This window comes from Podarcis erhardii (genome assembly GCF_964252035.2).
Source record: "Podarcis erhardii genome assembly, chromosome: 6".
In the NCBI taxonomy this organism is placed as follows: domain Eukaryota; kingdom Metazoa; phylum Chordata; class Lepidosauria; order Squamata; family Lacertidae; genus Podarcis; species Podarcis erhardii.
This window is the reverse complement of record NC_138510.1, coordinates 34,902,354-35,190,711: the sequence shown is the minus strand read 5'-3', so window position 1 is coordinate 35,190,711 and position 288,358 is coordinate 34,902,354. Positions and strand designations below refer to the sequence as shown.

Genomic DNA, 288,358 nt, shown 5'->3' with positions numbered 1-288,358 from the left:
AATGAGCCTTCCTTCTGAGAAATCATGCATAAGGGTGTGCTATAATTGCCTATCACAGATGTGACTATTGACAATGACTGCACTATAACAACACGGTTTCCTTGTTACCCTGAAAAAAGAACAGCATCCAAAGCCATCAACTTGAGGCCATCACCTTGTTGAAGCCAAGCAGTTCTGGGTCTAGTCAGTGCCTGAATGGGAACCCCATGTACAGCTAGGTTTCATGATGGTAGGAAAGGTGGGCTATAAAAGTAAGAAAATATTTCTTAAAAATTTGTTTCAATTGCAGGGTCTGCAAGCCTATGCGATGCCCATTGCTTCTCACCATTTCTCTTGGTCTGAAGATCAGTTTAGAAAGCGGGGTACAGGGAAAAAATAATTCATCTGGATTGAACATCAGAAATGACATCGAGGAATCAACTTGTCATTCTGAGTGAAAGGTTATAAAGGAAGAAAAAAATTCAATCAGCCACAAAACATAACCAAGACTAGAATAAAATGCACAATAATATCCCAGAATGTCAACTTAATGAATCGCTTCAGAGCACAGGGAGAAAGTTCTGCCTAGTGGAAGAGGCAGCCACACCAGGCAAAATGTGCCTTTGTCATTCAGCTGCATTCAGTGGCCCTGGTGAAGGTCCCTCCATGTTACTTTACACATAGCCTCCAAAAACTAGAAAAATAAGACATGGTCACATATGCATTGCATATGTTTAGTACACTATATGTACACCTATACGTTTTGTATTGTATATTGTTTTATTATATTTGAAGGTATTATTGTTTTTATATGTGTATGGGTCTTATGTTTCTGGTGTTTCTCCTGTAGGAGAAGACCTCTAATGCAGGCATAGGCAAACTCAGCCCTCCAGATTTTTTGGGGGACTACAATTTCCATCATCCCTGACCACTGGTCCCGTTAGCTAGGGGTCATGGGAGTTGTAGTCCCAAAACATCTGGAGGGCCAAGTTTGCCTATGCCTGCTCTAATGTGTATATATTTACACATGACCAAAACAAAACTCATTTTATATCTTGTATTAAAGCCAACAATTCTAGCGACTGAGAGATTTCTCTAGTTCAATTCTCTGAGGATGCATACATTTAAAGCATACAACTTCCCCCAAAGAATCTTGGGAACTGTAGTTTCTTATGGTGGTTTGCTGGGAATGAGTCATGTGCACCTGTTTCTGATGTAAAAGAAATAAAACCCCACCAAGTGGCATATCATTTTTCTGGTTTCTCTCTTCAATTTATTCAGAAATGGACAGAGTCTACAGATCTTTTCTCAGAAGGGTGTCTGGAGATTGTAATATTTTCAGCTTCCGAGCCACAGAGATCCTGGCTGCTGCCAACACCCCAGTCAAAAGCCCCTTGGAATGAAAAATAATTCATTTGATCATCCCATAAATTAAAATGTGGAGAAGGCTGCACAATACACTTAAATATATTATATATGTCTTGATACACTTCATTCCATATTTCATTCTTATACACCTTCATTGGTTTAACAAGGTATTTTACTAGAATTTCTCACTAAAAATTTCCCCATGTGCCAGAATTCACAGCCAGTAAGCTACTTCTTAGTTTTAAGGATAGTTTCACAAGGTTCTGTTAAGTTTTGCACCCTCTGGGATTTGGTTATGTAGATCTAAAGCTCCTTTTTTTTCTCTCTTACAGGTTTTCTATACAAATTTTCTATCAGTTAATTCCCATATTGAGTTTTGATGCAAAAGGTGCATCAGTGTACTTCAAAATAAGCAAGAAGGATTACCTTTTGATAACACTCACCACTCTGCACTATAAATCAAAATCACCACCCCATTTCTTCCAAAATTAAAGTCCATGCACAATGTCCTCTGGGCAGCATAGAACTTATGGTGCACTGCTATGTTGAGATGCTGCCTTTCTGATAGGGTACAAATTGAAACCAGAGGCAGCAGAACTATTTCCTCAAATTCTTCTCTTCATGCATGCCACCATAATAGGTTGTAAAAGAGCTACCCAGCAAATTTGCCGTATTATGGCGCCAAATGCCTTACTAAGCATTTCACTTTCCAAAATTTCAGTTGTCATGACAACATGATTGAATTCTTTTTTAAAGAAGGAAATGCTATGTGATTAAGTCCCAGCAACTCTACTTTTTAATTAGCTGTATACCCCATAGCCCATGCAATATAAGCCGCCGTTGAAAATGCTTAAGGATAAGTTTGGGATCAGAGCAGTAATAGTTTGCCAGGCACAAAAGTAATATTATTGGCCTTCACAGCCTGCTAGGGTACAGCCCAAAAGGCTTTGCAGCTACAGCAAGTGAAAAAGTCAAATTTCACAACATGAGAGGCCACAACAATTTATGGACATTCAACACATTACTAAATACTAGTAATAAGACCCTGTCCATGTAATAGATTTAGCTGTCTCTGTCGCACATCCCCTAAATCAAGGATGGCCAGTGGTCAGGGGTGCCACTGACCTGGTGTCATTTTGATACTGTTAGACTACAACTCCCATCATCCCTGACCATTGGCTATTCTGGCTGGGACTGATGGGTGTTGTACTAGAAGCATCTGGAGGGAACCAGGATGTGGAAGGCTGTCCTATTGAATCTCCTAATGCCAGAGACTACACTTCATCTTTTACCACAGTTTAAATCCACTCAAAGGGATGCTGTGCCTCTCTTCAGCAAAGTGCTTCTCCTCTCCTATTTAAGTGAAATGCATTCCAGGAGGTCTTCTACCAACTGTTCCATCTTTGGGGATTGTTTGGCCTTCTAGTGCTGCAGCACCAGCTGTTTCATCAAGAAAACTGCAAGCAAATAATTTATGATCAAGTTTGCAAAAATACAAATTAATAATGTGGCCAGATTCAGATTTAGGCTGCTGTTCTAGCTCCTTTTAGGCATTCAAGACCATTGGACAGGTAAAAAATATATTAAGTGACCCATGTTTTATTTGGCTGCCTATGTCTCCAACTCCATTGTCCTCCTGTATTAGACTCAGTTTATAGCAATGCTGGGCATGATAAAAGGCTTGCAGTAGAATGAATCAGATTTAATCTGAAATTCAGCACAGAAATCTTAATTGCCTACAGAACTCCTTTCTGTCCATTCACCAGTATCTCTCTGCTTTTCAACATCATTAAACTTTTTCTTTGCTGAGTTTACAAATCTTTTAAGAACTGATTATGCATTACTATCAGGCAGTGCTTTTTTCCCTAAAAAAATGTTTAGGGGTACTCTCATTTTCCTACTCATATTGAAATACTGCTCCTCAGTGAGGCCAAACTTAGATTCACAAAATGTTTAGGGGTATGCGTACACCTGTGTCCCCCCAGGGGGAAAAAAGCACTGGTATCAGGTAAAAGATGCTTGTTCTCCAATCCCAATCTTTGGGAAGTGGCAGTATTAAAACAAAAAGAAGAGGAACAGGATTCACTGAACAAGATCTGCCAGTGGAAGCCATGTACAATGACTTCTGCTGGCACAACAAGGCTTTCCACCCCCTCTACTCCCCCTCCCCCCACATGCCCCCTGAGACTGACTCTGGGGGCCAGGAGAAACTCCAGAACAGCACATAAGGGGGATCATTCCACTTGGCAAGCTGGAATGGGATGTTGGGACAGTATATTAAATCTGATGTGGTGAAGCCAACATAAACTGACATGGATGAGCTACTATAACAGAGAAATAAATGTTCACCCAACTTCTCATAACAAGTGCTGGGCAATTTGTTGGTATGGCAGCTGTAGCTATATGTATGTACCTTCTTGTCAACTCGTCATATAATTATACAATAATTTCCTGTGCTCTTTGTCTTGCTCATGTATATTCTAGGACCCAGAAAGTCTCCAAAGTCAGCTCAGATAATGACAGCATGCAAGGAAGAATATATCAATCAAGCATTGTTGTTTCAACATCCATTATGACAGGTTTACACATCAATGAAAATCAGACATTTCCATCCCAAGGTTAATTTAAACAAAAGCAATTTGTGTCTCATGTACGATGCTACCAGAATGGTAGGGCTTAAGCTACAAATGGTTCTGTGTATGCCACAGGGAGGCCTTATAAAACTACAACCAGCATTTTATTCACACAAACAGTTAAATGCCATCTTATAAACTCATAAAAGGCCATAGATCAATGGTAGAACAATACTTTGTATACACAAGGTCCCTGGATTAATCCACAACATCTCTAGATAAAAATAATGGACCATCACTGGAAATGACCACTACTTAAGATACTAGAGAGCTGCTGTTAGTTAGAGTGGGCAGTGCTGGGCTAGGAGGAAGAATGGTCTTGTGCTATATAGCACAGCCTCTTATATTTATATGCATTTTTAAAATCCAATAGTAATTAGGTTGCTTGTGAAAGGTAATCATATTTTCAATCCGTCTATTGTTTTAAGACACCGGTTTAGGAACTGGAAAAGATAAGCTCAGTGGTTTCCAATTGCCTCTCCTTTCCCTAGAAGGCACAGAAGGAAGAGAAATGTAAACCATTTGGAATAACAACACATTTTAGTTGTTTTAATGGTTTACTGTACACTTCCAGGACCTGAACAGGACATCTCCACATCCAAAGGCACTCACAACTCATACACATGTTGTTTGCATCTTGCAGTCTCTCAGTGGAGCCATGTGGGATATTGCTGGGAGCTGCCAAACAGGTGGTGGTGGCCACATGCCGTTCGACAGGATGAGACAAAATGTACAGTCTAGATGAGGGATGGGGAATCTGTGGCCCTTCAGATGCTGTAGGACAACTCTTGTCTTCTCTGACCATTGGCCATGCTGGCTAGGACTCATGGAAGTTTGAGACCAGCAACATCTGGAAGTTTACAGTTCTCCCATTCCTGGTCTAGACAATATTTTACTTGATGGCAAGGGACTTACTCCCTAGTAAGTGTGTTTAGGGTTGCAGGACCATGAAAGCCCTAACAAGAAGCTGCAATAAGGTATCTGAGTTTGTCTAAGTAAATGTCTCACATACATCAGCTCAACTGCTTCTGTCCTAAGAACCAGGAAGAACCAATGTATCTTCAAAGCGAGTCCAATGAAAAGCCTTGCAAAAAGCTGGACTAGCCTATAACTGAAGAAAGATCAACAGCCAAGTTTGTTCTTTTGGAAATTTGAGAAGGTAATTTGACTTCATCAAGGGTGATATCAAGAATTCAAAAAGTCACCTTGGGTTAATTAGTCCCCTTCATTTCCATATCACAGAAGCTTCAGAGCTTTTCAGGTCACAAGAAGAAGGAGATAGTAGCATAAGAATTATTAGGCACCAGAATTTATTTCTTTGGCTACAAAGAGAAAAAGAGGGTGGGGGAAGAGATAGGAAAGTTACTCTTCTCTTGACTTAGTACCTGTGCTATGTCTTGATATAAAAAAGAACTTAAAACACAGATCAACATTTCTATAATGCAGCTAAACCATCTGCCTTTCTCAGTGCCAAAGATATGGATACAGTACTTTGTTTTGACTTTTAAAATTCAAGGCGGGGAGGGGGACTGATCAGGATTAAGACTGCATTGCCTGGGGAGGGGGTAAACCCTGCTCTCTCTGCAGTACAGTCCCAGAGAAAATGACTCCCTTGGAGTTGCTGTTTCTCAGGAGGGAAGTTCCATTGTATTGGAACAAATTGCAGCCTCCCTCTCAGGGCAAATATTGTGTGTGTGTGTGTGTGTGTGTGTGCGCGCGCGCGCGTTGGAGGAGAAAAAAGATTTTTATCAAGACCACTGTACAGGGAGGGGGGAGGTATTTTTAAAAAGCACCTTCCCACACAGTGCTGTTTCAGCCCTGATTTTGAAAGGAAAGACAAGACCCATTAAACACACACTGACATTCAGCCATACTGAATATAGAAAACATCAGTACAACAGGTGATGGTGGTGTTTTGCAAAGACTGTATATGCCTGTGTGCTTATGGGAATCACATAGTTCTCACAATGGCTATGAGAAGCCAGTAAGCAGAAACTGGAGCTACAGCACTCTCTCAATTTGTGATTCCCAGCCTTACTGCTTCCAACAGTGGGTGTAGAGTATAGCTATTGTGGCTGGTGGCCACTGATAGACTTTATCCTCCACTAATCTAATTCTCATTTAAAGTAATCCAGGGTGGCTTTTAAAGCTTTTTAAGCCATCCAAGTCAGGACAGGCACCCAGCCCCACTCCCCTTTGATTGCATTGATCCCATCTTGGAAGTAATGTGTGAAGAGGTAAAAGGTAAAGGTACCCCTGCCCGTACGGGCCAGTCTTGACAGACTCTAGGGTTGTGCGCTCATCTCACTCTAGAGGCCGGGAGCCAGCGCTGTCCGCAGACACTTCCAGGTCACGTGCCCAGCGTGACGAAGCTGCTCCGGCAAACCGGCACCAGAGCAGCACACGGAAACGCCGTTTACCTTCCCGCTATACAGCGGTCCCTATTTATCTACTTGCACTTAAGGGTGCTTTCGAACTGCTAGGTGGGCAGGAGCTGGGACCAAACGACGGGAGCTCACCCCGCCGCGGGGATTCGAACCGCCAACCATGCGATCGGCAAGTCCTAGGCACTGAGGTTTTACCCACAGCGCCACCCGCGTGAAGAGGAGACGCTCCCAATTCTGAATCATCTCCATTGTAACCCTTATTATTATTACCAGAGGACACTTTTAGCCAGTCTGTTTTGGCGGCTGTCACTCTTAATTGGCAGATATGTATGTCTGGTGTTTATCCAGAACATTGTATGATGAATTATTGTCTAACCCTGGAAATTTGTGTCCTTGAAGAATTATCTTTGGCAAACAATATATATTTTTCTCCCCTCAGGCTTTGAATAGGCATTTGGCAGTGGATCTTAAAAGTGAAAGTCAAAGGTGCAAGTCAAAGTACCGGTAATGGGCAAATGACTCATGATGACACCACAGAAAGAGAATTAGCCACACTGGGCAAAGGACAAACCAAAGAGTCAAAAATTGCTTCTTAGCAATGCTGCTTTTACTTGGGTCAATGTGTAAATATTAAGAGGCCATCTACCAAGCAAATGTCTGAAGAACGGGGCACATGTCCATGTGATGTAATCCACACCCACCCATATATGCTCATATATGCCTGAGGAAGTTCATCTGAAGGTCCCTACTGTCATTTCAGATCAGACACATTTTACAGGTTCTTGAACCTTACTGTTATACATGGGAGAAGAACTACAGAGTGTTGTGTGTGCAACCATCATGGCCAGCTCCTGGCAGGGTGGGGGTCCCTGTCACTTGACTCACACTTGTGTGGACAAACTCTCTGTTCTCTGTCTTGCCACCAGAGCATGGGGCATGCATGTGAAATCTTAGAGAATTTGCAAATGTTGTCTACATTGATGCCTATTTGGTCTTTCATACATTCCCCTTGCTCTGCCTCGGAACACGACTCCTGCCTAACCGACACACTAATGTCCTGATTTACGAGGCATTCAAACTTTTGACAGTGCTGAGACAAACTAGTCATCCCTAGGATCTTGTCAGACTGACACATTTTCATTAATTCCTAAGCAGTACAGCATACATATAATGCCTCATCTCCACTGCACCTGTCCATGCTTGCACTGAGCTCAGAATATTTACCTGCGCTGAGAAGCATCTCTTTTCAAAAGACATATCTGAAACTAGAATTCAGTTCTCCTGCACAGAAGATGCATATTAATGTCTGCATCACAAAAATCAGTGAAATGGCAACAGCATATGTATAAAATCATGCTGGGTAGATTTTTCGACATTGCTCGAATTAAAATGCAGTACAGTTGATTTATTTTTATTTTTACTGAATGTATATCCCAACTTCCTGTACCTTCCAGCATGCTAATGCAATGACAATAAATAAAAGGCATAGGCGCATTGACAGCAAAACATTAAAAAGAAACCTATAAAATAAATAGCAATATTTAAATATGAAATAAGCAAAAAAGAAAAGAAAAAGCATTTGAGCAAGGATGCAACCCAGATGTTTTAGACTAGAACTCCCATCATCCCTGACCTTGGTTATGCTTCCCAGGGCTGATGGGAATTAGATTCCAAACATCGCGAGTGCACTGCGTTGCTAGCCTTGCATAATAGTAACTTTGACTGGATGAGCGAACAAACCAACCAAATTCCAGCTTAACTCATTGCTTTCTCATCCTCCAACATGTCCCCAACACCAGGAGAAATTTGCACCAAGTCAAGGGATGGTATAAATCAACCCCTGCTTGAAAAGGATGACTGGCTACAAGAGCATTCCTCCACTCTCGCATCCACCCTGCAGGCAACAGGCTGCATAACCTGTTTTGCCCCCCACAGGCTGCATAACCTGATTTGCCCCCACTCCATCCTGGCCATAGGATTGCACAGCTAAATGACAACTGATGCTGTGTGGCATATTTTTTACACATTCACATTTGCTGCTGAGCTGCTTATGAATGCATAACCAGGTATGTTTTCACTGTAACACTTTTGGTCACGTATAATTGTATTACCCATCGGGTGAAAGCCTAACGTTTTAAGAAAAACACTCTATTTTGTATGGTTCTGAGAGGAGGTCTCTTTGATACTCCATACTTAATGTCTGAAGAGGGGCTGGCAGAATTTGTTTATGCCTATTTAAAAAGAAGTATCACATTGTTTATTCCCTCAATTAATATGGTAATTTTAAATGGCTCAAATTATTCATAGCTTCTTGTGGAGGAAAAATCACTATGATCTGGGGGTTTTGGCAACATCAATGTGGCAGCTGTGTATATATTTAATATGAAATTTTGTGCACCTGCAGATACTACTTTGATGTGCAAATGTCCTTTGATGGACACTGACCATGCAGAAAGACAGCAGAAAAGTATCTTCATTCCTAGGTTTGTATTATCTATTAGATCCTCATTATAACCATACCATCCTGGATATCTCTGCAAAAACTATGCCCCATTTGTGATGCAAAACTAGATTTCCATTGTAAATCTACCTATATTTTATTACAGTGGCTCTGAATAGCTTCCATTTCTGATTTTCAAGCCAAATGTAGTGGTGAGGTACAAATATGTCCCGAAAAAACAATTTAGTTGTGTGAATATCCACCCTTTTCCTGTCTTCTTTGGTGGGTTTTAGATTAAATTATTTTACATTATAATTTAATTTATATGCTGCCTTTCCACAAAGGAAATTGTGTTCCAAGTAGCTAAAATATACAAAGAAATTAATCAGTGGGTGAGATCCATTGTTAGTCCTACTCAGAGTAGGCCTGTGATACCAATGGGCCTATCTGAGAATGTCTTGGCTGGATATCATGCAATAAATGGTAGTACATAAAAATAATAAATAAGCATTTAAATAACACTGCCTGCAAGAAAACCTTTAATATTAAGTATCAGCATTTCAGTAATGTCTTAATAGTAATTCATTAAGTATCCCTCTGTAGGCAAAGACTTTCAGAAAGAAAACTTCCTTTACCCATTTTCTAACACCAGATAGAGCAGATAGTAAACACCTCTTTCATCAGAGACTTCCAAAACTTGGCAACGTGGACTCTGACATCTAAGTGACTTACAGTTCTATGAGTCTATATGCTTCCTTGAATGCAAGGGATCCAGGTCTATGAAGTCCAGGTCTATGAGGTCCTCACTATATCTCCTCCACAATGTGGAAGAAATAGTTTGATCTCCTGGATCCTTTGTGCCAATGGATTTATACTTCTTTGGTTAACACCTCCTACACTGTTTAGGGTGAGGAAAATGATCAACAATCTATTATGTGGGCGTATTCCTCTCATTTACCTGTTTGATAGTCACTACAGTTGCCTTTCTGCACAGACCACATGCTGGGCCAGGAATTCAGGCAAGGAAAATACCATGGACAGCTCTGCCGTGAACAGATTTCAGCCTGGATGCAGGCATTGAAGGGCAGCAGACCAGTTTGTGGCTCCAGTGAAGATTTGGAACCAAGTAATGTTTTCAACAGTACAGAGACAAGTGAGAGTTCCCAAGCCCAAACCCACTTAGGGTGCCCACCATGTCTTAAAGGGTCCATGTTTGATCCTTCAGGTGGTGCTTTGGGGAAAATCTGCTGAGGCTTTGGGGAGTCTAAGGGCTGTATAGATGGTAGCAGCACTGGCTCGTTTTGTTCTTCCTGTACTGAGGATTCTGGGAGAGGGGCATCTTTTGCAGAAAATTCCTGTGTGCAAGCTTTCTCCTATTTCCAGCCTTCCCCAATCCAACCTGAGGGTCTAGCCCCCAGGTCATCACAAATGGCCTGATTTGCACAATTGCCACCAAGATTCCAAATTTTCTGGGAAACCACTTACGTGACTCAGCTCCACTAGTGCCATTGGGTTTCTTGACCTGTACTGATTTGGAAGGATAGGCTAGGGAAAGTTGGAAGTAATACAGGCTATATAGAAGAAGTGCCAAATTTCCTTACTCTCTGAATTAGATCCTATGAGTTTTGGTTATAAAGAAATCTGTTGGTGTTGGCATCCCTTGACATAGGGCTCCCTCGCTCATTTGTGGTCAGATCCACACACATCAGGGAGATGTACATTCACACCCCCGCAAGCAGGCAGAGAAAGAGGGAGGTACTGTTATGATGAGTAGAAAGTGACATGCAAACAGCTTCTCTCTTTTCCTCAACCTTCCAGTGACAGCTCAGTCCACCATGCTCCACATCCTTTGGTGGGGTGAAGGGGAAGAAATTGCCCACTTTCAGAATCCAGCCATTTTCTCTTTGGTGACTTTATTTAGAGCCTATTCCACCCTATATGCAACTGTCGAAACACAATGGCTTGGCCTGGCATTGAAATAAACAGTGACAAAAAGGGGATTTTCATGAAAGCTGTACCCTGAAGCTACAGCATCTGGAGTATGCTGGGAGCAAACTGTTGGATGTGAAATTTATAGATAAATATATCATTCATCTCCTTGGCATAGCACAAGGGAACCCTGCTGCAGACATAAAGGCCAGGATTATGAGCTAGCAACATGGAGTCCTTACCGCAGAGATTTGCCTTTAACATCAATGGGAAAGAATTGCTACGGCTTTCATTTATGAACCATAAATAGAAACTGGGGGTGATCACAAGAAAGAACCAAGGTTTAACATGAACTAAGGTGGACCAGAATTTAGCTCCACCTGTTGTCTTAATAAAGTTTTTAATTTGGAATTCAGGATCTAGCTGCACCATTTTGATCAGCAAGAAATGAACACTGGTCTAAGGGGAGGTAATCAGGCTGAAACTTGCTCAGAGATGTTAGTGTTTAGCTGGCAGCAGATCCCCCTGCCAACTAAACTCACAGCTTTCTGTCTTCCTGCCTACTCAAAGCCAAAATAGACAGGAAGGTGGTGGCAGTGCTCCTTTTTTTAAAAAAGGGTTCATATCCCACTTCCTGCTTTGCAGAACTGTCAAACATATCTGTCAGAGCTGCCCCTAGGTCCCAGCTCACAGAGGACCAACGCCAGGCTGTCGTTATGTACAAAAGTCTTTATTGAAGTTCAGTTTCCATTTCAAAGCCGCAGCGCGTAGCTCTACGTCTTAAACCCTAGACCGGCGAAGCTCCGTCTGAATCTTCTCCCCTTCCACACCAGTTTAAGACTCTAGCCTTGCTCCACCTCTTCCTTAGCTCCTTCCTCCTCTGGGGCCTCCTGCCCGCTGGGGTTTCACCCTTTCTGGACTCTTCTGACGCTGACTCCCCCGATTCTTGCCCCTCCCTCCGGCGGGCTTTAGGACCTGGTTCCCTATCCGGGCTACCTGCTGTGCCGCTCGCCTGTACATTTGAACTTGGCGCGCGCGCGCGCCCAGCCGGCAACCTTCCTCTTGACCGTTCCCTCACTCTCCGATGGAGGCGTGGTCAACCCTAACTCATCTTCTCTCCCTCCTGGAGGAGACGCTGTCCCTGATACCTGGGATTCTTCCCCCCCACTGCGCTCTGGTGGGGAAGCTGGTCCTGATCTCCAGCCGCTGCTCTGGGAGTCCCCGCTGGCCCCTTGCTTCTGGCGCGTCCCCCCTGGGACCTCCCTTGCCCTGGCCATCGGCGCCCCCTTCTGTGAATCTTCCGATTCGCTGGAGAGGCTCATGGAATCTCTCGGGCTACTGTCATCTTCTCCTACGCTGCCCTCGGATTGCTCCCCCTCGCTCTCCATCTCCTCCCTTCCCTGTGCTCCCGCTCTTGAGTCCCTGACATCTTCCCACACTTGCCAGTGGTCATTTGCCATTGTTTTACTTAGATCACATAATCCTTATGCAGGGCTTAATCTGGACTCAACCCATGAACTTGTTCCAGGTGCCAGAACTCAATGAAATAGTAAGATGAGAGTACCTCCAAGCACCTGCAGAATATGGTTTTCTCACAAGAGGTATGCCCTCATGCATGCATGATCAGGAAAGAGGGATCCAAGGTAAGCTTGAGTTTCACTGCCTCTTTAAATACATCTAGCATCAAGCAAGGAAAACAAACAAATCTGATTGTGATTTTTCTCACCCTTCGCTACAGTACATTGCACAGACCCTGCGGTTGTGGCAGACAAGTTAGGATGTGAGCCAAGATGACTGCTTGCTGTGCCTAAAGTGCTCATTTTCCTGCGCTGCCATCCCGCCTTATTGGATTGTTCCATCCAACTGCAGTATCTCAGGGAGATTATAAGCTTTCTGGCACGGGCAAGAGCTTTCATAGACTAAAGGGTTGGTCCTGGATATTATAATGCTCACCCCTATCTGTAAGAGCGAAATTGGCACCCACACATCCTCAGACAGCATGGGCAAGGTCTGCTTCTGCTGGAGCAATGCAAAATCAGGAGGCCTTGGTGCTCTTCTCCCTGCCTTCTCACTGCCTCTGCATGGTGTGCCAGAGGTGTGTTAAGAAGATGAGAACATAAGAAGAGCCTGCTGGATGAGGCCAATGGCCCATCTAGTCCAGAAACATGTCCTCACTGAAGCCATCCAAATGCCTGGGGGAAACGCACATGCAGGACCCAAGCACAAAAGCACCCTCCCTTTCTGGTGGTTTACAGCACCTGTCATTCAGAAGCATCTTGCCTCTGATTGTGGAGGTAGGAGAAAGCCATCGTGACTAGTAGCATGGATAGCCTTATCCTCCATGAATTTATCCATTCTCTTTTAAAGCCATCCAGGTTGGTGGCCATCACTGGCTCCTGTGGAAACTACAAGATGTGACCGGAAAATTTGGTGAATGGTGATAGAAATCAGACAGCTAAAAATATTTGAACATACATACCGGTACCTTACAGGCCTTCAAAGTAGGCCCCCTCTGATACAATGAATCGTTGACAATGTTGGTAGAACTGGGTAAGTCCTCTTTTTTAAAAAAAAAAATAATAATTTTTATTAATTTTACAACATAAACAAAAAACAAACAAACATAACGCGACTTCCCCAAACCTCCCCTTCACTGCATCCTTATTTTAAAATTTTTTTTAGCAATCCTTCATCCCTTTTTATATTTAATTCTCTTTAGAGCTTTTTTCTAAATTTCAATTTTTACAGCTGTAATTCTTTATATCTAATCCCTTGACATCTTAACATTCCGAAATTTTGCAGCAATTTTTAAGATAGATTTTGAATTTTTCCCAGTCTTCTTCCACTGTCTCTCTCTTCTGGTCACGGATTCTGCCGGTCATCTCTGCCAGTCCCATAAATTCAGTCACCTTGGTCTGCCTGGGTAAGTCCTCTTTTTGTTCTGCTTTCAGTTCCCTCGTCACAGCAGCTTGGACATGTGAAATGTTGGAAAATCTGTGCCCTTTCAGTGCATATTTCAGTTTTGGAAAAAGAAAGAAATCCAATGGGGCTAGATCAGGAGAATATGGAGAGTAGGACAACTCAGTAACCTGAGTAACGATTTCATGTGGAATATGCCATTCTTCCTCCATCATTCAGATGGACAAACAGTGATCCCGCATTAATAACTCACAAACTGTCAACATTTACCGCCGTTCTGCTCATCTACCAGACCAAGGGTCATCTTCGATGGTTTGCCGCCCTTCACGGAAATGCTTAAACTACTCATACACTTTTGAGTTACAGCTTCATCTCTGTGCACAATTGTGATTATTTCGTGGGTTTCTGATGCCGATTGTATGTTTGAATATTTCTTGCTGCCCGATTTCTGTGACCATTCACTGAACTTTCCGGTCACACCTTGTACATTACGTAGTTTAGCTATGCAATGTTCAACCAGGGTACTTAGTGGGAAACCTCCACCAACATCTTATCTGCTACGTCCCAAAGCACTCAGGTCCCTCCACCAGCCAGCTAGGCTATATGAATCTAGGGTTACCCACTAAGCTACAGTGCTGCGTAGAGATGGTTAGCTGACCTCAAAAGGCAATGGCGACACCAGTCCCATAGAGCCTCTTTTTCCAAGTCAATGCCTCAGGCTGAGTGACGAAGTAGAAACTCAGTTTCTCTGGTCCAGCTCTACATAATCTTACCTGCCAATCTGGGACCTGACCTCCAGCCCATTCATGACCCACCTGACCCTTACCCATCTGTACTGGAATCAGGTGCCAGCCACAGTTTTTGCAAAACTATGTTCCAAGCCTGGCAGCTTGTGCCAGTTCAACTTCATTACAGTCTTCATCTGGAGTCAATGAACCAATAATTGTGACAAGCCTATCATTAACAGGATTTCTAAAAGATTATCAGCCATGACCTCACAGAAGTATGATTATGACAACTGAAGATGACAACCGTTAATATACGTGCAATAATATGTCCACAGAACTGTTTCTCAGCAGTGTTGATGACAGAAAATAAAATGAACAATATTATATTGCCTTTATACACATCAATTGTGCATTCACACTTGGAAGATTGTATGCAGTCTGTGTGAGGCACCTTAAATATTTCATAGAGCTGGAAAAAGTATAGAAAAGGCAATCAAAATTTTCCAGGGCCAGGAGCATGTCCCCATTGCATAAAGGTTACCCCATTTGGTGTATAACAGAAGTCTATAAAACTATGTACAGCAGGGGCACCATCTCCTAGGAGCCAAGCCCTTTTGCCTCCCCCCCATATATTTTTGGGAGAGGGCTGGGGGGCCCCAATGTTCAAAAGCAGTGGAGGAGGCCAAGTGCAGAGCCAAGCATGGTGCAGCTTCAGTGGCTGGCTCCTTCTCCTCCTGCTGCTGCAGATGAGAAGGAGCAGGTTAAGCAGTCCCTGGCCACTGCTGCCGGCAGCAACAGCAGGAGGAGCAGCTGTGGTTATTGAAGCCAAACATGCCAACATGCAGCCATGTTTGGCTCTGCCCCTGGCTTCTCCGACATCCTGACATCACGCGCACAAGATCGGGACGTCGTTTGTGCAATGTCACACACCATGCGACATCAGCCTATGTGCTTCATCTACCTGGGTGAGTGGAACCACATCCCAAACAGGGGTTGCCAACCACTTGCCAACAGGACCTCCATCTTGTCTGGATTAAGCTTGAGTTTGTTGGATCCCATCATTAGTTTGTTGGTATCTGCTTAGCCTAGGAAACAAGAATGCAGGATCCTACAGTTGAAATGGCATCATAATCCACATAGATGTGTGTACATTTTACTTACTTGTCACTAATGGAAGAACATAGTAGAAAGGAAGATGGTGAGGCAAAAGGAAGTTTGCTGGTTGTCTGCCTTGAGAACCCTGAGAAAATGTTGCTTGATTCAGGAAGCTGTTTGAGTCTCATTCTCTTTGTCACGCACACTGGCACAGATCATTTGCTACCTCCCTTTCCAAGAATTGCTCAGTGAGCTGCTTTAGCTGCCAGACTCCTTTAATGGGACAATAAAGAATATCCTCCTACACTTCTAATGTTCACAATATGAGATAGACCTCTGTTTAGAAGTACACGCAACTGCTGAGAGCAGTATGGCTTTCCAGTAGGAACTTCTTCTAAGCTCCATTCAGTGGTTGGTTGGTTGGTTGGTTGGTTGGTTTGATTGTTTGTTTGTTTTGGTAGAAGCATCACACTATTTTGCTGCAATGGGTCCCATCTGTTGGGGACCATAAAGCATGCTGCTGTATATTCACTGACTTTTACACCAACATACCTGCTTCTGGTACCTGGGACAGAAGTGAATGTCTGCTGGATGCCTGACTAGCTTTGGACCAGCTAAGACAAATACAGTTTTTTGGATGTCTTGGCAGCCCATACTGGTTTTCTGCAATCCCAGGAAGGTAGCAAAAGCAGGAGGTTAACTGAGATCCTGGTGGGCCACTGCACTTAGGTGGGTTGCATTCCATTTGCTTCCTGAATCACATGTTGTGCACTTGGCCTGACTGTGTGATCTTAGTTTGGTCTTTGTGTGGCTAGTTCAGGGTGGCTAGCCTTTTTGGCTCAAAGACCATATTCATCCTTGACCAACCCTCCAGAAGCTGTATGCAGGGGGGTGAGTACACAGTGGGCACATTCTCACATACTCACACACAGCCCCCTTCCTAAGCTGATCAGAATTCGCATGGGAGATCCAGCAACCCCTGGGCTCGGGGTTGGCCACCATTGATTTGAATATAGCATCTGACACATGCAAGGCATGTAACAAAGGCAGATTATTTGGAAATAATCCTATCAAATATTATAATTTCACTAGATCTAACATATACCAGCTAGGGTCAGTGAATACAAGGAGGTATGAGAAAATTAAACTGTACTTCTTCCCGCTACATTGTTTATCATTGTAAAAATCATGCTGAAATTACTGCTAGCTGAGAGCTATTTTGTATCGTGAACTGAATTAACGAAATTAATTGCTGTCATTCCTTGCTTGTCAACAGCATGCTTTTTTATGACAAAAAAGTTTGAAATGTGGCTGCAGGTTGATGGTTACCTTGAGCAAAGTTTAGCATACACACACACACACACACACACACACACACACCAAGATGTAAATGGATCCCTTCCTAAATAAACAAATAAACACAACTTTACAAGCTCACTCCAATTCTCCATCCTGCACACACCACACAATGTTCTTGCATTATGGCATCATTTGTTTAAACAAGGTAACATTTTCCCTAAAGCTGACAAATGCTGGTGTCAGAGCATGGAAGATGGATTGTGGGTTTTCTTACTGAGTAGAATTTTTAAACGTTTACTGGTAAAAACTGCTTTTAAGCTTTCCTTATTCAGTATTGCCCAGCAAGAAAAGAGCATAGAACATTTATAAGACCATAAGAAGAGCCTGTGGGAGAGAGATCCGTAGTTCAACTATGTGCCATGTGAAGAGGTGATTTTTTTAAAATCTGTCATGAATCTTCCAGTACTCGCCTTCATTGGATGGCCATGAGTTCTAGTGTTATGAGAGGGAGAGAAAAACTTTTCTCTATCCACTTTCACCATGCCATGTCAAATACCAATGCAGAGATCCTCCTGTACTTCCAGAAATCCATCAAAAAGCTCAGTCCTTAAGTTTCACACTATTGACTTGACTTCTTTCCTTCCTTCTTATTGGGGTACACTCATATGCATGTGCTTTGTTCAATCTTCAGAACTGTAAGCTATCTCATGCAAAGCTCTCGTCAATGAAAGCTCTGAAGTGGACAAATAAACAAGATCTCCACTGGTTATGTCATAAAAGAATAGGATACGATAACTACATGCATATAACAGAAAGTTATTATCAACAGACCATCTAATAATAATAATAATAATAATAATAATAATAATAATTTATTTGTACCCCGCCCATCTGGCTGGGTTTCCCCAGCCACTCTGGGTGGCTTCCAACAAAGATGAAAAATACACTAAAATGTCATATTAAAAACTTCCCTGAACAGGGCTGCCTTCAGATGTCTTCTGAATGTCAGGTAGTTGTTTATCGCTTTGACATCTGATGGGAGGGCGTTCCACAGGGCGGGCGCCACTACCGAGAAGGCCCTCTGCCTGGTTCCCTGTAACTTGGCCTCTCACAGTGAGGGAACAGCCAGGAGGCACTCGGAGCTGGACCTCAGTGTCCGGGCAGAACGATGGGGGAGGAGACGCTCCTTCAGATATACTGGACCGAGGCCATTTAGGGCTTTAAAGGTCAGCACCAACACTTTGAATTGTGCTCAGAAACGTACTGGGAGCCAATGTAGGTCTTTCAAGACCAGTGTTATATGGTCTCGGCGGCCGCTCCCAGTCACGAGTCTAGCTGCTGCGTTCTGGATTAGTTGAAGTTTCCGGGTCACCTTCAAAGGTAGCCCCACGTAGAGCGCATTGCAGTAGTCCAAGCGAGAGATAACCAGAGCATGCACCAGTCTTCAGGCAGATAGGGTCTCAGCCTACGTACCAGATGGAGCTGGTAAACAGCTGCCCTGGATACAGATTTGACCTGTGCCTCCATGGACAGCTGTGAGTCCAAAATGACTCCCAGGCTGTGCACCTGGTCCTTCAGGGGCACAGTTACCCCATTCAGGACCAGGGAATCCTCCACACCTGCCTGCCTCCTGTCCCCCAAAAACAGTACTTCTGTCTTGTCAGGATTCAACCTCAATCTGTTAGCCGCCATCCATCCTCCAACCGCCTCCAGACACTCACACAGGACCTTCACCTCCTTCACTGGTTCTGATTTGAAAGAGAGGTAGAGCTGGGTATCATCCGCATACTGATGAACACCCAGCCCAAACCTCCTGATGATCTCTCCCAGTGGCTGCATGTAAATGTTGAAAAGCATGGGGGAGAGGACACAACCCTGAGGCACCCCACAAGTGAGAGCCCAGGGGTCTGAACACTCATCCCCCACCACCACTTTCTGAACACGGCCCAGGAAGAAGGAGCGGAACCACTGTATGACAGTGCCCCCAGCTCCCAGCCCCTCAAGACGGTCCAGAAGGATGTTATGGTCGATGGTATCAAACGCCGCTGAGAGATCCAGCAGAACTAGGAAACAGCTCTCACCTTTGTCCCTAGCCCGCCGGAGATCATCAACCAGTGTGACCAAGGCTGTTTCAGTCCCATGATGAGGCCTGAATCCTGACTGGAAGGGATCCAAATGGTCCGCTTCTTCCAGGCATGCCTGGAGTTGTTCAGCAACCACTCGCTCAATCACCTTGCCCAAGAATGGAAGATTTGAAACTGGGCGATAATTGGCCATTGTGGCCGCATCTAAAGATGGTTTTTTAAGAAGCGGTTTAATAACCGCCTCTTTCAGCGGGTCTAGGAAGACTCCTTCATGGAGGGAAGCATTCACCACCCCACGAAGCCCATCGCCCAGTCCTTCCCGGCTAGCTTTTATAAGCCAGGATGGGCAAGGATCCAGGAGACAAGTGGTTGGCTTCACTCATCCAAGCAGCCTGTCCACATCCTCGGAGGTAACAGATTGATCCCACACAACTTGACTAGACAGGACTCTAGCACTCTCCCGCCCTGGCCCTGCTCCCACGGTGGAGTCTACTTCTTCCTGAATCTGAGCGATTTTATCTGCAAAAAACTTTGCGAAATCACTGCAGGAGATCATGTGGCCCATACTGGGCCCCGATGTTGCAGGTGGTTCCGCTAAATTGTGAACCACCTGAAAAAGTCTCCTGCTGCTGTTTTCTGCAGATGCAATAGAGGCGGCGAAGAAGGTCTTCGTCGCCATCGCTATCGCCACTTGGTAGGCTCGACGTTGAGCTCTAACCTGTGTCCGGTCAGATTCGGAATGAGTTATCCGCCACCAGCACTCTAGCCGTCTCAACGATTGTTTCATTGCCCTCAGATCCGTGGAAAACCACAGGGCTGTCCGGGCTCCATGCAATTGGAGAGGGCGCTTTGGAGCCAAACAGTCAATAGCCAAGTTATGGATCACAGTGGTTTTATGGATCATTGACCTGGCATTGCACAGCAGCACCTTCAGGTCATGTGGGTATCCCTTGCTGATTCTAGTATCCATCCGGTCAGGACCAGACCTGGAGGCAGGGATAGTCCTCAGACAACGACTAAACCTTCCCCCTCTGTAATGACATGGTCTGGTCTTAGCGTAACTCCTCCTCCTACCTGTGATCACTGAGATCGGTTGTCCCAGTGCATCCCCCCCTGTGGAACATGCTCCAGCCATTTTGTTGGCTGGGACCTACTCCCTGGCAGCCCTGACCCCTCCCCTTAAGAACAAAATAACACCTTGAAAAAAAACAAAAAACCAATAAAACAATACAAACAAAAAACAGTAAAAATTACAAAAACATAAAATCAAACAAATTCCCAGGCCCAATAAACATCCATCCCACACACACACACACCCCACATACAAAAAATTCAAAAGAAAAATTTTAAAACATTTTAAAAGCACTCTGCACCCCTCCAGCAGTAACAGCAACTGTCCTAGTGAGGCCCGTCAGGCCCTGCCCTGGGCCAGGTGGTAAGTGGCAGGAAGGAGCAGGGCCCCCAGACACTCACACAGGAGAGTCCTCCTGGGCAGCAGAGCGCAGCAGTCCCTGTGAGGCTTCAGGCCCCGCCCTGGGCCAGGTAGATGGTAAGCGGCAAGAGCAGGGCCCTCAGACACTCACACAAGAGAGTCCTTCAGGCCCCGCCCCAGGCCAGGTGGTAAGTGGCAAGAAGGAGCAGGGCCCTCAGACACAGGAGAGTCCTCCTGGGCAACGGAGCGCAGCAGTCCTTATGAGGCTTCAGGCCCCACCCCAGGCCAGATGGTGAGTAGCAGGAAGGAGCAGGGCCCCCAGACACTCACACAGGAGAGTCCTCCTGGGCAGCAGAGGCTTCAGGCCCCGCCCTGGGCCAGGTGGTAAGTGGCTCTGTGTTCTCTGCATAGGTGAATTCATAGAAAGTGTGCCAAGAATTATGGTGTAAACCACTTTTGCCATTCCTCATCATCTTTGAAAAAAAATGGGAGGTCACTAAAACAAAAATGAAGAGGGTGTTTTTCAGTCTAGGAGCTCATTGCCAATTTTAAATTGAACTGCTGACCACATTCTCTCTCTTACACACTTATTAAAACATTCCAGAAGGGTATCCTAATTGATTTGTTGTAAAGGAGGGGAACAAAAGATCCTGTGGCACCATAAAGGTTAACAAATGTACTGTGCCATAAGCCTTCACACATACAAACATACATATAGACACCACAATAGAAATCCATTCCATTGGCTCCTCTTCTCTGGTGTTTTTGAATAGCAAGAAAAGGGAATCTTTCTCAGGTTGTGACTACTAGTGCCTATTCTTCCTACCATGTGCTCTGTCCATGGTGCTGAATCATTCTTAAAAACACTTTGTCCAACCTGGGACTTGCCATGCCAGAAACCTGGCCATTTTTAAAGATGCCAGATGTCTCCTTGTACATGGGGCAGCCAGGCAAAGCTTCTCCATCTGTGCATGGCATGTTTAATACATCCTTACAGGAAACAGCACCAGGCAGAAAAGGTTAGAAGATGAAGATGCTACATCCCTGTGCGACTAGTTTGGACTTCAAATTATCATCCGTTTCAGTCAAGCAGAAGACAAATGGAATGTATTTCATCAGTGTTCTCAGCAAGGGGCAAATCATTTTCTACCACATAATACTGATGAAATTATGTGTTGCCTTTGTGCATCGTTTTCTTCCACTGTTGCTAGTAAAGGCAGAGCTTGGGTCTCTGAGAGGCAGACTGCTAATCCTTACCAAAATGGAGAGTGTGTTTACCATTGCTCTGGCTTTTCATAGTAATCTTACCTAGTGAGACAATTTACATGATATTGATAATAACATGATTAGTCATCATTAATCATCTCTTTCCTTATGCAAGAGAGCTAATCCCAGATGACAGGCCCTCTTAAAGGTGTCATTGTCATCAGTAGAAAAGATGTCCTCCACCTTATTCTCATTGCCAAAGAGTCAGTGCTTCAAAACAAATAATGCATCTTATAAGAAGAGTGAATCTGTGAAGATACCTGAGCAGAAGAAGAAATCAAGTTTTCCTTGTAGTGTATTATAGTGGTGGAATTATAACACAAGAAGAAGGTGGGCCCACTTAGATGATATGAACACTCAACACATTTGCCCTATAGCAAATCTCTCTCCCTTGCCTCAAACTACCTGGAGGAGGAAGGGTGAGATAAAATAAAGACACCTCTGCTCTCATGTTGTCAGCTTTTTCTGTACTGCAAGCTGTACTGCAGGTCCCCTTTGTGAGGACTGGTCAAAATCATGATGCTGGTCTACTGGTGCCTGCAGGTGATGTGTTATCCATAAAAGCCTGGAACAGAAATGTTGAAACATATTAACAGAACACTGGGATGAAACAACAAGAAGAAAGTATTTGAAAAGGATAAGCATGCCTCACTGATATGAGAATATCAGAAGTGTTGCTTGCTTGATTCCAAGTAATCTCACAGGCAAAATTAGGGAAAGCACCAGGACCGGATGGCTTCTCAGCAATATATTATAAAAAGTTACAAGATTACCTAATTCAACCACTAAAAGATGTTATGAATAAGGTTTTAAATAGAGGGGATGTGCCAGATTCATGGAAGAATGCATATATAACTTTAATACTGAAACAAGACAGTGATCCACGTTAAAAATTATAGACCAGTATCTGTTGAATAATGACTATAAGCTTTATGCTGCAATATTAGCAAATAGACTGAAAAGTGTGATAAAAGAGGTAATCCATTAAGATCAATCTGGGTTCCTACCAAGAAGGCAAATGAAAGATAATATGAGAAAAATAATTGACATAAGAGAGTATTTAGAAGTGAGAAATGACAAACAGGCAGCATTAATGTTTCTGGATGCTAAGAAAACATTTGATAATGTCTCAAAGAATATCAATTTGTATAAAGATAATTATCTTAAAATATGGGAAGATATTAAAAGGAATTTGCAGATATGGAATAGAATGAAACTTTCATTGTTAGGCAGAGTGTCGACCATTAAAATGAATGTTTTACCAAGGATGTTATTCCTCTTTCAATCAATACCTGGTAGGTGCTGAAACAGCAAGACAGACTCTTCCTTAAATGGCAAAAATATATTTCTAAATATATTTGGCAAGGGGGAAAAAACCAAGAATTAAATATAAAATATATAAGAGAGGGGCAGTTTTACCCTACCAGATTTGAGAATATATTTTGAGGCAACCTATCTGCGTTGGTTAAAGGATTGGTTGACATTAAGGAATTCATATATTTTGGATTCAGAAGGACATGATAACAAATTTGGTTGGCATGCACATCTGTGGTATGAAAAATCAAAAGTACATAGAGGGTTTATGAGTCATATGATTAGAAAAATATAGAGAGTGTGGGATAAATACAATAATTCATTGGAAAAGAAGACTCCACTTTGGCTTTCACCATTAGAAAACATAGTGGTGATAAAGAAAGTTTACAGCAAGTTATGGCTTGAGGGGAAACTATATGAAAATGATGTATAGATGGTATTTGACACCCAACAGACTGGCAAAAATGCATAAATCAGAATCAAACATATGTTAGAAATGTAAAGATAAGGAAGGTACCTTTTTCCATATGTGGTGGGCTTGTAAGAAGGTAAAAGCCTACTGGGAGATGATATATAATAAATTTTTTGGGGGGGATGTTTAGGATAACCTTTATTAAAAAACCAGAGGCCTTTCTTTTGGGAATTATGGGATTAGAGTTACCTAGACAATATAAAAAATTATTTATGTACACAACCACTGCTGCCCAAGTGAGTTTTGCCCAAAATTGGAAAGAAGAAAATATCCCAATGAAAGAAGGATGGCAACAGAAGTTATTAGAGTACTCAGAAATGGTGAAAAATACTGGAAGAATAAGAAAACAAGATGATAAGCTCTTTAATGCAGAATGGAAACCGCTTATTGAATATTTACAAAACTATTGAAAACAAATTAAGACATTAACAGGATTAAAGCAAAAATGTGCAGTGACAGATAACATAGAATATCTGGGATAAATAATAGTTAGGGACAATTTGGAAATGCAGGGGGGGGGACCAGTATAAGTGTAAGAAACAGAAGAAAGCAGGGCAGGCAGGAGAGTCAAAATATGATGTGGAATAATTCAAATTTATGTGTTTTGTGTTTGCTGTGAAATGAAAATTATATAAAAAAATCAAAAAATCAGAAGTGCTGGTTGTCTCAGCACCTACCAATTTTATTCTGGTTCTTGAGAATGTAAAATATGTCTTGCAGTCCACTTGCTTTTCTATCCGTTTTTCAGTAAGTTATCAGTGTTGGTATTCCAGTAAAGAGCATCCGTCATAAAGGCACTCACCAAAAGCTCTTAGCTGTCCTTTGGGACTTCAGCTCAGAACCAACAGCAGCATAGCAACAGCGTAGTGAGTAGTATTGCACTAACTGATCCGACTCCTGTTTTGATGATGCTAGGAATTTCTCCTGACTAAAAGGTTTAATGGATCTATTTAAATTCTGTCTATGACCAGTTTATTATTTATTTCAGTTATAAATTACTTTGCATCCATGTTTAAAGCATGGAAAGGTAGGCAAACTGTCCACAGCCACAGCCCCACTAATCCCCCTGGCTCACCACCCACTATTCCATCATGCAGCACAAAACCTCCAGATAAAAACCTGGCAGGTCAAAGGCCTACACCACCTGTACAAAAATATCAAAGCCATATTGACACAAGAAATACAAGACAAACTAGAGGACACCCAAATACCCTGAATAGCACCACCAACTACACACCTTCTTAAACAATCCAGCAGTAACATCAGCAGCCACTAGGCCCTTGACCACCTTCGAAAACCTTCTCCTAACAGCAGCGGGACACAGCAAAGGGATGGTATCCGCAATATACAAAATGCTGCTCCAAAATCCCACAAACCCCTTTGATGGAATCAAAGAACAATGGGAGCATGACATAAGCTATGAAATTAACCCCACCCAATGGACTAGAATGTGGTCTAAACCTCCCTTTAAATCCATCTCAGCCAAAAGAAGGGAACTCATTCTAAAACTCACCTACAGGTGTTACCTGACACCATGGAAACTGGTGCTGATATGCCCAGGAACCTCACGCAAATGCTGGAAAATTTGCACCTTCACAGGCACATACCTCCACATATGGTGGGAATGCCCCACCCCTAATTCAACCCTTCTGGACAACAGTCCTACAAGAGACATGCAAAATAACTAAGCAGGTATTAGAACTCACCCCAGAACTGGCCCTACTGAACATTTTCCAAGATCATAATGACTACTCACATTATAAAGAGTTTATAACCCACCTGCTCTCAGCAGCCAGAAGCCTCATAGCCAGACACGGGAGAGACCTGTCAGGAGTAAACATGGACCAATGGCATCAAATTGTATGGGAAACGGCCTTACTAGAAATAGTAACCCATAAACTGAAACTGACACGAGGAGAAAAAGAAGATGACGCCTTCACCCTGGTATGGCTCCCCTTTATCACATACACAGGCCAACAAGTCAACAAAAAGAATCCACTGCAGCATATGAATCAATATGGTTAACTTGACTCAACAACAACACCCCCCACAAACAAATCTCACTGCAGGCAACCAAGGATGATGAACCATGCAGTAGGCCACCCTCAACCTCTCGCACTACCAAGGAAATACAACAAGTGAATGGAAAGAGAACTTACCCAAGGGATGCTGACACAAAACCCCACATATACACTTGGAAGAATATAAGTTTTACTACCCCACCCACCACCTCTCCCAGCTCTTTTCTTCCCAAATTTATACTGCATACAACACTAATGTCTCACAACAAATGTAACTGATCTGTAGAAAACACAACCTGAAAAGAGAGACAATGCACATACTTTTATAAACCAAGAAATCTGGAATAAATAAAAATTACTTCCCATGAAACTTCTAGAAGCATTTTCACAGTTACAAACACACACACACATTGCCTTATATAAAAACTATTTCAAATCCAAAACCCAAACCATTGTGGTGGAAATTTATTTTTTTAAAAAAATGATACTCTGAACCCGGTCAGCAGATAACCATACACAAGACAGAAATTAAAGGGCTTGACTGCCAACCCAGTTTAACCTAGACTAACTTCTTGGGGAAGAGAGCCCTCAAGTAATAGGCAGCTGGGCCTGCTCAAATAACCAGGTACGCTGGGCCCACCCAAGCTTCCTCTAAATTCCCAGGCACAGCACTTTTCCCATGAGCATGTCCACCTTCTTTCTTGTCACACCTCAAATTCTACATTTCAGCACCAGCTCCTATGTTGTAAGGCTAGGCAGCTCTTCTTTTCAGATTAATTGCAAGATAGAACATTCTTAAAATAAGAACATTTATGCCTACCAGAAGTAGCAGAATAAAAGGCTTTCAGTAGCAGAGGTGGTAGTAATAGTAATAATAGTTGGACCAGGGCCAGGATGGTGCACAGCCAAAGCCTCCCAGTGTCTCTGTAGGTCTGCTCTTAAGGGGAGAAAGTGAGGCAGGGACTGTTGTTATATTAAAGCAGGCCCTGGACCAGACCACACCACACCCCTGCTGTATTCACTCAGCCAGCAATCAAGCAATATTCCACACCACAATTAGATTATTTCTCCTTTGCTGGTAAAAAGAAGACTATGGAGACCAGCTTATTGAATGGGAGCAGGGCAGGAAGATGAAAAGAAAGCTGTCTTGTCTTCTGAGCATTTATACACAAGGGGAAAAGGTTCTTTCCTCAAAAGGGAGGGTCCAAAGCAATCAAAACATAGGTGAAAAGCATGGTAAGCAGCACATCTTTTGAAGGTAATCGGCTGTCATGCACCACCAACAGAGTCCCAAAGGAGACAGACAGAAATTTTTTTGGATTACAAATCCCATCATCCTTGACCATTGGCTATGATGGCTGGGGCTGCTGAAAATCAGAGTCCAGGAACATCTGAAAGGACACATGTTATCCATCACTGGACTACACTTACTGAAGTGGCTCTCCAGAGTTTCAGGACAAATACTGCTTTTTGCTAGTGTGGATGGAGGAGGCAATGTGTGTATGTATAAAGGGGATATTAATATATTTTTTTTCACTGCTGAACACTGGCATGTGGCCCCAGTGGCGTAGGGTGGGTTGTCAGCACCCGGGGCAAGGCAAGTAATTTGCGCCCCCTAACCCATGGATTTTAGCACTTGAGTCTCTTCCACTAGATTAGTTAGTGCGAGCACGCCCCTCCCAGATGTTGCGCCCGGTGCGGCCGGCCCCCCCTGCACCCCCCACGCTACGCCACTGTGTGGCCCTTGGGCTCCCCCCCCCCCCACTGGAATAAAACCTCTCCCTCTTGAGTAAAAATAGAGGCCCTTGAGCAAATACAGAAAGTTCAGAATTCAGGGGGTTATGCTGGTTCAGTGCTAGTTCCAAGTCTGAAGAGGGGACTTTAGGTCAAATGCTTTCTATGTGGGCCTCCCTCCCTGAATGGAACCAGCCCTTCATTGCCACTGCTGCCAGTGTAACTGATGCCTATTTGTTTGCCTTACCCTCTGGGCCCAATTTGTGTATAATGATAAAGCCATTGATACACCTGTAGTCTATACATTGGCCAAGCTGCCTTTCCAAGCCATCATAAAGTTCATAACTTTGTATGCAAGCCACTAGGAGAAAACACACATACACACCATAGTTAAGCTGTGCATGTCATCCACATCCCAGACCGAAATCCTGTAGCTTGCAAGAAATATTACACTAGCATCTTAGCCCAAGTATTGCCTACAACATGAGCTGGATGTGCTTTTTGCTGGCTTCAGATTCCAGTTTCCATAGAAATGGATGTAGCATAGGATTGATTACAACTTGAAAGGGTGCCTGTTTATCATCTATCTATCTATCTATCTATCTATCTATCTATCTATCTATCTACCATCTATCTATAGTGCTCCCCAATAGACCATCACTGTGTTGCCTGGCAAGAAGCCAGCTAAATTGCTTGCTGCTAAATTTCAGCTGCAAGCTCAGCTGTTAAAGGTCTGATGCCTTGAATGCAGTCTATAGCATTCAATGATTCTGTACAATGATGGATTAATTTAATCAGACCTGGGCAATTGGCATGTTTGCTTTCTCAGGGCTTTCAGTGACCTGGCTGCAGCCCAGCAGGGCCATGTGAGGCTAGCAGGTTGGGGGGAAAGATCTCGCCCAGCTCAGAGTTCTCATTCCGTTATAATTGTAAATCAGAAACCAAGCAATAGAAACGCTTAACAGCACGACTGCATTTTCTAAAAACTCACGATTTAAATATTTATTTTTATATCGGTACTAAAATGAGGCAGACTTAAATGAAATCATCAATAAAAAAGTAATAGCGCAGCTCTCTGTGTATGAAGCTATTTATTGTGAAATGTTCGTTTTTTAACATTCTGAACCTCACCTGTCTTCTGTGCACAAAAGGAAGAGGCGGAGGCTACGAATAGAAAGGAGATTGCTCTCAGGGCTTATGTGATCATTCAAAATATAATTTGCTGGAGCCATATATATGCCAGAGCCGGAAACGGAGGCTGCAATTCTATATTGCCCCATTGAGAGTGTGTGTGTGTGTGTGTGTGTGTGTGTGTAGGTTTTTACTGCAAGTTTCAATTTCTTTATTTCATTCAAAATTCCTTATGCAATAGAAGTGAGACCCTGTCAGCATATAACTCCTCCTCGGAAGCCTGCACTAGTAGCAAATTTACTACAGGGCCAATTTTAAGGTGTTACTATTTGTATATAAAGCCCTTAACAGTTTTGGAACCACATCAGTGACAGGATAGCTCAGTTGGTTTGAGTATGGTGCTGATAACACCAAGGTTGCAGACTTGATCCACATATGGGACAGCTGCATATTCCTGCACTGCAGGGGGTTGGACTAGATGACCCTCAGGGTCCCTTCCAACTCTACACTTCTAAGATTCTAAGTTGTGAGATCGCCTTAGTCCCATATCCGCCCACTCAACTGCTTCAGTCTGCAGAACTGGCACTGTTGCAGTGCCATATAATACACAATCCATACTTCTAAGACATCAGTCTGTCTCACCCAAACTCTGGAACTCCCTACCTATTGAAAGGCATGTAGAATTTTGACATGTATTTCGGGGGGGTTGGTTGCGATTACTGATTTTTATTATTTCTGAATGTTTTAAATAGTTGTTTTTAACAGGTTACATTTCTTTTTAAAAGTAACCACTAGCTCTCAGAGCACAAAATGTCGCTTGGAAGCCACTTTCCCCTTAGATTAGAGTCCCAGGAACAGCTCTGTGACAGCCAGCTACTGTGGAATTGAGTTGTCATATCTGTAGACTTCATCTTCCCACCCCTCCCTGACTGACCATGAAAAAGCTGATGCTATTACACATTCACCGCACTGGCTGGGCCTGAAAGGATGCCAACTCGGTGGGTATCCAGAGGAGAGTTAGATTGATTATAATTGGGCCGGAGAAGATTAAGTTGATTTGACAGGAACATGATCAGGAGGCAGCATGATGAAGAGAGTCTGATTTGATGCAGAAAGGGGGTGGCAGTAGGTCCTAGGGCCCAGTAGGAAAGTTTCTCTGCTGCCTAGGGCGCCAGATGAGGCAAGAAAAACAAAATCCAGGTAAAAAGGATTCTAAGGCTCACCCTAGAAAATACTGTTGGAATATACTGACTCAAACTCCATGTTCCTTCCTAAATATTTATCAGCTCTTTGATACCTCTTTGAATGTTCAAACCAATTTACATACATTATTTCAGTAATCCCGCAAGGCAGACCAGTATTATCATTTCAATATTGCATATGGAGGACCTGAAGGATTGTCTAAGCCCACCTTGCAAGATCGGGACTGAAGTAAGATTCTTCCTGCCTCACAGTTCACTCTCTTAGGAAATTCCATCCTATTCCTCCCCACAAATTAAGAAGCAGTAAATGACCATTTTCTTTCTTGTTTAATGGGTCTGTTTGTCTGTCCTTTGTTAGACTTCTTCCACTCAGGAATATTTGCAAATTTCACTGAATTCTGTCAAAAGGGGAGAGGCAAAGAGTAGTAGCTTTTTATTTTATTTTATTATTTTAAAGCAATGGTTATTGTGTAAACTACTTTGTGAGGTCTGCCTGAAAAGTGGTATATAAATACTCTAAATAAAGAAATAACATTGAATGAAGTAGGCATGAAGCTTTGCTTTCTGAAGCGGATTTTGGACCTGAAGTAAGTCAAACAACCTTCAAAGCACTTTAAAGTCCAGGACCAAACTGGACTGTTTTCCAAGCCATGGTCTGAACTGAATTGGCACAGCCCAAACTCTCAATACCAGTTGCTAGGGAACAACAACGGGAGAGAGCAATTGTCCTCATGTCCTGCTTGTGGCTTCCAGTGTGGGAAACAAGATGCTGTGCTAGACCAAGCTTTTGGTCTGATCCAGCACAGCTCTTCTAATGTTCTTATGTAAAACTCTTTCGAAGGATGCCCATCCACTGCCTTGCCTGAGGAGTTCTAGGCATCAGGCCCAGACCTCCCCTCCACTGCCAGCTTTTAATGATGTGTGTGCGCACATGCACTGAGGTTTTATGTATTCGTTTTACCATTTAACCTCAATGCTTCTTCTTTTGCAGTTGTTTTGTTTTTTATATAATGCACTTTAATATGGTTGCGATGCCGTTATTATTTGTGTTCTAACCTATCTGTGCAGCCTGTCTGGAAATAGTGGGTCATAAGGGAAAGCAATAAGCACCCCCAATGTACTTCTTTCAGTCTGGGTTGACATAACTAAAGCATGGAGCAAGGATAACTAGCCTGTAGCCCTCCCAACTTCCATGGCCAACAGTCAAGGAGAATGGAGGATGTCGTCCAATAACATCTAGAGGGCCACAAGTCAGCCATTCCTGACATAAAGACTGGTACCGTCATGAAATGTGGTATCACAGAATATTATAAATGTGGATCATCTCTCTATAAAATTATTATCCCTTATATGTGCTTTCTGGACTTGGATGCAACAGGTTAACTTACCATCTATATTTGGCCTTTGTTCTCACTAAGAGCCATGGGGAATGTAGATGTTGAAGGCACTGTTGCAACCCAAAGGGTTCCTGACACCTAGGTTTATCATCATCGCATATTGCCTTTGTCTACAGCCGAGGCGATGGCTCTTCTTTCTGAGGACGCTCAAAGAGCTTTGGCTGCCTGGCTGCTGAGGCTTTTTGCCGTTTCCCCGATGAAGAGGTAAGTGGCTAAAGTGCCAACATTAATTACAATGGCGAAGCTGGAAAGGCCCCATCTGGGCTCTGAAGTCTTAATTGCTGATTTCAGTGGAACTGCAAAACACTCGAAGGCAAAGCAGCTGCCCAGCGCGGCAGGAAGGATGCCCGATTAATGTACAAGGCTACCTCCAGCGGCCTGTGTGTCAGAGTGATAGAAGGCCACACATTGCAACAGCAGCTCACTCAGCAACTGGGGGGCACTGCAAAGTGTGAATATCAGGCGTAGAAATCCCTATGCATATACACCAGTTATGTCCGGAAGTGCAGCAATAGCACGTTGTATGAGCAGCTTCATCCTACACACTTAAAGACAGAGAAATCTTGTAAGGAAGCACAGGAATATTTCAGTCTTGCACAAGCTTGGCAAGTTTTAAACCCATCGATTTGAGGGTAAACCAAACATAATGTAGGGAGAGTCACAATTAGGACCTCTGGAAGTTTTGGTTTGGTATTTGGCATGAAGGGAAAGACGAATCAGTCTGTTTTCAGTCGCTTTGGCATAGGATCACTCATAAGCCTGTTTGTATCATTTTTACTTTAATTGGCAAATACAAATAAAAATCACAAATATCATTTAAATATCGTTTAAATGCATTTAAATATCATTTAAATGCATTTAAATATTTGTATACCCATTTTACTTAAAATGTCCATATACCTTCCTTCATTAGAATTGATATTTCAGGGTGATTTCAGAGAATTAGGATTTCAGAATTTATCTTTAAAAAATAGTTTCTCTGCATAAAACATATGCTAAGCATACAAAATTGTACTGTAATCGTAAAACAATATTAGAAAGTAATGGCTTCAGTTGATAAGATATTTAAACAACAGGTTCCATCAAATCTTGCTTTGACATCAGCTGCCAACTTGCTTCTTGGCCTCTTATGTAGCTGTTTCTCATGTGAATTTCTTTACTTCTGCTGTAGTAAGTATGTAGTAATAAGCCTCAAATGAGGCTTATACACCCCATCAGATCAGTCTAGTAGCTCCAACAGGGACAAAGCACTGGGGCTGGTGGGAGGTGTCTTCCTCAGACATATAGAAAGATATCCCAGTGTGCCACAATCTCCACCCCTCAAGTCAATGGTCTTTTGGACACCAGCTCTCTCCTCCTCACCGTCATCTGAGCACAAGAGTGTCTGGGTTATCATTTTGCTGAATGTTTACTATTCTGATTTGGTAAAAGAGCATCCACTACAGCCTTCTTTTACAGCCTAACTTACTGCAGTGGGAACAAGATGTGGCATGGGCCTTCCACCCAAAAGTGCTTTACAGTGGTACCTCAGGTTACAAACGCTTCAGGTTACAGACTCCGCTAACCTGAAAGTAGTACTTCAGGTTAAGAACTTTACTTCAGGATGAGAACAGAAGTCACGTGGTGGTGGCCCGGCAGCCCCATTAGCTAAAGTGGTATCTCAGGTTCAGAACAGTTTCAGGTTAAGAACAGACTTCCAGAATGAATTAAGTTCTTAACCAGAGGTACCACTGTACTTTGATGCTGAACCAGCAGGAGTAGTAATATAATAATAATAATAATAATAATAATAATAATAATAATAATAATAATTTATTTATACCCCGCCCATCTGGCTGGGTTTCCCCAGCCACTCGGGGCGGCTCACAACAGAATATTAAAAACATGATAAAACATCAGACATTAAAAACTCCCCTAAACAGGGCTGCCTTCAGACGCCTTCTAAAAGTCAGATAGTTGTTTATTTCCTTGACATCTGATGGGAGGGTGTTCCACAGGGTGGGCGCCCCTACCGAGAAGGCCTTCTGCCTGGTTTCCTGTAACCTCACTTCTCGAAGTGAGGGAACCTCCAGAAGGCCCTCGGAGCTGGGCCTCAGTGTCCAGGCTGAATGATGGAGGTGGAGATGCTCCTTCAGGTATAGTACACACAAAAATGTATTCCACTATCAGTCTTAAGCTGCTGAGGGATTTATATTTAAGGTCATGTTTTGAAACCCATATGCGACAAAACCTGCTTTTTGTTGTTCACCACATTGAATGGCTCACTAGACCAATTTCAAGAAGGGCCAGAAGTGTGGGAAGTTTTCCTGACCTTGTGGCCTGTGTGATCTGATACCTATAAGCTTGATCAGGGGTAGACAACCTAAGGCCCATGGGCTGGATGTGGCCCAATCACCTTCTCAATCTGGCCTGCGGACAGTCCGGGAATCAGCATGTTTTTACATGAGTAGAATGTGTCCTTTTATTTAAAATGCATCTCTGGGTTATTTGTGGGGCACAGGAATTCGTTCTTTTTCCCCCTCCAAAATATAGTCCTGCCCACCACATGGTCTGAGGGACAGTGGACCGGCCCACAGCTGAAAAAGGTTGCTGACCCCTGAGCTTGATCATTAGGAAGATCATTTATGACACTGTCACTCAGTGAAGTAACAGGCTCTCCAGCTGAGAGTCTGGTGAATGAAGGATCAGTTTCGAGTTCTGTAGCAGTGTCTAGCATCTTGTCAATGTTATTGGCAAAGCCTGTTTGGTGTTTCGCAACTTTCTGACTAGTTGCAGGACCTTAGCCAGACCTAGCAGAGTAAACGCAGAATCCACGGAAGCAATTGGCAACTTGGCTGCAGACAGGATAGACGAAGCAGGGACCAGGAACTTGTAGTTAGGTGTTTATTATATACAGTGGACTATTTACAGGAACAGAACACGGATCTTATGCTAGCTCTCTCTGACACGACTCACAACTCCTACACTGACACACTGAACTCTGAACCTCTGAACTACCAGTTAGTAGGCCATTAATTATCACTCCCTTGAGAGAGCTTGACCAGTCAGGGAGCTGTCTCCATGCCTCTGTTATCACCAGGCAGACTTACTCCTTCACATGACCTTCTGGCTGTCTGCCAAACCTTAATTGACTCTGTGTGAGTAGCTGCACATACACAGTTTCCCAACAAATGTTACCTGTCCACTTGTGTCTTCCCATTGAGTGCTGCGATCAAGTGTTACAGGGGTAATTCATTGATGTGGAGGGCACAAACCAACCAGACCAGCTTGCGACCAAGCTTAACCTCTACCCCAATGCATGGCGCCACCCTCCCAGCCAGTGTTAACATTTGTAGATTCACTTCCAGTGACTTGCAGGATATTTTCAATGTCCTTCTTCTTCATGAAATCTACAGGATTATTAGCAATAACTTCAGCTGGTTTTTCTCTCTTCGAGCCTTTCTCTGGAGTGAAGTGGTAGAGATATATTCCACCTGGCTCCCTGCACACATAATAATGCTGTTCTGTGATGATACTGGGGAACTGCTGATTTGAATTGTCTGCTTTCAGCATAGCTTTAGTCATATCTTCATGGCCATCAAAGAAGATGCAGTCAACCTCACCCTTCTGACAAAGATAATCAAATTCCTGATCCAGGGATTTCATAACTTTCTTGGGCCATCTTGACTTTATTATGATCAACTACAAGTCTTGTGTTCTTCAGTGATCCAGCCACCATCCATAAAGGCAGCAGTGGTGATGGCAGTGATGGCATGCAGGTCAACTATTTTGTACTTCTAATGTGTTGTACTCTATCTTTTTATTAGAAGTGGAAAGTGTGCTTGGTTTTCCTAATGTCAATTCATAACTTCTATTGTTTCCATCTTGGGCAACAGCTATTGGTTCTTCATTTTCTTCAGCAGAGAAAATTATTTTGTTTGATAGTGTTGAAGCATCCTGCTTACTTCTCTGCTTATATTCAGCAAGTCATCTCTCGTCTTCTTGACACTTTGGCTTTTTGACTTGTCTGTTATGCTCAGGCACATCTGGCAAGCCAGTCTGATGTGGTCATTCTCTCTCTGACCTTTAATGAAAGCAAGTTCCTTCACAGGGATCTTCACCTCCTTTGGATATGTACAGTTAACATGAGCTTCCTTTTTGCAGCAAGCAGTATGTATAATAAAAAATAAATAATAATATCAATATGCAATATAACTTCAAAAACTTGGAAATCATTTATTTTTATTACACTAACAAAAATGTCACCGACATAGTAAGCAAGCCTTTGAGTTTTGCAGAGCTCTTCATCAGGCGGGATGTTAAGTGAGGAAAAGTAAATTGGCTTGGTGTTATAAGATAGTAAGACTGCATTGGTCTCAATCCTAAAATGGAGTGCAGGAAGAGGAAACAGATTCATCCATGAGTTAGACTCTTCTTGGTTCTATGCAGATTTCAGACTGCATCTAAGGATGCTGAGACGAAGAAAAACACTATGGCCAGTTCCCCATTTTTGAAAAAATAAAATCCAGCATTTCTCTAGATTTGTCTGTAGCCTTAAGCTAAACACACAGGTTTTTTGTGGTGGACAGCCTCAAGTAAAGATCACAATGGCAATTTTTATTTTAACAAAGTCAGAGATTGAATTGTAGGCAGTGCGTACTAGGTAACAAAAAAAAAAAAAAAAAAAGGCAATAGATTGCAAGGAGAACACAAGCAGCATCTAGTGGTCAGACAGGCTTGGCACAAATGACTATTTCACAGGCACAGACAGAATTTCCATTAAGTGAGCACCATAAGGATCTAACCTTGTGAAGCTATCAGAGGGTTTACCAGCTCTGTAGGAGGAAGGGGTGATTGTATTGATGGGTTTGTTTTAAAAGTCTGAATGGTTTTGTAAGGCCTTATCTAGTATAGAAACCCAACAAATGATTGATTATAACAACTACTCCCATTTATTTGTTTAAAATTATATAACTTTGTTGTTGTTTTTATTTATAACTGACTTTTTGGTCTAGAGCAGGCACCCCCAAACTCAGCCCTCCAGATGTTTTGGGACTACAACTCCCATCATCCCTAGCTAACAGGACCAGTAGTCAGGGATGATGGGAATTGTAGTCCCAAAACATCTGGAGGGCAGAGTTTGGGGGTGCCTGGTCTAGAGGATTCCTCGTCCAGTGGCTTACAGTAGTTTTATTTGATTTTTTAATATTTATTACCTTTATTTCCCATCTTTCCTTCAAGGAGCTCAAGGTGCCATACATAGTTCTCCTCCGCCCTCCCCATTTTATCCTAACAACAACCCTGTGAGGTTGGTTAGGCCAAGAATGAGCTAAATTCTACCTCTGTTATTGCTGGAAATCACAAGGGGGGAGAGTCCTGTTGTGCTCATGTCCTCATTGCAGGCTTCCCATAGACATCTGTTTGGCCACTGTAAGGAAAGGATTCTGGACTAGATGGGCCACTGGCTTGACGCAGCAGTGCTCTCCGTATGTCCTTACTCACTTGCTAAGTGAAAACACAAGGCTGTGTACAAAACATTGTAGCATAATATATTATAAGAAGTTGTTAACATCAATGTATTGAAGCCAAGTTATATGCAAGATATTACTTATTGGAGATTACTAATGAAGCTTAAAAAACTTTTGAAACCATGATCCAGAAAGTGTTTGATATTTCTCATGAAACTTGGGAGAAAAAATATCAACGTTCAAAGCAAGAATCCACTTTCTAGCTAAGGTTGTCTTGGCTCCAGGTGGACCTCAGACCCTGAGGGACCATGCATGGACCATGGGGCTACAGGCATTGGCTTAATGATGGACTCATCAGCTGACTGTACCATTTATGATGGAATCAGGTTTTCCCAAGGAGTGCTATTATGTGCTTTGGCATTCCTGAGCTGGTAACCTGTGTAAACAGTGGCAAGGTTGCTTCCCAAAATAAGTGGAGCTCAAGCAGCAAGTACTTGGACTCCTACAGTGGGTTATTAAGGGCAATATGGCCCAAGGAGAGGATTCTGCAAGAACCAGATGACAGATGCTGTAGCTCACTAAATTATACACACTCTTCCTGTTCCAGTGAACTAATTAGATCTTCAATTGGGAGACAGTTTGTCTTCATTTAAGAGGCTCTTATTCCTTCATTTAGAGGCAGATATCAAAGACATGGAGGGGGCCCCATTCAGCGTTTGAAGGATATGTGAGCTGCCAAATTTTCTTTGATTACTGCCTGGATGAGTTTTCAGGGCCACAGTGTTCTCATCCTGACACTTGTGTGCCACATGCAAGCAACAAGATGGCAGAAGTCTAAATTAGGACTCAATGAAGCAGCATTAGAAAGGATTGATTAGGAGTCATCATTAGTTGGAGAGCGCTAATCTGAGATGTACATGTGGCAGTCCTGGCTGAAAATGGAGCACCTGGAGGACAGGGCGACATCATTAGCCCAGAGCTGCTCAGAACCTAACTAGGTAAGATGAATCTGGGACAGCTCTGTGACATGTTAAAGTGGCCTTACATTAGGCATTATAATTTACAATGCCCTTCTGGGTCACTTTGGCTTAATTTCTTACTTACATAGTTCCCATAAGGGATCATAGCCAAGCACTTTGATTTAAGAGACTGGGCAATAAAACTGTCCGGAGAGGCTTATACATTTTATACTGCCTCATAAAAATGATACATAATTATGCCAAAGTATAAGAGGAAAAAGCAAATGAAAATTAAAGCCAACCATAAATAACAAAGGTGTTTGCTGCTCCTTGATATATGTGGCATTGCAACATGCTTGAGTAGCACAAGTGAAGAGAAAGCTGCATTGACATGGGGGAAATATATTCCAAAGTAAAGAGCTATGACTTTTAATGAGTGCTGGAAAGTTAAAAGAAATCAGGGGGTGGAGGCAGGGAGAAGAAATTACAAGGCAATAAAAACTGGGAATGTTTACCCTGATTTACCCATATGAATTGTAAGGACCTCCGGCAGGGTCCTGGCCCCTTGCACTGACACGCCATGTACATTGCTAGCACTAGAAAATCAATAAATGATCATATAATACAAAGCTGGCAATATCTCCCCACAAAGTTAGCTTGGATCATTAAATATTCATCTTCTCCAAATTATTTCCAGCTTCTTTTGAAGCAAGAGATCATTACACAAAGCAAGGAGAATAAAAACAGGATAGGACAAAGTGATAGCAAAAATTATCCAGTTCTGTCAGCAGCAGCAGCTCCCTTCAAGCAAAGCACAAATCAGATTTAACTTCTCCTTGCTTCTACTTGCAGTCCACCAAACCACAGTTTCTGTTCTCTAGCCCAAACAAAAATTCAAAGCACAACTCTGTAGCCTTGTTCAGACAGAACAATAAGCAATAGTTTAGCTTTCTGGGAACAAGTTTCCTTGGGTCTTGGGCTCATCTCTCCTTTTCCTCTAGTGTGGTCAAATGGAAAGAGATGGAAAACATCTAACTACAGTTTGTCATTGTAGCCAAACTGAGAACTGTGGTTAGTTGCAACATTGTGATTTCTTGAAAGAAGGATTGGAAACCACAGGATGGTAATGGCTTGTTTAAACCATGGTCACCTACTTGATGATGGCAGGTATAGGTGCCTGCAGGGTTTCTTCCATCTACTGAAGATAGCTTTGAAGAGCCTTTTGTTGACTAGACTAGAAGGTTAATTCTTGCCTCCACACTCTCCAGGAATATCACCCTCCCCCCCTCAATATCAAGTTTTTAAAAAAGTTAAAGCACTTCTTTCAAGCCTAGTTTCTAGTGAGGGAGAGTGTGTGTGGCCATGCAAGTGTGTTGTTGCAGCCTATGCATGGTGCTCTTTATAGTTTCTCTTGTTTGAAAGTGCAGTAAACTAACCAGTGTGCTCAGACATAACAGCAAACTGTTGTTAGCTTGAACTAGGAAGCAGATGGTTCCAATCTCCTCCTTGTAGCTATATCAGAAGAGGGTAGGGGGAAAACAGAGCAGATGAGTTGACAGCTCAAGGGAGCTTATTCCATTAGTGCAAGTGGCCCATATCGCTGCCTTAAATACAGATCTTCCTTCTCCAGGCCCACCTTTGCAGTCCAGAGTTAAAGTAATACACAATCTTTACTATGCAAAAACTACACAATTACCTCTTTCTCTCCCACTCTTCAAACATTCTTTGCAAACTAATCCTAAGGCTCAAGTAGTAAAAAGAAGCAATATATTTTTATCAGGAGTGCTGGGATAGTGCTAAAAAGAACTGTGGCATTATAAAAGCTCGCTCCCACCAGTATTGAGGATTCATTAAACTAGGAAGAAATAAGGACTTCACACATTTCTTTGAGTATTGATAGTGGGAGGGCAAGCTCAGCAGATACTTTTAAATACATTTGAAAGTCAATAAGGATACAAAATATCTGTGTGTGTGTGTGTGTGTGTGCGCGCGCGCGCGCATTTGGTTTCTTTCTTCCTGTTATCCCGAGAGAGCAGCTTGTCCAAGTTTCTTTCTAGGGGAGTCCATTTTGGATATGGTACTGATGACTTTGAATGAATACTCTAGATCTCTAGACCTCATATAAATGACATTTTAGTCTATTATACATTTTCTGCTGCAATGTTGTGAAAGTGTGGGTAGCTGCAGACCTCACAGGTGAAAGAAATGTGTGACTTAGAGGGAAATGGTATAAAGAAAAATCAGGCTAACAACATTACATAAATTATAACAGCCAACCAACCGCCTAGTTGAGGCTCTTTCAAACCCAAAGTGTGCTCACTAATGGTTCCTTGTCATCTTGGGGGGAAATGACAAGTGGGGTGCTGTCATGGGTTCTGTCCTAGGCCCCTTGTACAACAACTTTATAAATGATTTGAATGAAGGGGGTGCTCATCCAATTTGCCAATGACACCAACCTGGTAGGGGTAGCCAATGCCGCAGAAGACAGAATCGGGATTCAAGGTGACCTTGAAAGAATGGAGGACTGGGCCAAAACTAAAAGAAGAAGAAGAATTTCAATAGGGCCAAATGACATGAACAGCCTAATCATGGGCTGGACTTTCAAACATGTATCAGCAAACCACATCTACCCTTCTGATGGCAGGATCTAGAATTAATCTGGATTAAAAGTAGCATGTTGAGGCAGAACATGAACAAAGCTGGATTGCGGAAAAACTACGGTACGTTTTTGTGCTATAAACAGGTTAATGTGTACACAGTCGGTGCTTCTTTGTATTTACAAGTCCTGGATGGGAGTTTTTCAGACAATTTTCAACCCTCAGACTTTTATTGCAAAAACACATTCTGTCTTCATGTTCTCCCTAGCATACAATCAAACCTTTACAGCCAAAAGGAAAATTTATACTTCCCAGAGAGGTATGCCGTGCAACCGATTTGTTAATCAAGGCTTTTTCTCATAAGCATTTGTCTTTGATATTTTGCATCCGCTCATTCAATTATTCTGTTTTCAGCATTCTCATTTTTATTCAGTGTTCTCAGAAGGCTATCTTCTTAGGAGAACATAGTAATAAAATATTATTTAATGGCTATAAAATCCTCCATGTTCCTACTCCTTTTGATTGCCGTCACCTCTCATTTATTTAATTCTACCACCTCTGCATTTATAATGGAACTAGAGACAAGACAACACTCAAGGGTGGGTTGGGAAGATTACATAATGGGCCTAAAACAAAAGTTGTGTGTGAAATTTCAGATATGTACTCGGTGCAACTAGTTGCAAACGGTGCAGGCCCTAATGATCTAGATATATTGCAGCATTTGTTAGCTGACAAGCAATAGTGTTTAGTACTTGACAGAAGGGATTGCTGATATACTATTGCCTATAAACAGGGCCTTTCAAACTCTCTACCTTCAAGGAACACTTTCCACACCAATGGCTGACAAATAACTTGTATGTCTGCCACACAGACCCCCTGCAGATAGGAAGCTGCTCAAGACCAAATCTAAGCATTGGTCCATCTAGCTCAGTACCACTCACACTGACTAGCAGTCTTTCTCTGACCTACCTGGAGATACCAAGAATTGAACATTGGGAATTTTGTATGCAAAGCACACACTCTACCGCTGAGCTGCTGCCACTTGCCCTCTGCACATTGCAGAGGATTCTGGGGCAGGTTCCAGAATGCACATCACTCCCTGTTAGGTAATGTTAAACCTCACCACTGCAACCTGAGGTTGGCTGTGCATTGCAGAGAAAAACCAATGGCAATAGGCAAATGGTATCTTAGTTATTGTTTTTGATGAAGAACAATAAGCTTCAAAAGAGCAAAGGACCACCAGAAGAATCCTTTTGAAACCACTTTGTATATTGCATTTGATAAGCACTTTAGTTAACATTAGATAGTACTTGATAACTGAAACGTAGAGATGTTTTATCCAATTGCATTTGATTGATAATATGCAATGTATTTTATTTCTGGCTGCATTTGAAAGAAAATGTGCAATACAACATATAAAGTTGCCTTACACAAGATAAGACTATTCCTCCACCCAGTCTGGTATTGTCTCCTTTTGCTGTCTGAGGCAGACCTGCAAATGCTGCATTGCTGCCAGTAAAAGTGCATAGAACCAACCCGACGCCAGTCATGTTTTTAGCACCTGGAGAATCCAAGCATGTAGTTTTATCATCATAACACTAGTTCTCTGGAATTCCTTCCCCTGGAAGTAAAGCAAGTCCCAATATTGTTAGGTCTTTGGCCTTCGTTGAAAACTTCTGTTTTTCCCAAAGCCTTGCCAAATTACCGTATTTTTCGCCCTATAGGACACACTTTTCCCCCTCCAAAAATGAAGGGGAAATGTGTGTGTGTCCTATGGGGTGAATGCAGGCTTTCGCCGAAGCCTGGAGAGCGAGAGGGGTCGGTGCACGCCGACCCCTCTCGCTCTCCAGGCTTCCCGCAGCTCTCTGCAAGCCGTGGGAGCCCGGCGCTGGGCTCCCATGGCTTGCGGAGAGTTGCCTGTTCTGGGGGCTGAGGTAGGGGGAAGCTCGGGCTTCCCCCGCCCCAGCCCCGCACCTGGGGGGGAAATTTTTTTTTTTTTACTTTATTCCCCCCCCCAAAAAAAAAATCTAGGTGCGTCCTATGGGCCGGTGCATCCTATTTTTTTTATATCCTGTTTTTGTATACCACACTCACATAATTCTTTGAATGTAGACCCATTTATAAAACTGAAATGAAAAGAAATAATATAAAATCCCACAAGCACTTCTCCCATGCCCAGCAACAAAAATACAACAACAATAAATGACAGGACTAACAGTTTGCTGCCTGTTCATGACCCTCCCAACCAGCTATCTGAGGCAGACACCTCACTTTGCCTAATAATAGGGTTGGTCCTACCAGGCTTCTCAGTCAGAGGTCTGTCACATCATCTGCTATCTCATTTTCAACTGGAGGTGTTGGGAGTTGAACCCAGGAAGTTAGACCCACCACCAAGCAACCAAAGCAGAAGCTCTGTCTCTGAGCTACAGCTCCTCCACTGGTCAACCTGTCAAAGACACATCACCATTCTTATGAGATTAATGAGATGCACAGTTGAGACCTTCTCAGATCAGAATAACTAAAAGTTACGAATAATTCTAAAGCACTTGAATTTTGAGAATAAAAGCTTCCCATTCAAAATGCAAGTTCAAATTTTGCCTGTAACATTTTCATTAAAACAACAACAACTGAATTGTGACCCTTGAATATTCACCAAATTTCCAAATATTTGTGAATATCTGTTGCTAACTATCTGAATGGAACATACAAGGGTCTCACTGTGATCCAGCCTTCCAAACTGGGCAAGACTTCCCTAGTTACAACCCAGAGCAACACATTATTTAAATTCTTCAGTGTGGCAGAAGATGAGACATTCGTGGCTTCTCCCACCTCCCCAGGTACTTGTTACCTGCCCTCTCCTGTCTACTGTAATGAGCAGAACTCTAGATGTGCTGGAGATCAGGTGGGAGGTGGCAGACAGCAGATGGACGTGGGGAATGAAGGGTGGGAGCAGCTATAGATGCCTTGACTTTTGCCTCATTGGGGAATTTTACAGTGCAGATCCTCTGGGTTGCAACCTGGCAACCATAATCCCACTGCAACAACAGGAGAGGAGTAGACTCCCTTTCCTGAGTTCTCTCAGTTACTTTTAATAAACACTTCAAAAAGAAAACATCTAGCAAACGTTGCTTCCCGCTCATAGTATCTGTGAGTCAGGGTATTGCTTTAGTCATGACATTTAAATCACAAGCAGCCCTCTAGCAAAGTTGCTTGAGTTGTGTACTATGAGTAAATAACCTTTTAGCATAAACTGAAGCACTATTTCATGGACACGAGTCCTTCTGCAGCAAAATTTTATCCATTGTTTCCTGAAACAAGAGAGAGTTGGCTACTGCAGGAAAGAGACTTTTCGGAGTGGCTAGATTTCAAGCAAAGAAGCAAATGGTTTAGCCGGAGTGGAAGAGTTGCCCCAGTAGTTATCATAATATAAATCCCAAACCATATCCCACAATTCCCATGGTTTATTCTGGAAGTTGAACCCATCTATTAACTATAGCTGTTTCTCACAATATGTTGCAATAATTTGAGCTTTTTGAGCCATGATATTCAAGGTTCAGTAAAGACTTACGGTGTTACTCTTTAGCAAGGCTAGAGAAATAGAGGCTCTCTAGATGATGTTAGATTCCAACTCCCATTGATGGCAAATAAACTGTGATGCTATGAATTATAGTCCAACAACTTCTGGAGGGCCATAGGTTCTCCACCTGTGGATTGCCAAGACAGAACTACCTATGCCTGCTTGAGGTAAGCTGTCTCAGCCTGCCTAATGATAGGACTGGGATTGAGTTGCTATTATGGCAGGTCACTTGGAGACCTGCCCACCACAGTAGGTGAGAGAGCTTTGTGTCCTCCTCAGATGAAACCATTAAAAGTTATAGCTAGAAATCTGGAAATTATCGATATGTGTCTTGTTCCATGAAGCCAGGTTTCGTATCCACTTAGATGTTAATCCATCCTGATCACGGTGGCCCCACGTGGAACAGCCATTTGCCTTGCTTCCCTCCAATGCTGCTTAACTGAAGTGAGTACAGGGCCTTGAGTGACATTTAGTGTTAGTCCTAGTAAAAAACACAAAGGTGTTCTGGAGAAGAAATCTCCTGTACACCACAGGTATATGCAATCTCCTTCCTCTAAGCATCAAGTCCTTGGCAGCCCTGGGATTATCTGGAGGGATATCTCATGAATGATAGATGCTCAACCTTTCTGATTTCAATTAGTGCTCCAGGGTTCACCGGGTCTTCAGAAGAGGTACAGTTTGTAGCCTGACAGTTCTATTTTCCTCATGGAATGAAGCATGGATTTCTCTTTGGGGATGTGGGAGGAACTGACCAGGCAATTGGACCTGGCAACCTAGTTGTGACAAACTAGGTCTAAGAAATGAACATTTTGCTTCACAAGTGTTTTCTTAAAAGAGAGAGAGAGAGAGAGAGAGAAATATGATGCTGATTTGCATAAGAATTGCATATGCTAATTTGAATAGATGCAAATTTAGACATGATTGCTATAATTTAAGTAGAACAACAATACATCTTACTATAGTGGATTTGTTAGCAAATTCAAACCATACATATATACTCGGAGTTGTTAGGAGACCCCCTCATAGAGCTAGTTCCCAGCACCTTTAAAATACTGTGATTCTTTGGGGGAAGCCATGACTGTTAACATGGTACAGTCATACCTTGATTGTCGAACGTAATCCCCTCTGGGAGTCTGTTTGCCTCCCGGAACCGTTCGAAAATCAAGGTGCAGCTTCTGATTGGCTGCAGGAGCTTCCTGCACTCAATCAGAAGCCACGTCAGATGTTTGGCTTCCAAAAAACGTTTGGAAACTGGAACACTGACTTCTGGGTTTTCAGCCTTCGGCAGCCAAAACATATAAGTACCAAGGCGTTCGAGAACCAAGATACGACTGTATTGTGAATAGGACCTCTAACCAGATGCTAACGCAACTTCAAGCCCTCTCCTGCTTGAAGTAGTAGCAGTAGTATTAATACTGCTCCATCCCAGCCTTCACATCCAGTTGCCTGCATAATGCACAACTCATTCAACACGTAAGATTTACCTGGTTTTTCACACCCACATAAAAGACTTGACCTTAGCCTGGCTGAGCAACTACACCGCTTCACAAAATAGAAAACCTTGGGAGCAGGAGGGCTACAATTAAACACTGAAACCCATAACTAAGGGGATGTCATAGATACTGGACCAAGAGGGGCCAGGTGGCAGTTTCTTTTGCATTCAAGCCCTCCATGAATATCCCACATGTATGGTGTTTAGGCTGTTTAGCAAAGATATCCGAAAATTGCTTTCCATTAATCAAAGTTCCAGCAGCTCAAAGAGCTCAATTTCCAGGAGCCGCTGCCTCGGCTGTTCAAACAAAGCGGAAGAGATTAGAAAAAAACAATTCTCACTCATAGCCACTGTTTCATATTTTAACAGAATGAATTTCACCACATTAGCCAGCCAGCCTTTAAATACACCTCTCAGAGACTAATGGACATGGGCTGCTTGCTAACTGGGATTATTTGAAGTGTTTGGTTTGAACCAAGGGACAAAAATTAAGCAAAGAAAGGAGTGTGTACCTTTTTTGATACTGAATTTCACCAAGTGCAACCCCAAGAGTGTGATGAAAGAAGCCAAGACCTGCCAGGAGTGGTGGGGTTCAGAGGCAAGGAAGGCGATCTGGGAGCAAGGCTTTTTCTGCCATGGAATTACTGCATGTTGTAGAGGATTCTGGGGCACACACTGGGCTCAAGCAGAGGCTTGGCCGGGGCCTGTTGGACATCGCTGATGTGAAGAGAGAGCATGCTTGCAGCACTTCAGTAACATTGGGCAAGCTGTGTGTCAAGAAAGTTGGTTTCCCTTTACTGATCTTCTCAATAAGAAAACTGCAAGTCTTCTGATGGACCATATGGTTTCCAGAAACCACCGCCATTATGGCTTTTTCTGCAGCAAATGTGAAGTGGTGGCACTTCCCTCGAAGAAATGCTTTTGCTGCAGTGATGCTGTACACACACTATTTTCCAGTGCAGGAAAAAATGTTTCTATTTTTCCATGAGGATGCCTTTTGTTATAGCAAGTGCTGAGTGAAATAGGGCGGTGCAAGTGTCATAGGGCGGAGAGCCAGTGTGGTGTAGTGGTTAAGAGTGGTAGTCTCGTAATCTGGGGAACCGGGTTCGTGACTCCGCTCCTCCACATGCAGCTGCTGGGTGACCTTGGGCCAGTCACACTTCTCTGAAGTCTCTCAGCCCCCCTCACCTCACAGAGTGTTTGTTGTGGGGCAGGAAGGGAAAGGAGAATGTTAGCCGCTTTGATACTCCTTCGGGTAGTGATAAAGCGGGATATCAAATCCAAACTCTTCTTCTTCTTCATTGGATGGTGTCTGTGACGTTACTAGAATTCCTGTCTCTCTCTCTCTCTCCCCCTCCCCCAATGTACACATGCTCACTATTGCAGATGTTGTTAAGGTTTTGTTTTCTACTTTTAGTGTGGTTTTTTTAATATTTACATTAATTCAGGTCTGTGTATGCTCTCCTCCACCGTACCACTTCAGTGTTTGAGTCCTTATCCAGGCTGTAATCCACCTACCTACGAGAAGGCACCCAGAACTCAATGGGACTTACTTCTGAGAAGACAAACATAGGTTTGCGCAGTTAGGCCTTTTATTAAAGAGCACAAAAGCAACACCTCCCGTTGAAGCAACACTCCATCATTTATTGATTTTTATTTGAAGCCACGTACTGCCCCTTCCAATATACCCCTCTCTATTTCACATCAACCTTGATTTCTTCTTAGAACAAGCAGAAGAAGAAAAATGTCCTGTAGCAAGATGCCTTTATTCCACTACATTCTATGCGGCACCAAGCTGCCATACTACAAGCACTACTGTGACTGTATCACAAAGAATGAAACCTATAATTTTTATATTTTGAAAAGTGTCCTAAAATTCTTAAGTATAAATGTTAGAGGAGGAAAGAGGAGGTCTTAAAAAATGAAGCCACTATGTACTCACCAGGCTCTGCACATGGCAAGGTCATCCATCACAGCCTGGTCCCACTTAAAAGCAGATACATGCAGTTCTGGTGCTGCCCTTTTCACTTGAAGTCCACAAGGCTGTCTCGCCTACTGATAATTCTTGACAAGGGCCTGGTCCTGCTGTTCTCATAGGTTCAGCCCAGTCCTCCTCAAACACTTCCCCTCTTGCCTTGTTTTTGATACATGCTTCAATTTAGCTAGAATATGGGCCCATGATTCAGGGAAAGGGTAAGATCTGCTTCAGCAAAAACAGAAACCTTTATTAAACTCATAACTAAAGGAGAAGATAAAATAATAAACACACATAATTTGATCACTTCCATACTGCTCTGTATGGAACACTGCATCAAAATGATGAGCAGGAATATTATTCACCATTTAAATGAGCTGAGACACAAACAATCACAAGCATTCCTAGCACTATTGTTAAAGATTTGGGGTACCAAAGTTTGGGGGTGCAAAAGCATACATAATTCTAAGATGTTAGTGAATGTTAGAAATTACTGAAGGCTAAATATTACTAAATGCTTGGAGTATTCCCCTAGGTGAGAGACATCTTAGTAGTGTAAAAATGCAGGCAAAGCTTGCATTTCAGGGTATCATAGGGTTGGAAGTTGTTAAGCATGACAAAGGTGTTGATGGGATACATCAACCAGAAATGATCATTGATTGTAGTGCTTAAAGGTACAGACCCCTTTTCTATGATGGTGATGATGATGATGATGATGATGATGATGATGATGAATTCGTATCCCACCCATATGACTGGCTTGCCCCAGCCACTTTGGGCAGCTTTCAACATATATAAAAACATAACATTAAACATTGAAAAGCTTCCCTATAAAGGGCTGCCTTCAGATGTCCTCTAAAAGTCAAATAGTTGTTTATTTTCTTGGCATCTGGTGGGAGGGCGTTCCACAGGGTGGGTGCCACTATTGAGAAGGCGCTCAGCCTGGTTTCCTGTAACTTTACTTCTCGCAGTGAGGGAACCACCAGAAGGCCCTTGGCGCTGGACCTCAGTGTCTGGGCTGAATGATGGGGGTGGAGAAGCTCCTTCAGGTATACTGGGCCGAGGCCGTTTAGGGCCTTAAAGGTCAGCACCAACACTTTGAATTGTGCTTGGAAATGTACTGGGAAACATGCTCAGAAACTTTTCTAGCTTGCCACTTGGCAGCCGCTTTGTCACAACTGCTTATGCCTACTTCCAACATGAAGTTTGCTTTAAAACATGAGTTGTTTTATTCATGGCTGTATTTGTGCAGTTTCCTTAGTTTTACTTTGTGTGCAGTTTCTCATATTAAGCCCTAGCTTCCCTCATGGTAAAAACTAACACAGAAAATTCAGGGGGAAATGGACATAGCCACCAATTCTAATTACTCCCTTGCTAGGTTTGCCAGCAGTGATTTTTTTTAGAGAGAGGTAGGGGAGATAGGAAGTAAAAGTAGCAGGTGTGCACTGCCTTTAACACTTGTGCAGCAGGCAGAAAATCAATCTTTCTAGCAGAAAAACCACACCTATTGAGTTTCTGCCGTTCATGTACCTGTTAAATGCAAAGCACCTCTGTTAGGAAAACGCTGACAATTCTACCTGCAAAATCCCCATGCAGTCATGTCCACTGTCATTCCTGGAACAAGTAACCAATCATACTTTGTATACAAGACCAGCGCATTTACTGAAAGATGGCTGAGCAGGGCAGAAGAGGTGGCGACCTGTAGCTGGCTATTAGGTTAGAACAGCCAAGGAATGAAGCGGCTTCTCCCACTGGAATCTAGCTAGAAATCTGTATAAGCAAAGCTGCAACCAGCACATTTAACAAATGATCAAAAGTTTTTGTAAAATATTCATTTCAGAAGGGGTGAGTGAAGCAATACACAAGTAAATGCCAAGCATCTGCTAATGTGCTAGCAATGAGCAGGCACACATATCATCCAAATCCATTATTCATGTACTATCCTTAATCCAGGATTTCAGCAATGCCCAAGAAACACTTTGCAAGAGCTCTTTCCTGCTACTATACAGAGAGTGTTTAATGAGACTGACAGGATTAAACGGAAAAGGCAATTGCACTCACACCTAGCCATATGCCCTAAATCATTGCATCTGTTTATTGCGGATATCATTCTTAAATCCTCAATAGCAGATGCAGTGAGTTAGGATCCACCTACCCCCTCAAAATACCTCAATAAGAAGCCTAGTTGCTGTGCAGGAGTGGAAAGAGGTAGGAAGCCACAAACCAGATGGGCAGGCCACCTCCATGATCCAATAGTTCAACAGTAAGAAGTCATGAATGAGGTATATAACAGGGTGGATTGGGAATGAAGCGCAGAGACGATGTTATCTCTAAGAATATTGCATTCCGAGGCTTAGAACCAGAGGACTAGGCATGTTGCCTTCAGACATTGGTTTTCTGAAGTGTTTTTGTGGGTGACTAGCATGCTGACACGTCAGACACTTATAATCTTGATTTCAGCTTTTCTTATTCCCAGATATACCAGCAGATGTGTATAGGGGATTGTCAGGGAACTGCCATCGGAGCCAAGGGTGGTGGTAAGGCTCCCCAATGACGCTGGAGAGGGAACCAGCAAGGAGAGAGGGAGAGCTTCCGCTGGGGAAGGAAATAGACACCGGGGAGAAAGGGGAGGCTGAGGGAGCTTCGGAGGGAAGGCTCCGGGACTGTTCTAGCGAGACCAGCGGGGAGAGCACAGGACCTCCCCTTGGGACGCCCACTCTGCGCAGAAAGCTTCCGCGCAGGGAAGCTAGGCGGCGACTTGGTGTCAAAGAACTTTTATGTTGGAGGAAATTCAGGAAATGCCCACTGACGGATTCTGCCAGTGATTGAGACAGTCACGGAGTACTGACTGTCCAGCCAGGGGAAAGTTTTAACCAAACTACTCAGCTTGGAGCAGTTTGCGCCTTACGCACAAGCAACCCCAAACCCCATTACAGGGATGAAGAGGGAACAGCAACCATTGTATGAAACCTGCAAAGGCAATCCCAAATAGCTAGAGCTATTTCCTGTTTCACTTTGCAGAAATAATCACTGGAAAAATCATCATTCCACGATCCTAGAATTGTAGAGGTGGGTCATCTAGTCAGAATGCTTAGAATCTGCCTCAGTTTCTACCTCTTCTGGGAAGAAATTTCCCAGAGTACCTGGTTTGGGCCACCCTTGTGGAAGAACTCTGTAGCTCTGTGACTTGCTGTTTCATTCTTAATACACTCAGTTTGAAGAAGGAAATTGACGCAGGAAGATAGATGCTTAACCCTTTCCCCTGGCACCATTTCCCTGCTGAAGATTACACCCCTTCAGCTGCTTTTATCTCTCCTCAGTGCTTTGCCCTCAGTTCCTCTAGAAACACTGCTCTTTCTAAATGCTTGGAACAATGTTGGACTAAAACTGCTTTCATTCTTTAGCTGGTGGCTGATGGGAGTTGTTGTCCAACAATGTCTGAAGGGCATCACAATGGCTTACATCAGAATTAGGCAATTTCCTTTGTCCCTGGAAAGTATGTATCAATTAGAGACAACGCAATGAGAAAAGTGAGGTATGCACTTTTAGTTCTTGCTTTGTGTTTGTGACATACTGGTGTGGATTGTGTATTACAACAGTGAGCAACCTGTGTGGCCCTCCAGTTCCCATCAGTGCCCGTCAGCAGGGCCAATGGTCAGGGATGGTGAGAGCTGTTCTATTCCAATGACACCCACATGGCCACTGGTTCCCCATCCTTGGTGTGTGAGGTTGATCTGTACTGGCTTGAAATCACTTATAGCCTATGTATGTTGTTGGTTTCAGGGGTGGGAGGCGCCTTGTAAACAACAGCTGTACTCATCTTCAATGAACAGAGCATTTTCTTTGGGCTCTGCCTCCTGAACTTGCTGGCTGTATGGGCTCTTGATCGTCCTGGTCTCGGTCAAGGTATTTTACAAGGCCAAGCAGCACAGAGGGGTTTCATGCTGCCCATGGTGATTCCAGGGACTAAATGGCTTAGACCAAATCAGTCTGAAATTCTAGTAATTGTCACCACATTAAATATGTATATATTATATATACATGCCCACACAAATTGCAAACTGAAGCAAATAGCACCATCTGGTGTGTGTGGTCACCAATACAGTCTGTATTTTATTCCATTAACCAGATAGTCACTCCAGAGCCCCCAAGTCTCAAAGAATTAACAACTCAAAAGCCGGCTCCATGCAATTTTTAAATTATTATTACTTTTGTATCTCAGCTTATCCATACCATGCTCATGTATGGATATGCATCTTCAGTATCTTTCTAATTCAGTAGCCAAACAGGGCACATCCATACAAAATCATATCATTAAATAACTATCTTCTCTTTCCTGGGTATTCTGGGTATCGTAGTTTTGCACAGGAAGCTTGATAATTGCTAACAAATAGAGATAAAATGGCCATTAACTTGTTTAAGGGCTTGTCCACACTTACTCCCCCGCCCCACCCCCTGGAGCTTTCCCTGTAAAATCCCACTCTTTAAAGCTGAAGTACAACAAATGGCAATTCGGGTTTTCCACGAATTGCCATTTGCTTGAAAGTATGGATCATGCCTGGAAAGCAAGGGGGGGAAGGAAACTGTGGATAACACCTAAATGTGTGATATGTGGCTTCAGAGGAAGGCTGGGGCTGCAATCTCAAGAATACTTGCTGAAATAAGGATGCAATATGTACGGTAGTTACTTAGAGGTAAGGTGTTCAGACTTACTACTGAGTAAGTCCATATGCATTGCATATGATTGGACTGTACGCTGTACTGAAACACTGCTGCATGAAAACAGGGACATTCTATATGTTTTAGAATGGAATGTCCCTATTTTTCATGAGGAATGTTGGAGGGTGTGAAGAAGAAGGCGCTTTCTTCCAAGTAAACAAGCTTCAGTCATAGCTTTACTCACAGTGGTTTGTCTTAAGAAAGGGTGGAGAACCTCAGGCCCAGAGGCCAGTTGTGACCCTCTAGCCCTCTCTGTCAGGGCCTTGGGATTTTCCCTAGGCAATACCCCCTCCCAGTCACACCTTCTTTCCCCAGACCACACACCTCACTGGCCTTCGCACCCTCCATGAGTGTTTTTGCAAGGCTGGAATGTGTCCGATAACGATTATTCCATGTCTGGATGGTGGATAGAGTGTGGGTGTATGGAAAGTAGCCGAATGTACATAGGTAAAAATTATATTTCTTGCTTCATCCAGTTTTGCCTCTGCCCCCGCCCACCACTGTCATGTGGCCCTGAAAGATCGCCCAGAAGGGAATGTGGCTTTGGGGCCCCTTCTGTAGGAGGACACCAACTTCCTGAACTAAATGAAGAGGGGTCTGGCAGTATCTGGAGCCAATTGTTGGCTGAAATGCTTCTCTTTTAAATAAAACCAGTGGAAGTTCCCTTAATCAGATCATTTGTCAGAACCAAGAGGTGTACCATCTAGCCAAAGTTTCATAAAGGGCTGAATGGAACAGAAGCTAGCAAGAGTCACATTAATATCTGTGATCCCCGTGTGACATCCCCCAAACACGAACTCTCCTGGAGTCAATTGCTTTGCAAGGCATAGATACTGTTAAGGAAAAGAGAGTTGCAGTGCCATCCATCAAACGGTGACGGCCAGAGGGAAAATAATATCAGACCACAGCAATTTGGTCTCATCCATCACTAACCTACATAGGAAGAGAGATTTATCTGGGGACATAATTCACCCTACAGCAGCAGCCATTTGCCAAAAGATGTACTTGGCTCTCTGAACAAGGAGGAAGGACTACACTATCTTCCCAAAGCTACAGCAACAGTTGTGGCCAGCAAGCTCTTGAAACATGTTTACCCAGTCAAGTTCCTCGGGTTCTTTATCTCACAGGTCTTATCAGATGCTTCAGTAGTTCTTTTGGGAGTAGAAATGCAAAATGGGCACAAAATGTCGCAGGGCTGTTATCTCAGTATAATGAATCGTGACTACATTAACAAGAGCTTCCAGATTTTACACACACACACACACACACACACACACACAGCAAGAGAGAGAGAGAGAGAGAGAGAGAGAGAGAGAGAGAGAGGTCTGACCACAACAGCATGCACCCTCTCTTGTTCCTTCCCTTCCCCCATTTGAGGTACTCAGTCACTAAGTAAGAAACCTGTTTACCAGGTTTCCACTTACCTTCCTGGGGTCTCCCAAGGTAGCATAGGCTTCCAGGCTTCCACATGCCAAGTTTTTCAGGGGAAAAACTAAAGTTTATTAAAAACCGGGGGGAAATGGAGTTTTGCACCACACTTAGGCTTCCCCAAATTTCTGACCAGGTGCGGAGGAGTGAAGTTGTCCAGACCACCTGCCATGATAATGCTGTTGACTGCCTTACCCAGCAATTATAAGCAGCCTTTATCAAGATGGACCACTTGGTAAATGGTCATCCACATCCACCATCTGTCTGAACAAAGCAAAACCCATTTGCCACTTTTCTTGCCAGCGTTTAATTCACTTATTCTGAAATACTCGCCACAATTATTCAGCCTGTTCAAATTGAAATCGCATCCTGCTGCTGAGAGGCCTCCGGGTGTCTAACTCTTGCAAAGAATTGCTGAGACACAGGAAATGATGGCTGTGCAATTAATATTTGCAACAAGCAAATGCTTCAATGATCAGCAAAAACCAAACTGCCGGATATTATTTCCAACACTAATCAGTGCTCAGCTCCTCGGGACATCAAGCAACTGCAGGTAAGCATTTGGCTCTGTTGCAGCCTTGTGTGGCACAAATTAGAGTGATCACAATAAAAAGTAGAAGGGGACTCGTAGAAGTTTCTCTGCATTCCCCACCACATTGCGGAGAGTATGGAAACAAGCAGGAAGAAAGAAAGAAAGAAAGAAAGAAAGAAAGAAAGAAAGAAAGAAAGAAAGAAACTTTCATTCCTAGAGGATGGAAATGACCTTCCAAATTGGCCATGAACATTGTTCTCAGCCCCACCTACTCCACCTAATGAGCAGTTCAGCCAACTCCTGCACCAGCTTCACTGATCTACACCTTCAGAACATACCTGGCAGCTCAAGAAAACCTTCATCCTAAATCTCAGTGAGTCTAATCCCCTGGTCACTGTTAAACCAGTTTCCCTATTGCAGTTAACATTTTGTTGGTATGGTTTGCCAAAGTTGTCATTCTTCAGGGTTTAAGACCTCTTCTGCTGATGCTGTGTTGTCTATCTGTCATTGCAGGAAATTAGCATCAATAGGTCTTGAAGGAAATGGCTCTTACTAAGAAGGAATAATCAAAGGTGTTCCGGATCTGACTTTCTCTAACCTAAAAAGTAAGTGCTCCAAACACAGGTATGGAATCTCTGCCCCCTGCTTCCCCCAGCCACAACTGCACACAAAACATGTGTTTATTAGGAGGAATGCTGGAGAATTTTCATACGATTTTGTAACAAAAAATCAAATTGCTGCAGAATGGGGAGAATTGAGTTTAAGACTGGAAAAATGACAGATCCTTCCATTCCAACTTGCAACAATATGAACTCTCTTGCATAGATCTACATACATTGGTACACTGCATGCAATGGAATCAATTTTTCTTCTTTCAGAATCTACATGGCTGCTATAAAATGAAAAATGTCATTATCCAGCAAGTTGGATGAGTTGTCATATATAATACAATGGAGCCCTGGCCTACTTCTCTCCCTGACCTGGGATAGCTCAGTCAGTAGAGCATGAGACTCTTAACCTCAGGGTTATGGGTTCAAGCCCCACATTGGGCAAAAGATTCCTACATTGCAGGGGGTTGAAGTAGATGACCCTTGTGGTACCTTCCAATTGTATAATTCTATTATTCCCCATGGAGTGCATGCAGACACAACACAAAAGCCTAAATGGGCAATGGGAGGCATGTATTGGAACTATTGTTGCATTTATTAGTTGCTTTTTCACATAAAGTGACCCAAAGCAACTGCCTAGGTCAGTACAGACACTACCCTCCTCTCTCAAGCCATGTTTTTTGTGTGTGTCACTTTCACTAAAGGAAAAAATGAGATTTCCCCCCTTTACTTTGTGTACATATTTATCAGGAGAAAATCCCTGGTGGTGGAAACTCATTACTGTGCTCTGCTTGGGCTTTACATTCCACAACTTTCATTATTGAATATATATATATATATATTCTGTATTGCTTCTCTAAATCCCAGCAGCTTCCTGTACAGTTGCTGAGCTAATTTCATCAGGCAGATCCTATGGACACTGGAAAGCAAAGTTTCCAAAACTGTACAGATTCAATAAGTTGCAAAAAGCTGCTTCTTCCACCAGTTTAAAGACAATCAAGTGCAGAAAAGGGAGCAAATAAGGACAAAGAAACCTAAGGGATGGCAAGAACAAATCCATCTAATTGACCATTTAGCCCAGTACTATTAATAGATGTGACAGTGAGGCAGAATGGGAAAGCTGGTGGTTTCAATGCACATCAGCTCTTTATAGCTCCACTTGCTAAAGAGTAGGCAGCAATATAATATCTGGACTACTGTCCATGTGGACATAAGTTTTGTTTTAATGTAGTCTTACAGCATGAGTGACGCATATAAAAACTCGCCCCAAATTTCAATAGATTCAGAATTCTGTTTTTTTTTTATGCAGACGGGTCTGGAGAAGTTTCAAATGAATGAAAAGGACGATTGTTCCTTCCCATAAAAGAAAGCAGAGAATAGAGGTTTATTGATGCCTGGACTTCTCTAGCATGTCAATAAACACCCAAGGTTACAAGGGACAGAACATAAGTAGGGCACTTCTGCTCAGTCTGAGGATTGGGATTCTGCCTGCCTGCCTCACAGAGGCTGCTACGAATAGACCAGAACACTGTTATTAACATAGTCATTTCATTGCCACCCAATTGGAATACAGCATAATTTTGTGTAAATATAGCATTTATGTAGCACATTTTGTTGCATTCTGATTCTAATAAATAGTATTAGGACTGAAGACTCTTTGGATTCATCAATGACCACTTCCATCCTGAGCAAGATCATTGAGATCACTGTGTTTTTCCTTTTCAGTCTGTGGCTTCAACAAGTAAGACAAACCTTGTCAAAAACATGGGGACATTTGAGCCCATCATCTCACCGGTATGATATTTACACACACACACAATATATATATATATATATATATATATATATGCTTTCGTAGATTTTCACGGGTACAGGAATGCAGGTTTTGGTGTCCTCGGGTGTCTTCCCGTGTAAAAGTGTAAAAACTTTTACACGGGAAGACACCCGAGGACACCAAAACCTGCATATATATATATATATATATATATATAGACCTATATATCTATATCTATAGATATATAGATATATTCTAGTCAGCCCTGTATGCTCAGACCAGGTTACAACACAGTTTCCCCGCAAATGAAAACACTTCTCTTCAAAAGAAAATAACAGACAGACTTTTAAAAAGCCAAACGATATCAATAAATATGTGAAGTTTGCCTTGGAAAGAAGGGAAGATTGTGCGTTTGTTTGCTATTATGCTAAAGTAAGTGACTCTTAATCTTCTTCATAACTGCAAAAATCACTGGACTTGTTGGGGATGCACTGCAAACTGTGCTCAGGATAGGAAGGCAATGAGCAGATGCCGAAGAAAAAGCAGCCCAGCAACACTGTTTTTAACCTGCCTTTCCCCCTTTTCTCATCAGGAAACTGGCTGCTTCCGGACAACCTCTTTGTCTGTGGGGAGATCAGACAACAACAGCTATTTATCAAGTATTCATTCTGATTTGTTGGTGAGGATGTTAGGTGATACACTTTCCAAAACATTTTCCTGTCTCTTTTCTGTTTAGGGGTGGGGGGCCGGTTTGTACAAAAGCTGCAAATCGACTTTAATTGTGCAAACCTAAATTTCCTGGTATGTGAATGAATCCCACCCCGAAATAGTGACTGCTTGAAAAAGCACCCATTATGGCTTGCTGCACATTTCCTCGCCCATTGCCTGTTCTTTTCTTCACATTGCCTCCTGCGCATGCCTCCCCTTCGAATTACCTCCAGAGCATTGTGCAGGAGAGTGGAGATCAGTCATCTTGAAGCAATGTCTTCATTCCTCCCAACTCATAAACACTTTGGTTGGTTTTCCAATAAATAAAATATAGCTGCAGGGGGGAAGAAATCTTTGAAGAAGAAACATAACTCAGCAGCTGTTATCAGCGTACCATAGACCAAAGTATCACAGGACAAGCCATCTGTTTCACTGAAGAACAAAAAGGTAAGACTCAAAAAGACCCCAAGACGGAAACTGATTCTTCTGGTACAGTTCAATATTTCTCTTTTTGCCTTGATGTCTGTAAAAAGGTCATCATTCAGCTTCAGGCTTAACAGCTTCCCAAAATTACTTTTAAGACATACTGCGCCAGTGTTTTGAGGTAAAATATTTAGGACTATAGCTTAAGTTATGAATCAGGCAATGCATTAGCTTTCTGCTGGAAATACCTTTGTGATTCCCATGCATGTGCAGATCATCAGAACAGTACAGCAAAAGCCGGTGACATGATCTCCCTAGCCTAGGCTTACTTACCTCTTCCTTCCTTCAGATGCTCAGCTGGCTATGACAAGGCCTTTTTAGCAGTGGCACCAAGAATTCTGTATCATCTTTTAAAAATTGTTGCAAGTTGCCTTGGAGGGATTGAACAGCGGGGAACATTTTTTCAGCACATAAACCAAGGAGTTCTTCTTCATGCACCAACTGGGCTACATTTGCTTTTTATCAGCTTTCCCTTTATTTTCCTCTTCTCCCCCTACTCCCTTTTGTTTTTCTCTTATTTGCTCGACATCTGGCATGATAGATCCTCCATGAGTCCCTATTTTCCAGGGACATCCCTGATTTAGAGAAGCCGTCCTGGTTTCTGGTTTGATCATGGAATGTCCCACTTTTCCTTAGGATGTCCCTATTTTCACTAGAGAAATGTTGGAGGCTATGGAGTTTTCCGAGCCCTAAGCCATCTGAAGGCAATCCTATATTGGGAAGGTTTTATTATGTTTAATGTTTAATAATATTTATTGTTTATTCTTAATAATAATAATAATAATAATAATAATAATAATAATAATAATTTATTTGTACCCCGCCCATCTGGCTGGGTTTCCCCAGCCACTCTGGGCGGCTTCCATAGAAACCAAAAATACACTAAAATCACACATTAAAAACTTCCCTGAACAGGGCTGCCTTAAGATGTCTTCTAAATGTCAGGTAATTGTTGATTGCTTTGACATCTGAAGGGAGGGCGTTCCACAGGGTGGGTGCCACTACCAAGAAGGCCCTCTGCCTGGTTCCCTGTAGCTTTGCTTCTCGCAATGAGGGAACCGCCAGAAGGCCCTGGGCGCTGGACCTCAGTGCACGGGCAGAACGATGGGGGTGGAGACGCTCCTTCAGGTATACTGGGCCGAGGCCGTTTAGGGCTTTAAAGGTCAGTACCAATACTTTGAATTGTGCTCAGAAACATACTGGGAGCCAATGTAGGTCTTTTAAGACCGGTGTTATGTGGTCTCGGCGGCCGCTCCCAGTCACCAGTCTAGCTGCCGCGTTCTGGATTAGTTGTAGTTTCCAGGTCACCTTCAAAGGTAGCCCCACGTAGAGTGCATTGCAGTAGTCCAAGCGGGAGATAACCAGAGCATGCACCACTCTGGCGAGGCAGTCCTCAGGCAGATAGGGTCTCAGCCTGCGTACCAGATGGAGCTAGTAAACAGCTGCCCTGGACACAGATTTGACCTGTGCCTCCATGGGCAGCTGCGAGTCCAAAATGACTCCCAGGCTGAGCACCTGGTCCTTCAGGGGCACAGTTACCCCATTCAGGACCAGGGAATCCTCCACACCTGCCCGCCTCCTGTCCCCCAAGAACAGTACTTCTGTCTTGTCAGGATTCAACCTCAATCTGTTAGCCGCCATCCAACCTCCAACCGCCTCCAGACACTCACACAGGACCTTCACCGCCTTCACTGGTTCTGATTTGAAAGAGAGGTAGAGCTGGGTATCATCCGCATACTGATGAACACCCAGCCCAAACCCCCTGATGATCTCTCCCAGCGGCTGCATATAGATGTTAAAAAGCATGGGGGAGAGGACGGAACCCTGAGGCACCCCACAAGTGAGAGCCCAGGGGTCTGAACACTCATCCCCCACCACCACTTTCTGAACACGGCCCAGGAGAAAGGAGTGGAACCACTGTATGACAGTGCCCCCAGCTCCTAGCCCCTCAAGACGGTCCAGAAGGATGTTATGGTCGATGGTATCAAACGCCACTGAGAGATCCAGCAGAACTAGGAAACAGCTCTCACCTTTGTCCCTAGCCCACCGGAGATCATCAACCAGTGCGACCAAGGCAGTTTCAGTCCCATGATGAGGCCCGAATCCCGACTGGAAGGGATCCAAATGTTCCCCCATTGCCCAACTTCCAGAACATGCACTCAGAAAACTGGGTTTTCCCAATAGGACGCCTGGTGTAGATTAATGACTTCCTAAAAATCACTGTAACCCCCCCTCCCCGCCCACAAGGCCTGGGTTGCTGTGCGTAAGATAAACCTGGTGGACAAGCAGCGGCAAGGACAGGCCCATCTGCTTCATCCAACCAAGTCTCTGTCACACATGCCAGGTCAAATCCTCCATCCACGATCAAATCATGGATCACAGTGGTTTTATGGATCATTGACCTGGCATTGCACAGCAGCACCTTCAGGTCATGTGGGTATCCCTTGCTGATTCCAGTATCCATCTGGTCAGGACCAGACCTGGAGACAGGGATAGTCCTCAAGCAATGACTAAACCTGCCTCCTTGGTAATGACATGGTCTGGTCTTAGCGTAACTCCTCCTCCTACCCGTGATCACTGAGATCGGTTGTCCCAGTGCATCCCCCCCCCCCCATGGAACCTGCCCCAGCCATTTTGTTTGTTGTGACCCACTCCCAGGCAGCCCTGACCCCACCCCTTAAAATCAAAATAAAACCTAGACAAAAAAACAAACCAACAGAACAATAAAACAATAAAAACTAAAAACAGAAAGTTACAAACACAACATAATTAAATTAAATTAAACAAATTCCCACACCCATGTAAACACCCACCCCACACACCCGAGGCCTCCTTGGAGCCACCATATGCTGTGGTGGAGTATGGGGCCCGCCCCCAGGCCCAAGGTGAAAAATGGGCTTCCAGGGGGAGTGGTCCTCTCCACAAACTCACGGCAAAGCGACAGCAATGTTTATTGTTTATTGTTTATTATCATTTATCGTTTGTCATTTGTCATTTGTCATTTGTTATTTATTATTTATTATTTGTTATTTATTATTTATACCCCGCCCATCTGGCTGGGTCTCCCCAGCCACTCTAGGCGGCTTCCAACAAAGTGTTAAAATACAGTAGTCTGTTAAACATTAAAAGCTTCCCTAAACAGGGCTGCCTTCAGATGTCTTCTAAAAGTCTGGTAGTTGTTCTTCTCTTTGACATCTGGTGGGAGGGTGTTCCACAGGGCGGGCGCCACTACCGAGAAGGCCCTCTGCCTGGTTCCCTGTAACTTGGCTTCTCGCAGTGAGGGAAGCGCCAGAAGGCCCTCAGCGCTGGACCTCAGTGTTCGGGCAGAACAATGGGGGTGGAGATGCTCCTTCAGGTCTACTGAACCGAGGCCGTTTGTTTTCATATATGTTGGAAGCTGTCCAGAGCGGCTGGGGCAACCCAGTAAGATGTGTGGGATATAAATAGTAAAATTATCCTTATGGAATGGGGTGTCCCTTTTTTCACTGGGGAAATGCTGGCGGTTATGGAATGAGTATGCAATGCTATGAAATTCCAGCATTTAATACCTTTCTTGAGACATTAAAACAGATTCTCCCCCCCCCCCTAAATCTGGAAAGGCTGTATTGAAGAAAGTGTGAGGACTGCTGTTTCTTTCTAGCCAAATTTTCTTGAGTTTTGATTTCTATGTCAAAACATGCATGTTTGATAAGGGAGAGAACCATTTTTTTGAACAACATATCCCACAAAGGTAAAAGAAGTATTTCTCTACTAAGTCTATTCCTAGAGCCTTAAAAACCATCCATGGGGGCAGGGGATCTTTGGCACAGGTTGGACAAACACTAAGACAAAGCAGATAGACAAAATATTGAGCAGGGGGAGTTGAAAGATTACTGGGAAGTTGAGCGGGGGAATCAGTGAGCTTTCAACTAAAAACAAAGCAGTGAAACAACAAAAAAAGTTGCTGTTTTGTCTCAGCTCTGTGTATTTCATTTGGTACCACCTTTCTTTATATATCCACCATCTGTCTCTTGTCTAACTGCATTCCCCTTCTCTCTGGGGAGGAGATAATCAGGCTTGAGGATACTGGGATGGTGGTCATGGCAGAAAATATGGATAGGGTGGAATGCACGCCCAGGGCTGCTGGCTGTGTAGGTGCCAGAAGAGCCACAGGGTGACTGATTTAATTACTGAATGTTTGGAAACAATGCAGAATGTGACAGAAGGAGTGCATCTGCCAAACCGAGCAGAGTATTGATCTCTCAAACTGCATTTCATTTGGGTTGAAAAACAATATGTCTCGCATTGGCTTTGAAACCGGAATGAGCAACCATGAGCCATAGCAACCCACAGCTTCTGAAATCTCAAAGCAACTAACTTGCACTCAGCAGGGAAGGGTGTAACAACCAAAGGAAAAAAAGTGCAAGGATGTGGGGTGATGTAAAGAAATAGCACCGATAAGCTGATTATAGCAGAAGTTGCTCAGCATCACAAACTCCCTGCTTTGGGCAAAATGGGCTTGTCCTACCTGGCCAGAGCAGCAGGCACAGTGCTCCCAGCACAAACCATAGTATTTGGCACCTACACTAGCTGGTCAGAAACATGGTACGAATGCAATCGATCACATGGACAAATGGTAATGAGGTGTAGACCTAAAAATACGCCGTAACTGACAATAGGCTCATCCACACTTCCCCTTGTCCTATGTCTTCTTCCGTTTGTCCTTTGCTTTCTAGGCATGACGTAACACAAAATGAGAGAAACAACCATCCTTTACAACCTTAAATTTATCATGAGAAGTCAGCTATGTCCTGTATGTCATGGTTATGGAGATCACACAACACTGTCATGGTTGCTGCTGCTGTCTAATAACAGGGAACATTCCTCAGAACCAGGAAAATATACAAGATAGACACACCGCTCTCATTTCACAGAAACTGCTTAGAAGGCACCTGCTCATTTTGTGTCATCGCTTCCTTTCTAGGAGGACTAGAGACTTACTTGATAATAAGTTCAGTGTCTGGAGAAGGTGCCCAGGGGCACCACTAGAAGCCTTCATGGGTGCTGGGTTGCAGGCCCCTGGCTAAGCATTATGTGCAAAGTCAGCCAATGAGTTCTGTGTGTATGAACATTTCATCACCCATGAGGAAACCTCCTCAGAAGACTTTAAAATCCTGCCTTCAAACCCAAACTCCTAAGTATGTTAAACTAAAACCAATTTAATAGAAGCGTTTGCTTGTTGAGCCATTATCAAAGTGCAGTTATTCCTGACTGAAGCCTTATTCAAATGTATCGGATATGTTCAGGACATGTCAGGACTATTGAAATATTTACATTGGTAATGAACCTGATTGGTATGCAAACTCAGATTTAATATAGTTTAATATAGTACCTTCTCTCTGCTGCTTTTCATCATTTTCTTGCAGCTCTTCTCTAGACGAGTCAAGACCACGAGAGAATAGGGGCTGAAACCCCAAACCCTGACCTTGTGAGCAAAGCAACAAAGGTTTATAGTATGCCAGTTTTGGGGGGCAATGAAGTCAACTTGTCTATCTGCACTACAACTGACTCTAATATTGAAATAATACTAGCCCAGAGAGATAAAGTTTTTGCTGTGGTGCACCACAGCTGTTGGGTTTAACAGTCCTAACACAGTCTGCTGGGCATATGTGGAAGCATATGCCTGTGTAGGTGAGGCAGCTTTTGAAGCAGATGTTCTCTTAAGATGAGGCTTATCACATGGGAAGCATTTTGTGCCATCACAGAAGTGATCCTCCAAAATAGGGTATTTTCATAGTGTAGATAGCTGTATATGTCAGACCTCATTCACAAACATCCTTAAGTAGCAAGCACAAAGCAATGTTAGATTCAGGCATTTTTCAAAAGAGATTGCTGAAAAGTCTGGTTTCTCTAATGCTCAAAAAAGAGTGCATATTCCTGTAATGGATTATCCACACTTATCTTTCCTCCGTACTTTCCAGGTGCAGTCCGCACTTTAAAACTCTGTGTTTGAGCACCCCCCCTCTTCAGAGCTTTCCTTGTGAAAACCTGCTCCTTAAAACTGAATTGGAGAAAACAGCAATCTGCAGAAAACCTGAATTGCCATTTGCTCCAATTCAGCTTTAAAAAGCAGGTTTTCATAGGGAAAGCTCCAGAGCCAGGAGGATGATGCTTGGACATAGAGCTTTAGAGCATGGACCTCTGCCTGGAAAGAGTGGGGCAAAATGTAAGTGTGGATAAGCCCTTGCTGGAATCTGGCTTCTTCGTACCACATTTAAACCCAGAGCCTATTTAAAACCATATAAATATGCAAACTGGTCTGCAGTTCATGTCGGTGCTTTCTGGACATTGCTTACTGTCCCGTTGCTACTTTGAGTTTGGACAGTTCAAGGAATGTTCCTGCTGAATCCATTCAAACTCACTTTTTAGGAAAGCGCTCCGACTTCTGGCTTAAGGCCCCTGTTTGTCTTTTTCCAACAAGCATTTGAAAGCCCCTCGATGCAGCAGTGGGATAATAAACAGTTGTTCAAGAGAGAATATTGGAAGAAACTACAGCTCAGTCAACATATTAAAATGGATTTTTAATGGCCGCCAGGTTTAAATTTGGCACAAAGAAGACAATAAAACACAAATACAGGGATGGGTGCTCCTTGTCAAGTGTTACAGACTCTAGACATTAAGCCCTCCATCAGGGAAAATCACCAGATTCTAGCATCCATTAGTATCAGCTACCCTGGAATTATTATGTTTCTTTTGAATAAGGCAATAAAGCTGAGAAATTAGATCCTTTTTTTTGTGAAGTGGAAAGCACTCTTTTAAAATAATGTTGGCACTCTGTGTATGTCAAGCTGCTAATTACCGACATGGCCACAAGTGAAAATCCTGTGTTTATGGGAGTGATGCCTCCAGCAGTTTATTTTGCAAAGAAGCATCTTTAATTAGGCCTGAGTACCACTTGATTCATTTTATTTGTCTAGCCTGCTGAAGCGAAATGGATGCTAGGACTGGATGAACCCAGGTGCTACAGCAAAATAAAACACTGGCAAAATGATGTTAACTGAGATAGGCTTCACAAACCACTTTTATGCCTCCCCTCTCCACACTGCTCACCAAGAATGGGAAACCAGTGGCCCTCCAAGCCTCTCTGTCTGGCCCTAGGATTCATACTGTGCTTTTGCCTGGCTAGTATGTCCTTTTGAACTGTGTTAAGGATTCTTGCATCCTTGCTCTACCCTTAGGGTAAGACATGAATAGGGCTAGTGGTGGCAGCCAATTTCCAGAATTAAAGACCGACTGACAACACATGTGTCTGTCTGCTCAGAACTCGGTCCTATTTTCAATGGGTCTACTAACTTCGAAAGCACGTCAAAGTGCAAGTAGATAAATAGGTACCGCTCCGGCGGGAAGGTAAACGTCGTTTCCGTGTGCTGCTCTGGTTTGCCAGAAGTGGCTTAGTCATGCTGGCCACATGACCCGGAAGCTGTACGCCGGCTCCCTCGGCCACTAAAGCGAGATGAGCGCCGCAACCCCAGAGTCGGTCACAACTGGACCTAATGGTCAGGGGTCCCTTTACCTACTAACTGCTGCGTGAATGGATATAGGATTGCAGTCTCAGTTTTTCCTTCACTCTTCCCCCTGGTGTATGTTAACTCATCTGTTCAGGGCTTGTAATCTTTCTGCTTGGGATAACCAAACTATCCCAAGCTCACCGTACACCAGTGTGGTCATTTCTGTATGTTGCAGAATACCAAGGTCTAACTAAGGCTGGTCTTCTAGTTTCTGAGATTTTTGGCTGATACATGTGAAACACTTGCAATTCAAGTGTTCTTAAAATCAGGGGCAAATTAGCTTGAATGGCTTTTTATCCCACTTGATTCTACGGAAACACATCCAATCACATTCTTTCCAACAAGCACCAGGCACTCCAATGTTAGTAAATGCAAGGACTCCCTAACTGCTTTCCTTGTATTGTGAAGTTATTCAGCTGCAAATTGACATTCCATAGCAGTCATTCAATTGCCTTCCTATAGCTGTAATTATCTCATAGGTTGTCACTGGTTGCTTATTTGCCGTCTGCTGTAATTACCTAATAGACACTCGTGAAAGTGGAGTTATTACAGATGGGGAAAGAGGGCTGCCAGCTGCTGCCCCAGAGAGGGGTCTGTTGCTTTTAACAAATCTGGAACCGACACAATGTGCAGCAGCTGCTTCTAGAATTCACCAAGAGCTCAGTTGCTCCAGTTGCTGGTCTCCCATTTAACCCTAGCTACAGCCATTGTCTTTCCCTTTGAAGCTGGATGCTCAAAGTGAGTGAGGCTGGTTTAAGAAGCCAAGTCAAATGCCACTGAGGTCTCCCAGTCACCAGTGTTTCCATCCATATAATAGCAGATACCTGGAGAGCCGTTCACTTGGTCCCTTCTTATGGGTGGGTTCTTCTGCTTCAGAAACTTCTAGTTTTCCTGATGCATCTTCCTTTTGCTTGGGCAATCCCACTTTCAACGAGCTTTTCTTCCACATTGTCTACAAATGGCATTTGGTCCCAGATTCCCTTGGGGGAGTTTCTCCTCCTCCAAGACTTGATTGCTTGTATCCAAGCCTTTGCCAGCTGCTGAGCCAACCCTGTGGAAAGTTGTACCTGGAAGACTACTGCTGTCATAAAATAGCCCTTCTAGAGCTGGGAATTTTAGGGAAACACCCATTTCTGCTTCAACATTCTGTACTCTAAATATAACATTGCTTTATGTAAAATGGCAACCAGGAGAACATTTTCTGTTGTGGCATCCTTATTATGGAATCACCTCACCACTGAGCTTTGGCAGGCATCAAGCCTGATGACATTTTCATGCTTATTAAAAGGGCACTTATGCGCCGAGGCTTGTATTGGTGCTTAATTCCAGTAAATTATGTTAATTTTGAACCCTACTTGGTTTATCAGCTACATTTTAATTTTTATTCTGATTTTTAAGTTTTAACATGGTTTCACGAATTTCTTGAGACTCACCATCTTGAGACTTAAGGCCTGTGGGGGAGGAAGGCAAGTGGTTCTCCAGATGTTGTTAGACTCCTCCTTCCATCAGCCCCAGGCAGCATGGCCAATGATCAGTGATGATAGGCACAGTGTCCCCATCCATGATGTAAGTCAAGTTCTCCTCGTTTCTGTACTGGTACTTACATAGGTAAACATGGAAGCCTGTTGTCCCTAGTAGGTAGTATAGACATTAGTTGCTAGAGATTTCCCTTACAGCAGACACTTTGCCCTTCTTCACCTTTTGCATGCTCTCTTGCTCTCTCTGATGGCAAAGCTTTTCTCTGATGAGTGACAATGGTGCACTCAACATACAGGGACAAGCAGGACAGGGAAATCCAACCATCACTATCTTTAGTGGCTGAATAAGGAGGAAGCCACTACAGGCAGAGGGAGGCTTGATCATATGCACTCCATTTAAAAGAGGGTAACGTGGATCGTTTTAAGAATTTAAAGTGATTAAATCATTTAGATTTGTAACTTTTCCTGATGTTTTTATTTACAAGGACTAGGGTGGCAGGTGGTATGGTAGAAACTGAATTGAGAAAAGGGAAGGTAGAATGACTGGGAATCAGAAAATAGTATCCAAAAGTTACAGCAGAAGACAGAAAAATTATAGTGAAGTTCCTCCATCTCCTAATCACGTTTTTTTTATTTTAGCAGCTATGAACAGTGACCAAATGGTTTTTTATTGGATTTCCTTTCTATATTTAACTTTAGTGAGCTTCCCTGATATGTGCATATTGAAGGGCAGGGGGAAAATCTAGTAAAATAAAACAAATAAATGAATGGCAATCAATTTTCAGAGAATGCACATAATTTTCTTCAGTGCTTCATTGAACCAGAGTGAAATACTTTGATCACCCGAACTGTTAAACCGCCTGTTATAGCCTCTGCCTGTTTCCCAAGAGTCAGCCATTCCAACTCAGTTAAAGGAGATCATCCTTCTCTGAGTGTATCAAAAACAGGCAAACACACACATTTCTGATCCTTTAAAATCCAGTGCTTTGTTATACTGAAACTTTTCAATAATGTATGAAAAGAAAACCATTTCATGGATAATAAAGCAGGACTGGCAAGGAAAAAAACCTCCACAAAAAAACCTTTGAGCTGAGCAACTCACTGTGAAAGGAGAATCAATGTAGCGTTGACAAACCTCTCAGGCCTGCATTGATCCAGGCCCAAATCTCTCTCTAGCGCTTAGAGGAAATAACACTCCAGATTAAGAAAGGGTTTTTTCCCTTTTGTTGTAGATTTTAGGAAGTTGCCTTCCTCTCCCAGAGGAAGACTCTAGGGAGGACTCAGACTGTGTTGCAGGGCAGAAACTAGGTTACTAGATGTTCTGATTTAGAGAGGCTAATTTGCAGGCCGGGGGTTTTTTTGTGTGCACTTTAGGGGCTTTGTTGTATATGCTCCAATTACCCTGCAAATGCCGGGATCGTCATGAAAACCCTTATGCCATCACAGCTTCTCACTTTTTCAAACAGTGTCCTGAATTGCCAAGGGGCCTTCTCTTCCTGCTTGTTGCTATTATTGGTTTCTACTGATTTATTGGTTTGCTTGTATGGGATATTTTGTTTTTTTAGTGTTTGTTGTTTTTTTATATATGCTGTAAGTCACCCAGAGTGGCTGGGGAAACCCAGCCAGATCGGTGGGATATAAATTGTTGTTGTTGTTGTTGAGTACAGCGTTTCAACATGTTTCTGGAAATTTAGTATGTGTCCCTTTAACACATTTCTTAGATCCATGCCCCTCGCTCCCTTCCCCCACTCAATATGGCATCACTTCCTGTTTTACATATCCAAGCTCCAGGTCACTTGAATGCCCCTAAAAAAAAAGTTTTCCACTGTTTCCCCACTCCTTGGTCAGTCTGTCTCCCAAAAAGAAAGTGGAGAGTGGGAGAGCGAAGGGGGTGTGGCCTTTCCACCCATGGCTTCAAAGAGCGCTAAGGGGTCATGGGCGCTGAAGAGAGGCCTCATTTGGCTCCAGCTTGCTTCGTTGGGCCACTGCTTTTGGTCCCTGGGTCCCAGCCTCTGAGGTGGTGGCACAGCAGTGGCAGCAGGGGCGGAAAGAGACTGATATAGAATATGTCCCTATTTTCATCTGAGTAATGTGTGTGACTGAGGTGACCATGAGAGACTCTACTTCAATGCTGGGGGCCAACTCTGCAGTCCTTCAGTCTTCTTTATCTGGCCCTCAGGACTTTCCCCCTCAAGTCTCATCCCTCCCTGGACCTGCTCTGCCCCCTCAGGTGTTTTTTGCTTGGCCGAAAGCCTTGACCTGTGATAATGCCTCTTGCTTGCCCAAATGAAGAAGTGGAAGTGGGGGCGAAGGAGCCCCTGGCTTTTGTGTGCCTGGAATGTATTCTACTGTACCAAAACCACCTCTATTGCCTCCTGCACTTTTGTCTCTGGTCCCTCAGAAGGATATCCATGACGGAACGCACCCTGAGGCTGAAAAGAAACCAAGCTATGTTGCTTGCCCTGCCACACAAGCAGCTTGTCAAATTAGAAGCAGAGAGCTGCTAAAGAGAGATCATTAAGTGAAGATATTAGTATGCAGCGTGTCTTCAGTATACTACAAACTCTCACAGTTGAAGTCTTGCAGTTTAACAGTTTGGAGTTAATTATGCATTGCATGCGAACATGTGAAATGAAATCTCAGCTGCCTGCTTCCTCACTGCAAAGCAGTAGGGGGGCAATTGCAAGGGAGTAGTCATGGGAACCAGAACAGTGGGAACTTCCAACCAAGTCCAGGTTGTCCTGCAGGACTCCTTTGTAGGGATATACTTGACCCCATGGCTATGGACAAAGCCCACATTTAAACAGGGCTGCCATACATTCCCGGGATTTCAAAGGCGGCATTGATGTCCAGGAGGAATTTGTCCTGGATCTTAGACAAGTCAAAATTGTGGGGTTGGGTTGGGTTGTTGTTGGGTTGTTTTTTTTGCGTTTTTGAAATATGGCAACCCTAATTTAAAGCATGCATCCCACCCCCAACCCAAGAATCATATAGTTTACCCTTCACATAACTACAATTCCCAGCACCCTTAACAAACTACAGCTCCTATGATCAGGGGTGGGGAGTGCGCTTCAAATGTATTGTGTGTACCCAGCCCCAAACAGTTTAAATACATGTTGCCTGCAAAGGTATGTAGTGCAGGGGCAGCCAATGTCATTGGCCCCTGCTTCCATCATCCCCAGCTAGCTGCAGGCCAGCAATATCTAGAGGACCACAGGTTCCCCACCCCTGTCATAGTATGTCTGTTTTAGTTCCACACAGCACTCACAAACTACCACAGGCACAGTCTAGGGATGGGGATTTACACGTCACTGAAAAAGACGACAGGAGTGGATACTAATTTGGATAAGCCGGTTGATAACTGTAGATGCAATTTTCTAAATTATTACAATTTAAATAAAAATGCATCTTGCAACTATTACTATATACCCCACCATTTCCCCTGATGGGACCCTGTCCTTGTGAGGAAGACCTTGGCCAGGTGCCTGGGTGCCTGCTCATCCTGTTGTCCAGGTGCTAACTTCAAGAATCCTGCTCTTCCTACTTCTACCTTTAAACCAGACTTGGATCTGGAAGGCCTTCAAAAACAACCCTGTCCTCTGTAATGTAGGACACGTGGTCACCTTGCCTATCAAGTAAAAAAGAACTGGGCACCCCCAATCAGTGTCACCCAACTGGAACAATACTGGGGAGGGGGAAAACTCAAGTTGGCTACCAGAAAACGCAATGCATTGAGATTTTGTAGCCATTGCTTATTATTTCAGGTTCACTTCTTTGCAGGTCACTCGTTCTTTTCAGTATCTACACTCTTAAGAAACAAGTGAAAGCTCAGTCAGTAGAGCATGAGATTCTTAATCTCAGGGTTATGAGTTTGAGCCCCATGTTGAGTTAAAGATTCTTGCATTGCAGAGGGGTGGACTAGATGACCCTTGTGGCCCCTTGCAACTCTACAAGTCTGTGATTCTGTGAAAGCCACAGCTCATATGCAAGCCTGTTCCTCTCCCCTTCTTTCCAATTCCATAGACAAGATTTAGCCCTGTTGTATCTTTTAAAGAGACTTGCAGTGTATTGCACTCAAGTTAAAATGAGAGTAGTGACTCAAATTTCCCTGATGGTACATAAAAGCCCCTAGAGAAGCCAGAAATCACGAGACTTGTCATTAAAATGTCAAGGACCCAACATTCACTTTTCTCAAAGGGTATAAAGCTTTGGAATGTTGCTGTGGAAAGTGCTGGGTCAATAGCAATATTCAGCTTTAAGCATCTCTCTCATCATGTCAGGAGGGATCATCAATATGGAATTTTTAGGAACATCCAAATGAGCAAGGTATTTGATTCCCAGTGGCTTCTTTTCGCAGATCTTTCACAGACCTGCTTTGATAGTTTGCCAGCATGCTCAGCAGGAATTACTTCCAAAAGCAGTCCACCTATGTTACAAACATCTTCCCATACCACCCATACCACCATACTTATAATCTTGACAGTAGATTGAAGACACATTGCAATAATTACGTGTGTCATTTATATTTTTGGAAGGGGGGGATTTTGTTCTGCTTTTTCGGTTACTGCCGATCAGAAGCTCAGCAGTTCGAATCCCCACAACAGGGTGAGGTCCCATTGCTCCTTCCCAGCTCCTGCCAACCTAGCAGTTCAAAAGCACGCCAGTGCAAGTAGATAAATAGGTACTGCTGCAGCGGGAAGGTAAACAGTGTTTCTGTGCGCTCTGGTTTCCATCGCGGTGTCCCGTTGCACCAGGAGCGGTTCAGTCATGCTGGCCACATGACCCGGAAAGCTGTCTGCGGACAAATGCCAGCTCCCTTGGTCTGAAAGTGAGATGAGAGCCTCAACCCCATAGTCGCCTTTGGCTGGACTTAACTGTCCAGGGAGGGGTCCTTTACCTTTACACATGGGTGTATACACATTTGTGCAACGCTATAACCTTCCACTGCAAAGAGGTTCTAGCATTTTGCTCTTTTATAGGTTTGAAGAGAAGTGAGAAATAAGCAGAGTGAGCCACACAACTATGGCCCAGTAGAGATGAAGGCAACAATTAATATGTCTCTCCTCAGAGGACTCTTTCTGAGGACTGAAGAAGCAGTTAAGTGCTGTAGTGTGTTCAGGCAAGTGGTTCTCACAAGCATGGAGTGGGCCTGTAGGGTGTTGAGGTGGATAAGAGGTTCACAATCCTCTGGCAGGCAGAGTCATTATTATCACATCTCTTCCTGCACATGAATTTATTGTTGTAATCCCCAAAAGAGTTACGATTGTTTGTTAAGTAGCAATTCAAAGGGGTAGGAGCATCTCCCCTATGAGGAAATATTATAACATTTGGGCCTTTTTGGTTTACGAAAAAAGGCAGCTAAGGGGATACATGGTAGAGATTTATATGATTAGGCATGGTTGTGAGCTCTTTTAGTTCATGCTATTTGCTTCTTTTGTCTGCCTGCCACTTTTATTAATATATTTTTATTGCTTTATTTGTGAGCTTGTTTTTAAAACAAAACAGGAGTTTCAAAACTGACAGGTGGGCTATCAAATATTTTATTTAAAAAAACAGCAAACCCTGTATAAAAATTCATGCTCCAGTAAAAACAAGTGATCCAGGAATAATGAGTCTATGCTTTCAGAGAGGAATCTTCTTTCTCAGGAAGTTCTGGATTTAACAAAGTCCAGAATGCCTGGAGTGCTCTCTGCTGGCACCATGAAGAAAATGCATCTCTGTATGATGTTTCATCCTAAAGGGTATCTCCATGAAAACTTATGCCATAATAAACATAGTAGATTTAAAGGTGCCACAAGGCTTCATTGGTTTTGCTCAAAAACACTTAATCTTAGCTGTCTACATATGCTGTACTTCAACCATCACACAAACATCCATGTGCACACAAATACACACACCTCCCAGTCTTAATCTGAGAACTTAATCTGAGAATTTAGTTCCCAGATTCTACTGGAAATAGTTTTTTAATATTATGAGCCAAGCTTACTTCAGAGTTGAAAAACTAATTAACAAAGTGCACCCAATAAAAATGAGAATGAAAAAAACTATACAAAATTCTCAAGGCTGCCAAGAAGCAGTTGTTTCAGGAGAGCCACATTCCTGCAAAACAAACAGTATCTTTTAAAATACAAGTCCACAAAAATAGATGCTACCACTCTGGTGCAACCCAAATATACTAATCTTTTACCTCAAGCATCTGATGAAACTGACTCTAGTATGACGCTAGTTCATGCCACATTAAACTGGTTTTTAAAGTGTCACAAGATTTCATTTTTGCCAAATCTAAAGGAAGATTACTTTAAAAACAAAAATCCAGCAAGAAGCAATACAAGATTTCAAAACTTCCCTTCTATGTTCTAGTGGTGCTTCTTCCAGAAATCCTCCACTATGTAGCTGAAAGTTTGAGAAGACAGCTCTCAAACTCTCAGGGTTGGTACCTCAATGATGAATGCGCTTGGAAGTCAACTGACATTTCAATGCCAGGTTTAAACCCTCCTGTTTAGTCAGGTATTCGTGGAATGGCTATTCCATTCTATTGCTGCAACCAGTGTGCCATAATATAAATTAAACACAGAACATTATGACCTGTGTGTGTGTGTGTGTGTGTGTGTGTGTGTGTGTGTGTGTGTGTGCATTGTCTGAGTGACAGCCCTGTTGGATCATAACCAAGGCTCTATCTAGCCTAGCACTTGGCTTTCCAGAGTAGGCAACCAGGCCTCTTTGGGTAGCCTAATAGGACATAATAGGACCAGCTCATTCTCAATCAACTGGCATTATTAGGAGGCATTACAGCCTCCTACAGCCTCTCTACATATCATCCATCATATCTACACCTGGATGGGAATGGGTAAAGGTGAAAAAGAGTCAGAAAAGTTCATCTAGGCCCTCTTCCCGCCATGGCAAGAGGCAGAGAATATACACAGCCCTGATAAAGCTAGCACCTGCCTGGAAAAGTCTCATGCATATTGGTGTGTCCAGTTCTGTCATTGCCTGTAATATTTTACACTACACTAGCAGCCAAAAGGAAAGGAGAGATCTGTACATGTGTGTAATAAAAGGAGGGAAAAGATCTGTACATGTAAACTCAAAAGCTGAAAATTCCCTACCAAAAGTACCTAGTAAAGCAGCAAGAACAGAGGTGCCTGGCCTTTCCCAGGGGACCAAACTGAGACAACACAACAGAATGGTGAAAGCTCACAAGCCTGGCCACAAAGGTAGCCAAGCTGAACATGACATTATGTGATGGAGCAGATGGGCTGGAAGCAGCAGGAGCAGATGGACTGGCAAGACTAAGCCTTGCCCTTCAATTGCAAAGAGAAGAATGCCTTGTGCTTGCTGCTTGAGCAACTCACAGCACTGCCCAGCTGGCCCAGAGCCACCTTCAGCAGCAAGCAGTTCAGCATGGCGGTCAGCTGCAAGAGGCGAGTTTGCATAACTCTGTATGGGTAACAGGCAACCGCAAACTGTATTCAATGGCCAATGTTGTGTTGCTTTTACAGCAGATAAAATGTGCATCCATTTATTTTGAATAAACTAGCTTAGTAGTCAAAGCACGCACACACAAAGTGAATGCTTGACTTATCACAGGAAGTCATTTTCTGCAAGGGATGAAGCCTTGGATGGGTTGTCTCTGCCACTCATTCCACTAGGGAAGATTATGCAAAGGGATGGATGGGGTGGCACCCTGAGTTAAGACAGTAGCCAACACTCAGTTCACAAGTGCCATAGCTAACAGAATACTACTCAAGAACAGCAAGGCACCCATCAAAATAGACTTGAGTAGAAATAAGAACAAAAGTATAGTGGGGGAAGTAAAAACAGTCCCATGGTCCCTGTTGTTCCTGGCAGGTGTTTGTCTCAATGGAGTGTGCCTCTGGAGGTGAAGTCAAACCACTCCCTTAGCTGCACATGATGCTCGCCTGGGCAGTTTATATGGAGGTCCTGGGCTGCCCAGATGACAACACCTCTTCTTCGCCTCACTGATGTGGTCCAAAAGAAAGCAGAGCAATATGTTTGGCACCAACTTGACTGCCAGAAGGTGTACAAGTCGCCATCCGACCAGGAACAACAGGGACCATGGGACTGTGCAACAGGTCCCCTGATCATAAATAGGGATGCAAGTGCATCCTCTCTACTGGAATCTGCGGGGGGGGGGGGGCGGGGGACAGGACTGCTACCTGATTCACCTGCTAGTTGGTTAAAGACCAGCTAAAGGTTGAAGATGCCTTACTATCTGCCCACCATCTCTGTCTAAAATGAACTCTAGTGAATTTCACAACCAATGTGCACTAAAACTTGCCCAGAAGACAATGGTTAGATTAGCTCCTTGGGAGCTTGTGATTGTACCAACTGTACAAGATCTACTCTCCCACAATCAACGTGAACCTGACAATTATTTTACTACTTAAAAACCCACAGACACTACATTACAGGGACCCCTCTATACTTTTGAGCCAGTGTTGAAAGCAAAACTGTTGCAATGGTGATTGCAAATCACCCGCAAATGCAGGTGAATCAACAAGATAAGCAACCCACTTTGGCAGAAACTCTCAGGACAAATGAACACTAGAACTGAAAAGCTTGTGTTAATGGTGATTGCCTTTAGAATCATAGAATAGAATCATAGAATCATAGAGTTGGAAGAGACCACAAGGGCCATCAAGTCCAACCCCCTGCCAAGCTGGAAACACCATCAGAGCACTCCTGACCTATGGTTGTCAAGCCTCTGCTTAAAGACCTCCAAAGAAGGAGACTCCACCACACTCCTTGGCAGCAAATTCCACTGTCGAACAGCTCTTATTGTCAGGAAGTTCTTCCTAATGTTTAGGTGGAATCTTTTTTCTTGTAGTTTGGAACCATTGCTCCGTGTCCGCTTCTCTGGAGCAGCAGAAAACAACCTTTCTCCCTCCTCTATGTGACATCCTTTTATATATTTGAACATGGCTATCATATCACCCCTTAACCTCCTCTTCTCCAGGCTAAACATGCCCAGCTCCCTTAGCCGTTCCTCATAAGGCATCGTTTCCAGGCCTTTGACCATTTTGGTTGCCCTCCTCTGGACACGTTCCAGTTTGTCAGTGTCCTTCTTGAACTGTGGTGCCCAGAACTGGACACAGTACTGCAGGTGAGGTCTGACCAGAGCAGAATACAGTGGCACTATTACTTCCCTTGATCTAGATGCAATACTCCTATTGATGCAGCCCAGAATTGCATTGGCTTTTTTAGCTGCGACGTCACACTGTTGGCTCATGTCAAGTTTGTGGTCAACCAAGACTCCTAGATCCTTTTCACATGTACTGCTCTCAAGCCAGGTGTCACCCATCTTGTATTTGTGCCTCTCATTTTTTTTGCCCAAGTGCAATACTTTACATTTCTCCCTAGAAGCCCATCTGAGTTCTCTGTGAAGCTCCTGGAGTCAGGAAACAATGACCATATGCTTCCATGAAATCCAAAGAATCTAGGAATTTGTCGTGCAGGAGTGTCTTCACTATTGTCTTGAGGTTTTCCATGTGTTTGCTTACTTTAAGGCAAAGAAAATGAAGTCAATACCCAATAATGTTTTCCGGCTAAGTTTCAGATCTGCTCAATATCCCGAGATCCAAGGATAAAGCATGTACTTAATGGTAATCAGTGGGGTTAGACAACTTTCCTGAAAGCTTTGAAATCAGCCAGTTAACTGTAGCAGAAGCTTCTACTGCTAGCTGAAACTTCCATGCCACAGCAAGATATCGCGGTCTCAACAGAATTTGTGCAGTAACCCCCACATTTAAGCTTCTTTCTTTTTCTTTTTCAGGGTCAGGAGGGGACTAATAGAAGGGATGGAGGGAACAGAGTAAGGAATAAAGCAGCATCTTCTTGTCCTTGATTCTATTAAATACATATTCCAAGGCTTCCCAAAGGATTTCCTGTCAAAGAAAGAAGCAAATTTACCTTTTATTTTAACTACAATGGAACCTTGGTTCTTGAACTTAATCCGTTCCAGAAGCCCGTTCAACTCCCAAAACCATTCGAAAACCAAGGCACGGCTTCCAATTGGCTGCAGGAGCTTCCTGCGCTCAAGCAGAAGCCACGTCAGATGTTCAGCTTCCGAAAAACGTTCAAAAACCCGAACACTTACTTCCAGGTTTTCAGCGTTCGGGAGCCAATTTGTTTGTCAACTAAGCCGTTTGAGAACCAAGGTACAACTGTATACCCTTTCCTTATTATTGAACTAAAGATTCATGCAGGAAAAAGAAAACAGCATTGAAGTTTTTATCTACTGTCATGGAAAAGCCTTAGCTAACATAGAAATTATAGAGAACTGGAATGCAGGTTCCAGGTATTTATTAGGTCAATGAACTGAATGAAACCTTGATTTAAAAAACAGAGGCAATCATAATGTTTTGATGGTTATGGCTAAGGCTCATGAGACTTGAGAAAGGACAAGCTCATATGGCTATATGGCTACCATCTAGAAACCGTTCTAACTCCTCATGGATTCATCAGATAATTCTAATTCCAATTAGTTCCAAAGAGCTAAAGTTTTTAAAAAAAGTTTTAAAACTCATTTGTCTCTACCCTAAGAGCTCACTGCCCTTATCAGTTGCTGAAGAGGGCATGTAACTTCTCCTCAGTAGTAGCCCTCGGACTCTTTTAGTTCCTCACATCTCATCTGTTTTGGGGTGTAGGGAGGATGATCTGACAGAGTTAACTTCCAAGGACTTCTCCCTTGCTAGATCAATCCAGGGAGCTAAGCCCCTCTTAGCAACCAGACAGAGCTGAGTTTCTCAACCATGTTGAAGTACTGGCCTTGCAGAAAGGTGGCTCATATCAGGGATGAGAGGACCTTTCATATTTACTAAGCTCTGGGAAGGAAGTCATACTGCTGTGGGTGCACTTTACTTCCCGCATCCTGGATTCCCGGCAGATCCCTCTGGGTGGTCTGGAACCTGATGGGCCTTACTAACCCTCGGCAGCTCATCCACCACTTTCAACAGGTCTGCCTGCACCAGGCAGAAACCCAGAACCCTGAGGCAGCCTGGGCTCCCCTTGCCTCCATGGAAGACTCAATTGGCAGAATGGGACTGCTCACTCTTTCACAAGTGGCAAAAATAGAGCGCTGACTTCAATTCCTGTAAATCGGGTATTGCTAAGGCGGTAGCTGACTTCTCATTCTACCTTCACAACAGAAGCAAAAGCAACAGTGATATTCATCTCTCCCCACATTGCCCCAGAGGGTAGAGGAAGGGGGCCAAGGCCCAAGGTGGCTCTGAATGAGAGAAGGACACCCAAGATCTGCTCTGGGAACTAGGCAGGAAGAAATTAAGGGTGAACTTCAATTTAGGATGTCACCAAATTGCATGATTGTGCCTTCTGGAGCGAGAGAGACAAGCCATCTGAAGATCCCCTCCTCCACAGCAGGTAATAGAACTATTGATGCCGTGAGGCATTATGGGAAGAAACCAGACTACCTTTCATATCAAGTTCTTGGCATTTCATTATGAGACAACATTGATTAGTTTCTCTAACTGCTTTCCATTCTTATACTCTCAAGACTTTGCCAATGACTGTACATAATCTGAACTGTGCATGACACGCTTTTAGTCTGTGTTGTAACACAAGGCCCACATATTTATACTCAGTTGCAAAACAGTGAGTGAAGTGTAGGCGGAGGGCACTTGTGCAGTGGAACACAACATGTGTTCATAATAGAAGAGCTCTCTTCAGTCCCATTTGCAATCAAAGCACAAAGGGGAATTGTCTACTTTAAAGATTTTACTCTTATACAGCACTTTCAAGATACTTCATTTTACATCCATCGATACTGAGATACTGAAAAGGCTCAGATGTCTTCTGAATATAGTTTAACTGGAAACATTATTTCTGAAGGAATGTTGCCGATACTCCCATTTTTGTTTACTGTTCCATACCAATAATTGCAACTGACCCTCTAAAACAATAGTCCATATTTTCAGGAAGGCTTTTCAGTTTACAAAAGAATACTCCATTTGAAAGATTCTTCCTTTTCTAATTTAATAGAAATAACCAAAACAAAGTGGTTTTCAAAACAATTCTTTTTAAAACTGTTCTAAGTACAACTGCTACACCACATTCCAGAGCATTTAACAAGAAATATTTACAGGCTGCTAAATGTATTAAATAACCATGTAAAGGGAAAAAATGCCTTTATTACACACCAGCCAAAAAACACAGGAACTGAACAATTAGAAACGTTAACTTGTTTTTAAAAAATTAAATATTATTCAGAGAATACATTACCACAGAAACAGCACTTTTTTGAAGAATCAGTAAAGTTAACTATGTGCAAAAAGTACCAGTTTTAATTACCAGAAATAATATTGGGAATGGAACCCTTTGATTTGTAGGTTTACATATAAAATTAAAACAGGCTTTCAATTGCACAAATCTTTATAGACCTGTTATATACATCTTTAATGGTATTTTGAACTGAAGAAATGCCCACATCTGCAGGCCTTTTACAAACATGCATCACCTTCCATTTTGAAATTTATGTTCACACTAAGGGGAATGAGAGGTCTATGTTTGCATTTCTTTGTACAAAGTCACAAATCATGTCAAAAGAAAGCAGCAGCTCCTCAGCTTTAAAGGTACTCAAATAGAAAGGGGCAAACTGCATTTTTAAATTGTAAATCAGTTACTAAGTTAAGAACCAAAACAGCGATTTATCAAAGCTATTTTGATTCAGACACGTTTTAAAAGAAGAGAGAGGGACAAATAGGCAAAAACCACAAAAGCTACAATGGATGGAGTTACTGCACGTGCAACTTTGGAAAGGAAAAGTGATGACCATATCTGACATCACAAGTCTTATGCATTAGTCTGAAATATGTCTATTTAAATTGTGGCATATAAAGTTTTTAAAAAAGTACCTCCGTTATTTACTCAAACACCTACTTTTTAAAAAAATATGTTAACTTTTCCCCAATTTTTAAAATAAAATGCCACACTATTAACTGCACACTTTATTATTTTTTTAAAAGCTAGACTTGGGTGATACACATACAAATTCTCCTATAAAACCACTACCCAAAGGAAAAGGATTCCTGCCATGCTAAAGAGGCAACAGACAAAGCAGTCTTATTGCTTTTTCCTAGGAAAAAGAGGAAAAAACGGGAAAAAAAAGAAAAAGCTTACAACCAGTACACTACATACTCAACTTCAACATACTGTTGCCGTTACCTACACTTCAATAGGACTGGCGAAGGAAACTAAGTTATACAACAGAACGGCAAATTGGGGTGATTTGTTAAAAAATATTGGTTGGTTGCAGTGGCTTGCAGAAATGTTTATAAAACATTCCACTTATCTATCCAGTGCTCAGTATGCCGACAGTCAATGCCACATCAAGTAGTATTAATGGGAATCTTTTCACATGAAAAAAAAGGCTATCTACATTTAACAGCATTTCTACTTTTAAAAGCTAGCGCGGGGAAACACCCTTTTTTGGATAGTAATTCAGCCTTAATAGTATATGGTAGGACACTTAATTCCAGGGCACAGTTAAGTAAGACCTGAACATACTTAGCTGGTTAAACTAACACTAATTACTAGTAATTACATGGCAGGGGACCTGCTGAGGTAATTGAGAAGTCCGCAGTCAGCACGCTGCATACTTGTCGTCCTTCCTGTTTCAAAGCAAACTGCCTTTTTTCTTCTTTGGATTAACTTAAACTTTCAGAACATATACAACCAACAGGAGAGATTTGAATTATTATTATTATTTTACAGGAACATTTAAAATCAGAGCGCAAGAGTCAAATTAAGTGACAAGAGTATCTTGGGACCATGTGGAACCATAACACAGTTAAGTTATATTGTAATTATGCAGCACAGGTAAATCCATATCGCATGCAAGGGAAGCTCCACTATTCATTTCAAACCAGATACAAAAGTGTGCTCTCAATCCCAGTATAGCTCAGTTATTGCACAAACATCCATGGACTGCCAAATGCAGGTTGATCTCGAATGCACATTAAACATACAAGGTGGCAGGAAATTTACTCTGGCTGAACAAATCTTGCGAACACTAAGAAAAGTACACAATCTAAAAATGGGGCACGAAACGTATTTGTCTACTTCCTACATCCTTCAGGAATACATCCTGGTGATTTGTAAAATTTGTGTAGAACTTTCTGATCTACTACATTCCAAGCAGATAATCAAAGGGAAAGAGCAACCCAAAAACCAACGTGTATGAAAAAAACTATTTATTCATTCTTTTGTATATAATAAATCCTTACAACTGCAGAACACTACCATTCTCTATCTGCACTGAACTTTGCAAAGTTGCAAGACTGCAAAAAAGTCAAACGATTACCAAATGCCACCAGCACCAGCAAAGCAGGTTCCTGTATATAGTTTAGTTACATTCCTCAAAAAAACGGGTCTTCTACTTTTACACGTAGCATGGAAATATGGGTGATTAGCCTAAGAGATCTGAAAAGAAAGTATGCTGACAAAATTGCAGCTTTCAGGTAATACGGAAAGCCAGGTTGTCAAAATGTTCTTCAAAGTACAGGAAAAATATAGATGCCATGGAAACTACAAAATACATAAATTTTAAGATTCATGGTGCATATTCCATTGCAAATTGTGGCGCTAGAAAATACAGTGTATGTTATTAAGCACTTTGCTCTATACTGCCTTACTGACATGCAGCGGTTTTACCAAAATGTCAGTTAAAAGCGCATCTACTAAACTTGTGGGAGCTTGTGAGAAAGTCAACACATTAACAGATGGAACAAGCTCTCACTTTTTACATATTATCACTTCAACTGAGCATTGATGGTAACATTCAAGCCCATCTGTGCCGGTTTTTTCCACATAAGAACTTCCTTGCTCCATGATTCTGTTCCCAGATTTTTTTAAAAAAAATTTGTGCTGTGTGTGTCTGTGGTAGGTGACCCAATGTACTGAAAAACATGACAGCCCAGTTTCAATGTTACACTCGATGCATGGAAAAGACATCATCCTAGGACTTGCTTGTACTGTTACAGCTGACCTTCCAACAGGAAAAGGAATGTTTGACCAAGTTATTACAGAGGGCAATGATAATTATATTCAGATACAGACAATTTAGAATTAGTTAGGCAAAAACCTTTGGAAAACACCTTGTGAATCCAAAAATTCTGTTGGATGCTCCTACTTTAAATGCAATGTTAATGATGATCCAAAAAAGTGAATCAAAGCCATAAAGTATCTTTTAACTACTTTCCCCAGTTACAGATCCAGTTACATCCTGTCTGCACACAGAAAATGAAAACACACATTTTTATTAAAGTTCTCTGCATCAATGAGACAACACATTGTGCAATAGAATCTATTCATCAATTCCTTTATATGCTATGAACCATTTCCCATGATGGATTTACTCAGTGTTACAGCAATTTACATTTTGGTCACCATTGTATGGTCTGCATTTTTGAAACTGTCGTAAAAATATGCTGTACAGGGGCAGGGCCGTAGCTAGGGGATGGTGAGGTGGGCCCCCGCCAGGGGCACAAGCGACGGGTGTGTGTGTAAAATTGGCTGCTGAGACCCTCTGCCAGGCACCCTGTCCAGCCAGCGCTCCCTGCCCGAAGCCCAGGCGGGGCAGGGAAGAGGGTGCGCTGGGCAGCGGCTGCTCTCGGCTGCCCCCTTGCCCCTCCTGGCAGCTGGGCAGTATGGCGGGGGAGCCTGCACATGCCCCAAGCGCCCCATTCCATTTGGCCGTGAGGCGCTGGCTCTGCCTCTCCCGGACCTCACTCAGGGTCATGGCTGGGAAGATCCACCAGCCTCAGCCTCTGACACTGCCTGGCCCACCTCACTGCCTACGCCCCTGCCTCTCTGGGTGCGGGGGAGAGCCGCCAACCTCAAAGCCTGTCTACTCCAGAGTCACTTCTCTCTCTCTCTCTCCTTTCGCACACCCTCCCTCAAGGGTGCCAACTTGAATAAAATATATGGGGGGGGGGCAGGTAAGCATCGCCCTGTAAAATCGACAAGACGGAGCACACGCACACTAACTTAATGACAATGCTCATTAACTGGGGGGGACCTCCTCAAATATTTTAAGGGGGGGTCAAGTAACCTTGGCCCCAAGGAGTTGGCTCCCATGCCCTTCTCCCTATTAAAGTGGGGTGCTCCCCACTTTATGCGATTTCACTTATGCAGGCAGGGGCCCGGAACATAACCTGTGTGTAAGTAGGGAGATGGCTATATACCGTCATCTAGGTCGGCCTTCCCAATCTTGGTGTTCTCCTTCAATAAGAATTCATTACCAAAAAAAGAATGGGTGCAGGGTTGCGGTTAGAGGAGAGGCAGAAAGAAGAGCTAATTTGTTCGTGGCTAGGGAGCGCAATCTGGACGCAAGGGGCGCAAGGTCACCTAAGTACGGCTCTGTACAAGGGCTTGAAATTGTATCCTCTGGTGCTGTTCAATACAGACCAGATAGGGAATTTTACCTGTTCGATATCAGATTACAATAACACAGCAATATTTCTGCTCTCGGTGTTTCCACTGAGGCAGAACTGAAGAGCTTGCTTACATGCAGATTACCACAATTGGGGCTGGCCCATTTTCATCACCTACCCAGAAATCACTTGTCTGATACACTGGTCCATGCAAATTTTCTGTTTTAAGGGTGAACAACTAACTCTGTCTCAATAGACTCTTTTCTTCCACGTGTCATTTAAGCTGCTTCTGAAGAAAACTCTGAGTAGCTCTAACGGAATAATAAAAGAACGTCAAACTATGAACTCAGTTTTAGAAATAAACAACATATTACAAATCTGTTCTTGATTAGGAACATTAGTAAGAATACATATTCGCTTAAAAACAGACTAGCAAATGTTGCTGTCTGAAAGGATTTACAATACCACTATTTACAAATAAGACAGAGTGAATACAGAAAATTTTACACATTTGGTAGTTGACAAAGTTACTGTTTGCTGATAGTGGTCTATCAGAAACTGATATTAGGGAAGACTGGACAATCACCAACTATTAACTTTATGGTCTAATTCTGATATTATTAGGATCTATATAACCAGTATTGCAGCCAACATCCTGCCTTTCAAGGGAAGAAAAATAGTATTAATAAACTCCAAGAGGATACTCACTTAAGTATTCTGTGCATAGGACTTCCACTCAAGACCACGAAAAGCATTAACTGCCACCATACTTAATGAAGCAGATATGAAGAACTTGCACTCCTGCATTCTCCAATTCAAAATGTTTTAATGATCAAGTCACGATACTTCTATACACAATCAGTAAAAGAAAGCAGAACCCAGCTATTTGACCCAACGCAGAATATGATACTCGCAATACCACTTAGATGAGACGATGAATAAAAACAATCCAATTCACACCTAGGGTTGCATGAAGAGGATCTTGAGGAAGTTTTCTTGCAGTTTATACTGCTGCCTAGCATGGAAGCAAACATGACTGCCTTGGTCCAGTCTTTCAAAAATGGTTACTAAGTAGTGACAAGAGTTCACTGTTCATACAAATGTTATGATATAAAACTCATTTCTTTATCAACATTCATCCCACACACATATCTGAGAAATGAGGGAGTATTCTCAAGTGAAAAATGAAAATTCAAACACTAAAAACAAAAAAACCGGAACAGAAGTTGAAAGCTTTCCCCCCCTTTTTGACAAGTATGTTTCTGTACAAATGCTTTTTGTATTCTAATACTGTCTGAACACTATCAGCTTCAATAAGATGGCCACTGAAGGCAAGATAATATTCCAGGAACACTTAAATATGTTTCTCTTTTTACAATAGTTTAGGTCCGTTTTAATCAGGTTACTTTATATGCACCGGTCTCTCATCCGATTTTAGACGTTTTCTACGTGGCTGTATAAAATCTTCATCGGAGTCATCTGTTATTTCAGCATCGTCCTCTTCTTGCTCAAATTCAGGTAAAGGCTGGAAGGTCCTGTCTGGGTAGATCTCTGTAAGTTTATCTTCAAAGTATAACGCAACTGCCTTCCCTGCCTGTGCTACTTCTGAATCACCCTGAAAAGTAAAAAGATAGTAACACATCACCCATTGGTAATGCACATCCCTTCAGCAAGTGAGCATGGTCTGAAACGCTTACCTTAAAATTAATTTCTTGTGTTTCTGCATAAACTTGAACAACTTTCATCATCTAAAAAGGATACCAGAGTCAAAAAAAAGGAAATTATAATCCCTTCTAAAGTCATGAGACCGCACAGGATTGGATGACTAAAGTCAACCATACCAATTTATTTTTAAAATTCAGAGATGTGGAGGTGACTCTCTTCATGAGGTGTTACTGCATTTGCAGCACACGAATCCTAAGTTATGTTACTGCAGAAACTGATACCAAGCACAGAAGACCAGTATTGTTTGACTCACAGAAAATATATTCAGCAAACTGATGTGAGAGCTGTGAAGTGGACGTTCGGCAGTCATCTCTTGTATCCAAGTGCCTGATAATTTCTCCTAAAGAATGGCCTAAGTGATGTAATATTTTTCTGTTGGGTCTTTGTCCACTTCGATAAACAAAATGTAACTGCACATAGAAAGTAGTCCTGAACATTTGAGATCATACTGCCGCAATAAAAGAGGCAGACATCCTTCATTGCTGTAGTTTCCTACTGTAGCTGTAACTATTCACCCTTAAGAGCTGAAGCATTTTCCTTCCATAGCAAATGATTCAACTATTCCTTAACATCCGTATGCTCTGAGACACACAGCTCTTCCACCTCACTTGTTTAGCTCAGTTAAAAAGGTCAAATCCCAACTGGTTTCAAGAAGTCTACCATGTGTAGTGACTCATACCCTTTTTGGCTTTACACTTTTATTGTTCTTATGTCTTGAAATAGAAAGCACAGGCTACTTGAATGCACCATAAAACAAGTGAAATTATAAACTGTAGAACACCATCAAGATCTGTCTCATTCCCTGCATGTCCACAAACAGTGTATGGTCACACATCGCAGAAGTTTCTAAATTTAGTTTTTTAAGGATTAGTTTAAAGTGTGGAAACTATGGGTGACATCCAACTTAGCATGAGTAGAGATATCTGCTCACACAACTGGGCTTCTCCTTCCTTTCCTCACCGCTCACAGCCTCTGCTTTCCTGCTCTGGAAGGTTGGGCGTAAGAGAAAACAGAAGTCTTCTTGCACAAGTGAATTTCTATTGCACGAGCAGGTAGGCATCTTTAAATGTATTCCTATGCCAAAATGACCTCCCATGTCCATATTAAGTATTTCCCTATCCATTGTTTTATTATTTTTATATTATTTTATGAATTACCCCATTATGTAGTTTATAAGTCACATTTTTGTAGGATACGTGTATAACAACTTTATGCTTCAGTCTGAGAGTACCATTAGAAAGTACCATCTATGAAATGCCACATTCCAGACATGCACAATCATAGACGTTTTGTATTATTTATATTATATTAATGGATTTTTTGAACTGACATGCAACAGTAAAATGGGCGCTCAAGTCATGTTATTAGCTGGAAGCTCAACAAATAATGAAGCCCAGCAGATTACCTTGTAAGATGAAGGGTCTTCCCAAGCTAATTTGGTTTTGTGTGTAGAAATATCTGAGAGAGGATTAGAATAGCACTGTAGGATCAGACAAATGATCCATCTAGTCCGTATCTGGTCCTAAGAATAGCTAGTCAGATGTTTTAAGGTGCAAGTAAATAAGGCATGGAGGCAACAGCACTCCTCGGCTGCATATCCTCAGACTTTAGTATTCAAAAATATACTGTTCCTAAACATGGAAGCTCCATCCAGCTATGTTGGCTGATCAATGGCTAACCATGAATGTCTAAACCTTTCACACTTTTACTTAAGGTTTATTTACTCTGTACCACCACTTCCCCAAACTGTTTACAGTTCACTTACAAGAGTTTATGTTTTAATGAAACAAATAATTTATGTGGATATAATATATAAGTGGATATAATTGATTTATTTTATAAGTAAGATTACTTCTAGTTGCAATGGCTTGTTTTGTTTTCCACTGCTTTTAAAGCTTTGCAGTTATCCCGTTAAGTGATTCCCACAAGGAACTTGTCTGGGATAGTTTTATCATTTGGGTCTGCTCAGTTCAGGCAATAATGTGCCAGCATAGGAAGGTTTGCTCTACAGAAAACACAAGCAATCTTCAATCAAAACTTGCAATATATTTAGACAATACACAGATATTAGTCTCTTCCAGACATGATTTGAGCCATCCAAATACCAATTTCACTAACATGAAATCTGAAAATATGAGAAGCCAAGGAATTGTCTACAGATCACAGAGTAGACTGTACGTGAGTGGGCTATCCAAAACTTAAAACTGTGAAAAAAAGCCTTTGTGCATACATTAATATGCAAGTAAGCACCATTCTGTAATCTGTCTACTATAAGGTAGGTTGACAGATCACATGAATAGGCATTTATATGCTTTGAACCCATTCACAGTAAATGTTCTATGCACAATTGGGGAAGAGCTCAAGACTCAGTTCTGTGTCCAACCATGTAAACATGCAACCTATAGAGTGGGAGCCCTACATAAATGAACCACAAGTCTAGAACTCCTACAGCAGTTGTAACTAAAGTCTACATGGAAAAGGTGCAACGTGGAATGAGCTTCACATATTAAACAGAATGATTCTGCAGGTTGGAAGTTAACATACTTCATTAAACCTTTCACAGTTCTTGAAGATCAGCCGAACATCAGCCACAAAATCTTCAGGTGTCTGGTAGTGCTGGGAATGTTTCTTCTGCAGTTTCTTCTTCACTGTAGATAAATCCATTGGTTTCTTTATTATTTTATAGTAATTTGGTATCTGTTGAGAAAAGATGGAGGGAGTCACAAAAGTCAAAGTAAAGTGTATATCCAATGTGGTGGTATTTCATTTATGCAACAGTGAAATATTCCGAGAGAGAGAGAGAGAGAGAGAGAGAGAGAGAGAGAGAGAGAGAGAGAGAGAGAGAGATTCATTCTCTCTTTCTTCTGAGAAAACTTGTGATAAAAAAAAAAATGTGGCCATCATGAGCTCTCTGGTTCAGTCAACTATCTTCATCCAAACGACTTTGTGAACAGATAAAACTACTCAAAAGACTGGCCAACAAAATAATAATCACACTGATTTTAGTCCAAGTTTCATTACGACAATTTTGTCTGTCAATTGCTGGCTATTTCACATTCTATCATTTCCATGGTAAAATGCATTAAGTCACTCACCGAGGCTGGGACTGGCTCTTGGAATTCAATGCTCAGCTCGTGGCAATACAAGTAAAGCAGGAGGCGCTCACATTTCTTGCAGAGAGAAAAAAACAGTAAATATTCATTTATTCATTCATTTGCTTATGTAACAAAATTTATATATTACTTGATTGCAATAAAACCTATTGAACTGTTTACAAGAGATCTTCCAAAATAAGTAATTCCAAAAGGCAGCATTTCAGTTAATGTATAAGTTACAGGGGAATAGTCTATATAAAGGATTCTCTAAGCCCAACAACTGAAACAAATAAACCTCCTACTCTGCAGTAGCCTCACTAACTTCAACAAGACTACCTGGAACAAGTGTAGCCTGTGGTTAAGATTCAAAGAACCAGGCTACTAATTCCATGTGCCAAAGGGGTTTTTGGATTTATTTCCCGAACCAGCAGTACTACATGCCAAAACCTTTGGAGCTGCAGGAAGTTTTGACAGCAGTTTGATACAGCATGAAGAATACCGTATTTTTCGCCCTATAGGACGCACCGGCCCATAAGACGCACCTAGTTCTTGGGGGGGGGGAGAATAAAGAAAAATAATCCCCCCCCCCGCCGCGGCTTCAGCGCGACCTGGGCAGCAGGCTGCTATCCGCAGCCTAGGGAGCCCTGCAGGAACTCCCGGAGGGATCCCTAGGCTGCGGATGTCTGCCCAAAGCGTGGGGTGCTCTGCTTCAGCGCGCCCCGCACTCCGGGCAGCAGGCTGCTATCCGCAGCCTAGGGAGCCCTGGGGGAACTCCCGCAGGCTCCCCAGGCTTGCTGATAGCTTCCTGAAGCCAGGAGAGCGAGAGGGGTTGGTGCACACCGACCCCTCTCGCTCTCTAAGCTTCAACGAAAGCCTGCATTCGCCCCATAGGATGCACACAGATTTCCCCTTCATTTTTGGAGTGGGAAAAGTGAGTCCTATAGGGCGAAAAATACGGTATATTCTAAGCAACAAAAAGAGCCCACTACATTAGAACAAGCTCTTGACTAGCCTGAAACTTCAGGGAAGCACACAATCCAAGCACCATGTAGACAACCCACCCTTTTCGCCTCCACAAAGCTAGTGCTCAGGTTATTTGCTGCCTCTGAACGTAGAAGCATCCTTCCTAGCTAAGAGCCACTGACAGATCTATCATCCAAAAAATGTAATTCTTTCTAAAAGTTGTGTATGCTATTCACAACACCCAGTGCAACATCTAAGGCACTGTCTGAAGTATTCTGCCCATCCTGAACCTACCACACATTGTTTTATGTTATTAAATGCATTAAATTTATCAATGACATTCAATGACATCAAGTTCTGAGTTTGAGTGAATCCTTTCTCTATTTTTTCCTCTCCCTCTAGTCATAATTTTAGAAACCTTCATCATGCATCCAACCAACTTTAAGTTTTAAAAAATCAACTATTTAAGCCTTTCTTAAGAGAAAGTCCCCTTGATAGTTTTGCCTCTGGGGTTGTTGTTTTTTACGGGAAACTGGTTCACAGACTGCACCTTCACTTGTGAGAAGGTGTCACAACCTTCTGTTGCATCCTCTTCTCAGAATGTACTTTGCTAATCCCATTTCAGTTAATTCTATGGAGAAAACTAAACCAGTTGTTCAAGACCATTGATGACAAAAACCTTTAGAAAAAAAGCCATTGTCACAGGTGGCAAGACTATTTACCGTTTATAGAGTGATTATTTTACTTATTTTACCATTTCTATACCTGCTTTCTACACCTCCCCAAAAGGTACAAAAAGCATTAAAACAGCTATCAATGAAATATAGCATCAATGAAAATCAAACCATAAGCATTCTAGCTGCTACAAATTGCCAAAGCCAGAGGATACAGCACCAGCTGTGAGCATCTCTCTCTGCAGCCACCAACTGCCATTACTGAAACCTACAGAGAGAGACAGAAGCAACAGCTTAATTGTGCTTCTAGCTCCATTGGGGTCCCTTCCAACTCTACAATTCTATGGTTCCATTACATGCTGAATTATCGCCTATCATAGAGATGTGAACAGCTTTGGAAAACAGAAAGTAAAGACAGTCTAATCATACCTAAAAGGAAGTGTTCAAAATTCCCAAATCTTTTCATCATTAGAGCACATGTTTCACAGACTGAGACAAGGGGGCCATCTAAGGAGGGAGCTGAAGCCAAGGTGGGAACTATACTGGTCGAAAAGGACAGCTCTTTGGATCACAGGTGAAAGGGTAAAAAAGGAAGATCATGAGGGGCACAGACTAGAAGCATTGCAAGAGGATTGTACTACAAATCATTTGGAAGAGCACTGAAGCTAAATTATCCTATGCACGTGAAAGTAATGATCTTTTGTAAGCCATCATAGGAAAGCTTTGCCCCAAAGGAAGCCAGTATGTTCAATCAATCAATCAATCAGCATGGAAACAAAAGTCAATTCTAGGAAAAACCCTTTTCTCCCAGTGAAAATGTCACATTTTCAGTTCATTCTAGTCATCTGGATTATTTGGAGTCTAGTAGTCTAGATGATTTCTGATCTCTTGTTTATGATGCAAAAGCTCAAACAATTAGAGTAGACCCCCCAATATAGCCATAAATATTAAAACAAACTGCCACTTAAAAACTGGACTATCTCCAATAATAATTTCATTTCTAGCCCTGCTATAGCAACATGCACCCACTTACTAATTAAAATATAGATATATAGTAAAGTTACCCATGTAAATGAAAGTTTAAGCTAAGTCAAGAGACAACAGCAAAAGAAAAGCCAAGAGCATTTAGTTAAGAACAGTTCCCAAACAAGATAAATGTATTATCCGTAACCTACCCTTTGGTCCACAGGACTCAAACCTTGTGCAGTTTTCCCCTTCTTACTATGTTGCAAGTTGTCACAGTCATATTCCACTTCGGGTTTGCTAAGATCACGGCAAAATGTACATATCCAGTCTCCACTAAAATAGGGAAAATATAGTTCAGAAATTCAGGCATTTTTTTGTACTAGTGTGCTGAAAAATCTACAGGTAGAAAATCAATTTTTTGTAACTAGAATAAATTATATTATGCACAGGTCCTATATGGTTGTCCTGTTTGCACGTTTTCCAGGCAGGAATTACATTCTTCCACCACCAATAAATCTTCAAGAAATAGGAAAGGGGCACTGGAAGGACCTGGCATGTTCAGGGATTGAAGCCAATGGGAAAGTTTCATGGAGCCCAAAGGCTCTAGAGTGAACAGGTTCCTATTCTTGTCTATCACTGACATTTAACCTCGCCTTGATCCATGTCCAGAGGACAAAAGCGCTGCCAATCCTTCCTCTATGCCCAGAAATTACACAGCCCATCAGTTGCCCTACAAAGCGCCTGCAACTGGTAGGAGCTGATAGGTAGGGAAAGACAGTGACTTGAGAGCCAGTGTGGTGTAGTGGTTAAGAGCGGTAGTCTCGTAATCTGGAGAACCGGGTTCGCGTCTCCGCTCCTCCACATGCAGCTGCTGGGTGACCTTGGGCCAGTCACACTTCTCTGAAGTCTCTCAGCCCCACTCACCTCACAGAGTGTTTGTTGTGGGGGAGGAAGGGAAAGGAGAATGTTAGCCGCTTTGAGACTCCTTCGGGTAGTGATAAAGCGGGATATCAAATCCAAACTCTTCTCTTTTACTGGCAGGTTCCAAGCCCAATCCAGGTGGATCCCACCACTGCCTCCTGTTGAAACCTAGAAACAGATCTCTTCATACTTGTCCTCCTTACTAGACCCAGAATCATGCCTGCTTGGCCCAGCCCAGATGCCACAAACATGTGGTGCATAGCAAACATGGCTGCTAGTGAGGCAAATGCAGCCTCCTCAAATTTGCCATCCCGACAGGCAGTTACTGGATGGTTGTCCATGAAGGAATACAGCCCTAGGGCTGAAAAAGGCTTCCCTTCCCTGCTGTTGGCTGACAGAAGATAGCTGATGCTGCTATCTCATTGTGACTAACTCAATGTTCCTGTATGTTTTCATACCTTGGGAAGCTGAGGAGAGTGGGTACATGACATGTGAGGTGGAAAACTTTGGGGCACTTTTCGCAACATAACAGGTCTCCTCCATTTTGGCACACAGCACACCAGTCTTCATTGGGATCTTCATCTTTGTTGTTGCCTTCTCCTCCAGATCTAGCTGATCTATGCATGAGGCTACGCACTGGGGACTTGCCATTTACAAGACTGTGTCCGGACTGTTTGCAGCTTTCACTCAAGTCCGCTGGTTCAGTTTTAACATGGTTTTCTATACTTCCCAGTGCTTCCAATTCACTCTCCAAATGCAAGTTTGTGGAAAGTGGTGGAGTCAAGCTGCTCTCAGGACTGCTAAGCTGAAATAAAGGCAAACGATTAAAATCTATGAGAAATTGCATTGGGTAGGAGACTGCTGCCTTTTCCACCTTCCTTTTTCTGCTCCTCCCTCCCCCCCCCCTTTCATCCCCTGCCTACCTTCTTTATTATAACGTAGGCAATCTAATCTGTCCTCCATGTCTCTCTAACCTGTACTTCCATTTACAGATAGGTAGCCGTGTTGGTCTGCCATAGTCAAAACAAAATTAAAAAATTCCTTCCAGTAGCACCTTAAAGACCAACTAAGTTAGTTCTTGGTATGAGCTTTCGTGTGCATGCACACTTCTTCAGATACCTGAAAGCTCATACCAAGAACTAACTTAGTTGGTCTTTAAGGTGCTACTGGAAGGAATTTTTTTATTTCGTTTTGACTGTACTTCCATGTCTCCACAGCTCTTTCCCCCATTCAGCTCAGCTTTATAAAAAATGATATGGGCTGACCCTCCCATCACTCCCTATTTACTTCTTAATGTTGAAGATGAAAAACATGATATAAACATCCTATGTACTTCACTAAGTCACAGTTACATTTTTTTACAGTTGTATTCTCAAAAATTGATAAAACCTTTTTTTAAAAAAAAGATTAAATTGGGGTAGACTATAAACAAAGAATTTCAACAAAAGGGAAGTGTCAACATGCACATGCATGTGCAGACAATTCTCAGACAAGTTGTACACAGTTTTCAGTGCACTATATTTGGTAAATATTTTAACAAGCTTAAAATATTTTGAAATAGGAGGCCTATTGTGCAAGGGGATGGGAACCCAGCAATACTGGCTCTACACAATTCCTACGCAAACTGGGTACTGTACTGCTTGCTTCCTCTGTGCCAGAAATTACTAATTTTGAAAGGTCATCTCTGACATGGCAAAACTGTTTCAAACTAGTCCCATGTGAAACTCTCCAAATAACTCCTGAGTTGGAAAATGAGATTGGAATGACTACATGCCTACTTTTTCTATAACGTATTATAAAAAATCTAATAGTAACCTACTGCACAGTAACAGCTGAGGAGGAGGAGGGAAGCAGTGACCCTCATGGTGTTGGAAAGCCAGGAGAGCAACTGAGCCCCACCTGTATCACCTCACTGGCCACTACTGCAATGTAGGGAGAGAGAAAATTGGGCAAGCCCTAAGGGGGAGGGCTTGGGAAGTAACACAACTCTCCTAAAGGAATAAAATATAAATGCCCTCAGTTCTCTTTGCTGATAGTTTGTATGATAAATTGTACAACATACAAATAGATTTTTACCATGCAAGCGCTCCTCCTGCCATCCTCTGTTTTTTCTTGCTTCACTGGTCCCGAGTAACTGCATACCTCTTCTTCTGTGCCTGGCTCCTGTTTAACTTTCACATGTTCAGTCTTGAAACTAATATTGTTCTTTTCCACAGTTCGGCCTGATGAACCACAGCTGGAAAGCAAAGAGATTAAGCACACGTTTTAAATTGCACTTCAAAATGCTAGAATTAAAATAATTAAAAATTCCATATAATTAGTGAAAGCAATTGTGCCCGTAAGTGGATAAAGCACTTGGTTAGGAGGCATCATAACCAAGTTGGTTTTTACAGCTGTAGAAGTGGTTCCAAATTAGAGAGGGAATGGATTTTTAGCACTTTACCAAACATAAAATAAGTATGTCCTAAATATCAAATCTGCCTCTGTCATTAGAGTCTGGTATGGAGAATCTTTTGAGAGAGATATACAAGCTGTTCAAATTTCAGAAAAATTGCTCACTGAAATTTAAACATTCTAGCTAGAGGAGTTAGGGTCTTGTTTCCTGATCTCTTTTGCTTATGAAAAGCATACCTTTCAGAAATCCAAGTATACCACTGTAGAGTCCCTTTTACTGACTTCATGCACTGTTTTTAAAGTGAGAAATTCAAGACTTCTGTAAGTTTGGTAAGGTGGAAATTCCCTTTCAAGAATGCAGAGCTGATTTTTCCTCATCAACGCTTGCTTTTTTAGATGTTCAATAACCACAGCTCTTACAAGAACCCCAACGCAGGGGCTTCAGTTTACACAATAAGGCAGGCTTCCTCAACCTTGACCCTCCAAATGTTTTTGGCCTACAACTCCCATGATCCCTACCTAGCAGGACCAGTGGTCAGGGATGATGGGAATTGTAGTCTCAAAACATCTGGAGGGCTGAGGTTGAGGAAGCCTGCAATAAGGCGTCTTCCCTCTCCTTCCTCAGCACCCTCCCCTCTGCCTGGTGGGTGGTGATGGTCAGCAGAACCCCCAGAACATCAGGAGGAGAAGGGAGGATAATGCCATCTGCCAAGCTGAAACGCTTTCACTGATGGAACTATCAGAAGAGCGCAATACCGCATTCCTCTTATTGTACTTTCACATATTGTGCTAATTTTCAGCTAACGTTTCATGCATTTCCCCTTCATGTTTCAACCCTCTAGATTAGGAGCAACGATGAAGTTAAGAATCACCACAGTGGCAGTGGCCCCCCTTGCTGCACATTGGCCCCCTACATTCCATATATGAACAGACTAGTTCACATTCAGGAACAACAGGCTATATAAGGCATAAATAATAACTTTGGTGGTCTTACTTTTGCTTCAACATACGCAGACAGGGCTCTGCAGCATGAGGTTCATTATCAACTTTTTATATATAATTTACAAGCATATATATTATTAAACATTGATTGAGAACTTACCCCAAGTGGCTGTTCTCCTAACCTGTACAGCAATGATTGGAAACCTTGATTCTACCAGTCTCTCCACAGGTTTTACCTCCTCCTAGGCCACTGTTTCCCCATAGTTGACCTACTACCTTCTGATCAGCTAAGCAGCATTGGTGGGAGTGAAAACTGTGAAGTGGGGAGATTTAAACCTTCCCTTCCTGAGATACCCCCATTTATTAGGTAAAAACAGAGGAGCAACAGGGGAGAAGGGACATGGCTGAGTCCCCCTGACCAGCTGCCCAGGGAAGAAAAGAGCAATCTTCCTCCATGAACAGCTTGCTCGGTTTCCATGCTGAGAAAGGAACGGTCTCAGTGAACAGCTCAGAAAGCAAAGCAAGGTATGTGTTTGTGTATGTTGAGATATAGACACATACACACAAAACACACACATAATGTGATTCCTTTGGCCCTATTTAATTTGTGCTTTGGCTCCCTGCCACCTGTGTTCTGTCGTCAACTACTATGTTCCCCTGTGGTAGAGGATAGAAGTGGGGGCTGAAAGACCAAAAGAAAGTGTGTGTGCATAGAACCTAAATGCAAGGGATCAAAACATGAGAGAATATATAATGCCTTTCCTCTTTATGTGGTGCAGTGGTCAAAATGGGAGCTTTACAATATCCATATTTTTTGGCAGATGATTTTTAAAAGCCTCAATGTGTCTCTTAAACGGGAATTTTAAAAATCCTGTAATATGCATTTTGTTCTCTATACACTTCAATAACTTAGTAGCTGGTTTTGAAGCCATTCAACTCACCTGCCTCTACTGCCCGTGCTGGAGGTACTAGGTGGCCTCACAGGGGTGTGCGAATTGGATAAACCTAAGAAGGATGAATCATTGTTTACACCAGCAGCATGAGCTGTATAACTGCACATCTAAAGTTATGCAAGCGATACCCTGTGTATCAGCACAGACTGTACCACTGGTAATAAAATAAATCAAAACTTCTACATTCAATGTCATTTCACGTTAATTAATCTCACAATTTCCCCCCTTAAATGAAATAGTTGCTCTGATTCCTTACGTCTTAAGTCAAGCCCTAAATTATTTCTAATCCCAATTACTTTATTCTGATGCAACTATCATAAAAGACTATTAATGACTGCATATTAACCACAAACATATGATACATTTAAAGAGAACCTACACTAATAAAGGCTGACAACCCTGGGAATAATCAGAGACAACTGAAAAGGTTGGAGTGCAGAGTAAAACGGGACTGAATGCTGATTTACTAGCAATACATTTTTAAAGAGACCTTACACACTGTGAAGTATGAAGTATAATTCAGAGCAATTTTAGTGCTGCCATTTGTCCAGGTGTGTAGAGAAAGGTCTATAAACCCAGTTTCTCCTCCTCTCTGTATTTTGCACTTACTTCCAACATTCCACAGCAGTGGCACAAACAGGCAAGTTATGCTAGACTGAATTTTCACAGTGGCAGATGAATTTCAAGAACAGGACTTCAATTGCACTCTGGCACAGAATATTACACAGCTGCAAGACTATATAAATAGTACAGAAGCACCAGAGCATGGAACAGATATGAAAAGAGATTGCTGTTCAGCTCCATACTAGCCATGACAATTGCACTCATTTTATGAACTATTGTTGTATATTATGATATTGTGATTTTATTGCTTTGGTTTTCTGGAACCTGCCTTGGAAACAATGACAATGGGTGGTACAGAAAACTTAAGTTTACCGCTCACAGGATTAAAGCCTGTAGTCACAATGCAACAGTTGCTGGTATGTACTTTAAAATTATTGGGCTCATGACCCACAATAATACTGTTTTAAATTTATTTCTACTTGCGACTTGTTGAGCAGGAATCTTTTTGCTGCACAGACTGGGTTACACTTTCTAGTGAGCTGGTGGCTACAATGCTGTACTCCTTTTTATGGTGTACTCCTTTTCCCTGGTGACAGGGAGCGGCCGCCGAGACCATATAACACTGGTCTTGAAAGACCTACATTGGCTCCCAGTACGTTTCCGAGCACAATTCAAAGTGTTGGTGCTGACCTTTAAAGCCCTAAACGGCCTCGGCCCAGTATACCTGAAGGAGCGTCTCCACCTCCATCGTTCTACCCGGACACTGAGGTCCAGCACCGAGGGCCTTCTGGCGGTTCCCTCACTGCGAGAAGCCAAGTTACAGGGAACCAGGCAGAGGGCCTTCTCGGTAGTGGCGCCCTCCCTGTGGAACGCCCTCCCACCAGATGTCAAAGAGAACAACAACTACCAGACTTTTAGAAGACATCTGAAGGCAGTCCTGTTTAGGGATGCTTTTAATGTTTGATGTATCACAGTATTTTAATATTCTTTTGGAAGCCGCCCAGAGTGGCTGGGGAGGCCCAGCCAGATGGGCGGGGTATAAATAATAATAAATTATTATTATTATTATTATTATTATTATTATTATTATTATTATTATTGCCCTCTCATTTACAGGCTATTTCATGAAGGGGAAATTATTTCATGCATTAAAAATGGGCTAAATCACAGCTACATAAAAGGTACAGACACCGGAAGAGAGAAAGAAGTGCTCATCAGCATTACTGTAGAAGTTACTAGAAATAACTGGATGAAATTAAAAATAGGGATGTTAAGACCTGAGAAAATGTACTGGAAACATCAAATTTCTTTAAAGTATTTGGAGCAGTCATTATTAAAATTGCTGGTTGCTTTAAGCAGGTCTGAATTTAGGAAGAAATGTACAGATGCCCACTGCCTCTTCCCAGCTTACCTGATGAGCCTGGAGACAGGGCTGAGGGCCCAGGGGAAGGATTCATACTGCTTATAGGCTGAGGGGGTAGATGGCTGCCTGCGATATACCTACTTAGTAAATTATCTAAGTTACTGGAACCAGCATCTTCCAGCTGAAATAAAGGAGGACAGCCACACAGTGATTCTGCCAAGTCTAAATGCAACATGCTAGAAATGACAGCTTGAGGATCATCTGTATTTTCACTGAAGGAGTTTAAAGCACTAGCACTTACTCACATAATAAGGGGAAACAAACAGAGGAATACTCAGTTTTGCCATATTTGTATTTGCTATATTCCTGCATGTATAATCAAGGAGTCTAGGAAATGACATGGCTACAAATTATTAATAAACTTTAGCATAGAATATTGTAGCAAAATCTTAGAATTCAATGAGTTTTAAGAAGCAAGCTTATTTCAAACTCAGTTGTCAATACTGATGCATAGGTTTGTGTCAGAGAGAGGTCTACATTCAGAACAACTTCCACTCTCTGCTTATGGAACTCATTCATTGCACCTTATATTTTACTCACGAAGTTGCCCTGATTTCTATGTTTTAACTATCTTATTCAAATATAGGACAATAAACATAGACAGGGAGAAACCATATGCTTTCAGTATTACCAAGAGGGTTGCCACTAGAAGAATGGAAAATATATCATATTATTTTAAAGCTGATCAGGGTGGATGGCAAAAATAGTTTAGGATATCTGATCTAGTTTTAAACAAGAATACATTTATTTTGTAGTAGGGCTTTTCCTTCAAGCAAGGTCCAAGGGTAGCACTGACCCATCAATAATCAACACTACGAGAACTTCGTGTAAAAGTGGGCAGGGCCCAAATGAAAAAGATTGTGTGGCCTTTTTTTTAAGGACACAGTTTTTTTTAAGGACACAGGGAGGTTGTGAGGGAGTTACAAAAGCAATTAAGTGAAACCCCCAAATAAAACACACATTTTGGCATGATAGTAGAAGTGTTTTAGAAGTTAAAAACACACTTTTAATGGACACATTTGGAAAGCCTTGTGTATGTGCTTGTGGTCTGGGAACAAAAAACCTTGTGGCATCACTGCAGAGGACCCACAGAAGCATATGGGGGGTGTTAATTCATTAAATGACAAACTGGGAGGACACAAAAACATCTTGAGGGAGCCATGTGGCCCATGAGTTAGCAATCCCTACCTTAGTAGACACACAGCTGAACTGAAAACTTTTCCTGCATTTTAGTTTCAGTGCAGAATAAATTCAGACACAGGTTCCAAAAATCATAAATGCCGCCCCCCAGCAAAAAAAGATTCTAAATAAAAATACTGATACTAAATGGTGTAAAATGCAATGAAAGAGTGAAGCAGATTAGGAGGAGACACAGTGATTTGTCCAGTGAGTTTCATAGCTGATTAGGAAAACAAGACGATTCTGGTCAGTTGACCCAAGTCAAATGTACCTTTACAATAGAGTTTTTTAAGTGTTGACACGAAACACACAACTGATATCTAGAAATTCTGATGTCGTATTATTAGCTTTCATCTGATTTCATATAGCATACTAACCTGTATAGGAGGAATATCTGGCAAGGAAGGCAAATTTTCTGGGTTGGTTACTGATGGAATAAGCTCTATTGCTGCTACAGATGGGCTTGTTGGACCACGGTTCGCATTGGCCATGGTGGCTGTTGTAGGGCTTGTTGGGTTGATAGTATTATTGTGCACTGAAACAACTGGGAAGGGACCTGCATGTCCTGGGTTTGAATGCTGCCAAGACAAAGGAGAGGGGGAAGCAAAAGAGAGAAAATATTGTTATGATAAGGAGCAAACTCTTTCCTATGCAAAACTGGAAATTTTCAAAGCTTGTTGCTTTCCTGCAATTCTCTCCATGAGTTTCTCATTGCTGATAATTGTTTTAAACCTTCTAAAACATTTTGCATTTTATTCACTTTTTTACAGGTCAGAAGGTTCCATAGAAATTATAAGCATTGACTTTTTTCTCCTCTTTTTAAAACCTTATTGCAAGCTTTCTACTCCCCCTCAATCGGAGAACATAACAAATTATTCCCACATTAACATGCTGATCATCCAGCCAAAAGGCAATAAAGTTGTGAAAGGTAAAATGTGACTGCAAGTGCATTTCATTAGATGCTCCATTAGCTTAAAAACTCTGCATGTGGCTAGTAATATCCAAAATTTTACAAGATTCCTATTATGCGGCTCTTTAAACAGCCAGCAACATGGAAGGAGATGTCCCTTTAAAGGAGGTTTCACAGCTGATATATATACATAGAAGCCGAGCTGAATCAAAAGTCCAGAATCAAAGATGGGAAACAAAATGTGCACACAGCATATACTTGTCTTTGTAAGTGTGGCTGCATCATGTACTGGGGCCCGTTGTGGCGCGGTATCCCTGGGAGACGAGCAGTGTTCTGAGCCATTCTCATCTGGTGGGCTTGGAAAGCACCGCAATTCATTCCCCTCTGCATGGTCTGCATACTTATCAACCTCGGAGGCTACAAAACATTATGTATTTTAAAAGATGAGATAAAAGCAGTCCTCTTTGCCAAGTGAAGTAAATGAAGATGCATCTTTGTGCTTTACAAGACAGCGCTGTAAACCCTACCTTAAACTTTGTGGAATAAGGTAGAACTCAAAGTGCCAAAGGTGCACTTTAGTGTCTACAATGAGTGTCTTAATTTAGATCATCTGAAACTTGCCTGTTGCTGCAGCATCTGTGGGCCTGCCTGGCGAGGAATCTGCCCTGCAGGCTGCCCCATCCTCATCTGTTGTAACTGCTGGTGTTTTTGTTGTGCGTACACCTGCTGTTGCATATGCTGGAGCCGAAGCTGTGCAAGATTAATTTGCGGTGGAGGTTTGCTGATGTGGTTTGTTCCCGGAGGAACTTGTCCCACTACTACGTTAGGAGTATAACCTTGGGTTGGTTTGTTTTCAATAACAAGATTACCTAAACAACAGGAGAGAGAATTGGTCAATCACAAAGTTATTTATTTTAAGCTAAATGTTAACAGTCTAGAAGTTTTACACTAAGTACACCCTAGCTTCACAGCAGCTAAAAAGTTAAAAATAAATGTACTTTTAATCAATATATCCAGAGACTGGTAATTATTTGCACTTCCTTATTGGCTTTAAATACGATATTTGTTCTGATGTACCCATATCTTACCTTAGTTTTATGCATAAAGATACATCACAATCAATGTCATGCAACACATTTTTGCAACAAAGTAATTTTGTGTCATCAATAAGCATTCAATATTTTATGAACTCATTTCCATAGCATTAGAAGAAAAAAAACTTAAATACAGAGTAATTATTGCTTGTGCATAATATGCAAATTATATATTGTAACTTTAAGCATTCTAGAGATTTTTAAAGGAAACACATTTAATACCTAAGAGACTAAAAGATGAAGATAGAAAATCATACAAATATAGCTCTGTAATTTTTACACCAGAGGCCTTTTGCAAGTGGTGTCCGGGTTATGGAATATCCTCCCCAGAGACAGCTGCCTGGCTCCCAAGCTGTAGTTTTTTTGATGCCAGGTAAAAACCCTTCCCCCAGTCTTTTCATTTTTAGAAACATGTTTGGGTGCCTTGGGACCATTAGAACGTTGTTCTGGTTTTTGCTGGCTTTATTCGGATCATTTAAACTTATTTTTTTTATTTTATAGCCTTGCTGTATTTTATGTGGGGTTGTGTTTGTTTTTTTTTTTAAAAAAAAGTAAGATAATTTACTGTTTTCTGTTAATGCTGTAAGTATAAAACAAAACCTCAGAACATTTATAACCATTTTAGGATAATAGGGGCCTTGTGTTTCTTTACATGTAAGAGTCTTTCAATTATAATCACATTAAACAAATTATCTTTCTGATTCAACTAAGCCGGCACGCTAGCAGAAGTCAGCACAAGGGCTCTCAGTAGTGCAACAGGGTTTTCCCCTCACCTCCCTGCCACCTCCTCCAGTTCCACTCTAAAGAACTGGGAGAACCCCCAGAACATTGTGCGGAGGGGAAGGAGGAGATTGCTGAAATACTTCAGAAGACGGAACAATCAGAAGAGTGCAAGGTTTAATTCCACCCACCCCTTATCTTGTGCAGTGATACTGAGCTGAAATACTGCAGTGTCCCTCAATTCAGAACTACACAACAACTTGCTTTCAAAGATTAAGTTGAGCAGTGAGAGATGCTTGCAAAGATGCTTGCAAGTTATTTGTAAATAAGACCACGCTGTTTAGCAATATGATTTTTCTGTTTCATCTTTCAAACAGGAATTTGAATGATTCACAACTTTAACACAAGTATGGGGAGACTGTGACCCTCCATATGTTGTTGGACTCCCTCTCACCAGCCTCAGCCAGCATGGCCAAGTTCAGGAATGATAGTTGTAGAACACCTAGAAGGCTACAGGTCCCCCATCCCCAATTTTACATTTTAAGTACCGTGCCCCAAATTCAAGACTATATGGGAAGCTTCTGAGCACGTACTAATGCCTTTGCAGTACAATTTTTCAAACCACAGACCTCTGACACAGCTGAAGCAGCAAGAGTTCTAGGAAGTCCTAGTGTGCATATAGAGTCACTTGCACATGCCCAACAGACACTTGTCTCTTGCACAGTCTCTAAGCTGGTTTTACAGAAATCCAGATTAATGCATCTTAAAATACTTATAATGAACTGAATTTGTGTCACCAAAACAGAAGACAAGCATCTCAATTCTCCATTTTAGCTAAAAGTTTTGCATTTGTTAGTTGCTCAAGAAACTTTCTGCCACTTAATGTGAATTGTCTGATAAATGTGTAACTACCCCTCTGCATTTTTAAACAAGCAAAATCTGTTTTCTTTTGCCCAGTTTTTGGACAGTCCTTTTCTTGATCATCTGAATTATAAAACTCGTAACTTCCTTGAAGCTATTCTACTGTAAGTTGCAATGATTTGTGTACCTGGTTATTTCTTACATGAACCATAATTCTTAATCAAAATATTTTTAGATTTTCTTGCATCACAACTTCGACTCAACTTTAGTAATTCTAAAACAAATACAACTTCCTGGAAGGGTGACAATCTGTTTTATGCAAGACCACACACCCACTATTTACTGAATGGAGGTCTAAAATTAATTATAACTTAGAAATCTTTTCTTCAGTGTTACTGGAGCCAAATCAGTGCTTGCACTCCAGTACCATTAACCACAATAGGAGACCCCTCTCTTAACAGTCTATTTAGGAACTTGACAATGACACCCATGGTTTTCCCCGGTTTCAGAATTATCCTTGCATTGATTCTAGAGATTTGTTCTAGTCATATGCATTTGTCAAAGGCCATCCTCATACCTGTTCATTCTTCAGTAAATTAAAGACAAGATTTATTGATTTATTTTTACTTTCTGCTCCCTCTAGGATTTCTCTGAAAATATATTTTTTTTTAATGTAGTTGCCAAGACTTCATTTCCAATACCTTTTTCAGTTCCCAATGTATAGCCCCAATCCAAAGGGCCGCATGATGAGCTCTGCACATGTAGTGGGGGGTTCCGATACCTCCCCCTTTCCAGAAGCATCCCCTCACAGTGCCCAACAAGCTGCCCTGAAGCTTGAGGAACCTCGAAAGTGTCCTCCAACAGAGTAAGAGGAGTTGCTGCTGGAGAAGAACACGGGAAAAACCTGGTATGGACATGTAAGCCTTTGTACACACCTAAGAGGCTCTAATCTATTTTGCTCAGTATCCTATACTGGCTCTTAATTATCCAACCAACAAATTCTCTCATCAACGTTCTCTGTTCTTTTATATTACTTGTAGTTACTATGGGGAGGTATATAAGTCTAACACATAAGGAAGGGATTTTAATACACAAACATGGATCTAAATGGGATTTTGCCTGCTATTGCCCTTTCTCCTTCTATATATGCCAAAAGCTGGAGAGCCATGCATGAAGGTATAGATTTCCCTCCTGTGAAGCTGTCTCTAACTTGATACTAGAGCTTTGCCATGCCAAAGAACGCATGCACCTTGCTCAGTCATTGCGTCACTGAAGGAATCTTGTTTTTACTCATTCTAATCTGTCGCTATAAGGAAGGTTATTAAGTCTTTAAAGCCAAAATGTCCTGCCGATACCATGCAAAAGTATTTTGGGACCAGTTGGAATCTGGTGCCCAATTTTCTCTTAGAATATCTAAAATGTGCTGCTAAAAGTTCTGGAAAGTTTTCAGCCCTGTTTAGCTGGTATAAATTATTACTCATATTACTAAGTCTACAGGACAAATACAAGACTGACTTTTCTATGTCTTCCTACTGTTTTCTACTTCTTTGTTTACAGAAATACGGCAACTAAGCTGCAGCCTAACATACTAAGAAGTTTGGAACAAACAAGTCTTCTTTCAACACCGGAATGTGGGCTACCAGATTTGACCCTCAATTGCTTTCCCTTCAAGGAAGCACACTGATTGTAGACTGACACTTTCCAGTGTCCTTTATTATCAGAGAGGGATAGAAGGGAATGACCAACAGAGTACATGAAATCACTACTGATCTATATGGAGTAATCTTGAATGTAGTTCAGGAGACACTCGCCACTCCTCCTTCATCACCACTGTCATGACCCGACCCTCCCCTCTGTGGTGCCTGCTCATCACTCCACCTCTCTTGCCACAGTGCTTTCTTAGAAGACTATTAAAGCTAAAATCTGGAGAAGCATCTGAAGTAGCCTAACACCACCGTATTTGATGATTAACAGCAGTGCAGCACTACCTATTAAGGCATATCGATTTCCAAGTGAATAAAGATGCATCCAGACCGTAGAGAGAACTATTCTAGTGACAGGGAGTTGCATGCAAAGCAGAAGCATAGTTTGAGAGAAGCATCTGGGTAATGGCTGCATATGTTATAAAAGCTTTGGCTCGGATCCAACCCCATACAAGCAAACAGATGACAGTTCATCATGTGCACAGGAGAGGAGAGGACTTGCCAAACAAGGGGAGTTTGGCTTAATGTCTGCTTAAAGTCAGATAATTTTATACAATTATACAGTGAAAAAAAGCTTCCTGGTATGAATGGATCCAAGACACTACCACCAATTTTAGTGGTAGTCTACAGAAAATTCTATCTAGTTCATGCTACTCATCATATTAAGAATTTTTGCACATTGAATTCAGCTTTTAGAAAAATGGAACACCCTCTCACCTAAGTTGACTACATTCTTTGCCCAGAATGTGGGATCACAATGGAAGCGTATTGCTCCATTAGCAGCTGGGACAGGATCACATCGTGCTTTTAAAATATGTCGCAGCTGGAACGTGATCTGTGAGAAGACAAACACTCTCAGATTAGTGATGACATTGTGAGGAGAGTCAACAAAAAGAAGTCGACAAAACAAAATGCAAATTGTCAACAACTGTGTGTGGCTTTGAGCAAGCTGCCATCTCTTATCCTAACCTATCTCATAGAAATAAGCTAAACCTTATTTTCAGTCGCTTAGAAGAATTGCAGGATACAAACATGAGGTCGCAAGAGAATTACTACTGGAGTGCATTACTTCTAAAATACAAGAAGGTAGATTTTAAGCAAATAGATGGTGGCACAGGACTAAGCCACATTCAGAGTATACCCAGTGGAATGAAAATACTTACTCACTGAAACCCATTGATTTCAATGGATCTACTTTAGGAATAGCTTAGTCTGATACCACCCAGAGTTTGTAAGTGGTAACTTGTATTTTTATACATGCCTGACTTTAGTTGTACCAATGTTCAAATGATAACACAGAAAACATACACAAAATATAGAACAAGACTTTAATTTTTCCATGTGAGTAGAAAGCAAACGATGCATATTTGACATGGGAAAAGTTCTATTCTAAGTCAAAACCCCGGAATTGGTTTTAAATTCTAATTTGCTTCAATGATTAAGGTACCACCCAAAGCTCAAGTCATTCAATGTGAAAGACACACACCCTGAGCAAGGTGCTAGACTTTTATCACTTTGGAATTACAAACTGAGAGAGCCATACCAACACTCAAAAATGATAGTAAATTCCCCCTAATTTGTTCCCCTTATCTTCCAGCAGCACTTCCAGCAAGCTAAATGCCAAATTCCAGTATCAAAATTCTAATGGAAAAATGTGCTTCCTGCCTTTCACTGAAACAGACACAGGAATTACTGAGAATTGAGCAGGATCAGTTCACAGCAACTGCTGATATTGATCCAATTTTACTTGCAGTGATGCAAGTAAAATTTTGATGGCCCACTTCAATTGGCATCTGAATTATCATGTAAACACAACTTTTATAAATACTGTATTAATTTTCCATGCTATATAAATGTGCTAAACATTTAAGCCAGCTGCCAAATGTAGTCCAATATGGAAGGTAAAACACATTCAGATATGGTTTTATGCAATCAGGGTATTAGCTATGATTTGCAGTCCATCATTAAAACAACTGGTTTTGACTTGAAGCAAATCAAGTGACAACTTCATCAACTGAAATTTCTGTTTTTTGGTTTTACTTTATCCTGGTGTTTTGTTTTGTTTTTACAAGTAACTAGAACTAGAGAGGGGAAATGCAAAAAATTCCTTGGGAAAAGTTTTACTCTTTAGAATTCTTGGTGATTGCTGTTAGGGTTTTTAACTTAACTACCCAGATGAAGTTGTTCATTGGATGGTATATAACTGTTAAAACTGTTGGCATTTGTCTGTCTGAAGAGACAATGGAAGAGTGAGCCATCGGGTGGGTAAAGTCAAACCATTGGAGAGTTAAAGTGCCTCTTGTGGCTGTAGAGACTAATATGGGAGAAACATGTTTTACTGCAGATAAAGGTGTCTGGTTTCACTGTTACAGAAGCACCATGGCATTTCTTCTTTCTGTGCTTCTCCCAGCGGTCATTTCTCCTCTGGTCACTACTATGGATACCTGACCTGTCTTCAGGCAATGTGGCCATCTGCAAGGGATTCCCACATGGCACGGTTAATGTTGCCAGCCTTCATGCCACATCTTTGTAACACAGAGTTGGTCTTCCAACAGGCCTGGTGCCTAAAAACAGCTCCCCATAAAGCACATCTTTGGGGATCTGGCCATCTTCCATTGTGTGGACATGACCAAGCCGCAGTAGACATCGCTGAGACAGAAGTGTGGACATGGTGGGAATGTGGGCTTGGAAGAGCACATATTTGTTTGAGACTCTGTCCTACAATGTGATGTCCAAAATCTTCCTGACATAGCGCTTACAAAAGGCATTGAGGTGTCGCTCCAGGCGGGTGTAAGTTGCTTATGACTCACTTCCATTATGCAGTGTGCTCAACACACAAGCCCGGTAGACCTTCCTCTTGGTATTGGTTGTTAGCATCATATTCTCCCATAGGCTTTTGGGGAGGCAAGTTGTTGCTATAGCTGCCTTACCAACACACCATCAATGGTTATGGTGGAGTCCTTTTCAGACTCACTTCACTGGTACTGAGGAAATTACATATAGCTACAAGGCACTAAAGGTTCACTGACTGTCTATACAAGTGAAACTGATTGTTTCAAACAACATCTAACTCCATGAACTTTGCAAAGAAGCCAACAAATTGCCCCTCAGCTGACCATCATGAAGCCTAGGTAACCACCAGAAACTATCTGGCCTGACATCAACTCCTGTATAGATTCAGGAACAGGTAAAAAACCATTGAGCACCTGCTAGAAAGACCTACATAATTGTCAACGCCATGTATTGCAGTGTTACATTTACCTAATCAAAATGCAGCATGTGTCAGGGCTAGCTGGCTTGCCAAACAAACAAACTTCCAAATTTTACAGTACCTTAAATATCAAGTTTGGAATAAAATGTGGACTGGAAACACTTGTACAAATATTAGCAAAGTGGCATTAGCTGTACTTACCTGAAAGCTCTGAGAGTAAGAAAAATATGGGTCCCCATGATGCAATATTCTTTGTTTCAATGCAAGAATAAGAGTATAATCTATGCTATACTGGAATTCAAAGCTTTCCTTACCAGTCGCTTGCTATAGAGTAATGCAGTGCTGCTGCCACTTGCAATGGCCCAATTAGTAAAGTTCATCACATGTTTCACCTGCCGTGACAGACCACTGATATCGTTCTGCTGCTGTATTAGCTTCATCTGTCTCTCCTTTGTTACAGTCTGAATAGAAACAGTGCACACATATCCATTTTTTTAAAATAATACCAAGTGCAATAATTAAAACATCTATCTATGCAACGTGTAGATACTTAGTAGAGACATAAATCAGAAGTGTGGCTATAACAAATAGTGGGTAAAATTCAACATTTTGAGAGTGGACTGAGTGCTGACAGGTCACGGGGCAGAACAAAAACAATTCATTGGATTCTGTTAATTGTTTTTTTAAAATTACAATTATCATGTTGGCATGGACATGATCTGAAAATGTACACTGCTGAAAACTTGTTGAAGCTAAGTAAGTGGTTGGGTGGCAGACTTTGTCAGAACTCAAAAAGTTCAAACAATAATGGAAGAAAATTGGATTTAATTGTAATAAATAATATTTATAGTCATTGGCAATACCATCAATTTTTATTCAGTTTAATTGTGGTTGCACACTTCAGTCTCACAGATGGATTTATTTTAGACATGACTTCCTCATTCCTCATACAGTTTCCCAGTAACCATAATTGTAATCATTAGTGTTAGTTAAACTGCATGCAACTATTTCAGATGTATTTTCTTCCTATAATGCTGAAAAGTGTAGTTTATTTTAGATTATTTTAAAATATAGATGCTGGGTTGCATCCAATGACGTTTGTGCATGAGCAGATTGAGATTCCAGTCACACTAATAAATTAATTAATAATAATAATAATAATAATAATAATAATAATAATAGATTTATACCTCACCCTTTCCCTTTATCTCTGCTCCCCATGGCCCTTTGCATGCTCCCAAAATCTGTCCCAGAGGTTGGGGGACCCTTTAGTTTGGGGGATTGATGGGGCCTCAGAGGAGAAAAAGGGAAAATCTTGTTCTGCCCAATTATGGGCAATTCTTCCTACCACTGTAGCACTGGACAACAGAGCCCTGTGATGTTTGGTAGTGATCCCCAGCCCTCCAGAGCAGTTGTTTGTTTTGGGGTGGTGGTGGGATGATACAGATGGGATGATACAGAGGGCAGAAAGAAAAGATCCACTATGTGAGCCTGCCTTCTACTCACACAATGTTGGCTACATTCCATATATACAATTTTATTATTTTATACATTATCCACCTAAAAGATGCTCAAGGCAGTTCACAAAAAAGGGAAAAACATACAATAGGATTGTAACTGCTCCATAATTTTGCATTATGATTTATTTCTTCAAAAAGTGCTAATCTGACGCAAGTAGTTAAAGCTAGCTTTATATCTCCATTTTGACAGAGTTTGGTTCAAGCAGTCATCACCTACTTAACCTATCAAATAAATATAGCACCAGCAATAAACATCCCCCATCCCATCCCATTTGGTGCTTGTTACCGCAGAGTTTAGGGATTCAATAGCCTTGCTTTCAGGCATCTCAGTAATTTTATCAAAATTAAAGCAAAAAGTGGGGCAATCTATACCTCTGGGCATCACAAAGGAAGACAACATGGAATGTGAATATGATTTATCATAATTTTGAAACACGGAAGGTACTGTAAAGTTTCAAAAAACTCTACAAAAGCAACATCACTGTTATAGGTCACATTTTTACAAAAAAAAATACTATTTTTCTTTTTCTGTAAAGAATCATCTATTTCTAAAATTTCATTTGTTCATAAGAATTAATTAGTAGCATAATGAATGGATTGAATACCATTCAAATTGTGCCTTTCTAAATTGCAATTAACTTTTTTTTAGGAGCACAGTACACGCACAGTACCTTTGGGTGTACTAAAATTAGACTGCAATCCTATGCCCACTTACCTGGGAGTAAGCCCCACTGAACTCAATGGAAGCTACTTCTGAAAAGACACGTATAGCATTGCACTGTTAATAGTGCCTTTCAGTGTCTTAGTCTTTCTCCTTAAAATTTAACAAGGGGAAGGGTATTCTATTAGGCTATTGCATTTTTAAAAAATTACAAGTATGCCCATAACAATAATTTGACCATAAAAATTATACCACATTGTGCATTTTGTGAATTATTTTCCTATTCAATATTTCCACTGAACTACATCTGGCTATGGAAACCATTTTGAGATATTGGTACCACATATAAGATTAGCATTTTAAAAACATTTTCTTTATGAAATATAAACATGTAAAATCTCATCCCAACTGATTAAAGTCATCATAAAATTGTCCGATTCAAAATGTTCTGAGCAACCCACATCACCAACACCCTTTCAACCTATGACAGGGGACTTGGCAATGAACAGCCCAATATTGTAATGAGACACAAAGCTGCAACGTAGATGACCACTAATTTGTCATCCACTGAAAAAATAATAATCTGCATCCAAGTCAGAAGAATTTTAACTGTTAACTACAGATTCAATTAGTGCCACTAAAAGAATCCTTTAAACTGTACTTTCCCAAGGATGCTGTGAGCCATTAGGAGACCCCTCACAGAGCTACAAGCACTCTTAACTAAAGTTCCAAGAATTCTTTGAAGGAAGCCATGTTTGTTTAAGTGGCATAAGAGTGCTTTAAATGTATGGTATGGATGCGATCACACAAATCTGAAGGGTAGGACAAGTATCAGTGAGAGATTTCAAATTTTAAAATGATGCATTCAACAAAGGGTAAGATTTTTATGACATCACACAGAAAGCAGCACACTTAAAAGTCATGTTACCGAGTGGCTCTGCAATTTGTGCCTTACTGAACTGTCATGAATATTAACAATCCATGTCGGTTTTAGGCAGGCATATTGAGCAAGGAACTCAATGGCCCTTTTTGCACTTAGCTAAGCTGTAGTTTAGGACTATATGAACAAGCACCAGTAAGCCTCAGGCACACATCTCCCCACTTTCCTCCAGCATAGCCATGAACGCAATTAACTAGATTTCCCCATTGTGTGCAAACTGGGGGGAAATCTGGTTACGTTAAACTACAGTCTGTTAACAAGCCAGGATCATAAGCCACAGTTTGACTCTTGGCTTGCTTGACTAAACTGAGTAATTTAAACTAACCAAAGATATACAGTGGTGCCTCGCAAGAAGAAATTAATCCGTTCCGCGAGTCTCTTCGTCTAGCGGTTTTTTTGTCTTGCGAAGCAAGCCCATTGACGGCTTATCGGATTAGCACTATTAGCGGCTTAGCGGCTTTTAGCGGCTTAGCGCCTTATCGGATCAGCTGATAAGCGGCTTAGCGGCTTAGAAAAAGGGGGGGAGGGGGGAAAAAGCAGGAACTCGCAAGACATTTTCGTCTTGCGAAGCAAGCCCATAGGGAAATTCGTTTTGCGAAGCGCCTCCAAAACGGAAAACCCTTTCTTCTAGCGGGTTTTCCATCTTGCGAGGCATTCGTCTTGCGGGGCACCACTGTACAAAGTTTGAATGTAATCATGCTTGCTAGCACTGTGTGTGAAATGCGCCAAGAATTTCATAATGGACAAAACCAACCACAGGGTTATTCAAGATAGAAGAAGCCATATACGTGCAAAGAACACAGCAGGATTCATGCCAAATATTTTTACTTATTTATTTTGCATTTAGTTGTACCTCAAGCTGTTGTAGGAGAGCTTTTCCTTTTTTATTGATTTCATTAATAAGGGTAAAAATAGCCACTTTGATTTCCTGTTCTACTCGTTTGTTAGTTTCATTTACATCTTTTATCCTGAAAGAGAGAAATGTGCTGTCAGGCAGTAGCATTGCAACATCTTTAACCTTTTTCCCCCTCAAGCAAAAATTCAACGTATTATGTAAATAGATACAGATTTATATGAAGTATGTTCAACTTCAATACAACATAACATCCAACCATATTTTCCATTCATTCTTAAGAGGAAAATCTTAAAAGTAATTTCGTTTTACAATATGGGAAAACAACTTCCATCAACATTAAAATATCCTTCTACGTTTGTTAGATATTTATGTTTCATGTGTTATGAAATGTTTATTCTACTGCTTTCTTTGCTTTTGGGGGGCCTAATTTAGCACAGAGAAATTTAGTTGTTGTTGTTTTTAAAAAAACTAATTAATATAAGGGGCAACCTGTTATTTCAAATTAATGTTCACCTCTCTGCCTAAAGCAGGTAGCAATTTGTCCTCCTATAAGCACAGGCCTATTGTGCCACTGGTGTCATATTGATGTGTTGTGCTCCCTGGGGCATTATTAACTCCTATTTCTAACCTACCCTTCATCAATTAAGATTCCAGAGTAATGAAACACACTGCAGTGCTGCAGTAACTGCACAGCTGGTATGCACATACTCTCCATCTTTAGCCGCAAAAAGCCAGGGAGGTTGCCTGGACGTTCTAGCTCGTTAGTGAGGAAGGCTCTCCCTGCCAAAGCTGCAAAGTGCATGGGCACACTGCTCTTCATTGAACAGGCACTTGTGAATTTGGTACAACAGATAAAATTTGCAGAAATCTATTTGTACATGTGGATTCTGTTTGCTGGATCAGGCTGAATAGCTGATCTTCTTCCATCTTCAGAGGCTAGAATTTTAGTAATCCTATAAACTAGCCCACCTGAAGAAAAGAATAATACAGTATAAGCATTATTATAGAAATAATAATAATCACCTACCTATTTTGCACCTGAGTAGCTGCAAAGTTAACATAATTCTTCTTTTCAAGGAGTTTGGCTAATAGATTCTCAATAGCACCCTTTTGATTCTGAAACGCTTCTTCCAAAAACTGGTACCTTTCCGAAGCAAAAGACAACATGCAATTATCAAGCAGGAGCACCATGCATTAAGAGGAAACACTGGATTGAAACAAAAGCTTGCTAACGTGAAAAGTGGCAGCTGCATAAATACCATTGGTAAGGAATGCTTAAAAGACAGGTTTGCAAATGGGGATTTCTGTTGTACAAAGAATCATAGAATTGTAGAGTTGGAAGGGTCATATAGTACAACCCCCTGCAAACAGAATGATCTCAAGGCCATTAGCAACACCTCTTAGTCTGTTTCAATTCTCAAAACAAAATCCAGTCTTTCTAGAAATCTAAGAATATATGTGGTGATTTTGTGAAAAATCATTTGCATTCTGCACAAATATTCTATCAGGAAGGTTGAATTATGTGTTCATGCTGAATTGTCCATTCATTGAATGGTCTGCTTTTGCTTCACTGATATTTTACTGTTTTTTTAAACATTATGAACCACTTATGTATAGGTTATTCCAATACTTTATTAGAATAAAAAGCTCTGAGCTCAACCCTGGAAAAGCAGCATAAGAGTATTAAATAATAATCAAATATATGGAATCACAATGAAATGGTCAAACTTTTGCAGAATCCCTTGCACGTCAAATTTTGCTATCCTTCTCTGCTGCAGATGCCAGAAAATATTATTCATGAACATAAGTCTGTGAATGGGGGGTTAATAACTTCACACTGTATTATATCTGTTGTCTCATTTTATTACCAGGGTTTATGTCTCAGAAATTTGTACTGTACTTGTCCAGATTGCAATCTGCATTACAGTGGTGCCTCGCAAGACGAAATTAATTCGTTCCGCAAGTCTCTTCGTCTTGCGAGTTTTTCGTCTTGCGATGCACGGTTTTCCATAGGAATGCATTGAAAATCAATTAATGCGTTCCTATGGAAACCGCCTTCCCCCGACCTCTTCTGTCCGGGCGATTTAAAAGCCCCTGGGAAGGCAAGCAGGGGGGACAAAGACTTTTGCCCCCCGCCTGCCTTCAGAAGAGGTCCAGGACAGGCTTCGCGGACCTCTCCGCAAGGCTTCGCGTTCCTGCCCCGCCGCCCGGCATCGGGACGATGCCCCGAAGCCGGGCGGCGGGGGGAGGCGTTCCTGCCCCGCCGCCCGGCATCGGGACGATCCCCCGAAGCCGGGCGGCGGGGGGAGGCGTTCCCGCCCCGCCGCTCGGCTTCGGGACATCGTTCCGATGCCGGGCGGCGGGGGGAGACTTTCCCGCCCTGCCGCTCGGCTTCGGGACATCCTTCCGAAGCCCGGCGGCGGGAGGAGGTGTCCCCGCCCCGCCGCCAGGCTTCGGAGGAGGTCCGAGGACAGCGGGGAAGACGAGCTGCGCTTCCCCACTGTCCCGGAGATTTCCCTATGGGCTGTCGTCTTGCGAAGCAAGCCCATAGGGAAATTCGTCTTGCGAAGCGCCTCCAAAACGGAAAACCCTTTCGTCTAGCGGGTTTTCCGTCTTGCGAGGCGTTCGTCTTGCGGGGCACCACTGTACATATGAATCTAAGCAATTGTAGTGGTCCATCTATAAGGCAAGAAGAATACTGTGAGCTTGCCATCTTTATTTTAGTAAACCAGACCCGGCCAACTGGTTAGCAAAAAAAACTCAATCAACTATCCATATACTGCTAATAATTAATGTCAAATTAATATTGTCAAAGTTTCTGAAATAGCATGTTATTCTAAAAATCTGTGACCAATCTTAACCTCAAGAATTTCATGCTCCAGAAACAACATAATGAGAATTTCCCTGAAGAACTAAAATATTTAAATAAGGAAATTACCTTAGAAGTATGCCCTAGAAGGTGCAAAGATAACAGACTGAACACAAATATCCTAGCATACAGAGGCAGGCACTACTACACTGATATTTTCTTTCCTTATGCACAGCTTCCTATACCTCTAAGAAGTCACCAGTTTAAAGTTCAGCAGGGCGATCTTACAAACCAAATCAATGTATTCAGCTGGAAAACGGTAAGTGTTTTCATTAAGCTGCATTAATGCTATAGAAGCAGAAATGTTACAGATGCATTCTTCAAAGAACTAATCATGGAAGCTAAGACAAGTATTTCTGCTTAAATGACGCCTACATGTATATTTGACCAGAGGTAGCCATTTGCTGCATCATATTTCTTTCATAAGCTCAGTGATTTTGAAACAATTAACATTCAGTGATACATCAATCTACGGAATGAACTCATGCAATAATAGCCTAATCCTTGGCATCATCAGTGCCAATTCTATTAAAATATTAGCATCTAAATGCATACATCAGTTCATGAACCGTTAATTTTTTGTTCCTTTTCATACTCCGGCCTTGTTTACACATCACATTAAATCACAGTTAAATGAACTATGGTTTAAGTGAAGGAGCAGCATAGTTTAATGTGGTCCACGCTACTCAAAAAATTCCAGTTCCCAATTCACTCCTCCCCACTGTGATGCTGCCACACCATAGAGGAAACAAGCCATATTCTGGCTTTTCATTGTTCCTCTCCAAACCAAATATGAGAAGTAAGCCAAAAACAAACCTTTGCTCATAGTTTGTTTGGAGAGAAACAAAGCTTGAGCTACAACAAGAAACTTGTTTTGTCCCCAGCAAGGCAGCAGCACAAGTGGGGACCTTGGACCACATGCACCAGCACACTACTTATTCAGACTAAACTATCATTTTGTTTAACTATGATTTAATATGACATGTGAATCAGGCTTTTGTCAGTCGCTCTGAGCATTTCCTTTTATAAGGAAAAAGTGGGAGAAATTTTTTTGTATAAAATAATCTATTTCTAAAACTGATCAATTAAAAAGCAGTTCCTGATTAACTGGGCAATACATTGAAAATGTCAATTATTTTTAACAGATGTGCTTACAAAAATGGCAGGTGCTGATGCCCTCCTTTTGAACAAACACACTTTCCCTTCTCTACCCCACACTGGAGGAAATGCCTCTTCTAAGATGATACTTGCTGCACACATTATGTAAAATCAAGATATGTTTCCCCACAAAAATATTGCTTTATTCATGTACAAATGTGTAATTTAAATTATCAACTAAAATTCATGTCATTAAGATTTCTTTAATCTGACGACTGCTCTATTGCCACTTAGAATCAGTACTGGAATTAAGAGCCCAAAGCACCACCAGCCCAAATCTATCTGCTACAGACACAAAGTTCACACATTTTATATCAGAAATACTTGAGGACTGTACACTACTTTAAATGCATCTGCTGTGTGAAGAAACAGCATAGGAATAGAAGAAGAGCCATACCTATGTTCTTTGTGTTCCAGTAACTGGCAGTCTCTGCATGTCAGTCTGTCACAAGTTTCACAGAAAAGTTTTAGCTGTTCTTGTTTGTGCACAGGACAGAAAACAGGACGCTGACCAGATGCTCCAACAGCCTCTGTGTTAAAAAAGAGAGGGACTTTTTGTATTTTAATGTAAAGATTAAGTCAGTCTACAGACTGAAACTGGCAGAAGAGCGTCCAGAGCTCAAGGAGAGTCAGTGCCATGGAAGAGTTCCCCATGCAGAGGCACAGACTGCTGACTAGGAACAGTATCAGGGCCCACCATTTCTGTCTTTCAGTTTCTTGGGAATGGGAAAGTGCTAGGTTCCACTTCTCATCTATTTTGGCTATTCACTTCTTTCTCAGCAAATACCCCTCCCCTCCAAAAAAGAACCAAACACTGTGTTACTTTTGCTGAACTTCTGCCTTCAGCACAAAATCCCTTCCCAGTTTCATTTAGGTCCTGCATTAAGGGAAGAAACCAGCAGCATTAACATCCACCTTTGGTAGTTGCCTTGCAAGACATTAAAGGGGGTGTTGCTTTTGGTGAATGTTTCTGGCCTAGATCTCAACCAGAGGAAGGTATTAAGATGGTGGAACCACATCTCCATTATCCCACTAATTAAAACTATCCTGCCTCACTAACTACTGTCCTATTTTCCTACAATTATTTATCTCTAACCTCTGAGAGAATCTCACTTGCTCCAACTACCTTATGTCTCCAGCTACTCCAACCAACTCTTTTCTCAGCCTTCAACAAACTGCCTTCCACTTCCTACAGTTCATTGAAACTGCCTTAGTCAAAACCACCCATTTCCAGATCCAAATAAACATAATAATGTTACTTTTCTTACTTTCAGCTTAAAACACTCTTATATTTATTAATTTATATGCCACTATAAAGCGGCATCAAAAAGTAGGCCTCTGCCCTGTGGAACATGTAATCAAGTATTTGACACACTGTCTCTGCTGGAGGAAATGTTAGAAGAGGGAGAAGAGAGGAGAAGGAGGCAAGTGTAAATTGGAAGAGTATGGATTCCGTTCAGTTACATATACTTCAGCTTAGCTTCAGTAATGGAAGAGGAATAAGATGCAAGCAAGCATAAACAACCTAGGTAAGTCTTCATCACTTATAAATGGTTAAACACAAGCATTGCACATCGTGAGTAGGTCTAGGATTGCAATAGCAGGGACAAAACTAATAGGGTGTATCCACTAACCCACCTACAACATCTGTCTTCTGACTAATAAACTGCCAGATATTACTCGTCTTCATATATTTTACTGATACTGCCAAATTACATTAAGAAAACAGACATGTGTGGACAGACTTTTTGTGAAAGTTTACTGCCAATGTTTAAATGTTTTTTATTAATGACTGGACCGTTACTGTACTTCAGAAATATCCAAGAATTGTTTAGTTTTCCAATGGGAAACCATGGCTCTAGCATCAGAAAAGGGACAGCAGAAGGTAGCCAGGTAATGAACTTAGCAACAAGGGTGTCAGAATTGTACCATGGGCTACATAACAACAGCAACTGAGCTGCCCAATTGAAAAGGACTGAGCCATGTATGAAATTAAGTATTTTGTGTTATTTGCTTTCCAGTGAAGTCACAAACTGAGTAGATGCAATTCAACAGCCTCTCTCTGTTCCAAAACACAAAAATGACATGGATTTTCAGTATCCTAGGCTATCTATAGAGTCAGAGCTATTCTTGACAGGCATGTATTAAGTTAGAAACAGAAATTTCACCTGAAGAGACATCTTCTTTCTTTCTAATCATATGATCCTTAGTAAATTTAACTCGTTGATGAGCTTCTATGCAGGTTTTGCACAGCCATTCTCCACATTCCACACAGAAACCAACAGCACTAGAATTATCTTCACAGCTGGTGCACACCTAAAAGCCGGGGGAGGGGAATATTTTCAAATGCTGAAGCTTTGACACGTCAATCTAAAAATTACCAAAATATTTTATCTTACACAAGACAAAACTCAAATCACATTGCAAGGAAAAAAGAGTAGAAGTGTCATACCTGTTCTGATTTCTCATCAGAGCTGCTGGGTGCTTCAGATGTGTCTTTGACAAAGTAGTTATCTACCAAATCTATTTGCCTGCATTCCTGGCGACAGACTGGACACCTGATCACACCAACTGCAACAAAAAAAGGGTACTTCTTACACTTTACTGGATTGCCATAACTTGATTTTTTAAATCATCATAATATTTGTAATTAAAATACAGATTCTTCTTCCAAACCTATTAAGCATAATATGTCCAAGGACAATACATAAGAGCACTTTCAGCTCCAGTGGGTCAGATAAGATAATGTGTTTCACAAAATATTTCAAATTCCTATAAGGTACAACATTTATTTATTTTTAAGCATATCGATAACCTGGGAGCTAACACACTAACTGTGTTCCATAAAGTTTCAGAATGGTTGGTTTTTATTATGCCATACTTCATCAGTTCTCAGGGATATTGCACTTTATGAAACTAAATAAATAGCAGCACAACAAATACAGGTTGGTATTTGTTTTTGATCCTTTCCACTTAAGAGAGTTGGATCCAGACCAAGTTAAATGAAATTAAAATTACGTAATAACTCTGATTTCAGTAGGCCCTAATTTAAGTTACACTTAAATCAGTGGAAGCCAAGTACAACTAACTTAATATGGATCTATCCCATTGTTTCCTCAAAACAGAACAAAACAAAACAAAACAAAACAAAACAAAACAAAACAAAACAAAACAAAACAAAACAACGAGCAGTAAGGCATGAACAAATACTGGTTGATGTTTGCAGCTTGCTTGGTGGGAAGCAAACTATGAGCCCAGGTTCAGACAACAGGATAAGCCCAAATCTGGCTTGTTTCACTCATGATGCAGCAAGGCCAACAAGGAATGGAATAAGAACTTTTCAGCACACTGAACATCATGCACATTCATGTTAAATCAAAGTGTGTGTTTAACTTTAGTTTAATATGACATGAGAACTGAGTCAGAGTCTATGGTCTCATTCACATGTACCGAGAAGTCGAACCATGGCTTGGCATGAATGTATGAACATGATAGCTCCTGAGGACAATATCGCAGGCACTTTGCTCCTCCCTGGGCATTTTAGCTCTGCACAGCAGTGCCACATGAACCCATAATCATAGTTAAGGTATCTCCTTGCAAACTATGACCTGTAACTATAGGAAAAAACTTGGCTACAGGTCATGGATAAGCAGGAGAGATCTTAACCATAATCTCAAATTTGGATGACATGCAAAGCCAAACCTAGGCTTAGGTGCCATGCTGTGCTGAGACAAGGAGCAGCAAAGTGGCTGCAATCTCCCCAGAAACCAGCAGCTAAGCCATTAAGTGCAAAGTTCTATGTACAAGAACAGCTCATCACCTCTGAGGAAACACTTGTCTCAATATGTCCAGCACCTTTCTGGGCCTCAGAAGGCTGCAAAAGGCTGCCTTTGAGGAGGATCAAAATGCGTCTTTCTAGGAGCTAGCAGGTTCACATTGTCACAGTAAATCATTATCTGGCTTACCACGATACAAGAACCAGATCTATGTCACATTACTAAAATAGCAATCACAATCAAATTTATGCCTTTTGATAAAAGACAACACTCATCAGTAGCATTTAAATATGAAAGAACAGGAGTTTGACATTTAATGAATGTTTGTACTATTACTAATATGCTATTAGTTTGAGCTTTCTTCTGCTCCATTTTCAATAACGTTTGAGGATACAAGTAAAACAGTCCCTAAGCAAGGACTCTACATTTGCAAAATGGATATGTGCCAACAGATACTGTTCTGCCTTATGCAAACACATTCTGGGCAGAGCTTAAATCTGAAGAGGTTTTCTCATCAGTGTTCAAAATTCCCCAGGCACAAATCGTGTTTTGTGACTAGTGCGGGTTGAACTGCGGCCATGTGGAAATCTCTGAATGCCAGGCTGCATTGCAGGGGGGTTAGACCAGACGACCCTCATGGGTCCTTCCATCTTGACATTCTATGATTCTATGATTTCCTGTGCTACTTTCTTGACAGCCAGAGGATCTTAGTGGCCAAAGGGAGGTAGAAGAATTGTGGTGCACTTAGCATGGAATATAGTAAGTTTTCCAACAGTCCTCTCCTAGCCAAATGTTGCTGCATTTCTTGAGGATACAGTCTTCTCCTATTTCAAAATTAGAGCTGTTTTTAAGGAATTGAGCTGGTCTCTTTATCATCAGAGTATTAAAGGTCGAAGTTAGGTTGATGCATTAATTGTGCATCTAAAAAACAAAACTATTTCCATAATTAACCCCTGTGGAAGATCACAAGGAGGTCAGAGGAGCCAAGTGACAACTCAAAAACATTTTGTGTAATTAATCTTCCAATTGTTAAAAAACCTACAGCAAACACATAAAATTGAAGAGATATCAAGAGCATTAAGCTAAGCTATAAATGGAACAATTAAATACAAATAATTATGTGGTACCAGCCAATACTATAAAACTGGTAAAGCAACCTTTTTTTAATTGGACAAACTTTTTGCTGGGACAGAAACAGGCAAGCTTTCAAGTTACATTAAAAAAAAAAAACTCACCAGGCCAAAATAAAAATAAAAATGGAAAGCCTATTGTAAGGGTTTCTAAGGGGTTGCTCGTGCGTAAGCAGGTACCTATCTCCCTGGCTGGGTGCAAACACCTGGCTGGGCTGCCAAAGTGAACCTCATCTGTCCGGACCGCCACTCACCCGTGGCTGACTCAGTCGCTGGCAGAATCCGTGAGTGGGCGTTTCTTAAACTTCTTCCAGCAAAGAAGCTCTTTGACGCCTAGTCTCCGCCTACTCTCCCTGCACGAAAGCCTTCTGCGCAGGGAGGGCGTGGGCAACGGAGGACCCCTACTCTCCCCGCTGGTCCCAGGCAAGGAGTTATGGGAACGCCTCGCCAGTCTGAATATTTCTCGCCAGTCTGAATATTTGCTTATTTTTGTACAATCTTATCTGATATTCGCCAGTCTGAATATTTGCTTATTTTTGTACAATCTTATCTGAGTGTACTTAGGTAGGGAAAACCAGGAAGTGATATATGAAATGTGGAGCAGCCAAAGCACACTGCTAGATTTTTCCCAGCTGAAGAACATAAAAGAAGCCCTATCTATTATACCAATATGATTCTTCCTACAGCAACCAAACTGATAGCTTCACAAAGCTCACAAGAAGGACATAAACAAAATACACCTCCCACACTTTTGCTCCCCAGCAACTGTTCGGTGGCATTTCATAATTGAACATGGAGGTTCCTTAGACCCACCAGGCCTATGCTCCATGTATCGGTCAAATCCCTTTAAAAAGTCGTCTATGAGCCATTACCACATATTATTGTAGATACAAATTCCAGAAATTATGCACTGTTAATTTTTTTGTAAAATTTATACACCGCTTGATTGTAAAAAAACAACAACTGAAAGTTGTCCTCTCTCATTACTGAATTGCCTGAAGCTCCAGTATTGAGAGGGAGAGACTATTGTGTCTCGCCACTTCTCTCACATGATGAATAATTTTATAAGCATCTATCAACAAAAAAAAGTATGCTATGGTTGCACTGCTAGGAGTGAGGGACAGAAGCATAGGGGCATGTGTTTTCAAAATAAGTCATTATTTTATTTAATCTATTTATATACCACCCTTCAGTTTAAGGCTACTACAATGGAGACAAAGAGAACTGACTTGGTATATCAAAAGCAAGACAAGCAACATGCCCTTCAGAGCATGGCAAAAGAAGTAAAGTTAGTCTTGTTTTAGGGCTTCCATCTGTCAAAAATGATGTCTGACGGAATTTTCGAAAAGCAGTTAAAATGTTCAGGGAAACCCAGGCATATGGCAGTCCATATCGGAAGTTTTTATTTTTTTCGCAAGTAGCTTAAAAACTTATTCTTTTTTTAAAAAAAACAAAACATTTTTGCAAAGCTCAACAACTTTGCAAAAAAGAAAAGAAAAAAAAAAGCTCAATAATTTTTGTGTCCTGATATATGGCAACCCTATCTTGTTTTCTCTGATCTGCACTTCGTCCTATGATGCCTTTTAGAAATACCGGTATATTGCTTGAGCTAGGAAAAGCCAGCACAAGTGAATCTTAAAGTTCTTACACACAACTCACAGCTTTGTTGGGCTTCTCGGGAACCTACCAATTCATGAGAAAATAGTTCCTAGTCTTCTTGGTTGCAAAACTGGCTGGGCTCCACAAATCCAGTTGCCAGCACCCATTCCCACTTCCCCATAAACTACCAAGGTATATTGCAAGAGAAATCCCTCACATCATGCTGAGGTTTTGACAGAAGCAGTGACTGAGGCTTGCACTGCTTCTGTTCTACTTTCAGCAAAATTCCTGCCCAAAGTGAGATAAGATCCACCCACTTCCCCATCATCATTGGGCAGCAGACTGTTGGGGAAAATATTTTCCATCACTTTGTGCTCTGCCTTGAAGACTGAAAGAACTGACAGGAGTCCTCCTTGCTATTTCCCCAGTGCATAATGTGAAGTGGAAGTCAAGTCTCTTTGCAACCAACAGTGGGGAAAGGAAAAGCACTAAAGGGGCATAAACATCTTTCAATTTTTGTAGGGCTACAAGAAGTGACAGATAAGATCCACCCCACCCTCAAATCCTCTTGTGTATTGCTGCTGCTGTTGCTAGAAGTACTGGTGTCTATCAATGAGACTTTCTGAAACGGTTCTTTGAAGACTGGGAATAGAGAATATGCTAAGGCATGCATAACTGTGCAATCCTAGCCATGTCTACACAGAAGTCAGTCCTACTGAATGCAATGGGACTTACTGCTAGGTAAATGGGGTTAAGATTGCAGCTTCAGCTATCACCTAAAGTTCATTGCAGAAAATGGTTTGCACTGTTACACGAAAAAATGAATTTGCCTTAATCAAAACTACTCTCCCCACCACTTCAATACTTTAAATAAACTACTGGTATTTTTAATCACAATGGACATAGGTCGGACCAAGTAAACTAACTCTAGCAAATAGTTTTTAAAAGTAATTAACTCTTTAAAAACCCAAATATCTTGTGGTACCTTAAAGACTAAAACTGTTATTGCTACCTGCATTTGTTTTATATTTTATTTATGAACAGCAAAAGAAATATAATATAAATTTATTGTGACATACAGCTTTTATGGACTAGAGTCCACATAGTCAGATGCCTCAAGGATTTTCTTGAGTTGCTGGTATAAATATGCATAGCTTGCCATGGGGGGGGGGGATGGAGACTGTAAAATGCAGAAATTAAAAACTGTTACAGTGACATTATTAACAGTGTTTGTGGGAGTGATAAACATTCTGGCACCGGCAATTCACACGGATGAGAATTAGCAATATATTTCTATCTCTTTGGATGGATAACTGCACTATTCACTTACTTCTGATTCAATGACTAGATGATCAAATAAAACTTTAGATCATATCCAATGACATCAGCAAGCCAATAAAACGTTTTAAATTGTTTCAATTTCCATGCCAACTCATATATATGTTTTATGAAGTTAAGAGAATGTTTGAAAAGCACATTTCTCTTTTTTATAGCATTGAGAAAGACAAACGAGGAACATAAAGCACACATGGGAAAGAGAAACATTGTTGTCACTAATGAGATCTGGCCCAAAATCAAAGATCTGCTTATCTTCTAGTCCAGTGGAAAGAAACCTCCAGCCCACAGGCCTATTTAGGCTTGCCTGCCTTGGAGATTGGCACATCTGGATGTTTGGAAACCACACCCACCTTTCTAAGGCCTGATGTCATATACAACCTCAGGTGCATGAAGCGACAGCTAAAACAAGGAAGTATTAGGAGTGCAATAAGTGCACTCACGTTCTTCCTTTGCATCCCATACTTGAATTCAAGATGTGGTTCAAGTTGCACCTGCAAAGGAAGAAGGAAAGAATCGGGAGCACACTCGTCTACCCATGTACTATCTGAAATCTGGCATTGGTTGCCAGATGTGAAATATTGACATTATTTTCAGCTCTCCCACCCCACTATGTGGCCACTAATTCATTTCCCCCTTTCCCATATAAATAAAAGGAGTAAATATACAGAGCATTCTCAGACATAACCTGACCCTCTCCCACCCCAAATTATGAAAATTCTCTCTCAAGTTACATGTCTCCCACACTGGGCTTATAAGGTGCAAGGAAAAAAAAGTGAGAAGCAGAAAAGTCAGAGTTTACAGTTGAGGAGGGGAAATGTGCCCTGGAAAGAAATAAGCAAGAAGAGAGCATGTGCCATTCCAGACCTCTGCTTGAGTCTAAGGCTGTGGATATAGGAGAAACAAGAACCCTTTGGGGACTCCATCACAGTCTCAGGTTATATGTGTCTGTAAATAAACCATATAGCATAAAGACACAACAATCTCCACTGTGCCTGTAATGGTTCTAGGGGTTGCTTGTGCGTAAATCGGCACCACGCTTGGCTAGGTTACCTGGGTGAACCCTTTCTGTCCGGACAACTACACACCCGTGGCTGTCTCAATCGCTGGCAGAATCCGTCAGTGGGCGTTTCTTGAACTTCTTCCAGCAAAGAGGCCATTTGACGCCTAGTCTCCGCCTACTCTCCCTGCACGGAAGCCTTCTGCGCAGGGAGGGTGTGGGCAGCAGAGGACCCGTGCTCTCCCCCCTGGTCTCCGGCGAGGAGTCATGGAGCCACCTCACCGATTCCCCCATCTGCCCCCCTTCTCCACTGGTGCTACGCTGATTTCCTTCCCCAGAAGATGGGCTGCCTCTCTCCCTCCTGGGACGCTCTCCGGAATCCCTCTGGAGCCCTCCCTCTCCCTCTGGCTCCGATGGCAGTTCCCTGGCAGCGCCCAAAAGGAAACACAAACCCTTGGTAAGTGTCTGGAACTCCTGGAATCTCACAACACTTGGAGATTGGGATGGCACGCAACCATATTATAGTGGGCAGAGAGTGGGCCCTTAAATAAGAAATTAAAAAAAACCATAGTTAGGAGGACAATAGCAAACGGAAGAATTCAACATCACACTATTATAAATGTTACATCTGCATAAGCCCATCTGTTTGCCAGATGGAGCAATCCCCTCTCTCCTTCCCTCCCCACCATGTGCTATTCTGTGGGTTTCCCTGACCTGCCCACAGCCAGGGGGGTGCACAGGGGGAGCAGAGGGGAGAAATCCCCATTGTGCAGGGCTTCTGATGATAGTGAATCCCACCCAAAGTCTTGTTGCACCTTAAATATATTGTGGCATTATCTCATGGAATAAGATATTTCCTCTACAGGAACCACATGTGCAATATTTATTGTTTACTCCAACATAAATATGGCTAAGCCTACATGGTGTTAAACACCATTTAAACAATAATTTATAAAATATGAAAACTGTGTTTGCCTTGTATGATACAGAGGAGAAATCTGTTTCACACACCTTGAGATTCTTTTTTACAAGTTTTCATTATAAAATGACATAAGCTTTCATAGATGCCAGCCCACCTCTGATGCAGTTGGAAATTGTAGAAGGCATTCTACCATTCTAAAATTCTTATGCAGAATCTTTAGAGTGTGCAATGAATTAATTGCTGTTAAGCCCTCAACTAATGCAGTCAAATTTCTGTACAATGGTACCTTGGGTTAAGTACTAAATTCGTTCCGGAGGTCCGTTCTTAACCTGAAACTGTTCTTAACCTGAAGCACCACTTTAGCTAATGGGGCCTCCCGCTGTTGCCACGCGGCCACCGCACGATTTCTGTTCTCATCCTGAAGCAAAGTTCTTAACCCAAGGTACTATTTCTGTATTAGCGGTGTCTGTAACCTAAAGCATATGTAACCTGAAGCGTATGTAACCCAAGGTACCACTGTACAGAGGAAACAACTAGCCACTCAGATTCATGTGAATGCGAGGAAGCATTAAGGAGGAAGAAGAAAGCAGAAGGAATAGCTGAACTGAAAAGGAGAAATGTGAGAGGTGTTGATGCATATTCTGGCCCTTCCCTGTCATACACCCCAACTCTTACCATCATATCAAGTCCTCCTTCTAAGCCAGGAAGCCTTTCCTGATCAACTCCAAGGCAACAACTTGTTTTACTCTTTTAATAGTACCTCAAGCTTCATCCAGTCACTACTTTTTGGAAGACTTCCTTTAGGTTACTTCTGTAACATGTTCCTTTATAAAAGTTAGCCAAAATACATCAGAAAAAAATAACATTGCATACATGGTTTTAGTAACCATCTTCCATAAGTTATTAGTTTTCTTACATATTTACTATACAATGTATAAAATCTTATTTGACTGCATTTTGTCATTGTCACTATCATTTTGCATTCTAAAGTATTACAGATCTTATGTGGCTTTCGAGCTGCAGTGTACCACCGTGAAACTTATCTTAAAAAATTTCACTATTGCATGATAATTCTCAAAACTCTGAACCCAAACAGCTTTTTCTAACTATCTTTGACAGTTCTTTTGTGGCTCTTTCTACCATCATTTCCCAGATCAGTGGTTTGTGTGCCATGTGCAGACATGATGGGCAGCAAAACTGGGGCAAGTAATCTAATAATGAAGAAGATGCCCTAGCTGTACAACAAAATTGTGCCAGCCACATGTCTGTTAGTGAAGAGACAGTGTGGAGGCTTCAGAAACAAAGGAGAGACCTCATACAGGTTCATGTGGAAGGAGGTGCCTCCTTAGGAGTTATTCCACCTCAAAAGGTTGCTGCAATGATAAAATAGGCCAGGGGACAACCTCCCTCCCTTGAACTTGTTATACTAAAAGGATTATTTCACTAGATGTAGCCTTGGGCTTAATGTTTAGCCTTAGATGTAATTGGGAGATGTCTATCTCTGAGTATGTGACCTCATTATTAAGGAACATTGTGCACAGATCTGGTATGAGAGTGTTTCTGCTCTGATGAACATATTCCTTGAGTCCCAAAACTTCTTTCTGAAGAAATATTGTGTTCTCATCCCCACTCCCCGTCATTTAATGACTCTTTCCCTAGTCATTTCCACTTTGGTATTTTTCACTGAGTCCAAACATTCTGGTAGATGAAAGGAATGCTCTCCTGAAGCACTCTTGAACAGAGACAATCCTGATATATCCTAAAGTGGAGGTATGCCTCCATAGATGCTATGCAGCCACTTCTTTAAAGCAGACCATTTGTGTACAGCATGGTTTTTAAATAATAATAATAATAATAATAATAATAATAATAATAATAATAATAATAAGTGACACACCTATGAAGCACTGAGTTTGTTATAGGTTTTAATGATAGCACAACAATAGCAAGAGTTCAAATTAATCCCAGGAGAAATTGTAATTATGTTTATAACATTTAGTTCTTAGCAAGGCTGCCAATTAGTTACTACTCACATTTCTTACATAACAGCAACTGTGCTACGAAGCTGCAACTATCGTCTTAGTCAACTATAAAGTTCACTGAGTGATCTTGGGCAAGTCACTATTTCTCATTCAAGCATTTCTCACAGGTTGTGGTGAAGATACAATACAACAGCCCCCAACCATTGTTCGAAATTAGCCTGACTATAGACCACTTAGGACCAAGTAAAGATGCCCAGGTGCCAGGATGGTGTCTGACATCTCCACATCTGGAGGTGTATGCCTGTGGATCATTGGATCTTGACTGTTTTCACACACTAATACCACATTCTGTAGAATTCTATTAGTTATATTTTATCTGCACAATCAGAATGAATTTCAGGAACCAAAATGCTTTTTCTGTGCAGCCTGAGCAGGAGCAGCGAACAACATTATAGTCAACTGTTGTCACTTGTCTTCACTTACCCCACTGTCCTGCTTACACTGGTGAAGAATATTCTTAGGTTATGAATGGTCTGTGTCACTATTAAGAAAAAGAGCTGGAGTAGACAAATATATATGTGAACTGTCCCTGGATAAAGTGACTCAAAAGTTCTTAACCTTGCTCTAGGTTGTCATACAACTAGCCAGATGTTTAACCGAGAATCAATCACAGTCAGTCTATCATTCAAAAAAATAAGAGTTTATAGTCTTGCCCCCAAATGACAACTAAACATTTTGTTTTGATTGTAATCTTGGTTTAAGGAGTCATTTGGTGCCTAGCTTATAAATCTGAGTTTCTAATACTGTCCCCAGTACACCATGCCCCTCAAGCTCCTTGGAGAGCGACAAAAATTAAAATTAAAAAATAGACAAATGTTAAATAGGAAGGTAGTTGGTGGAATTTAGTATTATTGCAATATTGGACATGAGTATTAGGCATCTTTGGGAGCCAAGCATGGCTGAAAAGTCGGGTATCTACAGTAAATAAAATTATTAGAGTTTACCACTGGCCCTATCCATCTCATAAGAAATTGATTCAGTCTCTCCCATAAATTCCAGGCTCATGTCTTTGACACCACAGTTCTATTGATTGACTGATTGACTGATTGATTGACTGGATTTGATTTGATTTATATAATGCCCTTCATCAAAAGATATTTTGCCTATAGTTTTTGAGTGCTTCTAAAGTGTAAGGAGCAAAGGAATAGTCAACATGACTGCCAGGTTTGGACCTTTAAATCACCTATACAGTTTTACTTGGAAGTAAGCCTTACTGAGCTCAATGGGGGCAACTCCCAGGTAGAGGGGAGCAATTTTGAATTAGCTGCAATCCTCTACCCACATTGAGAACATACATTTGATTGTTTGTTTGGTTTGCAAGTCAGAACAGAAAACAAACAAATGCTGCAGTATTGTGGGATAGGAAAGGATGGAGTCTTTTAAAAAATAATAATAATAAAACCTAAAAACTAAACATACCTCATCCATTTAGTTCTTCCTTCTTTAACCATCTAACCACAGAAGGACTATTTTTATACTCATTACTAGTAAGGATGAGATTAACAGTACAATCTTGTACACATCTGCTCAGCAGTCAATGGAATGTATTCCCAGGTAAATTTGTACAGGACTAGATCCTAAAGAAATATAACAGGGTTGATTTAATTCATAGTATGTGTAGGAATGTGAGGTAGTATAACTTTGTGTGATCTGGCAATTTGAGGAGACTTATTTGCAAGGCAGGATTAAGCACATGAGATATTTTATCACATAATGCCATTACATTATCCTGGTAACCAGTAACTGCAAAAAGGTGGCTTAACATCTCATAATGAAACCATAGGAAGATAATTTTTTGTATGCAATGAACAAAAGGAAGAACAATTGTATTATTCTTTGTATTAGTTTCAAAATGTGATAGCTACATGTGGGTTAGAAATCTTTTCCCCAAACCTTCAATGTTAAGACTGAAAAAAACCTTCACTTTATTGCGTTCAGTCATTATAGGCAAAGCATGAATCAATGGATCATCTAGGTCCCTAACAGCAGTGCTATTTTTGTAGAAAAAGAGGTGCCAGAACTCTCCATGTGTGTGAAAAAGAGGTGCCGAAACTCCCTTGTTCTCTTAGAATGGCAATGGTGCTCACCTGAGAGATGACGGAACTGAGTTCCTGGGAGTTCCCTCTGAAAAAAAAGCCCTAACAGTCTGGTTTCTGGTTCGGTTTTGGAACTGAAACAGCCTTGGTCACCGTGATGACCTTTATCAGGAGAGAGAGAGGGAGTGAAAATCTGATGGTAGTCCTTTACTTCTCAGTGGCTTTTGACACCACTGGGCATGGTGTTCTGCTGGAGAAACTTGAGGTGGAAGTTTGAGGCACTGAATTATGCTGGTCCCACTCTTGCCTGCAGGGTCACTACCAGAGAGTAGCATTCGGATATTGTTGCTCAGCCCCATAGCTTTTGAACTGTGAGGACTTGCAAGGATCCATTCTGCCTCCTATGCTATTTAACATCTAAATTAAACTGCTGAGAGCTGTCATCTGCAGATTCTGAGCATGGTATCTTTGGTATGGTAATGACACCCAGCTCCATTTCTCAATTCTATTGGAATCAGGAGACACTGTGAATGTGTTATACAGGTGTCTGGAGACAGTTGTGGACTGGATGGAGGCCAATAAACTGAGCCTGAATCTTGTTAAGACAGAAGTGTCATGAGTAGGTGATGCCTGAGTCCAGAAGTTAGGTGTAGGACCTGTTCTGGGAGAAGTTGCACTCCTGTTGAAGAAACAAGTTTGTAGTCTGGGAGTACACCTGGATTCTAACTTGTCACTAGAGTCTTGTTTGGCTTCTGTGGTTATGAATGCTCATGCCCAGCTTTGTTGTGATTTGTTAACTACAGCTGTTTCTAGACCAGGATAGCTTGGTCTCAGTTTTCCATATGCTCTGGTGACCTCCCATCTGGACTACAGTGGTGCCTCACAAGACGAAAATAATTCGTTCTGCGAGTCGCTTCGTCTTGCGATTTTTTCGTCTTGCGGAGCGCGGATTCCCCAGGTATTAACGGTTTTACGAAAAAGGAAGCAAACTCGCAAGGCGTTTTCGTCTTGTGAAGCAAGCCCATAGGGAAATTCGTCTTGCGAAGCACCTCGAAAAACGGAAAACCCTTTCGTCTAGCGAGTTTTTCGTCTTGCGAGGCATTCGTCTTGCGGGGCACCACTGTATTGTAATGTACTGTATATGGGGTTGCCCTTGAAGATTTATAAAAGGTGCAGTTAGCACAGAATGTGGCTGCTAGGTTGTTAAAAGTGGTAGTCCAATGGGACCAAGTGTCACCAGTTCTGAAAGTGTCACCAGCTGCCAGTGAGCTGCTGGGTCCAAGTAACAGAGTTAGTGCTTATGTTGTATCAAGGCCTAAGCAGGTTAGAAGCCAAGTATCTAAAGGAGCATGTTCCCCTGTATCAGCCATGTAAGATCCTATGATTGGGAGGTGAGGCCTTCTGCTACTACTTGTTCCTGCCTGGTTGGCACTGACCTGTGATAAAGTCTTTTCTGTTCTAGCCCCCCATGGAGACTGAGGTGCATTTGCCTTCATTATTACTGACTTTCAGGAGGAAGTTTAAAACATTCCTGTTTCCCCAGATATTTGATGGCTGAAAATATCTGTTCCTGTCAACCCTGAGATCATTGTTTGAATGTTTTGATTTTCATAACTTTTTAACTGATAAAAGTTGTTTTACTGTGATTTTTGCCATCCTGGGCTCCTTCAGGAAGAAGAGCGGGTAAATTGAATAAAGAAAATCAATCCAGAACACAAACACAGAAGGCACCAGGAGAGAACTTTAGAAAAAAAAGGAGATGTAAAAAAAGTGTGAAAGTGATTCACTTTCCAGTTCTCACTTGATTTTCATGCCCTTTGCCAAGAAGAAAAGGCACAAGACTGACCACTACTCCTGCTGCTGTTCCCTATCTACTTGTGCCACTCTCAGCAGCCTTCACAGCACTGTGCTTTCTGCAACTGAGAACACACAGCAAGTCCCTCTAACTGTTGGCTGCAATCCTGTATTTCCGTTTGCCAAGCAGAGACAAAGGGGCTTTTACTTTGCTGGCTTTACCCCTTTTTCTCCTGGGGAGGAGGAGAGGTGGAGAGGTGAAAAGAGACAGCATAGTAGTACTAGTAGTAGTAATTTTATTTACTGCATTTTTCCGTCTATAAGACGGCCCCATGTATAAGACGCCCCCCTATTTTGGGGGACTCAGATTTTAAAAAATGGGGAGAGATGTATCCATGTATAAGACGCCCCCTAATTTTTGACATTATTTTTAGGAAAAAACCTAGTCTTATACACAGAAAAATATGATATATATTGCCCATCTGACTGGGTTACCTCAGCCACTCTGGGCTATTTCCAACAATATATTAAAACACATAGCTGAAAACATATAGTTGCAAGGGAGGGAAAGCCTGGAGATCTGAGCCATGGTGGACAACTGTACTCAAATACTTGTTTGCAAGTGAAGTGGCAGCAGAATTTTTTAATACAGTGGTGCCCCGCAAGACGAACGCCTCGCAAGACGGAAAACCCACTAGACGAAAGGGTTTTCCGTTTTGGAGGCGCTTCGCTAAACGAATTTCTCTATGGGGTTGCTTCGCAAGACGAAAAAATCTTGCGAGTTCCCGCGGGTTTTTTTCGCTCCCCCCCCCTTTCCTAAGCCGCTAAGCCGCTTATCAGCTGTTTCGCTGATAAGCTGCCTCTCAGCTGATCCGCTAAAAGCCGCTAGACCGCTAAAAGCGCTAATCCCCTAAGCTGTCAATGGGCTTGCTTCGCAAGACGAAAAAACCGCTATACGAAGAGAATCGCGGAACGGATTAATTTCGGCTTGCGGGGCACCACTGTATATGTGTAAAATACAATAAGAACATTTTTGAAAACTATGTAACATCAAAAATTATGGCAGCTAGTTTTGCTAATTTATTACTTTTGACAACACCAAAAGTAGTTACCCCATCCAAAGAGACAAACGCCAGTTGTGAAACATGTAATATGCACAATAGGGCCCATGCATAAACACTGAATGCATTTTATTATTTCTACATAACTATGCTTAGAAGGATAACATAAACATGTTGCTTTAAGTACCGCAATGAAAAGCTAATTATATAGAGCAGATCATATTCTGTGCACTACTTCCAGAATATTTCATTAAATGGCATTAACTTACCAAACATCCTTACCAAGTAATACATGCCACATTGTGAAAAGCAAAGGGCTCTACAAGAGACATTGCCATGCTATGCCTTTATGGACTAACTATTTCACCATTCATACTACAGCTTGTTGCACCTGGAAGTGAGCAGTCACAGCTACTGAACTGTCTGCTTCTGGAGAGAGCCCAATTATAAAGCAGAACATGGCATCTTGCAAGCAGCACCCGAGTCCAATTACACACACACAAACACACGCAAAATATTTCAATCATTTTAGCCTTATTGTTTATCACTTCTATCAAGAATTTTTAAGCCCTTTAAGCCCTTGCTTAAATCTTTAAAATTCTACAAATCTGTTGTTAAATGCTGCAAAATCAGCCTCAAATTTATCCAATGAGAGCACTGAACCACAGACAGAACCAAGAATTAGATAAGCCAATTCATTTTGAAGGATTACTACAGCTTTAATGACTAGCTTATACTAAACTTCTCCTGAAAAGTCCACAGATGCATGGCTCATTTGAATACTCTTATGAACAGAAGAAAACACGGTGTGTTTATGCAGCAAACTTAACCAACAGCTTTCCAAAAATAAATTTGCTCCGTACCCAACTGAATTGGACAAGACCACCTTGACAAACTATTCATAAAATTCACTACACCTTGTACCAAGCCTCCTGCTACCCTAAATCTTTAACTCAATTGTCTGGAATGGATCTCTCCATGTATCAAATTACTTTCATCACAGCAGATCCTGAGTTACACCAAAATTTGCATCTTAGAAACAATAACATCCAAGTGCACAGAAAAGATGGTTTTACTTACTTACAGTGCTTTGGTTTTTGTTATTTCAAATCTGCAAAGAATACACAGGGAAAATCTCCTGGACCTGTGTAATGGAGAACCAGAAGCACAAATTCATTACTCCCCAGATAGACACAGCAGGATAGCTTAAATGTTACTTGCCTTCCGTCAATCCAAAACTTGTGTGCCAATTGATAGGCATTCTCCTCCTAAAGTCACAGGTTGTAGGCTAAAGGTACAAAACCTAAGCCTTTACTAAAGAGACCTGAAATCTACTAGACTGACTTTTACAAGGAAGGGACTAACTCTACCCAGTGATACCGCACACTCTTTTGCACATATAATGTTCCAAATTAAATGTATGGCACCTCCACGTAGGACTGGGAAGGACTCTTTTACTAATTTTTTTTCTTTATGTCTATTTTAGAATTTTAATATCGATAAGGTTTAATTGACTTTCATCACTTTTCATATGCTGCTTGTCTATCCCAGGACAATCTGTGATTTGTTTAAAATATGGTTTGTGCAAAAAAAGCCAACTTCAAATTGTGGCTTATGATCCTGAGATTACTCAGAGTATAGTTAAAACCAATCACTGTTAACCTTGGTTCAGACATGACAAAAAAAAACTGGTAGCGGTTGCTTCTAATGTCCTTGTGAAAATGCCAAATGCCTTAGAGATTTTTATTTTTTGGTGACTAATTAATTAATTAATGTTATCACATAATGGTTCACACAAAACAGACATCATCATAGTTCTAGTTACAGGTAGGTAGCCGTGTTGGTCTTCCATAGTCAAAACAAAATTAAAAAATGCCTTCCAGTAGCACCTTAGAGACCAACTAAGTTTGTTATCAGTATGAGCTTTCGTGTGCATGCACACTTCTTCACACTTCTTCAGCAGCATCATAGTTGAAGAGGCAGCCCCCCCCCCTCTCTCTCTCTCTCTCTCACACACACACACTCTTTCCAAGACTTTCACTTCATGGCAGGCCAGTTGCAAGAGTTATGAACAAACAGCTACACTTGCAGGACTATGTTAGCACTACCACCTTTTTCCTGATAGAGGCTCTGTCCCATTAAAAGAACAAAAACTCAAAAACTGTGGCTTTCCCCGTCTCCATGCCAGAACAAATGATGACTTGAATTTATGCCTATTATATCAGTTGACGATACAAATATTCTTGTTTGGAAAAGAAAAAGGGCAACCTTCTATAGAAGGTTCTATATTTTAGTAAACACACTACTGCTTTCACTTTAATGACTCACTAAAGGCAGCCCTCCTCTACATTGGTCTATGTCAAGCATAGGCAAACTCAGCCCTCCAGATGTTTTGGGACTACAACTCCCATCATCCCTGACCACTGGTCCTGTTAGCTAGGTATGATGGGAGTTGTAGTCCCAAAACATCTGGAGGGCCGAGTTTGCCTATGCCCTACTTATTTGCAGGGACAAATGCTCCCCCCACCCTCATATAAACATAAACTGGAACAGTGTTGAAACACAGTGCCTGTATTCAAACATAACACTAACTCATCATATACTACTACATAAGCAAGCAGGGCTATGCCCACGTCCTTCTCCCTTCCCATCTAGGGCAGCTACTTGGAGATCAGAAGCATTTGCCTTAGTTTTCAACTAACTGTGGTTTATGTTATGTACGAACTGGAACAAACAGATTAAGCATTTTAAGCATTTCTTTTTCCAAAAAAGCCAACTTCAAACTATGGTTTACGACCCTGGGCTGCACAGACAAAACACAGTTAAAGGTAAATTTCCATTTACTTAAAGGCATAACAGAAGACAAGGAGGGAGAGGAACAACTCATGAACATAACACTAAACTTTGGTTTAATCTTTTATCTAACCAGGTCATTGTACTGCAATCTTCTCAGGATCCAAGACTAGCACATTAAAGTATGCTATTTATTCACTTAGGTTATTTGTACACTGCCCTTCATAAAAGTTAAATCCAGGCTTGATAGTCTTGTAATATACAATGAATCCTGACCACATTGATTGAGATCTGAAAACTAACCACAGAAATATCAGCTTTCATTTTTTGAAATTTGAAATTTGAAGACATTTTCGTCTTGCGAAGCAAGCCCATAGGGAAATTTGTTTTGCGAAGCGCCTCCAAAACGGAAAACCCTTTCGTCTAGCGGGTTTTCCGTCTTGCGAGGCGTTCGTCTTGCGGGGCACCACTGTACTGATTAACTTACAAGGGTGTTGTTGGAAGGATATCAGAGTGTTCAAAGTGCTACAAACACATTAATAGTGCTATATAAATAGTGAGTATTAGAACAGTGTCCATATGTAATATATGCTACATTTCTTTATAAAAAATTATACCATAGTCCATTTTGGCTCATTATTCTGGATAACTACAAAAATCTTAGATCAAGTCAAGCAAGCAGATTACTGAACAAGTAGATCATTTTATAAGCTGACAATAATTATTAGTTATTTCTCTGAAATAACTAACAAAATTGAAGTTGGAAAACACAATGGGATTGTGACCAGGCCTATTTAAAGTATATGCAGTTCACAGACACTGCTGGTAAAGACAGATTTACCGTATTCACTCGAGTCTAATGCATCATTGAATCTAATGTGCACCTCAATTTTCAGAACCTTGAAACCAAAAAAAGTATTTGCTGACAAATGTAAATGTGCCATTGAATCTAATGCACAACTTAATTTTCGCAATGTAATTTGGCAAAAAAGGTGAGCGTTAGATTCAAGTAAATACGGTAGATATGACAACTAAACACTACTAAGCATTTTCTTGTAAAAAAAAAAAAAAGTGCACGAAAGCTGCATGTATACCGCCATACGTGATATTCATGTGTTAGAAAGCAACAACAGTTTCTAAGCACATATAGGCTGCCAAAAAAGAAGCATACACAATTGCCACCTGTGACCTATATAATAGTTCCAAACATTTTCTTATTGAGTATGCTTCAATGTAAGAAAGGCATCAACACTTAGAGACCCCCAATCAAATAGGTCCCAATGAAACAAAAGCCACAAAAGACAATAAAATATCTGCTGCTTCATACCCACCCACTTTATGGAAATATATACTGGGCAAGTCTCCTTTAACATCTACTTAACTTGCGTCTCCAAAAGCTGTAAAACCAAACATAACTACTGCACCATGCCCATATATTACATATTTGTATTACATAGTTCAGAGACTCTGGATTCAGAAAGACAGTGATTCAGTCCACACACACCCCTCAATTTAAGTTTCCCCCAGACTTTTTATCTTGAGCTGATGAGCAATTTCATTCCCACAGTCCCCAGTGTGGCTTCCCCCAGTGTGTGAATATTGAAAATAATGGTGGGTGTTGTTATGAGTTTATGAGTGCCAGACTCCTATAATCCATGGATCCAGCAAGTGTTAGAATTTAATCAACTCTTGGGGTGTTAAACTGAGGGCCGGACACATCCAATCCCTAGATCCAGCAATTGTTAACAGCTAATTAAGCCAAGCTACCTTTCCTGTGCTGAGATCTCCTGGATGGGTTATTAAGAAAACAAAGGATCAAGGGGCTCCTTGGAGATGGCAAATGGGTAGGGGCACCCACCAGCAAAATATAAAGCCAGAGTTTAGAATAGAGAGGTGAGGAAATCAGTGATATGTTGGGGGAGAGAGTGAGAGAGCCATGTTTAATGCCTGCTTGAATCCAATACTGTGGTTATAGAGAAACAAGACCCTTTTGGGGTGTTCAATACTGTGAACCTGTCCATTGCATATATGTGTAAATAAACCATGTCACAAAGACACCACAGTCTCCACTGTGCCTCATTTCCAAAAGGAAACACAAACACTGGGTGAGCACCTGCAACCCCTGGAATCTTGCACTGCTCAGAGATTGGGGTGGCGGACAATGATATATTGAAAACAGGTTCAGAAGAAGGGGCACCTAGCATTACTAAAGAGAAATGATGTGAAGCAGAAAATTCTCCAAAACAGAAAAGTTTCCAACGCTTTATTTTTCTGCAGAACATTTAGTGTTTCAAAAGTTGATTAGTAATAACAAATGGATGCCAAATACACTATTAGGCAAACTTGGCATTCAATGCTTTTAGCTTTGTTTACTAAGTAAAACAAGCATTCTACATTAGATCTCAGGCATTTAAAAGTTCTGATTTAAGTTGCCATATGCAAATTTCCTTAATTTCAATTCTTTTCCAGAAAACCTACATCACAGCTAGAGAGAGAGATTGAGAACTGCTGCAAAACCTAGAGTAACACGAGGGCAATTTCCGCGAAGGAGAATGCATTATTACAAATGATAAATCCAGCCAAGTTTGACAAACCTTTCATCACATGTCATAAACTGTATTGCATAGAGTAGCAAGAGTACTATCTCCAGTTATTAATATTCTTACTTAACTGCTTTTAAAAGATTGGCTGGAGATCCTAATTTCTTTTCCGTACAACTGATTCAACATGTCCTCTCTCTACAGCTGACTGTCTAGAATTTAAGATACTGTACACATAACATTCTTCCGTGCATGGCCCTGATGCTGCGAACCCGCCGTCTCCCTGCTGTAAACCAACAAGTGCACCACAACATCTGCACGGAAAAAGACCGTCTAGGGTAACTCCAGCATATCGGTCCTCGCTACTCAACATCACCTGCAACACATCGCTCCCTAATCTCTATTTCCCTGGACCTTCTTCCTTTAGCTCTACCCACCTTGCCCTTGCTTGCTTTCCGCCCCCTTTCCCCGCAGCCTCTCATGAGAACCGGGCTTCTGGTCTTCACCCTCCACACCCCACACTCGCGACTCGAGCCAGAGCTGTCGCAGCTCAGGAACGGGGCGCCTAGCAACCTGGCCCGACTCCTCCAGCCGGGTCCACTCCAGGCAGCGGGGCATCTTCCCCAGCTGGACCTCCGCCCATGCCTCCCCACTCACCCTGCTGGATGTCCCCGTTGGCACCCCCGGGGACGGGCACGTTCAGCTGGCGCTCGGGCTCCGGCAGGCAGCGCCGGCAGAAGGAGTGCAGGCAGGGCAGCAGCTTCGGCTCGGCCTCCCGGCTCTGCAGGCTCTGCGCGCACACTGCGCAGGTGTCCAGCAGCGACAGCGGGCCCGGCGCGGCGCTGGAGAGGGCGGGGGGCGCGGGGCTGGGGCCCAGCGGAGCCAGCGGCACGGGGCCCGGCGCCGGGCCTACGCTCACCAACACGGGCGCCGCGGCCTCCGCCTCCCCGGGGCCCTTGTCTGCCGCCACCGCCGCCGCCACAGCCAGGACCACCGCGCCGGGACTCTCTCTCTCCTCGGGCGCGGCGGGGGCTGGAGGGGACGGGGACGCAACGGCCGCCGCGGCTGAGGTGACCACGGCCGCCGCGGCGGAGGTGACAGACTCGGTACCACCCCCGGCCTGCCCGGCCTCCCCAGCCCCCTCCCCGCCACCGCCGCCTCCTCCTCCTTTGTTTTCCGCCATATTTCCTCCTTTGAACCCGACTCCCCGCTTTGCTCACGCACAGGACCGCGCATGCGCCCGCAAGCACGCTAGCGGCCTGCGCGCGCGCGGCCGACGCACATCTGGCGCGAGGTCCGCGGAGGGACGCCGCGTCCAGTGGGGAGGGGGCGGTGCTGGGCGTGTGCGTGCGCGCGCTTGGACGGTAGTAGCGGACGAGGAAGGCGGTGGGAGAGGCCCGAGGTTGAGAGGCCGGCGAAAGGGGGTCAGTTTTTTCCCCTCCCTCGCTGTATGGTGTTTAAAGGAAATAGCACGGACGTGAAGGAGAGCGCGAGCGCGCACGCTCAGGTCTGTAAGAGAAGCGGCGCACGCGCAGACAGAGATTCACGTTCTAAGCGTGGGTGTCTCGAGAGCGTTTGGCGGTTGGTGTGTGGAGGGAAACGCGGCTCGTGCCGGGGGCCGAGAAACGGGGCGGCGGGAGAGGAGTCGAGGCGGGGCGGAGAGCGGCCTCTCACACTTGCCGGCTTCTCATCCGCGGTGTCTCTCGCTGAAAGACTTGGGGCTCCTGAGTGGGATGATAGGAAACATAACGCGGGGCGGTCTAGTCCATTATGTGCGCCTCGCAAAGAGGGGCAATATTTGAATCTCCTCAGTTTGCACTGGGTTGTTTTGATTCTGTACTTGGCTTGCCGCGTTTCGAAATGATTTACAGCGCAGTCCAAACCTTGCCTACTCAGAAGTAGGCCCAGTTGAGTTCAGTGGGGCTTACTCCTAGGTAAGTAGGGCTACCGTTACACCCATGCGTGTGTGGCTGTTTTAATTAATGTATTTTATTGTACCATGTGAGTTGCGTTGACCTGAACGTGTTTGAATGAGGTAAAGGGACCCCAGACTATTAGGTCCAGTCGTGGAGGACTCTGGGGTTACGGCGCTCATCTCGCTTTACTGGCCGAGGGAGCAGGCATACAGCTTCTGGGTCATATGGCCAGCATTACTAAGCCGCTTCTGGCGAACCAGAGCAGCTCACGGAAATGCCGTTTACCTTCCCGCCGGAGCGGGACCTATTTATCTACTTGCACTTTGACGTGCTTTTGAACTGCTAGGTTGGCAGGAGCAGGGACCGAGCAACGGGAGCTCACCCCGTCGCGGGGATTCGAACCGCTGACCTTCTGATCGGCAAGTCCTAGGCTCTGTGGCTTAACCCACAGCGCCACCCGCGTCCCTCCTTTGAATGAAGTAAGGAATAAATCACAGTGCTAAGTTGGGGAACAGACAACCTTGTTGCAATGTCACCAGCAAGGCAGAACTGAGACTTCTGGCCTCAGGGTTTTATTTTATTTTTTAAGTTTCTCTCCTGCAATTGTCTTCAAAGTTTGGACACAATCAAAAGCATATTTAAATTATCTCCTGGTTTGAAGGCGAGTCATGGGACTTTAAAAGCTTAGGCTCTCTTGGGTCTCTGCTGCTTTCTAGATTGTCACCTTTTGGCCCCAACCCTTGTTGGAGTTCTAATTAGTTGGATTATGGCTTCTGAGAAGGAAGCTATCCAGTATAACCTCTCAGATGCTTTCACAGGGACCATAAGGTTGCACCCTGGCTCTTTCGTCTCAGAAAGGGAAAAGTAGCCGTTTGATATCACCTAGGTGAAAATTAAGAGAAAAATAAATGAGATCCCATTATTTGGATAGCATACGGTGAGTAAAATGTTTTTGGAGTATGCACCAATGGCCAGCCATTGAGTGGCATGAGAAGTGGTGGTAATGACTGCTGCATGTCAGGTCATGAACATGGTTATAAAGAAACCATTTTCACAGTCATTTCAAATGTATTGGTGTCCTGTCTTTCCTTAAAGATACAAAATAAAACCAAACACAGAGAATAGCTGTATGTGTAATGGGGTAGGGAAAGAAATTTTGCTAATGTTCGCCATTTCTTTTAAAAATTGAGTTGGGGAGTAGAAAATGGACAATCTTGAAGTAACATAATTGGGGGAGGGGAAATCATACAAGGTAATCTGCCAGTGGACTAATTTTGAGTAGGAGCTGTTAGAGTTATCTACTCTTAGTCAGAAATTACATCACAGAATGTTCCCAATAGGTATTTTGAAAGTCAGATTACAATCATATACACACTCACATGGTACTAAGTCTCATTAAGCTTCTGGTCTGAATAGATGTCTATCAGGTTGCACTATTGTGAAACCCAAGTCACACCATGTTTGTAAATACAGTTCATTGCCTTTGAAATACACCCTGCTTTTTCAGATATATTAATATCGCAGCTAACTAAAAAATGTGGTGCCCTATAACGAAAGTGTACCTTAGTCAATTTAAGCAGAAGTAAGGGAATCAAATCCATATTTTGCCTAAAATAAAATACAGAGGTCTACAGTGACCGTGATTTAAGCTCTCCCATGGAAACAATGGGACATATTTGGTTGGAGGGTTCCCCAAATTATTGCACATTGGCTTGGGTAGCTGTTACAGATATAGTTAGTTGGGCTCTAGGGCTGCTAGGAAGGATGTACAGGTTACTGTGACTGGAGGCTCAATGCAAGTCAGCAAAGTGGTGATGTTGCAAAAAAGAGGAAGAAGCAAATCCTGTTTTTAATTTATTAAGAGAAGCATGCAAGACATAAGAGGTAATGACACTTCTCGCTGTGACGCTTATTATAGGTCTCTGAAGTGCTGCATCATGTGATCACATTTTAATTATACAAACAAACGAAAAGATTCTGAAGACAAACTCAGAGTTGAGAATAGCATTCAGAAGGCACTAGACATTTTCACTTAGAGAAAAGTGGCTTGGGGAAGAGGTTGTGGAATTAATTTTTATATATTTAATGGATTCATTTAAGAAGGATGAAAAATGAGTTGAAGTTTTAACCAAATTTAGGTTAGATTATGTATAACTAATTGTAAACAGCTGGGCAGTGAAATGTTGCTCTAGGAAATAGAGAAGGGTGGAAAATAACACTTCACCAATGCTATAGAAAGGTGTGAATCCAACATGAGTCCAGCCTTTGCTTCAACTTTAATTGGATTAACTGGAATTATCTCGCCAAGCTTAATTTCAAGAGTTCTTTGCCTTTGAGAGTATAAGTGATGTTGTTTTGGCTACAGTTGTGAAGTACTTCTGAGACAACTAATTTTGCCTGATCTGGAACAGTTTTGCATTCTTATTTCTGAATTCACACCCATTTTCAAACGTTTTTGTGGACTACTTGAAGCTTCCAAGGGTTCTTGATGGATCATTTACATATTTTTTTGTTCTGCAATGTATAATAGATTTCACTTCTGAATTAAATATGAGTAAAAAATAACTATTTCTTCAGCACTGGTCTATTGAAATCCAGCAATGTGTTATGAAACCATATTCCTAGACCAGGCTGCTAAGAAAGGCCCCTTTAAATCATAGTAAAAAAAAAAAGAGATAGAGATAGCTCATAATAATTATATCACAGGCCTTAGGTCAGGGGCTTGTTAATTAATCCATTCATGTTTTAAATGGTTTTGAACTGCATCGGGGTGGGGTGGGAAAGACAACTAAATTGAAATTCCCCATACATTTTTGCTACACAGTAATGCCAGTTACGGAGAATAACAGTGCCAGTTCCAAACCCTCCCATTCAGGCTGACCTCAGCCCTATGGTGGTTATCCCCGCCAAACCCCTGGGGACCCACATTGGCCTCCTCAGGCCCCAGGCTACCGTATATTGGTTTGCCTTTCTGGACAACCTACTGATATGCTGTATCTTGACAAATGACATAGAACAGCCTGATCCCCCTCCCAAATGTTGATTCACCTGGGAGTAGGCTCAACACTGAGGTGGGCAGAATCAGCCTATCCCCTGAACACCAGTTTTCCATGATTATTCTGGAACATGCCAAGGCTAAAATGTGACTTCCACAGCAAGCCAAGTTGTTAGGGAAAAGTATCTTCTGCCTGAAACTAGGCTATTCAGCAGGCTATTCCAGACCTTCCCCCTTGACTAGAAATACCAGGTTATAGCTAGCTTCAGCCTACTAGCTAAGGTGTCAACACTCTGTGGCATAGTGAGTGGACATCCCCAGCTCTATGGGGCTGGGAAATGGGGGGCATGTGTGAGATGTGCTCCCAGGGAGTGTGATTTGAGGCATTCAAGAACATTAAAATTCAGGGCAATTAAATTGGCATTACCTCATTCTGCTCCACACCCCCAGAGGAGACCTGTCCTGATAAAGACAGAAAACGTGGTCGCAAAGGCATGCATAAACAGGCAGTGGAGCACAAGGTTCAAGTCCATGTGGTTGGAGGCAACTGAGATAGGCAGTAAATCTGTCCCATCAGGAAGACCACCTTAGAAGAGCCAAAGCCCTTTTTTCTCCAGCTTTGTGTTCTCACAGTGCTAAGGAGGCTGATCTAGCCCTTTCTTTTTTAAAAAAACAACACCACCTTTACTATCAACTGACTTTGAGCTGACATCACATCTCAGTATTTTATTGCATTTGTTCTTTGTTTCATTGTTCTATTTTATTGTATTTTATATATTCTATCATATTTAATGAGTTTCATTTAAACTGCTTTGGAGATGTATTTTGACTAGGAAATCCATTACTTATATCCTATTAATAAACAAAACATCTAACATCTGGTCTATTTTTAGATTTCACAGAGGAATCTGCTTAATATATATAATGACTCATGAGAGGGGGAAATCCCCATAAGGGTGTAACATATGCATTCAGAAAGCTCCTGAGAATAAGGAGGATTTATTGGTTATGGGGGGCGGGGACTAATACAACCACTATAGTCTGCAGCATCACCTGGGATCAGTAATGTGGGACAGAAAATCTTCCAGTGCTTCATTTTTTCTGTGGAAAATGTTCTGCTTCATAGATTAATTAGTAACTGTGAATGTCAATTACAAGTAAGTGTTAGACAAGCTGGCAGTTTCATCTCTCCCCCCCCCCCTTTACAAGCTAAATTAGATCACTATAAGGCATTTCTGATTTCTCTAAGTGAGCCAGTTCAAATTTTCTGGAAAACCCACATCACTGCCTGTGATCATTCTTTAGACACTACTGTCTCCTTCAAAAGATTCAAGGTTTACAAAAGAAAAGAAACTTTATTGTGGGTTTTGTAATATAAAATTTAGACAAATGGCTGCATAGTAAGCTACCCCACTGGATTCCAGTCTGCAGCATATTGTGAAAGGATTCATATATCTTAGTAGAAGCTCTAAGTTTTGCATCAATATGACAAAAAATTCTAATCTCAGTGATAAGATGTATAATCTCTTGAACCTTTTCCAATTTTATTTGAACATATATTAAAAGGTTCCGTCACATTTTGAAAGATGCATCCCCCCCCCATCACTGGCATTGACTACCTCCGCCCCAGAGCGCTTCTCACACACCCTTTGTTGCCCAACTGCATCACAACAGCACTGCTGCCAATAGGTTTAACTCTCCAGGAATTGCTGCCTCCACCCTCCCACTTACTCCTGCAGTCCTAGGAGAGAGAGAACTTGGAATGCACTAAAGCAATTATTTTTAAAAGGGTTCTGGACTAATGCCCCAGCACTCTTCAGCTCAATCTGTACCTTTGCTTACCTGCCATGAAACAGGAGTAATGTTTGATGTTTTACTGTTAGATGTTTTGTTAGAAGCTGCCCAGAGTGGCAGATTAGTGGCATATAAATTAATTATTATTATTATTATTATTATTATTATTATTATTATTAATTATACCTGTGTAGGGAAATCATATATGGAATGGCCTTAATCATTGTAATAATTTCTCCTTAACATCTGAATCAGGAGAGTTCATGGACCAGTGCTTGGATGGAGTGGTGAGATGGATGAGCTAAAACAAATACTGAATCCTGGCAAAAATAGGGACTGTGGGTAGAGTGATTCTCATACCTGAGAAACTGGTCAGTTGCCTACCCTGAGTGGGGTTGCACACTCCCTAAAGGAGCAAGTTCACATTCTAGGGGTGCTTCTGGATCAAGTTGTGTCACTGGAGGCTCAGGTAACCTCAACAACTAAAAGCACCCTTTGATGCTGCAACTGGTACAATAGCTATTACCATTTCTGGACTGGGAAAGTTTGGCCAGAGTAGTTCATGAATTGGTTACTTAAGAGTACATTGCAGTAATCCAATCTTTTAAGTGGGGCTTTCCCTGGACTTGATATGGAAACAGCAGCTAGTGCAGAATGTTGTGGCACGATTGCTGACGGCAGGGTGACCTCTGCCAAGAAAACCAACAACGAGTGCTTCTGAACAACAATTAAGGATGAGTTTTTCTTTCTTGGCCAAGTCTCCAAGCTCAGTGATGCACTGTTGAAGCCAGAAAGTTGTTATGTGAGGAGGATGAATTTTCTTGCAGAACATCCACGCCAGCTTCACTTACACACCCTCGAGTGGGTGCAGGTACTATAACTGCCTGGTATGTTCTTTGATCCTGCCCAGATTTCTCCTAGAAATTTCAGTAATCGTTCATCACCAATTCAAGTGTTACACAGGTCATTGTAAGAAACAAGCCATTTTTTCTCTAAATTCCAGAACCATGAAAAAGAGACCAGAGATGGTTTACAAGTTGGAAGTCATGAAGAAATGTTAATTGGGTGACACTGACAGCAAAGCGCAAAAGGGTGGGTAGGAAGGTCACTAGTCGGGAAAAGAAATGAGATAAATGACTAAAAGCAACACATCAGTTGAGATCAAAGAAACTTATACCAAGTCCACTTGGTATACCAACTACACAGTGGACTTGGGTGAAGGTATTGAGGGGGTGCTCATCAGATTTGCAGATGACATCAAACTGAGAGGAGTAACAGTTAAAGTAACAGTTCCAAGACTTAAGTTTTTATTAAAGACAGATTTTTTAAATTAAAAATACAGATGACTTTCTTCTGCCAAGTATTATTGGTGGAATCCAGCAATGTCTATCCACCAAGAAAACAATGTCACCTTCCTCCTACCAGTTGGTTCCCAATTATCGGGTTAGTAACATGCTTTTGGAAACTGGACTTACTGATGAATCCTCAGGAATCCTCAGACTCCTAGGAAAAACTTCTGATTTTGCTCTTGTGGTATGTACACAGACAGTGCAACCTACTTTCCTGCTTAAAGTGTGGTTGGAGACTTGGACAGCGGAAGCATTAGCCTTAAGAGGGCTAAATCCAGATCTCCTGTTGACGCAGATGGAGAATTAAAATTCCTCAAGCCCTTAAGAAACCTCTGGATAAGGAACTGTGAAAAGATGGCTTGTAACTGATTAGGTGATAAGCTGCTAATATAGCTAAGTTGATTGTAATGGATGAAATAGATAGGTCACCACCTTTTAGATCCTAGCAACAAGGACACCCAAGCCAACCCCAGTGAACATTTCAACTCATCTCCCTTTATATCCCCCACTCACTTTCCCTGTTCCTCAGAAGGAAGTCCACCTTCTCCTACTTCTTGGTGTCATATCTTCTACAATACTGTCCAGCACTTGTAATTTCCAATTATTTGGCACACTTCCTTTTTCATATTTTAGCCCCTTAATGTCTTCTTCAGTAGCATAACCTTTCCCAGAGCGGCCCAGGTAAGGACTACCATTAGAGACTACACTTATCAACTAGTTCCCTTTTTCTGTGTCTAGTACACTGCTGTGATTACAGATGACACAGATACTAACTGGACATTTGAAAAACCTATCTCAAAATGGGAAGTCTTCCAGCCACCACTCCGTTAATTCCTCCATGCAGATCAAAATCTGAATGCTTGAGTCCTGCCCCAATTTTGTCCTTTCACAAGCCCCTGCCCTCAATCCATCAGTGGGGCAGAGGAGCAACAACAAACGAACGCCAGCTCCCTCGGCCTGTAAAGCGAGATGAGTGCCACAACCCCACAGTTGTCTACGACTGGACTTAACTGTCAGGGGTCCTTTACCTTTACTAGAAGAAATAGGCTTATGGACAAGCTGACAACAAAGTTGTCCACTTTCTGTCAATGCTTCTACAGACCGGGAATCGTACTTGGAAACTTTTTTGAGGTGTAGGATTAGTGAAGTCAGTGAGACAGGGCCTAGCTTACCAAGAGATGCACTTTCTAATATTAGACATTAGTGTGATACGCAAACATCACCCATTCATTACCTGCTGTTGAATACTTCTATTCACAGGTCCATTGATGTCCCCTGGTCCTTCCTTGTCTTAATGTTAACTGAACATACTTCCCCACAGCAACATGTGCTAAGAATGCTCTTCAGTACGTCACTATGAATGCATACTATTACAGTGGCATAGTAAAGATTTTGAGACTATTACCAAACTTCACAACCAACTCTGTTCAAAATACTAGTAGCCTACCATCAAAGTGTTCAGCAGCTATGGCAGGAGGGTCATGAAACAGGCTTTCACTTTTGTAACCCATTTTTTAGAAGCAAAGGTATACCTTTCACTTCTTAAGTAAGGACACATGAAGAATCCCACCAGTTATACAATCTTAACCAACTGCTTGATGTACCAACTCCTGAATGATACATATATTTGGTCTCACCTTGCATATTTCTGACAAATATGCAAGTTACATTTTTTATCAAGTTTATTACGTTTTTATTAAGTTTATTATGTTTGAGCTACAGTAGTGCAAATAATTGAAACGCTGAAGAAATCTGATTTGACAAAGACCCTTTAACACCCGAAAGCTTGTATTCCTTCCGAACAGCTATAGCTGGCAGCATTGGCACCTCTAATATAACTTAGAAGTAGTAACTTCTTCATTGCTTTGTTTCTACTAGAACACAAATTAAGTTGGAAAATGTTTATTTTTAGTTATTTTTAAAAATTGGAAACATACACAAACAAAAAATCTGCAACATTCATGCCAGAAATTGGGAAACTCAGTAAATCCTTTTAGGAACACTTCTGTTCCTTGCAATCAGTTGCACAAATGACAGCTCCCCCCCCCCCACACACACACTAAGAAATTAGAATTTACAGCCATGCATAGACTTCAGTTTTTGTGTTTTGCAGCTAAAGGCCAACGCAAGTCTCAGAAGTCCTGTTGGATGTTTTCTTTGTTTGCCTCTCCATGTTGCTGCTTGATTTGAGAGATTTCATTTTCTAGTTGCACAATAGTTCGTTCAATCTCATAGTTTTTACTGACCAGGGACACCCACCTGAGGGGGGAAAGAGAACAAAAATTAAATTACTATAGGCTTCCTTAATGCTAGGTTACCAGTTAAGGGAACAAGTTGGAAGCGCTGTGGTTGAGGGAAGCCAATCTCAACTGAGACTTCCAACTGGTTTTGTATGAGGTTGTGTTCCTCCCTGAAAGACAGAAGAGGCAGGGAGCAAAGTTCAAGAAACTTACATAGATTCCATCTCTCGAAGTTTAGCACCAGCTGTGAGCTGCATGTTCTTCCGCTGCCAGTTAAGGTCTTGAATGTGTTTCCTGAAGAAAAGGGTGACATACTGAATCGCTTGTAGTCATTTATTCTGCTGCCCTACTTAAGTCCACAGACAAGTGCAATAGACTGTACAATCACATATTCAGCCCTAAAAGCAGGAGCTTGGACAACTATTTTGGACTATCTCGGAAGCAATGTTAAGAGTTCTGAAAGACTCAGGATACAACACTTTAATGCTTTAGCCACACCTATCACTGACATGCAGCCTTCAGAGTTGGCTGACAAAGAATGTGATCCTTGGGCTAAAAAGACCTGTTAGCCACATCTGATCTAGATCCATTATCCAGAAGTAGCACCACTTGTGGAGTCCACCACCATTCAGATCTCTAAAAAACAATGTACATATGCTTCTTGAATTAGTCGTTGTATGGCACTCCTAATTCTTTTCTTCTGAATTTCTTCTCAAAAAGCATTTTATCCGTAATTATGAATGACCTTTTAGTTTTAACAGTGGCCCTAGCTAGCCATGCAACTTAACAGACAAGGATTCAGGAGCAGGAAACATGAGCTCATCCCTGCAATTTGGATCTCTACAATATTTTATGGCACTGAAGGTTAGAAAAAAGGAAAACTACATCTTTTTCAAAGTAAATTAATCATGTGCACACTGCCTGCATTAAGAAAGATCCAGGAAAGAGTTCAATGTAGCACAAAGGAGATTGTCAGTGATCTCCCTTTCCCCTCCCTACAAACTGTTTAGGGGTTCTCCCAGCTCCTCCAGAGCCAATTTTGGGGAGGTGTGGAAGCATGTAGAAGGAAGGGGGGAAGCTCCCCTGTACTAGCAGAAGTCCTTGGATGGGGTTCTGCTAGAAGCAAGGCTTTTTTTAAACAGAACTCACCAGAGCTCAGTTCCAGCACCTCTCAGGTGGGCGCCATTGCCATTTTACGAGAACAAGGGAGGTGTTCATGAAGACTTCCAGCATGTCTTTTTCTAGAAAAATAGCACTGGCTAGAGGGACCCATTAGTTGAATCTGGCCCTCTGATTCAAACTACTGACAGACCTAACTTCATGTCATTCAAAAAAATAATCTACAACAAACAGCTTCACTCTCAGAAATGAGTATCATTCTTGAGCTGTTACTTGGTATGCTGCTTCTCAAGCAGTTGCCTCCAGAAAATTATATAAGGGGAACAGAGCCATCTAACCAGTTTGTATCTAATATTTGGAAACGATGGACTAGTGCAGTGTTTCCCAACCGGTGTTCCGCGGCACACTAGTGTGCCGCGACACGTTGCCTCGTGTGCCGCTTGGGAAACACTGCTCTAAGCGAGAGGGGACTCTGCTCAGGCTGCATCCGCCGTGCGCGAGGGAGGCGCTTCCTCTCGTGAGGGAGGCGAGAAGAAGGGAGGCAGGGCCGAGCAGGCGGATTGGCCCGGCGGCGGCCGTGACGTCACCCTGCGCGCGGCGGCAGATTCGAAACTCCTCAGGCGCAGGCGCGGCTGGAGCAGGAAGGCCGCTCTGCTTGAGAGGAAAGAGAGGGAGCCGCCGCCGCCGGGATGAAGAACACCGTTCCGCGGAGCACCGTGAAGAAGCTGCTGAGCAAGCACAAGCCGCACTTGCCTCAGGGTCTTACTGCCCACCCGCCTCTGTTTCCTTGCTGTGCTTGCTCAAACGGAACAAAGAGCAGGGAAAGCCCCTCCCCTCCAGGCAAGCAGGCAGGAGGGAGAGGGAGAGAGAGAGAGAGAGAGAGAGAGCGTGCGAGCTGGCTGGCTGGCTTGGGTGAGTAGGTGAGGGAAAACTTTTGCCTTCCTTTCCTCCCTCCCCGTTATACCCCTCTCCTGCATTCTTAGCCAGCTGCTTCTCTGCACACCCCTCTCGTGCTCCTTGTCCGTTCTGTGTTTTTCCTTCCCTCCCCACTTAAAATGTGGTTTAAAAGCATGGATCCACATGGATCCTCAGGATCTTTGCATTGGGTCACCCCAAATTCACCAACAGATCACATAGCATGTCCATGGCTACAGCCTGCCCTCCAAAAATCACGCACCCACTGTTGCCTGGGGCTGCAGTGGTGCAAAAATGTGGTTACAAAACATGGATCCACATGGATCCTCAGGATCTTTGCATTGGGTCACCCCAAATTCACCATCAGATCACATAGCATGTCCATGGCTACAGCCTGCCCCCCCAAAATCACACACCCACTGTTGCCTGGGGCTGCAATGGTGCAAAAACGTGGTTACAAAACATGGATCCACAGGGATTCTCAGGATTTTTGCATTGGGTCACCCCAAATTCACCATCAGATCACATGTCTGTGGCCACAGCATGAAGCACAAAAATGATACATCATTAATATTCACTGCCCACGGCGGCAGCCAATCGGCTGCCGCAAAGGGCGGGCCCTCACAGGTTCACTGAATAAAGTATTTTATAATTTTTCATATTTCTGTTTACTTACTATTTCATAATAAAGTAATTATAAAATACTTTATTTGTGTTTATTTGATTCCTATTAAAGAGAGTTACTTTATATATAGTCAATATAGGCACAGAGTTAATTTTTTAAACATTTTCTAATGGTGGTGTGCCTCGAGATTTTTTTCATGAAACAAGTGTGCCTTTGCCCAAAAAAGGTTGGGAAACACTGGACTAGTGAGACCTTCATAATAACCAAGAGAATGTCTAAGAACAGCAGCAGTAAACCCAAATTCCAAAATGAAAGAAAAACATGTTTAAATGTTTATTTCTTGCACAATCCCATGTATACATGAAGAATTCAAAATACACACTGTACTAGAATGCATATTTTGCAATCTGCAACCAAGACTAAAGTCTTATACATTATTAGAGCCCCATAAACTATAATTCCATTTTTATTCCTAAAGGCAACTGAAAAACAGGACTCACCTCAAACTCTGCAGCTCCTTTTGTGCCTGTTCAATCATATGAACTAAATGCCTATCAGCAAAGAAAAACACTAGTTCAAAAAATGATTCCAGTAGAGAGTTCAAGTAATGCAATGTACTGATCTATATTTTATCTTAAGCATAACTTAAGCTAACTGGGGCCTTTATCTTAACTCTTGTTTGTATATCTCTTTACAGTGCTGTAACTCTATTGATCCCTGAAACATAAGAATAAAATTTGGCACACAGGACACAGTTCTATGTTTGAACTTCAGATACCAACTTAATACCCACAGTCATTTAAAGGAAATCAATTTACCCAAACCACATTCATTGGCCCATCCCATATTCCCAGTAATGCTAATATGGCACTTGGTGTCCATTCTTGTTTAATTAATTACTAGTAAACCAAGCTGACATGAAACTTTTTTCTAGATTACTTTTAAGTCATGAAAATTCAATATTTTACTGAGAGAAACAAATATGGTAGGATTCACAGTAAATCATGCTTAATGGGGCTGGTGTGTGGCATTCCTGGTCTGCTCTATGATGTGTATGTCTTGTGTAGTTTTATGAAATTTCTTATTGCTTTCTATTGTTGTATACCACTTTGATACATTTTGTAAAAAGGAGCACAGAAATCCTTAAATAAACAACAACTTTTTTGTCCTCTCCTTTCTGCAGCAGCCCCTCCAGCTCCCTGAAAATAAGGGGTGAGAGAATGGGATCCCTGAGATTGAGTGGAGGCGACTTCTACTATGCCAGCTTCTAATAATCAGTGAATTTTTTCAGGGACCGGTGTGGGGGAGTCTGGCATGGTAAGGAGGGGGCAGGGAACTCAGCACCCAGCAGCCCCATTACACACTCTTAATTCTCAATCCAGCAGTCATGTCCAAAGTCCGTTTTGGGTGCCTAATCTGGCCCACTGGTCGCTTTAATCTGGAAGCTCAGAAAAAGCTCAACAACTTTGGGGTAAAATCCTAAAAAAGCTCAACAATTTCAACCCTAAAAAAGGTCAACAATTTTGGTTGGCCCTCATGGCCCTTCACTTCATCAAATCTGGCCCTCTTTGAAAAAAGTCTGGACACCACTGCCCCACTGCAAAGTTTACATTCTGACTTGCAACATCTTCTCTAATCTTTTCAGCTTAAAAAACATCCATGTGGTGAATGAAGATCCACTGAAAGAAGGAATAAAACCAATTCTTGACCTTTTTCAATGAAGAAGTATCCAATAGTATATGGCTCTTAATTTTTACTTGCAGGTGTGAAAGTGCTAAGGAAGGAGAGGTAGGTTCGGTTCTCAGTAGCAGGAAAGACAGCATTCCATTGACTTCAAGACTGATTTTTTAAAAGGTTTTCCATTACCACTTTGGAAGCATTTCACAACTAAAAAAAATTATAGAGCCTTCCAGCTAGCCCTTTTTAAGAAATGACTTGAAGGAGACACAAATATCTTACTCGTTATACACTTTCCAGGCATTGCAGCCATACTGAGACATCAACTCCAAATTTTCAATTCGGACTGCCTGGTGCTCCAGCTGAGCCATTGAGTTATTAACACACTCCTGCCATGCTGTGATGTCATTCTTCTGCCCAGAGGATGGTGCAGGCAGCTCATATCTGTGAAGAAAACAAGATAAATTATAGTTCAGGAACAACAGTTTAGGTGGTTTGAAGTTTAAGAAAGTCATTGCGCTGATCATGTCCATGACTATTTTTTATCAGTGAAATAGATGTATATCAACAGCGTTCAATAGCTCAATAAATGCTAAAGGCTGTTTAAAATACCTGGGAAGCACAACAATTTTGGTTCATCTGACTAGTTTCAGGCACATGTAGTCCTATTTGCAGAAGTCTGACCCAATGTCTGCTTTCTCCAATGCTATCAGCATGAAAAAATTTAATCTCTTTTGCTAAAATGCTGAATTATAATTCCACAAACAGACTTACAAGTTCCTTTAAGACATAACAGACCACTAGCTATTGTTCCAACAGAGTATGCCTGCCACCCTGAGGCAAGAACTAGAACATCACATTTTAATACTTTTCAGAATCTTGCATCCAAACCTTAGTTCTTTCTAGATTATGACTTCGCATAGATGGTACACCCCACAGAAGGTCTCTGAGTTACCTTTTCATGCTCAACAGTTCTATGGGCTGTCGGGCTGCTAGGCGTTCAAATTCATTCCGCATTATTTCAGTCTATGAAACACAAGAAGAATTACTTGTAGTCCGGAAGACGATAACCTGAAAATTCTAAATATGATCACATGTAAGAAACAAAGATCTAGACCTCAACCCAACACCAAAAAAATCACTTTGTCCTAAGAGAGGTCCCCTTTGTCCCTGGAACTCCTGAACACATTCAGGGTACTTCATGTATTCTAGGGCTCAGCCCAGGCTTTGGAAACAAATAGTATTTTTCAAAGCACTGCTAGGACTTAAAAATCAGGGAGCTCTCAGTTCAAGTTTTACCTAGTCCAGAAAGTCACAATGTGACTTTAAGCAAGCCACTTTTCTCTCAGTCTCTACCATTTACAATAAAGAGATAATATACTATCCTACCTTACAGAACAGCTGAAAATATAAAGATTCCCAAGGTAATGTATCTTGAACATTGCAAAAATCTATGTAATATAAATATGAGATATTCTCCATTCACTTCCCCCTAAACACTGAGAATCCTTTTCTATTTTTGCTCACTTGGAGACAGGCAGGAATTTTTTTACATTTGTTGGAAATACCGCTAACTACTTTTGAAGTTGAACACTCCCTTATTTTTATTCGTACCTTATTTTTATTCGTACCAGACTACAGTTAACTGCTTTATTAAGGTATTTTTAAATATATATATATATTTACTTTCAATAAAGTAAAAAGAACTTTGCAATGTCTTGACTCTAAAAGGCAGCCTAGAAATTTCTTAAATATTTTAAATAACTTTTCTAGATTAACATCCTTAAACTGCTTTTTTATTGCGTATTTTTAATTATTGTAAACAACCTTGGATATTTTATAAACTGGCTACACATGTAAAACAAAATCAACAAGCACTTCAAACTATTGCCTACTGAGACAATTCCAAAAACCAAGAGGTGTGTCTTCAAGACTCAACCCTGACCTTAAGTTAAATTTCGGGGGGCAGGATTTCTGTATGCCAGGCGGTGGATTTCAGGGAATCTTGCTACACTGCAAATACAAGCACACACCTGCAAGATAACTTCTCATGGACTACCATATGCAGGAAGCATTGAGTCTGCTATCTTGGCCCACCAAGGCTTGTGCCACATTAAGCCCATTAGACCTTCCTTGGAGGTTGTTAAGCAGAGGTTGGATGGCCACCTGTCATGGATGCTTCAGCTGAGATTCCTACATTGCAGGGGGTTGGACTAGATGACCCTTGAGGGCCACTGCCTACCCTACAGTTCGATGATTCCATCATGACCAGCCAAAAGTCTGTTTCACTGTCTTTGCGGGCATCTGCAAATACTTGCATGGCCACTTCTCGTAGTTCTGTGGCAGGGATGGGGAAATTATTGCCCGCCAGATAGTTATGACTACCATTCCCATCAGCCCCAGCCAGCGGCCATGGATGCTGGGAGCTGCAGTCCAAGTACCAAGCAAGTCCCAGCTCTGAACCCAAGGACCAAGGTCGGATTTAGGTTTGATGAGGCCCCAAGCTACTGAAGGTAATGGGGCCCTTTATATGTCCAGCTGTCCTTTGTCAACAACAAATTGTCAGTTTTTTGTGTTGAGCATATGCTATATGGTAATTTTTGGACCTAAAGCCATTTGCACATAAAAAAATATTTTATCAAAGTAATTGTTGAACTGAAATACAATTACTTACATCATAGGAGCCTACACAACACAAACCACTGTTGCTGTATGTAGGTTTTATTTTATTTGTGGGGGTGTTTTTAACCTTATATTTTAGAAATAATAATAATAATAATAATAATTTATTATTTGTACCCCGCCCATCTGGCTGGGTTTCCCCAGCCACTCTGGGCGGCTTCCATAAAAACCAGAGATAGACTAAAATATCACAGATTAAAAACTTCCCTGAACAGGGCTGCCTTAAGATGTCTTCTGAATGTCAGGTAGTTATTTATCGCTTTGACATCTGATGGGAGGGCGTTCCACAAGGCGGGTGCCACTACCGAGAAGGCCCTCTGCCTGGTTCCCTGTAGCTTTGCTTCTCGTACATCCAGTTGTGTTTTTCCTTTAAATTTTTGGGGGATCCCAAAGAAACTGGGGCCCTAAGCTATAGCTTGTTTAGCTTATACGTAAACCCGGCCCTGACGAGTACGCTTGAGCCCGGCGGGCGCCTTCCTCACCTCGAAAGCGCTGTAGTCGGGCGCCGTCAGGTAGCTCAGGTAGTTCTTGGTGGGCCGGTAGCGCCGCGTCTCCTCCTCCACCAGCGCCGCGGCCTGAGGGGAGACAAACGAGCGAAGCGGGAGACACGCAGTCAGAGGGACGCAGGGAAGCCCCGGCAACCTCGGCCCCACACCCGCTGTCCCCCGCCCCACTCACCGCCTCCCGCACGCCCGGAGCCTCGTAGCCTTGGTCGAAATAGGGCAGGGCGTCCACGGCGACTTCGCCGGCCACCAAGCCCGGACCCGACATGCCGCAGCTCCCAGCGCCCGCCCGCGCGCCTCAAACTTCCGTCGCGTTAAGATTGCGCGGCCGCCGTCTCCCCAACATCCACTTGCGCCACTGCGGCTGCGCAAATTTAGCTCTCCGGCGCGAAAGGAATCCCCTCGCGGCTCCCGGCGCCTGCGCGTGTTCGGCTACACGGCCAAGCAAGTCATGCTGCTGCTGCTCCCCCTGCAGGGCGGCGTAAGGAACAGCAGGAGCAGCGGGACCGAAGTAACAAGACAGATTAATGCAAACAACAACAGTGATTCAAGCGGTGTATCTTTTTCAGTGCTGGAGAGTAACACTACATACGATACATACATCCTTTCCAAGGCCTCTGGTTAATGAGTTATTTACCCTCTTACACGTGCCCACAGCATAAATGGTGTCCCCAGCCGCTGGGATTTTTATTTTTCCCTGCTTTCAGGTCCACTTCCCCAGTGCACACGCTCCATGATCTCTGCTTACAGATGAGTATGGAAAACCGCTTATTTGTTGCTGGGCTCCATTGAAAACAGCTCCATATAAACCAGGAAGTGACCACTCCAGACAATGGAATGACTCTTCTTTTCTTATCTCTATGAGGCAGTTGAATGTGCATTTGTACTCCATGTGTTTCCCCTCCTCCCATTCTGTTGCACGGCCCCTGGGCACTGGAAACCCATGCTATGCCACTGCCACTGACCCATCAAGCTAGTCCTAACAAAAGTTCCCCAGGAATTCGGAGAGGGTCTTTCCCAGCCCTGTCTGGAAAGGCAAATGACAGAAACTGGGATCTGCTGCTTGCAAAGCATGGTGTTTACCGTCGTAGCTCAGTGATAGAGTATCTGTCTTACAGAAAGGCCCAGATTCATCCCCAGTATCTCACAATAGAACTGGAAATGTCCACGGTCTAAAACCCTGGAGAGCCAGTGCTTCTCAGTGTAGACATCACTGAGCTAGACACAGCAGTGATCTGACTCTGTATAAGATAGCTTCTTACGTTCCACTTGTAGCACCCTGCTTGTGGTTAACGCTTAGCTGGAATGAAATATTCAACGCAGCAATAGAGAAATTAAAATAGTAATTTATTTGTCGGACAAATAAATATGAGGCACAGTGGTATATGGTTACCAAGCTCTGGCCTGGCCTCCTGCCATTCTGGCCAGCACTTATATTTCCTTAATCCAGCCCCCTTGCTCCTCCTGTGGCTGCCTCTGTCCAATCAGCCTGGTTGAAATTCCTATTGGCTGTTTGCTAGAACCAATCACAAAAGATACACCCATTTCCCTTCCCTTTTATGGGAAACAAAAAGCTATATATTCTTCTATCTATAAATGACAAATAAGTAATAATATATCTTACATGTGTCTCAACAAGGAACCTTAATTACCAGCTCACCTCTTGCCCTCCTTGCCCTATTGCCTTCCAAAACAGATGGTTAATCTTAACTTTTTATCTTCAAGGATCTTGAGTTCACATCATCATTGAAAGATCTTCTTTTGCAGGTCTCTAAACAAAGGCCTGACAACCATATGTGTGCTCTAATGATGTTTCCTGCTTGGCAGGGGGGCTGGGCTGATGGCCCCTGTGATCTCTTCCAACTATATGAAATAAGAATCTATCATTTCTTAAATCCTTTGCATAATTACATTTAAGCCAATATATTTAATACATTATCATAAATAACCTTTTAGAAGAAAAGAAATCTTAAAAGGATCTCAGTTTAAGAAACAACTTTAGAAAAAGATTTCCCAAAATACTCTCTCCCTTTCTGCCAGCTTGATGCTTTTCCATTGCTCTTGACCTTTCAACCTTAGGAAAATATGGCTCAAGTTTAATGGGAGGCACATGGTTTTATTTTACTATTTATCAACTCTTAATTTATGTTTTCTCAGCCTTTTTTATATTCTGTAACATGCAAGGTCAGTGTCCTCGGACTCAGCCTGTAATTCCCTTTTTACGACTTTGAGAATTGTTTTCTGCTATAAATCAGGGGGGCCCCTTGTCTAGGAGGAAAAACATTGCCAAGGTTCTTAGGCAGCTGGTCTTCTGCCTGGCATAAACATTTGAAAATCTTTAAGCTTTTTAAGATACAGGCCCTGATCAAAATATAAGCTTTGATAAAAATGCAGGCTTATGATTAGATGCCTCACACTGAGCTGCAGTCTTTCTCCACTCCTAGAATTGTTGTCTATAAAGCTATACAAGGCAGCAGGTTCAGTGATGTCATATTGGGTTGGTCCACGTCTGGTAACCAGTACTTCTTAGCAGATAAGCACACCACAATATTCTGTACAAGCTGCACCTTCCAGACATGCATCCAGGCCCTTCCGTTTACAATGTTAAAGTTCTACTTCTGGCAAGGGCACAACGCATCCCTCTGACTTTAAGAGCTCAGTCTTTCTGGAAAAACTAGACACGCATAGAGCACAGATGGTGTCATTATTATTGACAGACAGGAAAAGGAGATGATCCAATACACAAAAACACAGCATATTTTATTTGAACCAGTTCCTTAAAGAACTTGGTTTATTACATATCTGTAACTGTACATATAGTTTTGGTTTCATCTAAACACCACAAAATATGGCTTTATCCAGAATGAGCAAACTGGCTGCAAAAACACACAAATGTGCTACACAGGAGAGAGACAACGACTGAGAAGAAGTAAGCAAGGTCTGAAGGAAAGTGGTTTTATGGAGATGAGGGAAAGATGCATGTTTCCCATCCAGGAGTATGCAACAGGAATTATTAAAGTGGGTTTCATACCATGAGGGCTCAAGTAACCCAAATGTGGATATGAATAACAGAATCACAGGTGAACTCTTCTTCCTGGTCTTCTGATCAAGTGCAATAGTCTTAAGTGCTGAAAAGCTCCCACAAAATCAATGACCAGACCCGCTTCTTCTCATCAAGAATCTAGTTCTGTAAGGGTGGAAGCATGAGAGATTCGAAACAGAATCGCAGCAATGGTTCTAAAACACGTGAGAACAGAAACTGAACAAAATCACTTCCTTTGTGTTTGGGACCCACTTGTTACAATGTGATCCTGTGCATGATTACTCAGAAGTACAGTACACACATCCCTGAGATTTACTTGCTCCCAGATTGGTGCACATAGGATTTTAGCATTAGGCTGAAATCCCAAATGCTTTCCAAGGAGCAAATCCCACTGAATGTCGAGGGACTTACTTCTGAGTAAACATATATGGGATGCGCTGTTGGCCTTGTACAACCAACTCAGGATTAAATGTAAAAAGTTCTCTGATGTTATCCTCATATATACATTTGACGTTTTGTCTTCATGCTTTTTGGCACAGCAAAAGATATATATGTTCAGGAACTCTCCCCAGTGAAAGGAGCACCTTTCAGATGCAAGCAATAATATAAAAAAAAACCCCATGAAGACCTGAAATTCATGTTTCTCTCAAATCCAGAGGTCAATCAGACTGTAAGGCAGAGAAAAGGCCATTTGGTACATCAGTGCTCTGTACGTCAAAGGATTTACTCGTGTGATCATTTGCTATGATTCCAAGGCTGTACAACTGTCCCATGCATTCATCCTGAGTCTATTTCCTACATGTAAACATATGGTAAAGCGCCACTGGAGTGTAGTCTTTGGCTACATCCAACAGGTCCACAGAGGCAAGAGTAATTGGAGTAGTCTAATACTGCCTTGTAAATAACCCCTTCAAAGTTGCCAGCCCCCCCCCCCCAAGTTAATAGTCTACTGGGGGCTGGCAAAAGGATGGGAAGCAGCATTTCTATGCTGGGCATGGAGGAAGGGACTTTCCCTCCTCTAGCAACCTGCTTGGTTTTTATGCTGGGCTCAAAAGAGGGACAGGGGTGCTCAGTTCCTGCTTTGCCAGCCTGCCTTCAAAGTCCTTAAATACAAGGCTGGTCCAATAAGAAAATGACATGCTGTGCCATAGTTGATTAGGGAAGTGACACAGGTATTTGCCTTTACACTCTAAACAGCTATTGGAAATAGTGTGCAAGCTACCAGGAGGAATAAAGGTTCCCTAAAAGCAGATAACAACAGACCTTGGTGTAGATGAGGAAGAAAATGTTTTTGATTAATGTTCAGCTGTGGTAAATTAGAGCAATGCTTTACAGGGAAGAACCCGTTTCTATCCCACCCATTTCACAACAAAATGCAATGGTAAGAAACTCACTTTTCTTTTACAATAGTTCTGTATCAAACCAAAACAAACTTATTTTAAATTCCACTTTTTGATTTTGTTTTTGTTTTTTTAAAAGTCTTCATATTCCCAAATTGGGTTTAAACAGCATTTTCTTGGCCAGTAAACACCAGTCTTGACTGAGGTATATCCCCTGATGTAGCAAAAGCAGGTCTGCAAAAAAGGCACAGAAGTTGTATATTTGCAGCAGGTTGAAGTTTGCAGTAAAAAAACCAACAGAACAAACAAAGAAGTGGGTGTTCTCGTCTTGCTTTCAGTATTTGAAAAACAGAAAGCTTTGAAAGACATAAGTAAAGCCAATAGTTAATAAGAGAATGTGGCTAAACCTGAGCCAGTAACAGAGGACGTAACAGGAAGATGGATGAACAGGCCCTAGAGTACAGGTTTGCCTTTCCAGTTTTAGAGGAAGTTTCCAGGTGCAGAGAATCTCTGCAGTGCAGTATTGCCATAGGTCAGTTCCTGAATTTTTTTAAATTATTATTTCTGGTTCATTCCTCTTACTAAAAGGTATCAGCTTAGCCCTCAGGGCTACTTTGAGCAGGAGTCATTTATAAAAACAGGAGGGCGTAGGAAGTCTCTTCAGGCCAAGCAGCATAAACAGGGATAGTTCACACAGCTAATTGGATTCTCCTTTGTAGACCAATCCTACAAAGACACAGAAGCCTAGTTTCTCCCAGTAATAGTCCCGTTGGACTGGGCACAGCAAAGATTTGAGAATTCCACCCAGATCTGATGTCCTTTCTTCCAATTATTTGAAGGGTATCTGAGCTTGAATTTGAGTCATCCCATCTGACGCTGCAGCAACAGGCAATGTGGCGCCCCCTTCTGACAGCCAGGCGAGAACTTGAAACCACTCTTAGCAGCAATTTTGCACTCAGCTTCTTCTCACTTCTTTTGCAGAAATTTCATTTTGCTACCTAAAAGGAAAAGCATAAAATAAAGAAAAATGGTAAGGTTGAGACATGCATGGGCATGCCTATTATACTGCGTTCATTAATCGCTTCCCATGAAACACAACGAAGCAGTCAGCCATAAAAATGTCAGCAACGAAACGTACATAGAAACAATTTAAATCCAATACATAAAGAGGCTGAGATAAGAATCTTCACTTTAAAAGCTTGTTGGGAAATGAAGGCCTTCAGCTAGTGCCAAAGAGATAACATTAATTACACTTGTCTGGAGGAAGTTCCAAAGGGGAGATTCCATCACACCAAAAGCCAGATTTCTACATTGTATAGAATGAACCTCAGGATGAGATTGTATCTGCATAAACTTTAACCAGAGGGTGCTCTAAAACACTTCTACAGGGCCTACCATCAGCTGTGGTGTTAAGTTTGGTGTGGATATGGGTAATTTTGACCCGAAAGTATTCTGTAAAACTCTCACAGCAAGTTTCCAAGCGATTGGTTGCATCCTGCCCAGGGCTACAACTCACCAGCCCATTCACCATTTGGAAAAGCTCCACTGCGGTTGCAATGGAGGCAGAGAAGGAGGCTTATTATCAAGACTGAAAGGTTTCCTTGCTAGTTCATAGTTACACAAATTACAAGCGACCACGGCAGCCAAGAACAAGATTGAGCATTATTTACCCAGACTACGGAGGATTTTGTTCATCCCACTTGGCTCAGACTCTGGAATGGTCTCCAAATACTCCAAGGCACGGACTTCAAACAAGCCTAAAAAAAAAAGAAAGCATCACTTAGACATGCATTTCTCTCTCTCTTTTGGGATGAAGTTTCAAAGAAGATTACACATGAGAAAGCCCACATGTGCCCCAAAGAAGGGAAATACCCGTACATTGCCTAAAAGGGATGACTGCATGGATGCAGCCAGGCATCCTGTTTATAGCCTCTTATTCTGGGTTAGAGATGTTCTCATGTTCTCCAGCCTTTACCTCCTCCATGGCAAAGGGAAAGTTCAGCTTCTTAACTATTTCCCGGTGCACTACCCAGGCAGCTGGTACAAGAGCTGGAAGAGAGTCTGAAGGTTTTCCATCACCTCCAATTCTGGTATTAACTTAAATGAAGGGAAGGGGCTTCCTCTCCTGTCCATCATGCTGACAGCTACCTGTCTAATTCTTTAATAAAGTAAAGCTAAGCCAGCTTTATTGTTTGAAGTTATTTGAATTTCATTACAATCTCATTTAAAAGTTAATCTACAACTCCTTGGAAGTGTGGATAAGCCTTCACCCCACTTCCCTAGAACTAAATAAAGAATACTTTTGGGGAAGGCAGCAAAGGAGTGTCACTGTTTCCAAGCTCAGAACCTGGAAGGGCTCACAACTGAAGGCAATCCCAGAAGAAGAGCACAGGACATTCTGCGGGCACAAAGTAGCTCTGCATTTCTACCATTTTCACTTGGTTTATTTTAATCAATTTTCATTGAAAATTCCCAAAACACAGGGTCATTTTTTAAAAAATCACCATACGCAATAGGTAGGGCCAAGAAAATAAATGGCCATCCAAAACAAACGTGTCCCTCCAAAATGAGGAGAAAGCAGGTGGTCAGTGGTCCTGGTTACCTGCAGTAGCAAAACATTTTAGAAGGTTCCAGATATTGAAAAACAATCCAACTTGGATTCCCCTTTGGCTGTTTTAAATTCTTGTGCAAGTACCACAATTGTTCTACACAAAACAAGAAAAGGACTGGATTTGGCAAGCATCACCTTTAACCCCGCTCTTCCGTAGCTCTCGATCCTGTATGAAACCAGCGAACATTTGCGTCTCCATGAAGATGTCTAGGAAATGGCGCACATTGCGGGACGTGTGGGACTTCCGGAAGGGATCCCGCTGAAACACCCGCTCTCCTTTCTCAGTGACGTGCATGTGCAGGGAGTAGTGCCCCACAATCTCCACGAAGAAGCGCACAAAAGCCTCCGATACCAACAAGTCCAGAGTCACGTCACCTACCAGAAGGCACAGAAAGCAGTCACATCTCAACCTTTGGAGAGATCAACCTCAACTTCGCTCCCAAAGGCTATGAAGGGACCACGCATCCTATTGGGTGCGTCAGAGCCTAAATCTCTACCTACATATCTCTATTTAAACAGAGATAATGAAACTTGGCACATAGCTCAGGGTGTCAACAGCTTCAGTGGGTACAATAACTGCACTTTTAATGGGGAGCTAGGTAATCATCAACATGGATGTGCAGCAGTGGGTCTGGGAATCCAAACCACCACTTCTCTGTTGCCAAGCAGTAGGATGCATGTGCAGCTTGCTGGAAGTGGGAAGCACCGTGCATGTGCTTTTCCCAGTCACCATTTCCCCACTGCAACCTCCTCTCCTCCCCATCGTCCCTGGGGAGTTAAAGCCCCTTCCTGACACTTTCCCCTCTGCCAACCACTCTCCCCCCCACCCCACTTTAACACTTTGCAGTGGAGTTGTCTGGAGATTTCCACACCGCCATATTCTCATGGATGTCTAATTTCCTGATTATTTTATTTTTTTAAGTTTTCCAGTTTTACAATTACACCTTTTTCCTATTCTTATACTGTACAATAACTCTGCTTGACTTCCCATCCAGCATTCCATGACAGTTCTTTTTACATCTTGCTTAGCTGCATATACTTTAATTCCTTCACCTTATTTTCCATACTCTCTTATCTTTCATATTATCAACTGTTGGTCACGAAATACCCCCTTATTTGGAATCTATATCTGAGGTCAATTTTTTTGGAAGTATCCCCCTAGATACTCCCACTCACTCCTCGTCTGTTTATCATCTTGATTTCTTATTTTAAATGCCATACTGGTAAGCTCTGCACATTCAATTAGTTTGTATAGCCATTGTTCTTTCCCTGGGGTCTCTCTTTGTTTCCAGTATCTTGCATCTACTATCCTTGCTGCTATTGTTGCATATAAAAACAGGTTGTGGGCTTTCTTTGGTAACTCATTCCCAAGTACACCTAGAAGAAATGCTTCTGGTTTATTGGGGTAAGTAAATTTGAAGATTTTCTTTAACTCATTGTACACCATCTTTCTGATCCAAGTCACCTTGTGTGTAATTCCGCTCCCGAGACAAGATTTCATTTCTCTCTTCTAAGATCTGTACGAGTGCAGCCTGGAGCTTGTGAGGTAGGATTTCATCTTCATCTGAAACCTTTAAAATAAAAGGGGAGGAAGCAGAATGGTGGTAGTTAACATGTATTCCAAAACAGGACCATGTGATGTCACTAAAATGTTTCATGAAGTAATTATGTCACCTACCACATGAAATTATTTCAGCATGCAGTTTAAGAGGGCACACCTCATGGCTGTACATAATTAAAGTGTGGAACCCATTAAAATTTATGTTTAAAGCAGATGGGGTGGTTTCCAGTGTTCATCATACACAGAGCAGACCCACTGAAATCAATGGACTTAAGTAAGTGAAATCCATTTATTTCAGGGGATCTACTTTAAGTATAACTTAGTTGTACACCACCCATTATCAAAAATATTTTTAAAAAGCATTGCAGATGTTGATACAACCACTACAGATCTCTAGCCCCTAGAAGCAGAATTCAAAAACTAAACAAAAATCCAATAAATTAATGTCACATCTTAAGATAGATCCTTTGAATAACCAACTCCCATGCACTGCCTCCAATGCAGAACAGACCAGTGGAGCAAAAAAAGGAGGACTGCTTGGTGTGAAGAGTGTGGAGAGGGAGAAGTTATTCTTCCTCTATTGTTATATTAGAAACTGAGGTGGAAGATTCAAGAAAGGGAAAGAGGACATGCTTCTTCACACATCACATGAACTACAGTCTGCAATTTGCTACCATAAGATGTGGCAATGGTCACTACCATGAACAGAGGATCAGATAAACAGACAGACGATAAGAGAAACTGATGTACTCCTGAGGACATTTATAGCTTTCTATAATTGAAACCGAAACAAATCTTAGCAAATTGCTTCTATTTAACCCTTTGGCCTATTTAACCCTTTGGCCTGAACTCCTTAATTCTTGTCCTCAGTTGGATCAAAATCTAGATACAGCTGCCTGCTTTTGCTCTCATGCAAGCCACCCTTCCTTCCCTCTCTGCCTGCCGCCTCTCCACCCACCTTGGCAACTGCTGAAGTTTAAAACTAAATTCCTCTGGGCAGAGACCTGTCTTTTGCCATGGACAGAAACACCATTACACAAACAACAACGGCCTGAGATTAGCAATGCCTTTCAAACATTCTAATATACCGAAGTACTAGATATTGGGCAAATGCAATGACCCAATTACTCCTGAGTACTCCTTAACCAGGAGTTGTGCATTAGAACTATAAAGTCCAATGACATTTCCATTTTGCTTGGTGGAATGTTGCATTGAACAGTTTGTCAGCCTCCCCTGCTTTGCCTGGGGGAGCACCTTCGGGCAACAGGGGAAAAGGGAAGTCAGCAGAGAATGACAACCCTAGATATTATTTTAAGAACAGCTGACTACAGGAAACTCTCGACTGTCTAGACTCTAGACAATGAGGAGAAGAACTCTTGTGGAGAGGAAACACAGAAAATAGAAGCAGCAAGATGCTAGAGAGACAATAGCTTTCTAAAGACCAAAATGCAAGTCACATTACAAGTATACAGTGGTACCTTGGTTTGCAACTGCTTTGGACTACAACCATTTTGGATTACAACCACGTCAAACCCGGAAGTGCATGTCCCTTTTTTTGGATTACAACCCATTTATTTTCTATTTTTTGGATTACAACCAATTGGCGGGGGGTGGGAGAGCCCATTGGCAAAAGCGCGCCTTGGGTTACAACCTGTTTTGGTTTACAACCAGACCTCCGGAACGGATTATGGTTGTAAACCAAGGTACCACTGTAGTTTGTCCTTCTGCATTTTTATTTCAGAACAGCAATCATGGGGCAGGCGGCAACGATCAGGACCAGGACTGAAGAAAGTGGGGGAAGGGACTTAAACCTTTAGCACCCATCCCCTTAAAGGTATTTGTGTGAGAAGCAAAGCTGCCATTGGTCCCAGCAGAAGCTTCTCTCTGATGCAAATAGCGACTTAGGTGGGGGGTTTCAGCAGAACTATGGCATGGGAAAGGTTTAAAAAATCTCCACCCATGCAATTCCCAGCATCTCCAGATAGGGGTGGGAAAGATCTCTGCCTTAAACCTGATCTAGACAGGCAATCATCTGACGTTACAAAGCAGCTTCCTATTTTCCAAGAATAACCACAGTTTATGGATTGGACAACACAGTAAACCAAGGTTAATTTAAAGCAGAAGCTTCCAGTCTCATTGCAGCCATGCTGGGAGTGGGGGAGCAATGGAGAGCACAGAAGTCCAAGGGGAGCTAGGCTCATTCCTATCATGCTAAACCACGATAACCATGGGCTCAAGCAGTAGGGAACCCCATTGAACTTAAGCTCATCCTCCGTCTTCCCAGGTGTGTCTAGGAAAGTGTTTAGTTTCACTTTCCACAAGATCTGGCTTGTTGTTAGGTGCAAACCTAATATTGTGGTTTAAAAACACACTCTGGTTAATTAAGCAAGCCAGCTTTGTAATCTATTGTTTGAAGTTAAGTTTGTTTAGAAACTGACTAAAGTCTGGAATTCATGGTGACTCCTTCCTGCTCATGCACATAGTTTGAAAAAATGCTATCTCATTATGTGAGAAGTGAGCCAACTGGAAATTTTGGCCACAGCCCCCTACTAAGTTTCAGCTGTCTTAGGAAATACCACTTCCCCACAGAAAACACTTGTTGATACCTAAGCCACTCAAATGCACAGACAAAATAAAAACTCCCTTGGGCAATCTTATCTCCCCAGAAGCCCAGCATTCTGCAATCCCTCTTCCCAGTCCTCAGAACCACAAAATGACAAGACTAATCATCCTTGATGTCCTTTTTCCTCATCAGTGTAGACAGTTTGGGGCAGAGGAAATCAGGTAAATGGCAAATGGGAACAGATTAAACCCCGACTTCCCCCAGCTCTGCAGTCTCAATCCAATTTGTTCCCTGTTCCTTTTAAGTTTAAACAAAGAGCCAGCAGATCTGAATATGGATCTCCAATGTGCAGTTTGATCCTTAGCTTCTTTTGTGTATTTATCCCCACTCCACTGTAAGGCTCCATTCAGGATGTGGGGGGGAATTTTTCTGCTTGCTTGTGAAGCAGCCAGTAGCTAAGTAATTTGACTCACCTGTTGTAAAAATGTATCTGCGCACAGATCAACAATCAGTACCTAAGGAAAGAGATAGACGGTTACTGCATATAATCCACAAATCCCTTGTGCAGCCCACAGTCCTCCTATCCTGATTCACATGACACTGTGACAACAGGCTATTGTCTGGCTGCACGGAACAGATAACACAGATCAGATAACATAAGCACAACCCTTCTTATCAAGTGACTGTGGTGTCCATCAATCGTTGGCAATCCGGGATAGGACAAAGTTATCGCTTCATAGCTCTGACTTCAATTCAAGCACTTTGGTGGAAGCTATTGCGCATGGAGGGGGCCACATCTACAATGGCAGCACATTTCAACTGAGAAGAGAAGGAAGGGGGAGCAATGTCTACAAATGAATATTCAAGTCCCTGGCCCCATCAAGGTCTTTAAAAAGTTATTCTGTGTAAATGGGCCATTGAGCAAACAGTTATGTTGATACCAATGGAGAGCATTCAACTAACATGTCCCATAAGGACAAGAATTGCTCTGGAGGGTTGGGGGAATGCCTAGATCAGATTTAGGGGGCGTGGGGTGGGAGGAGGGGGACAAAACATTCTACTGCACAAGCAGAAATCCTTGGGCTGATGAACATTCACGTAGCACTACACTGGATACGGTATATCACTGATGGACTCAAGGTTCGTGAAAGCGTAAAAATTAAGCATATTGTCTTAAATGAATACGTCATCCCAGAACACACCACTACTCCTCACTAATATGGTGTAATAACTGGGGCACCACCATCCCTTACATTTCCTCCTGAGGTTTTCTCAGATCTCACCTCTTCAATGGGCAGGTCCTGGAGCTGAGTTAAGGAGCAGGAGAGGATGCCAATAAGGAAAGGGGTAGGTGAGCAGACAATGTCTATCATAGAATCTGGCAGGACAGGGATATAAGTGTGTTGCCAGGTGAATGGGTAGAGCGCTGCAACCACAGCATGACCACATTTGGACAAGGTGCTAAGCGAGGGAAATAAAACACAAAAGCATTAGTCAGTATATGAAGTCCCTGATTGATGAAAAGCACCCCTAATTTAGAGAAATTCATTTAGTACAGGTAAAGGCTAAAATGTGATGTATGTAATGGTCCCATGCAAGAGAAAATATGTGAAACTTTTGGAACGGTACCACTGCAAAATAGAGGTAGTTAACTGCAAGAATTAATGCTGTCCCATAATAAATACTCCCTGGTTCCTGAAAGTCAGAATCTTAGCGGGAAAGAATACAGGTTTTTCCATGGTATGAAAGTCTTCTAAGTGCAATTCGTTTTTTATGGAGGAAAATTCACACATGCTATCTCCCACCACAATTATGAAGTTGTACAGTTCCAAGATGACTGTGTAATGCACTTTTCCCAAGTACGAAGAAGCATAGGAATATAGGAAGCTGCTTTATACCAAGTCAGACGACTGGTCCATCTAGCTAAGCTTTGCCTGCACTGACTGGCAGCAGCTCTCCAGCATTTCAGACAAGATTGGAGATGGCAGGGATTGAACCTGGGACCTTCTGCATGCAAAGCAGGTGCTCAACTGCTGATCTACAGCCCTTCCCCAGCTGGCCCTGCAATTCCAGATTTTGGTGTCAGGTTCCATGCAAGCTACACCTTATGTAAAGGTAGACCAATAGTCTTTCCCCCCAGTAATTCATGAATATCTGCTTCACGTTTCCAGAGTTTGCATTTTATGGTGGCTGAATTTGGATGATGATGATAGTCTACATATGCATTAACAAGAAAAGTTGCAATGATTTTGTGGCATGGAAGGTTCAGAAAGGGCGGGGGGAAACACACGCACACGAAGATCTTGCCAAGCCAGGCAGGGGACTTGTCATTTCAGTCTCACCTCAAATTGTCAGCAACAAAGATCACCCTCCTTTCCAGCAGGAGAGAAGCGCAGACTTGGATCAAATGAGAGACGCTGAGGCACTTAAACAGGCATTCAAAGTCGACATGTTCCAGACGCGAGTCCAGGGGACGGCAAAGCTCAATTACCTGAGAGCAGACAATTGTAAATGAGTTATGGACAAGAACTGAGCTATTTTGTTGTTGTGTTCTCTCTTGAAACCCAAAATGTTGAGGTGGTACAGTGGTACCTTGGTTGTCGAACTTAATCCGTTCTGGGAGTCCATTCAACTCCCGGAACGGTTCGAAAACCAAGGCGCAGCTTCCGATTGGCTGCAGGAGCTTCCTGCACCCAATCGGAAGCCGCGGAAGCTGCGCCAGACGTTCAGCTTCCCAAAAACGTTCACAAACCAGAACACTCACTCCCAGGTTTGCGGTGTTCGGGAGCCAGAACATTCAAGTACCAAGGCGTTTGACAACCAAGGTACGACTGTATTCAGTTAAATAATTATAGGAGCAGAATGGCTTCCTCTTCTCCCTCCACACATGCACTATGCCATCCCCAAATCTGATACGAGGGTTGGGGGAACCCCCAGAACAGATTTAAAGGGGTGCACAAAGGGGAAGGGAAGTCCCACTGTGCAAATGGAAGTTGTTCCGCTCATGCATTTACTTAGGTGTGTGCTCATAGACTTGGCAAGCTCTGAATTGTGTCCCAAAAGGACAGATAAAGGATGACAGCAACTCAGCAACCCTCTGGAAATTGCTTCATGACTTGCACATTCTGGGCAGTGAAAAAAGCCTTCCCCCGGGTTCCTACTGCAATCATTCCTCACGCCTTTGCTAGGCAACAATGCCTTTTGCCATTACCTCATTTCCTGCTCCCGGCAGGAAACTCTTCACAGTGATAGTGCGCCCAGGAGCAGGGAACGGTGCCTCCATGACACTGCGCATGAATGGGTGCACCAGGGCTGGGGACATCTCACGCCTCTTCTCCACTTCATCCAATATCTGCATGAGAAGAATTTACTGTTACAAGACTGGTTCTTCCTGGCCGCAACACAAGTGAGAAGCAGCTGGATAGCTCAGCTGGTTATAGTGTAATGCTTAGAGCACCAAGATTGCAGTTTTGATCCCCACAAGGGACAGTTCCACATTCCTGCATCACAGGGGGTCGGACTAGATTATTCTCAGGATCCCTTCCAACTCTATTATTCTATGAAAGCAGAAACGATTGACACTTCAGCTGATGTCCTCTCGTAAGATGTGCTGTGTTATTAGCACATGATATAAAGGCACATTCATTTCCCTCCCCCAGCACAGATGTGTCCTTCATTGTAATGGCACAACCATCCAGAGAAACCAGTTTTCCAAGTTAATTCACCAGAAAAGTGAGTAAGTGAGTAAGTCACCGTGTCACCAAGTGGGCGGATCCCACCCACCCAGGACACACCCCTAGATGCACCCCCCCCCCAATTCCACCTTCCTCACATTCAATTCCTCATTCCTTCACCTCCCCTAGCTCATTGTGAGCCACTTTCAAAGTTTGTTGTCAGCATTCTTCCAGACTCCAGCCGCCTACGCTTCCTTCACAATACTTTGTTAAGTCGCGTAATTGCATATTTAAATGCGCACACAACCCATTTGTTTTCCTTGGCTGTCTCTTTCACTTTTCTAAGTGGCGGCTAGTGTGCTTGGAGTAATACTGATCATGTAATGAGATCTGAGATCTTACTGTATATGTTACACTGGGCATCTCAAGACAAATGAGGCGGAGGCAGTTTTACCCTGGGGCCAAAGCAGATCCAGTTCAACCCCCTAATCCTACAAAAAACAATGAGTGTGCATTTCCTCCTTGCTCATGAAGTCACACCTAAAATCCATCAATATGGTGCATGGAGGATGTAAATGGTTCAAAGAGAAGGCCAAAAGATGCTTAAAATTGAAATGCTATTAAATGTTAATGTTCAGTTATACATTCCTTTATATGACTGATAATATTGCAGAGAGCAGTTAACAGTTTTTCGAAAACAAACCTAAGAACTGCCTTGCTGGATGAGACCAATGGCCCATCTTTCTCTCACGGGGGTCAACCAGATGCCTGTGAGAAGCCCACAAATGAAACATGAGCACAACAGCACTTTCCCCACCTTTGATTCCCAGGAACTGGCATTCAGAGATATACTGCCTCTGACACCGGAGGCAGAACATAGCCATTATGGTTAGTTGCCTATGGGAAGTCCAAAAGGAGCTGCTGGCAAACAATCAGGATGCCTTGTGCAAATCTCACAGATCAGTTTGGCAATGCCACAGCGACTACGTATAATGAAGGAGGACGTGAATCAGAGTTCTGGTTTTGACCTATAAAGTCTTAAATGGCTCAGGGCTGCAGTGCCTCGAGGACCGCCTGTCCCCTTATAAACTGACCCAGACCCTGAGATCACCATCTGAGACCCTTCTTTGTGCGCTTCCTCCGCAAGAGGTCCAGAGGGTGGCAGCACAAGAACAGGCCTTTTCTGCAGTGGCTCCCCATTTGTGGAATGCTCTTTCCTGGGGGGTTTGCCTGGCGCTTTCATTATGTATCTTTAGGCACCAGGCAAAAACGTTTCCCTATAACCAGGCCCATAACATTCTATGTCCTTTAAAACGTGTCCTTTAAAATTTGTTTTGTTTTGTTATGTATTTTGTGTTCTCATGTTGTACTTTTATGTTGTGATCTTCAGATGAAGGGCAGTATACAAATTTAATATTTGAAAATGAAATGAATGACAAGCAACAAGCTGTTATGTGATGAAGTCTCTTCAGAATACATTACAAACCACGTTGAACGAATTATTGTCATTTTGCCAGTCTGCAGCCAGCAAGGCAGTTTTCTCTGCTGTCTTCCTCAAAGCACTACCCTTCTCTTCCAGTAAGAAGGGAACTGAAACCTTGTTTCTTAAGAGCTTCTTTAAATCAAGAGACCACATCCTTTCCAGCCACAACTCTGGGGGCTGGGGAAAGCGGGGTTGGCTTTGGATTAACCTTTACTGGTGCTGATTTTGCTTCCACCCCACTAAAGGTGCATTAAGATCCAACCCTTCCCCTCATTTCTTTTACTACAGCGCTGGGGAGCCTGTAGCCCTGCAGATGCTGCTGGACTACAGCTCCCATCATCCCTGGCCTGGCCCTGCTGGCTGGAGCAGATGGAGTGCAACTAACTGCTGTAGAGCCACAGGCTCCCCACCCTGGTCGGAAGTGCTGTGAAAATATGTGCCATCCCAACAACCAACAGCAACCCTAGAAAGGCATTTTACCACTTTCTCTATGAGGTCCAGGGCAACCCACTCACCTTAGAGAAAAGGTTGAAGCAGCCGAGGCGACTCACCATGCAGTATACCTCAGGCAGTCGTTTGCCTTTCCCTTCTGGCTAAAAAGGTGACAAGAGCAGACCTTTAGGTGCAAAGCAGTGGAACATGCAAGATGGCCAGACTGCTAAGGATCTCTTACCCTACTGTCACCTGAGCATCCCTGGTTTCAGCTTCTAAATAGTGCATCTTCCCTCCACCCTCCTTTTCCTTCAATATGCCAGCCTTAAAAATTATTTGAAGCTGCTCAGGCATATAGCCTGCTAGCCACTGCAGTGGCACTCAAAGCCACAGGACTGTGGACATGCACTCATCCTTCACCTGCAGCTGCAGAGCTTTCATGCTAGCATCCAAGACAGGGAGCTACTTACCAGGAGCTTCTTGCAATATCCGAACCAGCGGCTGCCATCCTCACCAGTCAGCACAAAGGAAAACGTTTCGCTGGGAAAGAGAGAAAAAAGTAGATTGCCATGTTTACTGAGTGAGCACAGCAGGAGTTAGCCTACCCTGCAGAGGGCCCCATCTTCACAACGTGAATTTCACTGCTGGGCACAAATGACACAGCGCTTGTCCAGTTCCTAAATCTGTTTACAGCAGATATTTCATCAGTGTGCTGCCTTCCAAGATCTCCACCCACCCAGAAATGACCAGAACTGGCCGCCAAGAGATTACCTCCTTATCCCACCCTTGTTTGCAAGGGTCCCACTGGGGTAGGTAAGCAGTTCATGGTCAGCAATATCTAGGTCACTGCGAAACTGCAGTGAATTGGGGGAAGAGTGGACAGAAAGTAACAAGCAAATAAAAAGATTGCTAAAGGGTTGTAGTTTTGTTTGTGCTTTTAAACACTATTTTCAAGGTAGGGTATCTTTTAAAATAAAATTAAAAATCAAATCAATTTCTTCAACTAGCCAAAAGGACACGCTTCCTAACGCATCTCAGTCTGAGAGCTGCAAAACCACGTGAAAGGGGAGACATGTTGCCCTTACCAAGGGCAACCAACCCCACCCCTCAATGCTAATCACTTCTACTCCCAGGGTCACTATTCAGCCCTCAACAAGAGATACTCTAAGAGATGGAAAACCTCCCAAGCAGCAGCAAGGGACCTCGGGCCTGCAAGACCATTTCCCATAAGTCATGCCCAACACCTGTTGTCATCATTTGTTTCTGTACTTGAACAATTTGTATACCACTTAATCAGTCATCTCCAAGTGGTCGGTGTACAGGAGACCCAATGCAATAAGACTAAGAATGTGTTAAATTTGTAATATCAGAATTCAGTTTAGAAGCCTGCTGGAAATGAAGAAAAAAGGCTTCATTAAGCACTGGAAGTTCAAGAGGAAGTGACATCGGGTGTGGGGCGGTTTCCTGCCGAAAGGATGGATTGTAAGGTGCTGCTGACCTACTGATCATAGGCGCCTCTAGACCCCTGTGCCTTTGCAAACTGATTTCAAATCTCCTGGGCAAAGGAAGTGGGGTGTGAAGGCATCAACAATAAGCCTGCTGTGCTTTGGCCATGCTGGCAATGAAAATGCTATGCCTGATGTCATGGTGACATTGGGTAATTGACAGTTTGGTAGCCACACCGATCTGTCAAAATGCCACACAAGGGTTAGAGGAGGTCAGACCCAGGCCCACTAGCTAGGTCCAGTTCCCCACTGCTGCTCCCAAGTAATCCAGTTCTTAGCCTAGATCCTCGCTAAATAAAAACAATCCATTTTACAGTCTCTCACCTCTTTGACTCTGATGTCGGGCACCAGTCTTTGGGGTCAGGAAAACAGAATTTGGGGATGACCTTTAGCCTCTCTTCAGTGTCCTTAGACTGCCGAAAGGGGTGGTCAGGCTGCAGAGGGAACACACGCCACGTCACTGAACACAGCCAGGCAAGCAAACAGTTTCTCTCTGGGTGCAGACATGGGGAACTATCCTCCAAGCATACTAACACCAGCCCTGCTCCCACATCAATTTTTCATCCTCTCCTCTCCTCCAAGAGCTGCTTTTGACTTGAATACCTTGAAAAGGGTACCCCACTCCCCCAAATAAAAATAAGTTACAATTTTTCAAAGGCAGAGGAACAGTTTCCAGGTATGATCAGATCAATTCTGCAGTAAGAGTATGCAGGTTACTGATTTCCTTCAGAATTCATTAACCAATTTGCAACAAATGTTTCCAAAGCAGCGCTCAATTAAAATATCAGAAAACAGAGTGTATAATAATAATAATAATAAATAGGCATATTAATATATACATGCCTTGCTATTTCCTGATTAATTTACAGCATGGCCTTCATTGGAAAAAGAACACACCCCTGCCCACTCCAGTCTAGCTTGCTTTACTGTTGAGACTAGTAAAGGCTTTCCAGGAGCTTTGCTTCGCTGCAGACTCCCATGCAAGGGAGTGACTGGCACATTGTTTGGAAACAGCACTATTTTCGGAGCTGGCGATAGCCTGTAATCACTGTGCTCATATTATAATCATTGCCTCGTAATTACTAGGGCAATGTTTCCTGCTGGATCCCAGCCTCAAAGACCCTCCCGTGCAAATCTTGTTAACATCCTACCAAATATCTCCCAGGCAGAGGGAAGGCTAGCAGACTGGCAAGGCGCCATCCACTTTGTCAGCAGTGGCACAAAGAGAAAACACACACACAGAGGTCATGGGAGGCTCACTCTGCCTCCTGAGCAATGTAGGCCAACACATCCCCCTCCCTGTTTTTGTTATCAACAGCAACCAGATGAAGTCAGCGCTGCTCTGGGATTACCATTAAAACTCAGTTGCACTTCCTCTCTCTGTCTGTGGGCTGCCCCCAGCAGCTCAGCACTAGAAACTGGTGCATGTTTTGCCCAAACAAAGCTGAGCTTCTTTTCTGGCTCTCTGGCAAAGAGCTGAGCAATCTTCAAGCCCAGATTTTGCACAGGGGCTTGGGCACAGCCAGCCAGGTCAGCACTTGGGTATTTCCTCTAGACCACAATCCAGCAGGCAATGTTTCACCCAGAGGACAGGAATACATGTTGCTCCCCAATGCATGTAACATGTAAAGCCCAATGGTTGCTTTTCTTAGGCAGGAGTTTTGGACTGGGAGGGGGGTGGAACCAGAGAGGGAGAATTTAACCCTTTCTCTGTCCCCAAGTCAATTCTCCATCCAAGCTGCTTGCATCGCAATACCTCTGTCAGATTCCAGATGTACTTTTGAGGAAGCAAGCATGCATTTTAAACCCCACAGGATATGTATTTTGGAGGTTCAATTTATTTTAGGCGATGTAGGCCATCTTTGAGTGTTTTAGAAATAAAACTGAAAGGTTGGGTTAAAACATCACTTACAGATAGACAAAGATTTATAGAGGTTTATAGGGAAATGGTGTAGTTTGCATCTCCCTCCTGAAGCTGCATTTTTTAAGGAAAAGCAGCTTTTTGCACATATTTTGCATATGAAATGCAATTAGGCTCCAAGGATGCTCCACTTCCTGAGGGGCCCTAGGACAAAGCCCGATGACTGCCACAAAATCAATCTCAGTCGCCCAGTGCACTATGGGCCTTTGATAAGTCTCATTCCCTTACAAGTCACTGAGACTACACAGTGGAATTATTTTAAGAGATACAAAAACGTCAACTAAGGACTCACAAGCTAGTGTATTGGTGCTTCTATTCATCTCAGTGTGTATTATACTGCTATGACAAGAGCAACGGGGCTCATAGTGCATATAATAACATTAAGCTTTGGACAATGGAGACAGATGTCCGCATTGCTATGCCACTCACCTTGCTAGGAAACTGCTGTATAATCTGTGGGGTGTATGTTGCATCTGATGGCTTCTTCTGTAGTGACACCACCACAAAGAGCTCAAAGAGCTGCTGCTCCTGGAACTCGATGAGGTCCCGCTCCAGAGTCTGGTAGTGTGGATTTCTCTTGGACTGAGCCTGTACCTGCAGCAGGCGCTTATGGCGACCTAAGATAGACAAATGAACTCTTAACTGCTAAAGCCTTTTATCCTGAGTGAAGGAAGGGGAGGCAGCAACAGAGAGGAAGAAGGTTGAAGGGTTAGGGGCAGATTAGCCAACATGGTGCCATCCAGTTCTTGCCGAACTCCATCTCCCATCAGTCCCACCCAGCATGGCCAAAGCTCAAGGATTATGGGAGCTGTAGTTGGACACACATTTGGAGGGCAATACATTGACCTGGCCTGGATTAGGGAATTTACTCAAGGTCATGCAGATGGTCAAAGCTAAACTTAAGAACAAGGCAAGCTCTGTTCTCCCGCATACCAGTAAAGGTTGGGAGGAGCAGTAAGCAAGAGACAGCTTGGTAGCAAATTAGCTACGCTGCCCAATCTGAGGCAAATCATACTAACATCTGAATGCTACAGGGACAGAACACCACAGTAAGCTATCACAAAGCATCCCATTCTGAATGGGATTGGAGCAGTATTCAAAACTGCACCAACTGCAGTGACTTAGGCTTCATGCCTAAGTCACACTTCCTTTATTCCAAACCTGACTGTAATGTCTTCCCTTCCCAACTCTAGCACCTAAGAGAGGGTGCTGATCTGAGTGCCCACACAAGACAGTTTGCAGGATGGATGGAGACATGACTTGACATTGGTGGGTACTACTGAAGTGTGTCCGTGCTGGGCTACAGGCAAAGCTTTGCAGGCATGGAGAGCAGGAAATGCTGGTGTGTCCAGAGCCACCGGTGCCAGCTAGAGCAGATGAGTCATGACACAGATCCAGTTTGGAGCCTGTTGCTCTAGTTGTTCTTCCTCCAGTGCTTATATGCAAGCCTGGGATAAAGGGCCAAACTCATTATGTATAATCTCACTCCTTTTTTCCCAGCAAAGGGCGTTTCACAATCTTGCAGGACCATACAGAGTACAGAAATGAATGGGCTAAAGAGGCGACACTGGAGATGCCTTTGGGAGGGGCGTGTGAACAGCCTCTTAATATATTTTACCACAAGAAGTTCAGTGACTACTTCGTAGCACCATGGAACTGGAGAGAAGCAGCCTCTGCAGCATCTAGATGCCCTAACTCTAACCTTTTTCTTTACGGATGTCTTCTCTTCACCTTTGGAAAAGGACACAACTGCTTTGGATGGAATCTATTCCCTAAAAGAGTTGGGTTTTTTGAGGGGAAACCTCCCTCCTTTGAGTGAACTCATTCCACAGTGGCTCATGTGCAGCAACACCCATTCATGCCTGCCATGGGATTACCAGGTTTCTCAGAGGATTCTGGTCCACTTTCAAGGTTTATGCGGAGCAACAGCTAAGCTTGTTGGGCTTTGCTGTTGCCCTGTAAAAATCAAATGTGCCCTAGAACATGTCAAACAGTCACTAGGGAGAGGCTACCCTTTGCAAGAAAATAGTAATAATGACAGACAGGCTGTCTTTCAAGAAAGCCTTCCATAGTTGCTGATTTTCCCATCAAGCAACTGGAACTCCAGAGTTCATGAGGACACAGTTTGAAAGCTCTAAACATGCCCACTTCCTCCAGATATTTTTTTTCCTGTCAGTCACCCCAATCCTTTATTCCCTTCACTGGGATCCTAGGCATGAAGTCCTCATGCCAAAGTTTTAGTAGACATAGCTCCCAAGCAAGCTATGCTCTCCCAGGTGCTGGAAGAAATATGCATTCCCTGAGCTCCACAAGCAGCCAGGAATGGGGAACGGGTGGCCCTCCAGTTGTTAATGGTCTACAGCTGCCACCATCCCTGATGGCCAACCTGGCTGGAGGTAACAACATCCAGAAGGCCACAGCTTCCCATCCCAGCTCTAAGCATTCATAGTGAGCCCATTTTGCCACAAACAAATGGTCAATATTCCAAATACTTAAATGGTTCACAGAAGCTATATGCAGGCTGGCCATTTCTAGTAAATATACCAGCAGGTGATCCAGCAGCTATAATTATGCCCCATGAGCTGGCTCAGCCCTTGTGACTCACTCACTTTTTGGCAGATTCTCCGGTTCACTGTCATACCCATTGGTTTCACCTGAAACGATAGAGAATTTCCATCAGAATTTGCCAGCTGGGTGGGAATAGGAAATGCTGGAAGGCAATTGACGTGCTGATGACCCATCATGGGCCTAAGGGCACCAAAAGCTGGGCACAGGTGCAACATCTGGCAAAAGCATCTGCTGCCACACACACTCCAAGTGTTAAACAAAGCAAATAAAACTCATCATATGGTTTCGAGGAGGCATCTTCCATGTTGTGCAATGTAAGGAAGCATCACCATAAATTGTTTAGCACTGCTAGGCAACTTGACAATGCTGATTTGCAAAATGCAGGTCACACAAAGAACACATGGCTCTTTACTAGGCAATTCAGCACATGCCAGGAAGAAAAGTCGCATAGAAAAACGTAGTAGCACAGTTTTTGAAAAACCAGGGACTACTTTATTCTTCTGCAATTTTAGTACAGAACCTTCTACATTATCCTAAGGTCATTAGAGGAAGGGCAGGATAAAAAAGGAGTAAGCACATATTAAACATAATCAATACTCAAGAGTTGGCAATTACATGCTTATCCCCACCAATGTTTGGATATCTGACTAGTAGAACTTTACATAACTCAAAATCTATACCTCTGGCTGGAGAAACTTCTTTTCCTGTCTGGGCCACCAACTTCACCCTCTTCTTCCCTCGTTTGGAGTCAAAGATTTCCTGAATCTTCAACACAAGCTGAAACCCAAAAAACAAAGTGGAAATCAAGAGGGGCCACATGTCTCCCAAATATCCAGGCAAGGACTGTAAAAGCTGGCCATTCACAGAGCCATGTTGGAAAATTTTGAGGTGGGCAGCTACCAAACCCATGTCAACGATGATCTGATCCATCTAGAAGGCAAACTGAATCATCTGGCATCCGGAAGAAACATACAAACGTGTAATTGAAAAGGATAACAAGGGATGTATATGGACACTGGCTATACATGCCATTAGGAGTCCTGACATGGGCCTGATCTTGGGACCAGGTCACAGGGAGAAGTGAAAACTGTGGGCCACTAGAGAACTTCCCACAGTACTCTGTAGCATGAAGTGTTTGTTACATCTACAGTCTTGAGCAAAGGCACATTCAACTCCATGCACACAGACCCAAGATTCATAACATAGGTTGGGTTGGCTTTCCAAAGGTGTTCCTATTTCGAGGATCAGAAACATGAAAATCTATATTCATGCTCCATTACAACTATGTTCACCATTCTAGAATCTGATTGCTCATGTGCTACTGCTGAGAGGGAAGCACTGAGGCTCTGGCCCCCTCATGCAATACTGCTGGCCGTGATCCAACAATGTCTGGAGGGCCATAGATTCTCAAGGAAATGGCACCAAGGGACCTCCCTTGCCAGGACTGAGGAACAGTTTGGTCCTGGAAATGAAGGGAAGGACTGACCCTTCAAATAAAAGAGAGGGGAACATAGTTCCATATCTGGAGGCAGGCAGGCACTTAGCTACTGGGTGCCCCTTTTTTGAGTTACCTACTTTATGTTGTTCTAAAAAAAAACATGCACTAAGAGATGAGTGGTGGTGGCAGCAGCAGCCAAGCCCATCCAGTTCCATGTGTAGTATCAGGTGTCTCAAGCCACAGGCAGACAGAAAGCTCTTTGGCTCAGCACGTCAAGTCATAACCTGCTGGCGCTCTCATCTCCTGCGGAACTGCTTTGCTGCCTGAAAGGCGCGGCACGCAGGCCAAGTTCCCTCTTGCCCGGCTTTAAGAATGCATTCGACATTCCAAGCACAGGCCACAGGGTGGGGACCAGTCGTTCCCATCACCACCAGCAATGCACAAGTGCAAGAGGCAAGCGCCAGGTAAATCCACTCACAGTCCCAACCCTTTCCCTGACCTCGGCAACCCAAGCAGGGTCAGGCGGGCAGAGGAAGAAGGAACCGCAGCAGCAATCTGCTCGGCTGCTCCTGGGCCAGGGCGGTGCACAATGGCGTGCAGCACAACCCGAGGGCACGGCTGCCCTTTTGCAGGAAGCATTGCACTTCCTCCATCCATTTCCTCCTGCCTCTCTTCCGCTCCTGCAGAGTTTTCCCAGCCTTGATCTTAATCTGAGAGCTACTTCGCACTTTGAAATGGTAGCCCGGTTACACTGGTGTTTGTTGAGACGAAACATGCAAAATGCCAGAGGGGAGAAAGGGGTGGGTGTGTGCATGCCAGGTAGCTGAGACTTTCCACAGCTTTTTGCCACGGAAACACTGTGATTTGGAAATGTGTTTCCCCACCCCACACTTTCTAAGCCAGCTGCCACAAACTCTGGCAGTCACAGGGCTGTCACATTTGTCAGCAGCTTCAAGAACCCAGGAAAAGTGGTTGAGAGCTGCAGATATGGCGTCAGGATGCTGGAACGTAGCACATGCTTCTCTGGTGGGGTTGACCAAGATTCTTTGCCACAGTGTGTTTGGGCATCACTCCAGCAATCTTGTGAGTTCAGAGTGAGAGAACAACATGCATTTTCCCTGTCAGTAAATTACTCCTTTACGTTTGGAGGCTGTTTAGGGGTCTTTGTCTGACAAAGGGCACTCATGTGGGACATTTCATCATTCCTCTTGGCACAACGTTTATAATCATCTTTGCACACTCCAAGTAATGCTGATGTGTAACACTTGGAAAAGGCAACAAGTCTGGCCTGGGGAATATGCTAGCCTTCCCTCCTCCTACCCCCAATTCCCTCTGCCACAGAAGAAAGAGATTTCTACTAGGCTGCGTGGGCTGGCTCAGTCCTTTAGCCTAAAGTAGATGCCAGAACTGGGAGCTTTTATTGCTCAGGTCCCTAGCTAGACAACAATATCTGAAACACATCTTTTTTTGCAATGCTTTCGTACTGTAGGGTTATCAAGAGAACTGGTGTGTGTTGTGCACTGATTTTTTAAAAATACAGATGTATGCGAGGTGATATAAAAAGACCGCTAGCTGGACAGGAGTCCAATTTCTCCAGTGCGTAGGCAGCATCAGAAGCGAATCTTAGTTTGCCGACTACACCAGTCATGCATCTCTGTTACTCACTCACCCACGGGAGGGAGCGGCAGGAAACACATCAGGAAAATGATATTCAAGTTTTATGGAACTGTCTCATTCCTAATAAACTGCTCAGCAGCTTTAAGCCACAAAACACTTTGGAGGTTAAAATGTTAAATCCGGAGTAAGCCACTCCAGAGGAATAAGCTACACGAGTCTAGGCAGAATAAAATGAACTCAGGGTCATATTGAGCCTTTACAAGCAGCACTGATCACTTGTTTAAAATCAGAATTAAACTTCCAAAGTGAATGGGGGTTAGCTGCGTATTAACTGCACGTTGCCACATACTGCCTGTGCCCACTTGCTAATCAGCCTGAATAGCTGTCTATGCACAGCAGGACAGCAGCATCCAAATAAACAAAGGAGTGAAATTAATTCAGGCATGGGCTTCCACAAGGAGGACTAGCTAGCTGAATCTTGCACCTAGGTTTGAACTAGGTTCAAATCACTGCTCAGCATTGCTGCAGAGGAAGGGTGAAGATCTCCTCGTGCTCAGGACCATTCCCAAAGCTGAGTGGTGTGGTGCATGAGCAGGGAAAGAAAGAAAAGACTCTAGTTCCTCTTGCTGCTTTCCCCCTGGGGGGGGGGGCTCAAAGTTTTGAATCGTGCTTCCTCACCCGAGGTAGATTCTTCCTCTTCCTGCTTCCAGCCTCGCCTGCTTTGAAGAACTTCCACTCGGTCAGCGTAACAGGTAGAGTTGTGTCCTTTGGCAGCCTCCCGCGCAGGCAGATCCTTGTGGTCTTTAGCTCCAAGGTTTTGCGGTGAAGGAAGTGTGGCTTCGGGGGTAGCTGCACAAAACCAAAAATAAAATAAAAACATGGTTGAGAGTGAAAAGGTTTCACTAGGAAAGTGATTCCCACTAAGCTGAATGTGGGCAGACACCAATAATGAACAAGAATTCTGCAAACAGGCTGCCTGCTTTTTATGGTAGTGACATTGAAGTAGAAGTGTCTAACAGGCATGGGAACAATCCCTGGTTTGGAGAAGAGCACAGGCTGAAAAGTCCCCTTAGTTGAGCAGTGGGGAAATCTAATTAGGCCTGCCTCCTCTCCCACCGCCTGCCCAATTCTCCCAATTTACACACCTGTGCATTTAGCAGTTGTTTAGCTTAGTGACTGTCCTCTTCCCCTAAAATCATTTGGGGGCAAAATAGCAGCTAACACAATCTTCCTGCTTTGTCACTGGAGAAGCAGGGGGTGGGTGTCATTTCAAGTCAGTTATAATGGGAACCAAGGACACAGGCTTTAAGTGCCTGCCAACACCTTTTCTTGGCTCCTCAAAAGTTGTTGGAACTCCAATCAGCCCCAGCCAGCAAGACCAACACCTCAGGGCTGGAGGGCCACAGGATGGGAAAGGCTAGCATTGTGAAGGTGCCTCAGGCTCATTCCTTCACAAGTGGGAGAGATGAAGAGGAAGCATCAGCTTTCAGTCTTGAACAAATGCACTTCCCTATGTTATAGGTGGTAAAAGCACAATGAGTAGGAGGTCTGAAAAGGGAAGCATGCACAGGCGCACATGTTTAGGCAACAAAGTGCCTCCCCTGCACTGCTACAGTGCTCCCTGTGGTGCTGTAGATACTGGGCATATGGCTTAATCCCCAGGCAGCACAAGCTCCCCTCCACAAAAGACTACCCTAGTGCATGTGTGTGGAGGTATGCTCTTAACCCACAGATCGTGAATGCGCTTCAGCATGCATGCACAAATTTCCCCCTTCCTCTTTTGTTCCCTGCATGAAGAGTGCAGAGTATTGTCTTCGGACAAGGAGAGATCAAGCTAATGCTAACACAGCATAGCAAAGCAGCATTTTACTCTCTAATGGTGAATTCACAGACATGCAATCTTCAGTTGATAACTGCCAACAATGGTGAAAGCCACAGTGTCACAGGTTTGCCATCAGCCCAAACACACAAAACTTTTCAGTGGAAGCAGTTCAAACACTTAGCTCAATGCCACTGAGTCTGTGCATGTCTGAACTTATTCCATCTTAGTCAACTGAATTCCTGTGGGGTGCAGGGACAAAATCCAGCCTTAGGTGGGGATGCAGAGAACAGACATTGAGAAATGAGCCTTCACCTTGGGAGGCTTGATGGTGCTCCGGGCAGGAGGCAGCTTCCAAGTAGAGGGGATCCTCCATAGAGGCTTCACTTTGATATCTTCATACAGGTTCTCCTTAGCAGGATCTAGGAAAAAGGAGTATCGTGAAGGAGAGAGGCAGAATACCAACATGCTTGCAACAACAAAAGGCACAAACTGGGACCATGTCTACAGCAGAGGAGTGGAACCTCTGGCCCAAATGCCACTCCTGGCCCACCAGGGGTTCCAATTCAGCCCACAAGGACCATTTTCCAAAACCACAGCCACCTGTCCATCAGCTGATGGGCAGGGGGTGAATTCTACCTTGTTCTGCTACGCAAGCAAGTAGCAGGGAACTCATGCACAGAGCCAGTGGCTGCAGATAGCAGGTTTCAGCTCACCACCACTGATGGGGGGCGGGTTCAGTCCTGCTGTGGAGTTGAAGCCCAACCACACAGGCAAAACTTGGCAGGTGGGAGGGACAACCCACCTGTCATTAAGATGTCAAAGGTCATGCACAGGATTTTCTTGGTACAACAGACCAATGCAGCTACTGTTTTGAAAATGATTACTCTTTGGCTTTGGTGTGCTATACACAAACAAACAAAAAAAAAAACACAAAAAAACCACACATACACATCGGAAATCTATCAATTTGTTCTTAGAGAGCTGAGAGGAAAACATCCTTTTCCCAAAGCTTGTACAACCAGGAAAAGGCTCCTGAGAATACATCAATTATTTCTATCAAATAAAATGTGGCCCTTCAAATTGTTCTGAAACTACACAGAAATGGGGTGGGGGAGAAGAGACACTTAAAAAGAAAACAGGAAAAATAAGGAGGAAACGAACAGGACTGAAGGAACTCTGATCCGATGGAAGAATGGGGCAGCTTGAGCAGGTTTGGGGGCTGCATAAAATGACATTAGGGCCCATAGGGTGCCTACTTGTGAACTAATAGAAAGGAAACGGGGAGGAAGAAAGCACAAAGCAGCAGGATGCTCTGCAAATCCCCACACCCGCTTCTCTTCAATTTGCTGTTTTGCAGAAGAAGTGGTATTTGATATCACTCTACAAACAGGCATCTATAAACATGTTCAACAGGTCAGCTCCAAACTAGTACAATTCATTTCCTTCAAGTGAACTTTGCAACATACCAATAATGTCCTCATAGAGGTTGTCCTCCGATTGCGTGCAGTAGAGGCGGACACTTGTGGTGCCATTCAATTCTTCATGGAGCTTTTGGTACTCCATGGCTGCTAGCCGGTTTCGGTAACCTTGGATGTCCTCAAATTCGAAGGACTTTCTGCAAACAAAGCATAGAGTTGCCTTATCATCACTCAAGCCTCACAAGCAATAACTTGCCCATTTCCTATGTTTTGTTAAAGGGCTGCTGCCCCTGTCTAGAGCTGTCTGAAATGTTTGTTTTCCTTTTGGAGAATTTTCAGCATAAAACTGCTCTTTTAGAAAAAGTAGTATTATGCAGCTCTGTCTTCAGTTCTTCTCCATTCAGAACGTATAAAGACAATAGAAAGGGGTGAGATCATTTTTAACATAATTTCTCTCAGAAATTGTTTTTCATGCCCTAAGGCAGTGATGGGGAAACCTGTTCCTGCCCCAGGAGTTGCTGGACTCCCATCAGCCCCAGCCAGCATGGCCAGTGGGCAGGCATGATGGGAGTTGTAGTCCAACATACATCTACATTTGAACATATGGGTTGTAATAGTCAATTTCATTTAGACAACTATTTAGACTGATTATATTAATGTATACTAAAACAAGAATGATGAAATACTCTTACAGTGAAAAGTCAGCTGGAAATTTATTTTTGTTTTTTTAATCTACCCCCCCCCCATTTTTTCTGTTACAATTGCAAATAGAAATATTGAAAGATGGGGGGAGAACCTTTCTGATTTCCTGATGATGGAAGAATGAATGGGGGGGAACTGAGAGAAGAGTATGCTTAGCTGTTCCCTAAGATGGGGAAAACCGCAATGATTAGGAACAGGACTTGCTACAATGAGCAATATCCACCACGGAGCGGGTGGTGCTGCAGTCCAAACCACTGGGCTTCATGGGCTTGCTAATTGGAAGGTTGATGGTTTGAATCCGTGTGACAGGGTGAGCGCCCGTTGCTCTGTCTCAGCTTCCGCCAACCTAGCAGTTCAAAAGCATGCCAGTGCAAGTAGATAAATAGGTACCACTCTAGCGGGAAAGTAAACGGCATTTCTGTGTGCTCTGGCCTCTATCACGATGTTACGTTGCACCAGAAGCGGTTTAGTCATGCTGGCCACATGACCCAGAAGGCTGTCAGTGGACAAAAGCCAGCTCCCTAAGCCTGAAAGCGAGATGAGTGCTGCAACCCCATAGTCGCCTTTGACTGGACTTTAGCCATCCAGGGGTCCTTTACCTTTACCTACTTGCATAAGAGGAGCCAGAGAACTCAACCTGGTACCCACCTCTTGGATCTGCTTCGGATTCCTCTGCTGACCACTCTCTGCCCAGTGTCATGGGAGGTTGAGGCAGGACAGCCACCATTAGACTGATGTTCTGGCGCCTTCCTCTCAGCATAGCCTCCATTAGGGCAATCTGTGTGGTCCTTATCAGACAGGTATCGGAAAGTCCTTCGTGGTTTGGGTACCGGATTGATGGCTGGCCGCCCCTCCTGACCTTCAACGTCACAGTAGATGTTCTCCAAGCTCTTGGTCGGAGCCAGGTTCAGCTCCTTCTCTGTTGAGCCACAGCTTTCCCGCTTTCTTTTCAGGTCCAAAGCCAGAGCGAGGACTTGGTCAGGAGGAAGGGCTTCTATCTGTTTCCACAGCTCCCGTGAGGTGTAGAAGTTCCCTGGAGGGAGCCTCTCCCCCTGCCAGTCCGCCTCATCCTCTCCTTCAGATATAGCACCATTGGGGAGCTGCTCAACCAAGGGGCTCTCTGGAGCCTCTTGGAGCCTCTCCTCTTCCTCCTCAGTCACACAGCAGAGGCGAGAGTTTTCCCGGAAATCTAAGCCAAGGCTCTGAATGTTTGCTAGTCCTTCTGAATGCCTGCTGTGCCCAAGACCCACTGTCTGTCTCCTGCTCTCTTGACCATACTTGACCCCAAAGTCCTGGGGCTTCTGTCTTTCCTCCTGGCAACCCCCTTGAGTCCGACCCTCCCACTGAGAAATCTTTTGTTTTATGTTCCGGCAGTGGCTACGAGACAGGGTTTGCACAGCAGTGCGGGAAAAGCCAGGATCTGTGCTGCCCGTGGGGTGCATGGCAGGCAACGTAAGTTCACATCACAGCACGTTGCCTCCCAGTTGCAGTAAGTGAGATTTGTAATTCCAGAGTCAAGATGCTGAGGGTTTCCAGTCAAATCCAGTTCGGAAAGTAATCCAACAACTGTGCTGAAAGGGGAAACATATTCTGATGGCACCCTGAAGAAAAAGAGAGAAATGGGACATCCATCAGAAGGGGTGCAAAACGTATGCTTTGGACACAATCAACCATCTTTCAGGTGTCACAAGACACTCTTGGTTTGTTTCAATTACTCCGAGAATCTTTCTGTACATTGCAGGAAACCCAGATTTCCAAGTGAATGTACACCTGACCTGGAATTCCAGCTTGTCCCAGATCTCTGACAAGTGTACAATCCACACATTTGCCTTGTTCACACATTTTATATTTTTAGGTATACCTTAAAAGCTTAAGCGTATACCTAAATAACCAAACCAAATTTGCGCCTCTGCACATAAGGTAATAACTTCCTGAGCATGAGCAATAAACGGAAGTCTAACTTTCCCAAGCTGTGTCAGGGATTGGTTTTGAATACCTCACCCATTTCAGCTTCCCTCAGATCTAGAAATTAAGCAGCCAGGTGAAACTCTGCACCCAGCCACCTTTCGTAACTACTAACTATATATTCAACCCTTTTAATGAATACAGCACTTAGCATTTTGAAACGTCATTATTATTCTCATTTTACAGAATGTTTCTATGTTCCTTTTGCTGTTACGACCTATCGGGTGCTCTTACTGTGAAGGTATTTATGCAAAAGCCTTCATCTTTCAATCCAGGAAGTAAAGAGAATAGAATGTGAAAAGGGAGAGAGCAAAGAAAAAAAATGAATCTTCTGGATAGTTCACTGCATATTACTGGGTGGCTGCAGAACTGAGGGCAACATAAAGAGAGCCTGCTGAAAAGACCAGTGGCCTGTCTAGTCCAGTATCCTGTTCTCACATTGGCTGAGCAGATGCCTATGGGAAGTCTGTAAGCAGCACCTGAGTGCAACATCACTTTCCCACTTGTAATTCTCTAGCATTCAAGGGCACACTGCCTCCAACAATGGAGGCAGACTATAGCCAAGGAATTGCATGGGGGACGGGGGACGGGACTGCAGCCCTTAGTCTAATTTCGGGGGGGGGGTAGGGGGGAGCCCAGAGGGAGGGTAGGCAAGAAGTGGGAAATGGAAGGGAGAAGCTGAAAGGAGATGGGGGGAATTCTCTGCAAGGGATCAATTCATACCACTGTCAAGAGTGATCTGTTTCTCTCTTGGCAGCCCGCTGGGTGGGGAAGGCAGGAGATAGAAGGAAAGAGACACACAGAGAGAAGGGGGTGTCAGAAAGAGAGAGAAGGGGTGGCCCCACTCACTCCTTTTTGGCTCTGCCCCACCCATGCTTACTCCAGCTCTGTCTACCACTGATCCTCAACAGGAAGGGGGGAGAAGGTTCCCCACCGCTGGCACAGAAGGAAAGCAGCACCTCTGCCACCACCAGATTTTGGGGATCTGAACTACCAATGGTTGAAAGGCGACCAAGTTACAACAGAACGAGCTGCAGCCCCAGAGTTTGTGCAAGTGCTTATGCTTGCTTGGACTGGACGCCAAGCGGAGACCAGGGTTTTCCTCAGTGTGAAAGCCCACCACAACCACAGTCTTCTTTTGCTCAGCAACACTCAGCACACTTACTGAAAAGATTAACAAGGCCTCCCGAGTCCCAAGGTACAGCTGGAGGCTGATGCTGTCTGTATTTCACAAACAGGAAAACAGGGCGAGACAGTGATGCAAACCACCCACCGCCACTGCAGGCGGAGGTGGCAGAGGTGAGTCTTGGACCCAACAGAGCTGGTTCACAGGCTTCTGTCTGCCCCACACCCTGCATGGTGATGACAGGGAGATTGCTGTGTTTTCCCATCATTTGCACAGGTGGGTGCAAGAATCCTCCCAGGCCCAGTATTGCTTCAGATCCCAGTAAAGATCCTCTGAAGGCTGCCCAAGATGCTCTTTTAAGCCCTTAAGGTAAAGAAACTGAAGAAAGAGCACCAGGTGTTCTGGGGTTTGCTACAGCGTACTTACCGGTACTAATATATATCTTTGTGGTTGCACTCTCCAGGGCAGTTGCACAACACTGCAAAACACCCATAATATTTTCCCATCTCCATAGGACAAGACCAGTGCAAGTGTTCTCTGACACCAGCAAATAAACAACCAACTACAACTCAACCACCATCCAGAAGTGGCATAAACCAGCAGCAGAGGTCTTGAAGCCAGCAGCCCTTTCTCTGCTCACAGAGGTACCAGGTTGTTATCAACACTCAAGAGAGACCTGGCGGGAGAACTAAGCAAAGCCTCAGGTGCAGAAAGGTTCCTACTTTCAGAGACTTCAGGAGTCACAGATCACGTTTCCAAGCTTCCCTCTTTAACTGGGAGCTCTAGAAACTTGTATAGATGAGTGCTGACGATGGGGGTTCTAAAATGGCAAAGCCCCTCAGCTTTTTCCTTAGGATGAGCCATGGTTAATTTAGTTCTGATTAGGACAAGGGCATTAGAGACAGTGGGAGTTATCCAGTCTGTGGAGAATTCCTTGCATTGAATTTTAGCTTTACTTTTCGACAGGCATCCCACACCTACCCATATTGCTGCCCGGTGCTTTGACCCACATGGAAATGCCCACCATTTGGCAAGACCCACCCTGACAGGCAAAGAAAGCCCTTCCCCTCCTCCATCAGGCTGTGCTCTTTTGCAAAGCAGCTGGGGCTCCCTTCCTTCCAGGGTTTCAGGAGGTTCCTTTCCAGTCCTACGCAGAAAATTGCTATAAATAGGCCTGCCTCAAAGCATCCTGAGCATCTGGGAGTCGGCCTCTTCCACACACCCTTGTGTGGCCTTGATTAGCAGCAGCAACAATGTGGCCACTCCCCAAAGTAACAGGCTGGCACTGAGTGATAATTCTCTCTCCCCCCTCCCCAAGGAACAGCTGCTGACATCTCTGGAGGTCATGGAGCCCAAGAGAAGCAAGGGGGTCTGGCTAGCTGGGGTGGCGGTGGGAGAGCGATGACGAATGAAGGAACCCAAATAGTGAGAACAGCCTCCAACTTCTTGCAAAATACCCCCAAATGTTCATCATGTTGCCTGTCTGCCTGAAAACATTGTCCAGCCATTTCCTTCCCCGGTAATATGGCACAAATCCTCTCCATCCTGTTCTTTCCATTCAGAGCCAGACATAGGGCTCATCCAGACTTCATTTTGTGCCACACTTTCCAAACACACATCTGCACTTTAAAGCTGCGTGTCCAAGTGGGTTTTTCTACCCGTCCTGGCACTTTCCCTGGGAAAACCCTCATTTTACTGCTGAATCATAGCAAAAGACAATCTGCAGAAAACAAGATTGCGATTTGTTCTGATTCAGCAGTAAGACACGGGTTCCCCAGGGAAAGTGCCTGCACACAAAAAAACCACCACACACTCAGACACAGAGCTTAAAAAAGCCCATACTTGTGCCTAGAAAAGTGGCACAAAATGAAGACTGGTTAATCTATACACTCAGCAAAACCAGGTGATCTTTCAGAGACTGTACCATTTCATACTGGGGGAAGGGGTGTCCTATTAATGTGTTATGGTTTCCTCATGTAAAAAATACTCCTACACTTTTAAAACAAGGGGTACTGCATGCAGTTTGGCATCAGGAAATGTGGTGATATATTTTTCTGTGTAGAAGAGGTTTTTGTTTTTACATGTGGGAGCATTTGGTCATGCTGCTTGAGCTTGAAGTGCTTACAGTAGAGAAATAATTTTATCATATGTTGTTGTTGTTTTGCTGAACATGTAAGTTCTGCTCTCTCACCCCATCCCATTCTGTTGCCTCCCTTCCCAACTGTCCTCCTTTGAAGGGGAGCAGCCTCTAAAAGATGGAAGCAAGCATACCAATTCAGCAAAGGCATCCTACAGCAATTTCCAACTATTGCTATCATGGAGATGATTCTGCCATGCTGACATCTTCAGTAGAGTCAAAGAAGGTTCCGTAAGTATTTGAACCTGCTGTTAGTCAGGCCTCCCACTATAGATACTACCTGATAATAATTCATCAGTCCCTATTAGGCAGTTGCCCAGGGTCCAAAACCAGAAACAAGCCTGATTTAGGGGGCAGGGAATCCTGTAAGACTTAATCAGGGAAGCAGCACTCTCTCCTATCGAAACACCCCATGCAAATGCTATCTCTACCCCCACATTACCTCAGAAAACATGACCTTGGAAATATGTATTTGTCAAGATAATATGTAGTCCAAGTCTCAGCTCCATCCACCCACATCTGCAAAATGGGAATAATTACACTGGCCTACTTTACAATGCTCTTGTAAGGAATACTAAGCTAATGTACATGAAACAGCTCAAGCACTTGAAAGCAGGGGAGGCTGGGGGGGCTGTGCTCTTCCAGGCGTTGTTGGACTACTGCTCACATCATCCTTAACCATCAGCCATGCTGGCTTAAGCAGTTGGGAGTCCAACGATATCTGGAGAGCCACACGTTCCCCACCCTTGTCCTAAAGTAAATATTAAGTATTTTTATTAGTATTATCATCAAAGGTTGAAAAGCCATGTGAAACAAAGGAAAACATATGCTACATTACAGGGACAGTGCTTTTAATATGCAATAATTAGCTCTCCCTGCGTACTACAGTGATATAAATGCAGTAGAGTGGTGGTAATTACTATGGCTTAAACACCAACGTGGATCTTTGTTAACTTATCTTCTGATTGGAGCTGAGCGTGAGAAGCTGAGTCAAGTAGTAATACCATGTAAAGCAGGTTCAGCTCCTACAGGTTGCAGCACATCACACAGGACATCAGTTTTTTTAAAAAAATAATGTGATATAGCCTCATAGATCTTGTGCAAAAACAAGAGCTGCCACATCTGTGTCTCATATGAGCCTTACAATTTCAAAGCTTAGCTTTGCATGGGCCTTGATCAAGTGCAAGTGGCCTGCACCACACCCTCAAAGAACTCGGCAAGAAAGGGGAGCCTTTCTTCTCACTGAAATATATTTAGACCTTGATCCTCTCCTACTTGCCACCAAAATATGTTACTTCAGTTTCACCAAGAAAACTGAGGGTCTTCCTTGTTCAATAATGTTGTCAAAGGCAAAGCAGCAGCAACATTCATACACATACAGTAATTCCACTGAGAATACACACAGGCCAGCTACAATTGTTTTTCCCCATCCCAATTAACTATATCGGTTTAACGGCACTATATTTTCTTAATACATCCTGGGATCTGTTGCTTTTATGAGAGTCCCCAAAGAGTTCTCCAATATGACAAAAACAGATGCTAATTCAAAAAGAAGATGCATAGCACAGGAAGCCCATCATCACAGCTGAACTGTCGGATGGGCACACCAGCAAATCAAATGCTAGTTCTCCATCTTGTCTCTCGCCTCCCTCTATCATTTACTCACCCAGTACTCCCTCTTCCTCCTCTTGCATAGCTGCCTGGAGAATACCAGCAAGGAATCAATTCAGTAAGGAATCAGTGCAATGGGGATGGGTAACCTGTTAGCCATCATCCCTGACCACCGACCATGCTTGCTGGGGCTGCTGGGTGTTGTAATCCAATAATATCTGGAAGGTACTAGATTGTTGAAGGCTGCTCTACCAAGATGCTCATGGTTTATGTTGACAGTGTGGCCAACTTCTAAAAAGAGAGCTGGTTTATGTTGACAGTGTGGCCAACTTCTAAAAAGAGAGCTGAAGACCTGACCATCTGTGGTGGAAGCCCAGCTCCTTGGCAGCAAATGTGCAGAATGAGGGGGAGTTTAGGTTTAATAAGCAACTTCCTCCCATTCCTCCAACTGCAGGCAGCCAGCGTCCTTGAATCGTCTTTTGAAAGGAAAGATACATGAAGATTGGTGCACATGTAGGTGGTGGAGAGTGGGGTGGATGGGCAGTGAAGGGAAACTGCTCACAGCCACTACTTAGCATTACTTCACACACTTTCCAAAACCCAGCTCTGGCACTGGGCTAAACCCTGGCACAAATGAAGCCCTAGATATAGCGCCAGTCTCAGCTACTCAAGGCAAAAGCAAGCCACCACTGGTCCCCAACTGGTGCTCCCCTTCTCTACCCAACTCCTTCTTGCACATAAGTCTTCCACACTCTTTCTCTGACAGTGGTGGGGGAGAACTTCCAGGATTGCTCCTGGCATATGCATTCCCAAAGCAGCTCACTTAAAACAGCAGGCACCAATCATTTCCAAGATGGAACTAGCCTACAGTAATTGTTGTCGGAAACCTGGGCACACGATACATGTTCAACCCCATCACCCCTGACTCTAACAGCTTAAAAAAAGAAAAAAGAACAGGCTGTTTGTTGCACCCAAAATCTACAGGAGGGATGAGGAACCTCTGGCACCTCCTTGCCTCTATTCCTCAGCTGTCCTCTGTTCAAGGACATTTTCCAGACTGCCTGGCTGTTCACATCTTTAGGAAAAACTTCTTTCTCAAAGCAGGCTTCTCAACTCGCATTTAGTGTATTACTCTTGGAAACCGATAAGGTTCCCAAATACCTCACATTCCCCTCACATTCCCATCTATCTCTGAGAATTAACTAACTAAAATAGCTGGCTATTCTTCTTGCTTGAGGCACAGCCCTGCATGGGCGTCTATTAAACCACACCCAATGCGAAGAATAAAACTCTAATGTCTGGACTTGCACAGGCTTGCAGACTAAGTAGTTGTGGTTGCCATCAAGGCAAGTGACTTTTGTCTACTTTCCTCTTCTGGTAATGTGCTTAGCAGAGAGCAGCTGACCCAGTCTTTGATTTTAAAGGAGTGTTGCTGTTATAACATGCAGTCAGACACACTGGCAGACAACCGCTCCAAAAGAATTTAATCCAGTCTCTCCCAAATGCTTTCTAAGCGATGCAGCTCACAGATATTTCCTTCAATAGGACATTCTAAGCAGCAGCAACCTTACAAATGTTTTTTGGAGCCACTCAAAACTCTGCAACCTTCTGCGTCTGAAGGCTGGACTACAGATATTGCTGGCCTACAGCTCCCCTCATTCTTGACCATTCACCATGCAGGCTAGGGCTGATAGATATTGGAGTCCAACAACATATGGAAGGTCACAGGTTCCCCACCCCATACATTTGACCTACAACTTTCTATTCTAACAACTGGCAAGACCCTCCCAGATTGAGGTGAGGTTGAACCAGAGTTGCTAATATAACAGATACATCAGAATCCAAGAACAAGAGCTGATACAGCTATATCAGCATTCTCTCTTTACTAAATAATGCAGGGATTCCCCCCACCATGTCATATATTTCCTATGCTAGTTTCCATGTGGGAAAACCCCAGCTGTAATAATAAAGTTCCTTCTATTATAATGGCGTTGCAATTTTAAAAGGGGTGTAGCGCAGAGGTAGGGCACAATCTTAGCACGTAAAAGTTTACAGGGCCAGGTTCAATCCCAGACATATCCAGATAGGGTTGTGAAAGATTCCTTTCTGAAGCACTATTGCCAGACAGACTATATGAGCAAGAAGGACCAACTGACTGATTGGCTGCTTATGTTTCTCAACGGCTCATCCAGCTTGAAGACCAGTGTAAGTGTACCAAGGAGAGCATCAGATTCAGACCTTCTCGCTGAAGGCTGCAGATGAGAAACTTGTGGCAAGTTTTGCTGGTTCAGAACAGGTTTCTTCAGCCACTGGAGACAAAGTAATCCAGATTAATCTGATACATACCAAGAAATGCTGTAAATTCATTATTTTATAAAGGTGGGCTGTTGCCCGAGAGAGAGAGAGAGAGAGAGAGAGAGAGAGAGAGAGAGAGACTGACTACAATGTTCAGGTTCTATTCAGACAGACAGAACCTAGTGCTTCCTGTTCAGCTTTGATTCCACAACATTGAGCTTTTTGATTTACAGTGTTTTGTGGCATAGATAGGTTTTTCTGAAGTTGTGCTCTTAAATACTTAGGCTTCCTGAAATACCATGGAGAAATTACAACAGCCAGTCATCTAGGTTATGACAGTATTCTCCCTTAATTAAGAAAATTACAGCCCTATCTGGCATGATTCTATGTCTTTTATTTCATAACGCAGCACCTGCAGGGAACATCACTGCTTTGAATATAGGTGTTCCGGTGGGGACTTTGCTTTCTGATAGATATATATATATACAGTGGACGCTTGGGTTGCAAACGTGATCTATGCGGGAGGCACATTCGAACCCGAAGCACCGTGTCTGTCCATGCACAGGTCACGATTCAGCACTTCTGCGCATGCGCAAAGCGCGATTTAGCGCTTCTGTGCATGCGCGAGCACCAAAACACGGAAGTAACCCGTTCTGGTACTTCCAGGTTTGGCGCAATACACAACCCGAAAATGTGCAACCTGTAGCGTCTGTAACCCGAGGTATGACTCTGTGTGTGTGTGTGTGTGTGTGTATTGTTTTAGCTATTTCTGTATATGCAGTTGTTCTGTTTATGTTTTTATTGTAGTGTAAATTGCTTCAGAATGCCTCATTGGAAGCAATTCATAAATGAAGTAAATAGAATAATAACAAAAAATAACAAACATTTAAAATCAACATATGGGAAATTATTGACGTTGAAAAACTGGACAGCTGGTTTTGTCCCTGTCCCCCATGGCTGGCAACTGATGTTCTCCTAAAGCAGGGTGGTCCAACACATGGCCCAAGGGCCACATGCGGCCCTCGAGGCCTTTTTGGGTGGCCCTCAGCAACACTTGATGCCTCCTCCAAACCTTCACACTTCCTTCCAATAGCCAGGTAAGTGAGGTGCTGGCTTTAGCGAAGGAGCTGTGAGGGCTCTGACAGGGTCAGAGTCCTCCCTCCTCCTTCCCAAAGCCTAGTCAGTGCTTTCTCAGCTTTGGGAAGGAGGTGAGAGGGCTCTAGGACACTGCCAGAGCATCCTTTCCAAAGTCCAGGGCCTTACTTACCTAGCATGGCAGTGTGAGGGCAGGGGGAGGCGTGAATTTTTGGCCTCAATCCCCTGCCCCAAGTGACAAGGCAGTGTGTGGCCTGTGGGTTCAATGTCCAAGCACTTTTGAGGCCAACTGGGTATGAAAAGTTAGGTCTCCCTGTCCTAAAGGCAGGAAAAAAATGATGCCAAATGAGGGCTGGTTTTGTCACCTTCCTTTGCTGCAGCAGTTGGGTGTTCCTTGCAGCAGCAGTACAGCCAATCAGTTCATCTAATTAATCCCTTCCGAAGCATTTATTTGGCTAAAAAGGAACCCCCAGCTTAAACCATCTACAGATGTTTAAATACTAATATATCCATCACAAATGTTACATCTTAAATGAGGCACCCCCCTTATCCCTCACATGAGAGAGAATGCCTCTCCCAAGGCACATCTATGCACTACTTTAGAAAGGGGGATATATCCAACAACGTTATTCCATTAGCATAATGACTTCTCCTTTGTGCACGCAAATCTCCTCTCCTCACCTCCCCGCCTCATCTGTTCTAAAGATACCCCACCCTTTGGAGCAAACTGGGGTGGGGATACAAAATACCATGGCACAGGTGGAAATTCTTAAGCTAATGGTACAACTTCATTGGATATAGCCCAAAGGAAGTTATGCTTCTAATTTCAAACATGCTATTTTTAACCATATGCAAATTTAATCTATAGCAGGGGTGGGGAACCAGTGGCCCTTCAACTCCAAGGCCCATCAGTCCCATTCAGCATGACCAATAGTGACAGATGAAAGGAGCTGTAACCCAACACTATCTGGTTCTCCATCCTTGGTCTATAGATCAATCAACGAATCAACTCATATAATTAAATCAACTGAAATTTCTTTAATTGGAATGCAGTCCTGCGGAGTCTTCATGAGGAAGGGCAGCAAAGTCTCTCTCAAGTTAATGACATATCATGTGCAGGAGAGTTTAAATGTCCATAGTCTTCAATTCTGAGTTATATCATACTCAAAATGTATCAGGTTCAGCACAACAAATGCATTCTCAAATGCTTCAACAAACAAGCTTCCCAACACTTTTTGAGGTTCACCTCACATTGCTGGTTTTTGAGCAGCAGTAATGAGTAATGGGTGATGCCCTCCATCAACAAAGATGACACAAATCTGGAGATGAATCAGCAATGCATTAAAACAACAACAACCACCAACCCACCTGCAGCTGTGCGGGGTCTCAAAAACAGAGTGCCCTTCCTGACATCTTTGCCCGAAAGAAGGCAGCTGAGAAGTGGTCTTGCCACATGAAAGGCAGTTCTAATATCTTTCCAGCGCTGAAAGCCAGAACACACTTCAAATGTTTTCCATGAGAAAATTCCCAAAAGGATTCAATTTCCTGAAGCCATGAGTTCCAAAACGAGACTGCTGCCAGCATCATTGGCTATCGCTGCTTTCCTCATTGTTGAGGTCAAGCCCACCCAATGAAGGCACTGCTGTGTCTGCATGACCCTCCCTTGCAGCAATCCTGCTATCACAGCAGAATGGCAGAACAAAGCATTAACACACGTACACACCGTCTCATATTACCAGGCTGCAATTGCAAAAGCCAGCAGAACGCGCACAAATTGATTCCTTGTGACCACATTAGCTTTCCAAGTCACTTTTTGAGATTCCCTTTTCAAATTTGGTTGTGGTGCTTAACTATTTGAGAGAAGGAAAGTTTGCCTGCCTCCGAGAAATGTGTCTAACTGTAGAAGAATGAACAAAAGCAGCTAAATGTTCCCAAATTCCTCCACCCTATCCTGCTGTGCAGTGACTAAAGCCTATCCAACACAACCTGCTCTCATCCACTGTGCTTCCCAACATCACTAATATGGCATCCAAAGTCCCACTTTGAGGAATCCTATTCCAGGGGACTAATCATATTAATTGGAATTGGCCTCCTAGAATTATTACATGGGCTTGCAACAAAACCTTGTATTTTTTTTCCTGAGCACAGGTAGGCCATGTACTGAAAGCGAAACATTTATACATAAAACAAATCAGATTGAGTAAACATGAACCCCTTCTCAGACATGCTGCTCTCTGCCATTTTTGCCTCCAGCTGAACACATGACACTATACTATGGGTAGGGGATTTGTGGCCAGCCAGATGTTGCTGGACTCATCAGCCCCAGCCAGCATCGCCAATGCTCAGGGATGATGGGAGCTGTAATCCAGCAGCACAGGTTCCCTACCTCTGCAGTGAACTATTTCAACTTGTGAACAGGTACAGGGCAGTATACAAATGTAATTAACAACAAGAACAACAACATATTTAGCAGTCTTCTAATTCCCAACACTTGCACTAAGATGACAGAACAGAAGGGGGAAGAGAGGAAGGAGGAGAGGAATGGGGGTTAGAGGTAATAACACAGCTCAAATCAATTTTCCTTTAGTTGTGCTTAGTTATATCCACAAAGGAGCTGGATTGCCACTCCTCCAACATGGAAGTTCAGAGGCAAGGTGTGAAACACAACCAACCCATCCTTCAAAGCCAGGCCATTAGCCCCAGGGGATGCTGTCTGCAGGATCACTCAGCAAAGTGGCAGAGGAAAGAGAAGCATTAAGATCAAAGCTCAGCTTCATCTGAGACCAGTGGTCAGGAAACGCATATTCACAAGAGACTTATCCCAGCAGAGAAACAATTGCCCTGTTACTCCCTTTATCTCCCTGCTTGCAGGATGTTGCTCCTACATGTGAACAATCTGCAGCTGTCATTAAGCAGGAATGGATAGGGACAACTGGCAATAATTTGTACAATAGTGGTAGGCCCTATTCAACCACCACAACTAAGGAAACGGCTGGAGATGCTTATTTATATACTGCTCAGTTTATGTTGAGGTTAATCTATACAACCATGCATGTAAATTGCTTAGGATTTGCACACAAAATCCTACCAAATGAGTATGATCCCAGGGACAGAAGAGTTTGCTTGTGTGCAGAAGAAAAGTATCATGTGAGTTGAACCTGTGATTCCATTTATTTGAGGGCAACCAGAGTGGAAACTGAACTTTTAATCTTCCCCTTTCATTTCTTATCACCACCAACCTCAAGCTAGTCTCTTCATGTTTCATCACTGCTCAGAGAAGACCACAGACAGGGAGGACAAAAGGGAGAAACATGCTAAGAGGAAGGCACATTTGGCAAACCCTCACCATAATCAACTCCTGCCTGGAAACCTATATTCCCACTGTGGAAGGATGTGTGGATCCAGAACTGGCCTCCACAATCACTTACAGACTCACTGTTAAAACCGTGTTTTATGGAAGACTATCTTACTCGGCTATGAGTGATCGTCAAAGAAGAAGATTTTGCTCTAGCTGAGGAAAAAGGAGCATGTGATTTTCCAGACACTGCTGGACTACAATTCCCATCACTCCTGACCATTGGGCTATGTTTGCAGCAACTGATGGAAGCTGGGGTTCAGCAAAATCTGAGGGCTGTAGATTCCCCACACAGTTCTCTAGCTAACGAAGCATTTACCAGCAATTCTCACAGGGCCAGAGTACTTACCTCCATATTATGAGAGATCAAGAGAGTTCTAGGAATCTTCCTGCTCTGCATGCAATGAACTATTAGAATGCAAGTTCCAGAACTCTTTCCTCCCCAGGAAGCCATTGGTTCCTTCATTGCCTGGGACACAGCCAAACTCTGGCCTTGTTTGTGTTGCTCCCTAGTCTCGATCAAGGAGTTCCTTCTTTGTTTCTGCTTTCCTGCAAGCTTATTCCACCAGCTCCTGGCTGGCACTAGTCTCTTCTTCTGTACAGGCCGGTCTAGGAATCTGCCCCAGAAATCAACTGTCTCCTATCCCACCAATTCTACCAGGGCTTGTAACTTGGGCAACCTATGTGATCGGCTGCCTACAGCAGTGTTTACACCAAGGCAAGTGTTGGTGAGTGGGCTGTGTATGAGCGGGATACAAATGTGGAATCTTTTTTGTGCAATACCAGAAGCAGGGCTGACCCTAACATTGGGAAGAGGGAAGTTGTTGCCTCAGAAAGCAGGGGCTGGGATACAAGGAATGGTGGAGATGATAGGCAGCACTGGGTGTGCCATTTAGCCCACTCTGTGTCCCCTAAGGTAGAGAGCCCTGTTCTCAGACGCAATGGATGATGCTATCCAATTTACACTGCTGAAGTAAAATTCAACTGCAAGTCCGGTTAGCTTCTATATGTATCTTGTCCTATACTTGAGGTGGCAAAATATCTTGGGCTGGCCCTGACCATAAATCCACATTTAGATAATTCGTATCCTGGGATACCTGCACACCAGCCCATAGCCTGATATAAGAGATTCTGTCTCAGTGAGAATAAAACAAATGAAATCAGCCTGCCAGCTGCAAGGCCAATGTTCTCTGGCCAAACCACAGGCATGCTGAGCAGCCTACACAAGCCACACAGACGCAGTTGTGCACAGTGGCCTTCTGTGAGGACATTGTCTCCCATGGGAGTAAGAGGTCAGCTAAGCTTTTATCTGACTGCACAGCACCCATCCCAAACAGCAGTTTAAGATCCTGGTGCTTTCTTCCTGGCTGTAAACACTGCCCTTGCCCACTGCAAAATGCAACAGAGTATTTCATTTACGCAAGGATTGGTCACGTTCTTTGGCTAATCAAAGATCTCTCAACCCTGCTTGAGTGAAATACAGTGAGAAAAATTGCTATGTCACCATTCAGAATTATAGTTGCAGGATTAGCTTTTTCATCGGAGATGGGGAACCCACAGCCTTCCAGATGTTGCTAGACTACAAGTTCCAGGATCCCTGAACATTAGCAGTGCTGGAGGGGGCAATGGGAGTTAGAGTTCAACAACAGCTGGACACCTACAGATTTTTCACCCGGCCCCTGTTCTACACAAAGCAGAATGCATTTCCTCTATTTATTATTCTTATAACCCACTCTTCCTTTAGAAAACTCTGAGCAGTTTATACAAGGCTCTCAGTGCACTCACTGATCCATACCCACTTAACTTCAACAATGAATGGTTTATGTCAGGAGTGGCTAATTCATAATTCAGGAACCTAATCTGAACCCCTCCCCAAAAGCACATTTTTCTGATCCTCTCAAGACCCCACTGAGTTTGGCAGTGGCAGCAATAAGGTGGAAAAAATAGAGGAGACACAGCACTGAAGTGGGTAAAACCCAGCATCCTGACACAGATGCAAATCACTCCTCCCTGGTCATTAAGACTGATCATTTGATCATTGGAGATGGAGTAATAATATTGCCCCTGCTCATCTGCCCCAAGCTATGGGCAAGTGAAAGTGGCCCCACCCATCATTGGCATGTGGCCCCCAGAGGATTGGCCAAGGCTAAGGGCAGCCCTTGGTCCAAAAATGTTGGCTGTCCTTGCTTTACCTGAAGTTGTTAATGATCGTCCATCCAGGCACTGAAACTTGGTTCACATCTTCTTCACTTTAGCAATTGTATAGCAATGAATGTGCCCACAACATTAACTAATCAGGGCATGTAGCATGGATCTTGTAATGCTTTACGTTGACCTTGCATAAGTACGGCATCAGAAGAACCCTCAGCACTTTAAAAGCCAACACTGACTTCCTACCATTGCTAATATCTGAGTCATCCCAACTTGCCTTTTCAAGGAACAAAAGTCCCAGTTTCTTTTGATGATCATCAAATCCAACCAAAAAGAAAAAAGAAAAAAGAAAAAGGCCTCAGCTAAGCTGGTATCAATCCAAGACACCCTCTCAGTAGAACATTTGTTGCCCCATGTGGCTACGGAAAGAGTGAAATCAAATGCCAAACATGACTGGTTATGGATGAATCAAGGAAGAGAAATGCTGGCTCTGAAGCACGTAATTCACCTCTGCCAGTCCAGGCAAGGACAAGAGCCGAACAGCACTTCCTATGATGCATCTTCCAAGTTGCAAGTAGCAAGAATTGCTAAATACTGTAAACAAGAGGCTTGCATCACAGCCATAGTGAAATGACACTACCGATCACTCATGCCTGATGAAAGTGCACCAACGTGGCCAGGGATGCATTGATTACTACATGAGTGCCGACTTGAGACAGCTCTTCCATCCCATTAATCAGTGGGATGTGGGCTGAGGCAGTCACAGGAACAGAGTTATCTGGGTAAAGGCCAAGTTCTTTTGCAGCAGGCTCCTCTCAGAAATGCAAGGAGGTAATGTTATAGAACTGCATGGAACTGCCTTGGTTCATCATTTGGAAAATGCAGGGTGGTATTCAACTAAGATTTCAACTAAGATTTACTAAAATTAATGGACCTAACTTAGTCGGGTTCATTAATTTCAGTGGGTCCATGCTGAATAAAATTTAGTTGAATACCATCCCCAGACTTCAAAACCTCACAAATGTGTTCCCCACTTGAAGCTCACAAATGTGTTCCCCACTTGAAGCTCATTAAACAGATCCATACATAAATACACACACAATGTATCTGTGTCCAAAGTGGAGAAGACCGTCCACCCAAAATAAAAATTTGATAGGCTTGGGAACTAAGACCTGTGAAACAAAGACTCATATGGATTCACACTATTTATATAGGAACCTAACATTTTTCCAGAACAAGGAATTAGGTGAATTAGCCAAGATAAGAGAGAAGAGGAAGCAGTCAAACGTATTCTGCAGCACTACATACCAAAGTCCAGCCACACTGCTATTGTCTTAAAACTTTCTCACACAGTCCTTCTTGAAAAAAGTCCAATCTTTTGGGGAAGCAGGTTTATTGTGCAAGACCTCCCAATCAACTATAATTGCACGACCTAAATTTGCCAGTATGCATTTCAATCCCACCCAAAACAGTAACAGTCTGTAAGCTCCTATAGATAGGTACAATACTTTTGGCCAAAAGAAACATACAGTAAGGTTAAACTAGATGAAATGTTGGAGATCTAATCACAAATCTCCTATGTCTTTACATATCTTTTAAAGATAGCCAGAGTGGGGGTGAGGATCTGGACCCTGCAGGAGGAGGTTAACCTTTTCACCCACATTACATTTTCTAAATGTAAACCAAGCCCCAACCAAGGCTACCATCTGTCCTGTTATGGAGAACACACTGGCATTCATTAACTGTCACTAACAGGAAAAATGACAGCGGTGGGACAGGGGAAGTATAGAGTGCAGATTCTCAACTGCAGATTCTCAGTGAAAGAGTGCAACACTTTCTTTCTCCATCAGCCATCTATCTCCAATGATCTGGGGTGGGATGCACTGGATGCAGTAGCATATTGTCTTCCTCCCCTCCCAATTCTTTCAGGAATATTTCTCCAACTGGGCTATGTTGAGTTGTTTCCTCTCCTAGGACAACACAAGGGATGGTGGGCAATGCAAAACATCATTGTTAACTTATAAACATCTCTAGGAGCTGCCCTTCCTGAAGGACCCCCACCTGAATGCTCTGGGCAGTGGAATACAAAGACCCGGGAGTCCTAACTTTGCAAGGGCTTCCTTCCATTACTGGGGATCAGATGACCCCAGTCACCAAGACCAAAGTTAGAAGAACTTTAGAGCCAACAAAGATATTGCATGTGGATATATATTACACCCCAATATTATTTTTAATTTAAAAAAAAACCTCTTGGTGAAGAAAGATTAGGAAAGGAAAACCAGCTTGGGGGAGGAGGGGCAGCAACACAAGGATGCTGAATCCTTTCCCTGGCAGCTCATTTTTTCCAGCACTAGCTCTTTTACCCACACACAGCTCTAAACACATGTTAGACCCACACCTTCTTCAAGAGACTAATAATTTTCCTGATGCAACTTGTTTAAGGGAATTCAAAACATCACTTAGGAATAGCACATGCAGTACTCTCTCTTTTCCTCATTCACACAAAATACATAAGAGTTGAAAAGGAGACTTAATAAATACGCAAGAGGCGAAAAGTATCTTGACACTGTATCAGGGTAATTCACTCACAGGAGCGGGGTGGGGGGGGGAGAGGCATTGTACTATAAAAGGGAAGCTGTACCTAAACTTTAATTACACTTTCACCTCTTGGTGCATTGGGATCAAGCTAAGCATGTTAAGGGTTCATTAATTTATACTAACTAATAGTCTCAAAGAAAACAGGAGCCATTTCAATAGCACTCCAGGCCTTCACCATAAGCCAAACCAACAAAAGGCGTCAGGAGAGCTCAATGACGCCTCATCCTCGTGGGTGATCCACCAGAGGGAATAAAAGTTTAACTTTATCTAAAAATATCGTTCACTGTTTGTAAATAGACAGCCCATAAGAAACACCCTGTTTCACTCATCCCCAGCAAAGGTGTGGGCACAGGAAGAGTGACTCATCTGGGGCACTAAGTAGGGATAGAACTGGTTTCGGCTCTAATCCCAACGTTCCTCCCCCAGAATTCATCACCCATCAATTCTCCCTCCCCGTTCCGTCACACGCCTGACACTCTCTGCCCTTAGACCCACAGCCAGAGACCGCAGTAGATTCAACAGCCACAGAACCTCCCCCATCACATCATGACAGCAGAAAATGCCACAGAACTACCCATGGAGGAAAGAGAAAGCAAATCTACAGCTTGACTTTTTCCTGCTGAACTTGTCCTGTGGAAATCAGTGAAGCGTGAGCACTTAACTGTGCTCTTCAGTTTTCAATGATTTCAAAAGGCAGATTTTAAAGTTTCTGGGCAGCATCCAACGTTTTTACCGCAAGGCCCCAGTTCTCTCCCTCTGGGCTCTTACTTCCTCCACATTGTCCATCAGCTCACTGCTCTTTGGAAAGTATTCCAAAATTCCACAATGCGCTGTCTGTTGAATCCTTGTTAACTAAATGCAGGCTCCTCGCAGGTGTCAGCAACTTTTAGCAGGGTTTGATGCAACTCCCTGGCAAGGCTCCTAATGCAGGCCTGCAACAGGGTTTCTCCTAGGTCAAGGAAAGGAAGGGAGGCTGACTTGGGACCCTGGATTGTTCTTAAGGAGGCAGGGGATGGTTAAATCACTGTGCCTAGATACAGTAAATACAGGACACTATGCAGTATGTGACTGAGTTTAAGCTGTAGCAGTTTGCTTTATACTTATTTACACTTACACAGAAAAATGGCAAATGGAGGAGAAAAGAGAATGACTGAAAAGCAGGATTTTTTAAAAAAAATAGCAAAAAGTGGCCAGAACAAGAGAATATAGGAACCATCCCACTGTCTGGAAAGGTCACTCCCAGGTTCACAATGAAAAGCTATTTTTAAATGTTGACAGCCAACGAAGGGAGCGTTGCCCAGAGAGATCCAGTGAGAAATTTAAAATTTTCATGTAGTTGGGATTGGGTACAGGGGCACCCACCCCACCCAAACCCAAATGGAGCAACACCCATTAAGAACTAAGACAAACCCTCCCTCCAACAGTCACTGTGGGTTTTCCTGCTTTGTGCTTCTCCCTGCCTTTGCTCCTCTACTGACACAGGTATCTGGTTATAGCTCCAGTGTGGATATTCTCATCTCCCTGAAGGTTTTAGTCAAACAATTATTATTATTAAAGCACCTGTATTTAAATGTTTATTTGATGCCTTAATAAAAACCTATTTTATTTTTTTATGGAAGCATGTTCTGGGTAACAGTGAGGAGTGCCCTTGTACCACAGATTACAAGTCACAGGATTAAGAGGTCCATTTTATTCTGCACTGGTCAGACTCCATCTGGAACACAGTGTCTAGTCTTGGGTGCTGCACTTTAAGAATGGTATAAACAAATGGGAACAGGGCCAGAGGACAGCAACAAAGATGGCCAGTGGTATGGAAAAGAAATCCTATGAAGGGACTGGGTACCTTTAGCCTGGAGGAGAGAAGACATGAAGGGAGGGAGACTCATAATAGTACTCTTCAACCTCTTGAAGAACTGACACACAAAACAGGGCAAAGACTTGTACTCTGCTGCCCAGAGAACAGGATTTCTTCCAATCACCTTAAGTTACAAGCAGATTTTGGTTTGATATCAGAAGAAACTTATTGAAGGTTACAGGATCTTGACAGTTACCTGGAGGGATGGTGAACTGTTCTTTACTGGAGGTCTTCAAGCCAAAGATGAACATCTGTTAAGGATGCTCCATCTCTGGATTTCCTGTGTTAAGCTTAGAGGGACTACAAGACCTCTTTCAACTCTGTGGTTCTATATGTGTTTTCGAATGACCTGTTTATTGAGTATTCACCCTGTTTACAAGGAGAATAGACAACCTTGGCTGTGTAATGAGCATTCATTCTGACTTATTTCTAGGGAGGAAAAATGACATTGTGTCAAAGGAAGAGTTATCTCACACTTTCCAGTGGACTTTACGGTTACTTTCCTTATCACAAACACTCTGATCTTTTGGGGGAAGTAGGCTTGTTGTACAAGAGTTCCAAGTCAGCTTTAATCCAAATTTACTGGTATGTGGTTGAATCCCACCTAACATAATGACAGTTTAGAAGCATCGTACAAGGACCAGCTAATTAGTAAACTGCACAGCTTGATAAGGAAATGGAAGGGAAGTGATTGATTGTCACAAGAGCCACCTTATCACTGCTCTGCCATACAGCTGGTTTCTCTAGAAATAAATAGGAAGAACTTATTGCTCCTAGGTCTGATTCAATTTGAAAGTTTGCACGTGTCCTAAAAGTGGAAAATGTGAGTCCACAACTGGATCACCTTTCAATGAAATTGCAAATAGGGTTGATGGCTCCCTCCGCTGTCACTGACAAAACATTCTGTGACTACCACCACCAAAGGGGTGGGGCCTTTTTGCTGCACATATATTTTGAGATCCAGGAAAGTGACACCTGTTGAGCTCCTTCTGGTTGGCAAGAAACTTGTCAGATTAAAGGGGGGGAAACAAGTTGACAACCATAGATGATACAATGCTAAAAACAATTGGCCTCAATGTAACCAGAGAATAATTTTCAGTGTCCCAAAAGCAAGAGCACTTTATTATGCAATGTTTTCTGTTTCCTACTAGTAACCACTAGTCCCTGCCTCTTTGTACTGAGAAACTGCTTTCTCTTTCTCTCTGGATTTCAGCAGATGCTTCTTGCAAGGTCACCGTACTTCAAAAATGAGGAATGCTGCTTTTTTCAAAGCTCCCTCCTACACAATTATCTAAGGTTATCTGAGCCCTTTCCTCCATGGCACCTGGCTATCCTAGTCTGTGCGGAAATTTCTGTGCTTATTCGAGGACAGCTTCTGTTCCCTAGTCGAGGAAGTCTTGGTGAAGACTCTTGTAAAAGAGTTCTTAATCTTAAGCAGAAAACTGTGAGAAACCAACAGCTTGGATTGCAGACATTAATAATGAGGGGTGGGTCCTCCATGTCTGGCTTTCCTCTCACTCCGGAGGGAGCGGAACACACAGACACACAAGCATATACAGCTCTCCCATCTACAAAGTAGGTCACTGGCTCAGAGGCAGGAACAGCAATCCTGACCTTTGCCTAGCTAGGCTTGGGGCTGGAGGGGCACCTGCTTGCAGAGGAAAAGAAACCGGTGCATCCTCAGCCTTGGCTTGCACATGGAATTCCAGCACTTGCTTAGCTTGAGGACAAAGCTCTAGTTCTCTTTGTCGAAAGGCCATGTGTCTCACAGGTAACCAAGGAGCCCCAACTGTGAGGCAGTTTCACAAGAGTGACAAGCGGTGAAAAGAATTGAGCCAAGACATTGGGTACTGGAGAAAGGCCAAAGCTCAATGCTAGAGTATCTGTTTTGAATGCAGAAGATCCCCTATTTGATCCCAAGCATTTCCACATAAAGCAGAGAGAGACTCAGTGCTTGAAACCCTGGAGAATTATGGCCAGACATTGTAGACTTAGATGGTCAAATGGTCTGACTAAGGTGGTTTCCTATGTTCCCATGAACCTAAGTTATTCAGGCACTACCCAAAGAAAAGAAAAAAGTGCTTAATTCCCACTTTGATCCCATAGCAGGCCGGAAGTAGCACAATAAGGACTAAACTTTTATTGGGATTATTTGTATGGTTTTAAATAGATTTTATATACGTATATAGTTTTACTTCTAACAATGTTTAATTGTTTTTTTCTATGTTTTTAGCAGTTCTCATTTTTATATGTAAGCCTCCTTGAGTCCCATCAGGTAGAAAGGTGGGGTATAAATATAGAAACAACAACCAGAATAATAATAATCTAAATGATAACAACTATTATTACTACTACTTTCACCTGCCCTTCACCAAAAAGATACAGGGCAGGTCACAGTAATGCAAAATACAATTTTAAAAAAAGAACAACAGTTTTAAACAGATATGTGAGGCCAGTCAACTTATTTGCCTTTTGAGTGTGTGTGGGGGGGGGGTGTTTCTTGCAGAAACAGTCAGTATGGGGGACCTAATTCTGAGCAGGACTTGGGAGCGGGCTCTTCACCCTCTGCCACACCCTGGAGTCACAGATCACGTCTGGAGCCCCACATGTGCAATTTGCACAGAGAAAAATATCCTATTATAGAGAAAGCTAAAACCCTGCCCCACCCATAGCCCACTGCAGGGTCCCCATCAGAATACCACACTAGACATTTCTACAAGAAAAATCCTGCACTCAGTGTAAAACCAAGTGATTAATGCCATGTGTAGCTTGGCCCCAAGACAGAAATGTCAATTCTAGGATACAGAAAAAAGCTAAATGAGGAACCAGTTTAAAAATGTGTTCCAGAGAAGGAAAATTCTACTAAATTTTTCTTATCCTGCTCCCCAGAAGTGTAAAGTTTGACTATTTAAAATAAAATAGAAAACAAAATGCAAACAGAAAATATGTTATTTCTAACAGCAGCAAAGGATCTAACTGACAGAGGTATCATTTCCCAGTTCACTCTGCTATGAGACTCTTGGAAGAGGGAAAACCCTACCACACAGAGAGAAAGCTGGCTCTCTGCTGCTCCAAGCTGTGATATGAACAGGAATATAAAGCAATCCAGCTAGCTAGCTAACACCCTTTCCCTCCTGTCAGTAGGCCAGGGCAGATTCAGGCTAATACTTTGGCAAAGAGCCTAGAGATTTACAGTTGACACAAAACAGCAGAAAGGAAGCACTTCACTGAGACAACACAACCTCTTGGAATCTATATCGATACAAACTTGCAGGGCTGGGCTCTCCCAGGGGAACACACAACACAATAGGGTCTTATGGTACTGTGGAAGCATGTTACACAAGTCATCCTGCACAGCTTCTTCTGAGCATCATCCTTGCCCTCACATTCTAGGGTTACTGGCTCCTCTCAAGACAAGCTGCAAGGAACTTTCCAGAAAAGATCAAAATGATTTAAATCACATTTCCTATTCTGTAATCCATGTACTCTCCCTCCATACAAATATGCACACTGTTTGGTTGCTACTATTTCAATTAAAACATCTCAATGTGCAAATAAACACGCACTTTATACTAAGAGCAAAATCCAAAACCTTTCATTCCACAGCCATCACTACAAAACTATTCCTGCTAGGAGAGAAAGGAGCTACAGTTAGATGCGTAGATTTTTGTTTAGCTCTCTGTACATATATGCAAGGACACAAGGCAAGATCATGCGCTTGAAGACTACCTGTCTGCAATGTTCTGCACACTTCTATGGGAGTAAGACCCGCTTATTTCTGAATCGTAGTTACAGGATCAAGAGATAAAAAGTGCACAGCACTTTCACTAGAAAGTGTTGGTAGTTAATGGGCAGAACACTGTCCATGCAACAGAACTTCATCTGGAGGGCCTCAGGTTCCCCAGCCCTGGTTTATGGAGTCTAAGGAGATCTTTCTGCTTTTCCCTCTAAGGAAATTATGCTAATGGCAAATGTGAGCTCATACTGAAGTGACTGTTTCTCACAGTTCAGCACAAGACGACAGCTGCACTGCACCAGCAAGAAAGGTCACAGAGCAAAAGTGATTTTGTCAGACTTTGGTCATCAATCCCCCTAAACAGATGTGGTGGGGTGCTTAACTCTACAGGCAAGAAGATGTATGTGGGGTGAAAAATGGGAGAAGGGAAATAGTATCCTAAAACTGGTACTCAAGAGCTGGGGTGAGGCGGTTGCCTGGGACAGTGGATCTGCCTGCACACCCACACAAATGCCTGCCTGCCGCACACCTCTTTTTAGTCCCTTGCTCACCGCAGACAGAGTGTGTGTGTGTGTGTGTGTGTGTGTGTGTGTACAGCAGTGTGCATGCATCGCCATGCAGCATTTTCGGTTTTGTCTAGGGCTGTCAAATGTCCTGGGCCAGCCCTGTGGCCAGATCCAACAACCTTATCATCCTAATCTTGCAAATGTGGTGAAGTTAGAAGAATGTGTATAGAAGCCCAGGACATTTTGCTGCTGGAGGTGAACAACAAGATACGCACATACAAACCCCAGTTCCATGTACAGCAGCTACCTGGGCTGACAATTGAATCTTGCCTCCATACTGGTGATGGGACAGCATCATTCAACATACTTGAAAGCAGCAGGTTAGCTTAGGGAGGGGTGTACGACAGTTCACACACAACACGCGCAACTCTGTCCTCCAATATTTCACTATGGCTTGCTCACTGCTCCATCTGACGCCTGATGCTTCTCACTCAAATAGATTTTGCAATGCAGCAGCAGTGCCAGAATACATAGCAGGAGCAAAGCAATGCATCTACACACAAGAAACCTTCTGGAGAGCATGGCCTGGCCTGGCCGCCTCTCTTCCTACTAGCTCGATCACAGGCCTTCCCAATGGCACTTTCTGTGATGTACTGGGAGAAGTTGATGAGGCAAGACTGAAAGAGAGCCCAGGACAGCAACCATTGCTGCTTCCAGCACCCTAAATGTGGAGGATGGGAATGGCCAGGAGACTCAGCCGAGAGGATTCTGAGAAGAAATGGCCAGGGAAGGCTGCTGCCATCATGCTACCTCCAGCATCTGCAACCTGAGGCAACTGCCTCAATCTGCCCATTGTTGGGGCCAGTCCTGAAGGAATGCAAACTTCTAAAGAGGACTTGACAGCGGGTGCGAGTGAAACCCTTATTTTGAAGGAAGGATGCAGGGTTGCCACTTCTCCCACAACAATGCTTCAGGTGTAAAAGAACAAGAGGCTTCTTCAGCTCATCTTCCAACAATCTTAACACTCAACACTTTGCAAACACAGAAATTAGAGACAGCCACTGCTTGCAGGTCTCCTTTCACAAGCACGCATAAAAGGTCACTGATTCTGAATGCTGATTTCTCATATCACACTGGAATATCAAACCTTTTAAAAAATAAGATATCAGAGTCAAATGCTATCATCACACCATCATGAGTCACTTAAAGCCATCACAGCTTCTAATTCCCAGTAAAATACATCTGTATGTCTAAGCAGGGGTTAATCTTGCCAATCCATGATGTGGCAGATCAGAGCAATCTGTCTGTGGACTGCCAAAATCTTAGGGAATTCGAAATGTAACAGTTTTGTGAGACTGATACCTCAAGCTAATGATGGAAGAAGAACCTCCATGATCCATAGAAATGGCGTATTCTTTAAACCAGTCATCCCAGCACAGGTGCTGCAAACCTCAACTACAGCCACTCAACTGGAAAATTGCTTGTGAATGGAAGGTGAGATCAAGTGGCTGTGCATATACATTTTGCAGAATAAGTAGCCTTGCCATTTTAAGTGTTCTCCACAGATGAACAAACCAGTTTTCCAATGAAAAAGATAAAGCAGCAGTACAGGCATCACCCACAACAGAAACACAATATTGCTAAAGCTACAAACAAATGGTGATTATGAAGGATGTTTCACAGGCTATTTCAAAAGGGCACACAAAGCCAGCCAGACTTGACCCAGGAAAACTAGCTTTAAATCTTCACTGTACTATGAACTCATAGACCCTCTCTTCAGTCTCAGTTCCCAAATGCAAAAGTACCAGTAATTCTGCTCTACCTCTCAGCAAGGAGATAATTGCTAAAAATGATAAACTAATTTGTCTAATTATATTTTGATCAATTGTACATTTACAGAAGTCCCAGTAATCAAATGGGACTTTATTCATTAAATTCAAATGATTCAATACCACCCTTCCATCATACCAAAATTCTAGGCAGATGAATTAAACAGCAGATGAAATTTAAAAGAGACTACAATTTGCACAATTAAGTCAATAAAATCTATTAAAACATCTGAGTATTTATTTTTAATTAGGGAGTGCTTTGCATTTAAACACCAGCCTGGTAGCCAGAGGTGAGGTAAGAAGGAACTGGATGCAGGAATACGCATGGAATTGCTTGCAGATAGGTGTGCAGGCTGGTGGAGGAGGCACAAAGTGCTCTGTCTCTCCCTCCTGTGTACCTAGCACAAAAGTGTGGTGGGTTACTGCAGGAGGGACAGCACTATCTCCATCCCCTTTGCCAGTCTGCAGCACGGTGGTAATGTTTTTTAAAAAAGGTTTTACAGACTAGCAACTTTTGTGGGTTTATTTACAAGTCTGGCTGCCAAAATGATAGCAGTGCTGGTGCCAGGTGATCCTCTTTGAAGAGTGCATTCCATAACTAGGTTGTCACTGCCAAGAAAGCCCTATCCTTTATACATGGTATTTGCACCTCAGGTTAAGTACTTAATTCGTTCTGGAGGTCCGTTCTTAACCTGAAACTGTTCTTAACCTGAAGCACCACTTTAGCTAATGGGGCCTCCTGCTGCTGCCGTGCTGCCGGAGCCCGATTTTTGTTCTCATCCTGAAGCAAAGTTCTTAACCTGAAGCACTATTTCTGGGTTAGCGGAGTCTGTAACCTGAAGTGTATGTAACCTCAAGCATATGTAAACTGAGGTACGACTGTAATGGGTCAAAAATATATATAGAGAGAAAATCTGACTTTCCAAGCCAATCCAGTGCCAACAAAACAGGGAGTTCCCTCCATCTCCCCCATATTTCTTTTAACTGACAAGTGTACATATGAAAAGAAAGAAAAAATATTTCTGCATTTTTTGAAAGGACAGAAAACTTTCACATCTTTTCCTGTAAAAAGCTCCCAAAGCCAGGAAAAACCTCGGTACTTCCTCTGTTATTTGAAAGCTCCACACAGCAAAACAATATATCTTTCCTACCACCACAGTATTAAGAGTTGCAGTTGCTTGCATTTGTCTGCTCTTCAAATTCATAACCGCAACCTAGTATCCAGGTTCACAGATACCCCCTCAGCAGGCTGAAGAATCTGACAACTCAATAAAAGTCCTGTCCCTTTTGACCCCTCAACCAGGCTGTTGCGGCATTATTCAAAACTCCTGATCCAACATTTTCCCTTTGTTTCTCTATTAGGAAAAGAACCATTGTCATTCTCTCCTAAATATAATAAAAGGTCACAGGACACCATTACTCCATTTCCTGGTTTTGCTGTGAAACTGCTTCAAAACAGTGCGGCGAGGGGGGGGGGGATCCACTGTTTAGACACTTTGACTCTCCTCCAACCCAAACCTTTTGAGTTTGCACAGATGTTAGAGCAAAGAGTGTTGGCTTCACCTTCACTCAGAAAGCTGTCACATGCCTCCATTTAATCCAGAGTGATAAATCTTCCTCAGAGGACACCAGCATTTGTATTTCAGAAAGGATTCTGGAGAATCTGAAAATCCCCACTTTAAACATTTGTTCAGTAGACCATATGGCAATCTTGAACCACAAGAATAATAGCATATATGGCACCCTAAAATGCTATAGTACTGGGGTTCAATATCAGGGTAGACTTGGGATACATTTTCCATTTTGGTAACCCCAGTAAGAAGAATTAGCAAAGTATTCCTTTGACAACAACACTGTGGTGGTCAGTGACTTTGTATTAATTTGGGGCTAGATGCACAAGCAAAATTCCAAGTTCCCAACTATACTGGAAGGACAGAAGGCATTCCTGGAGAAATCAGTCAACTTTTCCCACCACCAACCTGCACTGACAGCAGAGCTCACTACTATCTTTGGGAGAGATGTGCATGGGTGTAAGACCAGCATGGTACGCATGTGAACTGTCAGGGCTCAAACACCACAAGCACATACAAATTCCCAAATTAGCAAGGCATATGTGTGCCCTGATTATTTAAGATAGTCAAAAGACTCATAGCAAAACATTTTCCTTTATAACACCCTATTTGGCTGCCTGAACGGGTAATACTTCAAAACTCAGCAATTACAATTAAGCTAATATAATAACTTATGAAGAAGGATCAGTCCAGCATCCTGTTTCTCACAGTGCCCAAAAAGAAGCCCACACAACACGACGGCAGTAGCCTTTTCTGGCCATTATTCTCCAGCAAGTTATATTCAAAGTCACAGGCTTTCCAGTCCTGGAGATATTAAACAACCATAATGACAAGTGGCCATTGCTACTCTTATCTTCCATTTATTTGTCGAATCCCCTCAGAAAGCATCCAGGCTGGTAGCCTTCACCACATCTTGTGACAGTAAATTCCATCGTTTATGTGCTGTGCAAATCAGAACTTCCTTTCGGTACTATCATTAACAAGTACTGTTATTATGTATAAAACACCAGTTACGCACCCTATTACACAGATTATTTAAGAGCAGCAAGGCAAACCAGCTTACAAAGGCATCCCAAGTATCTGCCAAGCAGCCACCAGCATTTTATCTGGGCATGTTTACGACCCCTGAAAATCGCTATCACGCTCTTTCTCTCTCTGAAACCCCGGCTTGCAGGGAAGGCGCTCTGCACACGCTCAGGCGCCCTCCATTTCTTCCTTCCCATGCCTCCTTAACACTCACGAGAGATGCCGGTTGTGAGGAAGGGTTCAGCTTAAGCCCTGCCAAACAAACCAGACCCCCACACAGAAGAAAACGCCTCTCTGTTTCCGGAGTGTCTAGTCCTCACGGCCTCTCCCCACGGGGGGGGGGCGGGGGAGATCCCTTGGGACCGGGCGGGGTGCCAGCCCCAATCTTTCCTGAGGCCGGTCAGGTCCGTCCTCTCATCCTCCCGAGGCCTCGGTGTCCCAGAGGGCTGATAGGGAGGCAGGCGGCAGCAGCGCCCAAAGCGGCTCTCCAAGGGGGCAATAACCCGGAGGGCGCCTCGCCAACCAGCTCCGAGCCCAGGCAGGCGATACCTCCAAGGGGCCCCCAGGCAGACAGCCCCCCACGTCTCTCACTCACCAGCTCCCATGGCGGCAGCGGAGGCACCCGCGCTCCCCACCGGCCAACTGCACTCCGGGCTCTTCGGCTCGCTCGCAACTTTGCAAGCAGCCACCAGACGCGCTCTCCGGAGCGGGCACATTTGGCCAAGCCTCCATTGGCTAGCGCCTGCGTCGCTCCGACCTCAAGCCCCGCCCCCGCCTCGCCTTATATGGACTCCCGCTTACTCTGCTTCTCTCTCCCACCCCGCGGTACACGTGGGCGCCGCTGGCCCTGCAGATCTGCCGAGGTGGAGGCTCGGATCATTCTGGCGCGCTGTGCCCCTTTTTGCAGCGCCGCGCCCGCCCTCGTCTCACCCGGGGATGGTGAATAAGGATGAGTTTCAGGCAGCAGAAAGGCGAGCAGCCCCGCCGCGGGTAGGAAACGTCTGAAGCTTTACAGGCTTCTTGGCAGTGGGATGTCCGAGCTTCCTTGACGGGGCGGCTTCACACAGTCCACATTCAACACGTGCACAGCGCAGTTTCTATGCATCATGGAATGGGAGTGCTGGTGCTACAAGAGTCTTCAGAAAAACACTCGAAGGCTCAAGGTTATGATGAACCTTTTTCATCCATGAGGTGGCAGATAAAGCATTTTTTAAAACCCTCAAGCTGTATTCCAGTCTTGTTTTAAAAAAACAACTACTAGGCTTTTCAACCACTGCCATGATAACTCATGAAAAAATATATGAACCCTACAGATAATTATGATGAATGAATGAATGAATCGATTCATTACACTCACAGACCAGAAATATGGACATAAAAAGCAACCGAGAACATGCAAATCTATATAGGTTAAATTTGTACTCTGTTAAGTTAAGCACAATAAATAATCCGGATATAAAACAATTAAAATTATGATGGCTCCCTAGAACATCTTGCTCAGGATTCACTCAAGCAATGTCTGCACTTCCAGGAAGAAATTTTTTGTTTGTTGCCAAAGCTGAAATTATCTGAGCAACGCTTCCACTGCCACCACCTGAAATCTTGTTCCACACACCCACGAGCAAAACGCCCTGCAGAGTCACCCACTGCACACTCATCCTCAGGTGCTGTAGTGGCACTATGCCCACCGACAGGCACCAGCCAGTTAGGCTCACGTGACCCACACTGGGATGTGTAGCTGTGAGATAGATAGGCTCTGCTAGGCTTAGCAAATACCTTGCTCCCTCTCGTTCCCATGGGAGAATCCATCAGACAGGATAGAGGGCTCAGGCAAGGCGGAGAGGCCCATTTCACCCAGGGCTCATGTCAGCAAATGGGAAAACCAATTAGAAGCAAATGGCAGCAAGCCGTTGTAATAACTAACACACAGTTATTGTTTAAAGTAGTGGTTCCCAATTAGGGGTCCAAGGAACACACCCAGGGGGTCCGCGGCACCATCCCCTAACAGGGACTCACTTATCTTGTTAACTGCACCATGAAAGCTTTCCACAGATCACCCAGCCTCTGCTGATATCCAGTGCCTGCTTGCTGGCAGGGGGAAAACTTGGTGAAAGAGTTGCTAGATGGCAAGTGAACTGATATAGGGCACAGTTTTTCAGCTCTTGTGACTGGAGGGGAATGGGGGGAAAGAGGGCAAACGGCTCACGTGCTTATTTTAAAAAATGTAAGGGGTTCCTTCCCCTTGCTCTCTATTTTTTAACTGAAAATAACTTCCAATTGCTTTCAACGGCTATCAAGTTTTGAGGGCCCTCCCACTGCTTGTAGGTGGGGTTTTCAGTGAATCTTGCCTTATGAATTTGGGATTCATGACTCATCTTGGAAGTCCAACACAGGAATTAGCTTAGCAAATTCCCACTATGATTAGCACAACAGCTCACCCTCTGATGATGTAGTTTAGTGCTAGGGCTGGGCGATACAGTGGTACCTCAGGTTAAGAACTTAATTCGTTCTGGAGGTCTGTTCTTAACCTGAAACTGTTCTTAACCTGAAGCACCACTTTAGCTAATGGGACCTCCTGCTGCCGCTGCTCCGCCACCATGTAATTTCTGTTCTTATCCTGAAGCAAAGTTCTTAACCCGAGATAATATTTCTGGGTTAGCGGAGTCTGTAACCTGAAGCATATGTAACCTGAAACATATGTAACCTGAGGTACCACATACTTTCTTTTCAACACCATGATATATCAGCCGCTAAATACCAGTTTTTGTTGTTTTTTTGTGGGAAGCTATGTGGCTACATTTGGGGGTGGAAGGAAACAGATGTACGGCAGAATCCTAATAAATTAAAAAGTTGGTTGTTCCTATTGGGTAATCAGCAAGAATAAAAACCTCACTCCAAATATGTACAGTACCATATTAAACCAATTAATCTCTTTAAGCCAGGGATGAAACTTGGGCACAGGAGGACTAAATAAATAAATTATTATTATTATTATTATTATTATTACTTCTACTATTACCAACATTACAAAATTCCAGCTGTTTTCTACTCAGCCTTCACCAATACTTTATCAAGCCCTGACCAAGCCTTCACCTATGTCTTGAAGGTGCAAGATCCCTCAGCGGAACCATATGCTACTAAGTTTTGCATCTCAGATTACAAGTAAGGAATAGCATGTTTGAATACTATTGAAATCCCCAGCATGGCTGGGGAAACCCAGCCAAATGGGTGGGGTATGAATAATAAATTATAGTTGTTATTATTATACTCTCATATAAAAAGCCTGCTGCAAACAGAACACTTGCACGTTAGGGACACAATTGCTTTTCATTTATTCAGTTGTAGTGGAGCAATGGAGACAAATTTTTCCTGCTGTCTGGGGATAGGCAATTTGTGGTGATATCACAAATTTTATGGTCTGTTTTTTAGAGTATACTAAAATCCTTTGCTTATTAGGGGCTACCTCACATTTTCTTCAAAAAATTGCTTTGCACAGGTAACTTACCATAGAGTTATCTAAATTTTCAAAAGTAGGGAGACTGTTGCTTGGCTTTTGAAAAATAGGGTGTCCTCAGTAATTAGCTAATTGGGAACCATTGGTTTAGAGCAATGGTGTGAGATGTCACTGTGTAATGCAAAACACATGACTAGCTAGCAGGGTTCTCTGGAGCCATGGGCTAGTCTCAAACATTGTTTTGCAAAAGCATGACTCACAAAGGCTGGCCTGTTGAGGCCACTCCAGCACCAGGAGAGGTCTATTACCCTTCCTGACCTGACTAAATTTGAGGAAGAAAAGTGGGTTACACTTTAGAAACTATTTGGGGGTGTTGCTTGTTTGTGTGGCATGAGTTTTCTTAGGCAACAGCCTATGTCGTCAGACTCCTCTTTTATCAGACAAATTAGGTTTTCACCTACGGGGGGGGGGGACCAACCCAAAATAAACTATGATATATTCTGTGGTTTCAGACTTCTTGCTTCTACAGCCTAAGTGCAGATGTTCTGCCAGCATTGTGATTTCTACAGCAGTTTTGGTTTCTTTTCATTAAGCTGGGAGGCGGCCTGCTAATTTGTCACTATCCAAACAGTGAAGTGTGAATTGGATGTATGACTGAGACTTGAAGTGGTTGTGGTGGTGGTGATTTGTTTGATTTCTCACCTGCCCTTCACCATAAGGACCCAGGGTGAGTCACCACCATTTCAAAATACAACACTAAAATCAATTAAAACAAATTACAGTCAACTTGATTAGTGCCAGTACTGCAACCTCCTAGTTTTGGTGCCACTCTGGGTCCCAGGGTTCCAACTCCCAATAGAACATAAAGCAGCACTGTTTGTAAAAAAAATGAAGGGGGAATCAAGTCCTTAGTACTGTATGTCATATTGCATATCTGGGGAGCTGCATTTGGTGGGTCCCTAGTTGTGGATCTCTGCTGTCTTCAAGAACTTGTAGGGCCACCAGGGGACGATTTTGAAGCCTCTGCCTTTGATCTCCTTAGTAGTAGAATTGGGCTTTGGTTTGGGAGGCCCAAACAGGATTTTGTTTAATTATACAGGGCGGCTTATTATGACCATGCTTCAAAAACAAAAGCTAAACGCTGCTGGCCAGAAGGTTGGACACTTATCTTTTCAAGCTTACAAACTTCTGAGGTCTTCCTGTTTTGCCACTCATTAGCACTAATCACCCAAAATATGTGGAATAGTCTTGAATTTTGGCCCCTCTTTTTAAAAATGTATTTTTATTAAAGATTTCCTGGTTTACAAAAGTATGTGCAATGTCTCTTTTTTCAAGTTACATTTTCTACAGATCAGTTTCATTTGTTGAGACATTGGTGTTAATTTTGGCCCCTTTTGAGCCCTCAGCACCATCCAACCTTCTGAGCAAAGAAGTGAATCCAAGTCTTCTGTGTGAGTTACTGCAGCAGCAGTCAGCAGGTGGCAATGTGTAACTATGAAATATCAGCCAGTAAGGTAGATGATAGCTGCAACAGCAACAAAATCTTTCATGGATTAGATCAGTGGCATGATGAATACATGTGTGTGCAGACACACATGTATGCACACCCAGGTATAAAGAAAATTCGAAACTGCAAAGCAAAATAGCCATGAATTGAAAGAGGCAGAATCTGTGCTAACTCTATGTGTACTCCAAGGATTTCACTGCCATTTGGCCTCACATCCTGTTTGTGTTTTCTGAATTTCCCCCTCCCCATTTTATCCTCACTATAACCCTATGAGGTAGGCTAGGCTGAAAGACAGTGACTGGCTCAAGGTCACTCAGGGAGCTTTGTAGCTGAGCAGGGATTTGAACCCTGGTCTCCCAGATTCCAGACAGACACTTGAATCATACCACCACACTGGTCCTCACCTATTTCCCATGTCAATTCAGAAACCTAAGATGACTATAAATTATATAACTGATGTTTCAAGTTTCCCTCCCATTTTCCTTCAACTTTTATATTATGAGAGCAACTTTCTATTATGAGAACTCTGAATATAGACAAAGGAATCTGAAGCAACAGGTACTTTGTGTGGTGATGACAGTTCAGAGAGACGAGAGCAGCTGTCAGAAATGATTTTACAATCTGATCACAGCTGAAACATACCATGGGCTTTTCTGCACATTCACAATTAGTTTTACCAGTTCAAAAAAGCACTTTGTTACACATTTCCACTCAAGGTTACAGACTGCTTGGTACCTGGGAAAATGTAATACAGTGGTACCTCGGGTTAAGTACTTAATTCGTTCCAGAGGTCTGTTATTAACCTGAAACTGTTCTTCACCTGAAGCACCACTTCAGCTAATGGGGCCTCCTGCTGCTGCCGCGCCGCTGGAGCACGATTTCTGTTCTCATCCCGAAGCAAAGTTCTTAACCTGAGGTACTATTTCTGGGTTAGCGGAGTCTGTAACCTGAAGCGTATGTAACCTGAGGTACCACTGTACAGTACTTTGTATGTTCCCTAGTAATACTGAGCTCAGGTGGTTGAGTACCAAGAGGACAGCAGCCAAAATGGAGGCCCTGTGAAACACCATGCTCGGGTGTGCAGAAGTACAAAACAGAAATATGTTATTATTATTTGCATTTATCTCTCACCTTTTCCTCTATGAAGCTCAAGGTAGCGTACATGGTTCTTCCCATCCTCATTCAAGCCTCACAACAACCCTATGAGGTAGGTTAGGCTCAGAGGCAGTGACTGGCCCAAGGTCACCCAGCAAGCTTCATGCCTGGAACCCTGCTCTCCCAGATCCTAGTCGGACACTCTAACCACTATGCCATGCTATTTTTGTACTGTTGTCATTTTCTCTTCTGTTTAGTTTCAGTTCAATGAATTTGTCCTGTTCTATGCAACGCTGTTTAGTTTAAACTGTTGCATTACCGTAGGTTATAGATTATTTGTATTGTTTTACACAACGTTGTATGGATTGCTTTTCTGTACTTATCAATATGATTATTATAATTGTTTCTAATGTCTTGAATTGTTATACTGTACATTTGACGTTGTGAGGCACTCTGAGCGCAATCTTATGGGGAAGTGGCATACAAATAAATAAACAGATGAGGATAATGAAAAGTGCAAAACATTTAAAAACAAAAAACAAGATAGCTTGGTGAGGACAGAGGCTGCTCAGAGGCTGGGGCAGCCCACCCCATTTTGGCACATGAGGTGAAACAGAAATTGTTCTTCCTCCCACTGTGTCCCCACCCTGATGTCTGCTACCACCATACCCTGGCTGCCACCAAACCTGGCGGGAGTTGGGACACTCCTCAAGCCTTGCCATTCAGCTTCTCCCCAATGGCACACTGTAATGCCCCCCTCACAGCAGTGGAAGCAGTGTGGCAGGCAGAACACCACCTCTTACATTTCCACTGCCTGAGGCAGATGCTTCACCCTGCCTTGTGGATGGGCTGCCTCTGTCCAGAAGCCACATAATATTAAGTGTCAGTTGGGAGGGGAAAGGGAAAATCTGGTGGGGTAGAGTGAAACAGAAACTGGCCTGCTTAAGCCTCTGCTACAAGAGTAGAAAAAAATGCAGTGTGTCTCTTCATGGTAGAGCTGAGCTACAAATCACACACCAGATAACTAATCTGATGAGCAGGGAGGAAAATATTTGCATCCTCATCAGGGTGCTGGGCCAGGCTAAGAACTTTAAACCTCTCTTCCCAGCTCAGTAACACAACAGGGATGCAAATCTCTACTCAATCACCTATCTGCTGAGAATGGATAACCCCCATCCACCCAGCTGATCTGCAGGGATCAGCTGATCATCCTGAAATTATTTAATAAGCATTCTGCCCCAGGAAGGAAGACAGAGGTTGGTGGAACATGTAAGCCTATCTGCTGTACTATACAAAGTACGGGGTGCTCTGTAGTCCAGTTGGAGTATGAGACAGTCTGTGCTATTGCATGGGTCAACACCAGTGGATTTTTACTTCATCAGAGGCATCAAAGTTAAGGCCCTTATCAAGCCTCTGGGGGTCCCTCATACAGACCAGTGCCTGTTGCACTACAAAATCCAATCATTTTCTTTGTGGACATGACCTCCTTTTGCCCTTTAAATGGCTTGTGACAGTGAGACAATGACTTGTTTAATGTGCCTGCAGTGTTGCCTGCCTCCGTCCTTGTCAAGGGGCTGTGTGGATCACTTTAACCCTATGTTCCTACTTTTCTTTTAAGAAACCACTGAAATAAAAGACAACAGTTCACACCAGGAAACAGGGGCTCCTGGATTCCTTTCACATAAATATCTTTGTGGTATTCATGGCAAGAGATACCCAGGATGCAGGGCAAACTGCACCTTGCTCGCAGAATGAAGGAGCGCAAAGAGTTTAGTAAACACACTGCACATAATTTCTTTTAGACTGTATGTAATCTGAAACAACAGTGTTGGAGCCAATAATCCCTCACTCTCCAACCTCTACAGTTGCCTGGCGTTGAATGGCACTGCTAATTTCATTACTCAAGCCTGCTATATGGTTCTATTCAGTACTTTTCAGCCCTTCGGCTATAAGATCGAGCTCATAGCACCATGTCTCATAGCGGTAGGCCATGCGGATCTGAGCCACGTTGGTCTTGCGGATGTCATTGCCCTGAGGCCCCTCTTCTTGGTAATTCTTTCCCAGAATATGGAGCTTTTCCTGTGGAAATGATACAGTAAATGAGAGCCACCCCCTCACTCAGACTCCTATTCCCATAACCTTTTCCATAAAAAGAAAACCCTGTTGCTTCCATTGCTTTCTTGTACCCTCTTTTGTTTGCTCAACCCTTGTTATATTCCCAGCCACTAAGACCTGAGGCGGTGATCTACTTCCACACAGCCACAGGGTACATACTGTGGAATAGCCACACTTAGTTCACTCAGTTTTGACAAGTCATCTGTAAGATAAAACATCAATCTGTCATGTTCCACTGCTTCACTTTTTTCCTCTCCCCAGAGTCAGAAAATTCAGTGAAAAATCTCCACAGCCTTCCCAGGTGTAGATGGCCTAGATATTTTACAGAATTCGAACTAGCCATTTCCATCTCTAGGAGTTGGCTATATTACTTCAACGCTTCCTTTTCCAAATAGCATGGTCTTTCTTTTTCCCCCCTTTCCCCCACCCCCTAGATTGCAGTGGGGAGACCATTGCAGTGAGGAACCATAATAATAGATGCAGTGAGTAGGCAGTATTTAGCACTATTCCCACCCCCCAAAATTTCCAAATGAACCTCCCTTCCCAAAATGGCAGCTGAGGAAAGTGGTACTGATCATTTGCCTACAGATTGTTAGAAGTCTAGAACCAGAATTGTTATTCCACTTGGAGCTGAAAGCAGAACAGCAGTGATTTGGTGCTGCTAAATCACCCATATCAAGGAGCACTCTATACTCCTTTGAGATTTCCATTGAACACCATACCTCATGAGACAAACCAGATTGCAGAACACTGTAGCGTGCAATCTCACACATGTCACAGGTGCTGAGCTTGAAGACCTGGGCAGCAATGGCATATTCTTCCATGAGAGGCTCCTGGGGAATAAAAAGTGAAATACAAAGTGTAGCCATTGCAAAGGTTATCGCAGAAGCTGCAATGTATCCCCCTGGACACTAGCAGCCCTCACACCTGTGAGAGCAAACAGCAGTCCTAGGAAAGGATCCAGCTGCCTACCTTGGTGTAGTGGAACTGCATAGGGTCATCCGTGGATAGAGACACCATTAAGCCCTTCTGGTGGAAATCAAGAAGTGGGTTCTTGGCATATTCTAGGAAGAGGCTGTTGTTGCTGAGTGGGGACATGGCAATGGGGATTTGGGCCAGGTAGTACAGATACTGCAGCACAGGACTCTGCAAAGAGACATAGCAAGGATAGATCAAGTCAAAGTAGGCAGCAGGACCTCTATTCCCTCCCGACAATCATCATGAGAATGGGCTTCCAGGTTCTTTCTAAATGGGAGTCGTTTTGTCTCTGTGCTCTAGATGCCGTGCAGAATTGCTCGCACTGTTCCTTAGTTACTTCTCAGCACCACGTGCCAAGTACAAAATCCTGGCTTTCCCAGTTATGGGCCCACCAAACATCCATGGCAGGATCTTAACACTTAGGAGACATCAGCAGCTCATGGAGGAGTCACAAGGCTCCCTTGAAAAAGGATGCTCTGAGAATGGGCTGGATCAAGTTTTGACAGGTCACAAGGCTCCCTTGAAATGGGATGCTCCAAGAATGAGCTGGATGGATCAGTGATAACTCTGCTGGTGTAACATGAGCAGGAAAGGACACCTGGGGATCTTCACTCCACAGCCCAGCACATCTTGCAACTCACCTTCTTGAGGTTCAGACCATGGGAAATATTATCTGCAGTCATGAAGGCAGCCAGCAGGTGGGTGATAGCACCAGCTTCTCCACAGTGAGGACGAAACAGAAAAGTGTTCATTCCGCGTTCCCTGAGGGTGGCAAGGCAGCCTTTATGCAAAACCCAGATCACTGGATACATCTAGCATTATTTAGGAAGCAACCATCAGATGGCCCCAGACAGCTTCCTACTTGGAGGGACCAAACATGCTGGTGTAAAGCTATGATTAGCAAGCAGCAGGGACTTCACTTTTGTGCTTTGCATTGGTGAATGATAAAAATCCATGTTAACATGCAGATGAGTGTACTGTAGCTTCTCTGCTCCACAGCCACACAAATCCAGTTGCTTTTCTGCCCACAAAGTTAATACATGTTTGAAACTCATGCAGGGTGGGGGGATAAATTGGGGGTGCAGTTTGATTGAGAGAAGCAGCAAGAACAGAAAGGATTAAGTGATCCTTCACTGCTTCTCTGTATTAAATGGATCTTTCTTGAAACATTTTTCTCTTCTTTATAAAAACACCTGTCTTGTTTCATCGCAGTTGTCTGCAGATAATATTTAGTTAGGTCCCAGAGTCTCATTAGCTCTTTTAATAGAAGGCTTAGGCAATATTATTATGGTGTATAAAACCCATTCTCAAACTAGCAAAGGAAAATGTATATAAATTTCTGAGAGATTATTTCAGCAGTCCTGGTCTTATTATATGAAGTCATTACTTTTGCCAACACTAGATTGGATCCTTACTTAGTCCTCAGTTCACATAAAGGAGGAGTGGCTTTCACCAACTCTCCCTTTCATCTTGAGCTCCCTACTGCACCATTCCTAAGGGCCCCCCAATCCCCAGGAGCAGATTTTGGGGGAATGCAGGAGGCTGCAGAGGGAGAGAAGAGGCAGCAAACCTCTTTTATGCAGATGGGAATTCTGTTTCATTTACAGAAGGCAGGTTAGAATCCAAGCATTTAAGTCTAGCAGAACCTGGAACTGTGCCTCTTAGGGCTTTGGATCAATGAAGGCGAAGGATTGATGCCATCAAGCTCTTGAAATGCAATATGCTTTAGTCAGGGTTAGTGGGTGGTCTTATCAGAACCAGCAGAACTAGGAGTGTTACTCCTGCTAAAGCAGTGTTTCCTCAAACTTGTTGTTGTACTATAACACCCATCATCCCTGACTAGCAGGACTGTGTGTATCTGAAGAAGTGTGCATGCACACGAAAGCTTATACCTAGAACTAACTTAGTTGGTCTTTAAGGTGCTACTGGAAGGAATTTTTTTATTTTGTTTTAGCAGGACCAGTAGTTAAGGATGAAGGGAGCTGTAGTCCAACAACAGCTGGGGTTTGAGAAACACTGTACTAAATGTTGGTGCAGGTTATTTGTAATCAAAGCCTTTCACCTGGCAATAATCCTTCTGCCCAGGCTGGGACTCACCGTCGGAGATGATTGAGGACCATGATGTTGGCATACATGTAGTACACATAGTATGTATAGGAGGGGTTCTTCTCATGGGACCACTCCTCCGGCTTGGGGCTCTTGGTGCTGAACATGTGTCCACTGTGCTTGGACTCATCATCCACACTGTCAAAACCAGTAATCTGCAAATCGTACAATTGGTTCTGAGGAAGGGACCAACTCCAAAAGCAAGTCCACCTTCACCAAATAACATGAAGCCGATAGCCTCTAATTCCCATTACCCAACAGTCACCCTCTGCTGCAGGGGGACAGAGTGGCCACCTCTGTCCAAGGTGCTACCTTGTTGAAGCTGGAAGACTGGAATCCAATAATGGTTACATGTAGGTGTTGTCATTTCTTATGTAGTATCTACCAGGCGTCACCTTCAGTGAGGTGGACCCTTGGCCAGATCTGGTTGACAATATGCTGACTTAGATACACCCTCAGGTTTCTGGTGCTGTATTGGTCACTCTCTCTGTCACCCTACTGTCACTGCACTAGGATTAGGCCCAGGGTGCCTCTGGGCAATAGTACTCACATGGCGCAGAAACACACTCAGCTCCTTGTTGTCCTGTGGGTTGATTGTCGCCTGAAATATTGGCACGAAAATGTTCTCCAGCATCTTCCCAAAGTGTGGCAAAAAGTTCTTTGACCTGAACACATCACTGAGAGGAGACAGAAACACTTCTGCTCATTTCCATATCACTTACGTGGGACGTTTGAGAGAAAGGAAAATGTAAGCGGGCTGCAAATGGCAGAAGCAACTGAGATGAAGCAAGTGAACTCAGTCCTGAAGCACATACTTTGTCCCAGCTGTGTCCCAGCTTCCTGCTCATTTTGCTTTGCCCCATAGAACCCAAAGGAAACCAAAGAAAATCCAGATAGTGTCATGGCCCTGGCCTTGAACTCAATCAGAGTCAGAGGAAGAAGAGCCAGCCAAACTCAGGGCTATGATACTACCAGGTAAGGAACTGAGCCAGGCTCCTGCTACTGAACCTGAGACTAGCGGTCATAAGTCTGCAGACTTGAGCCAGAATCCTTGTAGATGGCTTCCCCTGAGTCCAGTCCCCTTGAAGGATCCCATATGCTCCCGCTCCACTGCACCTGCCCAAGACCATAGGCAACACACTAGGAAACAGGCATGGAAAGGAAGAGAAACCTTCACTTTCAGGCCAGGAGATAGGTGAGAGAGGTGAAGTACTGAGGGGGTCGGCTGCATGGAGGGGCCCATAATTAGTGAAATAGGAGGAATCTGGGTTAATCAGATCTATACATGGAATTTGGCAATTCTGACCTGATCAAACATTGCCCCCACCAGTACTTACTAGATTCTGGGCACTTGGATCATCCACTTCATATTGGGTGAATAAACACGGTGTGCGTTGAACCAGCTGGCTAATTTTGGCCACTCTTCCGGTGAACGCCCATAGATGGAGAGCCGTGGCTCTGCATACTGGTACTTGGCATCCTCCAGGTCAGAGCCAACCTCCTGCGAAATAAAAAGGGAAAGGGATTACCTGATCTGTTTCCAGGAACTGGCCTTATCCTCAGTCTACCAGCCGCACAGACACAAACCCTTGCATACCATAGTCTCTAACCTTGATGATGGTGGCAAAGTATTCACCATTGATGGCATTTTCAGACTTGAGGTAGAGATCACGCAGCTCACTGGCACCCACCGGGTTATACTTGGCGTTGAACTTGTCAAAGCGCTGGAAGGTCTGCCGGCCCTGTGACATGGAGGAGGAGGAGGAGTCATTGGCTAGATGCACAGAGCAAAGAATACTTGTAGGAGGTAGAGATAGCGGGACAGCAACAGCTGGGGGGGGGAGTAATTAGCCACAGCCAGTCATATGACAGAGACCATGGGGAAGGGTGGGAGATCTCCTGTACTGGAAAGGAAAAGCAGGACTCACTGCGTGGACGTCAAGGGAGTCCACAGTCAGGTCATAAGGGTGAAGGTTGAGCTGCTCAAAAAGCTGCTTGAGCGTCAAGGTCTTGTCCTTGGATTTGTACACAACCCTGTCAGCATTTTCCCGGTAAGACTTCTTAATGAATCGCAGCAAGTGCTTCTGGTTCATGCAAGCTGCAGCATGGATGTGTGTGTCGATCTGTTAAGAGAAGAGAAAAGTCAGCCTAGGAGGTGATGGTGACTGCAGATGCCTCCCTCCCACAGAACCCACCACAGCAATGATATTGGAGGAGGCACTGATGAGGTACACCATTGTACCTTAAGGCCAGGGTACCTAACCCACAACTTGCAGGTCTCATTCATCCCCCACAACCCTCTCCCATTTGCCTTAAAAAAAATATAGTTAAATGCTGTATTTTATTTTATTTTATTTTATTTACTGCCCCTATTGGCCTTCCACTGTGATACCAGACTTTTTTGTAGCTCTTAATGCACTCCCACTAGTTTTGCAGGGGGAGGCCAGAATGTGATATTATGATAATATTACGGTGCCACATGTGTAGGGGTTTTTTTGTGGCCATCCAAGGCCCCCCAAATCTTGTAAATTAAAATAATAATATTTAAAAATATGTTTACTGACTACCTCTCCTCTGGCAGCACTGGGTCCAAAAGGTTTTGTTAATCCCCCAAACTCCCAAATCCATCCATTACGAATAAACATTTTTTTAAAAAAACATTTTTAAATTTAAAAAGATACTGACCTATTATTATTATTATTATTATTATTATTATTATTAGAATTTATATACTGCCCTATACCCGGAGGTCTCAGGGCAGTTCACATAATCAAATAAATATCCTTTGCTGTAATTTTTATGATCCTGCAAAATTTGCCCTTTAAAAAATATTGGCCACACCCACACCTACACTTTGGCCACACCCACTTTGCTCTGCAGCCCCAGAGGGTGACAAAGATCAGCCACTCCTGCTTGAGGAGGCAACACCTTGGACAGATCCCTCACCTTACGGCAATTATAGAAGTCCCGGTGGGGGTTGTTCTTCAGCTCCTTCAGCTCTTCCATCTCATTCAGCATCTCATGCACGCTGAACTTGGAGGAGAGGAACCGAAGGCGTCGGTGTGTGTAGGTTTTGCTGCAACAGTCAAAGGAAAGAGCATCGTCTCAAATAAGCCACTCGCAGAATAAGTGACCGAGCCCAGGTTCACCAGCTTGCCAACGCAACCAACATTTGCCAGCCAGAAGTAACCCTGCTGCTGTCACACGACAGCTTGATAAAGGTCACATTCCAGAGCAAGTGACCCGGGACAGCAGAAGTCATTGCCACAGGGATATATGTGCACTGCCTTGGGTTGGCTTGACTTTTGCCCTTTTCCTATTCAGGGCAAACCCAGGACAGCAGCAGCCACCTTAGGCAGCAAACCCTGGACTTCAATAAAAGGAAGCACATTGGTTTTTAGCTCACTGTTACATTTTTCATTGCAGGCTGGGCTCTCTTTGTATTTTCTGCCTGAGGCTTCAAAAATCTCTTGGGCTGGCCCTACTTATGTGCGATGGGGCCATACCTCTAAGACACTTACACAGGTCCCTGAGCTATAAGAGCCAGGAGGAAGTTCATGTCATCAATGAAGACATCCAGGTTAGGGTAGGGCAGGTCCTTGGGCTCACCCCTGGCAGCAGCAGCTTTGTCAGCATAGATGTATACCACACCTTCTTTCATTTCCACATGGTAGCCCAGATTCTCGGGCAAGTTGCCAGACTGGAAGGGATCTTCGTCTTTCTTCACAGGGGGAGAGAACACTAAAATCAAGAGGAAAGTGCGCTAACGTTGAACAAGGGAAGGACAAAGGAAAAGGCTTGGGGGTCTTTAGCATGCTTCTCTTACAGCTATCAACCTGCAAGAATTAATTTCTACACCGCTAAGGAAACCACATGACTGCCAGGACTGAGACTGACTGAAATCCCCATGAGAGAACGCCACCACTATCCATCCACTGCATGCAGATGTTTTTGCTACAATTTCTGTCTTTGTTTTAGCTAATTTTGGCTCCCGACTGCATGAGTATCCGTTAACAAGATGCTGCCTCTTGTAGCACAATCCTAAAATCCAATTTATTCCGTGTGACTAATAACTAGCTTAGGTGTGTTTTAGTAATTGCACATATCTTTTGTTTTGAGTGTGTAGTGAAAAGCATTCCCAGAAATGGGAAAGTCCTGCCTCCTCCTCAAAGGTGCAGCCTACTGCTGTGGCAGTCCAGAAAGGCAGAAGGAGAAGCAGCACGGTCAGGGCTCTAGCCCTAAGATAACGGGTGCCTAGGCTTTTCATACCTCACACCAGGGCTAGCCAACACAGCGCCTTTCATTTATTGCTGGACTACAGCTTCCACTACCCCTGACCACTGGCCATGCTAGCTAGGGCTGATGGGAGTTGAAGTCCAACAGCATCCCAAGGGTACCTGTCGGCTATCCCTGCTTTACATCATATCCTCGTTTGATTCACAGGCCCCTTTTCATCTTGTATGTAGATGGATCTGATATAATGGAAGTCTAGACCAGAGAATTAAAGCCTGATTCAGGTACAGACTAAAAAAATACCCCTTTGCACATGTTTTTCATGCAATAGGTTTCTTGCTCAATTCTAGCCCTCTCCAGTTAAAAAAAAGGATCAGATGGAAGATGATATCATAGAATCATAGAATAGAATCATAGAGTTGGAAGAGACCACAAGGGCCATCGAGTCCAACCCCCTGCCAAGCAGGAAACGCCATCAGAGTACTCCTGACATATGGTCGTCAAGCCTCTGCTTAAAGACCTCCAAAGAAGGAGACTCCACCACACTCCTTGGCAGCAAATTTCACTGTCGAACAGCTCTCACTGTCAGAAAGTTCCTCCTAATGTTTAGGTGGAATCTTTTTTCTTGTAGTTTGGAACTATTGCTCCGTGTCCGCTTCTCTGGAGCAGCAGAAAACAACCTTTCTCCCTCCTCTATGTGACATCCTTTTATATATTTGAACATGGCTATCATATCACCCCTTAACCTCCTCTTCTCCAGGCTAAACATGCCCAGCTCCTTTAGCCGTTCCTCATAAGGCATCGTTTCCAGGCCTTTGACCATTTTGGTTGCCCTCCTCTGGACACGTTCCAGTTTGTCAGTGTCCTTCTTGAACTGTGGTGCCCAGAACTGGACACAGTACTCCAGGTGAGGTCTGACCAGAGCAGAATACAGTGGCACTATTACTTCCCTTGATCTAGATGCTATACTCCTATTGATGCAGCCCAGAATTGCATTGGCTTTTTTAGCTGCCGCGTCACACTGTTGGCTCATGTCAAGTTTGTGGTCAACCAAGACTCCTAGATCCTTTTCACATGTACTGCTCTCAAGCCAGGTGTCACCCATCTTGTATTTGTGCCTCTCATTTTTTTTGCCCAAGTGCAATACTTTACATTTCTCCCTGTTACATTTCTAACCCGAGCTAAGATGTCTTTTGGAAAGCCTCGGCCAGTCACAGTAGACAACAGCAGGCTAGATGATGTGGCGAAAGGGAGTTTCCTATATTCCAACCTGTTATGAGGCCTGTGTGATAGAAGCATGAGAACTCCACTTAGGCCAGGCTGTTCTTTGTAACATGGGAAAACAGGGGGCTGAGATTGAAAATGGTAGACTGGGTGAGTCACCAAAGCTAAGCCAAAATATGGCATGACATTGCACGCTGGAAAAAGGTCCAGCACAAGACATACAGCCCTAAGGCCAAGGCTACATGTCATTCAGATTCTCTGACTACCTTGACAGTATTCATAGTAAATCCCAAAAAAACTTGCTCAGATAGGAATGTGAGCCAAGGTGGAGGAGCGATGCCAAACCTCTACAACTCCATCTGGGAAGCTCCTCTCCTCAAGTCTTTGCAAAGGCCTGGCTCTCAATGGCTCCGGCAGAAAGCTGCTCTCACTGTGCTCTTACTTCTAAGTAAGGAAGGCCCATAGCCCAGTGGTAGAGCATCTGAATGGAAGGCAGTGGACTCCAGGTTCAACCCCTGGCCATCTCCAGGCAGGGCTGGAGGAGACTCCTGTCTGAAACCCTGGATTGCTGCTGCCAGTCAGTGTAAACAATACTGAACCAGATGGACCAACAGTCTAAGGCAGCTCCCTATGTTCGTAAGTGTTCTGCATGCTCAGCACACCAGCTCTGCACAGACAGGAGTGTGGTGTTGTTGTTTTTTAAAAAAAGATTAAAGCAGCTAATGCAATTCTCCACAGTGCCCTCCACTGATACCTACTGTCTTGCTGTCACACCCACAAGCCCAGTCACCCAGTACAGCCTGCACAGCCTGCCTGGGTACTTACCTGGAAGCAGGTCGTCATTTGGCTTCCACACCTCACTTTCAATAGTGCGCAAGAACTGGGAGGGAGTCTTGGGGAAACGCTGGAAAGATTTGTGCATGTACTTCTCCCGGATACACAGGGCACGGTATAGGCCTCTGCAGACCACTTCAAAATCCTCCACTGTCACCTGTGGAAATATTTGTTAAAACTTCTGGCACTGATAAAAAAAGACAGAAATTACAAAACAAAAGGGGGAAAAACCCAGGTGTGCTGAAAACCACAAAAGGGCACTTTAGCCCTATTCCATACCTTCCAACATTTCTCTGATGAAAATAGAGACTTCCCCTTCAACATTTCTCCAATGAAAATGGGGATGTCCTATTCCATACCCTCTGACATTTCTCTGAGGAAAATAGGGACATCCTACCATACCCGCCAACATTTCTCTGATGAAAATAGGGATGCCCTATTCCAAACCCTCTGACATTTCTCCAGTGAAAATAGGGACAGCCTAAGGAAAAGCAGGACATTGTGGGATCAAATCAGAAACCAGGATGGCTTCTGTAAATCTGGGACTCTCCCTGGTAAATAGAGACACTTGGAGGGTCTGTCATAGGAATAATAAATGATACAGATAATACATCAGGCAAGGAAAGGGGATTCTCAGAGTTCAAATCATGCAAAAACCAAAACGCTCATGGAAAGTGTGAGGCAAGACTGGCAAAGGCTGTAGCCTGAGGAGAGATAGTGTGGCTGGTAGGGGGAGGGAGTGGCCTGTGGAGTATCCCAATGACCAGATGGAGAGGCATGGGGGACAGATGGGCCTAAAGTTCCCTACTCTTGCACTGTGAGATCCTTATAAAGAGTGTTCTCCCAGCATGCCTGGTTGGAGGTGGTGGTGGGGATAACAATAGCAATGAGAATGAAGCAGGCCCAGCATCAGCACATGGCAGCTATTGCAGCTCCCATGTCCCTGGCAGGGCCTGTCCTCGTTGAGCTCTGGTGGCTGCCATTTAGCTGGCGTCTGCCATTTTATTTTCCCCACAATGCTCTGGGCCATCACAACTCCTGGGCTATGGTAAGGAAAACAAAATGGCCGACATTGGGAGATTGTCACTCACAGGACCCTTTCTGCTCCCTACAATTAGACAGAAAGAAAGAAAGAAAGAAAGAAAGAAAGAAAGAAAGAAAGAAAGAAAGAAAGAACCACTTTTTTTCACAATGCTGCAAAGGAAGCCCACCCAGGAGGGAGGCCACAGCAAGAACTTTGCTTAAACTTGGAGCCGTCTGTGGGACACAGCCCAGTATGGTTGCTCGAGTGAAGGAGAGAGTACAGAGTATATTCCAGCAGCAGCCATGTCTTCCAATAACCCACCAAGGCTGGCAATGAAAGGTGATCAGGGACATGGCAGGATCCAGCTGTTGGAGCTATTTTGAGCACCAGGATGTTCCCACTTCAATTGCATCAATATCCCTTGACCCAGCAAATCCCCCCATATTTGATTTATTTCTCAACAGGTTCAAGTTAGGCCACTCAAAACACAGACACAGCTAGCCTAAGGACACAGCTAAGGTTAGTTGTAGGAGTGCCACTGAACTCTGCCTCCTCTCATTCCATTTCGGGGCTGTGTCTCTTGCAACTTGAAATGGGTGGGGGTATGGGGGATGAAGATCTGGAAAGAGCAGCAAGCCTTTTCTACGTGATCGGGGTTTGTGCCCAATAAATGTGCCTTTGTTCCCCATCTACTGCATAAAGCCAGCAGATATTCTTTCTCAAGGCAGTGCTGGAGGAGGGGAGTGGACCACATTTTTCAAGTGCTCTGTAAGCACAATGCTTGATTATATCCACTTCGTGACATTTTTGTTTTGGAGGGCTATTTTTTTAATTCTCTGAACACACTTTATTTTACTTCCCTTGTCAATCCCACTTGCAGTTAGCACACACACTATACATTTAAAGCACTCCCAAAGAAACCTGGGAACTGTAGTTTACCACTGAGCTACAAAACCCAGCATCCTTAAGAAACTACAGGTGAGGTCTGCTTTAAATATATGGTGTGTACCAGCCCTGAACAGACTTTTTAATATTATTATTATTCAGGGAAGCCCTGAAAAACAGGAGGGTTACCTCCCCCCCCCTCCAATGTTGCAACTGAAAAGTCAGTATTGGGAGTACCACATCTAACAAAATGGAAGAAGAGGCAGCAGAATAGGCTCATCCATGATAGGAGATGCTTTGGCACCTCCAGCTACTGACCCCTGCAGCATAGTCGCCCGTGATCTGAACACGCTGGAATTTGGGAACAGCTTGATACGAAGCACTGCTGGAGATGACCTCATCTAAGGTGGACAGTTTGGTTGAAGACTTTCCTGCAGTAGGAACAAGCAGTGCAATGGTCTTCAGCCGCAAGAGCCTCTTCTTCCTAGGAAGGATGAAGAAAAGGAAAGCGACACAAATGGAAACTCATTTCATATAGTTTTGTCTCTGCTTTGGCAGCAGTCATCTGTATTGCATGGTCAATTCACCATACACTTCCCATAGCTCTGGCTACATTGAAAGTTTGGCTGATATTTCATGATCCTGGAGGGGGGTAGCAAAGGAATATACAAATGTCTTTATATACTGTATTGTGGAAGGCCTTGTCAGTAATGGCACCCTGAAGACTGGCTGGCACCTACCATGCCTATTTTGTGGCACCAACTGAAGATCTTTCTCTTCCTCCAATTCAAAAAGCCTTTGAATTGGTTTTTGAAAAAGGAGAGAGGAAGTGTTAGTGGTATGTTTTAATTACATTTTATTGTCTTTTGTTGTTGTTGTTGTTGTTGTTGTTGTGATCTGCCCAAGGATCACTTGTGAAGAAGCTGAACTATACATTCTATAAATAGATTCAGAACTAGGGTCTTTCTGGTGTGCTTTTGAACCTTCTCTGAATTGACTAGCTTCTTCAGCAAATTTGTAATCTGTATCTAAAGACATTTCCACGAGGAAGCAGAGCATACAAATTATGGGGTCAGAGTAAGCCACTGAGGAATAGGAGCAAAGTGCCACTGCTCAGGTAGTATTGACAATAGGCACAGTTATGGAAATCAAAAGGACAAATAAGACCATGTCTTTCACACTTGCTTGTAGTGAAAAGCTACCTATCTGCCATCCTTATTATCACATGGAAATACTCCATTCTTCCATAGGAAAGCAATGTGGTTGAGAACAGCTCAAAACTGTTCAATGCCTAGAAACATAGGGCAAATGCTACTCTTCCAACAATTCCAGCTAAGTGGCTTGGGGAATGTTTTATATCCACATCAGTTTTGAAAATCTACATGAGCAAATGGTTTCGTTTTAAGCTAATCTTCAAAATACTTAATCACTTGGTCTGCTCTGATGATTAAGGGGCGCTAGTACAGATGGTGCACTCTGTGCTGGTGGCTGCTCCGACTGGAATTAGCCACTCTGTAGTTTCCCATAAACACAAGTCTTCCAAGGTTCAGGAACCAGCTCTTTTCACATTCATGCCGCCTTTCCTTAGTGTTAGTGCAACTGTATCTGGCGCCTGCATTATGATGCTTCAGAGTACTGTGATCAGCACACATCTGGCACAGGATCTATCTGAGCCACACCTTACTAGGTTACCCATCCAATCTTTCATGGCTCCTCCCTCAGCCCAAATTTCCCATTATCCCACCAGCGCATGCACACATACACAGAACTCTCACTTTTTCCCAGTGTCACTTGAACTCTCCTCCTCCTTGATCATATGCTGTTGCATTTCATGATGTGATATGGGGCAGACATCCTCCACATCAAAGGGAGAGATTTCGTGCCGGCCCCCTTCATCCTTCACCTCTGAGGCAAAGACCTTCTCTGCGAAGGAGCGCATGGCATCATCCGTTTCTGTCAGGAGAAAGCAGAAGGTCACTAGGCCAGCTTTTGGTCATTGCGGGAGGATGGATCAATTACGTCACTCAGCACACCAGCCCTGTGTGAACTCAGAGGCCACCTCATGCCTGCATTCTCTTTGTACGCATGACAGGAACTGACGGGCTAAAACAATATGTCACATGTGCTCTGAAACTGAATGTTTACCTGCACCACAATTCCTGGGTGCAGCTTGATAGTTGTAGGGGAGAATGCAGCTACAGGGCTGCAGAGTATTTAAAAAGCTTACTTATCATGTGTCACACAATTGATCCATCAGCCTCAACATAGTCTACTTTGACTCAATGTTGCTGCAGGGTTTTAAGCAGATAGTATTCTTAGTACTTCTACTGATAACCTTTTGCAGCGAGATTCCAGGGCTTCAGGGAGGAAAGGTGAAACACCAGTGACGAACCATGGATGTGTTGGGGTGCATAAATGCTTCATGGAGGTGAAGACGGACAAGCTTCTCTTGGTATCCACTCATGGCTCTAGATTCTGGATGGCTGGAGTCTGTGTTTCTCCATAGTCTGGAAATGTTTGTGCCTCTCTACACTGAGTATGATGTCATGGCAATGAGAATAAGAATGAAGCTGAATTGGGACTGATAGGTTTGGCTTTCTCAGCCAGTAAGTGTAGATGGCATCATCATAGTGGGTGCAACCTGCTTTGGACTGTGAACTGGATCTAAACTAAATTCCAAGCTAACGTGAAACCAGGTGACTTAGAAAAGAAGTGTCTTACCTGTTTTGGACTTCCTCATTGTAGTCTTAGCCCATTTTTGTGGAAATCAGAGCCTGGATGTCACCCTTCTGCCACTGAGCAATGTGTACAGGAAAGGGCAACAGTCATAGATGTTTCTGCTTAGAGATCTCAAGGTGCACAATAAGGAGTGCTCCCAAATAACTGTGGGGTCAGAGCTCCAAAAGGCAGGCTCTGATCTTTCAAACAGCCTGAGACTAATGCATGATGTTTCTTGTTGTAGCCAGCAATGATGGTGTATGCAGGTACAGTCCCATGAAAGGATGTGTTATACAGATCTGTACAGGTCCTTCTGAGTATGGTTGGTGTGAGACCTTTCAGGTTAAGGTGCTTCGCAGGACAGCCACTTCTGCTGAGAATCCAGCATTGGCTATGACTTACAATTTTATCGTCCAATTCTATGCATGTTTACTCACAAGTAAACGTCACCATTGCCCGAGTAAGTGTGCTCAGAACTGCAGTCTTAGTACAGTCATACCTTGGTTCTCAAATGCCTTGGTACTCAGACGTTTTGGCTCCTGAATGCTGAAAACCCAGAAGTTTGTGAATGTTTTTCAGAAGCTGAACATCTGACGTGGCTTCCAATTGAGTGCAGGAAGCTCCTGCAGCCAATCGGAAGCTGTGCCTCGAACGGACTGCCGGAACAGGTAAAGTTCAACAACCAAGGTACGACTGTATCATACAAAAGGCTGCAGGGGTGTGTGTGTGTGTGTGTGTTGCTCTGGATCTTGAAAGGATGCAATTAATTATTAAAAGCATATATTTATTACAGTGACTAACAAAACAGAGATATTGGGTGGTACCCAGAGAAGTGGTTCTCTTAGTGCAAGGACTTTGGACTGTGCAACAGAACCTCCCCTCTCTTGCTTTCTTTGAGCGTCCCCTAAATCTGTTCTGAAGTTTTCTCCAACTCTTTGGAGCAGATCTGGGGAAGAAATGGGGGTGGGGAGGAGGAGGAGGGAAAGTTCCATTGCCCAAATGGAAATCCGTGCACTAATGGGATTAGTTTATTGGATACATTAAATTCATATAGTAAAATGTTTTGGTGATCGGTCACTATTTTGCTGCCGAGAAAATGTTTTCCTATAAGAATTTAATATCTCAATCACTGTAACCACACACGTAGGCTATCAGTAGGGCATGTGTGTGCAAGCGCTGCTTTAATGGTGGACATTGAGGAAGCAGGGAAGTAATCTGGTTCAGCAGGAGATATGCAAGTAGAATAAGCAGGAAGGGCATAGGGTATCATGACAATGAGATGGGAATGCCAAAGGCCATGCAAATGGCAAGTTCATGCAATGCCACTTTCCAGACAGACAATGTGCATGGGGATTGAGCGGGGAATGAAGTCCACACTCACACCAGACTAGAAGGTTGGACATAAGGGGTGATCATCCTATTCCGAGATCCTACGTCCTGCCTAGAGACCTCCTGTGTTGTCAAAGCAGCCAGTGATCCGCATCTCAATTCCACAAGAACAGGGAAGCAACATTGTTCCCAGCAAATGCCCTTGCGCACAGGGGTTGCTGGGCAATGTGGCTCATGCTCAGCTGTGCACCCAGCGGTAGCCAGGCAGCCCAGAAAGACAGCCATTTCTCAGCAGGGCAATCTGTGCCAATGCCCAGTTTTTAGGTTGAAATGCTGTCATATACCAGGAGCTTAATGAGCAGAGAACCTTAGAGTCCAACCATATAACCCAAGAGTCAAAGTGGGACCACTATCAAGTAACTTCGACCATCCACATGTTCCTCTTTTCCCAGCAAGCAGGGTGCTTTTGAGGGTCCAGCTTAGTTGTAAAGGTAAAGGAACCGCTGACCATTAGGTCTAGTCGTAGCCGACTCTGGGGTTGCGATGCTCATCTCACTTTATTGGCCGAGGGAGCCGGCGTACAGCTTCCGGATCATGTGGCCAGCATGACTAAACCACTTCTGGTGAACCAGAGCAGTGCATGGAAATGCCGTTTACCTTCCCACCGGAGCAGTACCTATTTATCTACTTGCACTTTGACGTGCTTTCGAAATGCTAGGTTGGCAGGAGCAGGGACCGAGCAATGGGAGCTCACCCCGTCGCGGGGATTCGAACCGCCGACCGTCTGATCGGCAAGTCCTAGGCTCTGTGGTTTTACCCACAACACCACCCAAGGTCCTGCCTTTAGTTGGTGCCCAGGTAAAAGACTTGGTGGAGAGAACTGGGCTCCAGCGTTCCTTCCTAGTATTGCAACTCAAAGGAAGGTATCCGAGCTCCTTGGAAAGGCAGGTTTGATGAAGGGCTGAATCATTCAGACTCATGAGGACAGCACACCCCATGCAGGTCCAGTTATGACACCCTTCCTTCCTCCAAGCCCCATACAAGCTTTCTTCCTCACCCCAGATGCATCAATAGCTCCTGGCAATGACTGCTGAGAAACGGACAGTTGCTGAGTTGCTGTGATCATTTGTCTTTTGGATATGATCAACTGCTTAACAAAGCAGCAGGCGGCACAAGGAAGGCCGAGTTATACTCACGTTTCTCCTCTGCTGTTTGAGAGTGAAATAAAATAAATGTAATCAGATCACAGGATGTAGCACCTAAAGTTTTTTTTAAACCTTGTCCACATTTATATACAGAAATGAACATTTTTAATGAGCAAATGTTTGCAGAAATATATACTCTACATACCATAGTAGTTGAACAGCTCTACAACGGGAAAGAAGAACAGTTAAGAAAGCAATTTGGGACAACTTGCCCAGACATCCTGATATGATGGATGCAGTCTTTTAAATTCTACCTCAAAACCTGGGATTGGCACCACCAATATCCCTTTCCATAAATTTATTTGGATATAAGTGAGCATATGGAAGGGGCTTGTGAGGGCCTGAACTCAATGACTCCATGTATTTAAAAAATACTGTTTTCACAGACTCTGTGCTTGTACATCTGAAGGTATATAGCTTCTTGTATGCAGGATTTGGAACATTTGCCTACAAATGCAATACTCTCTTTGCAAATGGTAACTCTGAACTGTGAACATATGGTGGTCTGGGGCATGGCTCTGATTACCACCTTCCATATATGCCAAAGTAATAATATGAAAAGATAATCCTTTAGTCCAGTAGTTTCCACACACAAATATTCTAAAACCTAAAACCTAGTATGTAGTACTTCTTAGAACAGTTGTTTGGTAAGGAGAAAATCAGCCTAGACTAGATTTTGTTCCACTGCTTTCCCCCAGGGAAAACCACTCATTAGCGCTCAATCAGAGCAAACAGCAATTCAGGTTTTCTCCAGATTGACATTTGCTCCAATTTAGCACTAGAGAGTGTGTTTTCCCTGGGGCTGGAGCGAGGCAAGAGGAAAACCGCTCAGATCCATGCCTACAAATCACGGGTCAAGCAGAAGTGTGAACAAGCCCTTAGCTGGGGTGTTTCCAAGCATGGAAGATACTACTGTATCCAAAGGGGGTGCAGACTGACAGTTTTATTTTAGTTAGTATGATAAATCAGTTGAAAGTGCAACACAAAAATGTGGTCCAGGTCTTCTTAGTAGGCACCTATGGCCATTATTCAGCATTTCTACCATTATAAAGCACAGGTCCATCCATGCTCTTCATTCTCCCCTGACAATTTATTAGCCTGTCTACCAGTAGGATTCATCTTCTCAGCTCGCTTGCTCAAAGGAAGTAAAAGGATACAGCAGCAAAACTTCCTATACTTCACCTTTTTAAAAAACATGCAAAAGTACAAACTGGAACCAAGGTCTGTTTGTTAAATATAACTGTCATACTCAAAGGGAAACTATTGCACCATTCGCGTTCTGTCAAATAAAATCAACAGACCTGAGGCTACCTGTTCATGTGGCATGGGCATTGTAGGAATATTTGATTATGAGCTATGGATATTTATTACAGTATTTTTTATTTAAAAGGGAAGCATCTTTGTACGCTAATATGGGGGGGGGGGAGAACTGAACTCTTTGATAACAACTTGAAATATTGGACAAAGAGAAAAGCGACAAAACACTTTTAAAACCCATTTTGTTTGCTGTAAGAAATGTTCCTTTAGGAGCATAACAAAATAAGAGCAAGTTGGAAGGATTATTTATGTAATTTTTAAGCTTATCAAAGGCTTAGATTTAATATGTGGATAGTTGCTGCTGCTGCTTCAAAAAATGCAATAAATCTAATCAGTTTTGTTATAGTTTCCTTGGACCATGTTGCTATTCTGCTAGTAACAGCATAGAACCACAGAGTTGGAAGGCAACATGTTCTGAGGAGGGTTTATTCAGGTCTTTTACGAGCCGACAAAAAGAAGCTAAATTCAGCCCCCCCCCCCCTTTGGCTACTAGCCTGGTGCATGTCTTAATTACCTTGCTGCTAATTTCTCTTTTATCTGGCAAACACCAATGTCTAGGGGTGTTCCTGTATAAGTTTATCCAACCTCTGATAATTTTTTAACACAGCAAAACTGGGTTCTGCTGAATCGACTGGTCTCATCCAATTTCACTTCTGTGGCCTAAAAGCCACTTGCCTGACTGTCTATCCAAAATACTCATATTGGGAAAGCTAATGGCTCAAGCTCTCACTCCTTCCACCTCCTGTGCCCTGCACAACTTAAATAGGCAATCAGAGCTGCTTTGTGAATCCATTCTTGAGAGTCTGGCTTTTGGCACCAGCCTAATCATAAAAGAAGGCTTCTTCCTAACTTGCCTAAGGCTATGTGGGAATTTAGACCTACCTGGAACCTTCACCTTCGGCATTTTCCCTACTACCTCAGGAAAGTCCTGATAAACCAAGTGTGGCGTGGACGAGTGGAAGAACGAAGCTGCACAACCACCCAACACTCATTTTACTATTTATCTCTGCTCTTGTAACCCAACTCTCCTCATCTAAAAGGAGTGAAGGAATACGCAGCAGACTATTTAAAGCTGCAGCCAGGCAAAGTCTCAGTTGTTAACAGGTGAAGCTACAGGCTTGGGGGTTAACTCTGTTTGTCCCGAGATGTATGGACAGTAAATTTGGGAGCTCTGCTCCACCCACCACAAATGAGAGAATGTTGCCAGGATCATGGCCAGAACTGGGTGCTTTTGAGTTGGTCACAGGTGGCCCCTATCACTGACTCATGAATGGAGACCAGATTAGCACAACTATTTGTACTGAATAAATAAGCACTGACTTTGCACCACAATCCTTTGGGATATGTTCAACACTGGAACTTTTCTGCAGCATCCTTTCAAGCAGTTTTTTGCCTCTTCAAAATCTGTATCCATCCAGGCTAGCAGTGGGTACTCTGCTCCCTTAGAGCAAGATTGCATGGCAAAACTAAGAAATATTGAATCCACCAATACATACCAAATATGTTTAGTGCTTTTTTGAAATGTTATTGTATGGCCTTATATGGCTCCAATCCTTCCTGAGAATGGATGCTCAGGTTTCTGTGGTGAACAGGGGTACATTTGTTTCATTTACCCCCTGCTGAACCTACCCCTGTTTTATGATGTTACATTATTTAATGTTATTGTATTTTATAACTAACTTCAATTAGTATTAGTCATCCTAAGGGCTAGAATGGTGGGATATAAAATCAAATTTTAAAGCAAGGATAGCACAAGAAATGAATATTATGACTACCGAAACAGGGCCAAGTATTTGAGTGGCCTTCCTAAAACGCTGCTTTGCTTCTGATGTACAACCATGACAACTATTTCCAGTCACCAATGTCTTCTGACCAGGCGCTCCAAATTCCTTATCCCCCATCAATATAACCAAACCTTACAGCCAAGCCCAATGGCTCACTCTTTTGAATGCGCAAACTATCTGCCCTCTATGGCTATCTATAAAGAGTGCATTTGCTTCTAATCTTTCTGCACTGAATGTCAACGGCATTAAATTTGCATCTGAAACCAAGAATGACCTTCAGGCTCTACAGTCTTGTTAATTCTCTTTTGAGTTCTTGTGCCTTCTTTTATCCAGAATATCAAATTAACTAGCTAAGCTTCCTTGGGGTCAGAAGGAAAAGGGTGAGCAGAGAACTTGAGGATATGAGCAGAGCAGATAGACCCTTGTGCTCCATGATGGCTGTGTCCCATTGGCAGGCCTTTATTAAAAGTACATTTTCCTCCTTTGGCTGGGAGGTTTCACTGCCTAACTTCTCCTGGCATCCATGTGTATGCAAAAATTCAATAGTTTCAAGACCAAGATTCTTAACCCAAGCAGTTTAGGCTTCTGCTCTTTTCACGTATGACACCAAGATGTGGCAGGCTTTTTGACATTAGACATTCAGGCTGAAGCTGCTGTTGATGCACAGAACTAGGGTGCTGCTGAGACCAATGTGTATATAACATTCTGAAACAAGATAAGGTAAAAGGTAAAGGACCCCTGGATGGTAAAGTGCAGTCAAAGGCGACTATGGGGTTGCGGCACTCATCTCACTTCAGGCCAACGGAGCCGGCATTTGTCTGCAGACAGCTTTCTGAGTCATGTGGCCAGCATGACTAAACCACTTCTGGTGCAACGGGACACCGTGGCGGAAACCAGAGCACATGGAAACGCTGTTTACTTTCCCCGCCACAATGGTACCTATTTATCTACTTGCACTAGTGTGCTTTCAAACTGCTAGGTTGGCAGGAGCTGGGACAGAGCAATGGGAGCTCACCCCATTGTGGGGATTCAAACCACTGACTTTCTAATCAGCAAGCCCAAGAAGTTCAGTGGTTTTAGACCACAGCGCCACCCACGTCCTGTGGTGAAACAAGGTGGCAGCTGAGGACATGTCAGCTCAGGTACATGTAGAGAAAGGCTTCATATTTTACACTAGGAAAAAGAAAGCGGGGAGCAAAGGAATGGGAGAAGTGCGCTGCACAGACATTTCCCCAGTGCAATAGTAATTCCTGCATTGCAGGGAGTGGACTAGATGATGCTCACAGTCACTTCCAACTCTACAATCAGGGTTCAAATGTAAGGTCTCACTCTTGGCGGCACAACTTCATTTTAATTCAGATATTGCCATGAGTGCTCTGCCTGTGGTTCTAATTCATAAAAACAAATTGTGACCTCTAGAAGAAGTATGGGAAATGCTGTTTCTGTTTGTACACTCGCACAAATAGTCCACACATCACAGACTAGCTCTTACTACTCTTTCTTGAAGCAACAGCCCTTGTCCAAGTCACACTTGCATGTGGTCATATCAGATAACTAAGGGATTGAATTTCCTCTGCGTGGCAAGCATTGAAAGCCACCAGCCAGCTCCAGTATTTAGAGAGAAGTAAACATACGTAGATTCTGCTTGCTCCTTTCTGATAATTTATCCCAGAGTAACACACCTGCAGCAGCTTTAGAGGAGGAATGAGAACTGCTTTTGATAGGTTGTTTTTGACTATGTGATCCCTGAGCATTGGCCATGCTGGCTGAGGCAAGTTCAACAACATCTGGAGTGCCACAGGTTTCCCATTCCTACTTTAGAGGAAAGGGATGGGCTGTTATAGTTACCAAAAACAACAACACAAAAAACCCTCTGCCCATTTAGTGTACCAATTCAACAGTACAGTTCTGTAATTGTTCTACCCAGCCACTATGATTCAAAGAAAGCAGGTAGGACACATCCTGCATAACATTTTCCTGGTTAGTGTTTCTCCTTCAAATGAGCTTCTTCACACTGCTTCTACTGAACCAAACTTCTTCAACAGAGAGGTAAAACAGCAATGTTCTCATGAAAACCTTTCTGGCTTTGTTGCTTATCATTTTGCAGTACCCACCAAAATGCATTTATGCTTTCCTCTCGAGCTCCTGTGAGAGGAGCTTGCAAATTCCAGAAAATGAGTCAACATGGCAAGCGAGTCTAGGAATTAAAGGTCTCAATGTCCTGGGCACCTAGAAAAGGGGTGGCAAATATCACTAAAATCTGAAGACTAAATACCATACAGTATATGTATTACTCACCTAGGAACAGATAATCCACATTTCTGAGCAACCGCTGGCTCATGTGCAAAAATGTGACTTCAGGGTAGAAGCAGGCTAGGGTTTGTCATCCATGACAACTAACCCAAAAGAAGTTTTGAATTCACATTGAAGATAAACTGGATCCACTACGGCCCTTTCAAAAGCAGAAAGTGGAAGTGCTTGGCAGAGGTAGGATTATAGGCTCTAAATTCCCAACAATAGAAGTCTTGTTTGCCCAGATGGGCTTATCCCACTAATCAGACTGTAGTCTGTGGACATAGGAGAAATTGTAGCTTGGTGCTCCCTAAGGAAAAGCGATGCCCTTTAAGGTAAAAGAGAAATCATTCATTTATTACATCCCAGCCTTTTCCCAAGTTGCTCTCCTCAAGGACCTCTGGCTTAGCCTCACAAACCTGTGAAGACTATGCTGAGTAATTGGGCCAAGTAAGCATAATGGCTGACTGGGGATTTGAACCCAGATCTCCTCCAGTCTGACATTCTGACCACTACACCATGCTAGCTTTCATATCAGCCTTTACTCAGGAACTTTCCACCATCACCCATGTATAACTAATGGAGAATCTCTAGTCCAGCTACAAAGTATGATTTAGGAAGGGGAAAACCCTCTAAGCTGAAGAGAGAACAGGAAACCTAGAGACTTCCCCCACGATAGACTTGTCTAAAGCAAGTGGGAGGTGAAGATAAAGACAGATAAGTGTAAATCAATTTCCTTACTGTCAGACAGAGTCTATGACACAGCAGCAGGCTTGCTGTGGTTTGATTGAGTAATATAGGGTTCAGACCAGTTCAGATCACTCCGTCATTACTTATAGATTTACACTGACTTTTAAGCAGGCTCATACTTCTTTGCCACTTAGAAGTTACTACTAGTATCCCAAGGTTGCAAACCGCTTTGAGATTTGTTTTCCCCTTAAAAATATAAAGCAGTATAGAAATGAAATGGATAATAAGAATTGCACACACACCAAGGAATAATATCAATGTATTTTAGAATTTATTTACAAACATTATTTGATTAAAACACAAAATGAGTGAGAAATGGATTACATAGTAATAGAGTTGACTTTAGTCCTTTGGTGACATGCCATGTTTAAATGCTGGGTTCTGATACTTCATTAAAAAGAGAGCCCATCCAGTGTTGTGCAATCACAGCTGAAGCATGCCAGCCACACAGAATCTACTGCCCCATATTAATTGTGATATTCTGCTGTAGGAAATGAGATTGCCTGTCAGCAAGAGCAAAACAGTGGCAGAATCAGTTATGTTAGAGACCAATTAAGACAAGACACCTTTTCTACTATCCAAATGGAAGGAAATTGGCAGAGTGTCACTCCCATAACTCATGAACATACAAGGGAGCTTTTCTTCAATTAGCTGTAAAATCAGTATAGATCTTATTAATGCAAACTTTGCCATTTGTTCATGTATATTACTATTATTTCTTGTAGCTTATGACCACCCTGTATTATGGTGGAGAATCTGAAGAGGCAAGCACCATTGTGAGCATTTTAAAATTATATTTAAACACCCCAGAACTCAAATTCACCAGGCAGCAAATAGGTACTTTCTTCCCTTTTCAACTCCATATCTGTGCTTTCTCTAACCATTAATTCAGTCACATGCGGCAAAACTGGCCACTTACAAAGGCACAGAGCAGAGGCAGGCAATGCTGCTGGGTCCCAATTGTCAGCCCACTAGTCAGGGAAGATGGGAAGATGTAACATCTGCAGGGTACCACCCCTGCCCCCGAGCCAGAAGAATTCAAGTAGTATTTTTAAAATCAATACCACAAATACCTTAAAAAATACTGACCACTAGTTTCAATTAATCAATTAGGTGTTCATCAGGGCACATAATAATAATAACAATAATAATTATTCTGAAGGTGGAAGAATGCTTTATCTCTAGAGATTGCAAAATTAGTCTAGTGAAGGAATATCATCTGCAGCAACTGGACTCAGATTAACAATGGGTGTAAAACTGGCCAATATCTTCTTCACTGCTGCTTTTACGCTGGCTAATATGCAGAAAGCTCAGCCAGAAATGACACTTAATCTTCAGGCTTCTCCAATATGTTAGCCACCCCTCCCAGTTTGGTGTCATCTGCAAATTTGATCAGGATGCCCTTGAGTCCATCATCCAAGTCGTTGATAAAGATGTTGAATAAGACCGGGCCCAAGACAGAACCCTGTGGCACCCCACTAGTCACTCTTCTCCAGGATGAAGAGGAACCATTGATGAGCACCCTTTGGTACAAGGGTGGTACAAGGACTGCCACTTTTATCTGGCAGTACTCCTATGTTCAACATCCTGAACAGCTACAAGATGAGCAGAAAATCAACAAATACTGCCCCCTCCATCAATGTACCTGTTACATTTATACATGTCATGCAAAAAGAAAGGGACATAGGAACTCTGGCCGTAAAAACAAAGGAAATGGACTTAAACAATGTACCACTTTATTGCTTAAGTGATACCAGCCCCTTAAGAAAGGGAGTTCTGTGATGTCTTAAGGCCGAGACCTGATTAACAGTTTACCTAGATGCAAGACATATTAACACCCTCTCAGAATACTGCACATCTCTGTAACAATACATCATCATCATCATATTAGGCAAGAGAAAAGCTATTTTAGGAAATAGGTGTCCACCATCTCGCTATTTGTGATTGCACAGTGATTTCTCCAACTTAGAGCTTGTACAGTAAAATGGCAACGTAATAAAACCACCAATAAAGGACTTACGGTCCTGTACTCCATTTCTACTGCAGTCTGGCCCCCGCTTAGGAAGAATTTATAAATGCAATAACCACAACATCTAGCAACGACATGTATGTATCAAACAACTACCACAGACAGCACTTTTGTACGAATTTCCATCATATCAAGCAAGAACACTTCGGAATCAAGGCAGTTCACATATTCAGTTGCAAAACAGGAACAAGACATGAGAACCAGGATCAAATATTATGGCTTTCAAATAAATAGTGGTTATCTAGTCAATCAGCTCTTTTCCCAGCAAATATTCATTTGAACAGAGAATTACGGGGCACACAGGCTCATGAAAAATCCAGTTCCAAAGTTCGTAAGGCTGAATACACAACAGCAATTTACTTCTTTATCCAAGCAGCATCAAACTGTGTGGCTAAATCCCTTTGTGTTCCCCTTTTGTTCCCTTAGCTCTTTACCTGTAGCTTAACTGCACAGCAGTCACCCGGAAAGAGCTTTCAAAGTATATAATCTTGATGAAGTGTGTTTCCCCCTGGTTCATTTTTCACAGATCAAAAATAAAGAGTCTGTGCCTGACAAAGGTGTTGAACGAATTAAAAAAAAGAGAGAGAGAAGTGCATAGAAAGCTGGGGCAGTTCAATCTTCTCTACATAGCCCTCACAGAGCCATGATTTATGACCGGCATCGGAGTAAATGTTAGTTTTAATATCCACGGCTGTTAACTGGGCCTGGTGAGAGGCACCAATGGCTTCCAGCATTGTCAAGGTGAGTTAAATGAAATGTATTTAACACTGGAGGATGGCGAATGACTGCTGGAGTTCCCCACAGGTCTTAAAGATCAATGTGTATTTCATGCAAGGTGCAGAGACGTCCTTGTGCATTACTGGGGAGGTGATATAGCTCAATGGCAGAACACATGCTCTGCATGTAGAAGGTTCCACATTCAATCCCCTGAAAGTCCTATTAAGAAGGATCAGTGAACAGAGCAGGGAAGGAGGACACTGGAAACGCACTGCAGGTCAAGAGCAGGCAGACCAAGGGTCTGAGGCAGGTTCAGGTGCTCAAGATGGGACAGCTAGGAACTTTGCAGGGTAAGTTTAAGGCCTGTCCTGCCTTTGCAAATAGGCACTTGGTTATTCAAGATCTCTTACTAGAAAGAAAGCCAAGGGCTAGAGGTCAAAATAAGTGCAATAAGTTGGTGTGCTATAGAAATATTTTAGATATACAGTGCAGGGGCATGCTGCTAGCATTTCCCTGTCCAAAAATGGTGGAGAGTCAGGCTTTTCAGAACAGTGTGATCACAATTTTCTCCAGCTTTCCTTCCAGAAACAGGTATATGGTCCTTTCCAAGTATTCGGTCTCTACAGTTTCACACACCAGTTCCTCTGTTTGAACCTATCCAAGAAAGAGGGGGTGGGGCTGGGGAAATCCACCACCAACAGAGGAGACTTTCTTTGCTTGCTCAGCTGAGCAAAGAGGTAGATGTTCAGAGACATTCTCTTCCGGTGCCGACAGAAAAGAATTAGAACTGGCACCAGGGTACTGGTGAAATGCAACAGTGGACTTAAGATTCACCCTCTAGCTGCACGTTGGCCAGATGTTTTTGACAGCTGAAACAAAGAGATACATCGTGTTAGTTTTGCTCCACTACATGCTCTATAACAGAAACAGGGCAAAGTTTAAGACTGCCAAAGCAGAGTCCCAGGAGAACTCCACATGCAGCATTAATTTCCAGTGAATCAAACCTACAAAAACCAAGAAAGCTGTAGAGTTTGCCCAGGATAATGACGCTAGAGCAGAGGGAACATGCTGTAGGCATTTTATCCCTATCAGATAAGGGATTGGTAGATTTTTATGTTATTTAAACTTCTATTTTTAAAAGAGGCTATAGAGACCTGACACCTATTACATGAACTTTAGCATTAGGAAGCTACAGCCCCTATGTCAGAGGTTTCCAAAGATTTTTGCCAAGCCCTTTTTGTCTATTTGAGCTTTGTAGGAGCCTGCTTTAAAGATGCAAACTGACAAGTCCTTCTTATGAGGCATTCATCTGCATTTTCTCCAGTTTGCCACTCAGCTTTGTGACTCTCGCCGTCTCCTACGCCTACTTTGCAAAACTTGTTTGTATCACTGTCCTTCAAAATAAGAGATTTCTTCAACAACACTGTGCCCTCATATTTCTCAATCACTTCTTTAGCAGAAACTGCCACCCACCTGATCACATCACAAGGCACGAGAGTCCCATGCAGCCTTGATTCCCATCTTCGCTGCTGTTGAGTCTTTTCATACGATATTGGCGGATCTCCCTCACCAGTGTGTAAAAGGCATCTTCAACACCCTGAACGGGAAAGATACTCTGGTCAGAAACAAGTGCTTCTGAGCCTAGGAGATGTTTTCTTTGTTGCCCCTTCTCCACACATCCCTCTTGAAAGGTTTCATGTCAAATTTACTGAGCGAGGGACTGCATTATAGTCGTCGGCAGAATCAATGCAAGAAATAGGGGAACCCTACTCCCACACTCTCCCTTATATACACCCACCCCCATTCACACATAAAAACATACATACACCTCAACCACCACCATTCATTCATTCACATTCACTAATGAACAACAGCAGCCATTGGACTTGAAAATAAAATAATGAAACTGGGGTTGAGGAGGTGATTTTTGTGGGTATTACACAGCACATGGGGGGAGGGTTAATCCTTCCCTCCCTAACTGTAATCACCATGAAGATTGCCCACCCCTACCTGTGTGGCAAATAGGCTTAAAAAGAGCTTCTTATTTTGAGCCAACATGAGGGTGCTGTTGTTATTTTTGAAACCTAATTGCCACACCCAAAAGGGGTGTGTGTGTGCCACATGTGCCATGGAAGTCTAACCCTTTCCTCCCAAGCCACAAACGTGCCCACAAGACATCAATCAGGTAGGCTTGGGAAAAAACCTCCTATTGACATTAATTAAATGTTTCAGGCCTGATTGCTGCATGCATGGCATTTGGGGCAGTGGAGAGGGGAGAAAAGGGTTAACCCCAGCTGTGATTCCCCCCAGAAAGAGTCATCCCTACATGACAAGGTAAAGGTAAAGGGACCCCTGACCATTAGGTCCAGTCGTGGCCGACTCTGGGGCTGCGGCGCTCATCTCGCTCTATGGGCCAAGGGAGCCGGCGTACAGCTTCCAGGTCATGTGGCCAGCATGACTAAGCTGCTTCTGGCGAACCAGAGCAGCACACGGAAATGCCGTTTACCTTCCCGCCGGAGCGGTACCTATTTATCTACTTGCACTTTGCTGTGCTTTCGAACTGCTAGGTGGGCAGGAGCAGGGACTGAGTAACGGGAGCTCACCCCGTCGTGGGGATTCAAACCGCTGACCTTCTGATCAGCAAGTCCTAGGCTCTGTGGTTTAACCCACAGCGCCACCCGCGTCCCTACATGACAAATAGGGTTTAAAAAAAGCTTCCACTTTCATCAGTGGAACCTTACTCCTCACATTCAGGAAGTGTGCTTGTTTTTGTGTGTGTGTGTTTTTTAAGGTTCCAAGTTTATGCAGCCTATAGAATAGTACTCCTACCAACAAGCTCCAACCCTCTGCCTGCCTAGTGCTGGCTTCTCAATCAGTGTACCAGAACAGTGCTGGCAGTTCTCAAGAGAGCAAAGCAGAAGCACAAGAATCCATTACCTGTCTCGTTTTGGCAGATGTTTCAATGAAGGGAATCCCATAGCTCTTGGCTACTTCATGAGCTTGTTTGGTATCTACTGTCCGTGTTGGCAAGTCGCATTTGTTTCCCACTAACACCATTGGTACGTCTTCAGAATCTTTCACTCTTTTAATCTGCTCTCTGGAGAAATGGGTGGGAAGAGATCACAGCCTCTACGTTTCAATTTTACATGCTGTTAAAATTGTCATTGCTCCCAAAACATGGCAGCTGCACCTGGCTGCTTCTCTTCTGACTTCAGATAATGAAAAATCCTGCAGTTCAGAGCAATGCCATAAGGTGCTCTTATGATATCACATGATTGCATAATTTCATATAAGCTGTCCTTCTGAATTGAAAGTGGGATAGAAATCAAATCAGCATACCATTAACTACCGTATTTTTCGCCCTATAAGACGCACTTTTCCCCCTCCAAAAATGAAGGGGAAATGTGTGTGCGTCTTATGGGGCGAATGCAGGCTCCTTGGCTTCAGCGATAGCAACGCGAAGCCTCCAAAGCCTGTGCTCCGGAGGCTTCGCATTGCTTCCACTGAAGCCAGGAGAGTCTGCTCTTTGAGGCTGGCGGTAGGGAAAGCAGCGCTTCCCCCATCGCCGGCCCCAGAGGATGGGGGGCAGCAGGAAGGCGCGCGACGCCTTCCCGCTACTCCCCAACCCGGCTTTGAGGCTGGCGGTGGGGAAAGCAGCGCTTCCCCCATCGCCAGCCCCAGAGGATGGGGGGCAGCAGGAAGGCGCGTGACGCCTTCCCGCTACTCTCCAACCCTCCTGTGGGCTTTTGCGGGACATGGGGGAATTCCCCCACCTCCCGCAAAAGCAGGCAAAAGCCGTGTGCTCTTTAAAGGGGCTCTGTGACTTCTGCTGGCTTTTCTACAGGGGGGGGGAATTCCCCCACCTCCTAGAAAAGCCTGCAGGAGCCGCGCACCCTTTAAAGAGCGCGCCGCTCTTGGGGGCTTTTCCCCGAGGAGGGAGAAGGGACTGACTGGCCGTTTCAGTCCCTTCTCCCTCCTGGTCGAAAAGCCCGCAGGAGTCACGCTGGGCTCCTGTGGGCTTTTGCGGGAGGTGGGGGAATTCCTCCACCTCCCACAAAAGCAGGGAGAAGGTCTTGGAGTAGCGCACAGGCTGCGTGCAGCCTGTCCACTGCTCCCAGAGCTGCGGGGGGGAAATCATATTTTTTTACTTGATTTCCCCCCCCTGAAAACTAGGTGCGTCCTATGGGCCGGTGCGTCCTATAGGGCGAAAAATATGGTATATGAACCAAGTAATGAGAACAGAAAGGTGCTCCAACCATCCTTTTATTAACCTGAGTATGATCCTCTCCATCCCTTCCTATGCCAGGGCAGCTATCACAATGGTCTCCTATTTCTCCAGAACTATTTTGAATATTTGATCAGGTAATGGTATTTGATTGATTAATGAGCAAACACCTGTTGAACAGCATATTCAGCTGTACATAAACTCCTGAGCTTCGGAATGCCCAGTTTGATTTCAAACCACACAGGCAAATGAAAATGCTTTACCAGATAGCAGCTGACTGACAGGTGGGCAGCCCTCACCTAATTGTCAAAACAGTCTATGGGGGTTGGAGGAGGTCAGGATCTGACCTGCTGGCAGGACCCAGTTACCACCTCTGTTCTAGACATGACTACCAACCACTTTAGCAATACAGTCTATTCAAGGGCCACGGTGGATTTTGACTCAGCACTAGCACGCAGCTGTGCCTTTCCCACCTCTTTCCTGCAAACACAGCTTACCTGTAAAGATTGATATCTGCAAATGATTTGCTGTTGTTGATGGCGAACACACATAGAAAGCCTTCCCCAGTTCTCATGTACTGATCTCTCATGGCGCTATACTCTTCTTGCCCTGCTGTGTCCAGGATATCTAACAAACAGGTCTCTCCATCAATAACTACCTGTTTACGGTAAGAGTCCTGTGGGAAAGAAGTATAGTTTCAGGACTAAGCATGATCTGATCCACCAAATCCTGTTTGCCACACACTTCAATACACTGTGATGATCCACAGTTTCGAAATCAGCCCTTCTCCAATCTTTACTGTATTCGGTGATTTAAAGGATGACGTGCTTCCAGAAGCATGAGCTGTTGGGGGATTCCACACATGCCTGTTTACAAGCTATTTGTTCAATCAACTGAAGAACCTCACGATCTCTTTTCAAACAAGAAAAGACATCAGTTGAGATTTTGAAAACATGGGAGTTTCTGGTAAAGTTCCAGAAACCAAACTTAGAAAAAGGGAGGAATCTGTGTCCCAGTTATGGGAGAGCTCTGTCCCTCATCCTTTTAATCCTACAGCAACCTCTGCCCCCAATTTCTCCCAATTATTCGCCAAATAATTCCCAAAATTCAAATATTTTAATTTGGCTACACATACTGGGTGGTGTCTGGCTAAATCATACTCAGAGTAGCTCCATTGGAACCAGTGGATTTATGTTAGCATAACTACAGTAATTTAATCTCACTGATTTCAATGATTTAAAAAGATACCACTGATTAACAGTTAAGCAGATCTGAAAAAATATCAATACTTTTGCAAAAAAGTTCTGAGCTTCCTGATATTATAAGGATAAATGAACCCATATTTTCTGTCCACTTCTCTAAAGACGGGATAAGTTTAATGAGTGTAACTCTGGGTTTCTAACACTTAGCACTGACGACAGTATGCTGCACCTCTTGTATGCTGGTAGCACAGCAAACACAAGAAACATAGGTTCATATCATACACACACAGTCAATAAGGTCCCAAGGCTGAAAATGCCTGCAGGAGCTCACCTCGATAGTGGGATCATATTCATCTACAAAGTGATTCTGGATGAGCTGGATGGTTAGGGCACTTTTCCCAACACCACCAGCTCCTACCACCACCAGCTTGTATTCAGTCATCGCCCTCCTCAGGGACCTGTTGGCAGGACAGATACATTAGCAGAGCCAAGATCTCCAAGGGAATGTCTTTCAGAAACACATAGCAAATGCAGAGACAGAATAAAAATTCTGAACACCCAACATGTTTGGTAATGTAGTAGCCAGCAAGAGGGCTTTACCACAGGCTGAAAGGCAGATGATAAATTAAACAAAACAAGGCCAAACTCAGTCTGAGAATTCATGGATGATTGATCTGGACCCAACCCCAACCCCAACCCCCCAATACAGGCTCAGCAGTGTAAGATCTTAGACCTGGGCTGCAATATTGTACACATTTACCTGAGAGAAAGTTCTGTGGGGTTTACTTTTGAGTAGGCATGCACAGGATTGCATTATTAGCCTAGGTAGCCACTGGCTCAAATCCATTCTCTACCACAGGAGTGGAGAAGCTTGGTCAGCCTCTGGCCACATTCCTTTCATGGCAACCTGTTTGGGGCCACATGCCAGTAGTGAGCATGGCCAGAACATTAGTGGGGGGAGCAACTGTAGATATATGTTTGTACTGTAAGTTACACATCCCTCTCTTAACTCCAGCCAGGCAAACAAGAAATGTTATCAGAAGTCAAAGGCACATTCCAGACAGGCAAAAATATTTAAGGAGGGGTGTGGCTCGGGAGTCTGTGTGGCCTAGGAAGAGTCTTGTGGGCCAGGTAGAGAGGCCTGGAGAGACACATATGGCCCCTGGGCCCGAGGGTCCCCTTATTATCACAACACTGTGAAGCAGTTTAGGTTGAGCAGCAGCTTGCACAAGGCCATTAAGGAACTTTTACAGCGGAAAGAAAGTTACTGGGTGGTGCTGGGCAAGCTACTGCTCAACCTAAACTGATGTGAGAATAAGATGAAAAATATGTAAATGATTTCTGAATAGGAAACTGGAGTCAATTTTGAGATGGATGATGATAACCCAGCTGAAACTCAATTCAGATAAGATAGAGCTGCTCTGAATGGGGAATCTGACTGATCTGGATAGAGAAGACAACTGGCCTCAGACTGTATTGCATTTCCTGAAGTGCGATATCAATATTTGTAGTTTGAAGTGCAGCTGACATCTGTGGTTAGCAGATTTGTATGGCCTCAACATTATGTTGTCCTTAAAAACTTATCTTTTGGTCCAATTTCTCTTAAAGGTTGCTCTTTTAGAATTGGTAATTTTGGTGCAGAGAGTTCTGTCTATTAGCAATTTATACTGATGTTTTAAAACTGTTTTTAACTAGCTTAGGTTTTTAAATGACTGCAAATACTGCTGCTGTTATATTTTGTATATGTACGGTTTTATGCAATCTGCACTGGATGGCTTTGCACAGAAGGCTAGCATACAAATGATTTTATAAACAGAAATGTTGTTTCAATACAGAGCATACAGTGAATAGATTTAGGCGGTGTCTTGTGTCAAAACATTTCAGAACACAAACTTGTGGCAGAGAAAGCTATCAAGCCACAATGGCTATATTCCACCTCCACTGACAGCATTCGGTGCGCCTCCAAATACAGTGGTACCTCGGGTTAAGTACTTAATTCGTTCCGGAGGTCTGTTCTTAACCTGAAACTGTTCTTAACCTGAAGCACCACTTTAGCTAATGGGGCCTCCCGCTGCTGCCGCGCCACGGGAGCACAATTTCTGTTCTCATCCTGAAGCAAAGTTCTTAACCCGAGGTAATATTTCTGGGTTAGTGGAGTCTGTAACCTGAAGCGTATGTAACCCGAGGTATCACCGTACCAGCGGCTGGGAATCGCAGGTGGGCAGAGGTGTCCTGCTTTCCGGCTTCCCACAGACACTGTGGGTACAGGATGTTAAGACTACAGTACTAGATGGACCACTGGCCTGGATCCATCATCAGGGCTCTTCTTACGTTCACTCGCGTCTCGCCTGCGACTGCCAACGTCTGATGTCCAGAGGGGGGCAAAGGCGAGCCCCGCTTGGCAGCCCCAACACCCCATCTCTCTGCACGCCTTGGGACCACCAAGGGCAGCCGGGCAGCCCCCGGAGGTTCCTTCCCCATACGAGAAGGGCAGCGAAAGGGGGTCGCCCACTAAGCCCTCAGGCTGCCGGCCCCCAAACAGACAGAGCCGCTGAGATAGAGCCCCCAGCAGCCCGCATGGAGGTCCAGGGGAGAAGCGGCTCCAGCGGAAGGGACGGGCACACCCAACCCGGGCAGCGAACCAAGAGCCGCCCAAGGCAGCGTCTCCCGGCACCAGGCGGAGAAAAACAGCGCCGCACCTTCCCGACCAGCCCCTCAGCCCGAAGGGGAGACGGGGCTGCCCTGCCTCCCCCTTGCCTCCTTACGACTCGCCTCTCACCTCACTTCCAGGCTCCGCAGCCGCCAGAACGCCCTTCCCAAAATCGGTCCTTCCGACCCGCCGTACAGATGACGTCATCCCCCGGCACCGGAAGCATTCGGAGACCTGGCTCGCTTGGGCGGGGCTAACCGAAAGCAAAGGCTCCGCGGGGAGCGCTGGGCGGCTGGATGTGGTTGTCCTTTTGCCTGGCGAGAGCAGGTGGGAGGAGGGCTCGCGGGACGGCGCTGCCCACCCCAGTTGCGGCAAGCAGGAAGGAAGGGCGGCGCCGGATTCGTTGTGGCAGGAGTCCGAAGCCAAACGCAATGCCCGCTGCAGCCCCCGGGAGTTGATGGAAGTCGCTTTCTTCAGGACCACAGCAGTGGCTTATGGAGCCAGGTGGCGCTGAATTGTAGCCCTCCGTCTGTTGTCGGACTACACGGATCCGGAGTGGGGTCCCTAAGATGGTTGGATGGCGCCTTGTACGCCGCCTCCTCCTGCACCAGCTTAGCTGCAGCTGCAGCTGCTACAGCCAAGCTGGTCACAAACGTATTGCTTTGCTTTCCTAGGGAAACCCAGCCAGATGGGTGGGGTATCATCATCATCATCCTTTGGGCTACATCAGCAAAACTGGGAGGGTGGCCTTGTCGTCGCCCAGAGCCTCCATACACAGGGCTTGCGCCCTGGGGAGGTCACTTGGCAGCGGTTGGACTTCACCCCTGAGGCACACTCTATTCTCGAGGCAGGTGGAGGCCAACATCATCATCCCTGCCCATCAGACACACTTGTGTGTCCATTGTAGCTGCTGCTACATATTCTCACAATGATCTCATGCTGCCTTTTTAAAGTGGTCATGGCAGGGGATTGAATGCAGGACCTTGCACATGTTATCACTTACAGAGCACGGGTCCCACTGGAGTGTGAATGAAAAGAATTGAACTTTTCAAAATCCCTTCTCACTAGAAGATAGTGTGCTTTTGTGAAAATGTGACAGTAAGAGCTGTTCGACAGTGGAATTTGCTGCCAAGGTGTGTGGTGGAGTCTCCTTTGGAGGTCTTTAAGCAGAGGCTTGACAACCATATGTCAGGAGTGCTCTGATGGTGTTTCCTGCTTGGCAGGGGGTTGGACTCGATGGCCCTTGTGGTCTCTTCCAACTCTATGATTCTATGATTCTATGTGCTCTTTGCATGGTGTCCCACCCTCGCTCTTTTCCCCTTTTCTCACTATGTGAACAGACCAATGCTACAGTTCTTTCCCCGTCACCTCTGAATCCAGCTAGACTTGGCTTCTACTCAAGCCTCTTAAGATAGGAGAGGGGGAGATAATATACTGAAAACACATGTTTTACACCCAACACCCACCCTATAATGGTCAATAGGTACTTCATGACACTTGTAAAATCACAGTGGGCACCCAGTGATACCATTATAGCAAAAATAGTATATATGCCTAACATAAGCAAGTGTTTTATGAAATCATATATAGAGATAGTGAATAAAGAGAACCTTTATCCACAAACACTTGAAATCAGTTGTATAATGAAGCTGAAATTCATTAGATTCAGGATAGCCAAAATAAAGTTACTTTCTTACAATATAATTAACAAGATCCTATGTAAACTACTTTGAGGGTTGTTTTTTTACAATCAAACTGTATAAATTTTATTAAATAAATAAAACATCAAAACTGTTCAGAGAAAGTAATAGCAGCTGCATTGTGTACACACATGCACAAGAGCAGGAGTCTGTTATTGATTTCTTGTTCTTGTGCCTTCTGGAAACATCTAGTTGGCAACATGCTAGACATGTTGACCAACTTTAGAGTGTGATCGGTTTTTACCAAAGCACTTATACTTTGTATAAACAAATAGCTGCATATGTACTACACACTGAGAATAACTATTGTCAGAATCTGTCTATGAACTCATTTATCAGTCTGATAATTTCATTGCAGAAAGGATTTATGGGTAGTAGAAAATTAAGTTTTAATCAAGAGTAGACCCATTGAAATTAAGAAACATGAGATTAAGTTAGGTACATTAATTTCAGCACATCTGCTCGGTGTAAAATTTAGTTGAATACCACCCATGATGAGGATGTATCAGCTATGGAAGTAACTAATCACTTGGTACCATTATTTGAAGATATATCATGCTTTTCCTAGGAGTATTCCTGCTTACCACCCCCCACCCCACCAATAAAGTAAGCTTTCAGACAATGCCTTTGGCTTATTTAGAGATAGTTCTGAAGTTGATGGCATGCTAGTATCTTTGACATTTTGGTTTATCTAATCTAATAGACATTATATTACATTGTTCCCAGTGGAATATTGGTACATGCTATTGTTTAGCAAGTGTAATTGATATCAAGTCATTTAAAGAGGCACCCTTTTTATATATAATTTGCAATGTTTTGCTTAAATGAAAGAAAACGTGAATGGAATTGGAAGTAGACTACTTTTATGGGAAAAGAATATGTTTTTGTTCAAATACAGAGAAATCTGAAGTTGGATTTATTCCCCAGCAACCGACTTCTCAAGCTACTCCCAAATTTTGGCTGACAAGAACTGAACTCTCTCAACCCTAATATACTGCAGGGAAGAAATGTTTTAAAGCACCATTGTGGAGAGGTACTGTAGACTCATCCCCTGTATGTTCTAAGCGTACAAACCTAATCCGTCCACCCCTGCTTTATAGCACAACGATGATATGTACATATTAATGTTGTGCACCAGATCTGAGTGAAAACCATATCACAAACTGAATTGGGCAGATCTGGGCTTTGACTGTTTGGTTGAGACTGCCATGGGTCTAGTCAGCCCACCCATAGTGAATTGGGGCGATCTCAGAAAGTGGAGTGGTCAGGTGGGTAGGGGAAGAGGAAAGGGGAAGGCAAGCCAAGCAGCCTCTGCAAGATTGAAGAGATGCGTGACACAATTTGCAGAAGGGCTTTCAAATTGTTGCCACATTACACTTTGAATTAGACCTGCCAGTTCCCAGCACAACCTTAACAAGTGAGAGAGTGCAATCCTACTGGCTGCAGGCATCTGTTTTGCATTCCCTGCAGAGGTGGTGTTGGTGAAGCACACTGCAGTAATTAACTCTCTGCTCACCTGCTGCTGAGTGGAAGGTTCAGTCCTGCTCTCTACACTGTGGTCAGGAGAGCAGGGGAAAGGAAATGCTGCATTTCCTTGTCTTCCCACTCCTGGGCACATTTAATAGAGGTTAAGATTCTGATTATACGTGAGGGCTGGTCCCCAAATCCATTTGCAGGCCAGATCTAGTTGGGGCCTAGCGGCAGACCAGGAATACGCACAGCCCTAGGACACATGCACAAGAAATGACTGCATTGAGGTGGTGTGTAAAGTTTCTAATGCAACTGCATGACAAGCTTAATAATTTGCCTGCAAATTATTGGGGTGGGGTATGCAAACACACAGTTGTGTCAAAGTTTCAGCATACCAGTAAGAAAGGTTTCCTGGCAAATTTTAATCGGAATACGTGCCCTAAATTAATGACAACAAATCTGAGATGTTTGAATATAGTGAGTGTGTGTGTATGTATGAAGAACATCTTTAATTTTACATGTTGCATAAATCTCAAGATTCTGTCTCATAGTCCAAAATGTTTGAACTGAAATCTTTGATACTAAAAAAAAAAAAAAAAAAAATGCAATCAGTGTGGTTTTAAGTGTTATCTTTTAAAAATCTTGAAATTATTCTAATTCTACTTAGACATGGCAATTTCAACTTCAGCTACCCAGTGTGACTGGTATGACATCCATTTCACTGTGGGATGTGTGGAAGAGACCCCCTGCCTGGGGGAAAAAACCACTGTTCCTTGCCAACCTGTGCTCAGCATCTGACCTCATACCATCCAAGGACATGTGCTCTGTACCAGTGAAACCCTTACCAGTAGGTTACAACACTTCACTGAGCCAGATCATCCTTACAGGGGCTGGACAAAGTGTCTAGAATGGCCTGAGAATACAGAAGTTAGTCAACTCTGATCTATACCACATGGAGTATATTTTGCGACTAGGAATAGTCTTAATGAAGGAGTTACAAGATTGAGGCAGTTTTTCAAAATCAGTAAAACTTTATTCTATTTCCATTCTTCGCCATTAACAGAAAAATTGGAGAAAGCAATGTTTGTTTTACAAAGATAATGCATCTCCCAGAGAAGAAAAACCCTAAATTGAGAATAGAGGTAACATGGGAAAAAAACACAGTACTGCCCTCTATTCAAAGAAAATAACTCCTGATCTTTTTGGTTAAAGTAATACTTAGACCAATCATTTAGTTTGCTCGCTTGATAAAGTGTGGCTGAGGAAGGGGAGGGAGGGGAGAGAAGGGGCCTGGAGGGAGAAAAAAAAAAAGCACACAGACATCAACTATTTCACCTTGATGAAAGTCTCAATACAGCTATGGAAAGCCTAAGTATTCTTTTACAGTACACTGGGTGCTGGCTGCAAAAAAAAAAAAATGTATTCACTTCAGGCACAACTTTTTAAATTTTTTATTCAGTAAAATAAACTGGGTTTAGAAGCTGCAGTGTTCTAAGCAGCAGCAAATTTGTGCATTGTTTTAAATATCTTTAAGTTATCACACTGATGGCACACCTCATCCTTATGAAATTCTGCACTGTGCATGCTAATTGAAGATAATTACAAAAACTATCAAGTCTACTCTGGAAGATACTTTCAATGTGATCTAGGAGATAACGTTGCTTGCTATATGGACTTTAGTTTAAATGAGACATACAAAACATTTTAACATTTGGCCATCAACTTAAGGAACTGGTTTGAGTGCTCATACAGGATTCTATATAAACAGTTGGTATATTCATCCTCATATGGTCCTCAAAACTAGAGCAGAATGAACAGGAACTTAACCTCTCCTGTCTTAAGAGAGAGTAAAGCAACTGAAAGCTAAGGCATTGTAACACCTTGGCAAGATGTGAATTAAGGAAATATATATATAGATAGATATATGTATATCCTTTCAGTGCAGAATTTCATAAGGTCTACCAGAGTAGAACTGTCTATAATGTTTACTTAAAGAGGCAAAGTAGATTTGCAGTTACCAGTTGCGTTAAATGCACCATTCAAAAAGCTTCTAACACGTGATACTATAAGGCGCCACCTTAGGTTCTCCAGGATGCAACTGTGCATATTTTAAAACTGTTTCATAAATTTATTTTTAAACATAACATGAGGAAGGTGTTAAAACTGGTGTAATAGCTCTTTAGAATTTGGAAGGGATGAATATGGGGATATTCAGTACCCTTCACCAGACCCCACCACTTGCTCCAACATAGTTATTTGCTTTGAGACCAGTTAGTCGATAACACCAGCTTGACGAATCTTTCTTTCTGCACCAAATCCCTGTAAATAGTGAAGTAACTGAATGAGTTTAAATTGGAACTTGAAATCATGAATAAGGAAAATAAAGAGAGCTGCAAACAGTCACATATAATCAATATTGCTAGTGGGCATATTAGAAGGAAATCCTTTATTCATTTTCATAACATGCTCTCCTCCACTGCCATCTGTCCACACCCAATCATGCCACATGCCCCCTTGATGCTATTCCACCTCTTGTGCTATCACTCCTTATTAACCTGTCTCTCTGTCTGTCTCTACCATGTTTAAACATCCTATTTTCTAAAAATAGAAACCTCCATTGACTCAACCTCAACTTCTAATTGCCAGCTGCTTGCTCCTTTTCCTACAAATTCATGGGCAGTTTATTCATGCATTTTTGCCTTCCTTCCTTCCCGTTCTATTCTTGACTCCACTGACTGCTTTTGCTAGAAATAACACATATTTTGCTACAAAACCTAAAGCTCTGTGAGGTGCCCTTGCCCTTTCCAACTAGATCCCTTTAGCACAGAGGAGTTTTTCCGCAATTTACACAACACTTAGTCCCCTCACCAACCTTGAAGACTACTCTACACAATATTCCCCAAATCTCTTCACTGGCATCCTTAAAAAAAATAATAAAAAAAAATATCAGCAGATTCTCCACATCTTTACCATTAAAACTCTCCAGTTTTACCAAGTCTTTTTAGCCCTTGGTCTGCCAGTTACACCCTTGCTAATGACAGCACTTTCTTATAGAATCCTCTGCAATCTCGGTCTTCTAAGATAACTTAAACATTTAGTACCTCTTCTCTGCCATCAAATCCCTCTTTTTTCAAAGGGTTTTTGGCTGACCCATTACCTTCATTCTTATATGTAAGTAAATCTTCTCACACATTCATGTGTTCCTACCATTTTCTATCCCCCCTTTTGTTTATTTTGGAATTACACACACTAGAGAAGAGGCACTCTAAAATCTTGCACTGTGTTCCAGTTTATCATTTAAGTCCTTTGTACTTCCATGTTCAACTCACAGTCTCAGCAACCTAAGAAATCCAGCATTCTGTCTCAACTGCCTTTGGAAAAAAATGAGTTCCTAAAGTATTTTTATGTCCTTCCATCTTTTGCTGATTATTAACATTTACTAGAATTCCTACCAATTAAAAGGAAGTTGCTTGGCTTCTTATCCAGTATGTCACAGAAGCAGAAATCCCAGTGTTATGACCACACATCAGGCAAATATCCTATAACATACCTTTGAATTATCCGGTCCCCTTGGCTGACGAAGAACAGTTAGACGAGGAGCGCTGGCATCATCCAAAGTAATGCTCTTTAAGCGATTAACAAGTCTATCAGGACGTGGAGCAGCTATGGCCTTAGCACCTTCACTGTTAATAGAAACAAACTAAATCATTAGGGGAAACATGTAGATGTGTATTTTAATGTTTTTTTGTTTTTTTAAGAGAGAAAAAGCCAACTTTCTACTATAACAGCATTCATGCTGGTTATTAGTATCTTTTTCCACACTGCCTGGAATAACTGTTTAATTTTGAAGGGGGATTCAGTGCAAGATATATGGACACCCTACAATGACAAATGTAGTTTTGATGTTGGATAAAATTCCATTATCAAAATGCATCCTAACAGGTAGATGCATTCCTAATCTGCAGTAATATTATGCTCATGGTAGTAATCATGGCATGCATGCAAGTTTCACTGAGTTAAGACTGCAGCTTTAATAGATATAAGTGTGCTTCTGGACTGCCAGTATCTTTAGTACTCTGGCATGTAGACAATGCTCAACTATTATTCATCTGTATTTGCACATTTCCCATTAGACACCAGTACTGAACAGTCCCCTTACTAAGTAAGTTGTGGACCAATGCAGGGGGCTTCAAATTAGGTAAAGGGAATCCCTGAGAATGTTTCTCCCACCCAAAGACCCACATCTCTCCCAAATGTAGATAAAATCTCAGACTGTACGTGCAATCTGAGGATTCCAAGAGGCAAAGGAGGGGAGTGAGTATACACACAAAGTGAAAGAGAAGATAAGCTGTTTGGAATGCAAGTGAGCTTTCTACTGAGCCAACCCCCAGAAGTCATAAACCATGTGAAAACCTTTCATAAACTATGATTACAAAGTGGAAATATGTTAGAATTTGAAATGCCTATCTTGTTTCTGCACACATGCAAAGCAAAGCTAACAGTAATGGGAATGCAGGAAGCAAGAAAATATGAGTAAAACAGGATTACAAAAACATGAAGTACAAAAGTGCAAGAAATCCACAGCATAAGTTGGAGACATGAAAGTGCCAAGAAAGGTACAATGAAAGAAATACTGCAGCTAATAAATGAAATACAATTTTGTGCTAAGAATGACAATTGGAATGGTAGAATAAGATAAAAATGTTTTGAAGTGGTTTCACTGATACTAATACTACAACCTTTAGGGTAAGTATAACTGTGCTTCAGCCTTAATGTTAAAAAAAAAACCACCAATGATAACTGAATTATAGGGTAAGAAAGAACCGAGAAGGAAAACAGTAATGAAAGTATAGTGATTTTTGTGCACACAATGGTTTGTGTCCAAATGCAAGTACAGGCAGGGACCACTTAAGGCGTGCCCGACATATGACTGACTGTGCACGCACACATTGCGCTGAAGCCAGAAGTGATCCCAAAAGTCACAAAAAGGGGTGGAATGGGGTGTTTGAATTTTTTAAAAAGGTTTCAAATGCACATGGATTAACTTAAAACATACAGTGCCTTGGAACGTAACCCCCTTGTAAACTGGGAGTTGCCTGTAGAAGACTGTTCACAAAACCTGGCTTTCCCAACCCTCCCCATAACTACAGCATATAGGGAGCTTTGCTGTCACAAGATGGCCCCACCCAATTTCTGGTTTTCCCATTGCTGCCCCAGACCTCTCCTGAGAGTCCCAATCCCCTGCACCTTTTTTGGTGGGGGGGGGGCTGAAGGAGGCTTAAATACAAAAAAAAGAGGACAGGTAAGTCATGTTGCATGAGTGATCATTTGTTCACAACCCATTATGTTTCGCAGATCCAAAAAAAATGGGAGAATAGGATGTTAAAGAGCTGATAGAACAAAATATATAAAGAGTAACTACTCAAGGAATTAATACATTTAGGAAATGGTCCTTGCACAGTATCTGGAGTACTGATGATTTTTTTTTTTTAAGGTTTTGGAAATGAGTGGCACAGTAGTATTTCAAGCTTACAAATGTGTAAAATGAGTTCCTGAAAGGAACAGGTGAAGAAATAGAACATTAAAAGTTTATTAACGAACAGAGGGGGAAACCCAAACAGATGTATGTTGAATGCTAAAGAAATCAGCTCATGAAAGACATCTTTGATGTGGCACTACTTAACTATCAGCTCTTGCCAACATGGCTGTGCTGGCAGAGGCTGTTGACAGCTATCTAGTCCAAAACATCTGGAGTGCACAGAGTTGGGGAAGGCTGCTATAAATGGAGAGAATCAATGAATGGAGTATGTAGAACAATATGGTGCAAAGTAGGCCAATTTCCTCCTCCTCTTTCCCAATTTTTCCTTTTAAACCAACACTCTCAACATTAACTCATCCCATGTGGTACAAAGAAGGGAAAGAAGGGCCACTGAAAGGCCCCTATACACAAAGCTTAATAGATTTTCAATAATTTGTTCATCAGCAGCTACTTTCAAGATTCCAACTTGAGGCAGCTCAAGGATGTCTGCCCATTTCCTATCAAGAAATCAGATCAGGATTGCTTGGTTTCCCCCCTGCAAGAGAGTAAGGTAAATTAGTATCTTTTGCTTACCTAACACGCCACACATTACAGGCACTGCATTTCCCTGTGCGTTGATTGAGGATGACTGAAAACTCTACTTCGTCACCAGCCTGCAGTTCCACACCATCCTGGACTTCTTTCACGTGAAAAAAGAGCTTTTTGCTGTCACCCACTTCATAGTTTATGAAACCAAACTGAAAAAGGAATGGAAATTGTCTTCTCAATTGCACAACATGAGCAATCAAATTGTTTACAAGTAGGACTGAAATTTATTTAGAGACAGCACATAATTTAGACTATTTAGGGTGATACTCAAAGATAGTCATACTCAAAGTAGACCCACTGAAATAAATGGATTCTACTATCATCTTAAACGTTTCCTGACAAAAGGGGATGCGGATCTCATTTTTGGAAAAAACATTTTAGCCCCGCCCGATAAGATACTAAAAGAGAAAACATTTGTAACAGGTCTCTCCATGGTCAATAATATTTTCATACTTCCTGGCTTCTGTCAAGATTCAAGAACTGTTATCTTGTCTTTTACACCCAAATGAAAGTTATAAATTCAGCTAATTCAACTGTTTGAAGGTAAAACTTGGGGCCTTCAAAATCTAGCTGGGTGCAAAAGAACAAGAATGCTATGTTAAATTCCAACCATTTCCTTCCAGTATTTAAACAGAGGAGGCCCTAATGCAGAAAAATCACCCAAACAGCAAAGACATGGCTTGCATCTCAAGAAGTCCTCTCACCTGATCTTTCACACATTCCACGGTGGCTCTGCGGAAAGGTGTAATGTTACAAGCCATTGTTTGTCCATTTTGACCAAGGACACAAAGCTGGAACTTTACGGTTTCTCCTTTTTGCAGACAGTCCCCCTTGTTTGCCATACCAACAATTCCAAAAGGATAGACTTCACCTTTCATTTCTCCTGGAGAAGCAAGCATAACACAAAGACGTGTCATGGTTAAGAATTCTCAAGTAGCAGCTTCCATGTCATTTAGACATCACATTGTAACATGCAAGTCTCACTTCAACCAACTTTCCTAGAAAGATTCATTAGGGTACCAAACCAACTATGGAATTAGATCAGCATACTACTGGAAAGGCACACTACTCACCATCTTCCATGACTTCAATCATTCCCTGGTATTCAGTCTGGGTGGGATCTACACTCCTGAGAGGACGAATTACTTTACCCGTGTAAACAGCTGGATCAGCCTCATCCGTGATGCCATTCACTATAAAACAAGGTCATCCGCATTACAAGTGACAATCTTTCCCAAAGAACTTTATGGAGCTTAGCAGAGTCACCCTATATCAAGTAAAACCTGTCCTACCATGGCTAAAGGTATGGAAAATGCAGGGGGGGGGGGATGGAATCTAGGTAGAATGTTAGCCCTTAATACTTTTTTCCTAATATTTGCTATCTGGAAACACAGTAGTACATCACTAGATGTCATGGGAAAGCCTCTGAGAATACTGAAAACAGCAATTCATCCACATACTGTCAATACTGGCTTTTCTTCATATGTTTGGGAAGGGCACAAAGTACACCTAACTATGCACTTCACGTTTTCCTTGTATATGGAACCTGATGGGATCACATTCCAATGTGCAACTCCCCACATACATTCTAAGATGTAACACTACATCTCTAGCACGGAAGTTTAAATAAGCTCACTGGGTAGCTACACTGTCAATTTTTCTACTGCAGTGTTTCCCAATACTGAGTAGTGCAATTCTCCAATTTGTGGCAATTATAGGGTAAAGTTGTTTAGTTCTATATCCTTGCTATTCAGTTTCCAATACAGAGTTCCGAAATATTTTATATCAGAATCCGCAACCCATATGAAGACAGTAAGGCTCCCACACTTCAGTCAAAATACCACATAGGAATACAGAGCCAAACAACACTTTATAGCAAGGGTGAGGAACCCTTTTGGGTTCCACAGGCTAGATCCTGATCAGGATCAGCCTCACAGACCAAATATGACAGGTGCGTGGAGCCAGCCATCTGCCAATCACACATCATCATGATATCATGATTGATTGATTGATTGATTTGTACTCCACACTTGACAAAATCCTTTGTGGTGTTCCCAAGCAAGAAGGCTATGTTTTAATTTGCAAGTTTTTTACTGTTTTCACAGCAGCAGTGGTAGCTGCAGCAGCTGCTGTCAACTTATTTGTCCCCTTTGTCCTGCTTTTCATGTCATATATGTGTTAGTTTTATCTAATCCAAAATACTAATAGAACAGGTTTGTAATTAGCCTTGTTTCTAAGCAAGAATTGCCGTCAGGCAACCAAGATAGATCTAATTCTCACTTCTAGTTTTGGATAATAAACCATTACAGTGGAACAGTCCGAGGCTGGAATTAAGTTCCTATTTTTCAAAACTGGGATAAATGCAACAAGCAGGCACCCACAAAATTGTCAGCGCCAAGTACATACCATTTGAGGACCAATATTTGGCTTTAAAAGAAATTTAAAAACAGCTTTACCTGCATGTGTCTTGTTGACTTTCTCTGCACTGACTTTGTTTCCTTTGCCTTTTGATAAGCTGTATTCAACCATATCGCCAAGTTCCAGGCTATCGATATCACCACAGAATTCACTGCAAACAATTATAAAGAAATCTTGAGTCTGCATAAATGTAACCAAGAATGCCATCCCAACAAATTTACATTTTTAGCAAACCAATACAAATGGGATGGTATTGAGACTCTAATTTCTTTTCAAGCGTTCACAGTGCAGCAGGCTGCATATCATGTAGAAGACCTAATTTATTAACCAGAGGTCAAATGTTTACTTTATATAAGAGCCCTATGCAACACCCATAGCATGTCACTATCAATAACATTACAAATGGATCTTCCATGAGTATTTTTTACATCAGCCATTATTTGTGTAAATCAGAATAAGCTTATAAAATGTGAATATGCAGCATATATAAAGTGGGGATGTTTATGTCACTAGTATAGGAGCAAAAAACCTATGCCCTCAGCATATGCTGTACAACTCACATTAGCCTAACTAAGCACAATTACTAGTCAGAGACAATGGGAGTTGTAGTCCAGTTTAGAGAGCAATATATCAAAGCTACAGTGGTACCTCTAGTTACAAACTTAATTTGTTCTGGAGGTCCGTTCTTAACCTGAAACTATTCTTAACTAGAGGCGTGCTTTCACTAATGGGGCCTCTTGCAGCTGCTGCGCCGCTGGCACATGATTTCCATTCTCATCCTGGGGCAAAGTTTTCAACTCGAAGTAACTCTTCTAGGTTAGCAGAGTTTGTAACCTGAGGCGTTTGTAACTCGAGGTACCACTGTATATCTATTTTGCTATTGTCAGTGACTGAAAGGTCTTTAACTTGTTACACACATACACTGGAATAATACTTTTGATAAGCTTTGTAAAGGTAAAGGACCTCTGGACAGTTAAGTCCAGTCAAAGGCGACTATGGGGTGTGGCGCTCATCTTGCGTCATGCGGCCAGCATGACTAAACCGCTTCTGGCGCAGCGGAATACCAATGGGTGTGTCTGTTGCTGTATAGCAGGGGTGTCCAACCGGTGGATCGTGATTGACAGGTCAATCCCCGGATGATCATGGTTGATCGTGGGATCCTTATCGCTCGCGTTTAGAATCATATCTCCGTCCCCCTCCCCACTTGTCTTTCCCTGCGCCGGGTTTACTGTGTGTTCTTCTGTTAGCGGCTGTGTTGTTGGTGAGCAATTCATTTTAATTACCCACACTCAACAACTCTGAACTCCCCGCCCAAGGGCAGATCACTGCCAGTTTATTTTTCTAGGAGTAGATCGCTGTTTCTTGGGAGTTGGATGTCCCTGCTGTACAGCATGAGCCAGACAGAAACTTGCAGGGAACCCAGGCCTGAGATTCTCCATCCCTGCAGCATAGAGCACTCATGTTCCACTTTTTTTAGGATTATAGGAAGATTTTTTCACATTAAGGTTAATATGCAGTCTGCGCGGAGCAGACAAAGCATGCTATTCGACCCTGCAAACCAACCAACTCAGTATTAACCATCTGTTCCACAGCAGGATGCACAGGGACTCTTGCTTGCTACGGTGTGCAAAGATCTGGGGATGCAGACACTAATCCAGTACTGGCATTATACAAGTGGAACAAAGCTTCTGCCACATCATCCTAAACCTGTTTGGGGAGCAGTAGTTACAGTCACAAATCCAATTATGAGTCTTCTGCTAGCAGGCATTCTACTCAACCAATTGTTATGGCTGGTGAAGGAAGACTCCACCTGTCTCAGAATTCTGTGCCCTCACTGGAAATTTTCATTCTCCTTCCAGATGTTATATGCGCACCAAAGGAGGTTCTCACTTTTCAGAACCACTGGAGCACACTTAAATGAGATGGTAACGGTTTCCATATGGGGACTGCAGCACATGACCATCATGATGCAAAAGCTGACCACATGGACCCCCTTCCAATATACAGAGCACCTCCACATTACTGTTAGTAGTCTCAAGGAACAGTCAGTGGTGATGTGGAGACTCCTGTGTGCTGCTGTATGGACCATGTAGAAGCTGCTTCATCCGGCCTGTACCATACCTGATTTAATGTGCAACAAACTCTTAGACTAATCAACTTGCCTGTAATGGAAGAAAATCTCCTTATCGTGATTGGCTGTTTCAATAAATCCAAAGTTATCCTTTAGAGTTGCCACATATCCTAAAAGCCTTTTTGAACTGTAGTTTCTACCAAGCATTCTTACAGATGTAGCTGTTTGCAACCCAGTTCTCTTCACTTCACAGACTGTAAACTCAACCTATTTGGGAAAAGATATAAAACAAAATAAAATGCCTTCTAGAAGGATTGGGAAGATCACATGCACTTCTGGAAGTAATCTAATGGGACATTTTGCTTTTTCTCAGAAGTGAAAACAACTTATGGTAGTATTAGCTCTCTTTTGAAAATCCCCTCACTGAGGCTATTCAATTCTCAAGCACTGAAGTCAGTACTCTCTTATTATGCCATTTAAAGTTGAACATCAGCAGTCTCATTTGTAGCCAAACAAGAGAAGGAATTCACATACTAATTCACAACAGTCTTTCACAGTGACACCATTGTTTTTGTTGAGATCTTATTTTAAAAAAATGTATTACACAAAAGCAGGCTTAAACAAATCTTAATTCAGGGACACAAGATGTTGGTGTAAGGTTCATAGCCTGAATGGTTCTCAACTTCTGAAGAGAGGCTACAACTATGCACCAGTTCTCAGTATACTCTAATAATATTAAGGAGGTAATGAGGTAATAATTACAAATCAACACATATAATGAAAACTGAAAAACCAAGAAGGATCTCTAGAAGTATTTTACCCAATCATGGTCATTCTTACATTTTTAAAAACAGTATGCATATTACCTTATCTCCTATCTGAGGAGAAGTAGATCCTTCCACATCCTTAGCCTGATAGGGAATGGTCAGCTTCTCCCCACAATCATCATAAGCAATTATTCCCTCTTCAGCTTCCTAAAAGTGGGGCAGGGGGGAGAGGAAATAAAATATAAAAGGATCAAAACTGAAGGAATTTAACTTTTTCCAATAGACCACATACAAATGTGAACTGGTAGTGTGAACATAGGTATTCAGTGACAGAAAATATACTAAGTTTTGTAATCATGAAATTCACTAGTTTTGACAGAGATGTATTTATACAGGGAAACACCTCATTTTTAAAAATGATGTATAACCAATCACTGTTGGTACTTCAAGAAAGCCTATCCTATCTTTTTCTACTTGGGATTATACAGGAAAGTAGTATCAATTAGGTAACTCATGACCAGTTTCTGAAATATATATTACCTAGTTTCCACTGAACAGAGATATTGCTAGCATTAGTGTAATCATGATTTAATTAAAAGCCCTAAACTATTTTAGCAATGAGGAAGATTAATGCAACAGGTATGTTTCAACTAGATACTTTGTATAAGAAAAAGTTCATAGCAGAGATGCTCCTAAGATTCAGCACCTACGTTTATTTCTACAACCAAAAAGAATCTACATTATGCTTATAGAAAACCCAAACCTTGCAACCACACTAAGTAAATCAAGTTTAGACACACTTGCAAGACCAGCTTTTGTACTTCCATTATCTTGTTAGAATGTGTGTGTTTATCCATCTCAAAGGACACATGAAAAATAAAAGTATGGAAACTGTTATCTTCAGCCAGAAAATGTTTATAAATATATTCTTTGTCTAATTTTTATAGAAGTTTTCAGTTATTATTTTACAGAGAAACAGAAGAAAAACCCCAGGCAGTATTACCTTCTCTTTGCCTTTATTTGGACTAGTGGATTTGGCAGAAGTGGCTTCCTTTTCTATAGTGCCCACAAAACGATTATCTGACTGGGTGTGGAATGAAACAGTGCCTTTTGGAAGTTTCTTAATCCTTATAGCATGATTTCTTTGAGCAGACAGCATATCCTGGAAGAGGAAGGTCATGAAATTGATAAATTGATAAAAAGTGACTGAATTCTGCAGATACTGTATTGTTTTATTTTATTTGGCTGTTTTCATTATTAGTTTTATCTCTGCTTTAATTAGTACAGTAAGCAATCTTGAGATCTTATTAGATGAAAGATAATAATGAAGCATAGTAAGTCAGGAAATATAAATAAATGACCTGAAGCAACATGAAGTTGGTAAACTTAAATTGCACAAAATTGTACTTACAGGAACCACAGTAAATTCTACTTCATCTGAAATGTGGAGCTGGTTGCCATCTAGAATTTCACTGAAGTGAAAGAACATGCGGGCATCTCTGTCAACACATTTAATGAAACCAAAGCCATCCCTCATTGCGGCAATCACACCCTGTGGACGCAACACATAGGTCAGTAACTATAGCTGATGAAGAATCCTTAGAGCAGGGACTGCCAAACTTGGGTCTCCAGCCGTTTTCAGACTACAACTCCCATCATCCCTAGCTAGCAGGACCAGTGGTCAGGGAGGATAGGAACTGTAGTCCAAACACAGCTGGAGACCCAAGTTTGGGAAACCCGGCCTTAGAGCATATCTGTCAGGTACAACAGAATACTATCTAGTCCACAATGCTCTAGGCCAGGGGTCAGCAACCTTTTTCAGCTGTGGGCTGGTCCACTGTCCCTCAGACCATGTGGGGGGGGGATGAATGAATTCATATGCCCCACAAATAACCCAGAGATGCATTTTAAATAAAAGGACACATTTTACTCATGTAAAAACACGCTGATTCCTGGACCGTCTGCGGGCCGGATTGAGAAGGCAATTGAGCTGCATCCGGCCCGCGGGCCTTAGGTTGCCTACCCCCGCTCTAGGCATTCTCTCTTTGCCTTAAAAAACAGTCATCAGCCTAATAAGTCAATGAGAGAACTCAAGCCACATGTGACCCAAGCGGAAAATAAATGTTATAAAATAATGACACGTCTATGGCAATAATTTGTGCCCAGCACTTCCCCCTCCCCTGGCCAGAAAAACCCTACAATGGAAGAGCATAAAAAGCTTATTGACTCAGATAAATGGTAGTTTTTAGGAAAACTCTAAGACAAATCCAGAGCAAAGCAGACAATATCTCAGTAAACTGTTTCCTTCCCACAAAGCTTTTTCTTCCTTTTCTCACTCTAATTCCTCAGAGTGGGAAAAACTGTGAGGCATTATTCATTGAAAATAACTATTCTCAGATGGAGGATTCAAAACATTGTGCAACTAGCTGTACAAGTCCCAACATGACTCTGAACTTGCAAGCCTTTGAGGTAAGCTCAAACTGCTCTCTGAATTTTAACATCAATTTTTAAGATGCAAAACTCTTTCTGAAAACTGAGATAAAGTTAAGTGGAAAGAGGCAGCAGAAGGATTTCAATGCAATTCCTGCTACACATTCCTTTAAAACGGGATATGTAAATGAGAAAAATTTTTCTTTTACAAATGCAAGTTTCATGTACTCCCTTCTCCATGGGAGCAATTCAGCACTGGAATGCCCTCCCATTGTCATGCTTATTATTATATTTCTTGGTCACTTATCTAAAAAATAATTTCCTCTCCACCACCAGGACCCCACCCCCCCAAATCTGCTCTAGAGAGTTTCCCAACCACCCAGAGGTTGAGGGTGCGCAAAGGCTGGAGGGGACAGGAGAGGGTGAGAATGTTCTGTTGTGCGCATGGAAATGTATTTATAATATGTATATAGACATATAGAACTAAAGTTAGAATTCTGTAAAACTGCAGCTCGCCGCATCTTCGATCAAAGGCTTCCTTGGAAAATAATTCCTCACGTAGCCAGGAAAAATGCAACGTGCTGAAGATTCAGACAACTTCTCACTACTATTTCAGTGTTCATTGCTACATAAATCGAGCATCGTTCTACAGTACCAGCAATGCTAAATGAGGCAACAGTAATTATATCCTATTTCTCTGTGTAGAACACTTACATCTGAGTAGATCTCTATAGAATTGTGCTGTAATTCTCACTGAGTTCAATGGAACATACTCCTATGAAAGTAGACATGGCATGCAGTTTTAATTACTTACCATTTCTCTAGCCTCATTAGTGAGTTGGAAAGTATTGGGAAGAACTTCAATATTAGTGGCTCGTTCCAATTTGTCACGCCGATCTGTTGAAATGTTGAATCTAACGTGGTCACCTTCCAACAGCGTCACCTTTGATTTTGTATCTTTGTCTCCAAATGGAAGTTCTTTAGGAATCACAAAGTCTACTTTTATACGTCCAGGTAATGGGTCATTCTGATCAGAGTACAAAAGAAAGGCCATATTAGAGCTTTCCTGGATTGTACAGTTTTAATACATCAACTGAGAGCTGAACAAGTTCCATCTTCTATTGTAGCACCCAAGGATGCCTCTTTCATTAATGATTTACCCAATTTGTTTCCCGTTACTGAATTTGCTCAGTGTCACAGACTATCAAAGTACTTTAAAATAAACATTTACAAATAAATTTCTGTACACAACAATGTAAGATATTTGCTACCTGATTTTTGTTGGGTACTTTTGGAATTACTTTGGTTACTGTTCCCTCAAAGTGTTCAATGCTGATATCTTCAAAAATAACAGTTCCTTGAGGCAAAAGTCTTACATCAGTTGCAACTTCTTTACCCTATAAGCAGAAAATTAAGCCAAATAGTCAACTGGTTAAGTAGTTACAAGGACCAACAATAGGTCACACAACATACAAATCTAATAGAGACATTTAAGGAAGTTCCTGCAATGTCATGCATTTAGAATTTAAGTTGGAGTTAAGAAATTTGGTCTTACATTTCTGTCTTTGATTGTGAACTCCACATCATCACCAGGCTGTAAGGCTTCTAGGTCACCTTTAAATTCGCTATAGTGAAAGAATATCTCCTTTACAACATCACCTCTTTCAATGAATCCAAAGGCTTCCTAAGAAGAAAATAGGATCGTTAAGCAAAGAGATGCTATATTGATCTATATCCACCTAGGTGGAATAAAACATATTTTTTTGGTGACTAATAGTCATTAGAAAGATCTACAGCTAAAAATGTGCATATATAAAAACTTTTTAAAGGAGGAATGAGTGAATTATATAAAGCCCAATCTAATGCCTGCTATCTCAGATGCTCTCTCAGATGCAAGATCTAATGTTCAATGAGACTTCCTCCCAAGCAACCTTACATGGAAGTTCTGTCTCAAAAGTACTAGAATAAGTCTATACACCTTCTCCTCCACACCTACATGGTTCCATAACTGTACAAGTAAATTTCAGAAAGTAGTTAAGTGTTAATTTACCTTCATGGCACAAACTACTCCTTGACACCGAGCCTGTTTCTTTTTCAAAAGCATAATGTTACGAGCACTTACAGCACCAGTACTATGGGGAAAAGTAGATGAAGGTCACATAAGGAAAATATAATTCAATGACTTATCACAATGCAGCCAACTACAGAATGATTCTTAAATTCTATGAGTGACTCCAGTTGTGTTTATCTAGGGTTGCCATATTTCAAGAAGTAAAAAGTTGGACACCAAAAATTGATGTTTTTAGGGCTATCGCCTGATAGCTCCGCCACCAAGCCCAGGTTGCCTGAGCATGCGCGAGCACACGCACACACACAAAATTAAACCCCAAATCCAGGACATCTGCTTTAAAATGTAAATTTCCCCCCAAAAAAGGACATGTCCAGGAATTCCCAGACATATGGAAACCCTAGTTTGTCCCACCAGAGCAGACTGGGGCGGGGGGGGGGGGGACTAGGAGGGATGAGTTACACGAGTTGGTGCAATACTGGGTCACCTTATATGTTTAATGAGCTAAATTCTATTCTACAAACTGGAAAGACATAAGTCTCCTTTCGCTATGACCAGGATATTTTAAGATGAAAACATCACACTGCTACAATCTCTTTACTTGAAGTACACATTCTCATTTAGGTCTTAAAAAAAAAAAAAGCAAGTTTCCTATTAGATAGCTGTACTGCAGATTACCCATTTGTCAATGAAAGAAAAAGACAAACTGACTAGCAATTTTAATAACCACTAAAAACAAAGCATCTTCAGAAACTTGATCTGAATGGCCTTTGCAAAGTTTGCTAAGTATACTTCAACTCAAGTAGTAACACTAGTTTCTGGAGTTTACTACCTTAGAGCCAACATGGATTCAGTCATTACAAGGTATCTACTTACTGTTTATTTGTATCAATAATGAAGTTAATTTTATCTCCGGTTTCCAGCTGTACATTTCCTTCGACATCTTCTGGGGTATAAGTTAAGTAGAACACTTCCTGTGAATTAAAATTTGATATCATTAATATTTTGCTATGAGTAGAGAAATTTATAAAGTCCTGGTTAGTTTAAACTTCTGAGTTTCAGAACTTGGGAAGTGTGCAGAATATTTGACATTTTATTAGCATTTTATGAAACTAAAAAATAGTCACAGTGAAGACATTAGTAAACAGTTAACTTTTCTGCTTCATTTTAACTAGCCATATAATTCTAGACTGAAGTTGTGAAAATATTTCAGAATTACAGTCAAAACATGAAGTCAGATGTTTTCTATTTCAATAAATAAGTTTTTAGCAATTTAAATTTTAACTTTTTAAAGCAAGTACAGTTTTTTCACTGTCTACTCTGGCAAGTATTTTAGTTTAAATCATATTGGAGGATCAGTCAAAAAGTTTAAGTAAATACATAAGTTTTACCCCATTACGTTCGTAGCATACACTCCCTGTTGGACTCTGACCCGGGGCAGCTGGAGACTTACTCTCTAAGTTGTGAGGAACAGCACACACAACCTACCAGTCAAAAAAAAATCCATTGCTAATTATTTCCAGAGGCAGCATTATGCATCAGACTGTTAGTTTTCTATAATACACTTGGGGATGCACTTTACAGGTAACCCACAACAGTATGCCATGCTGCAAAGCTTATATCTTACAGTACTTTTGTTAACTGTAAGAATTGTTCTTGGTTAGGTAAAACCCCAATTTTTACGCGCTTGCCAAAACAAGTGGAAAAAATTAAATTTGAGAAAAATATTTCTATGCAACCAAGGAGAGGCATGCTACACTCAACTCTGCCCTTGTTTGTCTGACCACAGCAGATGCAAATCGCATGCATGGAAAAAGCTTATTATAGCCACTAACTTGTCCATTTATTCGCTCTTCAGGTAATGTTTCTGTTTTAATCTTCACCAGTTTAATAGCAATCGGTTTTCCAGTTCGCCGGTCAGAAGATACTTCAAATTCAACATCATCTGTAAAGCAATTGAAGTTTTATCAATGAGACAGGACCGGTCTAGTAACACTTAACAGGAATAATTCGCAAGCACAGCTTTACCTTTCCTCAGGCAATCCTCCCTGTCTCCAATACTACACAGCCTCAAAAGTAGTCTTAAATTTGCATTAACCATGCAAATTTAAGACTGCTTTTGAGGCTGTGTTGTATTGGAGACAGGGAGGATTGCCTGAGGATAGAACTCTCGAATACTACAAAAAAGCCTAATGAGTTGCTTGCATGTAAATGGTTCCCCTGTATCTCAGTGAGTGGCATTTATCTTGCACATGCATGCTAAGATCAAAACATGACTGCATTCTCCTCGGTCAGTGAATCTGGCTCATGAACTCAGAGTAGGCAAAATGAGAGGCTCTTTCTGTACAGCATTCACAGCCCATTCTTCTAGTCCACTGGTTTCACAACTTTATGACACCGCAGGTATTTTCCACCACATTTCTTCATCTACCAAAACAACTCTAAGTGTTATAAAAAGCTAAAGCAAATTCTAGGGTCCCCAAAGGCATCTAGGTGGCCACTGTGAGAGAAGAATAATTGATTAAATATGCCTTTGGTCTGATCCAGCAGGGCTCTTGTATTTTTAGGGCCATTAATTACCTTGTGAGGGCACACAGATTGGGCCTCACTGTTGCTCTACCTTAAGGATACTGAATCTCTGTCCCTCTATATGTTGGATATCAACTCCCATCAGCCCCAGCCAACTTGGCCAATGGTAATGGGTTATGCGAATTGTAGCTCAGTCAACCTTGAGAGTCACAGGTGTTCCAGCTCTGCCAGAGAGAAACTGAGTGCATTCTAGAACACACACAACTGCCTCCTGTAGCTGCACAGTGCAATGGAAAATTTATTTATTTTACATAATTTGTATCACCCTCTTTCTTTCCGAGATCAGAGCAGTATGCACTAAAAACCAATAGAAAACAGTAAAACTCACAGCAGCCCAAGCAAGAGCACAAATGTCCAGTGGCGTAGCGTGGGTTGTCAGCACCCGGGGCAAGGCAAGTAATTTGCGCCCCCTAACCCGTGGATTTGCCCTAACCCCAGATGTTGCGCCCGGTGCGGCCGGCCCCCCCTGCACCCCCCACGCTACGCCACTGCAAATGTCTGATAAAACTTTTCTATTTAAACTATCCTCCTAAAGACAGGTAGTTAAGTGTTGCCTGAGAAACAGAATTTTAGAGGTGGTGGCCATCCCAGAAATGGCCCTCAAGGACTATCACTTTCTGAAATTGTTGAAGGGTCAGTGAGAAGGGCCTCTGTGAAAGACCTCAGTTCTTGGGCAGCATTATACAGAAGATAGTGGCCTTTATTATAGCCTGGCTCCAAATCATTTAGGGCTTTAGAAGTTAAAAACAGCACTTAACTGTACACAGGAAACCAATAGTCTGGCCATGTAGTTAGTAAATAAGGGGATTAACATGAGCCCTACATCCCACCCTGATAGCAGAACAAGAAGGAAGAGCTTCCCAGAACACAGTATGGGAAACCAGTTTCTACGATATATCTTCATCATAGAAGCATCCATATAGTTAAGCCTATCTATCTATCATTTATTTATTTATGACATTTCTATATTACTTATTTGCATTTCTAAGCAGTGTACATAAAAACAATCCAGAGAAAATGGGAAACTAAAACAAAAAATTATCATAAATTGAAACACAAGGCCTCACTTTGGCTCTCTCAACTAATGGTTGGTTTAACTACTATTGACTAGGCAGACACATCTCTAGTGTTAAGAGGTGCTAATCTTCATCACACATGTAAAGAGCCTCAGTTATGAACCTAGAGAATTCCACCAGATGAATTACCTCCCACTTTAAGCTCCTGTAGGTTGCCATTATACTGTGAACAGTGGAAGAACAGTCTAGCTTGCCGTTCTGAACACTGAATGAATCCATAGGAGGTCAGCAGTTTTTCAATAACCCCAGTTTCACGCAGTCCTGCAGAAGTACCATTGGGGTACCCGTTGTGTCCATTGTTATGGAGAAGGTTTGGATCAAAGCTCATCTGAAAGCAAAAAATAACTTGTGAAATCCTCCAAAAGCAATTCCTATCACCTTTCATACTTAAGGGAACACAGAACACATATTGTGCATTAAAGAGCATCAGATAAGCAAGCAAGTTTCTGGCAGCTAAGGCACAGCTCGTGTACACTCTTTGTCTAGCTGAGATCCATCAGTAACTAAACCACATTTACCTTGTAGGATTTATCTATATGCGGTTAATATAGCACTATATTTTCCCATTATATACAGAATAAAGTTAATACTTTATTCAAAATTAGTCATTAGTATAAACTTGCCTTTGCCAAAGAAGGCTACCAAGAAAGCAAAGACAAAAGCTTGCCAATCTCAAGGCAATTTCCATTAGCACCTACTTTACCCTTGTTGAACTGGAGGCCTAATATCTTATGAACTTTCATAATTGTTTGCTGTACTCATTCAGCTTAAATGCTCCTTCTCTATCCATAAATGCATTGGTTAATGCCAGAAAACAGAGAAAACTGCCCTACTGAATTCTCATTAATCTTCTAGAAACACATAGATATAAATACGCTTTAAAAACAATTTAGCTATCTTAAGTTAAATCAAATCCAGAGATAAGTTAGCATTAGGGTATCATTTAACTTTTGCTGTTAGAAGAATCAGTGAACATATCATGCAAGTCAAAGGGCTCAAGGCAAGAAATTGCCAAAATCATGCATTTTGAGACCATATATTTTACAGATATGTTGCAGTTTCCTGTGTATCTGTTTAAGAAAGCAAACCTAAAATTCCTGCAACTCCAAGGAGCCATTAAGTGTACAAAAGTTCCAAGTGTAAGAAGCTCTAAACACAATAGTCTAACTGCACAGTTATAACCAAACAGATCCTTACTCATTATGCTGGAAATAATGCCCTTTGCTGTCATCATTATTAATCAGAGTTGACCTACCCACCAAGGACAATGCCAGATTCTAAGCCCACACATAGCTTTTGGAGATGCATGTGGACAATCCTCCTATGGACAATTACTTAGGAGCAAGGTCCACTGAACTCAGTGGGATTTCTGAGTATAGGATTGGGCTGAAAGAGGCTTTGGTTTTTGTCAACTAGTACAGGCACTAAGATAACATTATGAAATACAGAATAGTGGTCATTTCTCTTCTTGCAAAGAAACAAGAACAGAAATCCCTTGTACACATGCCAACCAAAAAACACTAAGATATACTGCAACTCATTTTCTGGCAACATAAGATGCAACAACTCCCTATTTAGAAATTAATGCATCTGGAGAAGGTGCTTGCTATAAACTGTTTCCTATTACAAATGTATCAAGTAGAATTTATATTATCTATGCCATCATTCTTTCGAAGATTTAGGAAAATAAATCTAAGTGGGCAAGATACATTCAATCAACTTATCAGAATGAATAAAATGAAGTTGCAACACATAGACACACATGACCAAGCTTTCATTAAGTTTCTGAAACAGATACAGGAAAGCACCTTTTAAGAACCCAGCAAGATTTCCAGCTGGTTCAAGTGGAATTTTATCCTTTAACCTGTTGAGGAGATTTAATATCAGTGAAGTTAGAAGTGAGAACATATACAGAGATGAGTTAACGGCAAAGGATCCCCATGCTAAGATTCCATGTCTGTCAAGTTGCCCTGACTTACAGATCTCTGATAAAGAGGGGTCCTCTTCTGTTTTTTAGACCCGGATGAAGTAGAAGATGAAGAGAAAGGTAAAGGATGAGAAGGAGGGGGAGCTGCAGGAGGGGGGAGAGGATCTGATGACACAGTATAATGGTTCTCCATCTCATACAGCTGTGATAACATAGTACACAGTATAACTAGTCAATAGTTAGCACATCTTTAAACACATCCAAGTAATTATCAAATTCCATTTCTCAAGAGACCTGGAAGTCGAAAGCAATCAATCCAAATTTCTTTTTTAAAAATAGGATTACAGTATAAATAGTATTAGCAAGCACTATTTCTAGGTCAATTCCTCTCCAACAATGTTCTGATTTGCTCATACTACCAGAACTCTGACCAGCTCTTACACAAAAGTACTCACAAGGGAGAAGTGTCATTTGAAATAACTGAGTAATAGATTGAGCTAAGAGTTGGAACATGTTGCATGTTCTTGCACTGCAGCAAACAGTATGTCCAGATAGAATTATAATAGTATTTTATAGTTTCCCATTTGAAAGGGATAGCAGAAGAACTGGCACTATTAATGAGACACAGAAAAACTGCTTATTACATAGGTTCTAGAGAGTACATTCACACATAAACAATTCAAAAACTGGAATTTTACACAGATAACGCTATGTTATCTGTGTTCATTAACCCTAAGGGTTCAGGCGAAGTCTTTCTTTCCTTCTCATGATTTGGAGAAGAGAGACTAGTACCTGAATTTCAAGTAATGAGCACTTCAAAACTGGTCATTAACTAAATTTAGGACACCAGGAACATTGGCAGCAAGATAACAGCTGGTCTCAGTTCTCCTCAACCTTTATTTAATAAATTTAAGCAAACAGCAACTGTATTGCACAGAGATGAACTGAAGTGAAATTGCTCCAGCAACAATTTATGGCCTCTATTCTACAGAGCATGTTGCACCAGTATTGTATTCATGAACAGTTGCTGGTTTACTGTTTACTATGTCAAATCCATAATGCAGGAAAGAAATTCCTACACTGATGTACAGTAGCAGTCATTTTCAGGGTTTTTAGGGCAATGAACAAGAGATTTTAGAAGCTTTTCCCCCTGGATTTTTTTTTCTTAGTTTAAGAATATTATTTGCCTTCTAAAGTATCAGAATATTAGTCCATCTAGCTCAGTGCTACTGATCAGCAGCTGCTGAATGTTATTTAAAACAAAGGTCTTACTCAGCCCTGTTGAAAGGGCTTTTTAACTGAAGCTGCCAGGGATTGAGCCTGGGACCTTGTATATGGGAAAGTATGTGCTCTACCACTGTGCTATGACCCTTTTCTGGGCTGCACTTATAATTCCATTTCAGCAGCCCTCCATTATTTTGAAATACGATCTTGAGGCTTGAGAATTTTGCCTAATTACGTTTTATGGCATCACAACTACTTTTCCATTTCATTATTGAGCAATAAACAAGTCTTTAGAGGATTGAAGAGAGCCCCTTCCCCAGCATTTAACTATGCTAGACATGAGAACGAACACATTGTCTCTCAAGGACATAAACTTTTAAACTTAGTAGTTCGCTGCCAATCTTACAGGCTTTTGGGGAGAACCCCTGAACAATTTCCATGCTAGTAAAGGCTAAGGAGGGACATTTTCCAACTAACTAGCTATCAACCGTATTCCAGCTAGACACTGAGTTGTCACAGACAAGAAAATCTGGCAGATGCATACTCTGCTCATTTTCAAAAAGGCTCAAAATTTGAATCGGCTGCCTTTGGCCATTTGAAGGAAGCTTTGGATCTCTCTGTTTTAGGGTTTTCCAGAGAAATAACAAAAGAAACCCAAAATTATCTAAGTATTAGGGTAGTTTTGATTTTAAACAGCTGGAGAGGTAACCAATTGCCCTGAAACAGGAACTAGGCCTGGTACAATGACCAATGAAAAGAATGGTTGGGAATGAGGGGTGAGTGTGAAATGATTTTCAAACTGAAACTGTCAAATTAAGAGTGTTTTAGCCTGCTCACTGCACTTTGGCATGGTTATAGGATGCTTTGTTTAATAAGAGGTTCCAAAATGAGCAGACATTTCTGCTAGTAATCTGCAAACTGGCCACATTTTTTTTTTTTTTTTGCTCAAAGGAGGTTGTTGCATCACACCATCTGAGCTAGCTTGGCTTTACCCTTAAGAATATTGCTAGTATGGCAAAAGAACTTACTGATTGGCCATAAGGTGATAAATTCAGTCCGACTGGAGATGCATTGCCCAGGTTGGCACTAACGTATGCAGTAGGGGGAGAAGACGGCATGGAAAATTCAACAAATTCTTTCCAGGTGCTTGCCATATTTTTACGCCTGTTTCAACTTAATTTTATAATGCTGCATATAACAAAATCAAACAAGACAACCTTGTCAATGTATATCTGCCACTTATCCAGTGTCATAAAAAGCTGCCATTCTGGCAGCCTCCTAACATATTAAGACAAGAAGGGATTGATGTGCTAGTTAAGGAAGCATTTAATAGCTTTATTTTACCTCAAGAGGGGTTCTGAAATGGAGAGCAGAAGCTGGATGCTAACTGAACTCATGGTTACTATTAATTCAGCTGTCCTTATAGCAGACAATTAACATTTAAACCTATCAGCTTATGAAATGGAGACTCACTGACCGATACTAGTAATTGGGAGAAGGATATGGAGAAAGTTTGAGATCCAGACTTATAGCATTAGAGTAAACTGATTTCAAAAGGGAGAGACTGGAAAATAGTAGCAGAAAGCTTAATGAAATAGCTACAATGATAAGATTGCATTCCACAGTTAGCTCAGCAAATATAACCAAATGGCAATACTGATGAACTCGAATTATTTAAAAACATAAGCACCACAGCCAGATGTTAGCTCTGCTTTTGATATTCTGACCAAATGAAGGCAGTCAGGATTTAAATAAAAGCATTATTTAAACTCATGTCAAACAGTAGTTTTAATTCCAGCATCTATTACTGTTTTAACGAGTACATGCACCAACCTCGCAGTGATATTCTAATATTGCACTTTCAGTAGTATTCGCGAATTCTTCGTTTCAGCACACGTTTCAAAGTTTGAAGATTGCTATTGTTAAAAAAAAGAGATAGCAAGAGACAAGTGATCTATCAAGCTAATAAGGAATAACTGGTGCTGCACTGGGCAGTTTCAGCACAGCACTGAAGAAAACAAAGACTACTAGCAGCGTTGGGACGTGCTCTTTTGAAGCTGTTGAGTAGGCACAAACTTCTTGTTTCAGATCAAGTGTTGTGTCTTCAGTGTAAATTTTACTCTTCTTTGGTCTTGTTTTGTTGTTACGATGTGATGTGTTCCTTTCCTGATCTGAACTTGAAGCAGCAGTTTCAGGTGGTAAATTCTGTTCTGTTACACTTCATACTGGAGAGAAAACAAACAAATAAGAAGTCTATTATGCCACAACTTTTAGACATTTTGGACACTTAACAGATGTGATCCCATCCTTCTGCGCAGATCTTTCTCACAACTCCAAGGTTTTACTAATGCTTGAAAAAAGCTTCTACCTTTTTACTAAGCTCAAATCCTAAATTGCACTGAACATAACATCTGGTTAGAATCTCAGAAATTACCAGTAAATTCTAATGCTTATATACTGATCAGGCCTTCTTAACCAGTTTCAATACGTTTATAAGCATGTATTTGAGTCATGAACATTTTCACAACTAGAATATAAACTCCTGTTGCTTCAGGAATAGAGATTAGAGACAAACACGAATCACCACAGATATGCAAAAGCATATGTGAAATGTCTATTTCTTTCGAAAACGAACTTTTACTTGCTTTCTAGGAAAGCAGCATGGTAATCTAAAAATGTTGATATTATCATGCTCTAATGTAACAGTACAATAATTTGTAATATTTAAAGCTATTATATAATATCAACAACAAGCATAACTATGCAGGTAGCACAAAAATTAGCTGTAAGTTGCTTGTCCAAACCAATCCCTGCAGTTTATCTGGGCCAATACCAAAGAAAACTGCTAAAAGATTTAAGAGTTGAAACATGGAAGTATGTTTTTGTTTTCATTTGTTTTTCATCCTGAGCCTGCAAGTTATAGAAGAAGACAAATGCAAAAGTTACATTTTAAGTTGTGTATTTGAATTTGTTTCTAAACCCAATGCACTAGGAAGAAACAGTACATTCCACACACACACACTTGCCTGGGTGCTAAGAATCTCAGGTGAACACCTTCTCTCGGTTCCATCAACTTGGTTGGTGGAGACACAAGAGAGCCTTTTCTGAGCCTGCTCCCATATTATGGGATTCCCACTCAAGAGAAGTTAGACTGGCTTCCTCTTCCGCTGGCAGGCCAGGACCTTCCTATTTAAACAGGACTTTGAAAACTAAGGTGCAGACAGTACTGACCACTGGGCCACTGCCATGGCAAACTGTTTTTTACTGCTGGTTTTAATAAGGTTTTTTTAAAAAACCAAACCACACAATTTTTAATTGGTTTTTAAACAAATACAATAACCATTAAACACTTATCCAGCAGTATTAGTGTTTGTTTCATTCATTGTCTCTAGACATATGTTTTGGTGTATTTTAATTATGGTTTTTAACTAGCTTTTATTACTTTGTTTTTTATAATACACTAATAATTAATAGATAATCAACAGCATCTATGTAACGTATTTTCTCATTAATGAAGGGGCTACATATTTCTTTTCCTATATGATAGAGTCAGAATGATGCAGTAACGGATAGATGAATCTAAACCTAGTGATAATTTTTTTCAGCATCCAAACTTCACTGGACATGGAATGCAGAATGATGCTGTGCAACAGCTGAGCCAGTTAACATAAAGGGAAGGAGAGTGAAAAAGGATTGTGATCTTGAGAGGGGAATGAGCAGAAAGAGCTAGAGAACATGAGTAAATAGTTTAAAAAACAAACAAACCCACATCTTTGTTTTTATACTTCTGTAGTCTTTCCTAAACCACAATGTTTTGGGGAAAGACAACATATTATGGAGGAAATACAAGATCTCTTGAATAGTGTTTCCATATATTATTGCTGATGTACAGTTAGCACAGTTAAAAACAGTCCAAGAAACTTAGTAAGGCAAAAAAGGAACATCCCAAATCTCTCCTAGCCAATCAAAGTAGGAAGGTCAGCATGCAGGACAAGAAAATTGAACATTTTTGTAAGAACAGAACCAGGTTAGCTTAGCTAGTGTAATCTAGAATGCCGTTATGCTGTACTACTAAGCACATCCTTGAAATTAAATGACTAAAACAAAGTTGTTACTTCAACATAAGCATGCTTAAGAGTGCCTATTCCACTGAATGTAGTCTTAATTCCTATGCATATTTTACACAGAACTCCCAAGCTCAGAGGGACTTGCTTCTAAATCAGTTTAAACCTAACTATTCCCTGTACTTGGTGGCAAAATATGTTGATCCTCCCATGTTGTGAAGCATTGGACTGTAGTTCAGTGAAATCAGTAGTGTGTATGTCTGTGCTTTAAATTCTTTACTTTTCAGCTCAGCTGCTATAAATACTCCTCCCAATGGCAAACACCCAGTGCAGCTGCCAAGCCTCCAATGCAGCAGACTCTGGGATAATACATAAATCCACAAAGGATTAGCTCAAGTTAGGCACAGTAAAAAGCAAGTTCAATTGTATTCCCTCCTTATGACTTAAGTGATCTTTGTTTTGTTTTTTTTGTACTTTGTTGACATGAGTCAAGTTTTCTGTACATTGTCTACACAGCTGATGTAAGCTGTGGCAGCCATATTTAGATTGCAACACTAACAAGGCATTGCTACATGTTTCCAGAGACATCTACCAAAGAGTTTTGTCTTTGAAAACATTGTTTGGTATCAGCTAAATAGAATATTGGTAATCAAGATCAGAAGAATCCACATGCAATTAAGAGATAGCAGTAATTAAAGGAAATTATACAAGAGGCTGAATGCAATCCTAAACATAATTTTTGAGTGCAAATCCTATTGAACAGATATGTATGGGTTTGAGCTGTAACCATGCATATATACTTAGGATAAAGGACCACCAAATTTAGCGGGTTTACTCCCAAGTGTGTATATCTATATATGAACACACAGAGCAGTGCACTGCAACTCAATATCGCTTTTATGAATTCAGTATTGTTATATACCCCTTTCCCACTGCGTAAATCAGCAAATATAGTCATCGTTTGGAGACAAAGTCACCAGCAAATCAAAGGCATCAATAGAATTAAGAAGGTTTTATTCATAAAAGGGGCTTATGGATCAGACTACACCCATATTTAATGCTTATAACCTAAAGGGCGAATATGTTGGTTAGGCAGTATGTAATAGTAATTGAAGAAAGCCTCAAAATATTGCTCTGAGATCTGAATGCGCGATTACAATGCCTTTATAGTTTTATATTGCAGCAAATGATTTGAATTGCCTAGTTGTAGGGTTAGCACTCAAAACGGATTTCTGACGACGGCAGAGCGGTGCCAGACAATCGTCTGTTTCCTCAGCTTCGTTACCGCTGCCCACATGAGCGAAAGGAGCTACGGGTGGCCATTCCACCCTGTGCCGCAGCATCACATTAAAGAAAGCCACAGCACATGGCACTGAGGCAGCAAGATGGTGGCTCCTACTACTGAGGGGCGATCTAACGCTTGCGGGGCGGGGGCCCGCATCCGAAAAGGAAAGGATGCGGAAACCCAAAGCCCCAGCCCTGCTGCGCCTGGGGGCGAGCCAAGGCCGGAATCCAGCCCTGGGCGCCCCTCCGGCCGGTTACACCGACGGGCACGTTCTTCCCCTCAGGCGCCTGGGGCGTGTCCACTATCTGCCCCTCTCTCGAGGCTGGGGCGCGGTGGGGGTAGAGCGAGGGAGAGAAGGAAAATGGCGACCGCTCCCCCTCACACAAAGGAAGATTGACCTCCTCTTCCCCTCCCCGCACCCGCACGCTGCATGCCGGGAGAGGTAGTTCCCGTCTCCCACTCCGCTCCGCCGAAGACGAGGTGCCAGGACTCCACCCCCCAGAAGGCCCAGTGGCCGCGCAGCTTACAGGAGCCGCGCCGGGAGTTGGAGTGCTTTCCATCGCCGCGGCCGCCCAGAGCACCGCGCCCCTGAACTCCAAGCCCCAGCGGCCCCTGCGAGGGAAGGCCCGTCGCGCGGTGCACATTGGGAGCCGTAGTGATGTCGGGGTTCGGGCCCACCAGTCCGCTCCCTTTCCCTCCCTCTCTTTAGGCCCCTGCCTGGAGACAAACGGAAGCTGGGGAGAGAAGAGAGCGAGGGAGCCCGCTCGGCCCAGCAAGGTTCCCTTTCTCTCGCTTCGCCTTCCCTTCCCGCCCCCCCCCCGCCTCTTTGCGCCCGTCTGTCAAACGAGCAGGGCACACGGCGGGTGGGGGAGGGGTTCCCCCCGCGCTAGACCGTTGGTCCCTGGGACAGAGTGACAGGCGACATTCCAAGCCCCCTCGGCTCTCCCTGCCCGCCACTGTCAAGGTCGCGCCGGGCGGGCAGAGGAGGCTACCGGCCTCCCGGCAGGGACAACCCCACTTACCCCAACAGCTCAGCGCCCCCGCTCCAGCGCCGCCATGAGCAGCACGGCACAGCACGTAGGAATAAATCCCGGCTTCTCGCGAGACTCGCGGGCAGAGAGGAGGGCGGTTCCGCGCGTGCGCAGCAAGGCCGGGCGGGGGGGTGGAAGCGGGAGCTCGGGCTCTAAGGGAGGCTTCGGGATAAGTAGCCGCGCAAAAGCGCATGCGCGCCTTTGATCTCTGTTTACTTATTGGCCGCCTTTCAGGGCAGCCGCTGCTTAAAGGGACGCCGTGCAGTATTGAGATGCACGAATTGCATCTGTATTGCAAAATGTGAAAAAGATGGGTGTATGTGTAACAAAGGTCATGAGAACCATGAGCCCGGCAAAGGGAAGGCACCTAATCAAACCAGCACAATGACACAATAACATTGCAAACCCTCCGCGGAAGGATGTGAACTGTCCAGTTGTTTTGCAGCAGGGACGGAAAACCTGTGACCCTCCAGATGTTGCTGGACTGGACTCCCAATTCCCATCACCCCTCACGCAAGAGCCGGTTGGATTAGGCCAGCAGCCCATCTAGCCCAGCATCCTGTTCCAATATTGTCCAATTAGATGCCTATGGCTACTAGCTCCAATGCCAGGATGCCCAATGTCTATAGGCATAAGGTTGGCTGCTAGCACCACCTACCCCACCCCACTGCATAATTTCACATACCTACAATGCAGGCAGTTTCCAGGCCGCAGTCTAGGAATACCACTTTCTATTTTCTTGCGTGCCTCTTCCAAGCAGCTGCACAACAGAAAGATTCAGCAGGGGAAGCTATACCCATCTCTATGCAGGAATAAGCTTCACCTGTTAACCATCTTGTCCTTTCCCTCAGCCAGCCCTGCAGCTACTTCCTTTCCCTCATGTAAGATGGGTAGATGTATCCAATTCAGAATGATGTGTAGGGATTTGTAGCCTAAGGCACTGGGAATTACCTTGCATTGGCAACCATAACTATTGTCAGCTTTCCTAGTTTGGCATAGTGTGCTTTTCCACACCTCTCATCCCTCCATTACTCTTATTTTTCCTGGAAGTAAGAAGCATTGATAGGGCAGGTTGAGCAGTCTAAACTAAGCTATTTCAGCTGCAGACTAATGTGAAGAGTCAAAGCAGCTTGTGTAATAACCTATGTAAGCAGAGAGTCTCATTAACACAGAGGA

The 288,358-nt window shown here is 42.9% G+C and overlaps 6 protein-coding genes and 1 long non-coding RNA gene across 27 annotated transcripts; 1 reads left to right on the top strand and 6 right to left on the bottom strand.

The window, feature by feature from the left end:
• Positions 1-80,365: 80,365 nt before the first annotated feature.
• On the bottom strand, positions 80,366-138,141 carry TRIM33 (tripartite motif containing 33). 7 transcript variants are annotated; one of them, XM_081864889.1, is made up of 21 exons: positions 137,551-138,141; positions 117,318-117,436; positions 117,034-117,181; positions 115,263-115,395; positions 111,866-111,982; positions 110,836-110,950; positions 107,176-107,322; positions 104,368-104,485; positions 102,649-102,828; positions 99,894-100,141; positions 99,522-99,689; positions 98,740-98,940; positions 97,172-97,304; positions 95,185-95,248; positions 92,984-93,143; positions 91,366-91,712; positions 90,196-90,319; positions 87,384-87,458; positions 86,833-86,985; positions 84,261-84,311; positions 80,366-84,178 (listed from the first exon to the last, which is right to left on the bottom strand). In XM_081864889.1, the coding sequence occupies exons 1-21, from the start codon at positions 138,074-138,076 to the stop codon at positions 83,966-83,968; spliced, it is 3,540 nt and encodes a 1,179-aa protein (XP_081721015.1). In that variant the 5' UTR covers positions 138,077-138,141; the 3' UTR covers positions 80,366-83,965. The 7 variants fall into 7 exon arrangements, with proteins under 7 accessions (XP_081721015.1, XP_081721016.1, XP_081721017.1 ...); XM_081864890.1 differs by having other exon boundaries at positions 102,649-102,825; XM_081864891.1 differs by having other exon boundaries at positions 99,531-99,689; positions 137,551-138,110.
• A 78-nt stretch (positions 138,142-138,219) lies between these two features.
• LOC309343476 lies at positions 138,220-151,222 on the top strand. Its single transcript, XR_014157289.1, has 3 exons — positions 138,220-138,827; positions 143,854-143,969; positions 151,030-151,222. It is a non-coding gene; the product is annotated as an uncharacterized lncRNA (long non-coding RNA).
• BCAS2 (BCAS2 pre-mRNA processing factor) lies at positions 146,834-155,050 on the bottom strand. The gene is made up of 7 exons (XM_081865058.1): positions 154,884-155,050; positions 154,688-154,780; positions 152,479-152,549; positions 151,806-151,967; positions 150,347-150,397; positions 147,401-147,481; positions 146,834-147,206 (listed from the first exon to the last, which is right to left on the bottom strand). The coding sequence occupies exons 1-7, from the start codon at positions 154,974-154,976 to the stop codon at positions 147,080-147,082; spliced, it is 678 nt and encodes a 225-aa protein (XP_081721184.1). The 5' UTR covers positions 154,977-155,050; the 3' UTR covers positions 146,834-147,079.
• A 2,397-nt stretch (positions 155,051-157,447) lies between these two features.
• Positions 157,448-213,962, bottom strand: DENND2C (DENN domain containing 2C). Its single transcript, XM_081864905.1, has 19 exons — positions 213,858-213,962; positions 185,055-186,007; positions 183,753-183,901; positions 182,599-182,705; positions 181,143-181,313; positions 178,090-178,186; positions 177,451-177,495; positions 175,271-175,458; positions 173,245-173,354; positions 171,886-171,955; positions 171,499-171,576; positions 169,038-169,178; positions 168,169-168,317; positions 167,110-167,287; positions 166,300-166,341; positions 163,168-163,273; positions 161,838-162,077; positions 160,762-160,848; positions 157,448-160,089 (listed from the first exon to the last, which is right to left on the bottom strand). The coding sequence occupies exons 2-19, from the start codon at positions 185,846-185,848 to the stop codon at positions 160,058-160,060; spliced, it is 2,784 nt and encodes a 927-aa protein (XP_081721031.1). The 5' UTR covers positions 185,849-186,007; positions 213,858-213,962; the 3' UTR covers positions 157,448-160,057.
• A 7,148-nt stretch (positions 213,963-221,110) lies between these two features.
• Positions 221,111-240,280, bottom strand: AMPD1 (adenosine monophosphate deaminase 1). Of its 8 annotated transcripts, XM_081864918.1 has the most exons (16): positions 240,169-240,242; positions 237,961-237,972; positions 234,493-234,670; positions 233,036-233,201; positions 230,800-230,965; positions 228,039-228,258; positions 227,464-227,593; positions 226,446-226,640; positions 226,128-226,259; positions 225,855-226,018; positions 225,068-225,194; positions 224,509-224,672; positions 223,053-223,173; positions 222,406-222,579; positions 222,156-222,266; positions 221,111-221,397 (listed from the first exon to the last, which is right to left on the bottom strand). In XM_081864918.1, exons 1-16 carry the CDS (start codon positions 240,188-240,190, stop codon positions 221,239-221,241), a joined length of 2,241 nt encoding a protein of 746 aa, XP_081721044.1. In that variant the 5' UTR covers positions 240,191-240,242; the 3' UTR covers positions 221,111-221,238. The 8 variants fall into 8 exon arrangements, with proteins under 8 accessions (XP_081721044.1, XP_081721045.1, XP_081721043.1 ...); XM_081864919.1 differs by lacking the exon at positions 237,961-237,972 and having other exon boundaries at positions 240,169-240,280; XM_081864917.1 differs by lacking the exon at positions 240,169-240,242 and having other exon boundaries at positions 237,961-238,087.
• A 5,551-nt stretch (positions 240,281-245,831) lies between these two features.
• NRAS (NRAS proto-oncogene, GTPase) lies at positions 245,832-255,177 on the bottom strand. The gene is made up of 6 exons (XM_081865066.1): positions 255,065-255,177; positions 252,617-252,743; positions 251,581-251,759; positions 249,796-249,955; positions 248,332-248,455; positions 245,832-247,727 (listed from the first exon to the last, which is right to left on the bottom strand). The coding sequence occupies exons 2-5, from the start codon at positions 252,725-252,727 to the stop codon at positions 248,336-248,338; spliced, it is 570 nt and encodes a 189-aa protein (XP_081721192.1). The 5' UTR covers positions 252,728-252,743; positions 255,065-255,177; the 3' UTR covers positions 245,832-247,727; positions 248,332-248,335.
• A 3,939-nt stretch (positions 255,178-259,116) lies between these two features.
• On the bottom strand, positions 259,117-287,309 carry CSDE1 (cold shock domain containing E1). Of its 8 annotated transcripts, none has more exons than XM_081864908.1 (22): positions 287,174-287,309; positions 282,636-283,027; positions 281,831-281,990; positions 279,631-279,780; positions 277,781-277,979; positions 275,822-275,931; positions 275,378-275,470; positions 274,863-274,960; positions 273,969-274,050; positions 273,474-273,602; positions 273,190-273,315; positions 272,733-272,945; positions 270,900-271,040; positions 270,492-270,650; positions 269,588-269,695; positions 268,813-268,988; positions 266,689-266,801; positions 265,306-265,425; positions 264,937-265,115; positions 264,218-264,381; positions 261,656-261,788; positions 259,117-260,424 (listed from the first exon to the last, which is right to left on the bottom strand). In XM_081864908.1, the coding sequence occupies exons 3-22, from the start codon at positions 281,954-281,956 to the stop codon at positions 260,377-260,379; spliced, it is 2,667 nt and encodes an 888-aa protein (XP_081721034.1). In that variant the 5' UTR covers positions 281,957-281,990; positions 282,636-283,027; positions 287,174-287,309; the 3' UTR covers positions 259,117-260,376. The 8 variants fall into 8 exon arrangements, with proteins under 8 accessions (XP_081721034.1, XP_081721036.1, XP_081721035.1 ...); XM_081864910.1 differs by having other exon boundaries at positions 279,631-279,657; XM_081864909.1 differs by lacking the exon at positions 275,378-275,470.
• Between the last annotated feature and the right edge of the window lie 1,049 nt (positions 287,310-288,358).

Bases quoted from the DNA above. Each gene is read 5' to 3' on its own strand.
- BCAS2 (XM_081865058.1), bottom strand. From the start codon at position 154,976: ATGTCGGGTCCGGGCTTGGTGGCCGGCGAAGTCGCCGTGGACGCCCTG. The intron at 152,550-154,687 runs GTGAGGAAGGCG...TGTGTTTCATAG, and splicing joins CCGACTACAGCGCTTTCGAG to ACTGAAATAATGCGGAATGA. The intron at 150,398-151,805 runs GTAAGATATTTG...CTTTGCTGATAG, and splicing joins GCCTGGAAAGTGTATAACGA to GCATTTAGTTCATATGATTG.
- CSDE1 (XM_081864908.1), bottom strand. From the start codon at position 281,956: ATGGCAAGCACCTGGAAAGAATTTGTTGAATTTTCCATGCCGTCTTCT. The intron at 275,932-277,780 runs GTAATTCATCTG...ATTGCTTTACAG, and splicing joins ACAGGAGCTTAAAGTGGGAG to ATGATGTTGAATTTGAAGTA. The intron at 260,425-261,655 runs GTATGTTATAGG...CACTATTTACAG, and splicing joins GGGGACCGGATAATTCAAAG to GGATTTGGTGCAGAAAGAAA.
- AMPD1 (XM_081864917.1), bottom strand. From the start codon at position 238,072: ATGTTCATTTCTGTATATAAATGTGGACAAGGTTTAAAAAAAACTTTA. The intron at 228,259-230,799 runs GTAAGTACCCAG...TCTTGATTTTAG, and splicing joins AAATGACGACCTGCTTCCAG to TGTTCTCTCCCCCTGTGAAG. The intron at 221,398-222,155 runs GTATGGTGTTCA...TCATTTCCACAG, and splicing joins AATCTGGTTTGTCTCATGAG to GAAAAGCTCCATATTCTGGG.
- DENND2C (XM_081864905.1), bottom strand. From the start codon at position 185,848: ATGCACCCCACGGGCAGCACAGATCCTGGCTTTTCCCGCACTGCTGTG. The intron at 175,459-177,450 runs GTGAGTGAGTCA...TGTCTATCTTAG, and splicing joins ACCGGAGAATCTGCCAAAAA to GTCGCCATAAGCGCCTGCTG. The intron at 160,849-161,837 runs GTGATGCTTGCC...TTTTTTTTTTAG, and splicing joins ACGGAAGAGCGGGGTTAAAG to GCTTGTTTGAAGTCCGTGCC.
- NRAS (XM_081865066.1), bottom strand. From the start codon at position 252,727: ATGACTGAATACAAGCTGGTGGTGGTAGGAGCTGGTGGTGTTGGGAAA. The intron at 249,956-251,580 runs GTAAGCTGTGTT...CCATTTCTCCAG, and splicing joins GCAGATATCAATCTTTACAG to AGAGCAGATTAAAAGAGTGA. The intron at 248,456-249,795 runs GTAATGGATTCT...TTTCCCGTTCAG, and splicing joins CATCTGCCAAAACGAGACAG to GGTGTTGAAGATGCCTTTTA.
- TRIM33 (XM_081864889.1), bottom strand. From the start codon at position 138,076: ATGGCGGAAAACAAAGGAGGAGGAGGCGGCGGTGGCGGGGAGGGGGCT. The intron at 87,459-90,195 runs GTAGGTTACGGA...TCTCTCTGCAAG, and splicing joins TGAGTCCTGTGGACCAAAGG to AAATGTGAGCGCCTCCTGCT. The intron at 84,312-86,832 runs GTATGTTAACTT...TATCCTTTTTAG, and splicing joins ACTGTGAAAGGTTTAATGAA to ATGATGAAAGTTGTTCAAGT.